This window comes from Myotis myotis, unplaced genomic scaffold (assembly GCF_014108235.1).
Source record: "Myotis myotis isolate mMyoMyo1 unplaced genomic scaffold, mMyoMyo1.p scaffold_m19_p_4, whole genome shotgun sequence".
Classification (NCBI taxonomy): Eukaryota; Metazoa; Chordata; class Mammalia; order Chiroptera; family Vespertilionidae; genus Myotis; species Myotis myotis.
Genome location: NW_023416346.1, coordinates 121,203,180 through 121,411,663, shown reverse-complemented (window position 1 = coordinate 121,411,663; position 208,484 = coordinate 121,203,180). Strand labels below are relative to the sequence as shown.

The following is a 208,484-nucleotide window of genomic DNA, read 5'->3' as shown; positions in this document are numbered from 1 at the left end:
CTTCCCAGGATGAGCAGAAGTGCTTTATGTAGCACTTCCTATTTTGTCACATGAAATATTAAAAAGATGTACACTCAAGGGCTGGATTTAATGAGATTGAGTTTTTATTGCTTTGCAGAACAGCTAGGTAAAATTCACTTTAAAAAATTGTTTGCTTTTGATAACCTTTATCAAAAATATTCCAATTATTCTTAGATTTCTAATATTTAATATCATAAACTACGTACTGAACTGTATCAAATTTGCAAAAGACCCAACCAATTCTGTATCTGACACTCCAGTGGATCAAATCAGCAATAGGATTTCACTTAGATTCTGTCCCCACTTTCTGATCTGCCATTATATCAAGTTGTGAACTAAAAGCCTGGACTGGAACAGAAAATACAGGCTTTTTAAGAATGAGCAAGTTAATAAATATCTATTTCACCTATATATCTTTGCATAGTACAAAATAAGGTCCGTTGGATGTGATTTTGAAAAGGTCATTCTGGACAACTGATTTAACATTAGAAAAAATGTCATCTTCAGCACAGGTGGTCAACCAATTAACTCACCCAGAAAATGCAACCCCATATATGAAGTCTCATTGAATGGATTCATCTAAATCAAATAACCAGAAACACAAATGAAAGACAGATAAGCATACATTTCCCTCATATATTACATATCATCTTTAAAAAATAAAAATCTCATAAAAGAATCACAAAGAAGTTCTAGTTAGAAATGTCAGTTTGAAACAATCAATTGCAGTGTTTAAGTTATTTCATTTTATTTTCTAATTGCAATTACTTTGCATCTGATTTTTTTACGTAATTCCACATGGAAAACAAAACCTCTAAATCAGTCAATACTAATTAGATTTCATGAATCTATAAAAGGATGTAAAAGGACTCATTAAAGACTTAAGAATGAAATATAACCAGAGCTATCACTATTACTATAAACTTTCTCTAAAGAAATATAGAGCAGTTGGTATTTAGCAAAACATCTTCAAGCAATTTGGAGGCTTCCATCTGTTAGTCTTCCAATGAATTAAATGAGGATGGTAGCAATTATTTTAAATGTTTTTATTGATTTTAGAGAGAGGGGAAGAGAGGAATAGTTCATCGATGAGAGAGAAACATTGAACGGCTGCCTCCTGCACAGCCCGTACTGAAGATTGAGCCAGCAGTCCGGGCATATGCCCTGACCAGGAATCCAATGGGTGACCTCTTGGTTCATGGGTCGATGCTCCACCACTGAACCACCCAGGCCAGGTGGTAGCAATTATTTTAAATAGTGTCAACATGAATATACAAATATATATTCTACCTATACATTTCTTTTATTACAGGAACCTAAGACTACAAGTAAAAGAAATGGTAAATAGAGAATATGAAAGACACGCATATTCTATCACACACAATCCTAGATATTGAATGAAAAGCAGTGGACACGGCTCTACGTTCATTACATGTATGAATCACAAATTAATTCCCAGCAATTCTGTGACTCTGCAGGTACTGTTCTTGTCACCCCCATCTTACAGGTGAGGAGCCTGAAGCTGAGACAAGCTGAAGGTACCTGTGGTCACTTGCAAGTAAAAGGAAGAGTGGGGTTTGGGACACAGGCTGACTCCAGGGCCCATGCTCTTCACTCTCCCTCACATTGCCTTCTAAGCACCTGGCAGCTGGGGAGAAGAGAGGACATAGTCCAATACACTCTCCAAATTCCTTGGAGAGGCTAGTGTCTTATCACACTTATAGTAAGACTTAATTCAGACTGTATACTTTTCTGAATAGGAAGAAAAAAAAAAGCAAGGATAAAAATGATGGTAGTTTTAGGTAGTGTGAAAGTTCATGGGAGTCCAAACAGCATAAATGAAACTTCTCCTTGCAAAGCAGGATAAAAAAATCTTAACACCTTATACCGATACAAATCTTTTTCATCTTTATGACAGTCAGGTAACATAAAGAACCTCATCTGCATTCTGATACTTTAACAGTCAAGCCACAGTTAATACTGAATGCTGTTAAATCTGTAAATAATACAAATAAAGTATAAATCCACCTAGGTTTCATTTGAAACATGCTTCTACCTAATGGATTACTCAGTTGCTCTTTAGTCAATACAGACAGCAATTTAAAGATGTTATTCAACATCCTATAATTTAATATTTACATGGTATATGAGACTAAGTTTAACCACAAGTCACAAAGAGTTTTGTAAGCAACTAAACTTATAGCTATGATACCCTAAGATGTGTTGAGTAAACCAATGGCCATTCCTTAATAAAATGCAAGAATTTTCATCATGCATAGTTTGCAGGCTCCTTAAGAGGGGTTCTCTTTAAGAGGCTGGATGTTCAAGATTCAACAAATAAATCTTGGCAAGTCTTTTTTCACACAAACACTTGGTTTGGTTATTTAGCCTCTTTTGTAATGCAGCATATTTATACTCTAACTGGAAGTGGAATAAACACTACATGAAAAATGCAAGCCTATAAAGTTTGTTAGTAATAACTATTACACCTCTTAACAGTAAGACTATTATCTGGATTTCAAACATTTTATTTTCTTTCAGAGAACAATTTATAGCATTGTATTTTACAAATCAGAGTATAACCAAACAACAACAAAAAAACCTTTTCTTAAGGACCACTTCCATTGCTCATTTGAAATATATCGATGAAACGATTCATTTCCACATGAAAAGTAAGTTACTAAAATAATTCCGAGTAGTGTTGATATAAGCTACAATTTCAGCCCAACTATTTCAATTATGGGTATTATGATTTCAGATTTTCAAGGATGCAACACTACACCGAGTTGTTACTTCCAAGGCAAGAAAGAAAAAATTAGTAGCAAATGTATGATTTGGGCCATTGTTGTAAGTTTTAAAGAATCTTTAAATAAACCATATTTATTTGAGGAGGTAAGTAGAAAAACTTAAGATGTTTGAGATACACCATCCCTACTATGAACTGTATCACAGACACAGAGTTAAAACATTCTTGGTAAAATAACATGGAAGGATTTATACAGGGGTGGGCAAAGTACTTTACAGTTGCAGGTACATGAAAGTGTTCTTGTATTATTTATTTATTGTATTCTTTCCCCCACTGTAAACCTACTTTTGCCCACCTCCCATATACCACAAATTTAGCACAACACCTTTATGTATAAAAGCCTAAATATCTTAGGAGGTTTAGATTACTGAGACAGACAATCACTACTGATAATTCTTAAGAGGCTGGTTTCTTTTAAATATTAAAAACTAGCCCACGAGCTCAGATGCCGTCTAACTAGGTAAGTGTTCAAGAACGCCAAATAAGAAACACAAACTATAAATGTCCATTCAAAATTTCTATTCTTTAACAATGTTTTATAGATCCACAGATTTTGATTCCAGAATTTGCACACTTATGAGAGATTTGTTTTTTTTGCAGGCCATGTGAAGGTTTATTCCTTTACATTACTTTTCGTCACAGCAAAGTTCTCTGGAGACCAGCAGAATAAAAGTATCACATGCTACATGGTGGATCTTTCTTTTAAAGTTGCACATAAATTCAATGTGGCTAGTGAGGTCTAACTAGTCTAGCCTTTAATTTCATTTTACTAGAGTTGCCATGAAAAACTGAATGAGAAAGGATGAATCTAAATTCCTAATAACATACCAAAAAAAACATTCTGTACACACAATAAAATATATCCTAAACACAAAGTATATATATAATACACTGTGCAGCATGACATTGTCTTTATTATATTCTCCATGGTAGCTCTTCCATTCAGAAATGGGAGACTATCTTTTCATTAAGTTGTTATTCTTGCCTCTTTTCCCAGCTTAGGGATCATTTGAAAAGGGCTTAATTTGCACAAGTTGTTACGAAATTTTCATTTATACATAAGTCATGTGTATAAATCATTTAAAATTGTAGCTTACACATATAACTTCTGAAATAAAATGACAATACTCTTTTAGTTCTGTAAAAATATTCAACATACATGCATATGATCAAAAAAATCTTGGTTGGGATATTTCGTATGTACAGAGTTTAAAAAAAAATTTACAACCAAATCAGTATTTCCAATGTTAAGAGGTGCCACCTAGTGTTCAATTTCTGCAACTACTAACCTTACAAATTCAAAATTGCTATTAAAACCCAGGTTCTATTATTTCTGATTTCAAATGCAGATTTCTGCATCCCTTAATTTTGTTCAAAACCTCAAGGATACATGCAGGTAACTGAAATATATAGAAATACACTGTACAGTCAACAGGCTAGTAAAAACTAGGGCTTACTTATAAGTGATAAGTATAGGGCAAATGGTTTATTTAAAGCATCCATTTATTTACTGGAAGTGGTCAAAATAGGAAAGGTTTTTTTCCTCTTTTCAAAAATAGTAGATGTGCTCTCTCTTTTACCCATAAACTCCATTACACCCGAAGAACAAAGTGAGCTTAATATTTCACTTAATTCAACACTACCGGTTTTTAAAGAAACACCTTAGAAACAAATCAGTATGCTTTAACCCAACTGCATTCAAATTAAAGGGATTTTAATCTTCTTTTATAGGCCTCAGCCGAAATCCAAATTGTTGAACAATCCTCAGAGAAGTTGGAATGCAGAATGTTGAGGTCAAGTTAGATCTGAAAGGGAAAAGAATATCAGATCAAATGAAAAACAGATTCTTATATTGCAGCAGCCTACCACGTAAGGGGCATCTTAGGCTATCTGGGAAACAAATCCAATCTGAAGAGGAAATCCTGTATACCATGCTTTTCTCAATTCTGGTCTGCTGCCAGTAAATCTTTACAACCTCATTTAGAATGTTACATGTCATATTGAATATTCTTAATAAAGTGTAGTGTCTCCTTGCTTCTGTGCTAGCGATATTTTATTTTGGGGGTTGGAGCAGAGCATTATTTAAGAAAGGAACAAGTGTGATACTGACCAAATTCTCCTCTTTCTAGTCAACCTGGTTATAAGACTGAATACCTATAAATTATCTAGAGAAATGTCTCGGGGAAGAAGGTTCTCAGGTGATAAACAAAGCCACCCTTACAAATGTTAAAGAGAACACCAGCCCCCTTAATAACCACTGCTTTATCTTTCCCTGCCAGCCTGCTGGGCCCAGTCCTGAGGAAGCACTGGCAGAGATTCAGAATTTTTGTTTTTCTTAGACAACTTTTCTCCTGTCTAGATTCTCAACCCATCACCTCTGTATCACCTCTTCCTATTCAGGCATGTTCTCTGGTTAGGTTCTTAATTTCTGAAGAGGCCTTCTACTATCGCTTAGCTGTCCAAATGTTTGGGTCAACCCCTTAAACTACAGCCATGCCAGGTTCTTATCACAGAATATAATTGATAAATCTACTGTCAAGGTACCACTAACAGTTTAGTCACAAGAATCCTCTAGCTCAGGGTCTCCAAAAGGAGTGAAACTAAAAAAGATATATTTCTTTCTTTCTTTCTTTTTTTTTTTAATATATATTTTATTGATTTTTTTACAGAGAGGAAGGGAGAGAGAGAGATAGTTAGAAACATTGATGAGAGAGAAACATCGATCAGCCGCCTCCTGCACATCCCCCACTGGGGATGTGCCCGCAACTCAGGTACATGCCCCTGACCGGAATCGAACCTGGGACCTTTCAGTCCGCAGGCTGACGCTCTATCCACTGAGCCAAACCGGTTTCGGCGATATATTTATTTCTTATCCTTTTTCATTTTTTTTATTTTAGGGTGGGTATGCTTTAATGTTTAAACAAAGGATTAGTACAGTAGTACTATATATTTAAAAATTCATAAATGCGTATAATGGTTTGATGATGCATCAAATATAAGATGGACTGACTGATGAATAAAGATACATATATACGTGATAAATCAAGTACAGGAAAATGTTCATTGTAGAATCTCAGTGATGCCTAACTCAGACATTCCAAAGACCAGTCTTTCTATTTTTGAAAAACTCTGGTAATTCTTTGTACAATCTTGGTCAGAAACAACTGATCTAGGCATATGAAAATTTCATCTTTAAAGCAAATCAAACATTAGTGTTATTTTTAGACATATATACACAGGTGGTTTCTGAACTACATTTGTATTTAAAGGGGGATGAAAAGAAGAGCCCAAACCAAATTTGAGTAATCCTATATAATAAAGAGCTAATATGCAAATGGTCATCACACCCTCGCGCTGCTCAGACACTCAACACTGGGGAGAGAGGAATGAGGACCAGCCAGGCACAAATGAACTCGAGAGAGAGGAACGGGGACCAGCCAGGCTGCGGCCTGGGAGAGGGACAAGCTGCCTGCCCCATGGTCTCGGGCGCCAGCGCCTGTGGCTACAGCCCAGGTGAAGCTGCCCACCCACGGTCCCCTGCGGCTGCAGCTGGCCCGGGTCCTGGGTGCCTGCGGCCAGCCAGAGGAGGGAATCCTAGGTCCCGGGTGTGGGGTGAGGCAGAGACGGTTAGGGGCGATCAGGCCGGTAGGGGAGCAGTTAGGGTCAATCAGGCAGAGGTGGTTAGGGGAGATCAGGCAGGCAGGCAGAGGGGTTAGGAGCCAGTGGTCCCGGATTGCGAGAGGCAGTTGGACATCCCCCAATGGGTCCTGGATTGGAGAGGGTGCAGGCTGGGCTAAGGGACGCCCCCCCCCCCCCCCGTGCACGAATTTCATGCACCAGGCCTCTAGTTATTAAATAAACTTATATTGCCCCAAATTAAGTTTGACCAGAAGGGCAATGAGGCATTTACTCTTATGAGCATCACTACTTTACTAAAGTTAGGAAAAACAATACATTTTCCTCAAAATAAACATACTAACTCTAAACCAAGAGATTGCCAATAGTGCATATCCAGCAGATAACATCATATGGTGGCAAAAGGCCTTGATTTTAACAAAGCTTTTAATGTATGCTGTAATTTCAAGGCTTCTTATCAAGCTGGTTCAAACCAGATACTTCTTTTAACATACCAGTATTTCAATCAAGAGAAGACATGTTTTTTTTTTTTGGTAAGATACTATATTTCTTACAACTAAAGTTCTTAGGAGAGATCGCTTTAGACATTCTTTTTTTGGGTTTTATTTATTTATTTATTTAAATTTTTAAAATTGATTTTTAGAGAGAGAGAAACGGAGAGGGATAGAGAGATAGAAACATTGATGAAAGAGAAACATCTTTGATCAGGGCTGCCTCCTGCAAGTCCCCCACTGGGGATCGAGCCCACAACCCAGGCATGTGCCCTCGGCCGGAATCGAACCTGGGACCCTTCAGTCAGCAGGCTGACGCTCTATCCACTGAGCCAAGCTGGCCAGGGCTGTTTTATTTATTTTTTAAACTTTGCCCACCTCCACCCAGCCCTGCCCCCCTTTCCTCTGGCCATCACCACACTATTGTCTGTGTCTATGGGTTATGCATATATGTTCTTTGGCTAATCCCTCTACCCTCTTTCAGCCAGTCCACCCCTCCTCTCTTTATTGCCAAAGCAAATATTGATCTTTCTAGGGAGAAATGTTGAAAATAGGTGACTTCTCAAAGTATAAACAGTTGATTAGTTGTCTACTGAATATTTTAATTCATGGTCAAGTCTCAAAATATGCCCTTATTTAAATGTTCAACATTCTTAGATTAAAGGAAGTTGGGGGAAGGAGCTGGTTTCTCTGTGGATAATTCACAAACATTGAAAAATGCAAGGCGCATTTACTTACATCATCAATGTCTTCGTCATCGTCACCAATGTCATCAAACTGGATTTCATCGTCATCTCCAGGACCAAATGTATCAGTTTCATTGATTTTAGCTAAAGAAACAAAAATAAATATACTCATATAACATAACCAAGATGTTATTAAAATGAATAATTGCCCACTGAAAGCAGTTTGATATCAAATGTTGAAATATAAAAGGAGACTCTTACAATTCAAACTTTTAATATAATTAAATCTAAGTTTTATGATCAGAAAGATCCTAACTTTACAATGCTATTATACAGAACAGTATTTGATAAAACAAAACCTCCAACAAAGTGACTGGTAAGTCAAGATGGAATGTACTTGTGCTATAATTTTCTTTTGTTTAAAAGGTATTTTTAGTAAGGCAGAATCTAATGACACAAATTCTGAAACTATTACAACTTCCAGCTGTGCTTTAAAAAAGGTTTGAGTACAACCTAATAACTCATCGATCATCAGACTTGTCAATCAGAATCTTTAGTCAAATCATGCTATCCCTAAGCAATGAAAATGAACCAGAAAGTGCTAGCCCTTCCCAGATGTATTAGCATTTCCTAGATTTGAAACGCCAAGTAATTCATTTCAGCAGGATTTTCATGGTCTACAGTATTTTATGTTTAAAAATTCATAAATCTGTGATTATTCTAATAACTTGGAGATACATCAAAATATAAGATATAATACAAAGTTCTTGTAAAATGCAGGCTTACAAAATAATATATAAAGTATATTTCCCTTTTGATAAGGTTGTGAGGGACTTATTTTTGTTTTAGTTGTTTTCCACATTAAGAACACATAATTTTTTGTACTGGGGGAGGAAACAAAGAATGTTGGCTTAAAAAAATCCTGTGGGATTCTGTGATACTAGGTACGATAAATTGAAGACTGCCTTTTTAATAAAAATCAACAATAGTACCTAATTAACTACCCTTGCTTCACATTTAAAGTTAGACAAACACTAACATTCTCTTTGAGAAATGACTTTTAAAATACTCAACAAAATGTTTCCTTTGGTATTATGCAAAAATCCAGGGCTTATAAAGTATATAACTCCTCAACCAAAGTATACTTATTAGAATCAGTTATTTTCTTAAGGTATCTAATATTATGAAGTATAGGCAGTCAGACTTAAAACAAATCATGTAAGCACAAAAGTAAGTATTCAAAATCCACAAAATTCTACCCAAATCCCTTCCCTTGATACGACCAGGTAATAGCACCATGACAGGTTAATATAGTAACTGAGACATTACCATGCTCTGGAAGCTCGCCATATGCCTTCAGACTTCTCGCTTCATCAGCATTGTATTTTAAAATTACATCAGCTTTATTATCCTTGAAAAGAGAAAAATAACAGATTATGGCAAAATATTAAGTTTTCTCCTACCCTCTGAAAAATATCTTTGGGTTTAACCCAGTATGAAGCTGGCATGCATAAATGAATAATGATCAACAGGCTTAGGGAAGATCTTCGCAGATCTCACGTTAATAAGAGAACTGTGCAGACCTAATCTTGTGGATTATTTACTATTACCCTCTGATTAGAAGTCTTTTGAAATACAAAAATTCCCTGGAACCATAATTTACAGGGTTATTAAACATTAAATACTGCAATTCAAAAATTGAGACTGGTATAATGACCCAAGGAAATTAATACACTTTCCATGTACCAGTGGTTCTTAGGGTAGAATTGATCAGAATCTCCTGTGGAGCTTTTACACCTCCTGAAGATAGATTAGTTGATGTGGAGGGAAGCCGTGAATTTACCAATACATCTTACATAAACTGTAATGTGTGTAAAGAAGCCCAGGGGGAATCTTGTTAGACTGCATATCCTGATTTAGGAGGCTTGGGGTGGGGGTCCAAGGATCTGCATTTCAAACAAGTTCCCAAAAGCTAACGATGCTACTGGTCCCTGGACCACCCTTTAAGTGGCAGGGGCAGAGAAGGATCATGGGAAATTAAGAATCAGAAAAGTTGGTCTTGGCTGTTATTTTCTAGTCAGAATGTTGTATCTTTTGGCACCTTGGTTTCCTGTCTTTTCAAAGGAAACTATTATCCCTACTTCTCGGGTTATTTTTGAGATCAAAAGAAGAGAATGGACATTAAAATGGTATGAATTTAAAGCAGGCTTTCTTAACCTCAGCACTACTGATATTTTTGGCTACTGATATCTTTGTTGCAAGGCCTGTCCTGTGCATTGTAGGATGTTTCGCAGCATCTCTGGTCTCTACCCACTAGATGCCAGCAGCACTGTCCCCCTCCCCCAGGTGTGACAACCAGAAATGTCTCCAGACACTGCCAAATGGCCCCTGGACATTAAAAAAAAAAAAAAAAAAAAAAAAATCACCCATGATTGAGAACCACTGATTTAAAGCAACGATTGTAATTCTTTATTCTGGAATATATACATATATTTTTAAAAATAAAAACATTTTATCACTCACAATGTGATTTAATACACAGTGATAAGTTCCAACAGGTAGAACCAAATAGATTTCACAGACCCATAATGTCTCCAGGTTGAGATTATGAGGGCAAACTATAATTTTCTTACCTAAGTGCTGATCTAAATTTAGAGTACAAACTTATATCATGGTTTATACTGTAATTAACTGTGTGCCTTTCTTATTCCCCTCATTACCAGGCTATTCACATTTTGTGGGATGGCAGCATGAATCATTCAGCTGTAGCCCCATGAGTAACTCTTTCCAGATTTTGAATTCAAGACGTATAGTCTAAAAAAAAAACTGGGGCGGGGCCTTGGCCGTGTGGCTCAGTGATAAGAGTGTCGGCCTGCACACCGAAGGGTCTCGGGTTCAATTCCTGGTCAAGTGCACGTAACTAGGTTGCAGGTTGATCCCCGGTTCCTGGGGTACATGGAGAAGTGGTACATGGAGAAGTAACCAACCAATGTGTCTCTCTCACATTAATGTTTCTTTCTCTCCTTTTTCCTCTACCTCCCTTCCACTCACTCTAAAAATTAGTGGGAAAAAATACCCTCGGTGAGGATTAACAACAACAAAAAAGGTGGGAGGACCAACATAAGATTACATTTTTATTTTGCCAACTAAGAACACTAACAAAACTACTATTCACTATCTCATTCCAAAAAGGAAACTTTTTTTTGTTAATCCTCACGTGAGGATACATTTTTCCATTTATTTTTAGAGAGTGGAAGGGAGGTAGGAGAAGAGAGAGAGAAACATCAGTGTGAGAGAGACACATCAATTGACTGTCTCCTGCATGCACATTGATCAGGGCTGGAAATTGTACCTGCAGCACAGTTACATGCCCTTGACTTAGAATCAAATGTGCGACCCTTCGGTCCATAGGCCAACATTCTAACTACTTAGAAACACTGGCCTGGGCTAAAAAGGAAAAATTTTAAATATCTGAAAAGGAAAAAGGACCACTTAGCTTCATGAAAAATTTACATGGCCTGCATTTCTTCTACAGTGAAAATACGAACTCCACAGACTAGCATTTGGGAACCATAATCTCGGGGTTACCTAGCACAATGCCTTATGAAATGTTTGCTGATACAATGGTGAGGCACATACTGTGCTAGAACTGCTCAAATACGGTTATGACTTATGTTCCTAACACTAATGGATCATCAAAATCTGGCAAGTGCATAAAAATGTTATTTTATTTTTTTTACCTGGTAATCTCGTAGACCAACTAATATTATGTCTGAGGTATTTATCCAAACCTATAAAAGAAATAAAAATAAAGAATCAAGAGCAACATTGAATCAGCATTCCCATAAAATGCTATTCACCCAACTGTGATTTAAGTAACTACATTTAGAAACAGGAAAAAACAAAAACAAACTATAGCAAGCAGTTGTGCCTGTTTCAACTTTTTTGTAATTTGGAATATTAAAAAAAATTCTTATTTAACTACCTGGCAGTTTACTAATTCTAGAAGAGTGATGAATTTAAAAAGAGATCCCCCCTCCCCCCAGTGAAGTATTCTAAGTGGTTAGTTTTCTATCCTTTACATGTAAGAATAAAAAATTAGATATGTTGCTTCATCTGCCTCCCTCCCTTCCTTCCACTTCCCCACCCCAACTTTTTAGTTAGGTAACAGAAGGATTAAAAAACAAAATTTGAAAAATAATCATAAAATCAGAGTTGGAGGAACTTTTAACTAATTTAACTAATAAATCTGCCTGAACACTGAATGTGATAGGACATTAGTCTTTCCTGAATTAGATCACAATTCAGAAATTTAACATTAATGTAACACTTAATAGCACTTCAGCCTTTTCTTTCCTTTCCTGATTTGTTTTGCAGAGAGTCCCTCAATTTGGATTTGTCGATCATTTCCTCTTAGGTTCAGGTTAAACATTTTTGGCAGGAATACAACATAGGTGATGCAAATTGAGTCTTTAAATAGAATCTGCAAATCACAGTTCTACTGAACTCTTGGTAACTTATAAAAACGAGGTCCTTGGCCCATAAAAACTGTAGAGACATTTAACCCCTTAACCACAATTTTGTATTAACTAAAACAAATATCCACACCTACCTTTTTCCTCAATTTCCCCCTGATGTGACACAATCTCTTTACACCATCAAAACACATTGCTTCTAAGCGCCCGTTTCCCAACATTTTGATTACCTGAGCATATTCTGGGGGAGGGAAAAGAAAAGGGCATAAGATATTGTTCAACTTTTGATAAAAACAATTTGGAAGTCCACATAAAAGTGACTAGAACATATAGATGGTACTAGCTGGGAATAAATACATGCAGTAAAGTAAATGAAAGGGAGTGACAAACCCCAAGCTAGTTAATGGTAGAGCCACAACCAAGACTCATCTCTGCTATCAGAAATGTTTCTTCATGACTGTTTGCTTTACTTTTGGAGAGCAAGGTGGCTTGTCCCAAAATGTACACACTACACCTCCTCAATCTCTTGAAGTCTTTGCCAATTTTGAAGCTCCTTTCTTTCCCTTCTAACCTTTAGAGCAGTGGTTCTCAACCTTCCTAATGCCGGGCCCCTTTAATACAGTTCCTTATGTTGTGGTGACCCCCAATTTCATTGTTACAAATTGAACATAATGAAAGCACAGGGATTAATCACAAAAACAATATGTAATTACATATGTGTTTTCCGATGGTCTTAGGCGACCCCTGTGAAAGGGTCATTTGACCCCCAAAGGAGTCGCGACCCACAGGTTGAGAACCACTGCTTTAGAGGATAATCTCAACACAACACTTGGTAGATTTGGCAAATAAACGTGGCTTAAATGTTAATTAAGCTACTTTTGTTAAATTAGAATGTCTTAGTAATTATTCTGAAGTTTTTTTAAAGCCAGAAAGATGTTCTTAGGCAAAATACCAAGCTTTTAATAAAAATCTTTTCAAAAGGGTACCCAGGAAGCCAATTGGTTTCAATGCCATTTGAAAAACTGAGATTCTGAGCATTAGCTTGTACATCGGCCTGTCTCTTTTATCAGTAAATGACAGAAGACACGGGGAGAGGGGCCATCACTTTAGAACCTTTACTTACTCAAGCAGGACATTAAACTAACCGCCAAAGAGGATATTTACTAATTGGTAAATTCAGTGATGTAACTTTGATAAATTGATTGTGGGGTTGACAAGTGGAAGTTACCCAGACTACATACAGTGAACCTAGCACTTCAACATGGTGGTCAAAGACAGCTTTTCGCCAAGACAGCATGGTTTAGTGGTTGAGCATCAACCTATGAACCAGGAGGTCATGGTTGGATTCCTGGTCAGGGCATATACCCGGTTGTGGGCTCGATCCAATGTATGGGACATGCAGGAGGCAGCCAAATAATGATTCTCTATCATTGATATTTCTATCTTTCTCTCCCTCCCTGAAATCAATAAAAAATTAAAAATAAATAAATGGCAGCCTCTCTTCCAAAGTGGGGGGGGGGGGGGGGGGAATATGAAAAAGTAAACGTGCCCTAACCGGTTTGGCTCAGTGGATAGAGCGTCGGCCTGCGGACTGAAAGGTCCCAGGTTCGATTCTGGTCAAGGGCATGTACCTTGGTTGCGGGCACATCCCCAGTAGGGGGTGTGCAGGAGGCAGCTGATCGAGGCTTCTCTCTCATCGATGTTTCTAACTCTCTATCCCCCTCCCTTCCTCTCTGTAAAAAAATCAATAAAATATATTAAAAAAAGAAAAAAAAAGAAAAAGTAAACGTAGTAGCAGTCAAAATCAAGTCAACTTCTAATGGGGGCTAGAATGACTAAGGCTAAGAAAAAAAGCTCTTTTAGCCAGAAAATGTTTCATTTTTATATGGTGTGAACAAATCACCAAAGTTCTATAAAAAGACTATACAAATAATTTCTTTGTTAAAAAGTGCTGGAAATTATTGGGATAATTGGAAAATTTTGACTACGAACCATAAACTGGATACATAATATACTCAGATTAAATTACCTGAGCGTTCTGTTGTGGTTATGTAAGAGAATATACCTGTTCTTAAGAGGCAAAAGGAAGAAGCAATAAGGGAAAAGCATCATGATATCTGCAACTTTCAAATGGTTCCGGAAAACACACACACACACAACAATTTAAGAAAAGTTCATTGTACTAATACTGCAACTTCTCTGAAGGTTTAAAAGTCCTCAAAATAAAAATATAAGAAAGTAGTATAATATATCTTGGGCTGGCACTTACAAAGTGTTAATCGGTTAGAAAAGATCAGTCAAATGTTCAATTTCATTTTATGAAATTATATGCTAATGGCACTGGAGAAGAGAAGGAAAGGCTTCAGATTCATCCCTCAAGTATCCATGGTCCACTGCACATACTATGTAGCACTATTTACTATTAAAAAAAAAAAAGGCCCACTAAATCATAGAATTGTCAACCATCACTTTTGAGGCTTAATTCCCTCTGGCCTGTATAATTCATTCCTAGATATGCAACACAATACACCTATACATTTACAGAAACACCACCAATCCTCAACGCAGACTGGTAACCAAAATGATTAGCAAAAGAAATGGAGAAGGGCAAAAAGGGGCATGCGATTCACTGCTCAGATCATGAATAGTATCTCTTTTATGTTTAGAAATTGAAATTCCATATTTGAAAAACAAAACTATTACTAAAAGGATGCTAACTTATGAAAACACTTACCTTGCCCATCTTCTTTGAACACCAATTCTCTTTTTTCGGATTCATTTTCGTTCTTACCCCTACGTCTATTTTTACCTCCTTTACCTAATGGTTTTAAGTAAAGAAAAAGACATTATTTGCAAAACAGTAGGAAAAGAAACTAAACTAAATTGAGGCACCTAGAACAGTTAAAAAAAAATCACTTACTTTAAAAATTCAAATTTAGTCACACAACATTAAATTTTACAATCTCCAATTATATTAAACATATACATATTGTCACTCCCCTACCCTTCTTGGAAATTCCCTTTTGGAATATTTTTGACATCAAATACAAACAAACCAAAGCAGATATTATATAAAAGTATATAGATACTTTTCTGAGGACATCTGCATTCAATGACCAAACTGCCCTGGATCATAAAGTTACTTGATTGACTACACAGCTCAGTGAACCTACAGTGGCCCACATGGGACAAGGTGGGAGATAATGGGTCTTGATCCATTTTATAAAAATGCCTTGTCTCTCTTTTATCTGACCGCCCCCTCACCCCTACCCCAATGAAAGGTGTGAGTATAAGGAGATGACTGAAAAGAAAAGATAATGCAAGAACACAAAAGAAAAGAAAAAGGTAAAGTTATAGCTATTGGAATGGGACACACTGATTTTGTGGTAGTGGAGGGAGAGCAACAAGTCTGTTAAATGCTGAGTTTGAATTTTATCCTATTGCTGCAAGATACATTGAGCAAGGTATTTGAAGTTAAAAAGCACCACGTCCATTGACAAGATCATCCGGGTACATGTGCTCACAGACCCACCACGGACCATCTGCACCCGAAGCCACGACAACGTGCTGAATGGGGTAAGGCCCTACGCCACGTGCCCTGCCGGTTGCCGAGGGCACCCCTGAGTCTTCATCTCCCTGCCCAGATCTGTGCTGAGGGCAACCTGGTGGTGGCCGCCTCTGGAAGTCTGGAGGCTCCAGGCCTGAGCAGGCAGACATGGATATGGATGTGGATCTGCTGGCCGGCAGGCTGGGTCAAGGCCTCTGTTCTCGGGGGTGGGGGGCCTCCCCTTTTCTGGTGCTGCCCTGGGCTCAGGCCTGGGGCACAAGGACTCCAGGCCACTGTTGGGCAGGGTCCCTGGTCTGTGCTGCGAGGGAAGCCAGTGCCAGTGGGCTGGGGGGGGGGGGGGGGGGGGTTTACTTTGAATGAATTTCATGCATTGGGCCTCTAGTTCAGCAATAAAAAGAACTACCAAGCCCCCCAAAGACATGGAGGAACCTTTACTGTAATGGTGGATACATGCCACTATACATTAGTCAAAACCCATACAATGTAAAACATAATGAACCTATAAGCTATGGACCTGAGATGATAATGCATCTAGACTGGCTCATGTAAGATGTTTATAGAGGAAACTGGTGTGGAGGAAGTATACGGGAACTTTGTACTTTCTGTTCATTTTTCTAGAAATACAAAACTGCTCTAAAAAATAAAGTCTATTAAAAACAACAACAACAAAAAGCAAGGTGCAATAGGGGCGTAATCAACAAAATCCAAACTGTGGGGTCATTTGTATAATAAGACAATCTGTTTTCTTCAATAGATACATTATGAAAAAGAAAACATGCATGGATGGGTAACCTACCCATTAGACTTAAAAGACATATCAACCAATGGCAATGTGTAGCCCATCTCTGGATCTTGATTTGGTGTGGATGGTGCAAGTTTTTAGCCAGGAATTGATGGTGCCTGGGGCCAGGACATGAGTACATGAAGGTTCATTATACTAGTCAACTTTTGCATACATTCAAAATTCGTCCTACTGTAAGTTTAAAAACAAATACAGCAAGGTGAAGAAGAGCATAAAGCCGCCATTGATATATATATATAAATTCATATTCACATCTGCTTTTATATATACATAAAATATCTTTGGAAGGGCATATATAAAAAAGTTAACAATGCCTGTGAAAAAGAGAACTAGATGGCAATGGGACACATTTAGGAAGAGAGATTTCACTTTTTATACTTTTTGAAATTTGAATCATGAATATATTTACTATTCAAAAATTTTTCATTAAAAAAATACTTCAACAAAAAGCAGAGGTGTCACATGATCCTCTGGGTGGGAAAACTGGTCAGAAGGTCCCTGCCCTTATTACAAGTACAATGAAGCAGGCTGTGCTTAGTCATGAAGAGGAAAAGTAACTTGGAAGCAACCAAGATGTTCTTTGGTAGATAAATGGATAAACTGTGATACAATCATACAATGGAATATTATTCTGAGGAATGATAAAAGAATTATTTCTGAGATGGAAACAGAATTATGGCCAGATGTAGAAGGAGACAGGAATAAAGGATACAGGGAGCTTTCAACCCCCATCCCCTGCCCCTTGATCTCTTTCAGCCTCTGTAAAATATGGGAGTTAGAGAGTTAGAACAGAAGATCCAAATACCTCCATTTAGGACACCACACTATCTACTGGTGTCCTTAAAAAATCTGTCATTCTCCATGGCCCCCTTGCTTTTCATTCTTTAAATAATGACACTGTTGATCATTTCTCAACTCTCCTTTTCCCAACTTCTGAAGGATCACTTGTACTATTCTTGACCTTTTATCAGCCCCCTCTTCATTATGCCTATTCATTTGGAGCTTCATTCAGTTCAAATTCCTTCTGCTCACCCACTTTCTAAGGAAATTTATTTTTCTCTCACCTACCACTTCAATGTTAATAATTTTACATCCCACCCCCTTATTTCAACTAAGCCTTTATCTCCTATTTCTATTGGCCTCAGTACATTTCTAGTGAATGGATTACTGTCATCTCAAGCTCAATTTTATTCAAAACCCCATTTACTTTCTTTTGCAAAGCTGGTCCGTAATCAACATCCTTGTTTCTGTTAGTGATAACATAACTACCTTACAGAATATAAGTCTCTCAACCTATAAACACGACACCAACCTATCTGTCAATACTTCTATTCCCTTATGCATCAAGTAAGACTACTCACTGTTCTAGTATCTCCTCCCTAACAAGCCTATGCCTATGAGATAGGTATTATTTTGTCTTTATTTCACAAGATAATGGACTTCAAAAGGTTAAGTGACCTATCCAAGGCTATAATCACGTGACCTGAGAGTTCAGATGTTAGTCACCAGACACTATGCTCTTAACCACTATGCAACCACCCACTTACTTGTCACAATCACCTTATGAGGTAATAAGTCATTTACCTCCAGTTTTCCAGTGAGTTTACCTAAGCCCAAAGAAGTAACTTACTTAACATTAGTCCCCCACATTAGGGTATCTCTACATACCATTTTGTCCCATCCCAGACCCTGGCAGTCATTTCCAAAAATGGCTATAAGTGGTAGTGAGATTAAGGGACTTATGGGAAGAGTGTGGAAGCAGCAAAAGGTTCATAACCCAAACAGAATAAAGAGTGTGCACTTGGCCACTCTAAAGACAGACACACTTAACTTCTTGCATCATCATGTGCACTTACCCTGTCATGGGTACAGTCTCACAATGCTCTGTGCATTTGTTAGGCAGGCCACTACAATTTCCTGACTCACCCAGAGTCCTTAGAATTCAGTATTTGTGGCATTCTTAGGGCACACCAAAACTAATTCCCTAGGAAAAGTACCTTTTGTTTCAAGCCACTAATCATGACAGGTCTTCAAACTAAAGTGAAAACTCCATTAGGACAAGAATCATACCTACTTTGTTTGCTGAGTTATATACCCGAGCTGGCAAGTCTTTGAATAAATCAGTCAAGAGTAGTCCACATATTCCTAAAGGAGTGGTAATTTTAAAATCAACGGTAGTGAGGCCCTCAAAATGTGGGAGCACCTTCCCCCAAGGTAAGGAAGGAAGACAGAGGGCTTTAACTCAATGTGTTGTAATCCTCAAGTTTGGAGTAATGGATTCCCAGGTGTTCATTGCATTATCTATAATTTTTGTACGTACAAAATGTTACTTATAAAAGTGATTCATCACTTGTCAATTTACCAGAATTAATCATTCCGATCACCTCCCTCTCTATTTTATTGCCATGTAATGGAATGAACTTTAAAGGAAGGAGGCTAGTGAACTAGATGTGATTTAATGCAGAAGTCCTATCCTTGGAACTAAAGGGTAACCTATTATCCACCTAAGGGTGGACTCAACAGAAGGGAGGTGACTTAATCTAACAAATATTTATTGAGCATCTACTAAGTGTCAAGTGCTAGCAATCCAATGTTATTAAGACAGATACTATTACTGCCCTTTACAGCGTACAGTCTAGTGAAGGAATTGGAAATCTCGTGCTAGAAATAAAAGTGAGAATAAGATACCCATTAAAGCAATCTGGTTACCATCTCATAGGGAATAAAAGATTACATAGGTTTCAAGAAAACTATGACTTTTAAAAAACCCTATTTTATCACCCAATCTTTCCAAAAATTATTAGCAGTAAAATCCTTGCTCCAAAAAGGACCCACAAGTTAGATTTCTAAGGGCAATACCTGTAGCTTGCCCTGAGGGAATTGCACTAAATCTTACAGATAACTGCAACTAATCTTACACAGAATGCAACCCAAAATCCCAAGGGATAAAATGAGTAGTGACAGCTACAGAGGAAATGAGGCAGAAACGCTGTAGCCAGCTGTGAAGTAGAAAAGAGAATGGAAGTAGGCCAGGTCAGGGCAGGGGGTCTCAGGATGAATAACCAAAGGAAACTTCTTGTGGGTTCTGAAATAAGCTCCTCTTCTGTCAGAAACACAGTTTTCCCAGTTTCTACTTGAACAATTTCCTTTGAGAAATTAGAGGGATGCTCAAAAAAAAAAAAAAAGCAAAAAAAAACAAAACAAAAAAAACAAAACAGAAACACCCTTAAGTCTAAAAAAGGGAGAATTTCTTTAGGACTGTTCTGCTTTTACCTAGACTAGGCTTTTCATTTTGGAAATTCCAAATAAACTTATCCTCAAGTCTGGTAACTTGTGAATGTTTACCTTCAGAATGGAGGGAACTTATTATATATATATATATAATCTGAAACAAAACTAGAAAACTTGGATAAATATGGAACAAGTGTGTGTGTGTGTGTGTGTATGTGTGTGTGTGTGTGGAGTTAAACTCCGTAAAGGGATGGGGAAGGGTATATCTCTAGAGATGAACCTCGAAATTGCATCCAGGTTTCGCCCACTGTTTACAAGAGAGATGTAGTCTCAACAATATTCAATTTATGTCCATAAAGAAACCCATCTAGGGGTACCTGACGGGCACTAAAGCAAGCATCACCCTCTGAAAGTTAAGAACTGCTTCCAGGGTTTAACTCCCCTTGCCCAGGACAGCCAAAGCGCCCATTTGCGAACCCCACGCCGCCCCAGGGGAGGTCTCTCCATGGGTCCCACCACGCCGAGGTCACTGTGGCGCGAATCAGGAGCAAAAGCCCACATTCTCCGGCAGGAGGCCCTACAAAAATGGCGGCGGCTCCACCCCAATGTGACCAAACTGGAAGACAGGAGTAACTTCCCAGCTCCTCTCCCGAGCCCAGGAGGGCGTCCTAATCGCCCAGCCACCGGCAGGCCGGGCGGAGAGGAAGGTCACGGCAGCCCGGGATATTCCGAAGCCGCAAGAATGGCCGGGAGAGCCGGCAGAGAGGAGTCGTGTTCCTGGGGTCCAGGCGGCATTACCTTTATTCTTGGGCATGGCGGGAGCAGAGGCCTCGCGGCGACTCCGACTCTTACTCGGGCGGCGGCGGTGGCGATTCCTCCAAGGGGGGCGAGGGGTAACGCGTGGAGCCCCGCGGTACCAAGCGGGCGCGAGAGGCCGGTCGCGTGCGCGGGAGAGTCCCGAGACCGAGCCCTTCCAAGACCTACTTTACACACGCACGGCCGGCAGCAAATGGCGTCGCATCTGCTTGCGTTGCGTCTCCCCGCCTCCAAGCCGCCTGGGTCCGCCCCCCTGTCTCTATTGCGCAGGCGTGGCCGCCTGATCCCTCCCCTATTGTTAAAGCTGAGCGACACGCGCTCCGGGAGTGTTCGCGGAACACGTAGGGGGCGGGGCCATGAGCAAGGAGGAGGCGGAGTAAGGGAGGAAATGGGAGGGGCCCAGGCTTTCTAGTAAAGGGCTGGTTCAGGGAGCGCCCCCTGCTGGCTGACACCAGACTTCTGCTGCTTTGTGACAAACCAGCCTCTCAGGGTTTGAGCTGCTGACTCATCAACTGTAATCTCATGTTTTAACGTGGCTCTTTCACCCGACCTAGCAGGTTGGCAGTCTGAAGGAATGGGCAATGTTTTCCTGCCATCCCCATTACCAAAGCATAATATCTGCATGACGTTATTACTTTATAAATGTCTTCCCTACCTCACTGTAAACCACATCTGTTGCTTTACCATTACCAGCACTTAGCAGAATGTCTGGCACATAGTAGGTGCTCAGGAAGGAAAAAAAGGAGGAAGGGAGGGAGGGAAGACCTAAATTCAATGTTATGGGCTGAATTGTGTACTCCCCAAATTCATGTAGAATTCCTAACCCCTAAAACCTCAGAATATGACTTTGTTTGGAGATAGGGTGTTGGACCCTTGATCTTGAACCAGACTCCAGAACTGTGACAAAATAAATTTCTGTCAGTCTGTGGTATTTTGTTATGGCAGCCCTAGCAAACTAATATGCTATCATAATATAAAACTACTACAAATGTCTACTGAAAAGGACAGGATAACTGCAGGCCTATAACCCATTCCCTCTCTAACAGCAACCAATGATCTCAAATTTCCTTTTAAATGTGCTAATGACATTTACTAGCAGAAATAAAACAAAAAGTCCTTATCTCTAAAACGCTTTTAGCAAGATACGCTTGGTCTATAGAGATAGCTTCTTGTAAAATTTGCAATTTATGGATTTATGAGGCATGGTTGGAGAACGAGGACTCAACATTTAAATTGTGTAATTAATGAGGCATAAAAAGGGGGTGTTGCAAAACCAAATGACTCCCTTTGTTTAAACAATGTCTCCACAAACATCGCACAGAGGAAAACTTGTTCTTTAATTCTGAATCAATCCAAAATGTACCATTATGAGGGAGAAAGGGGTTGTTTTGGAGTTAAATCTGATAATCTTGGACTTCTCAAAGAAAAGAGTCTCATCTGTGCCTGTATCCTTTGAATGATTAATCAAGTTTGGTATTGGGTAAGATCTATGACTGATGTGAGTCTTATTTAACAAACTCTTTAGGCTAACGAAAACTTTGCATAGAAAAACTAGTTCATACTTCTTAACTCAGAGACATTCCTGTTTTAAGTTTTACCAATCCAATTTGATAAATTTATACCTTGGATAAAATAATTTGATAATATGAAGAATCAACATGTAATTGCAATAACCTGATAAAGGAACATACATGCATTTGTTTGAAACTTTATTATATAAATTTTCGTTTCTTTTAAAGATTACAAAACCTGTTCTGTGACAGGAATACAAGCAATATTGTTCCAGGATTATTCATGGATACATCTGAAAGAGCTTAGATTACACATTAATAGTATGATTTGAAAACTTCCCCAGATTAGACTCTTAAGTAAAACAATTTAAAGTATTCAGTGATATGTAATCCTTTACAAGCATTTCATAATTATGGCAGCAGTCCCAAGCATCTGATATGATTTAACCACCAATAAAAGGTACAATACATAAGAACTCATGATATGGTACCTCGGGCTTCTGGCATGCCTTACTAGAGAGAAACTAGTAGAAAGTAAGATGATATATAATAGTAGAAAAATACTTGTGATTTTTTTTAAAAACTATCTAAGTAGATGCCCACCCCATTCCCACCCAAAAATGCAAAATAATTACATCCCTTAGGTGTATACTTTCCCTTCTGCATAGGGTAACATTTAAGATAAACCTAATACACATACATAATTTTAAGAATTAAAAACTCATCACCCATAATTATTAAGAATGCTAAGAAATGGCAATACCTTGAAGCATTTTTTGATTAAAAAACAAAGCTTTAGATGGAACACTACACTTAGAGGAACACAAACCCAAACCTTTATCCTTATGCCCTTGCTTGGTATTTAAAAGTTCTACTTTAAATACTTGTTTGAAAAACTCAGTATACAGTTCATTCAGTACTATAGTGATAATAGGAGTAAAGATTTTCACTTCCATTAGATAATGAACTAATCTACTTAGAGGACTATTATAGCAACTCTCCTCTCACATACGTTTACGTATATTGTACTCAAATGGTATGTGCTCTAAAGAGGTTTTCTTGAGGTTTGAACCTCTGAACTTAGTTTCTAAATTTTCCTTTCCACTAATCTCTATTCAATGTCATATACTTTGCTAGTTGCTCTGGGAGAAGTCATGGACATTTAAACAGCTTATCATGCACTTCAAGGTTACATGGAAAAATAATGAGGAAAGTGCCTTAAGAGGTAGGAAGTAGGCTCTTATCCCAACCCTTGGTATGCCCTGTTATGAACAGTTAAAAGACTGGAATCAAAGTGGTAAATGTGAGACTAATAGTAATACAAGGCTTAAGAAAATTAAGTCAACTTAATTACTAGGATTCTTTGAGAACACTCACATTGGAACCAGTTACAAGTCACTCGATCACACAGAATACAGCAGTGTCAAAAATACATAAAGCACACTGTAGATATAAATTCTTCTTGGCCATCCATACTTAGGTATTATCACTCTGTAGATTCTTCACTAGAAAAAGTGGTTAAGCTTGGCTCTGCAGAATACCACAGTCCCAAGAAAGTGAATTTCATTCCTTCATTAATTGGTCTCCACCAATGGTCACTTGGGGAGACCAGCAACATGTAAGCAATCTAGAGGTGAAAAGAGGGCTATTTTCATTTGTTGAAATAAAAATAGAGGTAAGTCAACCTCTTTGTGAATTAAATAAGGCTCAAAGTATACATCCAGTTCGTTAGTCACATGGAGTTGGACCTTTCGGAGGGACAGAACTCTAAAACTAGATTGGAACCTCCTGGTTTAAGCACCAAGGGTCAGCCATGAAACCCATCGGATTTGTTAATCAGACAAAACAGACCTTTTCTGACCCTTTACATTCCTGAGATATGTCCTAATGTCTTCATAAATCTCAAGTGCTTGATACCATCGTTAAGAGAAAATTTTCTCTATAAAATACAGTTAAGAAAACTGAAAAATTTTAGGACATTTATAATAAAAGCCAGGAAATAGAGAATGTCAGTCATATTGAGATGTGTATTGCTGGCTTCCAAGGTCATTAAGTATATCTGTACCAAGGCCCCCAAATCTTGAATGTTTTTCTGCTCTCAGGCTGGACCTATCCCAGCCCCTTTCCTACACAAACTATTCTGTCTATTCATGAAGCCTTTGCACCCCTCTACACCTTCAAGTCTTTCCTGGGCCGAGGGTGCAGGGCACAGGTAACAGGCCAATCCCACCTCCCATGATGTCTCCTGGCCCATACCACTTCTTAAAAACAGATGGGAAATGGTTGACCCAAACTTGCTCTTTGCAGCCCACCACGAGGGAAATGTGGAATCTCTTGCCATACACACACCACACCCTCTCTAGACTCTAAGTTGACTTTTCCCACATGTCAGCTTCACAGCATCTTGACTCTGCCTTGTCAAACATTACTACACTTTTGGGCTTTTGGGGTTGCTAATGAATAAATGAATCCATATCAAATCTGTTACACACAAGGGTCTATTGTACTTAAAAGAAGACATCAACTCTATAAATTAGAGGGAGTGGAAATAATTTATATAAAAAAATTAAAAGGACAAAAACTTACCTTAGTTTAATATCATCATTTGCAAGGGAAGATACAAAACACATGGTAGTATAATCTGTATTTTCCAGTATACACTTGGCAATGCTAAATGCAACCTACCATTTAGGATATTATTTTTAATTATAAGCTAAGAGGAGGTTTGTGAAAGTAGCCCGATAGTTTAGTTCCTTCTTTCCATTGAAGTATTTTTAAGATTGAACTAAAATCTCCTGGGAGAAGCCTGGGAAGCAGCGACACTAACTGGTGAAGGCCTCACTACCACAACTATAGGGGCCTGGAGGAAATGGAGGTGAAGAAATTGATGGAAATGTTAGCCCAGCACAAGCACTACATGTAGAGCACACTGTTGGTCAAGTTTGTCTTCTGTAAATCAAAGGCAATACGAACACCAGAACCACAGATACAATAAATTATGCTCACGAACTGCTTTTTAGGCAGAAAGCCTTGTTTTGTGAACATATAACTTGCTTTTTTCCAACAAAACTGGCAGTTGGACTAGGTAAAGAAGGGAATTATCTTTGAAAGCAATAAACTCGAGTTCATATACCAGTAGAGGAGTGTCCCGAGAAATATGTAGTTTTTGAATAACTCAGCTTCTGATTGGCTGATAACCTGAACGGAAGGCAGCATGGTGTTATGGGGGGGAAAAAACTAAATGGAGTTAAGAATTCTAGTCTTTGCTTTGGGTCACAGGTTCTTTACATGCAATACGCAAAAGTTGGACTAGATGACTTTATAAGGGTTTACACGTTTACTTCTGATTCTAAAAGACTACAATGGGAAAATACACCTAAGCAATTATGGAATAGCATCAGCGCAAAAAATCTGAGACTATATGCCCAGATTTACATTAACATTTTAAAAGCTACAAGAATTTGGGATGACTGGGGTTTAAGACACTGAAAAGAAAGGAAGGAAGGAGAGAGAGAGAGAGAGAGAGAGAGAGAGAGAGAGAGAGAGAGAGAGAGAGAGAGAGAGAGAGAGAAAGGAAGGAAGGAAGGAAGGAAGGAAGGAAGGAAGGAAGGAAGGGAGGGAGGGAGGGAGGGAGGAGGAAGGGAGGAAGGGAAGGAGGGAGGGAGGGAAGGAGGGGAGGGAGGGAGGGAGGGAGGAAGGAAGGAAGGAAGGAAGGAAGGAAGGAAGGAAGGAAGGAAGGAGGAAAGGAAGAAAGAAGTTTTCTTTCTGGGCAATGAAAAGCATCTACATATTCAAGAATTTAAAAAATTCTCCATCTGGATCTTCTGAAATCCCTCCTCTTACACATTTTTTAGAAGATAAACTTACATTTGATTTCTATGCAATAACCATTTTGGGTCACTTGGGCAAAAGGAATGTTATAGATTTTGCCTTTCTCTTTAATTGCATACATGAGAAATTAAGGAATAATAAGTGCTTCTAAGACAGACAAATCACGCTTTCTTGGCTTTGTACTCTCAAGTGAAAGATTTAAAGTTTCTGGCAGGAAAATGATTTCTGATGTAAATGGCTTAATACATGACGAAGGAAGATCTGTTTGGGCACATTCTTGATGAGGTAAGTTAAATTACTTTATCCTTGCTCATATGTTTTCAATATTACATATTGATGTATGCTAGGTAACTTGGCAAAGATACAGGTCATAATGGATACAGAAATTTCTTTAATCAAATAAAATTATGGAAACTACTACATTAGATGTAGATAATACTGTAATCTAAGCAGACTCAGTGACCATTATGAAAAGTGATTATATCTGAAGTTAAAGGAAGTACTACACAGCTACAAATCATCAGGAGAAATTCAGAAAACACTCAATGCTAGATATTCACTTAATCTACCTTAGCTATCATTTTAGGTTAGAACAGATATTGTTTGATCAAGAATGTTTTATTCCCTAGAATTAGAAAGTTTTAATCCAGTTTCATATAGAGGCCTGTGGCTTTTATTACACTCAAATTGGTATTTAATATAAAGCATCATAATGGGATAGAGCTCATTTACTGTTTTTCCAAAAAAGCATACCTTTCTCACAGGTATACAAGAACAGGTATCTTGTTATTCATATGCTAAATTCTGCAATTTGATCTACTTAAACATGAAATATCCACTGGGACTTGAATGACCTGTTGCTAAAATTTCCTTGGCCAATTTCTCCACCACAGGCCTTTGATGTATATTGGCAAAATTCCAAATTATATGCCAATTTTAAGTATGGACACTATTTAAGATTAAAAGTGCAACAACTACTTCCTTAATTAAAAAAAAAGAACACTAAAGAATTGCAAAGTATATGAACTAACTTCATAGGTGTACTCTTGATGTCATGCCACAGACATATAACTTTCTCTACCGTAACAGCTCTACAGGTTAGTCTGACAGAGCACCCAACTTTAAGTAACAAACAAACGAACGAACCAGTGAAACAGACATGGGGAAAGATATGTACATTTTGGAAGTATTACATTCAACAGCTGTTCTACAATCTGGCCATTTTTAGCGCTGTCCAACAATACTGTTAATCCAGGTGAACTATTTAACCAGATTTAATAGTCAATTGATTATTAATAAAAGATTCCAAGTTAAACAAGGCATGTATACATTAAAGAAAGCAGTACAGAAATGTACTGTATATGAACTGTTTACAAAAACATACAAAATGTTGGATGGCACAAGGGATACAGTGCTAATATAAACGGATTGTTTAAGCTAAGTGCTTAACATAAACTGTCCATCCCTATAACTAACAAAGAATATTTAAGGGACATGAAATATTTTCTATAAAAATAATGCTATATGGTGTAGAGTACTTTATTCAGTGTATTTTTAGGTGGTATTCATATGTTCATTCTTCTTCTTATTGATTCAGTGAATATATCTTCATCATGTTTCCATTTCCATTTCATCCGAAGCTCCAGGAAAATCTAACTTGCTAACAATCATGTAAAGCGAGAAGAGATGAAAGCGGGAGCAGCAGCAGGAGCAGCAGCATTATGGGTACCAGCTGGGACAGTGTGTGCTTGCAGGTGTCTCTCAGATATGTGCTACCTGTCGCCAGAACTTGTGCTATCAGCTTACACCATGGTACCAAATATTTCACTGAGGTCACTTCACAGGGCTGTGGAGGTGATTTTTTTAATACCTCTTCGCTGAGCAAGAGTAGAGCGGCCTACTGGTTCCAAAACTGGTGACTGATTACGGTTTAAAGCAGAATATGTAGCTGCCATGGCACCCTGAAAACAGGAAAAAAATATCAAAACAGAAATGACAATGGGTAATCATGTACACAGAACATGAAATGAACATTTTCCCCCAGATAATTTCTTCACTAGCAAACATATAGATTTTATTAGCCTCATAATGAAAATAACCACACTGGCCAAACCCTCTGATTTAACTAAAATTGAAGAGGCCAATGTGGGAGGTTGAAATAATGGATGAGAAGACAGGGATGGCTTCATAACAAGCAGTCCTCACTTTTCTCAGGACTGTTCAACTTTTTTTCCTTTGCAATCTTTATTTTCAGAGGCAGCAAAGCATGCTCTTTTGGAACTTGTAGTTTGCTTTGGGCTGTGCATAAGAAAGTATAAAGAAAATAGGAAATCCATAAGCTTATCTGATGGATAAATTCAGAAATTTAGAGGTCTTTCTTAAACTAGATTTATTACAACACTTCGGCACAGCTTGACTTTTTCTTTTCTAAATCACCCACTTGTAAGAGAATCCCACAGGAGAACTGAACGCAGGCTGAGGGATAGTGACTGGTCCAGGTGCTGCGACATGGAGGGGGCATCTCACAGTTTCTCTTAGAGGACACAGGGAAAACAGGACCTGAATTGGGCTGCTCACCTTGACCAGATGTGGTGCGTCCTGTCTGTTTAGTTGGTATTGTGGCAGTTGGTCCCAGTGGACTATCCAAGGGTGTCTGAGCACAAGGGCAGCAGTCAATCTCTGATGAGGGTCCACATGAAGCATCTTTGACACCAGGTCCTATAATGGGAATAATAATAACAATAAAGCAAGCTTAAACCTTTTTGTTTGATTTTCTTAAGCTGTTGAGCATTTTTCCTAACTATGAAAATATTTTTTCCTGGCAGTAGGTAGACCTTTTGGGCTCAAAATGATAGGGGAAAGGGCACGTAATAAGAATAGGACCACAGTTGCTTAATGATTATTCATCTTACTAACTATAGATAAGAGGTTTTCTTACAGACCTTGGGAAACTGGAGGATATGTTGCAAAAAAACCCACAAACATTTAAAAAGCAGACCAAGAACAGGATGTGCTTTGACTTAGTTGCTGTGCCCAGACCCTGACCCCCTCCGGAGTTTTCTCAGGAATGCTGACTATTCTCCAGTCCCAAGAACGGGCTGAGCTGTTTGTAACATCACAGAAGATTAGCCACCTTGTTATCAGACTTTGAGCTCCTGAAGGCCAGACTGCAGACCCTCCCCTCCCCTTTCCATGTTACACTTGCAGCTGCAAGTAGCTATCCTCATGTTCCCTATATTATCAGCCAGCTGGCAGAAAAAGGCAGAGCAGAATTTTAAGAATGATCTACTACTCTGCCCATACTGTCGGCATTATTAGAATAAATGCTCATATATGATTCAACCCTGTCTCTGCTTAATCTGGTTCAAGTACTGACAGGTGGCCTCAGACCTGTTTAGTGTCCAGTATCAAAAACAATTATTTGGTCAACACGACAATTTGTGTTTTGTTTATTTATTTATAATATATTTTTATTGATTTCAGAGAGGAATGGAGAGGAAGAGAGAGAGAAACATTAATGATGAGAGAGAATCATTGATCGGCTGCCTCCTGCACGCCCCCTACTAGGGATCGAGCCTGCAACCCAGGCATGTACCCTTGACCAGAATCGAACCCGAGACCCTTTAGTCTGCAGGTCGATGCTCTATCCACTGAGCCAAACCAGCTAGGGCTGTGTTTGTTTTGTTTTTTAAAAAAGTAAAAACCTAAGTCTCTCCTCTGAGTGATAGTAGTTTTGGTGCATTATAAAGGGTGAATTACCATATTTTATGTATCTTTTGGGTTTTTTTGGCTCCTTTTTCCCCTTAGATATTCTGAGGTTTCCACATTTTGATAGGTTTATTTCTAAGTGATTTTTTTAGCCTTGTAAGACTTTTTTTGTGTGCTGTTGGTAATATTGAAAAGCAGAACTATCCAATAACATTAATTTAATTAGAGTTCTAAATGCCCCTCTTAAGATTACAGAATTCTATTTTTTCTTACTTTAAAACAGTGGTTCTCAACCTGTGGGTCGTGACCCCTTTGGGGGTCGAACGACCCTTTACAGGGGTCGCCTAAGACCATCGGAAAACACATATATAATTACATATTGTTCTTGTGATTAATCACTATGTTTTAATTATGTTCAATTTGTAACAATGAAAATACATCTTGCATATCAGATACTTACATTACGATTCATAACAGTAGCAAAATTATACTTATGAAGTAGCAACGAAAATAATTTCATGGTTGGGGGTCACCACAACATGAGGAACTGTATTAAAGGGTCGCGGCATTAGGAAGGTTGAGAACCACTGCTTTAAGTATATTTTATTGATTTTTTACAGAGAGGAAGGGAGAGGGATAGAGAGAAACATCAATGAGAGAGAAGCATTGATCAGCTGCCTCCTGCACACCCCCTACTGGGGATGTGCCTGCAACCAAGGTACATGCCCTTGATCAGAATCGAACCTGGGACCCTTCAGTCCCCAGGCCGATGCTCTATCCAGTGAGCCAAACCAGCTAGGGCGAGAACCACTGCTTTAAAAGCAACTCCTGGGCATTATAGAAAAATAAAAAATACAGAGAAGCAAAAGAACATAAATACCCAGAATCCTACTCTTCCAGAGACAAATGCTTTCTATCTAGCCAAATGCTTTCCTATGCTTGAAACACAGATCCATATAATTGCTATATAGTTTTATACTCTCCAAAATAACACAATTGTGATTTATTATAAAAGCCATGCACTACTTGTTTCATTTTCTTTTTTAAAAAAATATGTTTTTTGATTGATTTTAGAGAGGAAATACTGTTTGACTGTCTACTGCACACCCCCACTGGGGATCAAACCCGCAACTCAGGCAAGTGCCCTGGCTGGGAATTGAACCAGCGACCTCGGGGTGCATGGTACTAAGCTCAATCAACTGATCCACACTGGCCAGGGCTTGTTTGATTGTCATTCAAAATATATTTATTGAGTATCCATTAAAGACCAGGCATTCTGCTAGGTGTTGGGTATTTAACAGTGAACAAGATAGAAAGGAACTGTGACCTCAACAAGCTTGTAGTCCAGTGAGGGAATCAATTACAAAGCAAAGAGTAAGTTCTTTGATGGGATGAATAAATGTGAGGTGCAGCTGGAGGAACACAAAGACAGATCTGACCTGAACAAGGCAGGGTGGCTTTGAAGTGACTCCTTTAGAGAAATGTGAGACCTGAAGGATAGGCAGGAGCTGGATTAGAGAAGGAAGGGAGAAACAGAATATTTCAGGAAGGTAGAACAAAGAGTGTTTGCGGGAAAGCCCTCAGGTGGGAGAGAACATGTCACATTAAGGAACTGAAAAGAATGCGATGTAGCTGCAGCATATATCGTAAAGGAAAACATGGCAGCAGATAAAGTGGGAGAGGTAAGAAAGGACCAGATCGTGAAGGTCCTTATAAGCCATATTAGCAAATTTGGACTTTTTCTGGAGGTAATGAATCATTTAAAACAAAGAAGTGATGCAGTCAGGTTTGTACTTTAGAGCAATTACACTCACTAAGTGTGGAGGAAAATAGATGGGAGGAGGCAAGCCTGGAGACTCCAATTTGAGACAGGTGAGAGATAATAGCTTTGGTGAGTGGATATAAAAGATGGAGAAATATAGATGGAATTGAGATAGTTAAGAGATAGAACTGACAGAACCTGCTGGTTGACTGGATATTGGGAATTGTGGAGGTACTATTCCAAGTACTCCTCTGCTATTAGATATTTATAGGTTCTTACTTTTAGTTATCATTAACAGCTAAGAACAGGAGTAAATGAATGGAATTATACATAAAAAGAAAAACAATTAGGGACCTCCCCTTCCAAATTCTGAATGTGGGCAAATATGCTTTAAATGAAGAAAAGGTTGCAAAACTGCCCAGAAGCACAACACAACTCTATTATAATTTTACTCAGGTGTGTGTCTTAACCAGTGCACTTTTGGCTAAGTCACTTAGAATCACTTCTACCACTATCCTTCAATAGCTCCTCCTCCTAAGCTTTTTCTTGAAATGAATTCCTTCCATGGCTCTCTTATCCCTCTGCTCAGATAAGCTCATTCATGCTCATGGCTTTAGCTACTACAGATGATGACAATTCCTAAATTCAATGTCCCCCCAGACTTCTCTGGTAAAATCTACATCCATATAGCCAGTTGCCTAGTACAGCGGTCGCCAACCTTTCAGACCTCACGGATCACCAGTGGTCCATGGACCACCGGTTGGTGACCGCTGGCCTAGTGGACATGTATCTCTTAATTATACATCACAGAAGCATTTCAAATTCATAACGTCCAAATCTGCAATTATCACTCCTCTGAAAACGACTTCTTTTGTATTCCACATCTTGGTGAAGGACGCCGCCAAGTGCTTATTTGCCCGAGGTGGAAATGTGGACTGCATGCTTGATATCTGCTTCTCCGTTGCTTCTTATGTCCAATATACCAGAAACTATTCTGTCTCCTAAATTTATCTTCCATTTGACTCAAATCCTACTAGAACTGTTCTTTTTTACTCATCATTCATCACCGCAAATACTGCAAAACCTTATGTGTAATATCCCTAATATTAGGTCAGTGAAGACTAAATAAAGTAATGTAAGTAAAAGTGTTGGATGCCCTGGGTGGCTCAGTTGTTTGGAGCATTGTCCCATACACAAAATGGTTGCACATTCAATTCCTGGTCAGGCCAATGTGGGAGACAAATGCTTAATGTTTCTCTCTCTCCCTTCTTCTCTCTCTAAAATAAACAAATAAATAAAAAAATAAAAATCAATGGACATGTTCTGGGGTGAGGATAAAAAAATAATAAAAGTGTAGGCATATAAGTGCTCAAAATGGTAGCTATGGTCCTATTCTTCTCAAAGACACATAGGCTTGAAGACATTCACATGTGCAACTTGCTCTTGAGGGGATATATCAGATTGATAGTCATCTCTCCCAATTATGTGGATATTTACTATATTACATCATGCTTGTAATCTCAAGTCTTAACTGGACAAATTAGCAAAAATGATTAGTAGAGCAAAAGCTCGATATAACGGGCAAATTCAGGCAAGGGGGTGTCCATTAATGCCAAAAGTCTGTTATAAAGTAGGTTTTCCAAATGCGTATGTTAAAAAATTGACAAATTAGTTTACCTGTTTTCACTTATGTAGACATGTTTGTGTAATTAAGTATGTATGAAAAATTATAATTTCATAGAAAAGTTTTCTATATGTATTATTGTAATTTTAAATTTATACTGAATAGGCCTAGTAAATGGGTGCATTCACTAGTCACTGCAAGTAAAGAAATGCATACAGCGGCTGGGGCACGGCTTAGCTCAGGCCAGCACAGCATACATTGGAACTGCTGCAGAAAGTCACACCATACGACAATGTGGTGTGATCACATGCTAATCATTCACTGAACATTGTTTACAAGCGGTGACTCTCAGATTTAAATATGTAGACTATAGCTGTAGATATGGAATATTTATTTATGTCGGCGAAATTACTACAGTTTTTTCCAACATATAGCTTATTCCAGCCGTGGGCAAACTACGGCCCGCGGGCCGGATCCGGCCCGTTTGAAAAGAATAAAACTATTGAAAAAAAAGACCGTACCCTTTTATGTAATGATGTTTACTTTGAATTTATATTAGTTCACACAAACACTCCATCCATGCTTTTGTTCCGGCCCTCTGGTCCAGTTTAAGAACCCATTGTGGCCCTCAAGTCAAAAAGTTTGCCCACCCCTGGCTTATTCGCTAAAATTTGTTTAAAATAAAAGTAAATTAATAACAAAAATAATCTTATTATTTAACTATAAGCAAATCTTGGTTAAAAGCATTTTAAAATTAACAGAGTGTTAATTTTCACATATGACATATGGACTGGAAATTTTATCCATTAAATCTGGTCTGTTAAATTGAGGTCCACAAAACTGAGGGCTTACTGTAAGAATGTGGCATTTATAGCACAGGCTGTGAAATGGATGCAATATTTTGTGCTCTATTTGTATCTCCTCCTCACCTGCATTTCTCTTTCACTCAAAAAAGCATACTGGAATACAAGTAAGAACCAAATTATAGAAATTAGAGAGATAGCCATGACTTGCTTTAACTTATTAAAAAAATAGGCAATGTCTAAGCTCTGATACTTTACTTGGTAACATTACTTGATATGCCCACAACTGACCATGACAAAGTTTGTGGCCAACTTTATGGGTAAAAATTACTGCTCCACAGAGTGAACTTAAAAAAGGAAAATCTGATCACTATAATGCTTAATATTATTCAACAGTTTCCCAATACCTAGAGTGAAACCCCAAGTCCTGAGCATGACCTGCAAAGCCTTTCATAATCTGGTTTTATCAGCTACCTTCTTACATACATCCTGTGCTAGTCATATCAAACCACTCGCAGCTCCCTGCACACATTCTGCCCTTCCTTTGCCATCATGATTACAAACCACATGTGCTGATCCCTCAGCATGGGCTGGACTACATCCTTCTATTCCCCAAAGCTACCTGAAAAGTCCTTCCATTGCTTCTGGAACTTTCCCTGAAATCTTTCTGACTGAGCATCATCTGAACTTCTTTATCAGAGAAAACATCTATAATAATAAAAGCGTAATATGCTAATTAGACCAGACAGCTGAACAACCTTCCGGAAGAAGCCGCCGAGGTGGGTCTGAGGCAGAGGTGGTTAGGGGTGATGAGGCAGGCAGGCAAGCGGTTAGGGGTGATCAGGCAGGCAAGCGAACAGTTAAGGACGATCAGGCAGGCAGGCGGAATGGTTAGGGGCGACCAGGCAGGCTGGCAGAGGCGGTTAGGAGCCAGTGGTCCTGGATTGCAAGAGGGTGCAGGCTGGGCTGAGGGGATGCCCCCCCCCTCTGTGCACGAATTTCATGCAGTGGGCCTCTAGTACCATTATAACAGCACTTGTGACACTAGTTGGCTGTTTCCCAACCAGACTGTGAGCTCCTTGAGAACAGGAACTCTGAGTCATATCTTTTATTTCTGGAGCCTACACTTATTAAGCACACTGTAGATGTTCAACACATGAATTAAAAAAGAAGCAAGTACCCAGAAAAATGAAATTTTCTGGTTTAAGAAATTTTATTGTTAAAAAGGAAAAGGCTAACATTTCATTTTTAAATTCAGTTATAAGACCAAATCAACTCAAGTTCCACCTGTAAGAAAAATCAGCAAAACACTTTTACCAATATTTATCTTCTTTGTCTCCTCTATGTTTTTCTTATTTTGAAGTGGAAAAAAAGAGAATTTTCAATGAATAGAGTGAAACTAGAGTAGAGGTGGAAACCAAGTCAGTGTTATTCAGGGGATGGAAGATCTTCCAGTGAGAACGGCTTTTTAAATGGATTTCCAGCTGACACTATAAAACTATACTACTGTTTATTGTGAAAAAGAAAAGACCCCGTTCTTTGTAATATAGACCAAAACTAGAACATGGTACAGTTATTCTAGGGGTTGAGAGCTTTGGAATCAGCTATTTACTTTGAAGTGCCCACATGTATCTGGTATGTAACTATGGACAATTTCACACTACAATTCTGGGCCTTGGTTTCCTTCTATGAAATGGAGATGCTACCACCTATTTTACAAGGTTGTTAAGAGGATTAAATGGATAATTTAGGTCAAGTGCAGCATGAAGCACAGAGTAGATACACAAATCATAAAGACTACGACTATTACTATTTATCATGTTCCTCAGCAAGAAGTAACTTTAGATGTATAGATAACAAAGCCAAAACAATGCTTTTTGGGGAAGAAACAAAATAACTGGTCCATTTCTGAGTTCAACTTATTTGGTAACATCACTTCAAAATACTACTTTATAAGCAAGTTTCTAATTGATATTATTTATTCTCACCAAGAATTATGAAAAATTACCTTTGCTGTATCTGAAACAGAATTCCAGTAACCACCACTGAGTGAGAATTTTCCACTGCCAATGCGTGCCAGTATTTCCTCTGGTGTATCATCAGGGCCATTTGCAAATGGAGTGTAACTAATTTATTAAAAAAAATTAAAATGCTAATTGATAAAATTTCTTTTTTGGATGGTAATCTTTATATTTACTTGCGGTATCCAAAAGTACTCTGAGAAATTCAATTAATGTAATACTTGATCCACAAAGCACCAGGTTAAGGTATGTTATGAAATATTCATTAGACTTAATATAAAAAAAACATAAATATGACACATTATAGAATAAAATATTTAAAACAGTGCATGTTTATGATATAACAAGAGTGAAAAAAGGTATGGAGAAAATCAATTTAAGACCTCAATATATTAATAAGTAGTACATTATAGAAAATTAGTAATGATACAGTTATAAATGTGGTATATACTAGTACATACAAGATTGTATTATTAGAAAATGACAAAACCATAAAAATATTACAATAAGGTTAAAAAATAAAGATAATATAAACAAAATATTGATTAATAAATGCCTATAGCATATATAATATATATTTACCCAGTAAGCATTGTATAGAGGAGGACACCAAGACTCCATATATCACAAGCAGCATCATAGCCTTGTCGTTTCAAAACCTAGAAAAAGTAAAAATTAGTATTAACACACCACTCTTTATTATATATATTTAGATAGGTTGTGGGAATGGGATTATATCTCCTAAATCAATACATGTAAGAAAACCCTGGCTGGGTAGCTCACTTGGTTAGAGCAAGTTTTCGGGTTCAATCTCTGGTTAGAGCACACACAAGAGACAACCAATGAATGCATAAATAAGAACAACAACAAATCAATGTTTCTTTTTTCTTTCTCTCTCTCACTAGCTCTCCTTCTCTACGCCTTTCCCTCTCTCCCTCCCTTTCTTTCTCTAAAATCAGTAAATTAAAAGAAAAACCTCAATAGAACATGATTAACAAACAAGACAATATATTAATCTTATTCTAGAACCTTCTACTACTAATAATTCATATATATATTAAGAGTGTGTAAATATATATATATATATATACACACACACTCTTAAATTAACATTTATTGAATGCTGCCTTGGCAATGGAGAACTATGAAGGTAAGTTTCTTATTTAAATGAATGTATATTTTGTATGGGGCTATAGAAATGGTTACAAAAATCGGTACTTTTAAGACCACATATAACAGCACAAATGTATAGTGTGAAATTGTATATATATGTATGTGTGTGTGTGTGTATATATATATACTGTATATATAATTCAGTTCACTCAAGCATTTAATAATCACCAACTATAATCAGGCACGAACTGTGACAATACAAAACAACTCTGGCTTCCTTAAGAAAATCAGAATCTGACAGGGGAAATAAACATACAGGCTGGGGCAAATGTAGGCTTACATTTGTTAGTATGGCAAATAATACTATAATTAATAAATAATAATACAAGAATAAACTCTGTTTCATGTACTCACAACTATAAACCTACTTTTGCCCCACCCTGTTATGTAGTTAACAATTTAACATGATAAATATCATACAATTATGTCTGAAGTGCTATGGGTATAAAGATGAGAAAACAATTCATTCTTGATATGAGGAAAGAAGAAAGGCTAGGGGGCAGCCTGCTTGTACTGTGCCTGTAAGTAAGAATTCAGGAGGCAAAAGGAGGTGAGGGAGCACAGAGGACACTCAAAGGGCAGAGGCAAGAGAGCAGAGTATAGTTAGCAATAGTTCTCTATGGCCAGATCTCCAGGTAGGTGATACTAGAGAGACTGAAAGGATTTTATACACGTTGTTAAGGAATTTAGATTTTTTTCTGTAGGCAATCAGATGTCATTGAAGCATTAAACAGGAAAATAAAAAAAGGAGATGTGTATACCAGAAACATAACTCAAGGCAGTGGTTCTCAACCTTCTGGCCCTTTAAATACAGTTCCTCATGGTGGGACCCAACCATAAAATTATTTTCGTTGCTACTTCATAACTGTAATATTGCTGTTATGAATCGTAATGTAAATATCTGATATGCAGGATGGTCTTAGGCGACCCCTGTGAAAGGGTCGTTCGACTGTCAAAGAGGTCGCGACCCACAGGTTGAAAACCACTGACTCAAGGTATAGAGGAAACGCTGGCAAGGAGAAACACTGGGGACAGGGTGACCTGAAAGGAAGCAATTTGTAGCAAACTAAGTGAAAGGCTGTGAGAACTTGCACTAGTAGAGATTGGATATATAGAGTAAGGAGAAAAAGGTCTGAAATATTTAGAAAACAAAATGGAAAGGATTTGGTGACTGGATGTAGAAAAATGATAGGGAGGCTTTCAGGAAGATTTCAAAGTTTTAACTTGGATGACAAAATGGAGAACAGGAGACAAAGAATTAAAAGATCAAGTCTAAGGAGAGTTTAATCATGGTCGATATCCTGAAGATGAATTTGGAGGTAGGTTTTGAAGCAAAAAACATTCCAATAAGCCCAGGTGCAACAGCTACAGGGTGATTTCTAGAAGTAGACCGCTTGCATGCAGTAGGAAAAGCAAGATGGCTAGATTAAGTGGCCTTGCTTGGACACCAAAAGCACAGACTTCGCAGCCAGATGGCCTGGGCTCAAATGTAGACCTGACCTCAAGCAAATTACATAACCCTCTCACTGTGTACCTGGCTTCCTGTAAAATGCTGATAACAGTACTCACCTCACAGTTATAATGAGAATGAGTTATAATGAGAATGAAACTACATGTTGTGAGGATGAAATCAGTTAATATATGTGCCTGGCACATAAGCCCTATATTAAGGTTTACTATTGTTTTCTATTATCTTGCTCACAGTTACATTTTTTTTACACAGTGATAAAGATATGAAATCTTGAGGGCAAAGCAGTGGATTTTAGATTTACTGCAATGGGGGACTGCAATTACTTAAGAAAAGAAGCAGCTTGATCAAAGTAGTGCTTGAAGAAGACTTAGGTAGCTTTGCAGCTCTCTTGTGGAATGATCGCAGAATGATAAGAGGGCAAGGTGCACTGAGGCTGAGGCAGTCACCTGAGGGGTGGTGAGGGAAGCAGGGGCTAGGGTGGCAGTTCTGTGAACAGAAGAAAACGGAACTGCTTTTGGGGGATGAGATGGTAACTAGTCAGGTAGCTAAGGACAAGAAGACACCATGATGTTTTAGCCTTGGAGATGCAGAAGATAGTGGCAAAACCAGGGAATTAGAAAGATATTAGGAAAGGTGGAAAATAAGTGAGTTTCTATTTAGTTCCATGCACCAACAAGCACAAAAGTGATAACAGACAGCTATGGATACAGAAAAACAGAAGTCAGGGCAGGAAGAGGATTATAGGTAGCAGTGGACTGATGACAGAATAAACTATCAACAGAAGAAAAAGGGCTGCTATTTTATTTTAGTTATTTGTTTGGTAAGTCTTCAATTAAACAACTATTAATTATTCTATATTAAATACAGAAAATGAGTTTTTAAATATACTAAAATACTGTAAACAAACTATTTCATAATTACCTCTGGTGCAACAAAATTTGCAGTATAACAAGGTGTCATGAGAAGACCGTTTTCTGCTCTTAGCTGTTTGGCAAAGCCAAAATCACAAATTCGAATAGATTCTGGATTGCCAGATTCGTCCACATAAAGAATGTTGCTAGGTTTTAAGTCTCTGTGAACCACCTAAATGAAATACAAAGTAAAGAGGTACATTTACAATACATTTCCATTATAGAAATTTTTTTATTCAAAAATGTCAGGGACTGCACTTAACAAGATAATGAGTGCTGGCCTTTAAATTATCCCAACATTATAAAATGCTGATAATGTAAGTGTAACTCTAACACAGAACTAGAGCAAAGAGAGAAGGAAGAAAGAGTAGTATTTACTTCCCCACTCTTTGTCCAATTGAGTATGTGGGTTAAGGAAAAATGCAAATAGCAATAATATCTGTCTCCAGGTTATTCATTCATTAAACAAATATTTATTGAGTGCCTATCATGTGTCAAAGGTATTATATAAGGAGTTGCACATATTATGGTGAAGAAGACCCATAAGATTCTTGCCTTTATATGCAAGAGCTCACACGGTAGTGTTGGGAGGCAGAGAATAAACAGGTGAGAGATGGGGCATAAAACTAGGGAGGTCAAGGAGGGTCTCTAGAGAATGTAACATCTGATTAAAGATCTTTAGAACAGAATAAACAAGCCAGAACAGCGGAGAACAGTCATTCTAAGTAGAGGGAACAGTATGTATAATGGTTGTACACAACAAACTTGTGCTGACAGGCTCAATGGATCATGCGTAGGGTTTAGGAGTAAAAAGAAAAAAAAATTTAGACTTTATGTATTCCCTATTTGCTATCCATGCAACAATATCTCTCTCTCTCACACACACACACACACACACACACACACACACACAAAGATAACATTCCTTTAGAGTTTTTTATTATTTTCCTCCTTTAATCGCCTACTTGAATACTTCTTTTATCATATGCCTCTCTGACACTACTTATTTAGACTTATATGTTTCTTCCATCATCAAATTCCAAGTCTATATTCTGATCAATGACCTCAGTTTTAGTTCCTAACATCCTGAACATGACTTCTCCAGATCATCTTAATAACTTCTTACCGCCAAGGCACTGAGAAGAGAACGTAGAAGACTTAGATGACTGCAAAGTCATAAATTCTTCAAGGAACACCGAATTTTACTAATTTCTGGCTACAGTACTAGGTGACTATTGACCAGCTAGAAGTCAAGAAGTTCTAGTATTAAATCAAAACAGTCTAAGTGTTCACTTTTAGGGGGCAAAGACAAACACAATGAGAATAAGTATTGAAAATAAACTCCTTAATGTGGCTCAGTGGTTGACTTATGAACCAGGAGGTCACAGGTTCAGTTCAATTCCTGGTCAGGGCACATGCCCGGGTTGCAGGCTCGATCCCAATAGGGAGTGTTCGAGGGGCAGCTGATCGATGATTCTTCTCTCATCATTGATGTTTCTCTCTCTCTCCCTCTCCCTTCCTCTCTGAAATCCATAAAAATATATAAAAAAAGAAAAACTCCTTAAGAAGTAATCTCTTATTTTTTTCTTGCTTCTCATTCCTCTTCACCTCTGCTGTTCTCTTTACCTCTCTCCCTCCCCTTGTTTTCTCCTTTGCCCTTGTCTCCCCACCCCATGAATTTCTCCTTCTTTTACAAACATGATTTTTATGCTATTTACTGATAACCTGCAGGAAGGAATGAGGACAGCATCCACCAGCCAGAAGCCAGGTGACTATTTGGCCTCATCCATTAGAATACAACTCATGATTCTCTGGTTCTGTTTCTGAACATGAAATGGGCCCAGTTCTCAAGAATACAGAGTGGCCTAGCAAAATGATGCTATGTCTTCTAGTTTAGAAGATCTCATCCACATTTTGTTTGGATGTATAAGAATTTAATATAAACAAGCTAGGATTTCAAAGTATCACTTCAAGCTTAATGGGGAAAATAGTAGGATAATTAAGTTAATAGTAGTTATTTTCCATTACAAGCATAAAGTAACTTGTACCTTTGTAATTTTAGCTCAAACATGAAGAAAAAAAGGTATTTATGTGTGTGTGTACTTATGTATGTATACATATACATATATTTATATATATCATAATATTTATGCACATAAGACATTAAAAAGACTTACCCCTTGAGCATGAAGATATTCAACAGTTTTGGTTATAGTAAACAGGACAGCACTGGCCTCTCGTTCAGAGAAAAATTTCTGTCTAAGAATTTTATCCAGCAATTCACCCCCTTTCATAAGTTCTGTCACTACGTACACATATTTTCCATCATCATATACCTATAAAATTCAACACCAAAATGTAAAAAAAATTATTGAAGCTTTATATGTGCTCAGAACAAAGTTTTGCATATTAAAGAGAAATTAAAACTTACTTTATATTCAAGGAAATTTTTACTTATCACAACCAATGGAAGATATAAATCTTGCAAAGTTTTATACACATAGAGTATTAAAATAGGAATTGATGAGATTGAATGTCAGAAAAATAACCTGTAATTTCCCTCTATGAAACTTAATTCATGGAAATCAAAGTAACTATGGACATTGTATACAAAGAGGCACTGAACTTTTGCACTTAGGGTTTGTTCCTCTTGACCTTTTTATCTCCTGGTGAGGGCAGGAACTGCCACAAAGACATACTCCTGTGGCTTTCTCGGAACTTCTGCAAGTGCACAAATTCTATATTTATATACACAGTACAATGAATTATTCTGGTTTGGGTTAAACTGAAAATTTAGTAGGAAGATTACATAGCAAAAGAAATTCCAGCCAACTACCCAGAAGCACACCATTTTACTCCTTATGTAGAAATTGAATGCTCTCTGTAATTTTGGATTTATATTCCAAGCAGTCCTGATCTGAAATAACCCCTTTATTAAACTTCAGCCCCTTTTATTCCCCCTCACCACAGAGTTACTGCATACTTTTATTTAGCCTCAAAACAGGTTCCAGGTACTGGGGTCCTAAATATGGAAAAAAACAAGGTACCTGTCCTCAAAGTTTTTATTCCAGGAGGGAGAAATCAACATAGATATAAGAAATTTAAAAATGTTGGAGATGCTGTAATAAGAGGGGAAAATTTTAGAGACTTTGGAATTTTAAATGAGGGAAGGAGCAAAGATGTAAAAAATAATGACAGCATCTTGGCCGGGTGGCTCAGTTTGGAGCATCATCCTGCACATCAAAAAGTTGTGGGTTTATATCCTGGTCAGGGCACATATTTAGGTTGTGGGTTCCATCCCTGTTCCGGGCTTGTATGGGTAGCAACTGATAGATATTTCTCTCTCAAACTGATGTTTCTGGCGGTGTTGCCAACTGCCGAGGGCGTGCGGGTGCTGGAGTGACCCCGGTGAGGCCTTGGCTGTGCCCGCGGCCCTGGAGGCGGGCCCGGCAGAGCCCAGCGCGGGGGGGGGGGGGGGGGGGAGGGACTGGCCCTGGCACCCGTTCCCTAGGCACCGCGCGTCCGCGAGTCCCAGCCCAGCTTAGACACGATGCAGTTCCGGGGGCGCCTGCCATCGATGTCGGTGGGGACGCTCAAGAAGCAGTAACTCCAAGCCAGCCAGCTAATTAGGGAAAAAATAAATGACACTGAAGGCACGAAACTAGATGACCACTTTCTTGACTTAGAAAGGAAAATAGATATCACCAATAAAGCTGTTACAGAAATTCTTTTGAAAGCCACAGAATACATTCAGCCCAATCCAGGTAACATGGGACAATTTCTGGAACTGTCCTATGGCCCATCCACGGTGACCCATGCTGACCACCCATGTCAGCTGGGCCCTCCCTCGATGTGATCTAGAAACAATGCCCTAAGGGTTTCAATCATGAAATGTGGTTTTGGGTGTGTTTTTTTAAAAATATCTTTTTATTGGAGAAACCAAGATGGCAGCATAGGTAAACACCGGAGATTGCTGCCTCACACAACCACTTCTAAAATACAACTAAAAGACGGAACAGACATCATCCAGAACCACAGGAAGGCTGGCTGAGTGGAAATTCTACAACTAGAAGGAAAGAGAATAGCATACCGAGACTCAGAGGAGGTGCGGTGCGGAAGTGCATGTGGAGAGGGCTGGCAGCTGAGGACATGATTGTCTTTTTCAATCGGGAGGGAGTCTCAAGCTCTGAGCTCCAGTTCTGGGCGAGTCTCTGGGGACCCAGACTCATACGGGAGAAACAGGACTGTCTGGCATCGGTCGAAACTCGAGGGCAGCTTTCTCTCGCAGGCACACACAGTGATTGCCGGGGCCTCTGAGGGCAGGACTGAGAGCAGCCATACTGCTCGATCTGCTTGCCCTGTTGATCCCCTGGGGACCTGCCCCGCCCAAGCCGTGCACGGAGGCTTTTGCATATGAAAGGCCCGGCCCTTTGTAATCTGAAAATTACTTAACAAACTGCAACTTGCATTGCTTTACAGCTGGCTTCTGCAGGGTAGCCTCAGGCAGAGGCTAGATTAGCACCTCCTTAGATCCAAGAGCCAGTGTACCCAGTGGTCAGAGTGGGACCATCCAATTACAACTTCTCAGATCCATTAGGGACACACTCAGGGGGCAGACTCAGTGAGCACCAAAGCCCCACTGAAGCAAGTCTTGCCCCGGAGGGGTGTCTTCAGCACAGAAGTTCTCCCACCGTAGACACAGCTGATTCTCACAGCCAATTGGACTGGAGATCAATTCCTCCCAGTGTTACCTACAACAATCAAGGCTTAACTACAACAAGACTGTGCACAGCCGAAACCAGTTTGGCTCAGTGGATAGAGCGTCGGCCTGTGGACTGAGGGGTCACAGGTTCGATTCCGGTCAAGGGCATGTACCTGGGCTGCGGGCACATCCCCAGTGGGAGGTGTGCAGGAGGCGGCTGATCGATGTTTCTCTCTCATCGATGTTTCTAACTCTCTATCTCTCTCCCTTCCTCTCTGTAAAAAATCAATAAAATATATTTAAAAAAAAAAAAGACTGTGCACAAAGCCCACAAGGGGGTGCACCAAGAGTGTCTACCTCAGGTAATTGGGGAGGCTGAGCCACTGGGCCCTATAGGACACTTAGCACAGAAAGCCACTCTATCGACACAGTGAAGCATAAAAAATGCCATGACAAAGAAACAGGACACAAATGACAGGTTTTTCAAGAATTTTCTAGAAACCGCCAATAAACTTAATGAGACCCTAAAGAAATCTAGTGAGACCCTCGATGTTGTGATAAAGGACCAATTAGAAATTAAGCATACACTGACTGAAATAAAGAATATTATACAGACTCCCAACAGTAGACCAGAGGAGCGCAAGAATCAAGTCAAAGATTTGAAATACGAAGAAGCAAAAAAACACCCAACCAGAAAAGCAAAATGAAAAAAGAATCCAAAAATACGAAGATAGTGTAAGGAGCCTCTGGGACAGCTTTAAGCGTACCAACATCAGAATTATAGGGGTGCCAGAAGATGAGAGAGAGCAAGATATTGAAAACCTATTTGAAGAAATAATGACAGAAAACTTCCCCCACCTGGTGAGAGAAATAGACTTATAGGTCCAGGAAGCGCAGAGAACCCCAAACAAAAGGAATCCAAAGAGGACCACACCAAGACACATCATAATTAAAATGCCAAGAGCAAAAGACAAAGAGAGAATCTTAAAAGCAGCAAGAGAAAGACAGTCAATTGCCTACAAGGGAGTACCCATACGACTATCAGCTGATTTCTCAACAGAAACTTTGCAGGCCAGAAGGGAGTGGCAAGAAATATTCAAAGTGATGAATACCAAGGACCTACAACCAAGATTACTTTATCCAGCAAAGCTATCATTCAGAATTGAAGGTCAGATAAAGAGCTTCACAGATAAGGAAAAGCTAAAGGAGTTCATCACCACCAAACCAGTCTTATGTGAAATGCTGAAAGGTATCCTTTAAGAAGAGGAAGAAGAAAAAGGTAAACATACAAATTATGAACAACAAATACACATCTATCAACAAGTGAATCTAAAAATCAAGTGAATAAATAATCTGATGATCAGAATAAACTGGTGAATATAATAGAATCAGGGGCATAGAAAGGGAGTGGACTGACTATTCTTGGGGGGGAAAGGGGTGTGGGGGATGCGGGAAGAGACTGGACAATAATCGTGCACCTATGAATGAGGACAGTGGTGGTGAGGGCGGAGGGTGGGAGGGGAACTGGGTGGAGGGGACCTATGGGGGGAAGAAAGAGGAACAACTGTAATAATATGAACAATAAAGATTTAATTAAAAAAATTGATGTTTCTTTCTGCACCCCCTTTCTCTCTCTAAAAAACAAATCAATAAAAAAACATATCCTTGGGGGTGAGGATTTAAAATAAAATGATGACAGCTTAGGGAGTTTCCAAAGTAAAGATGAGAGAAAGCATCTTTTATACTTCCTTTTTAATTTACTTGGTTGGATTCTTGGAGGTTACAGTAATTAAAAAGTCACTTAGGTTAAACAGCTTCACATGTTTATCTATCTATCTATCTATCTATCTATCTATCTATCTATCTATCCTATCTAATAAAAGAGTAATACGAAAATTAACCATCAATTCATGATAAAGATGGCGGCTCCCACAGCCAATAAGGAGGGAAAATGCAAATTGACACGACAAAGATGGCGGCACTGGCTGGACCCACGGAGCCAGCTAGAGTGGGCAGGAAGCCAAGCCGGCTAGAGAGTGGGCGGGAGGCTTGGCTTGGCTTCCTGGGTCACCCCAGCAACTCAGGAAGCCAAGCCGGGTTCTGTGGCCACCGCCCAGACAAAGCCATAGTGGCAGGGCTGAGGCAGAGAAGTTTAGGGGTGATCAGGCCGGGGGAGGGCAGATGGAGGTAAGCAGGCCAGCAGAGGTGGCCAGTTGGAGACAAGCAGGCTGGCGGGGGGGGGGCAGTTGGGGGTGAGCAGGCTGGCAGTGGGGGGCAGTTGGGCATGACCAGGCCAGTGAGAGGGGCAGTTTGGGGCAAGTGTGCTGGCAGGGGTGCAGTTGGGGGCGATCAGGCCAGCAGGGGGGTTGCAGTTGGGGCAATCAGGCCGGCAGGGGGGGCAGTTGGGGGTGAGCAGGCTGGGGGGGCAGTTGGAGGCAATCAGGCCAGCAAGGGAGGTAGTTGGGGGCAAGAAGGCCAGTGGGCGGGCAATTGGGTGCAAGCAGGCTGGCAGACAATGTGGTTAGGGGTGATCAGGCAGGCAGGCAGGTGAGTGGTTAAGATTGGCCCTAAACCAGCAGTGGGACATCCCCCAAGGGGTCCCAGATTGGAGAGGGAGCAGGAATGGCTGAGGGACACCCCCCGTGCATGAATTTCATGCACCGGGCCACTAGTCTATATTAATAATAGAGGAATATACAAATTGTCTGGGATGCCATCACAGTAACAACTGAACAGCAGGCTGTCAGGCTGCATGGGGCGACCAGGCCGGCAGGGGGGTTAGTGAGGGACGACCAAATGACTGAACAGCAGGCTGCATGGGGTGACCAGGTTGGCAGGGGGGCATTTGGGGGTGACCAGGCCGGCAGAGGGGGGCAGTTGGTTGTGACCAGGGTGGCGGGGGGGGCAGTATCGGGTGACCAGGCCGGCAGGGGGGGTGGCAGTTAGGGGCGATCAGGCAGGCAGGCAGGCAGGTGAGCAGTTAGGAGCCAGTGGTCCTGGATTGTGAGAGGGATGTCTGACTGCCAGTTTAGGCCCGATCCCTGGGACTGGGGATCCCCCACCTCCCTGCATGAATTTTGTGCACCGGGCCTCTAGTCCATTTATACATTTTTTTATTGATTTCAGAGAGAGGGAGGGAGAGGAGAGATAGAAACATCAAAGATGAGAATTATTGGTTGGCTGCCTCCTACATGCCCCCCCAATGGAGATTGAGCCCGCAACCCAGGCATGTGAACTGACTGGAAATTGAACCTTGACCTCCTGGTTCATGGGTCAACACTCAATCACTGAGCCACACCCGCCAGGCAATTTTGTTTTGTTAATCTTTACCAGAAGATATTTTTTCCATTGATTTTCAAAGAGAATGGAAGGGAGGGAGGATAGGACAGAATGAGAGAGAGAGAGAGAGAGAGAGAGAGAGAGAGAGAGAAACACTGATATGAGAGAGATACAATGACTGATTATCTCCAGCATGTGCCCTGACTAGAGGACAGGGAGCAAACCTGCAACCCAGGGATGTGCCCTTGATCAGGAATCAAACCTGTGGCCCTTTGGTGCGCAGGCTGCCACTCTAACCACTGAAAAACACCAGCCAGGGAAAACAACTTCACATTTTAATGGAACTAAGTTAACATTCCCCTTCTACAAATGAGCAGTAAAAAATTATTCTGAGGAAACTAGAGTTTTGGTTTGGAAGGAGAAGGGAGGGTAAAGTTTGGAATTAACAAAATCTCACAGGTGAAAGGTGAAAGGTTCCTCAGAAGTCCTCAGGCTCAGCTGGCCACGTGACATCTGGTCTACAACAATCAGATATGGCCTTTGAGCCTATTATGACTACCATCAGCAAGAGAGGACTTAATGCTGCCTGGAGAATTCACACCCTTTGCCAAGAGCTCTGTTATGATAAAAGTCATAGGTAGCAGGGCCCTAGCCTGTTTGGCTCAGTGGATAGAGCGTTGGCCTGTAGACTGAGGGGTCCCGGGTTTGATTCTGGTCAGGAGCACATGCCCAGGTTGCAGGCTTGATCCCCAGTACTAGTGGGGGGCATGCAGGAGGCAGCTGAAAAATAATTCTGTTTCATCATTGATGTTTCTATATTTCTCTCCCTCTCCCTCTCCCTTCCTCTCTGAAATCAATAAAAAAAAGTTATTGGTAGCAGGGGAAGGGATGCTTCATTTGTCCTGGGGATGGTAATGGGCAGGGCAGGCTTCCTGGGGGAAGTAATGCTTTAGCAAAGTCTTAGATGTGCAGTTGTTAGCCAGGTAAAGAAGGAAAATGGTGTTTTCAACTGAGGGAACCATAAATTCAAAGACAGGGCAGCACAAGAAAATGAGGCATGTTCAAAAATTTGGATATGCTGCAGCATGGCTGGTGCATAGGGTGTGTGAGAAGTGTGCAAACTACTATGGATGGAGGAAGGCAGGGACCAGAGGTGATGAGGGGTATGAACTGTAGGCAGGAAAGTAACATGGTTAGATACGAGTGCAGCTCTTTCTGGCAGTACTGTGAAAGACAGTTTGGGGAATCCATGGAGTATGTGATTCTAGTCAATCTTGAACATTAATGAATACTCAAATGTTCCAGTAAATGCAGATATTAAAAGCAATAATGTCAATAAAACTTTTCTTTTTACAGCAAAAGTAGAAACATTAACTATATAAACGTATTTTTCTTAACTAAAATTATGCTATATATGCTGTCCTTCAATCTATTTTTTTGCTTACTGTATTCAGTTATTTGTCTACCACATGATATCTGTAAATAATCCAGATGCAAGTTAGACAACTGATTCAAATTTCTACATTAAAGAATCTACTTACATCCTTTAGAGTAATAATGTTTGGATGCTGTCCATAACGAAGAAGAATTTCAATTTCCTCTGTTGGGTCTCTCTTGCTTTTATCAATAATCTAAAAGGCAAATAATAATTACAAAATCTCATGAACTCTACAGTTATAAACCTTAAGTATTTATAGCTACAGACAATGGGTAGCATCTTATGTAAACACTGTATATATAAGCCATTTACTAACCAGTTTTACTCAAGTACCTGGCCAGACTGTCTAATCAAAATTCAAAACCCAGTCTTGATGTAGATGACAAGGCTGTAAAGTAAATTCCATGCCAAGAATCACATTTCTACCAGGTCTCTCCAGTTTAAGTGTGCAGTAAGTTTAGGACTTATTAAAATGCAAAATCTTCAAGAAAAGGTACCAAAAACACAGTTAACATCTTTCTTTCATCCTTAAACATCTTAAACTTTAGGGAACTCAGTCAACTTCTAAGTCCTGTCAACACAGATACTTAAGAGCAATATATACACGGTGCCCCCCAAACATGTATACACACTTTAACAGCTGTTAGCTCAATTGATGTTTCTTTCTTTTCAGCCAGACTAAGTTTTGAACAAAGGAAATTCATCCTAAAATGCTACTGGAAGTTTAAAAATGAAGTTGAAGTACAAACACTGCTTTTATAATTATTCAAAGTGTGTATACATTTCTGGGGGACACATGGAGATATATATATCTCCTACTAGCACTACTAGCATCTGTGTATTGAATTAACTTTACTTCCTTTAATAAAATGCTTCAATGGAATATCCCATTAGTTGTAAGGTACTTATAAAAAATTAATTAACAGTTCAGTAGAGCAAGATTATTTTTGAAGCTAGGCAGAAAGCTAAGCAGAAAACCACACCTAGAGTTTTACTTGGCTAGAATTAAGTTTAATTATTATAATAAAGCCCTTTAAAATACTAATGTAGCTTTCCAGCCCTTTTATGTCGGCTGCTTCTTAAAAATACTTATCCTAACGTTTTAATGTAAAGTAATATTGCATTTAAATAAGGTTTGCTTTCATATCATCCAAAAGGCAGTCGGAAATAAATTTTGTGACCCTATTTTCTTTCTTTTTTTTCATGTATGGGGAGTAATGTTACAGGAAGGCCATAGTACCCTGCCACCTGTAAAGAGTAAGCCCAAGTTGCTTTTGGATGTGTTATACACAGAGGAGCCACTCTTCAGGCGCTCTGCTCTCTTCACACCCAACTTATTTTCAATTTTAAAACAGCATAGTAATTAACGTATGCAATAAATACCCAAATGCTCTAGCAACCTAGCTTGCAACTCTCAACATGAGCTAAATCTGCTATTTGAAATGCATTTAGTTGTAAAACAGTTCTGTAGTTGGAAAACAGGGAAGACAGACATATAGGTGTCCACTACAATCAATTGTAAATAATAGCGTGGAATTAGGCAAATGGATGATTAAGAGGAACGGTATATGGAATAGACATGCCAATTCAAGGGATATGATCTGGGGTTAGTCTTCTGAGAACCAGAACACACTGGAAGTGTTATTTTTGGCAACATTCTGATCTGCTAATCTGAGCCCAGCTCACATTAAATCCATACTTATGCTTGTGGATCTTAGATTTGTAGTAATTTCAGTAGAATCAAGTTGTGCTGGGATTGGTTTGATGACTCTAAGTCACAATAATCCACAAATAGCTTCAAGATATTTTCAAGGTTTTGGTATACAGCTCCTGGTTTCTGTAATTCAAAGGGGGCCTCAGGACATTTTTGGTTTTTTCTGATGTGTTTATGGAGGCAAGGTACATCTTTAAATTATCCACAAAGTACATTATTCACTGTCTCTCCTTTCATGTAAGTAATTTGAAAATTTCTATGTGCCCCAAATTTCATTATAAGCAATTAGTATATGAGCAAATTAAAATGTATTTCTGGTTTATCTTTATAGCTGACAGAAAGCCTTATGGACAATGGTGTCTTTTTAAAGCAATTAGATACAAGTTTAGAACAGTAATAATAATTTTTGTGTGTATATGCCTTCTCAGATATTTGCTATTTACACAAATAAAAGAGAAAAATGGTAATTGGCGTACGGCGCTACCCTTTTCATTGGCTAATCAGGGCTATATGCAAATTAACTGCCAACTAAGATGGCAGTTAACTGCCAACAAAGATGGCGGCTAATTTGCATATGTAGGCACAATGCAGGGAGGCGAAAGGGAAAGCAGGAAGAAGCCCCCTGCCACTGACAGTGATCGGAAACCCAGGGGGGAGCTAAGAGGTGGGGGGCAGGGCAAAGGCGGCCCTGGGGCTGCCTTTGCCCTGCCCCCCAGCCATGATCGGAGAATCAGGCGCCTTTGCCGCCCTGGCCAGTGATAGCGGGAAGTAGGGGTGGAGCCAGCGATGGGAGCTGGGCACGGTCGAAGCTGGCAGTCCCAGGAGCTAGGGGTCCCTTGCCTGGGCCTAAAGCAGAGCCCACGATTGCGGGGCTGCTGCAGCTGCGGGTCCCCGCTGCCCGGGCCGGATGCCTAGGCCAGAGGCGTTAGGCCTGGGCAGGGGCGGAGCCTGCAACCGCGGGGAGCTGGGGGTCCCCTGACCAGGCCTAATGCTTCGGCCAGAGGTGTTAGGCCTGTGCAGGGGCAGAGCGGGAGATCGCGGGGAGCTGGGAGTCCCCTGCCCAGGCCTCGGCCAGAGGCGTTAGGCCTGGGCAGGGGCGGAGCCTGCAACCGCGGGGAGCTGGGGGTGCCCTGCCCAGGCCTGACACCTCTGCCGGAGGCCTCAGGCCTGGTCAAGGGGCCGATCCGGTGATTGGTGATCGGAGGGTGATGAGGGTCAACTCCTCTGGCCGAGGCATCAGGCGTGGGTGGGGGGCTGGGGGTCCCCTGCCCAGGCCTGATGCCTGGGTCAGAGGCATCAGGCGTGGGTGGGGGGCGGAGCCGGGGATTGGAGGGATATGATGGTCCCCTTGCCCAGGCCTGAAGCCTGGGTCAGAGGCGTCAGGCTTGGGCAGGGGGTGGAGCAAGCGATCAGAGGGAGATGGGGGTCCCCTGCCCAGGCATGATTCCTGGGCCAGAGGCCTCAGGCCTGGGCGGGGGTCAGAGCCAGTGATCGGGGGGAGATAGGGGTCCCCTGTCCAAGCCTGACAACTCTGGCAGAGGCGTCAGGCCTGGGCAAGGGGCCAATCAGGTGATCGGAGGGTGATGGGGGTCTACGCCTCTGGCCAAGGCATTAGGCCTGGGCAAGGGGCAGAGCCAGCAATCGGAGGGGTCTGGGGGTACCCTGCCCAGGCCTGACGCCTGGGCCAGAGGCATCAGGCCTGGGCTGGGGGCAGAACCAGTGATGCGGGGAAATGAGGGTCCCCTGCCCAGGCCTGACACCTCTGTCAGAGGCGTCAGGCCTGGGCAAGGGGCCGATCCTGCGATTGGAGGGTGATGGGGGTCAACGCCTGAGGGCTCCCAGTATGTGAGAGGGGGCAGGCTGGGCTGAGGGACACCCCCCCCACACACACCCAGTGCACAAATTTCGTGCACCGGGCCCCTAGTCCTATATAATAAAAGGGTAATATGTAAACAGACCAAACAGCAGAACAACCAAACAACCAATCAAAGTGTAATATGCTCATGATATGCTAAGGGTGCTAAACCACTCTCTATGATGTGCATTGACTACCAGGGGGCAGGCAGTCAACTGGTCGACCTATTGCTATGAAGTGCACTGACCACTAGGGGGAAGGGGTCCCTCAGCCTGTCCTGTCCCCTCTTGCAATCTGGGACCCCTCAGGGGATGTCAGAGAGCCAGTTTCAGCCCAATCCCACAGATCACTTCCCTTGGGAGGGTGCCAGACACAGGGCTCATGGCTGGTGAGCGCTGTTGTGGCAATGTGAGCCTCTCCCAATCGGGACTGATTGGGCGCGAGCCCACGCAGGCACAGTGGGGCCAGGATGAGCAGGAGCGGCAGATAGGAGCTGCAAGCACTGCTGGACTGTGGGTTTTAGCCCGATCCCTGCAGGCCACCCAGAGGGACTCCACCCATGCATGAATTTGTGCACCGGGACTCTAGTCTATAATAATCCTATCTAATAAAAGAGAAACATGGTAATTAGCCGTACATCCGCTACCCTTCCCATTGGCTAATCAGGGCGATATGCAAATTAACTGCCAACTAAGATGGCGGTTAACCGCCAACAAAGATGGCGGTTAATTTGCATATGTAGGCACATGCTGGGAGGCGAAAGGGAAAGGATGGAAGAAGCCCCCTGCCACTGACGGTGATCGGAAACCCAGGGGGGAGCTAAGAGCCCGGGGCAGAGCAAAGGCGGCCCTGGGGGCCGCCTTCACCCTGCCCCCCAGCCGTGATCAGAGAACCCGGGGCCGTTGCCGCCTGGCCAGTGATAGCGGGAAGCAGGGGTGGAGCCGGCAATGGGAGCTGGGCAGGGGCGGAGCCGGCAGTCGGGGAGCTAGGGGTCCCCTGCCCAGGCCTAACGCCTTGCCCAGAGGCATTAGGCCTGGGCAGGGGTGGAGTCAGCGATCGTAGGGGCAGGGGCGGAACCAGCCATCGCGGGGAGCAGGGGCTGAGTCAGCGATCCTGGGCAGCTGGGGGTCCCCTGCCCAGGCCTAACGCCTTGGCCAGAGGCATAAGGCCTGGACAGAGGCGGAGCCTGCAACCTCGGGGAGCTGGGGGTCCCCTGCCCAGGCCTAATGCCTTGGCCAGAGGTGTTAAGTTTAGGCAGGGGCGGAGTCAGCGATCGTAGGGAGCTGGGGGTCCCCTGCACAGGCCTAAGGCCTTGGCCAGAGGCATTAGGCCTGGGCAGGGGCGGAGCCTGCAACCTCGGGGAGCTGGGGGTCCCCTGCCCTGGCCTAATGCCTTGGCCAGAGGCGTTAGGTCTAGGCAGGGGCGGAGTCAGTGATCCTAGGGAGCTGGGGGTCCCCTGCCCAGGCCTAATGACTTGGCCAGAGGCATTATGCCTGGGCAGGGGCGGAACCAGCCAACGCAGGGAGCAGGGGCGAAGTCAGCAATAGTGAGTGGCTGGGGGTCCCTGCCCAGTCCTAATGCCTTGGCCAGAGGCATTAGGCCTGGGCAGGGGCGGAGCCTGCTATTGCCAGGAGCTGGGGGTCCCCGGCCCAGGCCTAACGCCTCGGTTAGAGGCGTTAGGACTGGGCAGGAGCGGAGTCAGCAATCATGAGCGGCTGGGGGTCCCCTGCCCAGGCCTAACGCCTTGGCCAGAGGCATTAGACCTGGTCAGGGGAGGAGCCTGCAACCTCGGGGAGCTGGGGGTCCCCTGCCCTGGCCTAATGCCTTGGCCAGAGGCATTAGGTCTGGGCAGGGGCGGAGCCTGCAACCGCGGGGAGCTGGGGGGCCCCTGCCCAGGCCTAAGGCCTCGGCCAGAGGCTTTAGTCCTGGGCAGGTGCGGAGTCAGCAATCGTGAGCAGCTGGGGGTCCCCTGCCCTGGCCTAATGCCTTGGCCAGAGACATTAGGCCTGGGAAGGAGCGGAGCCTGCAACCGGGGAGCTGGGGGTCCCCTGCCCAGGCCTAACCCATGGTCAGAGGCATTAGGTCTAGGCAGGGGCAGAGCAGGAGATCGCGGGGAGCTGGGGGTCTCCTGCCCAGGACTAATGCGTCCACCAGAGGCCTTAGGTCTTGGCAGGGGCGGTGCCAGAGATCCTGGGTAGCAGGGACGGAGCCAGGGATGGTGGGAGCTGGGGCTCCCCTGCCCAGGCCTGACACCTCTGCCGGAGGCCTCAGGCCTGGGCAAGGGGCCTAACTGGCGATTGGAGGGTGATGAGGGTCAACTCCTCTGGCCGAGGCATCAGGCTTGGGCGGGGGGCGGAGCCAGCAATCGGAGGGGGCTGGGGGTCCCCTGCCCAGGCCTGATGCCTGGGCCAGAGGCATCAGGCCTGGGTGGGGGGCGGAGCCGGTGATTGGGGGAATATGATGGTCCCCTGCCCAAGCCTGAAGCCTGGGTCAGAGGCGTCAGGCTTGGGTGAGGGGTGGAGCAAGCGGTCAGAGGGAGATGGGGGTCCCCTGTCCAGGCCTGACACCTCTGGCAGAGGCGTCAGGCCTGGGCAAGGGGCCGATCAGGCGATCGGAGTGTGATGGTGGACGAAGCCTCTGGCCGAGGCATTAGGCCTGGGCGAGGGCGGAGCCGGTGATGGGGGGGAGAAGGGGGTTCCCTGCCCAGGCCTGAATCCTGGGCCAGAGGCATCAGGACTGGGCAGGGGGCAGAGCCAGTGATCAGGGGGAAATGAGAGTCCCCTGCCCAGGCCTGACACCTCTGGCAGAGGCGTCAGGCCTGGGCAAGGGACCGATCCTGCGATTGGAGGGTGATGGGGGTCGATGCCTCTGGCCAAGGCATCAGGCCTGGGCAAGGGTGGAGCCCGTGATCGGGGGAGATGGGGTTCCCCTGCCCAGGCCTGAAGCCTGGGCCAGAGGCGTCAAGCCTGGGGTGGGGGTGGGTGGGGTGCCAAGCAGCACATTGGTGTGAACTACAGAGGAAGCACCTTTTCTGACCGCTCATTGGTTAAGCTCCCTGTATGCCACTGGTAATATTCTTAGTAACTTGGGTAATAAGAATCCAAAACGGTGATTTAGGTTTTTTCACCACACTCCTGGTGAAAAAAACGAAGGTCCACTGCTGGAGGGCTAAGAAATGTCATATCCTGCCCTAGCCACTTTGGCTCAGTGGATAATGCCTTGGCCTGCTGATGGCAGGGTCTGGGTTCAATTCTGACCAAGGGCATGTACCTAGGTTTCAGGCTCCTCCCTGCCCGGGGCCCAGGTCAGGGCTCATGCAGGTGGCAACCAATCAAAGTGTTCCTCTCATTTTGATGTTTCTCTGTCTTTCCCTTTCTCTTTCACATTCTCTAAAAATCAATGGAAACATATCCTCAGGTGAGGATAAAATATAATAAAGAAATTACTATTATACTAGAGGCCTGATGCACAAAATTTGTGCAAGGGGCTTGGCCCTCACAGCCCCGGCTTCATCTGGAAGGTTGTCTGGACTGTCGTTCCGTCGGTTTGCACATTACTCTTTTATTATTATAGATTTCTCCATGAAATAGCGGGAGCAAGTGCATCACCAGTCCTGGGATGTTCTGTATGAGATGAACTGAGGATTGTCATGGCTTCACTGGATGGAGGCTTTGTTGGGGTGCTTATTGGTGTCTGTGATTTTCCATAAAATTCTGGACCAGTGTTGTAAGATAGAGAAAGAATTTAAGTCAAGCTTTATATTTTTATTAGAGGACTGGTGCTCGAATTTGTGCATGGGTGGGTCCCTTGGCCTGGCTAGTGATTGGAGCCCAGGGCCAGTCTTAGTCTCACCCAGTCCCAATTGGGCGATCAGAGCCTGGAGGTTGGCCAGCCCGTGGGGAGGGACCATAGGAGGTTGGCCATCTGCAGGAGGTTGGCTGTGGGAGCACACTGACCACCAGGGGGCAGCTCGAGTATTGAGTGTCTGCCCCCTCGGTGGTCAGGGTGTATCATAGTGACTGGTTGACAGGTCGTTCGTTTGACTGGTCGTAACGGTTACTTAGGCTTTTATATAGATAGATGAAAGACACATCTTGAAAATGCCTAAAAAAAGTTGTCATTTTTTCATGGTGACAGGACTGGAGTCCGTGTTGATGAAAAAACCTTGCTGGCTGCGGTGACTGGCAGTAGCTGCAGCAGCGGGGTGATGGGGCTGGTTCCTTCCCCTGATCAGCCCGGTCACCTCCCACAAAGGGAGGCCAGACTGCGGCTTAGGCCCGCTCCCCAAGGGGAGCAGGGAGCGGGCCTAAGCTGTCAATAGGACATTCCCTGAGGGCTCCCAGTATGTGAGAGGGGGCAGGCTAGGCTGAGGGACACCCCCCCCCTCTCCGCAGTGCACAAATTTCGTGCACCAGGCCCCTAGTCTATAATAATAAAAGCATAATATGCTAATTAGACTGGACGTCCTTCCTGATGACCTTCTGGATGAATCTGAGATGACTGGGCAGGGGGCGAGGCAGAGGCAATAGAGGCCCCGGCGGCCGGGGACCGAGGCCGAGGTGGCCCCCACAGCGGTGGGGGCTGAGCCCCTTGCACGAATTTAATGCACTGGGCCTCTAGTGCATGTATAAAACACATTCATTTTTCTTTTTACACTAGGGGCCCAGTGCACGAAATTCGTGCACTGGGGGGGGGGGTGTCCCTCAGCCCAGCCTGCCCCCTCTCACATACTGGGAGCCCTCAGGGGATGTCCTAGTGATGGCTTAGGCCCGCTCCCAGCTCCCCTTGGGGAGCGGGCCTAAGCTGCAGTCTGGCCTCCCTTTGTGGGAGGTGACCGGGCTGATCAGGGGAAGGCACCAGCCCCATCACCCCGCTGCTGCAGCTACTGCCAGCCACTACAGCCACCAAGGTGTTTTCATCAACACGGACTCCAATCCCTTTACCATGAAAAAATGACAACTTTCTTTAGGCATTTTCAAGATGTGTCTTTCATAGGATATGACATTTCTTTATTATTTTTTTTTATCCTCACATGAGGATATGTTTCCAGTGATTTTTAGAGAATGTGGAAGAGAAAGAGAACGACAGAGAGAAAGATCAAAGTGAGAGGAACACTTTGATTGGTTGCCTCCTGCATGAGCGCTGACCTGGGCCCCAGCCAGGGAAGAGCCTGCAACCTAGGTACATGCCCTTGGTCAGAATTGAACCCAGACCCTGTGGTAGGCAGGCCGAGGCATTAGCTACTGAGCCAAACCGGCTAGGACAGGATATATTTCTTAGCCCCTCCAGCATCAGGCCTTCAATTTTTTCTCCAGGAGTGAGGTGGAAAAACCCTACATCACCTTCTTGGATTCTTATTACCTGTTACTAAGAATATTACCAGTGGCATACAGGGAGCTTAGCCAATGAATGGTCAGAAAACGTGTTTCCTCTGTAGTTCACACCGATCCCCGCCTCGGCCCCTGCCCAGGCCTAAGACCTTAGGCCGGGTGTTAGGCCTGGGCAGAGGACCCCCAGCCCCATGCGATCGCTGGCTCCGCCCCTGCCCAGGCCTCAGGCCTCTGGCTGGGGCATTAGGCCTGGGCAGGGGACCCCTAGTCTGCTCCAATTGCCTGCCAAGGCCTAAGACCTCTGGCCGGGGCGTGAGGCCTGGGCAGGGGACCCCCAGCCCACTCTGATGGCAGGCTCTGGCCCTACCCAGGCCTCAGGCCTCTGGCTGGGCATTAGGCCTGGGCAGGGGACCCCCAGCCCACTCCAATGGCCTGCTCCGCCCCTGCCCAGGCCTCAGGCCTCTGGCCTGGGCGTTAGGCCTGGGCAGGGGACCCCCAGCCCGCTCAGATAGCAGGCTCCGCCCTTGTTCAGGCGAGAGAGGCATTAGGTCTGGGCAGGGGAACCCCAGTCTGCTCTGATCCCCTGCCCAGGCCACCCCCAGCCCAGTGCAATCACAGGCTCCACCCCTGCCCAGGCCTCAGGCTTCTGGTGGGTGTTAGGCCTGGGAAGGGGACGCCCAGCCCTGGGCAATCGCCGGCTCCGCCCCTACCCAGGCCTCAGGCCTCTGGCTGGGGCCTTAGGCCTGGGCAGGGGACCCCCAGCCCACTCTGATGGTCCACTCCGCCCCTGCCCAGGCCTTAGGCCTCTGGCTGGGGCATTAGGCCTGGGCAGGGCACCCCCAGCCCTGTGCAATCCCAGGTTCCGCCTTGCACAGGCCTCAGTCTTCTGGCCAGGGTGATTGCCGGCTCGGCCTCCCCGGGTGGCGTCTGGCGCTGCCCGCCCCGCCTCCCCGGTCCCTGATCTGCGGCCCGCATCCCACGGGTGGCTTCTGGCGCTGCCCGCCCTGCCTCGCCGGTCCCCGATCTGCGTCCCGGATCCCGCGGGGGCATCTGGCACTCCCTGCCCCACCTGCAGTATGCAAATTTAACAGCCATCGTTGTTGGGTTAATTTGCATACTCTTCTGATTGGCTGGTGGGTGTAGCAAAGGTACAGTCAATTAGCATCTTTGTCTTTTATTAATGTAGATATGAAATCATACTATATATTTAGATAAATAGATGGGTGGATGGAAGTAATCCCAATTAATGCCACTTTCCCACTAACTGAACAGGAGCTGCCCATACTTATAGACTATTTCTAAGCTTGCAGGTAAGTTGAAAGCTTTAGACATTACTTGAATTGCTTGCAATGGGAGAGCAGAGGCTACCATTCCAATAAGTGAAAAGGCAGAGACTTGATATTTGTTCACTTTCAACTAAAGGTTTACAACTCAAACTTTATCATAGAGCCATGTGTCTTGGTTTTGGTTTAGAAAAATCTTGATGCCTTAGAACACCTGATAAAATTAAAACAGCTAATGATAATAAACTTAAAGTTAGTGGTTCTTATTCTTTTATTGGTTCACAGATCCTTTTAAATGTGAAGAATGGTATGAACACTGTTGCTAGAAAAATGTAAATATACAACATTTGGTATACAATATTGAGGAATTCCCTGACACCTTGACTATAAAATGGAAGCTTCTGAAAGCAGAAGGGATGCTACAAAAAATCAGGTCAGTATAAACTGGTACTGCCCTAAGCAAACTGGATGTACGCTACCTTACCTTTTTAGCTCACAGGGGAATCCACTGTAATGGATGGTTCCCTGATAATCACTAGCCAGATATTTAAATTAACTTTACCTTTTTATTAAAAAAGGCACATTTACCAAAGAAGAGCGTAATGTTTAACTGGTACTGACATGCATGAATAAAAACTGTTAAAGTTGCATTTTAAATCTAAAAACTCTTACCTTTACGGCAAACTCCATGTTTGTGGCTTTATGTATACATCTCTTACAAACAGAGTAGGAGCCAACTCCAATATCTTCTTTCACTTCATATCCATCAGTAAACTGAATACTGTTCCTGTGTAACTGCTACAAATACAATTATAAATTGACAAAGAGTTCTGTACTGACTTTGGTACATTTCATAATAAGGGAATATATTACTCAACATGAATTACTGATGTTAACTACAAATGAATATTAGTAAAAATAAAAACCAATCTTTACAACCTTTATTCTTCCACAACTGTGTATTTTAGAAGTGTCTACAATAAAATGTACAGCATAAAATATGCCCTTTAAAAAACCTTAAGTTAAATTCAAAAAATTAAATATGTACAACAGAAAATGCAGAACTAATTGATGGACTGACAGCCTCGCCTGTGACTGAGCCCCAAGTACCTTTGCAAATAGGGAGAAGTTTGACACCTGGATTGAACATCTGGATTTTTGTCTCAGATGTACCACTTGTAGGTTGTGTAATCTTGAACCTGTGTTTTCTCAGAGGGTAATGGTGAGGATTAAATAACATTATTTGAAGGTGATATCTATTATCATTTTGAACTATCTGTAGCTATGCCTTCCTTTCTCCACCCTCAAGTCATAGCTTCAATACAACTTCTGCTAGAGAAGCCATTCATAGGTTAAGGACTAATAACATGGAGGATGATGAACAGTAAATTACTGGTTCCATAAACACACTGAGGGAAGTTCTACTGCCCTGAGCTATAGTGATAGATCCTCCCACCCCCATGCCTATGAGCTTCATATAAGTTAAAAGTTGAATTCTATAGAATATTTTGCAATTTCTATGTTAGGTACAGAAGTTTAAAACTTGCCGTACACCACATGGTTGTCACAGTAAAAGAGACAGACTATTTTAACCTGAACTTTGTTCAAAAACCACTGTTTAAATTGGTTTTCTAGAAAGTGGAGAAAGCAGCATGACTGACTCATAAAATAAACTTAAGAGCAAAAGCAACTTAATTATCAAGCAAATTCAAGCACTAATTATACCCTCAAAACAATTCCCTCTATGACTAGGAAGATGAATTAAATTTATCTTTCCATGATACTAGAATGAGAAGAAATAAATCTAATGTTTTGTACTTGTGTCCTCTAATAACATTTAATTTAATAGTTCAGTCTCCTGTTACAAACACACCTACATATCTAGAAACCTGCTTCTGTGGTTTTTACATTTTTCTCCAGCTCTGATAATCATATGGGATAATGAGATAGGAGGCACCTTAAGACAGTACCCATAACCATTTCTGCATAATGACAATGGGGGCTCCAAAAGAAAAAGGACACAAAACTTAGCAGACTTAAGATTTAAGTTCATTTTTATTTCTTAAATGTTTTTATGACAGAGGTTGGCAAACTATGGCCTGTGGGCCAAATCTGGTTCACTATTAGTTTTTCTAAATAAAGTTTTATTGGAACACAGAGATGCACATTCATTTTTGTATTATCAATGGCTGCTTTTGTGCTGCAATGGCAGAGCTGAGTAGTTGCAACAAAGATCATATAGCCTACAAAGCCTCAAGTATTTATCATTTGGCCCTTTACAGAAAAAGTCTGCTAACCCCTCTTCTAAAGCAATCAGGGAACCAGGAGGCCTCAGTTCATCATAGCTGACCTGACAGAGGCAGAGGTTGAAACAAACTAGGCCTGATAAACATTTTGAGGCACAGGATAGGGGAGAGACAAGATGTGATATTTATCTCAACTCTCTTAGAATTCCACTTTTAAGTCGGACAAGTATTCAGGATTCTGGTGCGTGCAACCTTTTCAAAGGCATATGAAAAAAACTTCTAAGACTAACATCAATGATATAAAATGTATTTTAAGCTGCTCACTTAAGTCAGCAGATAAAATCTAAGCTAATTATTCATACAATGAACTATATCTTACATTTCAAACTTAAAACTACTTAGACATTCACTCACCTGAACAATTGAATGCACACCAACTGTCTGCATAGCTTGGCTTTCGTCATCTGAGGTAATAGCAACAAAACTAAACCCCCGAAAAAGCTGATGTGCATTAGCACTAGGTGGAATGCCAGGTGAATCTGAAAAGAATAATAAATTACCAAGAAGGTGATTACTTTGAAAGGCAATTAAGGGAAGAATTGTCCACATTATAATCTTTCACACTTTTTTCTGGAATTCTACATCTCAGGCACCTAGTACTTTCAGGATAACCCAGGGAGGCACTGTACCAGATCTGCCCTGATGCATTATTGCCATCATAACTCTAATATCATATTCCCTCAGAGTCCAGAAAATAGCAAATTCACTTAAGAATATAATAAATCGATGAATTACTGGGCTAATGCTATTTTAAATTAGCACTGTCCCATAGAATTGCCTGCAGTGATGAACATTTTCTTTATCTGTGCTGTCCAAAATGGTAGCCACTAGCCACATGCAACTACTGAGCATCTGAAATGTGGTTAGTGTGACTGGGAAACAAAAATTTTAATTTTAATTAACTTAGGTTTAAATAACCACATGTGGCTACTGGCTACCATATTGGATGGTGCAGCCCTAAATGGTAACCTACCAATGTTATGGCTCCTGGTTAGGGGGAGATACAAGGGTTACCTACAGATAATTTAGGAGAAAAGAATTTAGTTCAGGGGTCTCAATACATAATGTCAGAATTTAAAAATCTAAGCTACAAGTTAAAAATTATTATATATATTTAAGGAACAAAAGTAATTTCTAGGATAATCATGGTATGCAATCCTTAAAATATATTTTATGACACAATATGTATTGTTATTCAAATTATTTGTTGGAATCTACTGGCATTAATAGAAGTAGAAAAATGCTTTTGCAGTATAGCTAATGTTCTTTTTAAAGACATAAATATAAACACACAATTAGGCATACTAATATTTATAAACATACCCTAAAGGCTAAGGGCAAGCAAAAAACAAATAGGTAAATGTACTTAAACATCAACTCTGTATAAAGGGCTTTTTGAACATCAGCTTGATATTCTCAGCAATATATAGTTTAGTAAATTTTAAAACGATTATTATACTGAAAACGTCTGCTAAGAGAACCTATCTGGGCAGAATCCAATATAGAACTGCTCTATTCTGAGATTTTTCCCTCTACCAGGACAAACTGTATTGAGAAAGCAAAGTAAAACACCACTACATGTCAACTCTATGTATATCACTGTCCATGTATTTGCTAAAATTTTGTCCATACATTAATCCAAATTTCTGTCTCATAAAAAGAATAAACACCATTCAATGCTCAATGTAGATTGTGAAGATTTTGTCTAGAAAGCTTTATAGCAAGGTTTGAGTGATGTATTTTATGGAAAATATATGTAAGTATACTTTCTATTTATTTACTTGTCAATGATAAACCTGGGGTCCGGTACACCTAAATGAGAGAGTATTAGAGTACAAAACACATCATTATGTATAAACATATGCTAATTAATGAAATATAGATGATCATTTCAAAGTTATTTCTATAATAAAGCATGATTCAGGATATGGTTTATTTTAAAGTTATCAATCCTCATATAAAGTTTAAGTTATGTTTGGGATTTGAACTTTACAAGTACTTCCAGAATATCACCTAATATTAGAATTTTAAAGAGAACTATACTAAAGAGTATTTCATGTAAAAATAGCTACAGGTAATAAACACACAAATAGTTTTTCCATATAAATAGAATCAAAGTTTAAGGCACAATATAACTTGCTACAAGATTTCACAAGGATCTTAAGCGCTTTAAAATGCTGTAAAGGATTTCCTAATTACTTAGTTACTAGAGGCCTGATGCACAAAATTCGTGCAAGAGTAGGTCTTCCTTCCTCTGGCTGCCAGCACCGGCTTCCTTCTGGCACCCGGAACCTGGGCTTCCCTCCAGCCGCCGGCAAGCACCCAGGACCCAGGCTTCCCTCACAGCCCTGGCTTCGCACAGAAGGTCGTCAGGAAGGACATCTGGTCTAATTAGCATATTATACTTTTATTATTTTAGACTAGAGTCCCGGTGCATGAAATTTGTGTGTGTGTGTGTGTGGGGGGGGGGTGTCCCGCAGCCCCGCCTGCACCCTCTCCAATCTGGGACCCCTCGGGGGATGTCCGGCAGTCAGACATCCCTACATCCCTCTTGCAATCCAGGACCGCTGGCTCCTAACAGCTTGCCTGCCTGCCTTCGTGATCACCCCCTAACTGCCCTCCCCTGCCAGCCTGATTGACCCTAATTGCTCTCCCCTGCCGGCCTGATCGCCCCTAATCGCCTCTGCAACAGCCCTTGCCACCGTGGCTTTTTCCGGAAGAATGTCTGGAAGATGTCCGGTCCAATTAGCATATTTCCCTTTTATTAGTATAGAGGCCCGGTGCATAAATATTTGTGCACTTGGGGGGGCGAGGGGGGGGGTCCCTCAGCCCGGCCTGTGCCCTCTCGCAGTCTGGGACCCCTCAGGGGATGACCATCTGCTGGCTTAGGCCCGCTCCCTGGGGGATTGGGCCTAAGATGGCAATCAGACATCCCTCTGGCAGCCCGGCAGCCCTCGGGGGATGTCCACTTGCCAGCGGGGAACAGGCCTAAACTGCAGTCAGACATTCTTAGCGCTGCTGAGGAGGCAGGAGAGGCTCCCACCACCACCGCTGTACTGGCAGCCATCAGCCTGGCTTGTGGCTGAGCAGAGCTCCTCTCATGTGAGAGCGCCCTGACCACCAGAGGGCAGCTCCTACATTGAGTGTCTGCCCCCTGGTGGTCAGTGTGTGTCATAGTGACCAGTCATTCCCAGTCCTTCTGCTGTTAGGGTCAGTTTGCATATTACCCTGTTACTATATAGAATAGAGGCCTGGTGCACGGGTGGGTGCCAGCTGGTTTGCCCTGAAGGGTGTCCTGGATCAGGGTGGGGGGTCCCCACTGGGATGCCTGGCCACCCTGGGTGAGGGGATGATGGCTGTTTGCAGCTGGTCACACACCCTTCAGGGTGGGGGTCCCCACTGGGGTGCCTGGCCAGCCTGGGTGAGGGGATGATGGCTGTTTGCAGCTGGTCACACACCCTTCAGGGTGGGGGTCCCTACTGGGGTGCCTGGCCAGTCTGGGTGAGGGGCTGAGGGCCGTTTTCAGGCTGGCGGGTGACTGAAGCTCCCAACCTCTACTTTTTTTCTTTTTTTCTTATTCTGGGATTTATTTACCTTCTATGGCTGTCACTGGAGCTGAAAGCCGGCTTTAGCTCTGAGGCTTGGCTCCAGCTCTGAGACCTCGGCTGCTGAAAGCAGGTATCTGGGCTTTGTTTAGCTTCTATAATTGAAACACTGTTGCAACTCCAGCTCTGAGGCCCAGCTGGCTGAAAGCAGGTTTCTGGAGATTGTTTAGCTTCTATAATTGCAACATAGTTGCTTAGAGTGCAGCTCAGAGCTGGGCAGTGGCAGGCAGGGAACCTTGGCTTCCTCCATCGCTGGAGCAAGCAAGCCTCCTGTTCGCTTCAGCTGCCTGGCTGCCGGCCGCCATCTTGGTTGGCAGTTAATTTGTATATTGCCCTGATTAGCCAATGGGAAGCGTGTCGGAGGTACGGTTAATTACCACGTTTGTCTATTATTAGATAGGACTGTGGCAGGGATGTGGTATGAATGGCTACCATATTGGATGGTGAGCCCTAAATGGTAACCTACCAATGCTATGGCTCCTGGTTAGGGGGAGATACAAGGGTGACCTACAGATAATTTAGGAGAAAAGAATTTAGTTCAGTGGTCTCAAGACATAATGTCAGAATCTAAAAATTAAACTGGAAAAGATTTCCTGATTGAACAAGAAAAATATTATTGCCCGACCAGTGTGGCTCAGTGGCTGAGCATTGACGCATGCACCAGGAGGTTGCCAGTTCGACTCCGGTCAGTGCACATGCTTGGATTGCTGGCTCAATCCCCAGTAGGGGGTGTGCAGGAGGTAGCCAATTGATGATGTTTCTCTCTCATTGATATTTCTATCTCTCTATCCTCTCCCTTCCCCTCTCTCTAAAAATCAATAAAAACATATTTTAAACAAATTAGAAATATATTCTTATATTTGGGTTTTCATGTTTTCTCCTTACCTTTGGGAGTTTTTGCAGTAAACTCAGGATCAAAATAGAATGTATCTTCAGGCCTGCCAGTTGCAGGTTTAAAAGGTGGATGAATTTCTCTTCTGTATAGTTTCTGAAGGAAAAAAGAGAGACTTAGACATGTGTTTATTATAAAAAAAAAAAAGTCAAGTAAGTTTTCATTCTATACTTACATTCCAATCTATTGTTGAGAAAAATAAATGTCTTTTAATTTCTTCCACTCCATCTGGTCCTGCACCTATCAAAAATTAACCAGTTTTGATTAAATGGTTATTTTATTTCAAGGAGGAATATATATTGTTTATTTAGACTTCATTTTTAATATTTGTCCTAATAGTTCATAATCCCACAACAAAAACAAATATCAGCCCCCCCTTCCCCCAAACCAAATCCCAACAAACACACAAAAGAAACAAAATAAAAATGTTACCTAATCTGTTTGCAGGATTTCGTTTGAAAAGCATTCGTAAAAGACTCTGGGCTTCAGGACTCAAAAACTGTGGCATCCCAAGTTTAGCTCTAAATAATAAATCCACATGATAACATTTTATTTTTTGGAGGTAACTGTATTTTATTTTTAAAATTAAATTTTTATTTTAAGACAATTGTGGATTCACACTCAGTTGTAAGAAACGAGAGAGAGAGAGAGAGAGAGAGAGAGAGAGAGAGAGAGAGAGAGAGAGAGAGAGAGAGAGAATGTGTACCCTTTACCAAGTTTAGTCTAAAGGTAACATCTTATAAAACTATAGTACACTGTCATAACTAGGATATTGACATTGGTACAATCCACTGATCTCATTCAGATGTCTCCAGTTTTAATTGCATTGTGTGTGTGTATGTGTGTGTGTGTGTGTGTGTTTAGTTCTATCACAAATAAAGGTTCTTATAGCCAACACTACAGTAAAAATACTGACCAGTTCATCACCACCAGGATCCTTCATGTTGCCCCTTCATAACCGCACCCACATTTCTCTCTCCCGAATTCCTAACTACTGGAGACCACTAAGCTTTTCTCCATTTCTGTATTTTTGTCATTTTAAGAATGTTATGTAAATTGGGTCATACAATAGGTAAGCTTTTTTTTTTCTTACTCAGCACGAATTCCCTTCAGATGTATTCAAGTTATTGTGTATACTGATAGTTCATTCCTTTTTATTGCTAAGTAATAGTATTCCATGGCACAAATGTACCACATTTTGTTTATATATTTCCCTGTTAAACTAGGATACCTGGATTGTGTCCAGTTTTGGGCTACTATAAACAAAGTTGCTAAGACCATTTGTGTATAAAGTTTTGGTGTGAACACATAATAATTTTAGTCCATAATGCCCTAATGAACTGTTTCATTTTTCAGAATTTTACAAAAAGCACTATTGTGAGAGTAAGATCATCTGAGTCCTAGTTCTGGCTCTTTTCTAAGAACTTTGTGACCTTGGAAAAGTCAATCCCCTTGGGCCTGTTACCACTTCTTCATAAGCAAGGGGATGGGACATTAGATCAATGGTTCTTAAACTGTACCCTTGGAACCCCTTTTCAAAAGGAATTTAAGAAATCCAAGATTTAAAACTGCTAAAAGAACATGTGCTTCTTACATTTATTTTTCTTTCTCATTCCCTTTAATAGCCATGCAGGGAAGAGGAGTTGGTGGGAAAGGGGTCTGTGGAATATTTGAGATTGTAGCACACAGTCTGAAAACCACTGGCCTGGATGAGCTTGAAGGTCTGTTTCAACTCTAATATATAATTTTATTCTTTTCTCCAACCTACAAATTATGGAAACCAATGATCCTATAAGTACGAAAATAGTAACAGTTGGAGAAAATGGCTAGCAGAGAAATTTCTATTTCAGAAATAGATCCATTTATTATTCAGCGTGTTTTTGAGCTACTATGTGCTAAACACTGCTTAGTGCTGAGGGTACAGAGATAAAGACAGCCTCCGATGGGTAGTAGGGAAGATGGATGGATATAGATAATCCTGGTAATTTAAGAGACAAATCCAGAAGGACATATGGAAAGACTGCTAAGGAAACAGTAGGGAATATCAAATTTAGCACAAGAGATTGTGAAAGGTCTTCAATGCAATTTAAAGGTTGAGAATTTATTCATTTGGTCAGTGTTTCTCCAACATTTTACTGAATAGCATTAATCTCTCTAGATAGTTAACAACAACAAAACATTTTCATGGTACAATGAGTTTGTGGAATGCTATTATACCCCCCTGCTGAAACCATAGAATTTAATACATTACATATAAAAGGCTGAGACATCTAGAGTAAAAAAAAAAATCAGTATTTTTCTAAACATTTGTTTCTAACAACTCTTTCTCAGAGAATACCCATTAACATCTTATAGAGTTAGGGTTCTGTTGAACAAATCTGGGGAAACATTACTATATTAGGTAATAGGGATACAGCAGTGGTCTTTAAACAGTGGACTAACATGACCAGATTTATTTTCAAGAAGGTAACTCCAAGGGTAGTATAAAATTATCTGGAGTGGGAAGCACTGGTAGGTAATAGACAGTCTACTTAGAAGCTTTGACCCATTAGTGTGCTTGGGAGATCACCATGGTCTGAAAACTGTAAGCAGTTCAATGCAAAGGAAAGGCTGAGACTCTAAAATATTTCTGACAGCAAATTTGGTGAATACCTGTATATGCAAGAAAAAAATAAAAAATGATTTCCAGGTTTTTGGCTGCATGGAAATGCTACTAATTGGGAATACAAGAGAAAAAGTACAGCAAATAGAGATAAAAATGTTAAGTGATGCATGTCATACATTTTAGGAGAACTAGGCAAGGGAATAAATGAAAATATAGGTCTGGTGTCTGATAAGTTAAGGTAAGAAGGTGTGATCTGGGAGTAATTAAAATGCTGAAAGTAGTTATAAGGAAGACAGGAAAGTGAGCACAGAGGGGCAGAAAAGCATTTTAGAGATGGAACCCTGGGTAATAAGAACATTTAAAAGTGATCAGAATAAGGACAATTTGGGCATCAAAAATAATGAATGTAATTGGTTGAATCACACTGATTATTAAATCCCACAAGTTCATTATAGGGAAAAAAAGGCAAAACTAACATAAAAACCAAAGTCATTGGACACAACCCCCAATGAAAGTAATTAGGGCTCTCACAATTAAGAAAACAATTAAACATTTATTCTGCCTTTCTTCTTTGAGCCTTATTTAAAGGTAACTAAATAGCCCTAGTTGAAGAGGGAAAGTTCATTGTTTCAAAAACAACAACAAAACAACAACAAAAAAACAAAAACAAAACACCAAAAACACAACCACCACCCAACTAATAAATGAAAGAATAACAGTAATAGAAAACCACTATTTTGAAGCCCTAGTGAAATAATTGTTTCAAGTAATGATTATCAATAGATGAAACCAACAGATGAAGGCCTGACAGGGAACTTTACAATGGAGGAATCAGTTGTAGCCATGGGAACTAATCATTTAAAGTGGAACAACCAGATGTAAGCCTCTTGATGTGATGCAACAGCATGAGCTATGAAATAATCTTGCCAAAAAAGTTTAACCAGAAACAGAATAAAGGAACAAGTTAAATGGTATCACAGGAGAATAAAGATATTTGCATACTCCTACAAAAAGAATTGTTATGTTACCATGGTAGCAAGAGAGCCACCAAAACTGGTTTTAAATCCATTCAATTGTTGAAAGACAACTTGCCCAGGTGTACATAGTTGTTGTTTTTGCAAACCAACCAATGGCTCTCTGTGAAAATTAGCCAAACACTAACCACACCTGAATGCCAATTGACCCAAGTAACCACATTCTTAGAGATGATGTCAATCTACTCATGGCCCTGAAAAGCTGCCACGTCTTGAACTCCACCCTTCCCCAAAACCATATAAAGCAGTGGTTCTCAACCTTCCTAATGCCTCGACCCTTTAATAAGTTCCTCATGTTGTGGTGACCACCAACCATAAAATTATTTTCATTGTTTCTTCATAACTGTAATTTTGCTACTGTTATGAATCATAAATATCTGATATGCAGGATGTATTTTCATTGTTACAAATTGAACATAATTAAAGCATAGTGATTAATCACAAAAACAATATGTAATTATATATGTGTTTTCCGATGATCTTAGGCGACCCCTGTGAAAGGGTCATTCAACCCCCAAAGGGGTCGCGACCCACAGGCTGAGAACCGCTGATATAAAGGAACAGTGGTCTGCTCTCCTTGGAAAGACTTTACTGAACCAGCATTGCCTTCCCTTACTATAGTAAGCAATACAATCAGCTTTGTGCTTTTTGTTTCAGATATTGAGAGTGGTCTTATCTTTTCACAGACAAAATTAGAAAAAAATAATTCTAAACTGACTGACTTGGTTTCTACAAGTAAGTGTCAAGGGGGTGGGGCAGGGGTAGAATGTTCTAGATGAACAGAAGCTTAAGAAATACAACCAAATGAAATGAGCAGACTTAATTTAGGACTATAAAAACACCGTTTTGGAGACTATCTGAAAAATCTGGTGAAACATTGGTATTAGATAATACCCCAAAATTATTACTACTTTTGTTAGATGTGGTTATGTAAGAAAACATCCATATTTTTTAGTGATGCAAACTGAAGTAGGTGAGAAATGACATGTTTGGAATGCTTAAAATATTTCAGTAAATTAGAAAAAAAGGAATACTTGAAACAAATGTCACAAAATCTTGATGACTGTTGAATCTGGGTGACTGATATATGTGTGTTCACTGTATTATTCTATTTTTGCAAATTTATGTTTGAAAAATTTCATAATTAAAAAGAGAAAGGCAGGCAGAGAAGAAATGGTCAAGCAAGAGACCAAAAGAGGAATGGTTAGAGGTAGGAGAAGCCGATGGGAGCAGGAAAAACTAAGGGGGGAGGGAGTGGCCAACAATGTCAAAGACCTTTAAGATCTTCCTTAACTGTCCCATCTAAAATGGATCCTGCCCTTGCCCCCACACTTCAAGAGTACCCTGGTTTATTATCCCTATTCCTCCTATTAATATCTGAAATTATCATATTTATTTGTTTAAATATTAATTCCTGTCTGCCCCAGTAGAATGCAAACTCTGTTTGACCACAGAAGATCTTGTCAGTCTTGTTCACACTGCATCCTAAGTATCTGTAACAAGATTTCAATCATCTGTTGAATGAATTGTGTGAACACATGGTCAAAAGTCACCTTTCTAATAATCTGCCACTGGATTAAGCAACTAAATCACTCATGACAATAGTGAGAGAAGTTTCAATAGAGTAGTGGGAAGGAATGACAGACTACAGAACAAAAGCAGCCCAAAAATGCTAAAAGAAAGACTACTCTTTAAAGAGGCTTGTGTTGAAACGATGCAGGAAGATGGTGCAGAAACTTGGAACGCAAGGCAGGTCAAAAAAGTTGTTTCTCTTTTCCAACACTAGAGTGTGTTTGTTAGCTTAAAGCAGTGATGGCGAACCTTTTGAGCTCGGCATGTCAGCATTTTTAAAAACCCTAACTTAACTCTGGTGCCCTGTCACATATAGAAATTTTTTGATATTTGCAACCATAGTACAATAGAGAACAATATATATTTTATATATTTAAATGCCATTTAACAACGAAAAATCAACCAAAAAAATGAGTTCGCGTGTCACCTCTGACACGCGTGTCATCGGTTCGCCATCACTGGCTTAAAGAAAAGGGCCAGAGTAGATGGGAGTGATAAAGGTTCAGTGAACATTCATTTATACAGCAAACATTTTAAACCTTTTTCTTTATTGTAAAGAAAAACAAAGTGCAAAACAATCCAAACCAGAATACACAGCTCAATGATTTACCACAAAGTGAATAGTCATCTGACTAAGAAATGTAACATTGCTAGAACCCTTCATCCAATGTAACCACTTTCCTTATTTTGCCTCAGGCTCTTGTGATCTAAATGTAGACCCTAAAATCTAGGCTTTAGTTCGTCTGTTTTTAAAACTTTATAAATAGAATCATGTAGCATTCATTCTTTTGTGTCTGAACTGCCTTTGCTCAACATTCTTATGAGAATGTTGTTGCATATAACTGTGGTTTGTTCATTTTCTTTGCTATATGGCACATTACACCCATGGGCTAAAGGCTTCAGCCTGTTTTTATATGGATTTCAAGCTAGAAATGGTTTTTTACAATTTTTTAAGTATTGGAAACAAAAATAAACATTAAGAATATGTGACAGAGGCTGTGTCTGGCCTGAAAACCCTAAAATATTTACAAGTAGTATGTCAACCCCTGCTGTATTCCATTATATAAATATACCATAATTTATCAATCCATTCTACAGTTAATGATTGATCCAGTTTCCATTTTTTGACTATGACAAATAATGCTGTTATGAACATCTTTGTACTTGGTGTTTTTTTAAAAATATACTTTATTGATTTTTTACAGAGAGGAAGGGAGAGGGATAGAGAGTCAGAAACATCAATGAGAGAGAAACATCCATCAGCTGCCTCCTGCACACCCCCTACTGGGATGTGCCCGCAACCAAGGTACATGCCCTTGACAGGAATCAAACCTGGGACCCTTCAGTCTGCAGGCCGACGCTCTATCCACTGAGCCAAACCGGTTAGGGTTGTACTTAGTGTTTTTTTGAAAATATATTTTATTGATTTTTTACAGAGAGGAAGGGAGAGAGATAGTTAGAAACATCGATGAGAGAGAAACATTGATCCAGCTGCCTCCTGCACACCCCCCAATGGGGATGTGTCCACAACCAAGGTACATGCCCTTGACCGGAATCAAACCTCAGACCCTTGAGTCCGCAGGCCGACGCTCTATCCACTGAACCAAACCGGTCAGGGCTGTACTTGTTTTTTGATGTGCAAGTACCTTGATGCACATAAACTGGTGCATGCCTAAAAGTGGAATTATTGGATATATATATGATTTCAGAAGAGAATGCCAAAAACTGCTTTCCAAAGTGGTTATAAAAGTATTTATATTCCTTCCAGCTATGTATAAAAGTTACCACTGCTCCACATACTGTCAGCACTTTGTACTGTCAGCTTTTTTACTGTTAGTCATTCTGGTGGGTATGTGGTTGTAGCTTGTTGTGGCTTTAACTTGCATTTTCTGATTAATGAGGGTAAGCATCTTTCTATAAGTTTATTGGCCAATGAAATCCTGTGTTCTCTACCCAATGTTTCTATTAGGCTGTCTTTTTCTTATTGATCGACTGGAGCTTTTGATATATTCTGGATATAAGCCCTTTGTTGGTTATATGTGTCATAATTTTCTTCTCTACTCTTTCTTAATGGAATCTTTTGATGAGAAAAAGTTATTGATTTTAATGTAGTAATCATATATCAATCTTTTCTTTTCTAACTAGTGCTTTTTGTGTGTGAAGATTACTCTTCCTACCCCTAAGATCATGAAAATATTATTCCATATACTTCTAGAATATTTTTTCCCTTTTTACATAAGCAAGTATGTATGTATATACATATACACACATATACATATGTAATATACTTGGAGATGATTTTTGTGTTTGGTGTGAGATAGGGGTTGCTTTTCTTTACACGAACACCAATTTTTCCAGTATGATTTATTTAAAAAAATGCTGTTCTTTCTCTACTGCTCTTCAATTTCCAATGGTTGTAAATCAAGTGTCCATATATGTATACGTTTGTTACTGGGTTCTCTATTGTACTGCATAAGTCTATTTGCTATACTTGTTTCAATGGCATATTTTCTAATTATAGTTATAGTAAAACTTGACACTTGGTAAAGCAAGTCTCCCTATCTTGAACTTCTTCAGAGTGTTTTAGTTACTTTTGGTCCTTTGTATTATCTTATTAGAATCAAGTTCCACACAAAAATAATTGTTAGGACTTAAATTTGATTTACATTCAAATGATAGTTATGCTGTCCAATATGGTAGCCACTAGCCACAGACAGTCAGTGAGCACTTGAAATGTGGCTAGCCCAACTCTAAGTGTAAAATGCACATTGAGTTTCAAATAACTATGAAAAAAATACATATATCATTAATCATTTTAAATGTTGATTACATGCTGAAATGTTAATTTATTGGATATACTGGGTCAAATGAAATATATTACAGTCATGCACTGTGTTTTGAAAACTGTGTCATTAGTGATTTTGGCATTGTGCGGACACCACAGATTGTACTTACACAAACCTAGATATATGTAGTATAGCTTACTATACACCTAGGTCCTAGGATCTATTGTATAGCCTATTGCTCCAAGGGTACAAATCTGTACAGTATGTTACTCTACTGAGTATTGTAGGCAATTATAACACAATGGTAAATACAGTGTACATAATCATATGTGCTCTACTTTTATATGATTGGCAGGTAGCACAGTAGGTTTGTTTACACCAGCATCACCACAAACACCTGAGTAATGTGTCACCACCACAATGCAGTGGCTATGATGTCACTAAGCAATGGGAATTTTCAGCTCCATTATAATCTTATGGGCCCATCATCATATATCAGGTCCATTACTGACTGAAACATTGTTATATAGTGCATGGCTATATAAAAAACAATTTTAATTTTCTTCTTACTTTTTTAATGCTGCTACTAGAAAATTTAAAATTATGCATGTGGCTCAAACTATGTTTCTTTGGATAACATTGAGCTATAGAAGCCACATTTTTGTAATATTGGCTCTGTCATAATATGAATGTAGTACAACCTTCCATGTTATTATGGTCTTTTAAATTTTTTAAAATAAAATTCTCTAGTTTTCTGTAGAGTTCTTATATAACTTTTTCTAGATTTATCCCCAGGTATTTGACACTATTATACAACTAGAGGCCCAGTACATGAATTTGTGCCTAGGTGGGGTCTGCCGGCCCAGCCCCAATAGGGGCAGATTGGGGCTGGGCCTGTCAGGAGGAGATGGCGGGATATTGGCTGGCTGCCCCGCCCTGATCAGGGCCTGATCAGGGCCAGGTCAGCTAGGGGGAGGGGCAGCGAGTGATTGGCCGGCCAGCCATGCCCCCTATTGGGTTGGGGGGGCGATCAGGGGCGGGTAGGCTGGGGGAAGGGCTGTGAGCCAATCAGGGTGGTGGGGACCCATTAGGGGTGGGGCCGACCTGGGGGGAGGGGCTGCAGGAGGTTGGCCAGCTAGCCATGCCCCCTATTGGGGTGGGGGTGCAATCAGGGGGGTGGGGCTGCAGGCCTATGGTGGTGGGGTGAGTCAATTGGGGGCTGGGTTAGGCAGGGGGGTGTGGAGGGGCACATTTGGCCAGCTGGCCCCGCCCTTAATTGGGGTGGGAGAGTCCAATCAGGAGTGGCTGGCCAGAGGGAGGGACCACGGGAGGTTGGCCATCCAGCCCCACCCCAATTGGGCCAGTTAGCTGGCCACAGTGGGCATCATAGCGACCGGTTGTTCAGGTGTTAAGGTCCCTGGCTTTTTATATATATAGATTATAAACAGCATTTTTTGTTGCTGGTATACAGACATGACATAGATTTTATTGACCTTTTATCCAGCAACTTTGCTAAACTCATTAATTCCAAGACTTTATATGAAGATTGGATTTTCTATGGGCATGATCATGTGTTATCTAAATAATGACAATTATATTTCTTCCTTAAACCTTAAACCTTTTAAAATCTTAAACCTTACTTCTTTTGCTTGTCTTGCTGTTCTTATTAGTAGTTCCAGGACAATGTGAATAGAAGTGAAATAATGGGCATCCTTGTCATATTCCAAATCTCAAAGCTTTTTTTTTTTTTAATATATTTTATTGATTTTTTACAGAGAGGAAGGGAGAGAGAGAGAGAGTTAGAAACATCGAGGAGAGAGAAACATCGATCAGCTGCCTCCTGCACATTTCCCACAGGGGATGTGCCCACAACCTAGGTACATGCCCTTGACCGGAATCGAACCTGGGACCTTTCAGTCCGCCGGCCGACGCTCTATCCACTGAGCCAAACCGGTTTCGGCAAATGTAAAGCTTTTAATACTTCATTAACAAACATGAGGACAATACGAGTACTCTAAATGGAGTTTATTTGTATTTAAACCACATAATACTAATGTCATAATATTGATGAATTTCTTAGTTATTTTTTACACTACAGCCAACACTCAAAAATCTTATTATTGATTTCAGAGAGAAAGGGAGAGGGACAGAGAGACTAAAACATTAATGATGAAATAGAATCATTGATCAGCTGCCTCCTGCACGCCCCCAACGGGTATCGAACCCGCAAACTGGGCATGTGCCATGACAGGGAATTGAACCGTGACCTCTTGGTTCATAGATCGATGCTCAACTACTGAGCCATACCGGTCGAGCAAAACATTTACTTTTAAAATCTCATCAAAACATACAGTAGGGAGTACTTACTTAAGGATCATAGTCATTGTTTCTTTTCGATCTTTTCCTTGGAAGGGCAGTGTACCAGTGAGCATCTCAAACTACAAAATGGCAGAATAATCAGAGGTATTAGTCAATAGTATAAAATCTCAAGGCCAGAAGGTAAGAAAGTATCATCTTAATTACAACCAAATCTTCTAAAATTGCTATATAATAAAACATGATTTATATTTCTACTCTCTTCATTACTAAACTTCTAAAAAAAAAAGACATTCCAAACCTCACCATTAACACACCAAAAGACCACCAGTCCGCACTCTGAGTATGACCTCGACGATTAACTACTTCTGGAGCCATATATTCCACAGTTCCACAAAAAGAATATGCTTTCTTCTCATGGTCAATCGACTCTTTACTTAGGCCAAAATCTGCCAAAATAAATATAGAATTAATAAATACCTTACAATAATTTGCATATGTAAAGTTTAAACTTAGAGTTCCAATATTTAAATTAATTATAAAAATATTCTAATCCAATACCATGATCGACCTTAAAGGAAATTTATATAGAGTAGAGAAAGTATTTTAATAAAATGAGAAATTTTACCTGTTAATTTGATGTGACCTTCTTCATCAAGAAGTATGCTGAAAAAAAAGAAAGAGACAAAGTCAGAAAATCTTTTCAAACCACTAGAGATTTACAGATGCTAAAACTAAATTACTTTGTTAGGCATCAAATCACCACACTCATTCTAAAATAGTGCTTTAGACGGTGAATAAGAAGGTAAAGGTAAAGGAGGAAAAATGTTATTTTTTGGACACATGACTATAACAAATTCCAAAGGTTAAGCTTTATAAACTTGTATTAATGAGCCGGGTGCACTAGAAAACTAATAGAAAAAGAGACAAAACCTATATGCTCTTCTAAGTTGCTCTTTCTAATGCCTTTCGACAGAGATGACCTAACTAAACTCCCCAGCACAACAGACAGAGGGTCTACATATTTTAGTTGAATGTGCTAGAGTTGTCATTTTCTTGGTCATTTTTAAGGCATCTGACTCAATCATTCTTCCCTAGCTTTTTTTCTGACACAATCAACACAATCTTCTTCTCAACACATCTTCCTCACACTCCTTTGTTTTCATTGACCCATCCTTTCACTGTATACATTCTCCAGTGTTTTATCTTCTAGAAGGTCTTATTCATCTAGTAGCTCAGTGCCTGGCAGAGCACAGACAAATAAAAAATGCAGCCCTCGCTGGTTTGGCTCAGTGGAGAGACTGAAAGGTCTTGGGTTCGATTCCGGTCAAGGGCACATGCCCAGTGTGAGGCGTGCAGGAGGCAGCCGATCAATGATTCTCTCTCATCATTGATGTTTCTGTCTGTCTGTACCTCTCCCTTCCTCTGTGAAATTAATAAAAAAATTTTTTTTAAAAAGAAATGCATGTTGAATGAATGGGGCCAGTCTACAAAGGGCCAATAAGGCATTCTTAATAGTTTGGGCTTCTTTTCAAGGGCATTGAAGACCATAAAAGGTTTACACATGTGTAGAGGGTAGAAATGAACAGATTTACAATTTTAGAAAACAAATTTAGAGGAAAAAATAAGGGGTATTTAATGAGCTCTTAGATATAGGTTGTGATAAAAAAGAAAAAAATGGAGAAGACACTCAAGTTTCTGGCTTTAGCAAATACTGAGTGGAGAGTAACATCATTAATTAAATACTAAACTGTAAGCCAATTGTATTTCTGGATAGGTATCTTAGTATATGACTTGAAAGGTCAAGTAATAAGCTGTTTAACTTATAATCAAAGCTATTTCATAATACAGACATTTCCTTACTTATACTTCTAACTAAAAATGTTAAAGCCAAATTTTGTTATAATGAAATTTTACTGTCAAAAATACTACCAATCTTCCTACGTCATCAATTCAACTATGATTACAATAAAGTTTATCACCAAGAGTAATTCATTAAGGACATATTTTTCAAGTCTCTTCCTAATAAGGGACTTGTTAGCAAAAAATACTAATTTTGATTATACTTGATTATGAAGCAGACCAACACATTTAAGGAATATAAAAGGAATTATTAGGTATGGTAGAAATCATTCTCCCTTCTAACAAATATATGAAAGACAGATTTAAAAACAAAACAAACTTTAAAATCATTCTTGATATTGAGAGGAAAAAAAGAAAACGTGGTTAAAAGGGTATTACTTATAACTTCTAAAGCATTCTTTTAAGTAACCATGTCCATCTATTATCTTTTTTAAAAAGCACATGTTTTTATTCATTTCAGAGAGAGAAAGGGAGAGGGAGAGAGAGATAGAAACATCAGTGATGAGAAAAAATCAGTGATCAGCTGCCTCCCTGCACACCCTCTATTGGGGATCGAGCCCACAACCCTGGCATGCGACCTGATAGGGAATGGAACCCTGAGCTCCTGGTTCATAGGTCAACACTTAATCACTGGGCTACACCGGCTGGGCAAAAACACTAACATATTTTTATTATGAATGTTTAAAGTAACTTTTTCTTCTAAGGATTATATTACTATTACCAGGGATTATATCTTACGTAATGATAGTTAGAAATTGGGAAAATGATGAGAAAAACCCAGTAATTACACGGGGAATAAAAATAGAATTATATGAAACATCCCAAAACAAAATATATGAAAAACCAAACATAAAATGTGGAAGTAAACAATTTCTAAATGATCACTTAAAAGGATTCCAAAGGAGCATTTTCTCTGTTTCCTATTGTAATTATGCAAATTGTGCATGTAACATTGTAATGTAAGTTATATCTAAGTTCTTGATAAAGATGATGGTTGCAAAACTCTGAATATACTAAAAAACATTGAATTGTAAAATTTAAGTGGATGAATTGTATGCTATGTGAATTATATCTCAATAAAGTTATTTTTGCCGAACCGGTTTGGCTCAGTGGATAGAGCGTCGGCCTGCGGACTGAAAGGTCCCAGGTTCGATTCCGGTCAAGGGCACGTACCTGGGTTGCGGGCACATCCCCGGTGGGGGATGTGCAGGAGGCGGCTGGTCGATGTTTCTCTCTCATCGATGTTTCTGACTATCTCTCTCCCTTCCTCTCTGTAAAAAATCAATAAAATATATTTTTTAAAAAAAAGTTATTTTAAAAATTTCTGATAGAGCAAAGCTCTTGTTTATTTCCTTAAAAAGAGGAAAAAACTTTTTTTATTTTAAAAAAATATGTTTTATTGATTCTTTACAGAGAGGAAGGGAGAGGGATAGAGAGTTAGAAACATCAATGAGAAACATCAATCAGCTGCCTCCTGCACACCCCCCACTGGGTATGTGCCCTGCAACCAAGGTACATGCCCTTGACCAGAATCAAACCTGGGACCCCTGAGTCCAAGGCCGACGTTCAATCTACTGAGCCAAACCGGTTAAGGCGGAAAAAACTTTCTTACTAAAAGTGATAAACACAAATTAAAAATCAGAAGTTCGTACAATTTAAATATTAGTAACTGCTGTTATAAAAGCAATGGGAAATTTGCTCAACTCACACTTAAAATCTGAAATCATATGGAGAAGAACATTTTCAATAAACAGTATTTGGAGGAAAGCATTAGCTCTATGCCATACCTCATACCAAAACACTTCTAGATGGAGTTAAAAGTAAAAACAGAAACTATAAAATTAGAAAAAAAATCTGATCATGGGATTGGAAAAGCCTTTCTAATAATAAAAGTCAAAGAAAAAAAATCACAAAAGAAAAGACTGATATATCTGAGGAAAAAAAATACTCGTGTAGGTTAAAATAGCATAAATAAAATAAAAAGACAAACCAGAACAATGTATTTGCAATACAGAGTGGGGACAAAGCAGGGTTACAGCTGTGAGTACGTGAAACAAAGTTTATTCTTGTATTCTTGTTTATTATTATATTAGTTCCCATATGAACAACTGCAATCCTACTTTTGCCCCACTCTGTATATCAAATGGTTAAATTCTTAATTTGTAAAGGTCTCTTACAAATCAATGGGCAAAAATAACATTCCAAAAGAAAAATGGGCAAAAGCCATGAACAGAAAAATCACACAAAAATACAAACATATGAAAATAGATTTCAACCTTATTACAAATCAAAGAATGTAAATGAAAGCAAGATAATATTAGCAGAAATTCTGATTAACAGATATTTAAGCCAGCCAGTATGACTTAGTGGTTGAGTGTTGATCCATGAACCAAAGGTCACCAGCTCGATTCCCTGTCAGGGCACATACCCAGGTGGCCAGCTAGATCCCCAGTAGGGGGCCAGTAGGAGGCAGCCAATTGATGATTCTTATCAATGTTTCTATCTCTCTATCCCTCTCCCTCTCCCTCTAAAAATCAATAAAAACATATTTAAAAAAAGTATGAGAATACATAGTCTTAGCAGAAATGTGAAGCACATGGACTCTAATGCAATGCTGTGATAGTTCTATGAAGTAATTTTTACCTTTTATTACCTCCTAAACAATGATATTACATTGTATTCAACTTAGTAGTATGATTCCTTACTTTTCTGGTTTTAAGTCTCTATAGATTATTCCCAGGCTATGTAGATGGTCTAAAGCAAGTGCAAGCTCAGCCAAGTAGAATTTGACATCTTCTTCTGTGAACATCACCTAAAATAAAAATAATTTTTCTGTCTTTATTTTCTTTTTGTCTGTAATTTTCATTTAAAGTTCCATCCCAGAGTTTAAATATTAAAAAATTATAACTTTGCTATTACATGTAATTTTATCCACAATTTACATACGAAATTTGCAAAATTATCAGTCAACTAATTACTTACTAAATGCTAAATATGCACTGTGGGAGAAAGAATTTTGCATTTTGTTAAGTAACAACTATATTAAGAATATGTGATTGGTGATTGTTGCCCCACCACAGTAATATCTTAGAAATGAAAAGTGATCTTTAAAATGCATGCTGAATTTCCACTACCAATACTTTAAGGATATCTTGTTGATATATTATTGTTTCTAAGAAAACTGTAACTAAAAGAAGGATGAAAGACCAGGATAATTAATCAATTTAAAGTCCTACTTTCAGAATAAATTCAAAAGGTAAAAAAAACCAAAAACCTCTTTTTGGCTCTGATTCTTCAATGTAAGAATCTTGTGCCACTAGAGAAAATATGATAAACGTAATATTGAAATATAACAAAGCTTTAGTTGAAACAGGGTGAGCATAAATAGATTAAAACAAAGATTAATCATATACCTCTTTGGATAAGCGTGTAAACAAATCTCCTCCCCTGAGAAAATCCAAAATAAGATACAACTTCCCTTCAGTTTGAAAAGCTGAATGAAGAGAGAAAATTTTCATTTAATCCACCATAGTTTATTTTCTTAGGCTTATATTAGGTAAAATCATTCATAAATTATTATTTTTAGCAAATTAATAATTATATCATAGATCTAAACTGATTTTTATTTCGAAGATACCCACTGACTTCTCTTAGCTTCCATGTAGAAATATTAAATGTAGTGTTTCTTTTTATGAAACCACTAGAACATTTGTTAGGTTTTCTTCAGGCAACAGTCTCTGAGAAATACAATAGTTTTAAAACATGATCAATAAGAAAAATTCCCCAAAGAAAAAGACTTACTTAAACATGAAACAAAATACAAAAACCATCTCACTTTACTACAGAAAAAAAATGTGGGTTGGTTAGCTTTAATTACATATAGTAGGAATCACCATACATTTACCCACTGCGAAAAAGCGCACATGCCTTTGGGGAAAAGATAGGCGATAACAGTTCCAGGACATTAGGGATCTTTGTTGTTTTTAAGTTTGGCTAACACATTATTATTAATATAATAAAAATTATTATTATTACCTGTTCCTAGGGCTACCCACTCAGACACGATAATGTTTAAAAGAAACATAAAAGTTAAATGTGATAAAAGCTTCTAAAGTGTGGTCAAGTAATGGTTTAATTTCTATGACTTTACTATATATATCTGCTAAACACATAAATATACACAAATATTTATACACATTAGTATATCTGAATGTCATAAGGAAGTGAGGATTGAGGTGAAGTGAGGTGGGAGGTGGTTTATAACTTACCATAATGCAACTTGACAATAAAAGGATGATTAACTTCTACCAAGATATCACGCTCCATTTTTGTCCGAACACGGTCTCGAACTATAAAATATTGCACATATGGCTACATTGCAATAGCTTTCAGAGACAAGCTTTAAAACAAAATGTCTTTGGTGCTTATTTTAAATAAAATTGTGCTTGTATGTATAAAAAAGTAAATCACATTTTATACATCTTACTCTTGAATTTTTAAAATTAATAACTATATTTTTACCAAATTATATAACCAGAAGGAATTGTATATATTTATAAAATCTGTGCTTTTGAGTTAAAAAATAAATACAGAAAACATATTTGATATTGGCATTAACATTAAATTTATAAGTATTTTAATTAAAGTTATAAAAAAATGACCAAAAAAGAGCAACATTTAAAGAATGAGGCATCTCAATGACATATCTATATCTATAAAAGGCTAAGTGTCCCTCTGACTGGTAGCTAGATACGCACTGACCACCAGGGGGCAGATGTTCAATGCAGGAGCTGCCATGATGTGCACTGGCCATCTACACTAATAAAAGAGAAAAATGGTAATTGGCGTACGGCGCTACCCTTTTCATTGGCTAATCAGGGCTATATGCAAATTAACTGCCAACTAAGATGGCAGTTAACTGCCAACAAAGATGGCAGCTAATTTACATATGTAGGCACAATGCAGGGAGGCGAAAGGGAAAGCAGAAAGAAGCCCCCTGCCACTGACAGTGATCGGAAACCCAGGGGGGAGCTAAGAGGTGGGGGGCAGGGCAAAGGCGGCCCTGGGGCCGCCTTTGCCCTGCCCCCCCAGCCATGATCGGAGAATCAGGCGCCTTTGCCGCCCTGGCCAGTGATAGCAGGAAGTAGGGGTGGAGCCAGCGATGGGAGCTGGGCACGGTTGAAGCTGGCAGTCCCGGGAGCTAGGGGTCCCTTGCCTGGGCCTAAAGAGGAGCCCACGATCGCGGGGCCGCTGCAGCTGCGGGTCCCCGCTGCCCGGGCCAGACGCCTCAGCCAGAGGCGTTCTGCAGGGGCAGGGGCGGAGCCTGCAACCGCGGGGAGCTGGGGGTCCCCTGCCCAGGCCTAATGCTTCGGCCAGAGGTGTTAGGCCTGGGCAGCGGCAGAGTGGGAGATCACGGGGAGCTGGGAGTCCCCTGCCAAGGCCTAATGCCTCGGCCAGAGGCATTAGGCCTGGGCAGGGGTGGAGCCTGCAACCGTGGGGAGCTGGGGATCCCCTGCCCAGACCTGACACCTCTGCCGGAGGCCTCAGGCCTGGTCAAGGGGCCGATCCGGTGATTGGTGATCGGAGGGTGATGAGGGTCAACTCCTCTGGCCGAGGCATCAGGCCTGGGTGGGGGGCGGAGCCGGGGATTGGAGGGATATGATGGTCCCCTTGCCCAGGCCTGAAGCCTGGGTCAGAGGCGTCAGGCTTGGGCGGGGGGTGGAGCAAGCGATCAGAGGGAGATGGGGGTCCCCTGCCCAGGCATGATTCCTGGGCCAGAGGCCTCAGGCCTGGGCGGGGGTCAGAGCCAGTGATCGGGGGGAGATGGGGGTCCCCTGTCCAAGCCTGACACCTCTGGCGGAGGCGTCAGGCCTGGGCAAGGGGCCGATCCTGCGATTGGAGGGTGATGGGGGTCAACACCTGAGGGCTCCCAGTATGTGAGAGGGGGCAGGCTGGGCTGAGGGTTACTCCCCCCCCCCACACCCAGTGCACGAATTTCGTGCACCGGGCCCCTAGTATAATAATAAATGGCACCACGGACCTGGCACCAACAAACCAACACTCAGCTTCCCCCAAGTGGGATACAGGCCCTGCCACCACCCTGGAGCGACACCCCACCAAATCGCAGCCAATGCTGCCAAGACCCTGTGGAGCAAAATGCAGCCCAGTCCAGCCCAGCCCGGAAATGGTGGCTGTGGGCGCCAGGTAATGATGTTATGTAGCAATGCCGGGCTTCCTCTCTCTAGGACTAGCCTCCTTAGAGTTTCTTCAGCCCAGGAACACCACTTGCTTTATAGCCAGGTGCAAACATTTTACAGTTTAACCAAATGTTTGTAAAGCGTTTTCCCGTGACTCATTTCATTTGATCGTCACAGGAGTCCTGGAGTAGGTAGATAGGAGACTCAGTAGAATCCTATTTTCATTAGTAAGACGCGAAAAGCGATATTAAAATATTTCTTCTAATTAATTTCCTTTCAATGTGCACGAATCTATGCACTGGGACACTAGTTAAAATATAAAAAAGGGAATAGGTTGCAATACCCCTATCAACCGTATCAGCTCAATTCAACAAACATTCATTAAGCATCTAGAACACATGACAGATATGGGGAAGGGTGGATATATCCCAAAAGATCTATTTTGAGGGGGGAGAAACAGGGGGAGAGGAAATACTATGGTGCAGCTGGTAAGGCAAAGACTTTTTGGAGTTAGAAAAATCTGGATTCAGATTGTGCAATCTTAAGCAAGTTAGTTACTTAAACTCTCTGGGCCTCAGTTACCTTTTATTGATAAAATGGGGATAATACCTCTATACCTCTGGGGAGCTGTGTGACCATTTGAGATGAGGTTTGTACTTTCCAGATTCTGGTATATAAGAGATCTTCAATTAAATGGTTGCGATAGCACCATGGATATGATAAAGAGGTAAAATGATTTATTACTAGCGATATGTAGCATAGGAATTCAGAAAAGGAAAAGATCAGTGTTACTTATATAGGAAGGCTAGAGGGAAAAGGTAGGGTTAGGGACTTTTAGAGTGGAATTTAGGTGGGTGGGAAGAACTGGGCCTAGAGAAGAAAAGTCCAGGTATGGAATACCAACCGCTAGCAGGAACACAAAGGCATGCATGATGAACAGGAAGGAACCAAAACAGTGTGGAAAGTGGGGAGGTGAAGTAGAGAGGATACAGATTATGGACAATTTGAAATGCCAGGAAGAATTTACATGTGACCCTATAGGCAGTTCTCTTTTACAAACCAAACATTTTCCTGAGCAATTCTATATGCCAGGCACTGTGAAGCAAATACAAATAAGTAATGTTCAAGAAGCTCATAATCTGGTGGGAATGACTGACAAGTAAATAAATGATTACAATACAATCTGAGAAGCAGTATACTTGTGTTGGTAGCTCAATGGATTTAAGAGGTGAAAATGATCATTCATTAAAGTTTTATTTTATTTTTTTTCTGTTGCATAATAAGGATAAATCATAGATAACTTCTATTGTTCAAGCCAGAGTGACGGAATGGTTGTGCCAAAGTTTAAATAAAAAGAATGGTAAAGAGAATCTTTTTGGAGGGGGTCAGAGAGAAAGATGAGTTGGTTTTCCTTTCAATTTAAGGTGACCACAGATATTTAAAACACAGAAATAAGACCTCTGGGAAAAATAAACAAAGAAGCTTAAAAAATCCTGTTTCCCTGTCTACTAGTTTTCCACTTCCAACTGGGGGATTTTGGTGCCAGTGACTGAAAATGGTCAAATCAGGAATAGAAATTGATTGCTCTCAATGTCTATGTAGCTCTTTTTCACTGACTTGTCCAGCTAGTGTATCAAATTCAATACCAACCTCTGATTTCATTATCTTGTCCTACCACTACAACTCTGGTGTCTTATATCCAACAGGTCCTTTCTATTATTTATGTGAATGAGGTTCATCACCTAGGCCTGCTGATAATTGTGTCCCTGTCTAGCCCAAATCTTCCCCCTTTCCACTGCTACAACCTTGGATTATGTTCCTATTACCTTAATGTTGGATTCCAAATTTCTACATCCTTAAAAATATTACACAGATCTTACAAAATTTATCACTTAGAAATCACTCTTCTGTTCAGTAAGCAATAAGTTTATATTCCACTTCTACTATTCTACCATAATGAAAACAATAATTACCTGGGGGTCAAAAACTATAGTTTAATGGCCATGCTAATATCTAGATGGGTTATCATGGCCAAATCCTTTCACTGCTCAGAAACTTCCTGCTACCTTCTTTATAAAATGAGAGGCTAGAACAAGATGATTTCTTTTTGTTACGATTATCTTGGGAGATAATTTCCTTATATGTAACACTGATGAGACTTTGTCTAGTTGAAAATGTGCAGTGAGAGTCACTCACTAAAGAATTCTTTCATTTTGTCTGAGGTAGAACTGTGTAATAATTGTAATATTGTTTCGTTTACTTAGGTAAAGACCTAGTGACAAATATAAATCATCCTATAATCAGGAATTTTGATTAAGATGTACTGGTTTATAACAAGGCATGTTTTATGTGTTTATTAGAGGCCCAGTGCATGAAATTCATGCATGGGGTAGGGGGAGGGTCCTCTCAGCCCAGCCTACACCCTCTCCAATCCATGACATCCTTCTCAAAATCCTGGACCACTGGCTTCTAACTGCTCATCTGCCTGCCTGCCTGATTACCCCTAACTGCCCCCCCCCCCAACCAGCCTGATCACCCCTAAGCACCTCTGCCTGCCAGCCTGATCGCCCCTCACTGCCCCCCTGCTGGCCTGATCACCCCTAACTGCCTCTACTTGCTGGCCTGATCACCACCAACTGCCCCCCCCGGCCCCCTGCTGGCCTGGTTGCCCCCAATTGCCCCCCCCCCCCCGCCGGCCTGGTCACCTCATGCAGCCTGCTGCTCTGTCATTTGGTCGCCCCTCACTAACCCCCTGCCGGCTGGGTCACTCCATGCAGCCTGCTGCTCAATCGTTTAGTTGTCCTTCACTAACCCCCCTGCTGGCCTGGTGGCCCCACGCAGCCTGTTCGGTCGTCTGTTCGGTTGTGATGGTCGCTTAGGCTTTTATATAGATAGATTATACGTCAGTTAAACTTCAATAAAGCTATTTTCTTTTTAAAATGTTTTTAATTTTAAGTTAATTTATTTTTATTTTTTAAATTATGTTTCTCAATTACAGTTTACAATTGATATTATTTTGTATTAGTTTCAAGTCAATAAGCTGTTTTTAAAATGAAGAAAAAGGATGTTTTATATTGGTTAAACTCTAAATCTTAATATAGAATTTGTTAATCCTGTCTTGTTGCTGGCAAAGCAACTACATTCCTCTGAAATAATTTTTCTCATATACTAGTTATTAGTTTTTAAATGCCTCTTGGCTTAAACATGAGAGTGAATAAGAAGAAGTGCTATTTATGTTTTTAGGGTGATATATTATGAAATGCTTTAAACAATGGCTTACAAAACCTTTTAGGCCCAATTACTATTTTATTAGGATGAAAAATCCCCACAAGCTCAAGCTAACGCTATTGATTTTTATTTGACCCCATTTATTGTATTAATAGGAATTTTAGAATGGAAAAAGACTTCTGGTAAAACATGGATGTTTTATTCCAAAACGCCATTGAGATTACAATAATGGAAAAATTATGCACAAACTCACAAGGACAGAGAACAGGAGAGGAAGCAGTAGCAGAAGATGTGTAAGTGGTAACTCACACAACAGATCAGAGAAAGCTAAAATCTAAGCCTAAGGGAAGGAAGCCGATGAGTAATTCTTGCCATAGAATCCTTTCCAAATAGCTTTTTGCTATTTCACTCTTAAGCAAGGAAAAGATAGCAAAGGATCCCCAGGCATTTGAGGAAAAAGGCTTTAATATGAAAAAGTATCTGAATAAACAGAAAAAAAGGAATAAAGTAAAAGAGAGACAATGTAAAGACAGAAGAAAATTTAAACAAAACAAAATTCAACCTTGTAATTTACATCCACCAAGAGATTGAAGACCATATGGCACCCATGAAACAAAAAGCTTTCAAAGAGGTAGAGACAAAAGAAGCAGTATTGTCAAGTACAGTACAATGAAAAAAACACACAAAAAGAAATGGAGACAGAGCTCATAGGTTAAAAGACTTAAAGAGATATAAACCAATTGCGAAATACAGATCTTACATAGATCCCAATTCAAACAATTGCAAAAAGGAAAATGAATTATAATAACAAGGACAACTGGAAATTTGAACACTATCTGTACATTAATTTTTAGGTATATGATAGAATTATAGTACTTCTTTCAAGAGTCTTTGTCTTTTAGAGATACATACTAAAATATTTATGGAAGAAATTATACAATGTTTGGGATTTGCTTTAAATATCATGAGTTGAGAAATATTGAAGCAGAAAGAAGGGTATATGGGGTTCTTTATATTCTTCTGTTTCTTTCTGTAAATGTTTGACACTTACCATAATAAAATGTTTTACAAAACATTCTTAGAGAACAAGGAAAATCTAGAAAATTAAAAAGACATCCCATATCTAGTATCATGAATTTTAAAAATTCACAATAAGACGTACTACTAAACAAATTTCAGAACACCAGGGATAAAGAGTAGATTGATTCTAAAGACTTCCAAAGAGGAAAAGCAGCATACACACAAAGGACTAGAAATCAGAATGACAATAAACTTCATAATTCCAACACAGGAAACTAGAAAACAATGGAAACAATGCCTTCAAATATCTGAGGGAAAATTATTTCTGACCTAGAACTTTACACCCAGCCAAATTATAGATTAAGTGAGGAGGTAGAATAAAGGCATTTCAGAAATGCAAGTTCACAAAAAAATTTACCATCCATTCACCCTTTCTGAGGTAGCTACTAGAAGATGTGTTCCACCAAAACTAAGAAAGAAAACCGAGAAACAGGTAGATACAGAATTTAGAAAAGGAGATCTAACACAGCAAAGATGGGAAGGAAATGTGACTCCAGTATATCATTTGGCTCAGAACAATTTTCATAAAGCTGCAATAATGAAAACAAAACATGAAGAGGGAAATTGTGTGAGGATAGAAGTATAGGAAAACTAAATCCTAATCTTCCATATTAGGATACCAATAGGTTATGTCTCCAAATGAAAACAGTAAAAAAATTTGCAATATAAGAGTACTGAATATGGAGGTAAATGGCAGGAGAAGCAGCTAAAGAGGTGAAAGTCATTGTTTCTGGGAGTCGAGAATTGGGATAGGGAGGATAGGTAAAGCACTGCTATTTTATAAGAATCTATATACATACTAGAGGCCTGGTGCACGACATTCATGCACTGGGAGATGGGTCCTTCAGCCCGGCCTGCACCCTTTCGCAGTCCGGAACCCCTTGGGGGATGTCCAACTGCCAGCTTAGGCCCACTCCCTGGCAGTTGGACATCCCTGAAGGGTCCTTAGCTCTGCTGCGGAGGACGCTGCGCTCACCAGCCATGAGCCCGGTTTCTGGCTGAGCAGTGCTCCCCCTGTGGGAGCACAATGACCACCAGGGGGCAGCTCCTGCATTGAGTGTCTGCCACCTGGTAGTCAGTGTGTGTCATAGCCACCGCCTGTTCTGCCGATCGGTCAATTTGCATGTTAGCCTTTTATTATATAGGATAGGATTTAAGAGAAGACTCTTAATTTTTCCAGGTTGCTCAGGAGTATTTCAGACAAAATTTATGAAATAAATATTTAATTTCCCATAATTCTATATACCTGGCTTTGTCATACAGCAAGGGCATATTCAACATTTTTGTAAAAAACACATTAAAATTTAATATAAATACTTTTGTACTATTTCTTGTTGTTGTTGATCCTCACCTGAGGATATCTTTTCCATTGATTTTTTAGAGAGTGGAAGGGAGGGGGAGAGACACAGAGAGAGAAACATCAATTTGAGAGAGACACATTGATTGGTTGCCTCCCCCATGAGCCCTGACCAGGGCCGGAGATCAAGCCTGCAACCAAGGTATGTGGCCCTTGATGGAATCAAACCCGTGACCCTTCAGTCCATGGGTCAGAATTCTATCCACTGAGCAAACCGGCTAAGGCCTTTTGTCCTATTTTGTTCTACCAATTTATATGTCTGTATTATTCTCTTCCAATAACACAATGAATTATAACTGCTTTAAAAAAGCTCTCAATTTGATAAGATTGTTCCTTTGTCATCTTTTTTAGACTACTGTTTGAGATGTATGCTTTTCAAATGAAATTTTGAGTATTTCAAGGAAAAATGCAACTGGAATATTAAGGATATGGAGCTAACTAGATGGCTAGAGGAATATCAAGACTCTTAACAACAATTAGCTTTCTCTAAAAGGAATTGGCATTTATTTCTTTTCCTGGTATCTTTTAGGTTTCTCTGAGTTTCATAGTTTCTTTTTCATATATACAATACAAATCCTGTTATATATATGAACACAAAATACTTTTATTGATTTTGTGAATGAATACTTACATAAGTTCCGTCTATGCAGTTTTATAACATGGGATTTATGAGTACAAAGTTATAAAAGTAGTGATATCAAATAGGCCACTGAGGATATAATTTAACTCTCTGGTCCTAGAATGAACCAAGTTAAGTAGTAAGGCAGGGGGTAGAGACTAGGTAAGAAACAAAATACATTCAAGAAGGGAGCAAGAGAAAGAACGCAAAGGATGATGCTTATAGAGGAAGGTGAATTTTCTTGGAACGATGATAATGCCCAGGGTAGGTGACTCATTGGGAAGAATAATAAATGGTTATCACTAATGTTCCTCCAGAATATTTTAAAAGTTTTAGAAATGACAGACAAATTGAAGAGGAAAAAATGATGTTAGGAATCAATACATAAAACTAGAGACTCTGTGGTAAAATAACTACTACTACTAAATAAAAGGAAGACTTAAGCATTTAAATATCTATGTACAACTTCTTCTAAATGACTGCTTAACTATAAGAGCCAAATTCTACATTACATTTTTTCAAAATTAAGAGACTTGGAATAAAAACTTACTTGGAGACCAGGTGTCCTTAGAATAAAATCTATTTTGCATCCAGTAAAATAGTAAGTTTTCAAAACATTAAAATAATTGTATTAATTTAAGATGAATCAAATCCAGTTTTAATCTTATAAACTTCTACTTGTCTAAAGCCCAAGAGAATTTATAATACTTCTTCTATAACATGGCAACTCCCATTCTCACTAGTCAGAGGATTCCTAACCCAGTAGAAAAAATTCACCGAAAGAAAGTTTAAATTCAAATATGGTAACAGAAACAGATTCAGAATGTAATTGGCCTAGGAGTCACATGAGGGCTATTGAGACCTTTTAGTTTGTTTATATTACATGAACATTACAAATAGTAGCAGTACTTACCTTTCAAAGTGGCCTTCTTCAATACTTTCATGGCATAAAGCTGTCTAGCATCAGAGCCTGAGATTTTTTTGACTAAGAAAACCTGTATTTAAATAAGATAAAATAAATTTTACAAAGTTTCACAAACTATACTATTTTAAAATAAGAATTCTGCTATATCATTTATTATTAGAAAGATTCTGATATTTCTTTTGTTGTTTGTTAAATCCCAAAGAGCATGTTAACATATAAATGTAACTTAGCAAGCACTTACCTTTAAAAAATGAATCACATATATCTAAATATGAAGAACCACAATTCCTAGGTATGTTATTGAGCATCTTCATTTTCCAAATATTTTTAGCTCCTTTCTACATATAGTATGGGATTTATATAAAACCAATCACACCCACTCTACATAGTTCATGGATATGCTATAACATGTATAATGCAAATCTATCAATAAAGCTCTTCTCATTTTGACTATTAGTTTCATGATTTTTTTTCATCAAACCTTTAAACAGACCTGGAAATGGATCTGAATATGAATTCTTTTCCTCCTATCCATTCTTTTCTAGCAGTGTTATTATGCTGCCACAGATAGGAAGAAGAAACAATTACAATCAAGAATTAATTTAGGGTCAGCTCTCAATTATCTGCATTAGCGTGCATACACACACACACAGACACACACACACACAGAGACAGACACATACAAAGATTCAACTGGTTCTAGGGCAAAGCAGAGTTCCTCACTCTGAGAAACTGTGCTAAAGGTAATGGGCAATGACTTCAATTTAATTGAAGAGTACTAGAATTTGCACAGGAACCCTGATACAGAGTGTGTTCCTCTCCCCAAGCCACTCCCCTTTACCCCTTTACCATGCACCACCCTTTAGCTCCTTCCAGCCATTTAACAGTGAGCCAACGTAGGGAAAGAAAAGCATTCTTAATCAGAGTGGTTCCTATGGATGGAATGATGTTCAAATATTAAGGGTTATCAGAAATTAATATTTTTGAACAGAAATAAATTCTAATTAGGTGGAGGTTATTAGGATTTATCTGATATTTATTCAGTCTTAAGATTCCCTAACCAAGCTTCTTTGTGCCATTTTACAAGGACATTCTCCTGGTGATTCCAAACTTTTTTCACCCTTCTCTGAAAGCACATTCTTTTTTTAAAAAAAATTTTTTCAGTGATTTCAGAGAGGAAGGGAAAGGGAGATAGAAACATCAATGATGAGAGAGAATCACTGGGGGTCAAGCCCACAACCCTGGCATGTGCCTTGACTGGGAATCTAACGATGACCTCCTGGTTCATAGGTTGACGTTCAGTCACTTAGCCATACCGGCCCAGCTAAAAGCACATTCTTAACACTTTACAGCACTTCTTAGTTTATAAAGAACCTTCTTCACAAGAATTTTTAATACATCATCACGATAATTTTGGGGAGGTAGACCTACTAAGTAATTCCTGTTTTACAGCTGCCCAAGCTAGGGATTAGAGTGGTTAAATAATTTGACTAGTATTACAGTGAAGGCATTGAGACAAGAACCAAGCCAGCCATCCAGTTTTGTGCTCCTGCTCAGTGCCCTCTTAATCCAGTCCCTTTGGCCTGTCAAACATAGCAGGAACAGCAGTCCCAGATGCCATCAGATCTTCCCCCACCAGAGCATTTCTGACCTTTCGAACTCCTCCATGAAGCTATTCTAGGCTGACAGGTCATCCCTGCTTCCTTGGCTTGGAGTGGCTTTTTAGGGTGAGTAAGGAAGGAGACTTTTTATGTTTGCTATTTATAGTAAGGTATTTAAATAAATAAAGGGAGAAGCATGCTAACCCCGGGAACCTTACTAAATAATATGTTTCCTGAAAATCTTAATGTATAGAAATAAATCCCTCTATTTGGGCTTATCTGTATACATTGCATAATGCAATTTCATTGCAGATGTTATATATTTGGCCTTATATCTTACTACAACCCTATGAGGTCAGGACTATTATTTACTCATTAATTCCTTTCTAGAATTATATGCTAGCTACTGTGTTTCCATTTCAATGCTGAGACATGGTACAAAGCATGGCCACTGAACTCATAGAATATATAGTCTATTGGGGGAGATAGCCAATAAACAAATAATTAAAATGAAAAGCTATTAATTGTGGTGAGTGCTGTGAAGATAAGGAATATGATGTTGAGAGGGTAAAATAGGGAAAGATAGCCCAAGTTAGGAGCACTTTCAAGAGTCCAGGGAGAAATAGTGGTGCATAGACTGAAGGAGTGGCAGTGGAGGAGAGGACAGGCATGATTGGAGGAATCTTTACTAAATCCACAGGACTTTCTGAGGGATCAGATTGGTAGTGGGGGGGTGTGGGAAGGGAAGGGAGGACTAGAAGGATTGGAGATACAAATCTGTTACATCGACTATATATTGGTTATAATTAAGATAGGGAGCATAGAGAAATTAGTAATGAGTAGAGTGAGAAGGCAGCTGAGAATGAGAACTTTGAAGAACTTCAATACTAAATGACTAACTAGAAGGAAAAAAGGGGGCTCCTAGAGGTTTAGCACACACAGCAAGTAAGTAGCCTAAACTCACAACTATTATGTTCTGCTGGCTAATCTATATTTGGATTAAAAGCATCACTTTGGATTTGAAAGATGTTAACGGCTATAACAAATTATCTATATTAGCCAAGAATTGCTAACTAGTCCCATAAAAATATATAAGAGAGCTTAAACTGGTGTTGTTTTGAAGCTTGCAAAGTATATCTTCAAATGTTTCCTTCACAGAGAGGAGGGAAGGAAGCCCTGCAATGTGAAAGTTGAATGCAATCTCAGAATTTTCCTGTTGCTGTGAAAGGGACTAGAGAGATCAAGTAGTAGTAATTATAATACTGAAGTCCTCAAATTGGAGTGCAGGAAGTATTTGTGAGGTGTGTGGCAGTGGGACAAGGAATACTGAAAGAAAACTGATAAAGATGTTACATCTGCTGGAACAATTTTTCGTTGGTGGTTTTGGGAAATATTTTTTTTATTGATTTCAGAGAGAGGAAAGGAGAGGGAGAGACAAATGGAAACATCAGTGATGAGAGATTGTTTGGCTGCCTCCGGCACACCCCACACTGGGGTTTGAGCCTGCAACTCGGGCATGTGCCCTGACTGGGAATCAAACCATGACCTCCTGGTTCATGGGTCAAAGCTCAACTACTGAGCCACACACCTGGCAGACTGGGAAATAGTTTCAATATTAAAAACAAACACGGAGATCATTAGTAGAATGCAATGCTTGCATTCATTTTGAAGATAAACTATAATTCCCCCCAATTCCAAACTGGTAAGTGGTAACCCCTACACTAGTTTCTTGGGAATACCCATTCACTTCCTGCTGGTATTAGGGAGACTGTGAAGGAAAGACAGAGATGCACTGCAAGATTACCTTTCAATTCTATATAAGGATTCAAAGAGGCCAATGTATCCAGGGAACATTTTGGGATTTTTAATCACTCAAGAAGTGATTAAGGGCCATATGGACTTGAAGATAAAGTAAATATGAAGTAAATACTGCCAATTTATGAAACTTTCCAATGTATTTTTGAATGACTTTGTTAACTTTCCCATACTTATTGATAGTCAGAAATATGAAAACACAGAGAAAATACTGCTTGTAGGGAGATCAGTAGTATTTCATAAAATATTTCTGTTCCCCATCCATATGAAATATACATGAATCCAAAAAGCAACTTTTTAAAAAACACATACTCTCGACTTACCTTTCCAAATGATCCCTGCCCTAATACTTTTAAAAGTTCAAATTGGGAAGGATCTGCCTTTTCATGTCCTTCCTTTACATGATGTGTGATTGCAATTTCTTTGATACTGCCTTCTTCCTGTTGATGCAAAAATAAAGGGAAAAAACAGAGTCAGAGCTACTTCTTCCAGGCATAAATCAAGCAATATAACTTTAGCAAGTCATATTAGAAATCCTCACATTAACATACACAAACCACCTTTACTGATCCACCAAGTAAACAGAAAACATACTAGTATGCCAAGCAAATATTACTTTCAAGTTAAATGTCAGGGACAAATACCAGCCTACCACATTTTTTTCTTTTCTTCTATTTGCCTACAATAATATTTTTTGTAGTGCATATGAATTATTAGAATTTAAATGTGTTACACAAACATAAACAATTATTTTTATTATTATCATATTCCATATAAATGTTTGAGATCAATCAACATTTTCTGAGACATTCACAGAATATTGGCAATACATATAGGGAATTACAAAGATTTCTTAAAAAGATATAGCAGGGTATCCTAATGTGGTAGCTTTTGAAACGAGCAGTAAAAGGAAAATAAGCTCTCCCTAGCTGGTTTGGCTCAGTGGATAGAGCATCGGTCAGAGGACTGACGGTCACTGGTTTGATTCTGGTCAAGGGCATGTACCTCGGTTGCATGTACCTTGGTACCAGGAATGGGGCACATGCAGGAGGCAACCAATCGATATGTCTCTCTCACACTGATGTTTCCCTCTGTCTTTCCCTCTCCCTTCCATTGTCTCTGAAAATCAATGGAAAAATGTCCTTGGGTGAGAATTATAAAAGGAGAGAGAGAGAGAGAGAGAGAGAGAGAGAGAGAGAGAGAGAGAGAGAGAGAGAGAGAGAACGCTTCTGTAAGAGGACAAAAAAAGAATCCAGGCCCACCATTTTACCCTGTAAGTCAGAAGCTGTATTTTGTGGACTGTCCTATTACTTAGGCAGCTTAATCATTTTAGACTCTCTCAAAACTTTGGCAACAATAATAAAACAATCCCCTAAATGAGACCAATGTATAAGGGCCTGAGAATGATAGCTGCTCATAGCTACATTAGGAAAGAGGAAATCAAGTTTAAAAAAACTTTAAAAAACAAACAACCTCCCCCAATGTATATGTGCAATTGATTAAGATTTAGATTAAAATCCAGCAAATGTTTATTAAAAGTACCTACCATGTATCAAGCCCAGGTTAGATGCTTTTTCACCATGTATGTATGTATGTATGTATGTATGTAGATTTCAGAGAGGAAGGGAGAGGGGGAGAGAAAGAGATAGAAACCTCAATGATGAGAGAAAACCATGGATTGGCTGCCCCCTGCACACCACCTACTGGGGATCGAGCCCACAATCTGGGCATGTGTACTTGACCAGAATCAAACACGAGACCCTTTAGTCCGCAGGTTGACACTCTATCCACTGAGCTAAACCGGCTAGGGCGCTTTTTCACCTTTTATCTAACATTTATGCTTCACGACAAATCTTTGACTACATATCAGTGTTAGAGAGAAGTGACAACACAGTGGAGTACTCCCCAGAGCAAGCAAAAACATTTCAGAATTCTCTACTGACTCCCTCAATTCACCACTAGAAAACTGACAGACTTTTAAAAGGCAAAAATGATTTGAATACTGTACAGTCTGAAGTTTAAAAAGATTAAGTAAAGATCACAAGCCAGTAACTGACAGACTTAGGGCTCAATTCCAGATCTTCTGACCTCTAATGACTTCTAAAACAAAGCTCTTAGCATTACAACCACGCTGAGACTGTCAGAGGCTCTTGGTGGTTCCCCATCCAAGATCAGTGACAGTAATAAACTAACTTACTTCCCTCGTCTTTGTAACTGGTATGTATCTCTTGGGTCAGTTAGCTAAACTGATTAGAGAAGCAGTCTCTGAACTTTTGGTAGCACATCCTTATTATAATAACAATTTAGCATATACCCAATATTTGTATACTTGTTAGCTTATAAATTATATACATGTACTTTCTGTATTATTAAATTATATACATTATACATGGAAATGAAACTATAAAGAAGTTTTCTTCTTTATTTTCTGTACCCCAAAGTACTGTTACTTCACACTTTGAAGATTAGTAGATTAGTCTAGAAACCAAGTTCATGGATTAGATTCTAGCATGTGCCAGTTAGCTTCCTATGGGGAAAAAAAAAACTATCTGTTCAAGAGTCTAACAGGAATCCAATGTCCTTAAGTCATGAGGCTGTGAAGAACTATACTATGTAACATTCTCTATGTTTTACCACTGTTCTTTATTGGGTAAGTGGGGTGTGACTTATTAGGCTGTAATATTTTATCATCTTATATTTCACAGCCAATACCTACAATTGTCTGTCACAAATAAAGATGCAACACGGGCAGGAAAGGATCACTAAAATAGAAAAGTTTTGTATTTTGCTGTAGGCATACAGGATTAAGCCTTACTCTCATAGTGTGAGCTATGATCAGGCTATGGATCTCAAAATAAATAGCAGTTACTATTCAAGAAAGATTTCATCTTATGTCTACCCTTCCTTTCTTCTGTCAAAAAGTTACTAAAAACAGTCTCCCTTTGATTCCTTCATTCAATAAACATATACTAGAACACATACAATGTATCAAGCATGGTAATGGGAATACTTTTCTTTTTTTTTTTTTTCTATTTCCAATATCATCCAGGTCTAATCCTTTATCATCTTCCCTGTAGAAAACTGAAATTAGCTTGGTTATTCAACATGCCCCTTCCTGCCACTGCCAATAAAATTCATCCTCCTGACAAATTCATTTTCTAAAAGTAGACATATGACCAGGCGGCTCAAAAACTCCTCCAAATTTTCTCTAATTAAATGCATTGCTTCACTTTGGCATTTGAGGCCCTCTACAATATGGCCTCAACCTTCTCTTCCGGTATTATTCCCAACATTCCCTTACATGTAGCCTGCCAACCTGGGTTATTTTCTGTTCCCTATTTTTCTTAATCAAAAGTAATACATACATGCACGTGACAAACCAGTGACAGATAGCTTATGATAAAAAGAAAGTCTCTCCTTATCTCCAAACGTAGCTTTTTAAAAAAATTAGTTCTTTCAGCACTTACATTAGTTCTTAATTTGTTAACTTAAGAAAATGCCTACTAATTTAAAAATAAGAAAGATGGACTAACTTATATTATGCCCCTTCCTTCCATTATCTTCCTCCCTGCTGTTTGATAATTATATTACTTTTACATAAACCTCTTGTCTTTTCTATCAGTTTCTTTTTATAGAATCCTAATTCTTTACTTTGTAAAAGGAAGCTAATAGTGCCCATAATTCTCTGGAATCCCCCCCCCCCCCCCGCCGCATGATGCTAGCTGTATTTTTACAGTTTTATTAGTATTAAGACAATTAACATTCTCTCCTGTAACCACAACCAAATCCTTCATGCTTTCTCTACAGCCTGATTCTAAAAACTGAAAGGTTATACAACAGCATCCATACTTTCATGACAATATATTGGTCAAACACAGGCTAGGAAGTATATTAAATTTCCTTTTACACATGGACCTATAACAGTGATTTCCAGAATAATAATCCAAGGGGACTTAAAAATAACAACACTTCTTCAAATATTTAAATTCATGATACACTTCAACTTTGATTTCCCTAGATTTCTTGTAGTTTTCTATTTTTCCTGTTTCTAACAGCCCCAAATCATTCTTGTGGGGAGGGAGACATTAATTTGATCATTATTCTTAATCTTTTCTTAGCCCTTAACCATACTTTTCATTCATCTGAGAGCCCTCTCTTCCCCGCCCCCTCCCGCCCCAGTGGGATGGGTTGTTTTCTAGCTCGTGCTGCACAGCTATTATCTTGGGATATCTCTTTCCTGGTTGAATCCACTATTTTTAGTTTCCATGTCTTTCTCTTTCTTGGATTACTCCCTTGTAACTTCCTAAGAAAGGTGATGTGGAAGAAAGTTTTCTGAACCTTGAACATCTGAAAATGTCTTTATTTTGTTTTCACGTCTGTATAGTTTGGCTTGGTATCAAATTCTAGAATAAAAACAACCTTGCCTCAGAATGTCAACGCCATTGGTCCATTGCCTTCTAGCAACTAGGGATGCTGCTAAGATGGGTGATGCTAGCCTGATATAAACATTTTGGTAGGTGACCTGGTTGTTCTTTCCAGAAACTTTAAGATTTTTCTCTGTCCTTATACTTCTGAAATGCCACACTAGTGAGATACCGGTAAATACGGGTCTTTTTTCCTTCAGAATGCTAGATGCTTGGTGAACCTTTATAATCAAAAGACCTGAATTCCTTAACTCTGGGGAACTCAAACATTTCCTTGATAATTTCCTAACATCCAGGGTTTCTCTCTTCACAGCTCCTTTTTTAACTGGAAATTGTATGTTTGGAATTGAATCCTTTATGTCACTTATCTTTTTTCTCCTATTATCTGTCTCTATTTTTCTGACTTTATTTTCTTACCCTTATACTGAACTTTGTATTCTGGCAAATTTTATCTTTAAATAAATAAAGTACTCCTTTTCTTAATGTTTCTTTTTTAAAAAACAGCACCTTCCTCCACTTCCTACCATATCCCCTGACCCAAAGTGAATACAATCATTTCAAATCTCTGTGAGGATACAAACTGGAATTTTAAAAATCCTTTTCTAAATTGGGGCTCAGAGAGTACAAAAAATGTTCTTGGGAGTGGAGAAAAAAGACAATGCCTATGGCTCAGGTTCCAAAAAACGTGTCACTGTTTTATCCTCAATACATTTTTCTGTTCCTTCCAAGTTCAATTTTTACTAAGCATATCAGCAAACTATATTCTATCTACTTTTATGCATATGTGAAGTCATAGCAGCATATTAGGTAAAATATCCATGATGACCAGATTGTGCTTAATGTCACCAATTTTCCAAGTTATGGAACCCGAAGTATTTTATTTTATATTTACTTTTTTTAAAACCATAAGTATTTTAGAAATGAATCTGAGGTTCAACTAGGACATATTACTAATGCTTGGGCAATCTTGTACAACAGGCAGAAAAGCAACAATGTGATGTTCCACTACTAGCTCATACCTGTAAATCCAAGGACATGGATGCAGAAAGAAATATCCAATTTCTGAAGGATAACCCAAGGGCAGACTGACATTTGCATATGACAAACTTATCTTACTAAATTACCTGTTACTGACATAAACCTGTCACATGAAAATACAGAACTACAGTCTGAGAGTTTGTAAAATTGTGTTTTTGCCTTTAAGTACTCAATGAAACCACTATAATTTTATGGAAAAAGAATTTTGTCAATGAAATTGAGCAAAGATAGCCCTAACTGGTTTGGCTCAGTGGATAGAGCGTCGGCCTGCGGACTGAAGGGTCCCAGGTTCGATTCTGGTCAAGGGCATGTACCCTGGTTGTGGGCACATCCCCAGGAGGGGGTGTGCAGGAAGCAGCTGATTGATGTTTCTCTCTCATAGGTGTTTCTAACTCTCTATCCCTCTCCCTTCTTCTCTGTAAAAAAAATCAATAAAATATATTTTAAAAAGAGAAACTGAGCAAAGATATTAAGTTATATCCATTACTCCATTACTGTGAGGCTCACGTATTTTTACATTCTCCAGCACAACTATATTTTAGGTGATACATGTTGACCAATGTCACCCCAATAAATTTAAAAAATTCAAATAAATGACACATGTATACCTGCCCATTCATTACCATAAAAATCTTATTTTACGTATTTAAAAAATTATAATAAATTACATACTTTTATATTTTAAAAGTTTGTTTATTTGATAAGTAAAAGTCTAGCTATAGGCAATATTGGGAGGCTGGCAGCTGGTTTATATCATAAACATGTATCACTTGTCTGTACTCCCATCACTTTCAACATTTGCCACCCCGAGACTGCGTTCAATACCCTCAAGCTATGTATTAGAATCCACCCATTTAAACATTTATTTATTGAGTACCTAATACATGCCAGACATTCTGCTAGGTGCCTGAGCTATACAATAAATGAAAAAGACTAAAATCTCTGACATTTGTGGGGGAAATATTATCATCATAAATTATCATTATTCATGTTAGAACATGATACATACGATAGAAAAAATATATTATGTTGGGTAACAGGGACCAGAAGTGCAAGGGTGGCAAGGAGGGGTTGCAATTTTAAATAAAGGCACCAGGGCAGGCTTTATTTGAACAGGTACTGTTGGAGCAAAGACTTGAAGGAGGTGAGGGAGTCAACCACCTGGGGAAAGAACATTTCAGGCAAAGGGACAAGACAGTGCAAGGGCCAGTGTGGGAGTACACATGGAGATAAGTGTCTCTGGAACAGAGAGCACATGAAAAAGAGGGAGAGAAGAACAGGTCCGAGAGGGGATTAAGGCTTAAGTGGCTCTCATACTTTTGCTTCTTTTTGATTGCCTGGTCCCAATGAAACTGTTTCTGTTCTCTGACATATTATCTTAAGCCCATTCCTTTTTGTTAGAAGGCAATTCAGATTATGGGCCAGATACTATGCTAGCTGTTAGAGATACTAAAATACAGAAGAGTATCTGCCCTCTAGAAATTTACCTAGGGTTTCAAAGATTTATTCCTGGATAGATACCTGTTGAGACATGGCCCCTCGCAGAGAGTCAATTCAATTAAAAACACATAATTTTAGAAATTCTGTGAAGAATGTCATTTTAGACATCACAGAAAAGTAGAAGAAAATTCATGGATAGGCAAATCTTTTGGTGTTCTAGTCACACAGAAAGCCACCTTGTTTGTTTCCTAGGACCAACAAAAGGTCTGTAAGTTCCCTCTTAAATGATCTTTAAGGTCCACCCTTTAAAGGAAAAACAACTTAAAATTTTTTTCATGCTGAGAGAGAAAAAAATACGATTTTGTTCTTAAAATGTAAAGAAGATTACTGAAAAACAAAACAAATCAATACTGTTTATTTGAGTTATAGAAAATCTAATGGTGGAACATGCTAATATTAAGAAAACAAACTGGGTGATATTAATTGATTTTAAAGAATGATTCAACATTTGGCATTATGCCCTGCCTTGTATACAGAATTTCCTTTTTCCTCCACTCCCTTGAGTCAGGAAGTGTGTTCTTAAGGCATTTGTATTTTCTAAATTGTTTTGAATGTCAGAAAATATTGTTGAAGTTTGAAGTAAAATATTTAAACAGTCCTTGGTAAAAGCCAATAAATATTTTCTAACGATGGATATGTAACCATTTTTTGGCTTAATATAAAGACCTTACAAATGAAAAATGTACACTTTATTTACCTCTTAAAAGTAATTCAAAATTAAAATATCACTCTCTATACAGATACCTATAGTATTATAATGTAGTGTTTCATTTTAAAAAGATACGCTAATTTTCTAGATGATCAAGATACATAAAAATTATTTGGCTGTAACACATAATTAAGCTGGTTATCCAAGCCACGGTGATAAACTACATCTTAATTTATTCTAGATTATAATTTGACCAAATCCTATTTACTTGACTTGTAATGGATGATAAATACACTCAGCATTTTTCATTTAACCAAAGTCTTAAAAGATTCTTCCAAGCCAGCTTCTTGTTTCCATGTTTGAGAAAACAGCATTGCTGGTTTTCCAGAGTAACATTCTTAATCACTGCCACAAAAAGCACAGTTTTCTCCCAATCGAGAATCCCAATCAACAAATGTAATTAATTCTTTACAGAGCAGCAGGATAGCACAATTCTTACAGCAAAATATCTGGCAGGATTTTAGATTAAATATAGTGCAAATTACCATTCACTAAGCACATTTTAACAAAGTAATGCTTTGAAAACTGTCTATTCTAAGTTAGATAAAATGACTTGCTTAAAGTTACTTCAACATAGTGGATAAAAACCCTCAAATTTTAAAAGGAACGAATGTCAACAAAAATCTGATTTTAAGTTCGACTGTTTAATATATTCTCCTACCCCCCCAAATTTGCTTATAGTAATCTCTTAAATATTAGTAATTTTGTTCATGCCTGATTTAATATTGAGTTATAGTCATCTGTTTTACTATACCAAACTACAAACATTAGAAGATAAAAGTTATTCCAACTCTAAAAGACCAATGTAAAAATAAGTTTACAAAACATACAGACTTGGAAATGTATAAAACTCACAAATGGTTTACTTTTAATAAACAGAAAAATAACCCTTTAAAAGTTCTATAAAAACTGGTTTCGAATTTTGAAAAGCTTCTTAAAAGAACATATAAAGTAATTGTTTAATTAGTATAATTATATTTAGCAGCAATTAAAACATTTTAGTCTTTAGTGAAGTTGAATAAAGCTTACCTGTATAGAGCGAACACGAAAAGACAAAAATTTAAACATGGCTATGAAACCATGATGGTGATACAAGAATTTCTGACCGTAAACTTAAGTTAGAAAGGGAAGGCCAAGCCCCTGCAAAGTTTTCTCCTACTAGCTGTTCCGGCAATTAGAAAATTTCCTGTCAGGCGGGTCCTGAAATGCCAGAAAAAGAGGCCTGACAATTTTCCTGTGGTAAAAGAAAGGAGAAACAAATGGCAAGGGCACTAATGTAGCTGATAGGTAGAGAGGCCAGAACAGGAAACCAAAACAGATTTGCTGATAGCAAAATCCTGTTGAAAAGTTATTTACTCCTGGTTCCCAGCAATCCAGTGAATTTTCACAGCCAGTGAAATGAACATTATTTTATTTCTGAATCCTGAGAAATGCCAGTATTTCTAAGTATATGACTCTAAAAGCAACTGAAACTAGCCAGCACTATTAAAGTAATGTCTTTGATGTATATGTGAAATTTAACCCTCTGTAATGTTCATACACACAATCCAAAGGATAGTCTCAAGACTATTTTAAGGTTATATATAGACAGGTCTTGGGTGTTCCCTGTCATTGAGGAAGAGTTTCATAACTATGGGAAGAAAATGACCAAATGCAAAAGAAACTTTTTGATTGTGATGTAAGGACAAATTCTTTCTGTCTTAAGTGCAAGTAAATTACATTTAAATTTACATTGGTTATGAACATCAATTATCAACCAGGTTAAAGATTTCAAGGTCCATAGCTAAAACTCACATTCCTAGTTGATAAAAACGAAATTAAAAACTCCAACTCCCTAGGTTATTACTGAGCAAACAGAACACTTACTGAAGAAGCCAAAGTGGAAAAGGAGGGGTGAAGCTCCCAGACAATGTTTTACTGCATCCTCTAATACAGGGGTGGGCAAACTTTTTGACTCGAGGGCCACAATGGGTTCTTAAACTGGACCGGAGGGCCGGAACAAAAGCATGGATGGAGTGTTTGTGTGAACTAATATAAATTCAAAGTAAACATCATTACATAAAAGGGTATGGTCTTTTTTTTTTTTTTTTTAGTTTTATTCATTTCAAATGGGCCGGATCCGGCCCGCGGGCCATAGTTTGCCCACGGCTGCTCTAATAGCTTTTAGAAATTCATATAAAGTATTTTTGCTTTGGAAAATATTTTTTTAAAGTATGCCAATATTCAGAACAGTATAAAGATAGCAGCATTTAAACAAAACCAAAGGACAGAAGCATGAGACAGAGCTGTGAGAAAAAGTGCTACTTATCAAACATTTAGTCTATGCGTAACCAACAAAACACTCAAACATTAATCTACACTGCCGATACAAATTTAATAAAATCACTAAATTTTCAAAACCTGAAGGGCTTCTAAAAAACCCAAGAACAATGAGCTGGCTCTGTGGATGAAGAAACTATTGTCGAGGCAAGACACGTAAATTTCATGATGGAGCTATATCTACAATGGGAGCTTAGTGCTACAGGTACCACATGAAAGGGCAGGGGCTCCCTTCCTGCTGTATCAAATTTTTATGGCAATGTTCTATAAATGTTCCTGCTATATCAAATTTTCTAAATGTTCTATAAATGACCTAATGTAAGATGAAGAATAAAAAATTTTGCTCAAGTAAAAATAAAATCCTATGTAACTAAATATATTAGAATCAACTGGGACCCAAATAAATATCCAAAATAAAACTTTGAATTCTGCCTGAGAAACTGTACACTCTCTTGATTAAAAATGCATACCTAAATTTCTTAGCATTTAGAAAGTTTTCCATCAGAACAAGAACCTTCCCATTTTCCAAAAGGAATTACTTAAGGCTCCTTACAATGCTGCAAAAGGGCAGTAAGGCTAGAAATGTCAAGAAGAAGCAAACATCATGGTTATTGTACAACAGATTAGGATGTTCAAAACAAAATAGAAGTGCCTCTGTATGGATCAGTCATCAACTTTATTCAAGTAATACTTAAGAACAGAAGCAACGAAATAACCTTTTTGGAATTTAAAGGATTAATCTAAATTGACTTTAATGACTACTGATGCTCAGGTTAACAAGTTACATTTTGCTGTGCATTGTGCTTTTTAATATTAGCACTATGAAAATGAAGCAATATTTCAGATACTAAAATCTGACATAAGTCTCCCTTAATTAAAATAGCGTAGTGCTGCTATATAATACTTTAGAAAAAATAGATTTCACCTACTGCCTTATTTTTTTTTTAATGTTTATTGATTTTAGATGGAGGACGAGGGAGACGGAGAGAGAGAGACATTGGTTGTCTCTCATATGTGTCCCAACTGGGAGCAAACCCAAGACCTAGGGATGTGTCCTAACCGGGATCAAACCCATGACCTTTTGATGTAGAGGATGATGCTCCAACCAATTGAGCCATATGGGCCAGGGCTCATTGCCTTATTTTAAAAAATAGTAAATCTTTGGTTAAATGATCATGTGAAGTTAAACATATTTTGTCAAGTCACTCACCAAATCATAGGAAAACAAAAGTAACAAACAGGACAGTAAATGATGGTACTTATCCACTGACATAAATTAATAGAGCTACAACTTGTTACTGAAAAAAACGAAGTTTCTGTTATTGCATAATGAAAGGGCAATCTACAGAGATAACCAAAATACAAAAATGTGGCATATTAGAGAAAGACTCATAGATACAGATCAGGCAGATAGCTCGGGGATGGGGGGTTGGGGGTGGAGGGATTGAGCAAAAAAGAAAAAAAAAAGATAGAACTCATGGACACGGACAATAGTGCAGTGACTTGGGAGGGGGAGCAAGGGTGGAGGTGGAAGAGGGCATAGAGGGGATAAATGAGATGGAAAAAATAAATTAAATGCTGTATATTCACCAAGAATATTGGGTGTGAGTAGACATTTATAGACATTATAAGGAGAATAGAGACTTCTATTTTTCATTGTTTTTAACCACTGAAAGAGGGCCAATTTTACTGTGAACTTAAAACAACTCTAAAAAATATAGGTGATATATGGGGAAAAATAAAAGATAAACAGTTACAAAAAAGAATAAATATGACACTATATCTGAAGGTAAAGTTAGGACATTTGGCTACCTATTTGGAAAATACAGAAGCCATAAAGGAAAATATTGATATAGATTTGATTATAAAACTAAAAACAAAAACTTCTCTACATCAAAAGGCACCATACGAAAAGCAAAGACCTACAACCAAGATTACTCTACCCAGCAAAGCTATCATTTAGAATTGAAGGTCAGATAAAGAGCTTCCCAGACAAGGAAAAGCTAAAGGAGTTCATCACCACCAAACCAGTATTATATGAAATGTTGTAGGGTACTCTTTAAGAAGAAGAAGAAATAAAAGATCAAAAACATGAACAATAAAATGGCAATAAATGCATATCTTTCAACAATTGAATCTAAAAATCAAAATAAATGAACAATGAATCTAATGAACAAAATAAACTGATGAATAAACTAGAACTAGAGGCATAGAACATGAAACAGACTGAGGAATCTCAGAGGGAAATGGGGAGGGAGGCTGGGAAGAGAGTAATCAAATAACTTATATGCATATAGCCATTAACCATGGACATAGACAATATGGTGGTGAAGGCCTGGGGTAGGGCAGGAACCAGGTGGAGGGGGGAATGGGGGAAAAAAGGGGGACATTGATAATACTCTCAACAATAAAGGTTAAAAAAAAAAACCCAAAGAACAAAAGGCACCATAAACAAACTTAAAAGATTAGCTCATGTGATTGGAATCCCTTACAATCCTGCTACAACTCATGACTGAGCAACTGCTTTATTTGGGTGTTAACTATCACCTAACAAGAATGAAAGCTCTTAAAGCCCTTTGTTACATTGCTTAAGGCATTTATTACTATTTGAGCACATCCTATTGCCCCTACCAGATTAATCTTCACAACAGGCATCATACTTACCTTTGTATTCCCATAGCAAATAGCACGTAGTAGGAACTCAAATAATGGCTGCCTGAATAAGTATCATATACTGAAGTCTGAAATGGACATAACCTGTGGGATTGTGTGCATGAAACTAGATATTATTATTCATTCTTTTCCTGCCTCTAACTCAACTTTTTTTACATTTAACTTATTATAATAAATTTTTCAGGTAGTTTTTTTCTTCCTTTGTAAATCTTACTGGTTTCATCTACCTTATTATTTAAAGAGTAACTTTTATTACAAAAATTATGCATGTCCATTATAAAAACTTAAAAAAATAAATATACACAAAAGGGAAAAAAAAACCAAGAAAATAAAAATCACTATTTTGGTGCATTTTTCTCAGTCTTTTTCTGTATACACACATGCACACATTTAGACCATACTACATATATTATCACTTTTTTTCTGTAAAGGGCCAGAGACAGTAAATGTTTTCAGCTTTGCAGGCCATATGGTCTCTGTCAACTCTGCCACTGCAGTGGTAAAAGGAATGGGTGAGGCTGTGTTCCAATAAAACTTCATTTACAAAAACAGGTGACAGGTTTTAGGTTTATTTTGCTGACCCCTGTTTTCTATTATTAAATAAACTTCAATGTATTATTCATGACTGCATAGGATTCTACTATACAAATCCCTTGTGGTTGGGTATTTGATCTTCTATACCACTGGGATGCCCCCATCCTTTGTGCACATTGACAAACATTTAGAAATAATTTCTAAAAGTGAAGTTGCATTTCTAACAAGCAGAGTTTGCAGCATTAAGATTTTTTTTATCCTAGCTTATTTGCCAAATCGTCCTCCAGTAAGAACCTAAAAAATGAGGGAATCACACCAAGACCTCAGGTAGGGGCAAACTGACAGCCAAGCATAGCCAGGAAGAGACCAAACCTGGTCATGCCCATCTCTGTTTACACATGAGCTCCTGCTGTTTTTGCCCTACCGCTGACTTAAATAGTTGCTACAGAGACCATATGGCCTACAAAGCCAGTAAAATATTTACTGTCTAGTTTCTAGACAAAGTTTTCTGACAAAGTTTGGTCTAGAGCCCTCAAACAGAAAAAGCTGCAGATGCAAAAGACCTGAGATAGGAATCAACTTAATGAATTCAAAACAAAGGAAAAACCTTAGTGACTAGAATGTGAACACCACAGAAAGAGAAGGAGATGGAGAGGTAGGATGGGACCATATTAAGGCTTTATAGATTATCAAAAAGGTTAGATTAGGATTTTATTTCAAGTGTAATGAGAAGCTAATCTTCCCAATTTTAGGCAATGGCAATATTACCAATCTCAAAAACCTGAAGTTCTTTTTGACTCTTTCCTTTATCTAATTTTCTTCCCTTCATATTTGATCTGTCAAGAAATTTTACTTATTTTATCTCTGAAATTAACCTCAAATCTATTTCTAGTTCCTCTGCTACTCTCAGTAAAAATCCTCATCATCTAGTGCCATCTAACTGGTTTTCCTACTTTCCAATTTTCCCTGTGCAATCCCCTCTTTTCACAGCAGCCAGAATCATCTTAAAACAGAAATCAGACCAGGTCATACTCATACCTCGAATTCTGCAGTGGCTTTGCATCACAGCACAAAGCCCAAATTTCTCATAGTCTATGGAGCATAAAGCAAACACTAATAAATACTACCTTGATCCTGAGTTGGGAATATACTGGCTAGATCATTCAAATATAATGTCAATATTTGATTTTAGACATGTTTTATCATGTTAAAGTCAGATTATTTCCTTTTTACTAAAAGAGGAATGAATATGCAATTTTTACAAAATGTCATTTTATTATCTATTAATATGGTCAGTGTTTCTCCTTTGATCTACTGATTTAATAACAGATCTATAGATGTCCTAATACATTTGTATTTCTGGGAAAATCCATTGTTTTAATATAGGTCTGTATTTGATTTATGACTTTTATAACTATATTCATAAATTAACAGTTTTCTTTTCTGTGTCAACTTTCATTTTTAGACCTTTGCTAACTTTATAAAACAAACTACAAGGCAATGAAAATTTTCTCTATGCTTTGAGAATTTAAAAACAACAGGAATAATCTATTTCTTGAAGGTTTGAAAGATTTCTCCTACCAAAACATTGAGACCTGGCTCTGTAGTTGTGAAGAGAGGGCTCCTTCTTTAATAACTTAAATTTCTCTCATGCTATTGTTGGTATACAAAGTTCTTCTATCCCTCCCTAAAAAGCAGCAAGAGAAAGACAGTCAGTTACCTACAAGGGAGTACCCATACGACTGTCAGCTGATTTCTCAACAGAAACCATGCAGGCCAGAAGAGACTGGCAAGAAATATTCAAAGTGATGAAAAGCAAGAACCTGCAACCAAGATTACTTTATCCAGCAAAGCTATCATTCAGAATAGAAGGTCAGATAAAGAGCTTCACGGATAAGAAAAAGCTAAAGGAGTTCATCACCACCAAACCAGCATTATATGAAATGCTGAAAGGTATTCTTTAAGAAGAGGAAGAAGAAAAAGGAACTCTTACCATTTGCCACAGCATGGATGGAACTGGAGAGCGGATAAATACCACATGATCTCACTCATTTGTGGAATATAATGAACAACATAAGCTGATGAACAAGGACTGATCCAGAGACGGAGAGGCATTGATTGGACTGTCGGGACTTGGAGGGAAGGTAGGGGAGGGTGGGGGTAAGGGGGAAAGATCAACCAAAGGACTTATATGCAAGCATATAGGCCTAATCAATGGACATGGACAACGGGGGGGGTGAGGGCATGAGCGGGGGTGGGGGGGGTGGGGAGTAGAGGGTAACGTGGGGACAAGGACACATATGTAATATCTTAATCAATAAAAAATATATTAAAAAAAATAAATGATATCATTTAGATTTTCCTATAAGACCACATATCTCAGCAAGACTTTCATATTAGTATAGAGTCATACTTAGTATTCTATTTTAAATTAAAGTTAAGGAAAATTTCAAGCATATCTAAAAATAGAATGGTAAAACAAACTCTTTTGTACCCAGCACTTAGCTTTTAACAATGAAAAACTTATGTCCAATCCTGCTTCATACTTCCCCCCACTCCCATACTTAATTATTTTGAAGCAAATCCCAAACATATTATTTCACCTGTAAATATTTTTTAAAATATATTTTATTGATTTTTTTACAGAGAGGAAGGGAGAGGGATAGAGAGTTAGAAACATCGATGAGAGAGAAACATCGATCAGCTGCCTTCTGCACACCTCCCACTGGGGATGTGCCCACAACCAAGGTACATGCCCTTGACCGGAATCGAACCTGGGACCCTTCAGTCCGCAGGCCGACGCTCTATCCACTGAACCAAACCGGTTAGGGCGAACCTGTAAATATTTTAGTTGTTATGATGCTTTAATCTCCTTCCTATCTGTAATTATATCTTGTTTTGCTTTCCTAAAGCTGTGCATTTGTGTGTGTGTTTTTCCTGTTTTCTAATTCACTGATTTTGGAATTTATATTGAATTCCTTCCTCTTGCTTTTTATAGGTTTACTTTGTAGTTCTTTCTCTAGCTACTTTCACTGAATTCCTTTATTTGAATTCTCATTTATTAATATATTATCTTTCAAGTATAATTCTAACAATATCATTTAAGATACTATTATGTTCTAAGCACCATGCTTTACATGAAATTATTTCAGTTAATTCTTGCTACAATGAGGTAAGTACTATTATCCATACTACAGATGAAGAAACTGAGGCTTAGAGAGAAGTTAAGAAGCCTGCTACCCAAATTCACACAGTTTGGAAGTGGGAATGGCTGTGACGTTGGTGGTAGTATAACCACATACTTTTATCTGGGAAAAGAGTGTGTATACGTATGGCCAGTGGCTGACTTAGATCAGAAACCAGGAGGTACTAAATCTTTTGATAAGACCCTGAAGGAAGACAGGCCAGTAGAGGGTCCACAGCCAAGTTTCTGAACACTGTTCTACACCATACATTTGTCAAACCCAATTATCAACCATCTTCATGGCTCCATGACGGCTGAGCCCTTCTGGAGAAAAACTAAACCCTATGATAAAAACTTAAAACTAACATGTTATTAACGAATTCCTTAGGATACATTTTTTTTTGGTATGGATCATTCAATTTTTCAGACACTAAAGGACAAACATTTAAGTACAGGAGAAATACTCTCTAGCACACAGCCATCAGTAGATAATGTTAAAAAATGATAAGGTTCTAAGGTTTTAAATCAGAGATGGGAAAAAATTTTGTGATCATCAACTTGAATCAACTGGCAGTGGCTTCCGACACCACTGAGAGAGGTTGCTTCTAAGGCCCTGTATCAAGGGAAATCTCACTATGAGCATAAAGAGAGGATAAGGGGGCAGCAGCACCAACATCCCAGGTGAAATCTTGCAGGAAGCAACAATACACCCTAGGTGGCATTTCTCATTTCCCTATCTAGGCATTTTTTTTTCTACTTAGCCTGGTGTTCTTTTTACTAAGTCATGTTTGTATAAAATGGTTTAAATGAAAAGACTCGTTTAGGTAAAGGGGTTATAACTTTCAATATGTCAGTATTTCAGGTTGACTCAATAAAACATTCATACTGGCACAGAACTTAATCAAATCAGTTTGCTGCCTTTCCAATATGGATTAGATCACTTGAGCTGAAAAAAAAGGGGGGGCATTGTGATAAATAGACTAGAGCAGAAGAGAAGCAATTTTGGACCAGAGGCAAGCCATGATACAAAAAAAGGGGGGGGGGGGTTAAAAAGCTCTTAGGTATGAAGGAAAGGGACACTAGGAAGTGAAAGAATAGCCCTGAAAGATAGCCAAATACGTAGCAAAAGGAAACCTTGCACGCTTGGAAATGCTGACTATTATACACATACTCCATTTAATGCTACTATACAGAATGCTAATTATAATGCTACTTATATCAGAAATATTTTCCTTAGTGGCATGTACTTAATTCAACTACAGTATATTTTTTCCCATGCTCTAAGTGCTAAAATATACTCTCAGCCGATGAGAATTAGAACAACAGACAATACTTTATACTAGTGATTTTCAACTGGTGTGCTGCAAGAGGTACACTTGTATGCTGCAAGAATTTTTAAAACATATAATACCTGACTATTTAGTCAGGGGTACTGACCTCTTTTCCCTTAGATTGTCAAATAAAAAATGACAACTGCCAACACAATAATAGCAGTCCAGTGTGAATGAATCAAAATTGTACCTTTTTTGTCAGATGAGCAAAAAATATATTTTGTGGCATGCTGCAGAATTATAGTAATTAGTCTATGTGTGCCATAAGATGACAAAGGTTGAAATCGCTGCTGTACATAATTAGTCAATAAGTGCCGTTAATGTACCACCCCACAAATGTTCCCTGCCAATGAGCGCACTATTATACTTCCTATGCTGAGCGGGTTCTTCACTGTCTATTGTCAGCTCTGCTAGGGCTCACTTTCTGTAGTTTATTTTGTGTTTGAGCCATGATGACTGCAAGAGGTATGCAAGTGCATACTGGACTCATGGTTATGAGTATCATTTTGGATCTTTAAATCCAAGTTTTAAGGCAACTTGAGGGAACCTTCAAGGACATGGAGGAAACCAGTGGACAACTGGGAACTGGTGAAATTCCCTGGATCTTCTGAAAGCCATCATATACATCACTACAGCCTTAGGGTAACTGTATTGTATAAACAGTAGCTGGAGTAACGGCATGCATGGAAGTTGGGAGAAACTACTGCTAAAGACCCATCATGACTTCAGAGGACTTGAACAGGGCACTGCTGGTGTATTCTTGCCTGTGTCCTTCATAGGGGTGCTGCTCTTACTCTGGCATTTAAAGTATTCGCTAATCAAGCGGTTCTCAACCTGTGGGTCGCGACCCCTTTCGGGTTCGAAAGACCCTTTCACAGGGGTTGCCTAAGACCATCGGAAAACACATATATAATTACATATTGTTTTTGTGATTAATCACTATGCTTGAATTATGTTCAATTTGTAGCAATGAAAATACATCCTGCATATCAGATATTTACGATTCATAAAAGTAGCAATATTACAGTTATGAAGTAGCAACAAAAATAATTTTATGGTTGGGGGTCACCACAACATGAGAAACTATACTAAAGGGTCGCGGCATTAGGAAGGTTGAGAACCGCTGCTCTAATCTATCTTCACTTTACCTTTTTAAACCATTTTTATCACTACTACTTTTAACAAGCCTTCTCCAACCCTTGACAATCATGCATGTGACTTAATATAAGAACTACAGTGGACATTTACTTCAGCCAGTTTCTTCTTAAGGTGAAGAAAACTCTTTGTAAATGTCCTAGAAAAATATAGTAGCTTTCTTTCTGTTCACCCTCTGCAAGTGGAAAGGGTGGATCGTTCCTCTACTGACATATTAAAAAAAAAAAAAAAGAACTACAAAGACTGAGTTGATATATACAGTGTTTAGGACTACAGTAATATAATATTTACAAAGTTGATGTTATGAACAATTAATGTATGCATGGTCATTAGAAAGAATAATAAGGGGAAAAGAAGGATCAAAGGACCAAATTAAGAGAAAGTCCAATCATTTCACAATTTTGTCAGCCACAAAATCACTAGATACCACCCTAGATCCTAAGGGCTCTATTTTATCCTGGGTGAATAGTCTGAGAGAGCAGGCTCAGCCGCTGGAAGGAAGAGGACAGGAAAAGTAACACTCGCTGGATTCTTACTTTGTGCTAAGTATTTATTTATCTCTTTTAACTCTCAAGTCCCAGAAGAATCTTCACCTGGTACTATAAGAACCATTAAGAGAACTATTTCTCACTAAGCAAGAAACTGCTTTAATGATTCTTAGATGACTATGGAGACCTAAACAGTCAAGACTCTCTATTTCTTCAGCATGGATCATGCAGAGCATGGAGTCCTCTGGCCAGCTAATAAAGGATGAAAAATTCTGGAGTCCAGGAAAGTATCTTGGGTTGAGGTGCTATACAGCACTCTACCTTCTGCTAGATAGTCTCTCTCCACAGCCCCACCAAAATAAAAGATAAAAATAACAAACTCTCCAGCAGGGAAAGAACAAGACATGGCTAGAGCTTGAGAAAATTCAACTAATTAGATATAAATATGAATTAATATGCAAACATTCCTGGGGGAGGGAAATGGGTTTTGGTGATGACTATCCATTATATTCTAATATAAGCCAATTGAATGACAAATTTTCTTATATTTTATGAGATATGTGGAGGAAATAAAAGTTTTTATTTCAGGTGCTTAAAGAAAGGATCATGCCTTTAGGAAGCCAGAAGGAAAACAGCATTAAAATTACAAAGATAGAAGAGAAGTGGATCTAGGATATGGGAAGGAGTCAGATTGCAGGGCAAAGAATAAAGGAAAGAGAGGAAGAGAGGAGGTGCAAAGAAAGGGAGAATGCAGCCAAAATGGAATGGCTCCACTGCAAACAGAAACCAGGGGACATGTTCAAGGGACAACATGAGGAGCAGCTTAGTAAGCTTTTACTTGATCTCCCTATTTTCAGCCCAGTAGCTCACCCCACCTCCTACTATGCCTGGGGTTTCCCAAGTCTGGAGTCTCTCTGGTTCATTTTTCCCTATGAAATACCTTTTGTCTTTTCTGGGGAGAGGAGAGAGTATAAACTCTTTATATAGTCATTCAACCAATCTCTGTTTTCAGCTGCGTGCCATATCTTCACTTTCCATAGTACCTGATAACATCATTCTTAAGCTCATCTGGAGCTTTGGGTCTCTGAATAAGGCTTACTTCCTGCTGATATACTCCTCTAAAAGTATTTAGGTCCTATAACTTCCTCTTGTTAGGACTCTTTTATCTTCTTTTCATAATTACATATCTTGATTCAATTACAGAAGTCTTCTAATTTCAAAGACCACATTTCTGTTTCTTATTGTTTTAGGTGATAATTTCTCAGAGGAGAAGAGGCCTAAAGCAGCTTTATCTTTCCATTTTAAAACTAAAAGTTTCCCTTATATGCTTTTGTGTCTCCAGCAACCTAATAGAGTTCTTGGCACCCAACAGACATTCATTAACTACTTGGTTAATGAACGATTACCCATAGTTACAAACTAAGCTGCTGTAACCAAAAGATCTCCAAATGCAATGACTCAAACAGGGTAAGTGCCTATTTTCCTCTCATGGAGCACTCCATAGGTAACAGGATAGGTTAGAGTGAAGAGGTGTTGCTAGATTATTAGGTCATTAAAGATGCAGGTTTCTTCTCTCTTGTTATCCTCCATCCATCTTATGATCTTGTCGTGGTCAAAACTGGCTAATCATTACACTCTGCATTCTAGCCCATGGAAAAGGAGCCGTTCAACCTACTAGAAAGCCTACCAGTTGACAAATTCCACACATACAATTATCTCATAGTTTCTATAGGCCAGGAATCTGGGCCAACAAACATGTCAGCTTGGAAGTAGATCCTTCTCCACATTAAGTTTCAGATGAGATTCTAGCCCTGGCCAACTGCTTGACTGCAGTCTGTGAGACTCTGACCCAAAGAACCCAGTTAAGCTGTACACAGATTCCTGGCCCACAGAAACTGTGAGATAATAAGTGCATGTTGTTTCAAGCTACTAAATTTGGGGTAATTTGTTATGCATCAAATAGATAACTAATATGACATCTCAGTTTTCACTATTTAAATTATCAATAACTGACAAAATAAAAAAATTAATTGTACATTAAAGGCAAATATAATTTTAAAGTATAAAGCTAACATATTTTGACAATCTTTTGGATTTAATGCCATTAAAGAAATATTAAATATTAGGTTTTTATGTTATACTTAAACCTAATTCCTATAATCTGGAATGCTCTGCTCAACTAAGATATTACCAGCAGTTCACCCACACTGCTGGTAATATCTTAGTTCTATACCTTTTCACCTTATCTTTAGAATGCAGTTTCTTCCACAGGTAAGTGTTACTAATGCTGTGAGTACTTTGAGGGAAAGAATGAGCCATGTAATATTGCAATGAAAAACTGCTTTGATTTTAGGCTAAAGAGAATAAAAAAATTGAAGGTTTGCCTTCCAAAAAGAATTGTTACATGAAGAAAAAAAAGGTAGTTGGTGGCAGAAAAATCAATATTAACACGTACTGATTGTTTTTATGTTTGCTTAAATGCCAATAAATGTATACTTTGGATTAATGAAGTAAAATGCCTCAAATGTTTTGGGAGTTACAGAAATGTGACCAATGTGAAGGCAGCCGTGGGCACCAGACCCCATGTCCGGGTCCTGTGCTAGTCAAAGCATAATTCATGCATTCATTTAATTAACAAGCACTTATTGGGGTGCTGGATATAAAACAGGGAATAGGTGAGTGCCGCCCATGCGCGGCTACCACCCGCTCGTGCTCGCCGGGAAACTACAGCTCCTGGCAGGCCCCGCGCCGTAAAACAGGGAATATATCAGACATGGTCACTGCTTCATGCAGCTCACAGTTTAGTAGGGAATATAAAGAAATAAATAAGCAATAAAATCTAGTGTGGTGCTGCTATTTAGGGCATGCATGGACTGCTGTGGCAACACAAAGGAAAAACACTGAACTCAAGGTGAAAATGGAAGTGACAGTTGTATCAGGAAGAAGTCTCAGTTGAAGAGATATCAAAACGTGGATCTGAAGGATGATCAGGAATTAACTGGAAGGGGGTGGTAAGGGAAAAAAAATTCTGGGAGAGGGAATATCACCTCTGAAGGCCCAGGAGCAAAAGAGAACCTGATACATTTGAGTGATTAGACTTTCAGTACAGGGTAGATGTGTGTGTCCAGGGAGGATATAAAGAATTATGCAAGGCCTTATTATGCAGGACCTGGTAGGTCACACTGCAGAGTTTGGACTTTATTTAAAGACACAGCAGAGAAGACATCCCTCTTACAATATAACGAAACCTACAAAATTCTCAGAATTATTTTAATAAGAAATAGACAAAACTATATGCAAGAAACCATAAAATTTTGATAAAGGTTATAAAAGAATATCAAAATAAATGAATGTCCTTGGATGTGAAGACTCAATATTATTAAAATATTATTATTTACAGTAACTGAAACTGTATGTGAAGTCAAAATCTTCAGAGATGTTGTAGGTTGAATTATGTCCTCCAAAAGGTATGTTCAATATTCCCTATGCTATACTTTACATAGTGTCACATGGGTACTAGATTTCTTGGGGTTATCACTCTGTAAGGGGTATATAAATGTCTAATCACCATGCTGAATACCTGAAACTAATATAATATAGTATGTCAAATATAATTGAAAAAGAATCCTAGCCAGCATGACTCACTGGTTGAACACTGACCTATGAACCAGGAAGTCAAGGTTCGATTCCTGGTCAGGGCAAATGCCCAGATTGCAGGCTCAGTGCCCAGTGTGGGGCGTGCATGAGGCAGTCAATCAATGATTCTCTCTCATCATTGATGTTTCTATCTCTCTCTCTCCCTTCCTCTCTGAAATCAATAAAAATATATTTAAAAAAAAGAAAAAGAAAATTTTAAAAACTGTTAAAAAGGTATGTTCAAGTTCTAATCCACTGTACCTGTGAATGTGATCTTATTTGAAAATAGGGTCTTTGCAGATATAATATTAAGATGAGGTCAAACTGGAGTTGGATGAGCCCCAAACCAATAGACTGCTGTCTTTATAAGAGGAAAATCTTGATACAGAGACACACAGGGAGAATGCCATGTGACAACGGAGGTAGAGGTTGGAGTGATGTGTTTTACACCACCCAGCTTGTGGTACTTTATTAGGGCAGCCTTAGGAAACTGATACAATTGGGTATACAGCAATTTTATATATGATAAAAGAAGGATCTTAAATGAGTGGGAATGAATTTTTTTAAAAGTATGTTTTTATTTCAGAGAGAAGAAGGGAGAGAGAGAGATAGATGAGAGAGAGAGAGAGAGAGAGAGAGAGAGAGAGAGAGAGAGAATTATCAATGATGAGAGAGAATCATTGATCGGCTGCCGCATGCACTCCCCCCAACTGGGAATCAAGCCCACAACCCGGGCATGTGCCCTGATCAGGAATAGAACCATGACCTCCTGGTTCATAGGTCCACACTCAACCACTTAGCCAGACCAGCTGGGTGAATGTGTTTTATGTATTCAATAAGTAGAGATTAGGGCAACAGGGTATTATTTAGAAAGGCGGGTTAGGTTTCTACGTCACAGTAGGTACTAAAATTCCAAGTAGATCACAGAGCTAAATGCTAAAAATAAACCCATAAAAGTGGTAGATGAAAATGTAAGAGACTATATTTAAGACCTTGGTGCAAGAAAGGATTTTCTAACCAAAACATGAAACCCAGTAGCCAGATCTGATTTCTCAAAAATGAAAACTTCTATACATATGCAATAACAGGCAACATAATCAATCTTAAAAAATAGGGAGAAAATATTTGTAACATATGTTATAAACGTGGAGTTAATATCCAGAATATACACAGAAATAATACAGATCATAAGGAGACAAGTATCCCCAAAGAAAATTGGACCAACACAAAAATACAAAAGCCAATAATGCGTGGATACTCAACTTCACTAATAATCAAATGAGATGCAAACTGAATGAGAAAGTGTTATTTACTTAAAGTGGCCCAAATTAAAAATAATTTCTGATAATATCCAATGTTGAATATCCTGATTGACCATACCCTATTCAACATGGAATAAAGTTTTTGTTTGATGGGCAATTTGGCTGTGTCTACTGAGATTTAGATGTTCATACCCTTTGTTTCAGCTCATTTTTTTCTAAGACTACTAGTCTCCCGATGCACGAATTTGTGCACATTGAAAAGAAATTAATTAGCAGAAATATTTTAATATCACTATTTTCCCTTTCTCTATAACAGAAGTATCAACCAAATTCATGATCGACAATGAGAGATCAGAACACAAGTGTGCGATTGGCACCAGTGAGAGCTTTATATGTATCACACATGCACGAGTCAATTTAGCCTTTTATAGATATAGAACAAACTAGCCTAATTAGACCTGCTTTCTGATTTAGCTAAACTTTTTCCAGCCCAGTGAAGCACCCCGACTTCTCTTTCAGGTAATTGTCAGCAACACAGTAGTAAATATCAACATGAAGCAGATTATTATTATAGATCACACAGGGAGAACAAAGGGTAAAATATTTCACTGCAGCAGTGTTTGACTATATTCTGCACAGTGAGAAAACTTGAAGTCATTTTCAAGGTTCACCATTTCTTACTTTTCAGTTGGGTCAACTTTCTAAATTTCCATTTTCCAGCTAATGAAAAGAAAATAGGATTCTATCGAGTCTCCTATCTACCTACTCCAGGACCTCTGTGAGGATCAAATGAGATGAGGCAGGGGAAAACGCTTTACAGACATTTGGTTACAGTGTAAAATGTTTCCACCTGGCTATAAAGCAAGTCATGTTCCTGGGCTGAAGAAACTCCATGGAGGCTCGTCGCTAGAGAGAGGAAGCTGGGCATTGCTACATGACATCATTACCCGGACACTTAGCATATTAGCCTTTTATATATAGACTAGAGGCCTGATGCACGAAATTCGTGCAAGACTAGGTCTTCCCTCCCCCGGCTGCCGGCACTGGCTTCCCTCTGGCACTGGGGACCCAGGCTTCCCTTGCAGCCCCAGCTCTGTCTGGAAGGACATCTGGCCTAATTAGCATATTATGCTTTTATTATTATAGATATTCTACTAAAACACAAGTTCCCAAAAATAAATAGGGGAAAATTACATTAAGTATAGGACATGCATAAAACAGTGTTATGCAACCATTTAAAATATGTACATCTACATTTTTGTCATAAAAGATGTTTAAGATATTAAATGAATATGAATTACAGAATATATGTATTTTATAAATATCAGCAATAATTGTCTTATGTGCAGAACAAAAAGAAAATAATAACTGAGTTGTAACAATGGTTATCTTGCATGGAGAGACAATCTATTTACTACTCTACAATAAATCTATGATTTGGTTTAAAAATTAAGCTTTAAAGTACTAATGAAAACTTTGAATAATATGAGAGCAATTGTTTTCATTCTTTTAAAATCAGTTTCTAAATGACACTGGCATATTCAAGAATGAATTTTGGGAAAATTCATGTGAAAGAATCAACAGTTTTCTAATACCATAAGATCATTATTTTGCTCAGTTTAAAAGTATGAATACTTAAATTTTATGGTACTTGATTTATCTATATCCCTTATTATGTAAAATTTTACTTACAGTTTGTGGATTAATCTCTTCCTCTCCCATAGGTTCATCCATAATTTGCTGTCCATTCTGTGAAAAGCATAGCAAGTAGAAAGTTACCAAAGCAGATCTTACATCAGTTAAAGTTAAATGAAGGCAGACAAAACAAAATCACATAGGAATATTTTTACCCCTAAAGGGTTCTAATGAAGTACAAAACAACTATATAAGTAAGCAGTTGCCAATTTGCAACAGGGCTGTGCTTCAAAAGTTAACATGTAAATTGTTTATTTTAAACTATAAAAACATTTTTCAATGGAAACGATATAATAAATGATAATTACCTTTCCAGGTGAGCTCTTGAATTTATTTTAATAGTTAAATGCATTACAAATGATCTTATTCAAACCTCATCAAACTTCATTTACAACACTTTCTATGGGAAAAACATTCTAAATTCCAACTCCATTGATAATTAATCAGGGCAACTGATTAATTATTTCAGGGGAAAATTAAGCTAGATCTCTATATAAAAATAGATTCCAGATGGATTAAACATGTAAATGTTAAAAAAAATTCAACAGTGCTGTTAAATCTTTGAGGGAAGGTGGGGGTGGCTGGGTGGGTGGGAAGAGATTAACCAAAGAACTTATATGCATATATGCCTAACCCATGGACACAGACAATAGTGTGGTGAAGGCCTGGGGGGATGGGTGCAGGGTGGAGGGGGTCAATGGGGAAAAATGGGACATCTGTAATACTTTCAACAATAAAGATAAATTTTAAAACATGTCAAAAAGAAAACTATACAAGTATTAGAAGAAAATACAGGTGAATAATACTTATGGGGTAAGTAGGATGAAAGTAATAAAGAAAAAAACTTCTACTAGACACGAAAAAGTTAAAAGACAAATTGATTACAAAAAATTAAAAGCAACATATGACAAAGGGTTGGTATCCTCAATACATAAGAGCTTTGTTTTACAAACCTGTAAGAAAAAATGATGAACCTCAACAGAAAAGAGCAATAAGGGAAAAAAGTGTTCAGCCTTAATACTAATCAAGGAAATGCATTTAACCAAAAGATACCTCTGCCTTTCAAATTGGTAACGATTTATAGAAAAAAACCACTAGCATTAATATGGGGGAAAGAGCACTCAGGATATACTTCTAGAGAAAGTGTAAATCAGCTCAACCTTTCAGGAAGGCAATATAAGTCTGTATTAAAAACGGCCCATCATTTCGACTTTTTTTTTTTTAAAACAATGGACAAGTGTGCTTAGATGTACATACAAGAATGCTCACCATAACTTTTTCCAAAAAGAACTCCCAATTGGAAATCTAAATTCCTAACAATAGAGAACTAGTTAAATATATTTGGTACATCCACATTATGGAATGCTATGCAGTCATTAAAAATGATGATAAAGATGTAAATTTATTGACATGAAAAGACAGTCACATGTAATAAGTGAAAAAGCAGTTTACAAAACAATATGGATTGTAATGATCCCATTTTAAATAAATATATACATGTTCCAATGTATATATTTCTATGGGAAAAACTCTGGAAGGATATACATCAAAATGTTAACAATGACTATCTCTGGGTGGTAGAATTTTAGACAATTTAAATTGTTTGTTTTTGCTTGTTTGAATTTTCTAATGTTTCTACAATGAATATGTATAATTTGTGTAATTTAAAACAAAATAAAACAAAACCAGAGTCAGGAACATATAGTGTCTTCTCCAGTTCCCTCACTGGAAAAAGGTGTAAATTCCCTTGACCACTTGTTAATTTAGCAAATGGACAAGAATCTAAGCTAACCATCTTTGGAGCACTATCAACTAGAAAATAAAAGGTAACCCACCCACTACTCTATACTCCTCATGAGGCAGCTGCTCTGAATTTGAATTCCTTTCTCTATTCTCCCCATCCCTATTCATCCATCCATCCATCCATCCATCCATCCATCCATCCATCCATCCACCCATCCATCCATCCATTTCATTTTATTCTTGCTATGCTCTAGGCACCAAGCTGGAGATGAAAGGTTAACAAACATGCCCCCCATCATAGAGATCCATCCTAGAGGATCTCACAGTTCTACTAACCCATAAAAAGGGTATCTTACATTTTAAAACACTCACAGAATATGTTCCTATATTAGGAAATGCCTATACAATATTACAAAGCACAGAAATGGTGCCAAAATGCAGAAAAGGGGAGGCAGGTATAAGATCTTTATTTTCCTAAGACACTTTCAGAGGCCCATTTCTATGGTAAAGACTCAACTCCATGATACATCTTTCTCCTAAAAGCCACAACTATATATTCAACTGAACACTGATTATTTTTATTTGGGCATCCCAGATAAAATTAAAACTAGATCTTAAAAGAACACTGGCTTTGGAGTCAGAAACCTAGATCAGATTTCTGTTCTTGCACTAATTATGAAGCATTAGATATATGATTTAAACTATCTAAGCTTTAGTTTCTTCATTTGGAAAGTAAAGATTAAAAAGTCTTATCTTCAGAGAATTCTGAAGACTAAATGAGATAATGATATCAAACCCTAAGCACTGTGCCTGGCATTTAGTAAACAATCAATTTTAGCTATTTTAATTCTGTCCAAAATTAAATTCAATCACCCCCTCTGTGGCCCACCAATCTGCTACTTCTCCTGTGTTTGGTATCTTAGTGAATGTTATCATTATTCATCTAGTAACCCAAACTAGACTTTTTCATTAATTATACAGAGTTCTTTTTCTATAATAATCTGCTCAACATCTCTCCTAATATTAGGCTTTTAGAACCCAGGTCTAACTAGAGCTACACTTATATTTTCCATGGGAATATAATTTGAGAACCATCTGCTCCTTGCGACTTTCATGTATGCAAAACAAGAATCACAACTTATAACTTACTTTTAAGGCAAACTGGTACAGCAGAAACAACATTAAACTTGGAATTGGTGGACCAGGTGTAGATTCCTACGTCTGCCACTTATAAGTTTTTTTGGGGAAATTGAAATTTTCTCCTATCCTGTTACTTTATCTGTTCAAAATGAGGATGCTTGCCCTGTCTACCCAATGGGTCATTGTTAGGCTCAAAACTGAGTTAACTCATAAGAAAGCAGTCTATAAAGAGCTATCTATACCAATGCAAATAACTATTAAAGTGAGGTAGATTATTGAGGATAAAATAATACTCCATAAAGTCCTTTTGATCTTAGAATAAAAAGAAGTTTAGGATTTGTAAGGGATCTTGAAAGTCTTCTGTTCCAAATATACATCATATGCTTTGGCTCTTTCTAGCCCATTCTCATCTATATTAGAACACTATCAAGACAAGAATGTACTACTTTACCAGGCAGCCTACTACACCATCTGAGAAAAAGCTTTGGTTGCTAGATAAAATTCATTACATAGTAACTTTCCTCAGCAACAAATTCCCTTTAAGAGGATTACTAATATATGATGGCTAACTTGCCTGCACCATATCTGAAAAGTCATAGGAAGTAAATCTACAGCTGTAACTATAAACCACCCCAAGGCTGTTCTTTTCTAGATGGCTCAAGTTCCTTCAAACATTCCTTTTACACAGATGAGACCATCTTCTTTCTGAGCATGCATCCAATTCCTCTTAAAGAGTGGTATACAGAATTGCATGCAGTGAACATTCCAACCTTTATATGATCAATGTAAAGGGCATTATCTTCTTTACTGTCTTAAATATCTTTAATATTAATGCAATTCTCACATGCAATGTTTTTGGAATGGCCACAACACATTGCTGAGTCATACTAAGTTATCTGTTGATTAAATCCTCGTCTTCTTTTTTTATTTATTAAATTGGCTAGAGGCCCAGTGCATGAAATTTGTGCATGAGAAGGAGGGTCCCTCAGCCCGGCCTGCACCCTCTCCAATCCGGGACCCATCAGGGGATGTCCCACAGGGATCGGGCCTAAACCGGCAGTCGGACATCCCTCTCACAATCCGGGACTGCTGGCTCCTAACCGCTCACCTGCCTGCTGGCCTGATTGCCCCTAACCACCTCTGCCTGCCAGCCTGATCTCCCCTAACTGCCTCTGCCTTGGCCCCCGCCACTATGGCTTTGTCTGGAAGGATGTCCGGTCTAATTAGCACGTTACCCTTTTATTAGTATAGATTGGGGTGACATTGGTCAACATGAAACATACAGGTTTCAGGTGTGGGTTTCTATGTTACAAGATCTGTATACTGCACCGTGCGCCCACTACCCAAAGTCAAATAAATCTTCTCTTGTCACCTTATATTAGGACCCCTTTCTTCCCCACTTGTCTTCTTTATTTACATTACAACTAAGTCCTGTATCCTCTATTTTGTACTTGTTACTCATAGTCTCATGAATAAAACCTTATTTTAAATTTTTGTTTCATCTTTTTCCAGTTCTGATCTATGGCTAGCCTCTATAGATTAGATTCCGAATGTGGCTATCAGCCTCTTTACTATTTTCAGCTTCATGTGATCCATAAATTTTACAATATATTTTCTTTTCTTAACTCCGTACTCAGCTAATTAACACTAATACACTAAGAAAGCAATCCAAGAAAAAAAAATTGAGTAAAACTTGATCTAAAGGGATTTTATGCTCTACTTTTTGCAAAAATATCTACCTCCTTTCTGAGTTTAGCAAAGATTAAAATTTTGAACAATTTAATTTTTAAAGCAAGAACATATGGAGGCTAATAGCAGTGCAGTATCTTTACAAAGATCTACCAAAAATGGATTTTTACTTCAACAAATGTTTGGTATCATTTCATAAAACAAGGACTCAAAGGTTATCTGTTATAAATGCACAGTTACTTCTTCAGCTAAGAAGTTTCCTTTTTGAAAAATGACTCTTGGCTTCATTAAAGATTAGGTTACATGGACAATCAGTCAGACTCAATATTGCAATTCCTATAGTTCCAAAAGTTCAAGAAAGAGCATCTATTAAACTAGAAAACTTATTCCTCTAATTCAAAGAAACAGAGAAAACAGGTGGTCTGAATCTGGCTAGTACCATATTTAAACCCCATCCTGTCACTTACTGCTATAGTTATCTGACCTTGGGTAAGTTACTTACATTTTGAGCCTCAGTTTCTTCATCTGTAAGATGCATAAAATACCCACCTCACAGTAATATTGTAATTAAAAGGATCCACCAAGGGACAGTAGAAGCTCAGTAAATGCTACTTCCTGTTCCCTCTTTTGCCTCAATTGACTGTGAAACACATATTTCTATAGTTAACTTCCAAATGCAATTCAGTGAACAACTACAAGAGAGTGTTGAAGATACCTGTTTCACCATTTAGTACAGCCAAATTCCTATCAAGCAGGGTGGAAGAGATCATTCATATGCGTGGTATATTTTTATACAATGTGGCTAAAGAATGAGAGCAGACAAAAAATACTTTAAAAGAGAGGCAAATGTATTTATCCTCTCTCATCTCACCATAATGCCTTCCAGCCAAAAAACTGCAAAGCTTGGCAGATTGTACATATGCAAATATTATGTGAAATACTGGAAAAGGTTAGAAAATTCTAATCACGCTTTACTCTGTTAGTCTGAAATGTGTAAAAGTAAAAAATCGGATAACATACACTATGGGTCTCCTCAGAACAAATCAGATAAAGGAGACTGTCAGCTTGAGTTTCAGTAGGAATTATTTTCAAAATAACTTCTAATGTTATGGTATAAAATTATCACTTAAGATCATCTTCCTGGTTTAAATTGAAGAGGCTGAACAATTCAAATCAGTCATTCTGAATCAAGGTTTTAGAACTTCTAGAATATTCCCAAGTATTTAAAGGAAAATTCAGATGTTTAAGAACATTTTACTGTTTTAAAAAATTCACTTTAAGTAGCCTTACTAAACAGATTTTGTTATAATGGCATGCTATAATAATGTATATTTCCAGGCTACTGTTTGACACCTTTGAAGAAAATATAAAATAAATTTTAAAAAATGCTTTGAGTTAGCAGGAGATCATCATATACAAATATACTGGGACTAAAATAATTATCTGTCCCAGTACATGCTAACTTTAACTTAGTAGGACATACACCATGTACTGACATTTTCCTACCTAAAAACGGAATGTTACGTATGAACATTGGAAAAAAAGAATTCCTCAGAGAACAACAGCCTTAAATAAGAGGGAGGGAAGAAGAAAAGAAAGGGTCCAGAGCCCTAGTGGAGACCCAGGTTGTAGGAATGGGCATGGACCATACTTTTTTTTTAACCACCTTCAAAGTATATTTGCCTTCCAAGCTCATGGTTTCAGTGATGGTTTTCCTGCCCAAAGTGTGTAACAGGAGTTCCATGAAGGTGCTGAGGATGAGGCATTAGAAACCTCTCTCAAACTTCAGTTAAGATATGATAAAACTGTTCAGAATCCAAAGAATCTATGCAATCACAATGAAACAACAAGAAACAAGCATTTTATATTCTTAATAAGGAAGGTATATAATCCTTACCAATGTGACAGGATTAAGAATCAGCTCCTCATTTATCCTAAGGAAATATCAGAGATGTGCATAAAGACTTAATGTACAGTGATAGTCATCATACTCATTATACTGAAAAATAGAAAACAATCTAAATGACCAACAGGGGACTGGTAAAATAAATCATAATACATCTATTCATATGTAGGAATACTATGCAATGGTTAAAATCAGGGCCTCAAAGAAAAATTAATGATGCAAAGATATGTTTGCAATATATTAAATTAAAAGGGATACAAAACTATGTAGTATGATTCCAATTTTGCACCCCCTTCCAATATATGTGCATGTAAGTAGCAAAGTATATGTAAAATCTTATCAGTAGTTACCTGGGTCATAGGATTTTCTTCTTTGTACTGTATTTTCAAAAGTATATGCATTTATTATATTTTATTTTTTAAAGATATAAAACAATCAATGTAATTAGAAAAATCCATTTATTCTAGATAAGGTGCCCTTATACCTGCTTTGCTATTCCTCCAGCAACTAAAGACCTGCTAGTAGTCAAGACTGTTCTATTTTCTAGACAAGTATAGGAATGACCTCTGGTTATATCTTCATTTTAAGAAGTTTTTTCTTTCCTTTCTGGTTCTGTGGTTTTGGCCTTAGAAAACAGATACATTTTAGGCCTGAATCCACCTCATGTTTTTTAGAGTGTACCCCTAAGGGGAATTCTGCTTATGAAACAAGAGTATGTTGAGATAAGAAGAAAAGAAAACACGATAGCCAAAATTAAATCTGCATTGTGAACAGCAAGTATTAGAATTGACACTGCAGAAAACGGAATCCATGCCACGGAGAACAAACTTGAGTACATGAAAAAGAAAATGAAAGAAAATATTTAAAAATTATGGAGGACAGACATAGAAATAATCTATGAATACAAATGTTCCTAAAGAAAAAACAGAGCAGTTTAATCAATCAAAAGTATAAGAAAACTTTCCAGTTCCGAAAAAAAATACCTGAGACTGGAGACTGAGAAGGTTCAACAGAGATCATCAACACCAAGACATGTCCTGGCAAATGTTTTTAAATTTCAAGGATAAAGATATAATCCTATAAGCATACAAGCAGAAAAAAATAGGTTATTTTCAAAGGAACTAAAACCAGATTGACCTTAGAGTTTTCCCCTGCAACAATAAAATGCCAGAAGACAATGAAGTATTGACACAGAGTTGAAAGGGAAAAATTATGATCTAAGAATTTTATACCTTGTCCTAGTTTTTCATGTACAAATGCCACAGGAAATTATTCTTAGGTTTGCAAAGCCTTATAAATGTCACCATTCTGGTAGTACCTTTTTTCATAAATTGTTCAAAGGCGTGTCCTAGACTATTGAAAGAGAGTCAAAATAAGAATTCAAGAATATTGAAGTAGAAAAGAAATGCTGAAGTATACTGACGCCAACTTAATATCTAGAAATAACTGGGTGGAAAAGTTAAGCCCACTTAAAAAAAGGGTCAAAAATGAAGGAAAAATTGATATAAGTATATAAACAATATAAAACTTTAGAAAGTTAAAGGTAAGATCTATAATGTCAGGCTAAATTAATGTGAACTCAAAATAAGAGTTAGTGGAAGAAGGGAGAAACAGAGATTCTAAATTTTCTGTCCTAAAAGGATATTTAAAAACCACTATTTTTAGTAGTTAGCTAGTAAATATAAAATTTGCAATGCTTTTAAAAAAAATACAATAACCAAGAATTTTATTTACTTATTGCAGTCCAAATCACTAGAAGATAGTAACTGGCAGACTGTGAACAGTACTTTACACAGGCATTACAGTCAACCCTAAGATCACGAGGTAGGCATAATTATCCCTGTTTTACAGATGAGGAAACAAAGGCTCAGCAAAGTTAATTAGTGAATGGCAGAAGCAAGATTCAAATCCAGGTCTTTCCAGTTCCATAACTCTTTCATCACTATTTCATAACCTCCTTAACAAACAATCCATACGACAAAAATAAAAAACCCCCAAACACAATAAAAAACTTATAATAAGATGAATGAGATCATTCCAAAATAATGTAAGAAATGTAAAGTGTGAAGTATCTAGTGAAAATTAAGGGTCTTACTGTATATTTAATGGGATTACAGAATTACTTGTTTTTATGAATGATGATGATATGGTAATTATGTTTTTAAAAGTCTTTGTATTTTCAGAAATATAGATGTAAATATTTACATCTGACGATGTATCTAGGATTAGCCTCAAAATAATCCACTGGAGCCAGAGAGGGGAAGAAAGAGTATGTGGAGAGGGCGGTGATAATTCTTGAGGCTGGGTTATGGGAATATGGTGGTTCATTATACTTATTCTCTTTACTGTGGCATGTGTTTAAAATGCTTGATAACAAAAACTTAAAAGCTTAAAACAGCCACATAATCACTTACTACTTTAAAGAGAAACCCAAACAAAACAGATAAGCATAGAAAAACATAAAGAAAAAGAAAGCAAGTATTTGTAAGATTAAAGCCAAAAATAAATTGTGAGGGCAAAAACCTTAAGCCAATAAGAAAGGTCATTTAATTTGGACTAAAAATATAATTAGTACTTAATATATGTAGTAATAATAACCACTACCATTTACTAAGGAATTATCATGCACCAGGTAAGTGCTAAGTCCTATAGATCATCTTTGATGCTTCTGACAACTCTGAGGCATTATCACTAATTTACAACTGAAAAAATTAAGCCAAGATGGGCATGTTAATCTTTTTAAGCACTGTGTCCTCAATACCTAGCAAAATGCCTGACAGATTGTAGGTGCTCAATAAATATTACAATAAATGAAAAAACCTAATATCCTGCCTAAGGTTAATAAGCAGAGCCTAATTTCAAACCCAAATCTGATTCTAAAACCCCTATTCTTAATCACATTTAAATCTTTTAATAATGATATTTCATAGTAACAATAAAGATGCTCATTTCCTTCTGTGTTTGCTTCTCTATTTTTCAGATTTTCTATAATTAGCATGTGTTTTTTTTCAAACATATCATTAAAATAATAAATGCAAAATAGTATTGAACATTTAATCACAGGCTAACTTAACATAAAATAAAAGATATTTTGGGGACTATAACATGAAATAAACGGAAACAAAATAGGAGGAATTTTAGCACACTAATGTCAATTAGCATAATGCACAAAATAAAGACCAACCATATGACATAATTTATGAGAATAAGTAGGTAATGAATTTTATAATGTATAAAGAATATAGGTTATTTTCAAGTATCTATGAAAAGTTATAAAGAATAATTGAGTGGGGAGGTGGGTGGAGGGAGATTAACCAGAAAACTTACATACATATATGCATAGCTCATAGACACAGACAATAGGGTCAATGGAAATAAAACAACAACATAGGGGACATCTGTAATACTATCAACAATAAAGATAAATTTTTTAAAAAGACTAACCGTGTTCTAGACCATAAAATCCAAAATTCTTAAAAGCAGAAATTGCACAGATCATATCTTCTGATTATGGTAAAAAATTGAATAAAGCAATAAACTAAAGCCCTCATTCAAAAATTAATATTCTTCTAAATAAATACTGGCTCAAGGAAATACTAATAACAGATATCATTTATGCAATTCTTATTTTGTTCAAAGTATAGTATTAGTTATGTTACACATATTCTCTCATTTAATCTCAACTAATCATTAGTAAGCCATGAGAGGTATGTTATTATGTAGAGTAAAGGGAAAAAGTTAGGTTGAGATTTAATAACCTGTTAAAGATCACAGAACTATTAAGTTTGTAGATAACTGAACCCAAGTCTGAATCCAAAACTTATACTACTACACATAAATGCTGTCATATATTACTGGTAGAATTCACATTTAGGCATCTAGTTATGTTTATTTTTCTCTATTTATAAAATAACATTTTATAATAAGTGGAAAAGATTAGAGTTCTTCCTTAACACATATTCTGAAATTGGCCATTTGTTGAATACGCTATTCTAAGGAGGTAATGGTTCATTTGTCTAACATCATTGATCAATGATTATATTTCAAACTGCATAATCTGCTAAGAGATTTCTTTGAATATATTTATATTCTCAATAGGACAATCAAAAAAGGAAGAAACTATAATATTAGATAAATAAAGTAGAGAAGATACGATAAACATGATTTGTCACTAAATTTATTTCTAAAAAGCAGCATGAACTTGGAAAAGTTACTATTTTCTGGTATTTATTTGCAAGCCATAAGAGTTTGGTGGAACCTTGGCCAGGATGGATTTGAAAGTCTACCCCTAACTGTGGGCAAGCCCTTAAGCCTCTCTGAGTTGTGGCTTTCCTCATGCATAAAATATGTGGATACCTAAGAGCTCTTCCACCTTGGAAATGTTATAATCCTGTGACTTTAAGGATTAAAGTTATTTAAGATTTTGTGAAATTTTTACACCTGAGGATATTACTGATTCTGTATTTAAAGCTCTTATGTTATTTCTAATTACTTCTTTCTCTTTTGCGTCCAAAAGAGTTTTATCTATATCCTTCAGTGGTGCCTTTGTACCCAAGTGTAAGCAAGAATAATGCCAAAGAAAGGACTGCACAAATGTTGTCACATGAAAGAGAAATACTAATGAAAAGAAAAAGAAAACATAGTTTTTTCTGGGCAGGTTAAGGAACCTAAAATAATTTTATAATTTCCACAATCCAACTTTACTGTCCTTATTTTGCTAGCACTGAAAATTATTACAATGTCAACTTTTCTTTTTAAGTGCCTCTGTCTACTCCCAGACAGCCCTATTCCTGCGTTCCTAATACCTTTGTACCCTACTTCTTAGTACTTGCGGAGTTTGTAGTATTTCCCATACCTGCCTAATGATCAGAATCACCTAAGATTCCCATTCACAATACATTACCTGGCCTAACCCCAAACCAAAAATGAATCAGAAGTTCCAGAAGCCCCATGGCTTAGTATTTCATTTTTTAAACAGGCACCTTAGATGATTCCTGTGATTAGACAGTCTGGGAAATCACAGTGTTGGAAAGATCATGGGCTTTGGAGCCTGACATATGATTTCAAAACCTGGCTTTATCCTTTATTATAGGTGTGACTTTGGGCAAGTTACTTAACATGAGTCTCAGTTTTCCAATCCACAAGATTTGGATGCTAGTTATGTTGAAGGTTGTGGTAAAGTTCATTATGCCTAGCCATGCCAGTAAGTGTTAGCTTCTCTTTCTTCCTGCTCATCTTGCCACAGGAAATGACAAATACAAATATTTGAGGGGATTCTGATGAGTCCCTTACTCTAATGGGTCCACTTCCATTTCTAGGGCTAAAAATCAGAGTACTAGATAACTATTTAATGCATTACTTGGGTTGGCTAATTTAAGAAACAAGGTTAATAATTTCTTCTGGTTTCCAGAGGCTTAAAGAAGCCCTCCTACCTAAAACAGACATAACCATTATGCTAGGCTTCAAAGTTCAAGCTATGTGGTTGTGGCAAGATTACCTGCACCTCTTATTTCCTCGTCAGTAAAACAAGTGCTGCTTAAATGTTTGCCGAACTGACCACAATACATTATTGATAAGATAACTGTTAACTAACAATCACTTAAAATAATTACCTTAAACACAGTCTTACAAACATCTTTATAACAAAAAGAAGATAATAATAGCTTGCAAGTAAGTGAAATGAGACAGGATGGGATTTGCTCAAATACACAATAAATCAGAGGTTCACATCCAAGCAAAATTCTTATGTAGTATCAACTGTATCTCTTTAAAAATTAAATTTATTGGGCTGACATTGGTTAATAACTTTATATGTTTCAGGTGTACAATTCTATAACACATCATCTGTATATTGCATTGTGTGCTCATCACCCAATGTCTAGTCTCCTTCCATCACCATTTATCCCTCCTTTTACCCTCTTTATCCCTCCTTCCCCATTCATCCCCTTTGTTAACCACCATACTTCAACTGTATCTTAACACAAAATGTTTTAGACAAGTTTGGAGTTGACTGAGGAAAAAAAAATCCAAACTACTTACTCATTAAAAATGTGTGGGTATTTAAAAATTATCATAGGCATAGATACACAATCTGGCAACAAGACTTATTTCTGAAAAAGTAGTCAGAAATACAGTTTCTAATTACAGCTCCATGATTAATTCTAGCTGCACATATATTATGCATATACACTATTAATAAGAGCACTTTACTAAAATTATTAGTATTAACTGTTCAGATAAGCTATAAATTAATAAAAAAAAATTTTAAAAACTAAAAATCTGGGAACATTCAAGACAGAAAAGTTATCAATTCTTAAAAAAATAAGAAAAACAACAAACTTCAAATCCTATTGAAAGTAATTTATTTACTTATTTTTTCTATTAAAGAACCATAATTTCTCTTGACTTATTCAAATTATTCTTTAATGCACCTGAATTTCATTCAGTTTCTGCCCTTTGCTTGTTAGATTTATTTCCAGACATTTAATATTTTTATTGCTATTTTAAATGAGATATTTTCCCCCATTATCATGTCTAACTAGGTAAGCTATTTATTGATTTCTGGACCTATTCTGTATAATATCACCTTTAGACTATCATTAGTTTTAACAAACCTTTTTAGTGGTTTCCTTAGATTACTTAAGTAGATGATATGAATAGTAATCTTTTATCCTTCTTTTGAATATCTTTGATTTTGTTTAATTGCATTAGCAAACTCTTTTAGAATGTAAAATCGAAGTGAAAACAATAGGCATAGTTTTAATGAGACTTCCTATAATATGTCCCCATCAAGCATGATGCTGGCTATTGGTCTGATATATATTTGATTTTTTCCATCACTATTTATCCATGTCCATGGGCGCTCTCTCTCTCTCTCTCTCTCTCTCTCTCTCTCTCTCTCTCTCTCTCTCTCTTTAATATTATGAACACTTCATTTTATTTCTGTTTTACTAAATGTTTAATTGAGAACCACCATTGACTTTTATTTAATGCTTTATGACTTTTTAAACTTTTTAATTAGAAATGATTATCGGGTCACAGGAAGTTGCAAAAATAGTACAGAGATGCCATATACCCTTAACCCAGTGGTTTCATCTTACATAAATCCCTGTCAAACACATGAAATGTATACTGGTACAATGCCCAGATTCTATTCAGATTTCACAGGTTCTCGTGTGTGTGCATGCTATATATTTTACCACATGTATAGGTTCCTGTATCTATGACCACAGTAACAATTCTGAACAATTCATTACCAAAGTCCTATGTTTGCCCCTTTATGACTTGACTCACATCCCTTTATACCCTCCTCTTAACCTTGGTAACCACTAACCTAGTCTCAATTTCTACAATTTTGTCATTTCAAGAATGTTCTATTAATGCAATCACAATATGTAACATTTTTTTCACTCAGTATAAATTCCCTTGAGATTCATCCAAGTTTTTATATCAATAATTCATTCATTTTAATTGCTGGGTAGTGTTGGATGGTGTGGATATACCACAGCCTGTTTAGCTATTCACCTACTGAAGGACATTTGGTTTTTAACTTTTAGATATTACAAATAAATCTGCTATGAACATTTGTGTACAGACTTTTGTGTGGACATACATTTTCATTTCTCTGGGATAAATGCCCAGGAGGATGACTGCTGGGTCATATAAGTAAGAGTATGTTTAGTTTTCTAAAGAAATGGACAAACTATTTTCCAGAAGAGCTGTATCATTTTACATTCCCATCACCAGTTTGTTCACATCCTCAACATTTGGTATTGTCACTATTTTTTATTCTGGCTGTTCTAATAGGCATGTAATATTTCACTGTCGTTTTTTTTTTCATTTCCCTGATAGCTAACCATGTTGACATCTTTTCATGTGCGTATTTGCTATCCATATATCCCTTTTGGTGAAATGTCTGTTGTCTTTGTTACCATTAAGTTTTGAATGTTTTTTATATACTCTACATACAAGTCCTGTCTCAGATATAGGTTTGAAACATTTTTTCGCCCAATTTGTAGCTTGTGTTTTCATCCCCTTAACTAGTTATTTTTCATAAAGATTTGAATTTTGATTAAGTCCTATTTATTTATTACTTTTTAAATCCTCTCCTAAGGATATTTTCCAATTGATTTTTAGAGAGAGTGGAAGAGAGAGGGAAAGACAGAGAGAAACATCGATGTCAGAGAAACACATCAACTGGTTGCCTCCCACATGAGCCCCAACCAGGGCCTGGGCCAGGAAGGAGCCTGCAACTAAGGTACGTGCCCCTGATTGGAATCGAACCCAGGATCCTTTGGTCCATTGGCCGATGCTCTGTCCACTGAGTCAAACCGGCTAGAGCTATTTTTCTTTTATGGATTGTGCTTTTGATATCTGGCCTAAGAACTTTTCACTTAGCCCACTGTCCGGAATATTTTCCCCTATGTTTAAATTGTAAAAGTTTAATTTTACATTTCATATTTAAATCCACAATCCATTTCAATCATTTTTGTGTAAGTCGTGAGGTTTAGGTTGAGGTTCATTGTTTTACCTATGGAAGTATAATTGCTCCAAGCACCAGTCAAAAAGGCTACCTACCTTTCCTCCATTGAATTGCTTTTGTACCTTTTGACAAAAATCAGTTGGCTATACTTGTATGGGTCTATTTCTGGGTTCTCTATTCTGTTCCATTGATCTATGTGTTTATCCCTTCACCAATACTAGAGAATTTTGATTTCTGAAGCTATATAATGTTTTAAAATTGGGTGGAGTGATTCTTCCCACTTAACTTTTATCTTGTTTTTAATATTTTAGTTCCTTTACCTTTCCATATAACTTTTAGAGTAAGCTTGTGTTAAACCTATAGAATAATTTGGGGAGAATTGACACCTTTACTATGTTGAGTCTTCCAATCTATGATCATGGTATATCTCTCCATTTATTTAGACCTTTGATTTCTTTCATCAGCAGTTTTTAGTTACAGCATACAAATTCCATGCATTTTGTTAGATTTATACCTGGGTTGTTTTTGTTTTGTTTTTTTTGAGCAATTTCAAATGGTACTGTTTTTCATTTGTTTCCACACATTCACTGCTAGTATATAGATTTAATTTACTCTTGTATGCTAATTTTGTATCTTACAACTTTGCTGAATTCACTTACTAGTTATAGGTTTATGTAGACTTCTTGAGATTTTCATTGGAGACCATCATATCACTCGAAAATAGGGACAGTTTTTATTTATTCCTTTCAAATCTGTATGTCTTTTATTATCTCATTTTCTTGCCTATTATGCTGGTAAGAACTTTCAGGACTATGTTGAATAGCACGGTGAGAGTGGACATCCTTGTCTTGTTCCTGATATTAAAGGGAAAGCACTTAGTCTTTCACCATTATGTCTAATGTTAGTTGCAGGTTGTTTGGGTTTTTTTGGTAAATGTTCTTTATGAAATTGAGAAAGGTCCCCTTTTACTCTTAGTTTTCTGAGTTTTTATTATGAATAAACGTTTAGTTTAATGCATTTTCTGCATTAATATGATTTTTCTTCAGCTTTTTAATACAGTGGACTAAATACAGTTCTTTTTGAATACTGAACCAGTCTTACAACCTTGAAATAAAACCCACTTGTTCAGAGTGTATAGTTTTTTATATGTTGCTGGATATGTTTTGTTAATATTTTGTACATAAGTATGTGATCTATATTTTTGAGGGATACCGATGTATAGTTTTCTGTATTGTCTTAAGATTTTGGGATCAGGGCAAAACTGGCCTTATAAAATGAGTTATGAAGTCTTTCCTCTTCAATTTTCTGGAAGAGACTGTGTAGAATTCATGTAATTCTTATCTCTTTATTCTTATGTTCCAGATCCTTCTTTTACCATGTCCTTCTGCTTAAAGAACTACCTATAGCCATTTCAGGGCCTAGCACAAACTCTCTAAGTTTTGCTTCATCTGAGATTGCTTTGATTACACCTTCATTCCTGAAGAATATTTTCACTGGAGATAGAATTCTGGGTTGACAGTTCTTTCTTTCAGCACTTGAAAAAGTGTGCCATTTCCTCTGGTTTCTATGGTTTCTAACATCGGATCTGCTGTTATTTGAATCACTGTTCCCTTATAAGTGATAGTTCATTTCTCTCTAGCTGCTTTCAAGATTCTTTCTCTTTAAAGTTTGACTTAATTTTTTTTAAAAAAATTGTGGTAAATGCACATAAAATTTATCTTAAGCATTTTTAGTGTACAGTTCAGTATGTTAAGTATACTCACATTATGCAACCAATCTCCAGAACTTTTTCATCTTGTAAAATTGAAACTCTATACCCATTAAACAACTTCTCCTTTCCAAAGGTTGGATTATGATGTGACTGGGTGTGAATTATTTTGGGTTTTTATTGTTTGGGTTCAGTCAGCTTCTCGAATCTGTAGCTTCTATCTCTTGCCAAATTTGGGACATTTCAGTCATTATTTCTTAAGGTCCACATTTTTCTCTGCTTTTTGAGTCTCTGATGACATGTTAAATCTTTTATTAATGTCCCCCAGGCTCCTTAGGCTCTCTTCGTCCCTCCTCCCTGTTTTTTTCCTGTTGTTAGGAGCAATTTCTATTGCTCCATCTTTATTTTTACTGACTCTTGTCATTTCCATTCTTCTGTTGAACCCATGTAAATTCATTTTAAGTTATTGTATTTTTCAGTTCTAAAATTTCTATTTTCTGCTTTATGCCTTTTCTTTCTTTTCTAAGACTAACACTTCATTTGTTTCAAATGTGTTGTGACTGCTCACTGAAGCATTTTTTTATGATGGCTGTTTTAAAATGCTTGTCAGATAATTACATCTGAAGCATCTTGGTGTTGGTATCTGTTGACTATTTTCTCATTTGTGTTGTATTTTCTAGATTCTTAGTATAAGTGATCTTCAATTGTATAATGGATATTTTGGAGATGACAAGACTCTGGATCCTATTTAATCTTTTTTAGTAGGCTGTCCATCAGTTGAGATGTAGTGTGAGGGCAGGGTGTGTTTGTTCAATTTCCTGCTGGGCTCCGCCAACATCACCCTGGCAAAAGTGGAGCAATGAGTCACACTGCATTTTTGCAGATGGGTGGAAGTTCAGCTCTTCTCTTGGTACCAGTGAAAGTGGGGCACCAACCTGTACCACCTCATTGCCTCTGTGTAGGGGTGTGAGCTCAGCTCCCCGATGGACTCCACTGACAATAGGAGGTAGGGAAGTGAAGGGCTAACTCGCATTGCTTTGTTGCTGCAAGGTAGAGTGGAAAGCTGAGTTCTCTGAAGGGCCCAGCTGACAACTTGGGAGGGGAGAGGGGGAAGTGGACTATCAACTAGCCCTGCCATCCATCACTTTGTTCCACCTTACAGATACTAGATGTGGGTGGAGTCTCAGCTCCCCAGTGGGCCCCACTGACATCAGGGAGGGGGGAAGCAGTGTTAAGTAGTCCACCTCCAACCATCTTGCTCTGCTGTGTTGATGTTGGGTGAGGGTGAGGCTCAGTTCCTCACTGACACAGGGCAGGGGGAAGTCTTAGTGGAGACTAGCCCTGTCTCACACCATCTTAGTAAGTCTCACTGCTTCCAGGTTGGGGTGAAGGCTCAACTGGCTGCTGAGCCCCGCTGACACTTCCCTAGTGAAAGTGCCACCTCCTTTATAGGAGGTGAGATGAGGAAAGTTCAGGTCCCTGATCACCTTGCCATGCACCCAGCAGAGGGAATCAAAAGTGCTGTCTGCTCTTTTGTTAGGCAGGGAATGAGAGATTAGGTTCCTGATCTACCTAGCCAATATCACTGTGTGGAGGAATCTGAGCATTGCCACTTGTTTCCTTGGACTAGGGTGTTTTTCTGTTGATGTTTAGTTATAGTAGGGTGGATAGTACAAAAAGGTTTACTATTGTTAAACTACTTTTTCCCCAGTCATCTAAAGAGAAGAAACTTTTCTTGGGGTCCATTTTGTCTGTTCTTGTTGGCGGTTTTAGGTTGGAGGCCTTTACAGCACCCAATCCAGGATATATGAGAGGAAATAAGAAAACCCAGGGAACTATTTGTGCCATGCCTTGAGTTCCAAAATCTGTAGGCAGTCTGCCTTGTTTTAACCTTCCAGGTTGTTCCTGTGTTTGTGTGTTGTGTCATGTCTAAGGTGTTTTAGCTGTAAAGGACGACGTAGGATGAGTAGAGCTCCTCTATCTTGGCAAAACCAGATGATGTGTCCCCATCAACTGATGAATGGATAAACAAAAGGTGGTATATCCATACAACGGAATGTTACTCAGCCATAAAACGGAATGAAGCATTGATACATGCTATAACATGGATGAACCTTTGAAACATTATGTTAAGTGAATGATGTCAGATACAAAAGACACATATTGTATTATTCCATTAATATGAAATGTCCAGAATAGGCAAATCTACAGAGACAGAAGCAGATTACTGGTTGCCAGGGGCTGGAGGAAGAAGGAAATAGTGAGTGACCATTAATGATTTATTTTGGGAGTGATAAAAATGTTCTGGAATTAGACAGTAGTGATGATTGCACAACCTTTTGAATATACTAAATACCACTGAATTGTATACCTTACAAGGGTGAATGTTGTGGTATGTAAATCATATCTCAATTTTTAAAAAGATGGATTAGGGTTATTTAACCTAAGTTTAACTCCCTCCCACCCAAAACCACCAATGTCTGTAACTTTTCTTTAAATTTTCTTTTCATATACTGTAGCAAGATAATTGGCAACTTTTCCATGTTGAGCCAGATCCTGTTTTCTGGTACTCTGAGGGAGTGTCATATAGATTTTTCTGAAAAAAGAGGCAAATATAGAGAGGTAATGATTTAATATGCTGCAGTTAAAAGACAGAGCACAAATAAGAAAAAACACCAAGAAAAAAAACAAACCAAAAAAAAGAAGAGAAAAAAAGAAAATAAAAACACCAGAGCACAGTTATTCAGCACATACCTACACACTTCTGTATGGAGAGCTGTTAAGTAACATCTAGGCAATCCCCCTATACCAGTGGTCGGCAAACTCATTATTCAACAGAGCCAAATATCAACAGTACAACGATTGAAATTTCTTTTGAGAGCCAAATTTTTTAAACTTAAATTATATAGGTAGGTACATTGTTATTCACTTAATTAGGGTACTCCTAAGGCTTAGGAAGAGCCACACTCAAGGGGCCAAAGAGCCGCATGTGACTCGCAAGCCGCAGTTTGCCGACCACGGCCCTATACCAAATACCATAGTTTTTGTTTCAAATGTTTATAATACAGCTGTTGAGAAATCTCAAATCATTTTTTCTATATACAATGTCACAAAGGCCGCTTCTCAGGCCAGCTCACAAAAGCCTATTTAACCCATGCTATATTTGAAGAATAATATCAATTTTATTTTTCTACTCTACTGATACATTCCCATAAAACATCTACTCATGCAAATGACCTGAAACCTCTCTCTTCTGTAGGAGATTTCATCTAGAATGAACTACTCACCTTAAGCAGGGCAATCTAGAGGAAAGCCAATGGAGTTTGCAATCTGTGAGACTTGTGCCTGAATCCTGCCTTCTCCACTTACTAGCTATGCAACTATAAACAAGTTACTTAACCTCTCTAGGCTTTAGTTTCCTCATCAGTAAGTTGGGGATAATTATGTCTACCTCATTCAAATTGGTATATACAACTGTCTAATCAGAGGGGGTATTCAGTAAATCTTATTCTGCAAGATGTATCAATCCCCCTTCCCAGTATTAACACAGCACAGTATACTGAACAATGCAACATATTTTGATAGCTAAATTTTCCCAATGTGTTGGTGTTACCATTTGAATGAGAAATGTCACTATAAAACTAGTGAAGTTGTAGAAAGTGCAGAATGGTGATTTGAGGGGCATATACTACCTAGCAGGGTTTATCAAAATCTTCAAGGTAGGAGAGACAAAACAAAACTGATTAACCATAATTTGAAAAAGTATATTGAATACATTTTTCATTTAGAAAAAACTTTAGCTTATTAATTTCAATATGTAAATAACAGAAAGTAGAGTTGGAAAACACCAGTGTAGGAAAAAAGGGTTCAAGTTGTACTAATCCTATAATCTAGAATTGTGCTGTTCAATGTAGTAGCCAATAGCCATAGGTGACTATTTAAATGTAAATTAGTTAAAATTAAATTTAAAATTCAGTTCCTCAGTCATACTAGCTCATTTCTAGGTGTTCAATAGCCACAGGTAGCTAGTGGCTTCTGAGCAATGCCAATCTACAAGTTTTTTTTTTTAATTTTAGGTGAATCTTTCCTATTATTTTATATGGTTTTCAGGAAGACACTTGTACCCCTAAATGTGAAGAAATAAAAAAAAATCTGGTAACTGTGGTTTTAGGTACAGGTTTTACAAGATCTCTAAAGTGAAGACTTCTCTCCTAAAACACTGCACTTGAGATGCACTTCAATCTATTAATGTCAAAATGATCTTTTGCTTAGGCTATCATTTCACATCTGCTTCTAACACATATCAAATGACTAAACCAAGTTTCCTATAACAAGCTCTGTGGACCAAAGGATTAGAGGCCAAGCTCTCAGGAATCTAGATGACCAGGTCAGATTTGAAGATGAGATCATCATCATATATCAGATTATAAAAATCAATTTACATGGTGAATAAAACATAATTTGTTTTCAAGGTATGTAAGAAACCACAGATATATTAGTCAAGATGGGGAATCTGATTTAAGTTATGTATTGCTGTAATTCTATTTATATTAGCAAAAGACAAGAATGACAGGAAATATAAAAGCACTTTTGGATTTACACATAAGTGTAAAGTATCTAATATTCAGGAAACTAGCACTATTTCATGATGCCTCCCCCCCGCCACACACACACACACACAAACATATATACACAAACACAACCTAAAAGACAATGTGGAGACCTGACTCCAGGTGGGGGAGTAGGCTAACTTTCGGTCTTCTAGCTCCTTGTTCTTTGGTTCATTCACATTCCTTCCTAGCTGACACCTTCAAGATAGGAAAGTAAATATGCAGAGTAGGTAACGTCAGTAACGGAGGTATTTCATTATGGTATGTTGAGGCATAAAATCACTGTTCATTAGTAGGTAATATGCCCATCAAATTACTCCTGACCCCAGAAGTATGTGTATATGATGGACAGAGATCAGAAAAAGGGTGAGGACACTATTTTACATTGCTTGTTAAGCTGTAAGTGTAAATCTTTTTAAAAGATAAAGTAACACTATTCCAAAGTTTAAAAAATAGCTGCATCAAAATATCATTAACCCTAGCTATCTGTAGTCTAGTAACTTAACTTCTCTAGGCTTTAGTTTCCTCATCAGTTAAGTTAGAAGCAATTAATTTAAAAAAGGGAGAATGGGAGAAGTAGGCAAACTAACAGCAGCATAAAGTAGCAAATGGTAAAAGAGTCTTTAAAAACAGAATATTACACATAAGTCACAGAGCAAGACAATGTCGGGGCCATTTAGTAGAGGCAATTAGTTTGACATTAAAGTAGAATATGGCCATTACTTGTCAGAACATTGCAAAAAAGGTTTACATTATTTTAAGCTTTTATTTAAATTATTATATTAAAATTTTTAGTTCACTACTAAGATGAAAAATTACTGTACAATTTAATTTGGAAAGATTTCAATTTAAAATAAAATAAAAACTCTTGACAGTTAAAAGAAAACCGCTTTGATACAGTCAATTAAACATAACAGCTCATTTCCAGGCAATATTGGGTCATGTTACTACAGTTATTAGACTTTCCAAAACTGTGTTCTGCAAAGCATTTGTGTCCTTTGAGACTTCATAGGTGGTTCAGAAAAAAGGTTCTGACACTCAGTCTCAAATGCTGGGGCTAGATCCTTTTTGCAGATTCATCAGGTATGCTATCATCTTAAAAGTTCTAAGTTATCCAGTAAAGATATTGGCCAAATCTTGTTTAACTCCACAATTCCCAAATTTATTTGATTATGCCATGCTCCTTTGTTTCTTTTGGAGGGGGGAGATGGTTATTGGGGTACAGATATACCTTTAACATTTCCAGAGACTTCTCAGTTAAAAATATTGAAAGTACTATTTAAAGTCCCTTAAGTATCAATGCCACCTAACAGACCAAATCCAAAGGATTATATTTCTAGACGGGAAAATCCAGTTACTCATGGCGTATTCAAAAAAACAAAACAAAACAAATGTGTTTAGAATAATGGGAAGGGAGATGTGCCATATCAATTTTTGTCCTTAAAAATGAAATTAACAGAACTGATCCTATGATTAAAAAGCACATTTTCTTTTGGTATGATTTATAAAGTTAAAATCCTACCTATTGATGCCATATACTGACTTCATTCATTTCTTCAGGGACACACTTCCTTTAAGAGGTTGACATACAGGATATACGATATTTCACTGATCGTAAGACACAATCATGTGTAAGATACACTATTACCTTATGTATCCCTAAGGAAAAAACCTACTGCTAATTAACGACATCCTAGGGATTATAATACACCCTCCAACTTGAGCAATGTTGAAATGTGAATATATTTCCCTTTCTTCCTTCTTCCGCACATATTTTTCAAAATGTCTATCTGTTTTCCCCCTTTAAAGACAATATGGGAGAGGAGAACAATACAAAAAGAACAAGATTCAAGAGATTTCTGTTCACCTTACCCTTACAATTACATTCAGATATTATAATGGCTCTGTTTAAATAGATCAATCAAACAAATCATTTGTAATTGTTCTGCTTGATTCTGAAAAAAGAATACAGAACTTTCTCAGACAGTTCTGTTAAGAGATGATTCATTATAGCCATTATTTATTAAACACTTAAACCACATACTGAAACAAATGCTTTACATATATTATAATTTCATTTAATTCTCACCACAATCCCATGAGGTAGATATTTTCATCCCTATTTTACAGACTAGGATGCTGAAACATAGCAACATTAAATAACTTGCATAAGATTAAAAGTTATAAAGTGGCAGAGCCAGGACTCAAACCCAGGTCTTTATGACTCCAAAGCTATGCTCTTTAACATTTTGCCATACACCCAAATTATCCCACAAAATAACTTCTAAATTGTAAGGAGATAAGTAAAACTTAGATATTTAACTGCTAGTAACTAATGTATTTATTTAAAGAAGGCCAAATGTATTAAATAACAGTTATGTTCTATAAGCATATATTTTATCCTGAATCTGTTTTATAATATGTATACAGTATATTTGTGGTTTTGTTAACTCGATACATTTTACTCAACAATTAAGATGTACAGCTGTTTTAGCTTTGCTTTTATTCTATTTGGTATTAAATTGATAAACTGGTACATCCAAAATCTGGTAATGTTCCAGATAAATGATACAGGAAACTGTATCAACTCAGAAAGGGAGGGCATCTAATGTCAAGATTCAAAATACAGTTGCTTGTTTTGTCTTTTTATTATCTGAACTGGGGAATAGGATATGTAACATGTATTTGCACAAGTGCATTCCAGTGCTTTAAAACTTATCTACCAAAGCACATGCACACCTGAGCACTATCACACTCATGTGTTACCAAGAAGAGACCACCAAGATGTCACTGTCGTGCACTGTGATCTTAGTTTAAAGCATCCAGTCTGCACTGGCAAATTGGGCCACTTGACGTCACCCATCATTCCCAGTCTGGCAGATCATATGTTCCTGAGCATGGAACTTTAGGACCAATCTTGTCAATGACCACAATGGTATAAATTTTTAAGCGGATGATAAATTTTTAAAAAATCTTTAGAACAATTCTTCTGCAATTCAAACTTCTGATAACTAGCCTGCTATATTTTTATCATTCTATAATTTACAGAATGTCATATCCTTGGTCAAGAGTACACATCCCAATTATGCCACTCTTCTTATATAAAATAGAATAATACTCATTGTGATTTCTATAAATGTACTAAAGAAGAGGTAAAGTCTGTCTATACTTGTTTCTTTAATTAAGCTTATTTATTTTAAAATTGAAATATACCAAACTTTCACATTTTGGATCAATCCCATTTATATAGGATCAAGCTGCCAAAATAAAGTAAATTTTCCTAAATTTTAGTTTAACAAAGACTGACATCCTATATTATAATCATTGAAAACAACAAGTTCAGTAATGTGTCACAGTTTCTTGACAGTTGACATGTAACAATACCTGTCCTCTCCTCAGATCTTCACTTGGGGGAAAGAAAAAAACCTGAAAGGTGGTAAAAATGAACAGGAAAAGGAAAAGAAACTTAATAAAACATTTTTTGCAAAACCAATGATCATACTTTAATAGAATGTTTTTCCGTACAGATGAAATATAAGAAATAAAATATTGATATAGTAGAAACACTATAGAATCCGAAATAATTTTTGTGGTTAAAAATGGCTGCACTACCACTGAAGATGGTTTCCAACACAAGGGTCTCATTTTTTATAAGGAAAATATTTATATAGTTACTAATTTTCTATGCATTATGGTTACTTGTTACTTAAAGGAATTCAGGTGGCTATTTTTATATAACACATTTCTATAAAGCAAAATTAACATCTTTAATTTTAGTTTTGAAAACTGTTCATATTTAGCTTTACTACCATTTACTCTTACTCGACTGAAACTGACAAAAAAGTATCACTTTAGATCAGGTTTATTGTAATAATTGTAAAGATATTACAATTGTAAGGATATTATAAATTCAGCCTTATTCTAGGCTATCATGTTCTGACCCATGCTTGAATTCAACCACAAGGGTTTTTATTTTGTTTTAAGCACCATGAGACCTATGTGAGGTCTTAAAGCAGGGAGGCCCTAAAGCAGTGGTTCTCAACCTGTGGGTCGCGACCCCTTTGGGGGTCAAACGACCCTTTCACAGGGGTCACCTAAGACCATCAGAAAACACATATATAATTACATATTGTTTTTGTGATTAATCACTATGCTTTAATTATGTTCAATTTGTAACAATGAAACTGGGGGAGGGGGGGAGTCACCATAACATGAGGAACTGTATTAAAGGGTCATGGCATTAGGAAGGTTGAGAACCACTGCCCTAAAGTATAGAAAGAAGAAACTGTCTGTACTTTTGGTAAGGTACTCAGGTGTTTGATTGTTCATATTTCAATGTAAGATTAAAATGATAATAACAGAGATAAGATTTATAATCACCCTATTCCTGACCTTCATAATTCATTCAGTGGACATCTACTGGGTCCATAATATGTCTGTGCCAGGCACTATGTTAAGTGTTGAGGATACAGAGAAAAAGTTTCTGCTTTCAAGAGTTCTACCAGGGATGAGACTATAAATGTAAATTCTTATAGAGACCAACCCTGAAATCTTTTAGCCTGGAGAGAAAAATTTGATTTATTTACTCAAGTCAAATGACTATTTAAAAAAAATTATCCTGGTCTGGTAAAATACAACTGTTCTCTGCTAAGAACTTACTGGGGAGGAGATGGTAAAATAGGAGTCCAATATAAGACTTCAGAATGAAAATTTTCAACTTTTTCCTTACTGGCTTCAGTATTTTCAAATTTGTATCACAAGCAATTTACTTGAAACAGTTAAACAACCAAAGGCAACAAAATATTTAAGGGCAACTTGTTAAAATGTAGTTTTAATAAATCTAGGCAACACTGGCTCTGTTTTGACATACCTTATGCTATATAATACCAAGAAAATTCTTTTAAAATGGCAAATTTTATAATCCTATCTGCCAGGTTCTGGAAACCATGACAGTAACTGAAATAACCAGGCTTTAACAAATGAGACCTCTGTAATACCATAATTGTTTCTGAAAAATACATGACCTCTAAAGACAGGCTTATTTATTTATACCATGAATTTTTCCACAAAGGATTTGAAGCAACTGCTCTGATATAAAGCAAAGCACAAGAATTAGATCCACCTGGCCTTGAATTATGGCTCTACCATTTACTATTTATAATATTTGTGCCCTTAACTTCTAAGATTCAGTTTCTTAATCTGTAACAATGGGGACCATAAAGCTATTCTCCGGGGTTATAGGAAGGATAAAATGAAATAGTATGTAGCATAGTGCCTGATATATAGTAAGTCCTAAGTAAATATCAGCTCTGTGCCTTCCTTATCCAAATGTATGATATACAGAAAAAGGATATGGTGAAATTTTAAGTGATTTTTTTACACATTAATGCATACCAAGCAGAAATGTGGACTGATTATGAGTTGCAAATGTTAACGTTTGCATCTAAAATTCAGACTCAAAGCAAATTAAATTTCTTTCCACAAGGTCAGCACTTTGAGAACATATTTTGTTAACCTTTTTAGCTATATTATTTAACAAAAAAAAAAATTCTGAGGGAAAAAAGCCCCGGAATACTATTTTTCACACTATCCATTCACAGGATGATTGAACATTCTAAATTTGATTTTCTTATAAAAAGACTTATAGTATTAGTTAGCTAACATATTTTTTAAATGAAATTCTCATAATTCTGCCAGTCCTAATATCATGATTTCCTTTTTAAAAAATTTAGGTAACATATATCAATGTCTTTTCTATTAAAGAGCAGCGCTTAGTTTAGGGTTTAAAAATACGACCCAAGTGGCAAAATACCAAGCACCAAATCGTAAGCACTATTACAACTCTACCTGCGTTTAAGCAGAGCGTTTTATACAGCAGTGGAGGGGAGTAGGAAAAAATTGAAAAAGCGATTTGAAGTGATCCTCCTTCCCCTTCCCCTTCCCCTTCCTAATTCTCGAACATTATGTCCCGCATCTCAGATCAAACTGAGCCTTGGTCTTACTGACGTAACCAGTAACCCTATCCACCGCTCACACTGCGGAGGCTGGCAGGGCAGTGGCTGCCGCCAAGTACACCACTCATCAGAGCCTGCCCCATTCCACCCCCGCGTTTCAGTCATGCTTTCCAGAAATGGGGTCACTCACACAGTAACTATTACACACACACAGCCTACCATCCTGTAATCCCCCAAAGTCCGCTGCGGGGATAGAAGACAGCAAAAAGTCAAGAAGGAAGAATCACAGAAGCGCCACCATCAGGAATTGATTTTCCACTCCGGAGAGGAGCGCGGATGCCCGGGAATGGGTCTTGCCTGGGTTATTTTTGCAGACCCTGAGTTGGTTCTGGGACCTCAGGAGCGGCTGCGAAAAGCTCGGTGCTCCGGTGTGTCCGCGGAAATTGTCTGGTTATATGTGGGTTTTTGGCATTCGGGTAGGTGTCTCAGTCAGGGACGGTCACCAGATCCAGGGGCGACGAAACCCAGAAAGCCTTTTACGGCGACTGCTGATCTCCTTGAATATCACCCTCTCACCTCCACGGACAGGAAACTCAAGTTAAACTCGCAGGAACGGGGTCCTCGAGCTCAGCGACCTCAGAAACGGGGGTTGGGGGTGGGGGGAGACCTCAGGCTTCCACTTTCTCCTTTGCGGCAGCAGAAAGGGCTGCGGCAGATGGAGGGGGGGGAGCAAAAACCCTTGGCTGTCCTGCACCCCTTACCCGAAACCCCCACAGGTCGCCTGCCCTGGGCGGTTCCTGCCCCCGCGCGCTGGTCTCCCCGCAGCAACCCGGTCCCCAGGCCGGACTCAAGAGTCCCTGCTCCGTAGGGAACACAATCCATACCCCTCATTCATACCCCAAAGCCACCAGGGTCCATGGAAGCCCCCAACCACGCAGGGCCAAACTTCCCAACTCCTCGCAAGACCCCACTCCGCCTCCCGCTTCCCCCACGCAAAGTTGATTAAAATCGGCTTCTTGCAAAGCCCCAGCGCCCACTCCAAACCCCACGCGCCACCACACCACAGCCCCCCGAGCGAGGGTGGGTGGAAGAGAAGGGCAAACAGACCAACCCCAACTACCCGAACCGGAATCCCAGAGCCAGGGGACAAGCGGGCGGCAGAAGAAGGGGCCGAGTGGCCAGCTCCGGGGAGGGAAGCCAGCTGGCGGGGTCGAGAGGAGGGGGCGCGCCGGCCCCGGCCACCAGGCTGCACTCACCTCAGCGCTGTCGGACGGGCTCTCCACAGCCATCTTCTGCCACGGGTCCGCCAGCTGCGCCAGCGGCATCTTCCCCCCCGGCCCACCGCCTTCACCGCCTCCTCCCTCCCCACCCGCCCCGCGGCCGGCCCGACTCAGTCGCCGCCCGAGCCCCACGGCAGCGGCGGCGGCAGCAGCAGTAGCAGCGGCTCCCCTGGCAAGGGCTCGGCGTCGACACCGACCCTCGAACACCGCGCGCCCAGCTGGAGACGCCCGCGCGCCAAGCGAGAGCCTCGCGCTGCTGCCCGGCACCGGGTCTCGCCCCTTTCTTCCTCTCCTCCTTCCGCCGCGGGGACTACAGCTCCGCCCCCCGCCGCCGGTTCCCGCGCCCGCTCCCAGCAGAATAGCAGCCGCCGCGCGCTCCCCCACTTCCGCTCACAACATGGCGCCTAAGCGGTACCTGTCTCTCAGAGCTAGGCTCAGCCGGCGCCGCCACCGCGCGCGCACTCGGGGGGCGGGGCTTGCGAAGACACGCCCCCGGCCGCCAGGCTTGGCTCCGCCCTCCTTCCTCGCCCCAGCCTCAGCTTCTGGGCCTCGCCTACTTTCAGGAAGGGCGAGCCCCAGAGATCTGGGGGCGTTGGCGAGAGGCGGGGGGAAAGAAGAGGTGAAAAGGCAGGAGGGGCAAAAGGCTGGGAGCCTTTAACTACTTTGGGTCCAAGCAGGTCGGAGGCTCCTGTGCAGCTGTGGAGGGAGATGGGAGAGGCGCAGGGGGCACAGCCTGGTGCCCAGGATCCAGGGAACGGGCATGGATGTGTCTATTCGGCCCCTCTCCTCTGTGGGAGCGTATGGGCACACCGAGTCTATGGGTACATCCCCCAATGGCCAGGACCCGCCCTCTCCAGAGTCACAAGCTGGGCATTCACCTGGCCCCCCATACCTCCTCCCACCACGGGGACGTCTGAAGGCTTCTTGCCTGGGAGCCCCCCTGGGAGTTAGGCTCTCAGTTTGATTCAAGGCTCTCCAAATTAACGCTCTTCTGTTATATTTTAAATATTTGGAATTCATTCATCTTACATGAATCACCCCCCCGCCCCCCAGACCGCAGAGCCCTTAAAACCCCCCACTCCTTGCTGCCTAAATCTTCACGAAGGAGAGAAAACAAGCAGGTTCCTTAAGGCTACCCGCGACTCTCGGCAGGGATTGGGGGATTATTATAAAATATCTTGTTGGCAGGAGCCCGGGGTTCCTGCTCTTTTATTGACTTTAAATAAAAAGATTAGATTTAAAAACCAGGCAGGCCTTGGGGTGCAGGAGGAGGAGAAAGGGAGGTGTTCTAACTCCTCCTTCCCAAGATAGGGAAGCCCTGGGTTAAGGAAACCCAATCCCCTAGACGGTAACTGGCGCCCAAGAGGACAAGGAGAGAGTGAGAGAGTGTGGGGAGTGGCCTGAACGTTGGGAGTAGGTCTCAAAGGGGGCGGGAGGGGGGAGGATGCGACCCCGAGTGCCCCGTGCCTGGTGCCAAGGCGAGCTCACTGCGCCGGGCAGAAAGGTAGAAAAGCCGCTGCGCTGTTTGGAAAGCTAGGGCAGCCACTGGCTAATCATCCTACAAGGAGAAAGAAAAAAAAAAAATAAGGGGAGCGCTCCAGGCCCTCATTCCGTGAGGCCTCCGCCCAGGCGTCCGGCCCTCCCACGCCCAGCGACTACGGCGCGTCCCCGCTGCGCTCCCAGCGCACGCCTTTTAACAGCTCCCTTTTATTGTCCAGGGACCTAGACACCTGGAGAGCCCTAGCCTACCTCCTGAAAGCAACCTCCTGAAAGCAGGTGTGAGGATGAGGTTAGAGCCCCACACCTAGCCTACCGGTAGTGCAAGGTTTCGCGCTGGGCCAGTCAGGTGTTGGACTTTTTTTCTTTTTCTTTATTGATTAAGGTATTACATATGTGTCCTTATCCCCCCGCCCCCACTCCCGGTTCATGCCCTCACCCCTCTGGTGTCTGTGTCCATTGGTTAGGCTTATGTGCATGCATACAAGTCCTTTGGTTGATCTCTCCCCCTTCCCCCCTCCATCCCCTACCTTCCCTCTGAGGTTTGAGCATCTGATCCATGTTTCTCTGTCTCTGGATCTGTGTTGGACTTTTGCTGCAGCCTTCCCAGGCGCTCACGCCTTGGCACAGGCCACCCAGACACCCAGAGGAGGCTTCATCTGTTTTTATTTTGAGAACTAGAGGAATAACTTTCAAGACAAAGTTAATTGACCTGCAAAAGTAATGTGAATAGTGTTGCAGGAATTAAGCATTAAACAAACTGTAAATAATGGTCTAAAGTACCACTTGAACAGCTAGCTGTCTTACACATAGGATCAACTTAGTAAGTATTTGTGAATTGATTTAGAAAAATACACTATTATCCCTCCTTTTGCCCCCAAAGAAAAGAAAGCGAATTTTTCTCTTTTGGTTAACAATAATTTTTTTTTTTAATATTAAACCCAAGAATGGTGAAACCACTCTCTGGCCGGGAGAGTTTGGGGAAATCAAACGAGGCTGGGGGGCTGTTCTTGTAGGTGGCAGCAAAAGGAGTTATGTGAACATAGAAGCTGATATTGTTTTGAGCAGGATTACTTTTTTTTTCTTGTTTAAGAAAGAAAAGCTCAAAGTGTAGTTATTCAAAGACTAGTTGCCTCTAGAGATCACCCTGTGCAGGCTAACGTGGTAGCCACTGGACACAGGTGGCTCTTGAGTACTTAAAATAAGGTTGGCTGGAACATCCATGGGCTGCCTCCTGCACACACCTACTGGGGATCGAGCCCAAACCCTGGAATCGAACCTGTGACACTCAACCACTGAGCAACACTGGCTGGGCTCTTTTAACTTTTTATGTGATGACTATAAGATGTATCTTTATACATGTGGCTTACTTTTAAAGATTGGCATTATAGTTCTATAGGACAATACTGCTTTAGAACTCTCCTTTTACATTGAGCCTTTTATGTATTCCTACAAGTCGTATAATGTGATATCCTCACAATACACTGTCTTTTGAACTCCTGGGTGCAAAATCACCAGAAAGGGCTGATCCAGTTACCTACTGATTCTATGCCACCACCCCACCCTCCCCAACACACACATAAACTTCTCAGTCAGAACCAAAATATTGGAAAGTTATTACTTGAACTGCAGCAAAGGGAAACAGTAAACCTCAGTTGAAAATGTGGACTAGATTTCCAGGAAATCATCCCTGATGTATGACAGGACAACCAGATTTAACCTCCTATATCCCCAACAATTTCCTACTATAATTATAACCTTTATATACAAGTTTAAATGGACATTTACTTAACAAAATAACATTTGTTCAAAAAATGGAGTTACATCAGTCTGGAAAAGTTCCAAGATGACTAACTATGGCTCATGGCACAATCTCTACCTCACATACATCCAAAATTCACAGCTCTTTTACATATGGGTTTGTCACTACTATAGAAAACCCATAGCATAATCATCACCTCTCTGAAAAAGATCTTTCCTTTACACTATCTGAAGCAGTTATTTTTTACACAAAAAGAAAAAATAATCACTGGAAACTATTTTTTCCAGAGAGAAAGAAAGATAAAGCTTAGGCTCAAATTTCATCTCAGTTAAGACAATAATGAAACAAAATACATGGTGATGTATCTTTCATGGGTATGAATTTTGGGTTTTCTTTGAAATTTCCCAAATAAAAATTAAGGCTATTTTCTTGATTGACACATATCTCAAGAGACAACAGGAATTTCTATATCTATTTGAGAATATTCAAATTTTGGAAAATGTAAGGATCTTCCCTAGATTTCCCTCCAGATATAAAGTTCAATAATTCTAGAGTTGTAGATGATGAAGTATACTAATAAAATCTATAAGTAACTAAAGGGAAGACATTCCATGATACATATACTTAAAATGTTTACTTTAACATTCTTCCCAGTTAGGCAATATGGAATCATGATAAAAGCAGAGACAGGCCTATGTCCAAACTCCAGGTTCCTTTGCATTTCTCAGCTTTAACTTGAAGGCCTAGAACGAGATCTGGCACAGAGTAGTTGCTCAACAAATATTTGCTGAATAAAATTTGTTTTCCTTTCCTGAAAATACGGATAATAATAACCACCTCACAGAATTGCTGGGAGGATGAAATGGAGATAATGTCTGTAAAGCATTAAGCACAGAGCCTGCCACATAGAAGCACTCAATAAACGGAGCTATTGTTATCAGCTTCAGAAAGGGAGTATTCCTGCATACATAATGTAATTCAAATACTTCACTCTTGAAAGTTATTTCTTTCCATTTGTTGTCTGAGCATTTTTTCATGGTATAATCATTTATTTAGGACACTCTTGTATCACACAAAAAAATGATACTGAGTAACTTCCTGTGGAATTCAGCAAAAGAGCATGTAGGGTAACTTACTGTTCTGTTTTTCAAGCCACATATGAAAGGAAAATGATTACAGGTCAGTTGCCTCATAAGCTATGATCAAAACTTTGTTTATGTAATACGCAAAAGAAACTAACAAATGTATGATTCAAAGTTAACATTACCTGACTCATAGTTATGTTGGGAATATGGGAGGAACAGGGAAGTATGGAGGGGAGGTCTGTGTCAGACATGCTTTAATGTTTTCTTTTATTGTTTTCCAAAATGTTTAATCCTTAGAGGTGCCATTTTATTTCAGAGTTGTTTGAAGGGAAAGAATTATGGGGCTTTGAGACTTGACAAGGAACTGAGAAGCCATTCTTAGAGCTTTAATAAGCTACTGTTTTTCTTTAGTTTTCATTTTACTAGAACAGAAAAGATCCACTAAATGTGACTGTTTATAAACACTTATTCATAAGAGAGAGAATACATTCCAATTGCCTTTTCAAACTGATATTAAAACGGCTGCCTTAAGATTAACCAAAAATCACAGTATACAGTATTCCTTCAGAGGATAAACATCCCCATTTTATAACTATCAATTTAGTTTGGTTGGTTAGAGCAGTGGTTCTCAATTTTTTTTCAGTCTACAAACCATTTTGAAGCAAAAAACCAGGGACCACCAAGTTTCTACTCATCACTATGAAAGAGAAACCACTCAAAGGTTATGAAACTGTTGTTTTAGAACATGGCTGTTATTGTGGTTACATTCTTTATTTTTTAAGTTTATATTTGTGCTTTTGAGTGTAGATTTGAGTCGATAGCTAGAAAAGATACTTCAAAAAATATCCTGACTTTTTAGTGACTTGCATTTAAGCCTAGCCCATAATCAGACCTCAATTAAAGAAGTGACTTTGGGAAAACTATGGAATTAAGTGGAACTCCATTCCTTGACCACCAACTGAACCCCAGTTCTCTATGCTTGGGAAATATGCAGCTATAATCACAAAAATTGTGGGAGTGAGGTAGTGTCAAATCAGGTCTGTTGCTAGAAAAACTGGCTATGGATTAAAAATGCCATATTTTTTAATGAAGTACATTTTCAACAAACGACACATCAATGATGATTTCAGTAGCTTATTTTCAAGTCATGTTCATGCTAACAGGTAAAATAAATACTTTGGGGGTATAAATATTAAGGAATTCATTTATTAAAAAGAAATCAAATCAAATTTAAATAGTTTGTAAATTGCCTGTTAAATAAGCTATGGATTTTATAGATTGAATTAAATTTTAAGAAACCCCACCTAATGAATCTATATGCAAATGTTGAGTCCATATGTAAGCAAGAATAAACCAAATGGAAATAGCATTGGCAGTTTTGGACACTATCCTCTTATATAATGATGGTTGTGTTGACAGTAACAGCTAGACATTTATTGAGTATATACTATGTGTCAGGCTGTATTATAAGCGTTTCACATGTATTAACTTCTTTAATCATTGTTGTACTCTTCAGAATACTAAATATATATTAACAGCTATTGAGTACTTGTAAACTATCAAATGGTTTACATACATTATCTTGTTTCACTCTAACAATAGGCTTTATTAGCAAATGTTAGTGTTTTATTCTGATAAAGAATGAATGTTTTTCACTATAATTAATTCTTTCAAAAAATGTCAGGGAAATTCTTGGGGGAAATGTATCATAAAATATAATTGAATAAGTACTTAAAGGTGTCCTTACTAAATTTATCTGCATGTTATATCACTTTCTTTAAAATATTTTTATTGATTTCAGAGAGAGAGAGAGAGAGAGAGAGAGAGAGAGAGAGAGAGAGAGAGAAACATCAATGATGAGAGAGAATCATTGATTGGCTGCCTCCTGCAGGTCCCCCACTGGGCATATAGCTGGCAACTGAGAGTATGCCCTGACCAGGAATCTAATGGTGACCTCCTGATTCATAGGTCAATGCTCAACCACTGAATTCATGCTGGTTGGGCTCATTTTGCTTTCTTAATCTTTATTTTATTTCACCTTTGTGGAGACAGCAAGATTCTGTGAATGTCATTTTGGAAAAGAGAGTTTCAGTTTCTCCAAAGAGCAATATAAGACTTTTGAAAGGATGCTAAAAAATAATTTTCAAACAAAAACTTTATTTTCCATAGTCCATAATGAGTCTTTAGACCACTGTTATGGGTTGAATTATGTACTCCCATAGTAATCTGTTGAAGTCTCAACATCCAGTACCTAAGAATGTGACCTTAATTGGAAACAGGGTCATTGTAGATATAATTAGTTAAGATGAGGTCATACTTGAACCAAGTGGGCCCCTAATCCAATACAACTGGTGACCTTATAAGAAGATGGCCATGTGAAGACAGACACTGGGAGAATGCCATGTAAAGAAAGAGGATTGGAATGATGGATCTACAAGCCAAGGAATGCCAAGGATTGCTGGCAAACCACCAGAAGCTAGGAAGAGGCAAGGAGCTAGGAAGAGGCGAGGAAGGATTCCTTTATAGATTTCAGAGGAAGCATGACCTGCTGCCACCTTGATTTTTGACTTTTAGACCCTAGAATTGTGAACAATAAATTTCTGGTTTTTTAAAGCATACACTTTGTAGTACTTTATTATGGCAGCTTTAGCAAACTGATACAACCACTGAGAAGATTTTTGCTCATACACTTGCATAGCATTTTTCACTTCTGAAACCACTGTATCTACTATTATGGATGACGTAAAATAATAGATACATCTCTGTAAGCAATAGGAAAAATAATGATAGGGAGGAATTTAGAAATTGTTTAAAAATGGATAGGAATAGAACCTAGAATTTAACGTCTTCAGGTGAAACTCTTAATGCTATCAAAATAAACCCTGCTTTTTATTTATGGATCTCTGGATCTCTCAAATTCTATATGAGCAATTTCAGTATAGTATAGTATAGTATAGTATAGTATAGTATAGTATAGTATAGTATAGTATAATATAGACTCATTATTTATTAGACTAAAGTGAACAAAATTATGCTATATCTTCCTAAATCTCTTCTTCTGTCTGGGAGGTCTGTGTTTGGGCCAATTTAGTTTTTCATTTAGAAAGTAACTTTTCTTCCTGTACTTCTCAAGGTGGTTTGGGGCATTATCTACTTAGTTCCCCAAGTTAGAAATCTAGAGTTCAGCCCCTCACCCTACCATACTATCTTTTGCCCCAATTTCTACATTATTTGACAGTTGATTCTGCTTTCTAATCTAGGTTCTGTCAAACTCTCCTACTCGATCACCCCATTAGAGCTCAGGCCCTCACTATCTCTGGCCTGTATTGTAACAGATCCCTTTGGAACCTTCCAAACTTTCACCTGTTCTCCACATTATGGACAAAGGGTGCTTCTTAAAATGAAAATGTAATGTTCTTCATGCCCTGCTTAAAACCCACAATGGATTTCCATAGCTTAGAATAAAATTTCAGCACCATTGCATAGATGCAAGAAGCCCGCCTTTTCCTCCAGCCATTAATGGAAATTAATGATAAGTAATTAAGAATTTATCATGCCTTTCTTGTATAAACTGTATTCCATATTAAAAATGTTGATGAAAATTCTTTTATTTATTTATTTATTTATTTATTTATTTATTTAATCTTTATTGTTCAGATCATTACAATTGTTCCTCTTTTTCTCCCCATAGCTCCCCTCCACCCGGTTCCCCCCCCACCCCCTGCCTCCCCCCCCCCCACTGTCCTCGTACATAGGTATATGATTTTTGACCAGTCTCTTCCCACGCCCCCACACCCCCTTCCCCTGAGAATTGTCAGTCCACTCCCTTTCTATGCCCCTGATTCTTTTCTATTCACCAGTTTACTCTGTTCATCAGATTTTTTATTCACTTGATTTTTAGATTCACTTGTTGATAGATATGTATTTGTTGTCACTTTGTTGTTCATAATTTTTATCTTTACCTTTTTCTTCTTCTTCCTCTTCTTAAAGAATACCCTTCAGCATTTCATATAATCCTGGTTTGGTGGTGATGAACTCCTTTAGCTTTTTTTTTTTCATCTGTGAAGCTCTTTATCTGACCTTCAATTCTAAATGATAGCTTTGCTGGGTAGAGTAATCTTGGTTGTAGGTTCTTGGTATTCATCACTTTGAATATTTCTTGCCACTCCCTTCTGGCCTGCAAAGTTTCTGTTGAGAAATCAGCTGACAGTCCTATGGGTACTTCCTTGTAGGTAACTGTTTTTCTCTTGCTGCTTTTAATATTCTCTCTTTGTCTTTTGCCCTTGCATTTTAATTATGATATGTCTTGGTGTGGTCCTCTTTGGATTCCTTTTGTTTGGGGTTCTCTGTGCTTCCTGGACTTGTAAGTCTCTTCCTTTCACCAGGTAGGGGAAGTTTTCTGTCATTATTTCTTCAAATAGGTTTTCAATATCTTGCTCTCTCTCTTCTTCTGGCACCCCCATAATTCGGATGTTGGTACGCTTGAAGTTGTCCCAGAGGCTCCTTGCACTATCTTCATATTTTTGTATTTTTTTTCCTTTTGCTTTTCCGGTTGAGTGTTTTTTACTTCTTCGTATTTCAAATCTTTGACTTGATTCTTGCGATCCTCTAGTCTGCTGTTGGATCTCTGTATATTATTCTTTAATTCAGTCAGTGTATGCTTAATTTCTAATTGGTCCTTTTTCATATCCTTGAGGGTCTCATTATATTTCTCAGAGGTTTCTAGAAGATTCTTGAGTAACCTTATAATCATGGTTTTGAACTCTATATCCAGTAGTTTGCTTTCCTCCATTTCTTTCATTTGTGACCTGTTTCTTTGTCTCCACATTTTGGCTGCTTCCCTGTGTTGATAGAGTGGTTTTGTGTGCTAGGTGTCCTATAGGGCCCAGTGGCTCAGCCTCCCCAGTTACCTGAGGTGGACACTCTTGGTTCACCCCTTTGTGGGCTGTGTGCACAGACTTGTTGTAGTTAAGCCTTGATTGCTGTTGGTATCACTGGGAGGAATTGACCTCCAAGCCAATTGGCTGCGAGGACCAGTTGTGTCTACAATGTGAGAACTTCTGTGCTAGAGACACCCTTATGGCATAGGACTTGCTTCAGCTAGGCTTTGGCACTCACTGAGTCTGCCCCCTGAGTGTGTCCCTTATGGATGTGAAGAGTTGTAATCTGGATGGTCTCACTCTGACTACTGGGTACACTGGCTCTTGGATCTCCAAGGAGGTGCAAAGTCAGCCACTTCCTGAGGCCACCCAGCAGGGGCTACAGAGAGATCTGCAGATTCCTCTTCTTTGTTTGGGGTTTGGAGGTGCCCACATGAGGTGCAGCTGTGAAGCAACGCAGGCTGCTGATGAGCCTTAGGCCTTCTTTTGGAAGCTCTGGGGTTCTCTGACCCAGCTGCAGTTTGACAGATTTTTAGGCAGAGAAAGGCCAGGCCATTTGTATGCAAAGGTCTCTGCATACAGCTTGGTTGGGGTTGTAAATTAGGTGGGGTGGGGTTGTAAATTAGGTGGGGTGGGGTTTCAGGGAATCACCAGGGCAGAGAAAACAGCAATGGCTGCCCATCAGCCCTGCCCCAAAGAGGCCCCGGGGTCTCTGTGTCCCGCAGCCCATGCAGGAACAATGAATGCTGCAAGCACCTCTGTGAGAAAGCCACCCCCACCTTCCAGCCCAATGCCAGACATTCCAGTTTCTCTCCATATGAGTCTGGGTCCCCAGAGTCTCACCTGGAACTGGAGTTCAGAGCAGTCAGGAGCTTATATCTCCCTCCCAATTGAAAAAGAGAACAGTGTACCCAGCTGCCAGCCTCTTTCGCACACGCCTCCATGCCTCCACACTTCCACACCTCTGCACCTCCTACCGGACTCAATGCGCTTTTCTCTTTCCTTCTAGTTGTAGAATTTGCACTCTGCCAGCCTTCCCGTGGTTCTGGATGATATTCGTTTTGTCTTTTAGTTGTAGTTTTAATGTGATTGTGCGTGGCAGCAAGTTCAGGTGTTTACCTATGCCGCCATCTTGGTTTTCCTTGATGAAAGTTCTTTATAGAAAAATACTGACTTATAAATGTAGAAGGAATGATGTAATTAGAAAAGCACCATAATGAACAAATTGATTCAAGCAACAATTGTAAATGAATGAAGCTATTAGATGAAAAGTAGATAGGGAACTTGAAATTGGAGGGATTAGTCTATTGCCACCTGAACTCACACACACACAAAATTGAAACAATTAAACACTATAAGCCTTTTATGCCCTAGCCAGTTTGGCTCAGTGGATAGAGCATTGGCCTGCCTACTGAAAGGTCATGGGTTTGATTCTGGTCAAGGGCACATGCCCGAGTTGCAGGCTCAGTCCCCAGTAGGGGGTGTGCAGGAGGCAGCCAATCAATGATTTTCATCATTGATGTTTCTATCTCTCTCCCCCTCTCCCTTTCTCTCTGAAATCAATAAAAATATATTTTAAAAAATAAACACTATGAGCTTTTTATGTCATGAAATAGGAAGCAGAAAATATTACCTATGAAATATTCTTTCCAAAAACCTGAAGTGAAATTCAATTAAGCCATTTAGAACTACACTGGCCAATACAATAGCTCTTGTCACATGTGACTATTAAACTTTAAATTAAGTAAAATAAATTTTTAAAAAATTCAGTTCTTTTTTTCCACTAACCACATTTCAAGTGTCAAATTTTCACCTGCGGCTAGTGGCTACAGTATCAGTGCATGTTATAGAACATTCCACCATGACAGAGTGTTCATTTAATAGAGTTGCTCTAGTGCTAACTTCTGTTTTAGGCAAAAAGTGGGCTAGAGAAAGAGATTAAATGACACTAGAAACAAACAAATAGACAAATATATTGAATATGATATATTCTTCAGATTTAGTTGACCCAGTTTCTGCAACGAGTAGATAGAATGAATAAAAAAGGGAAAATAATAATGCTTTATACTAAAAGAGACAACCAGATGTAATGCATGGACCTTGTTTGGATCCCAATTTGAACAAGCCAATTATAAGTATACTAGAGGCCCGATGCACAAAATTCGTGCAAGAGTAGGCCTTCCTTTTCCCAGCTGCTGGCACCAGCTTCCCTCTGGCACCCGGGACCTGGGCTTCCCTCACAGCCCCAGCTTCCTCCAGAAGGTCATCCAGAAGGACATCCAGTCTAATTAGCATATTACACTTTTCTTATTATAGATTTTCACTGTAAGTCGAAACCCACCTACATAAGCACCTACGTCATTCACATGGAACACATACACAGCAGTAAAGAAGTGAAACAGTAAAAAAAATTTAAAAGAAAAATAACAATTCCTGACCTTTACTTGTGGTAAATAAATAATAAAAAACATAAAGCACATATGTACATATGTCGAAATGACGGAACTTTTTTTTTATAAATAAATGGGAGATGGAGACATAACCATGAAACCACGTACATCAAGTCTGATGTAACCCGAGGACTGCCTGTAAATTGTTCGACCTTGAGTTCCACTGGGAGTTCAACCACTCGCTATGATGTGCGCTGACCACCATGGCGTGGTGCAGAACATGGCGGGTGTTGGTGATGCAGTGCTGGCAGTGGGTGGCAGTGGAGTCACTGCAGGCCCGATGGGCACTGATGAGAGCAGAACTGTGGTGGGATGGTGGAGCAGGTGAGCAGGTGGTGCCAGGCCAAGGCGGGTGCCAGCGGGGCCCAATTGCCCCACTGATTGCTCCACAGAAGGTGACCAGCGGCGGCAGCAGGGGACTGTTGCCCAGCTCCCAGGCGCTGAAGGAGCCGGGCATAGAGGGCCTGGCCCTGATCTATCATCCCACAGGCGGGATGGTGAAGCAGGTGAGGGGACAGTGCCAGGCCACAGCAGGGTGCCAGGCAGGGCTGTTGGGCTGTGAGGCTGGGGGCATGAGCTGGGGCCCGATCCCTACAGGCCACTGTGAGGGACCCCACCCATGCACGAATTTGTGCACTGGGCCTCTAGTAATGTTATCAGCCTGGATCATTGTAAAAATCATGTGATCTCTAGAATCCTGGAGAGAAGAGGGTTTATGATCAGATGCTTTCCTTTTTCCTCCACTGAAGAAAGGCTAAATTCTAAAACTCTTTATCTGACAGTGATCCTTAAAGATAGAAGAGTAGAGAACCATTTTCAAGCCCCACTTGCTAGATTGGTTTTCATTAGTTCTGGACTGGACAAAATTGGTTTCCCTTGGTTCTTTTTTTCCTCCTCTCCCCAAAAGATGGGGAGAAGGTCTATCTTTTAAAAAAGATAGTCCAAAGTTCTATCTTTTAAAAAGATAGTCCAAAGTTCTATCTTTTAAAATATTTTATTTTTAATTGTGATAACAAGCATATAATGATGCATTTTAAAGTGTATAGGTCAGTAGTGTTAAGTATATTCACACTATTGTGCCATCGATCTCCAGAACTTTTTCATCTTGCAAAACTGAAACTCTACCTATTAAACTACAACTCACATTTTCCCTTTCCTATCTGGCCACCACCATTCTACATTCTGTCTCTATGAATTTCACTATTTCAGATACCTATACAAACGGAAACATACTTATCTTTTTGTGACTGACTTACTAGTATTTCACTTAGCATAATGTCCTCAAGGTCCACCCACATGCAGCATATATAGATTTCCTTCCTTTTTAAGGCTGAATAATATTCCACTGCATATATATACCACAATTTGTTTATTAATTTATCTGCCAATGGACACTTAGGATTGCTTCCACCTCTTGGTCATTGTAAATAATGTCTCTATGAAACATGGGTGTGCAAATCCAAAGTTCTTTGACTATGTGGTAGATTGCAAAATGGCCATAAATTATTCCCCTATCTATATCCATGTGCCTTTTTGATGTGACTCTGCAGTTTCTCTCATCAAAGTGTGGAGTTTATATCCTTACTACTTGAATCTGGGACAGCCCAATGACTAGCTTTGGCCAATAGAATGAGATGGAAGCAATATGGTACTAGTTCCAAGTTTGAGCCTTAATAGGTCATGAACACTTCTGCTTGCTCTCTTGGAACCCATGTGAACAAACCCAGGTTAGATTATTAGGATGAGAGAGCATATGGATCAGAGACCAGCCATCTCAGATGAGGCCTGAACGATGTACATTCTATCTAATGGGTAGATAGCAATTATGGAGTCATGCTCATAATGTTTGAATGCTGTGTTGTTTTTTTTAAATATATTTTTTATTGATTTTTTACAGAGAGGAAGGAAGAGGGATAGAGAGTTAGAAACATCTATCAGCTGCCTCCTGCACACCCCCCACTGGGGATGTACCCGCAACCAAGGTACATGCCCTTGACCGGAATCGAACCTGGGACCCTTCAGTCTGCAGGCTGATGCTTTATCCACTGAGCCAAACCGGCTACGGCTGAATGTTGAGTTTTATCAAAGTCCATTTCAACATAATTCTACCAATTGTCAGCAAAACTGACCTGGAAACTGATGCAGATACATGAATGAGCCTTTCAGAGACCAATATAAAATTTTTTTTTTAGTATCAGAAAGGTTTATTAGAAAATTCCCACCCTGAAATATGTAGCATGTGATGCAGTACTACCACTCATTAAAACCGACTAGAAACACACCTGTTACTAAAGTGGTCCTTACACAAAATATATAAAAAGCAGTATCTAGTGTGACTTGTGCTCTGCACCTCTGCCGCTTGACATTCTAAAGCATCCCACCAATGGCTATGGGTACCCATTTTACAGATGGGAAACTAAGGCACCAAGAAGCTGTTGTACCAGTGGTTGTCAGGAGTTGCCTTTCTCTGCCCAGCCCAGGTGGAAGGGGATGGGAGAGAGAGAGAGAGAGACTGAGGGGACTGGGGGCAATAGGGGCAAGTCTGTGTGGTGTCTTCCAAATCCCTAAAAGAGTAGAGAAGGTGTTCAGCCCAAGTTGCTAATCTGCAGAATTATGAGCTACAAAATGATTGTTTTTTAAACATTTTTTTCTGATTTGCTATGCAGCAATAGATAACTAATATATTATTTCTCATTTAACTATATGTATTCTGCCCTGGAAATTGAATCCAATTTCATAGGGACTTTAATGATCACTTCTATATCAAATGATTAGAAATCACTCTCCCTAGCCCTGACTTTGATTTTTTGCATAGTTCTATCTTGAATTTGGAACTGTTGGATACTCTATTGTGATATCATGTTAACACTTCAAACTCAATATTTTGAAAGCTGATTTTGTCATCAAATATCCAAGCCTTATATCTACTATTGATGCTTCTATTACTTTGGTGGTACTACCATTCTTTCAGTCAACCATACTTTAAACTTCAGTGTAATCTCTGATTCCTTTCACTTCTTCCCATAGTCAGTCAGATGACATTTTTCAAAGTAACTTTTTGTCATAATTTATCTCTTTATATCTGAAGAACTACTCACTCATCAAAGCTTCCTCACTGTTCCCCTATCTCTGGCTTCTGCATCCTCAAGTTAATCTTTTTTTTTGATCAATTAAAGTCTATTTATTTGTTTGTAATCAGACAGAACACTACAATCTGTTCAACACTGGGCTAGACACTGCCGTGATCAGGGGCAAGGAGGAAGGGGCAGGGCAAGGCCTTGGCTCAATTATGGAAGTCCAAGGCAGAACCTTCTGGAAGACTCTTCCCTTACCCCATGGGGCAGAAATAAAAACCACATGATAACCGTTGATTCAGATTAGAGAGGACAGTGAGCTGGGCCTCAGCTCAAAGTCAATGTCAGCACGGAGTGGGGACCAGTCAGTGAGAGTGTGAAGTGGCCGAGGAAGGAGAGGTGGTTTTCCTGCGCAGGCTCGCCTTCATCTCGAGAAACCCCTTTCCCCCACCGCAAGGCCAGAGGAGCCCCTGGGCTGGGAGTTCCCAGGGAGGGCAGGATGCCAATCCGAGGCCCCCTTGCTTGGTTGTCCACCTTCTCCTCCTTCTCAGACTGTGCACTGTGGCGATGGCTCCAGGACACTGCAACAATGCTGGGCATGACTCTGCTAACCCCCTTTACTCTGGAGGGCAGGGCAGGGAGCAAGCAGCTTTGGGGGATGGGGTGGAGGAAACACCAGAAGCAAGTGATGTCCACATGCATGCTTCCTGGCACTGACACAGCCTCTTCTGTCTGTTCCCAGAGGCTGAGGACCACAAGGCAAGCGACTGCCCCCAGCCTCAAAGGCCAGGACCTACTTGATCAAACACCACACTCAATTCTTGTCTGCATCTGGTCAGGCCTCAGAACTGCATCTCACGGAACTGGGGGGCTGGAGGGGAGGGCCCTTAGGACCCTCACCAGCACCTGTCCTCAGCCCGGCTCCCTGCGGCAGTTCAACTGAATGGTACATCCACCATGTGATGGGTAGTTCCTCGCTCTCTGAGACAGCAGGACTGCCAACAGAGGAGTGGGAAACCTTCCCAGTATCTGACCACCATGCCAGGGAACTAAGCCCCAGAGCTCTGTGCTTGGGTGAAAAGCCTCCCACCACTCGCCAGCCCCTCCTGGGGAGGTAGGAGCTGCTCCTGCCCCCCAGGCTTCTGAGGCTGGTTCTTTATAAGGGTTTGGCATTCCCTTTATTTCACCCCTTCATTGTTCTGAGGCTCCTGTGTCTTTAGGGCCAAGTCTATCCATAACACTTGGGTTCCTCCCTCCCAGGAGTTAATTCCGGCTTTGGAGGAAGGAGTTGGAAGGAATGAGCAGTGCGGGGGAAGAGGCCAGTGAGGACATGCAGGGAAGGAAGCCCTCTCCTGCCCCCATACTCCCAGGGCAGCAGAAGCAACTGACCACAGTGAACACTGTGGCCAGCCTATGAGGCTGGTGCACGCACATGGGGGCCAGACCAGGGCAAGGGCAGAGGTTTCCAGAGCAGGAAGGAGGGCTGGAAGAGCCTGTTGGAGACCAGGCATACCCCCCTACGAAGCTCTGCTCCCAAGCCCATGTAGCACCGGGCCTGCAGCTGGGGCAGGTGATGGGCCAGCTCCTCTGCAGAGCACAGTTGAGGTCAAATGGCCAGGAAGCTGGGCTCCGCAGGGCGCCAAGGGGTGGGACCTGTTGGAGGCTGCCCGGCTGATATCACATGGTCCGGCTGTATTCAATGCCGCCCTTGGTGGAGATGCTTGACCATGGCAGGAAGCTGCAGAGCAGGCTGTGGGCCTGGCGGTATATCCCCTGAGAAGAAAAAGATATAAGATGGTCCAGGGAGGGTGGCCACCATTGATGTAGAGGACATAAGTGAAGCCATCTTTGAGGACCCAACGGATGGAATAATAATAGGAGAGATAGTGGTGCTGCTTGAAGTCTCTGTTTTCGTAGAAGCTTATTGCTGTGTTGTTGGTGGTGAGGACGTGCAGGTAGATGGCTTTGCAGTGGTCCTGGGCAGTGGTGGATATGTGATCCTTTAAAGTCGCAAGTAAAAGAGAACCTATGCCGTGCTTTCTGATTTCCTTCACTACTCCGAGACTTAGAATGTATGCAACTTGTGTGTCAACAGAGAAGTTGGAGGCTAGAATATCTCCATCCTCCTTGTGTATCTTGGTCCTACTTTTTATTTCAGCTACTATCATTCCTACAATGGTACCCCTGTAGGTTGCAGCAAGGGAAAAGAACTTCTTGTGATGTCACGATACCATGAGTCTGAGTACTCTATGGGGAACCAGTCGCCACACAGATGCTTCACAGTATCTATGTCATCGTGGCAGAGGAGGCACAGGCTGACCTCGCTGAGGGCGCTGGATGGCACCACCTCTGTCATTCACACCTCGGGCAGGAGCGGGCGGACGGTGGATGGTTCCGTGGGGCTCAGCTCATTCTGGGGTCGCCGGGAGCCGGAAGTGGGGCCGCGTGGAGCCCGCAACCGGTTATGTAACCTGCAGGGGCCTCAGCCAGGACTGAGGCCTCAAGTTAATCTTATACACTGGTTTAAGATTCATTCTCCCAAGATTCAGAGTGATGAGTTCACTCCTCAGCTTTATTCATTACAAGCATATTTTCCTATGTCTGTTATTTCAACATCTGGGTCGTTCTCATTGGTTCTCTCCACTGATTGCTTTTTTTCTCTTGAGTACGGGTCATGTTTTCTTATTTCTTTATATGACTAATAATTTTGGATTGTATTCTGGATATTGTACATGACACGTTTTGGAGATTCTGGATTCTGTTCCGTTCCTCCAAAAGAACTTTGTTTGTTTTTGCAGGCAGTTAACTTGCAGGAGCTCAAATTCCAGACTGTCTCCCCTACGGTGGGCAGCAGCTGAAATTTTGGTTCAGTTTTTTTTTTTTTTAATCTTGCTTAGTCTTCTTGGAGTCTGCCCTGCACATGTGTACTTTTAAGATCAGCCACGATTTAGGCAGTTTAAATACAGAACATAAAGTACTCCCTTTCTGTTTGTCTCTATTCAGAGATTTCCATCTCTCCACCTCACTCTAAACTCTGTCCTCTGGTTCTTCAAGTTAATAAGACTGAGGGTTTAACTGCGCTGCTTGGTGAAGACTGGGACTTGCCTTCAGGCAAAAGCTGTAAAATAAATATGGGAAACTCACAAAGAGCTGATACTGTCTTTCATATGTTGACCCCTTCCAGTATTTGTGTGCTTTCGTTTGTTGTCCAGTGTTTTAAGATAGGATTAAAAAAAGATCTTGTCCAGGGTTTATAGTTGTTATATCGAGAAATATGGTCACAAAAGAGCCACTTGGATATTATCAGGAGCAGAACTGATTCACAAATTAAAAACCTTCCAAAATTCTTTAGTGAAGTCAGTGGACCAAATCTAGGACTTGATATCTATTATAGGCTCTCCCTAAATGGCTTACCCATGCTTCCTCACTTCTGCTAAATGCTTTCCTTTCTCTGAGCTTTTGTTTACTTTATTCTTTCCTGTTACATGTCCTTCTCATCTCTGCCTATCAAAATGTTGTCTATCTTTCAAGTGCCCCAGTACCTGGTCCTCAGCCTCTGTCCTATTCTATCAACACTTTCTCCCTATTGATCTTATCCAGGCCCATGGCTTTAAATACATCTATATGCCAATCATTCACAAATCTATATTCTTAGCCTAATGTCTCCATTGAGCTCCAGATTTGTATATGTAACTGTCTACTTGATATCTCTGCTTGGATGTCCAACAGATATCTCAAACTTAACATGGTCAAATTAGAATTCTTGTTTATCTCTCCCCTCAGCCCCACTTCCTCTGCACACCTCAATTTCATTAAATGTCACTGCCATTCATAAGCCAAAAGCCTAAGGTCATGTTTAATTCCTCTACTCCCCTTTCATTCCATGTGCAATCCATTAGGAAGTTCTTTTGGCTCTACACAATAAATTTCAAATCTATCCACTTATCTTTAGGCCCCTGGCTATCAGTAGAATTTAAGTCATCATGATCTTTCACCTGAATTCTTCCAGTTGCCTCCTGAGTGAGAGGTGTTCGTGCTCTCACTCTTAGCATCTTCTCCACCCTGAAGCCACAGTGATCTTTTAAAAATGCAAACCAGATTATGTTACCCTCCTGCTCAACCCTTTAGGCTTCCCAAAGTAAAATCCAAACTATGGTCTACATGGTCTTATATGATTTGAACCTTACCTACCCCTTGACTTCATCTCCTATCACTATCCCCTTTTCTCATTACACTCTGCCCACATTGTCCCATTTCTACCTATTTCTTGATTTCACCAAGCTCTTTCCCTTTCCCTGTAGCACTACACTCTCAAATCTTTATTTGCTCATTGTCTGCCTTCCCTGTTGGACTGCAACTTCATTGAGGGCTGGGACCTTTCCAGTATATATATATTTTTGAAAGACAGAATGAATTCAACATTAATGTTCTTTCTCCACAAAGCCTTTCCTGTACATCTCTGATGGCAATATATTCTCACTGTTCTTGAACTTTATGCTCACATCTCTTTTAGCATTTACCACTTCCTATTTCATGTTATAGCTATTTATGTATCTGTTTTAGCCTCCCAAATTAACTGTGATATTAGAATGAGCAGAATCCTTGTCTGATTTATCTGAATATTCCCCACATGTCTTACTACAGGGCTTTGCACAGAGGGATGCTGATAATTGTTGGGTGAATAAATAAATAACAAAGTCAATATTTATTTCTATTGAAGGGGAGTATCATTAACATTAAAAACAGTGTCAACACTGTTTTAGTTAAGCTATTGTCAAATTCTTTTAGAATAAATGAAACATAATTCACCAAAATCTATTTTATGAAATGTTTTAAGTGGTTTCTAATGTTTTAGTGCTTAATTAGAAATGGAGAAAACTACTGAAGTATTCTGATTGTGGTACATTTGAATAACATTGACTGAAATGTTTAGGCAACCAATATATCTAAATGTTCTAAAAATATACCAATGGGTTATGACTAATTCAGCCAGCAGAATTTCATCGAAACATTTTATATAATGGATAGGTAGCAATTATGGGCTCATACTCATAAGGTTTAAATGGTGAGTTTTATCAAAATTTATTTCAACATAATTCCAGTCCCTGAAATGGAAAAGTTTTCACTTTACTTATACAAATCTCAGACCTGAACCTCAAACAGACTGCTTTTATGATCTCATCTTCCTCATTGGCTTATTCTTTTTAGTCTTTTTATATTCTTTTTATATTCTTCCTCTTTTACTTATTCTTTTTAGTCTCACAGCCCTTGCTGCTGAACCATATCTTTCCCTGGTACTAGTTCAAGCTTCTTCTACTCGGCATCTAAACTCATTCACCAAGTCCATTAATGTCATAACACCTTCACTTCAGAGAGAAATACTTTTTAATATATTTTTCATCACATAGAATTATTCACAAATTTTTGCTGATAATTTTTAGCTCTTTTTACTTGCTTTATTGCTTTTTTGTATAACAAGATCAATGTTTTAGATTGTGGGTTATTTATTTGGGGGTGATTGTTTACTTATTTTCATTTTTTTCTACTTTTGTATTTTGCATGTATTCTGTTGTATTTTGCTCAGGTTCAACAAAGAAGAGTTTTAATAACTTGAAAAGAGGAATTGAAGCATAGCCAACGTGGACAATGTATAATTGAAAACTACGTGACCAGGGTAAATGAAATGTAAAGTTAAGATGCTTCTAATCCTGAATTGCAAAAGACATTGCTCATAAATGACACTGTGGAACAAAGTATTAAATAATTCAAGACCACTGATGTCATTGTTATCTGCACTAAAACATTTGATGAATAATCTTTTCTCTCTTCAAGTTACATTGTATGAGAGAATTTTTCCCTTTTCATGCAGTTTCAGTTCTATCTTTTTATCCCAGTGGTTAAGCTATTAGAGTAATGCAAAAAAGTCTAATTAACATAGAATGCTAGAAAGAGCAGGAAAGAGGATAGGGGAGCAAGGAACAAGTTAATGTCCTAGAAAACTCCCTTTTGGCCTTTGTGACAAATATGGGTAATAGATATAATGTTCTTCCCTTGTCCAGACAGTTAGAAATATTGGTGGGTAAATTGTCACAAATATAAAAGCACCCTGCTCTTTTCCTTATGTAATAATTTTCACACTTATAATTACTTATTTATGATCTTCCCCATTCTAACGTAAGCCCCATGAGAACAGGGCATAAGTCTGTCTTATTTACTTTTGTGTCCCCAGAGTTTGGCACAGCGACTGGCAAAGGAAAACAATGAAATGTTTATTGAAATGAATTGAAATAGAAAGGTCTTAAATCCTAGGGAAATAGAGAACACTACCGCTAAGTATTGAATGAGATTTCCTGTTACTCTTTTAAAAATGTTGACTTCTTAAGATGATGTATGTGACTGATACTGCAAGGTGCTCCCCAGTAACCATTCTCCCCATCTGTAGTTGAGAACATGGCCACTCAAAATGAAAAATACATCTCCCAGTTTCCCTTGCAACTCAGTGTGGCCAATGGAATATTATCAGAAATGATGTGTGGCCGTTTCCAAGAATCTTCCTTAAAATATGGCCAGTGTGTTCTCTTTGTTTCCTTTCTTATTTTCCTTTTCTTCACCTTGATGCCTAAAGCACAAGTATGATGACTGGAGCTCTAGCCACTATTTTAGATGACAAGGATGAGGGCCATACCCTAGGGCTGTGAGGAGCTTGGGTTCATGAGGGCTTTGTGAAGCAGTGCTGCCCTAGATTGCTTACTTCTCAATTTTTATGTTAGAAATAAATTTTTACCTTGTTTTAGTCACAGTTATTTTGGGTCCTTGTTATTTGCTACTAAATCTAATATAAGTGACAAACAGAAATAACATATGAGGAGTCACAACTGGAAGATGGCTAAGTTGGAGGTTATCACTCTCATTTGACAGCTCATGACTGAAGAGGTTAAATCATATAACCAGGTTACAAAAGTAGAATGGAGGTAAAGCCAGGTCTAAAATCAAGTTCACTTCAGATCTCTTTAGTACTCTATTTAATGATACACATCTATCAAAACAGTTTGTAACCTGATTCCTAATTTCCCATTGACTTTGGTTATAATATTATAGGTATTGCCACTCATAAAAATATAATCTTTTAGCAAATTGACTTAAATATTCCATATCTACTAATTCCTTAGCTATACGCTTGAAAACTCTCAGAATTTTGTCTCTGTTTGTGAAGACACTAAATTTGGATAATGCAGATGGATTATAAGAAAATGCTTCACAATTGGTGTAGTCATATGCAATATAATCTACCCTAACTTGAATATTCTTTAGGCATGATTTTAGGTGAGTACAGAAAACTACCTATTTTATCAAGTGTGTATGCCAAGTTTATTAAGACATACTTTTTGTGGACTGTATAATAAAAGCTGAATAAGGAGGTCATGAGGGTAGTTGCAGTTTCCAAAAGTAAGCTCAGGTATTGGAAAAAATCCTTAACTATAACGTATATTAAGAGTAATCAAGGACAGAGGCAAAGATTTCTCTAGCTGAGTTTTGGTTCTTAATCTGAAATAGTTCATGCTCCATTTTTTACTAGTATAAATCTTGGAACTATGATTGCCAGACCTTAATCAAAGATCACATACATAACATGATTGGCACCTCCCATTAGAGTAAACTGGTAATACATAACTAGAAAAACAGTCAAACAGTTCCAGGAGATTGACTATGAAATGTGCCTATCTGGCATGATAAAGTTGCTAATTTGATTTTAATAACTTAGAATTTGTGGGTTTTATTGTATTTACTCTGTACAATCTTTAAGAAAGTTTACATACTAATGTAGTATAGAAATATTGAGGGGAGTATATGTTTATCTGCTCTGGTGTGGGAGAATGTTCAAGGACATATGTTGTATTGAGGCAGTAGTTCATAAACATTTTGAGGTCAGGATCCCTAGAGAATTGAAGAAATTTATGGATCTATCCCAAGAAAACACCTATACTCAAGATAGCATACATATATTGGGATTATCTCCTTAGCTCCTTTCTTCTGGAAACTGCCTTTTACATCCACTTGGTTATCATAGGAGCCCCAATACTGGTACACCATGAGCTCACCCATGGCTGCATCTGATTGATCAATAAATGATCACCTGACCCAAGTCAAACTAATCAGAGTCTAAGCCCTATCTTTTAGAACAGAAAAGGAGAAAAAGGACCAGTCTTTTGTTAAATACTTGAAAAAGTAAGATATAAGGCTCTGAAGTTATTGTTAGCCATGTTTTCCATTACATGGAGAAAGTCAGTTTGCAGTAAGGGAGAAGGATAAAGCCAATGAGCAGAGAGAAGCATGACAGAATTCACCAACTGTCTCTCTTATTGTAGTGGTTTCTAAGGCTCAGCCAGTCAGATTTCTGACTTTGTATTTTGGGGAAACCTCCCCCTCCCCCATGTGCTCAGGACATGAACCAGACATGGGCACAGAACAAGCTGGGATAAACAAGGAGTCACTTTGTCCCTGGCTGATATGAGACAAGCACCACCAAACCAGGACAACTCTAGCTAGGTCAGGGACATCTGTGAGAAATCTTTATCCTAACTCCCTCTTTCTGCTTAAATGAGTTTAGTTTGAGTTTTATTCAATTGCAATAGAGAGAGTGCTACTTACAACACAGAGATACAGATGAAACTGTCTCTTCAATGTCAGGGAATTTGCCAGGGGTGAAGAACTCTGTGCATTGGTGTAACTGTTTGTGATAAAATGGTTTTGGCTAATTACACATGAATTGTTTATTAAATAAAGTAAATTCAACACTCATATTTACAAAAGTTTGTTAGCAGGTTATTGTATATCCATGTATGAAATAAAACTCTGTGTCCTGTGACTCAGATTTTTTCCTATTTCAGACTTCTCCATCCATATTTATCAAGATTTTAAAAAAGTTTTAAGTGCTTTTAACATGTATGTATTGATTTTACTTTTGAATATAAAGTGAGAGGAAAAAAGAAACAATAGTATGCCACCTTATTTCTTCCTGGTCTAGGAAGCAGTCAGGTCCCAGCAAACCATAAAATAAAATTTATAGGAGTCTAGTTTGTAAACCAGATGAAAATTTTATTAATTTATGTAAGAGGGTAGACATTTCTAGTGACTTGAGCCACAGAGTCTTCTCTCCAAGATACACCCTTCATGGTATACCTAGAAATATCTTATTTATCAGAAGGTCAGATGGATGAAGGTAGAATTATAGAGAGTAGAAATCAGGTGATTATAAGAGTTGTAGTATCCAGACTTTGCTAGATCCTAATGAACAACTCTCCCAAAACCAGAACTGCAGTCAATGGGAAAGTTCTAGATATCTTTCTCATTGCATTAACATACTTTTTTCTTGGCATGTGTTCTGCTGGATGGATCCTGGATATTTTCTTGAATTTTATTAATTTGCATCAGATGCATTGCTTTCTCTTTGATTTTGTCTAATTCACTATGTAGCTCCTGACATTCGCCTTTACCTCTTGGGTCTGGAGCTCTTTATTACACACCTGGTTTAGTAGGTTTGACCAAGAGAAGTTTCCACAGAAAGCTGATTATTGAGAGTAACTCTACTTCCTATAAGAATACATTTAATAAAATGAAAAGAAAAATATGGAACAACAACTTATATAAATTGTAGGGTCTAAGACTAAACTTGTAACCTAATTCTGAAAAGAGAGACTAAGCTCTTTGAGACTAATTCTCTCCAGCCAAGTCTGCTCCCATTTTATTTACATGAGGCCTCCCTTCTATAAATACATAGATGTCACAGACTCTCCATGCTGAGAGATAGTGCAATAGAGTAGGAGCTACACACAGTATTTCATCAAGGAGATTCTGTCAAAACCTGGAGGCCCCTCATATGTCCTGCTTTAAAATATTCATGGTTCTTTTCTTACTGTTCTCTTGATCTCATAAATGCTATTGTGTTTCCAAAAGAGAACACTTACAGGCTTTAGAAATGTACATGGTTGTAACATTTGTAGCCAGGGTCTGACATTTAGATGGGTTCATATTAAAAAAACCACATCTTTCAAAATTAGTATAGGAGCTAAGAAAATATAGCCAGAGAAAAGTGACTATGCACACATTTCAGGATTTTACTTCAGGCATTAAGTAGGAATTGAACTGGCTGAAATAAAAAATGTCTGCAGCAGTGTTCTTGCGAGTAAACTATCTTAGAAGTGGATCCTCCAGCCCCAGTCAAACCTTCAGATGATTAGCTGACATCTTAATTGCAACCTCAAGAGAGACCAAACCTCCTAGGTGAATGACTGGCAAATCTTTGACCCACAGAGACTATGAGGAAATAAATGTTTATTTTATTGTTGCTCTCAGTGGATAATTTTGAGGTAATTTGTTATACAGCAATAGATAACCCAATGCAGCCAATAAGGCACTATGTACTAGTAATCTTGCCCAAGTACTTCTCCGACTGCACCTTATACCACTGTTCACATTGCCCATGGACTATAGTCATGGTGATCTTTTTATTATTTATTGCCTCATTAAGCATGTCCCCTCCCCCGTAAGCATGTCTGTGATCTTAATGTTCCTTCCAGTTGGAGGGCTATTGCCCCAGCTTTCTATATAACGTACTCCTTCAATTAACTCATGTGAAAATAAGATATATATCTTAAAAATCAATTGTTTTTCTCTTTTCTAGAAATAATACCTAGAAAAGAAAATTGAAAAATATCTATTCCATTTATATTATTGGAAAAAACACACAAGATGAATAAGATAAAGCTAATAAGAAAGATTCAGAACTACTACAAAAAGCTTATAAATTTGAATTGAAGGTCATAAAACAAGATCTGACCAAATGAAAAAACACTTTTAATCTTAGAGGAGACAATATAAAAAAACCTTTATTTTATTTAAATTAATATATCAATTAATTAATTCTAGTTAGAATGACAATAGGTGAATTTTTGTATGTTTTTAAAAAACTGAATAAAATATCCTTTATTTCTAAGGTGGATGGCTAAATGTCTGAGAAGAGTCAAGGCATTTTTTTTCCTTTTGTTTTGAAATCAGAATAGAAGGGGCAATGTTTTGCCAGATGAGAGAAAATATTATAAGGCCCAATTAATGTGGTAATTGAATAAGAATAAACAAATGGTTTAATGGAAAAATATAGAGAGTCCAGAAAAAGATTCCAACATATATATGAATTTAGTAATTACAAGTAATTGTGGGAGAGAATAGAGAATTGCAAGAGAAACAAGGAATGACGTGAGAGGGAATTTTGAGAATAGAGAATTATGAGAGAGACATAGAATTGTGGGAGAGACAAGAAATTGGGGGAAGGTTTTGGAAGTGACAAAAAATTGTGGGAAACCTAAGGAATTTTGGAAGAGACAAAGAACTGTGGAATAAAAACAGAGAATCATGGGAGATGGAGAAATGTGGGAAAGAGGACTTTGTGGGAGAGAATGGAGCACTGAAAGAAGAGAAAAGTATGGGAGAAAGATGGACTTTTTAATACATGGAGTAGACTTAACTGGCTTGTACATCTGGAAGAAAACAAAATTGGATTTTATATATTGTACAAATAAATTTCAGATAGGTTAAACTGTTAAATGTTTAAAAATAAAATACTAAATATCCTGTTAGCAAATCTAGGAAATTACACATAGCAGGTAGGGTGAATTAGACCTTCTTAAGCAAAATTGGGCTCAGGTATATTTGAGTTTACAAAATTGTAAAAATGTCTAACTTTAATGGAAAAATAAGATATTTGGGAAAAATCAGCAACAATAGACATACATAATTTATAAAAAGAATTTAAAAACTCAATGTAATAATGGGCAAGAAATTTAAAGAGGCAATTATTTCAAAAATCATTCTTGGAAATAATTTATTGACCTATATTCTTAAAGGAGCAGACATTTATATTGAAAAACTGAAAAACATTTAAAAATCTAATTCAGCTTACATGATATATGTTTTAACAATATTCTTTGAAGAATAGGCAATTTGAAGATAAGTATCCAAAAATTGTAGTTATATGTCCCAAGCTTTCTATATTCCTATTTTATACATACTAGAGGCCCAGTGCATGAATTTGTGCATGGGTGGGGTCTGGCCGGCCCACCCCAATGGGTGTAGGGAGCTAATAGAGGGTAGGGCCGGCTGGGGGGAGGGGCCACGGGTGGTTGGCCACCAGGCCCTGCCCCTGATCAGGGTGTTGGGGGCAGATAGGGGGCGGGGCCAGCCGGGGAGAGGGGCTGATCTGGGCCCAGATCATGCTGGTTGGCTGCTGCAGTGCATGTCATAGCCACCAGTAATTCTGGTTGTTCTGGTCGTTCTGCCCTTTTGGTTGCTGGGCTTTTATATATATAGATAATTTATTTGTCAATAGAAAAAAATAGGCCCAAGTGCAAATCCAGATGGTTAACAACACTTGAAAAGATTCTCTTAGCAAAGGGAAAAGCAAATTAAAGGAGTAACAATAAGAAATTGCTTAAGAAACAGGTATAAACATTTAAAAGTATCTGTAACTCATTGCTGATTGAATGCAGGGAAAAGGGAACTCTCATTCATTACTGGATGAAATTTGACCTACTACAGATTTTTGCAAAACAATCGGGCAGCACCTATTAAAACTAAAAATATTCATGCCACTTGACCTAGTCATCCCTTTTCAGGGTATCTAACTCTTAGAAAATTAAGAACATCAATTGTGAACACACACACACACACCACATTGCTTCTAGTGGCAGAAGATGATTATCAAAGTAAATGCTCATCATTAGGTAATGGTTGAATAAATTATGGTATATCCATCCAATGGAATATTGTACAATCAACTAAAAAAATGAATGAGAGTTATTCTAGTTTACTTGGATATTCCCAAATGGTATTTCTGAATTAGAAAAGCAAGAATAAGAAAAGGATGTATAAAATAACCCCCTCTTTCTGAAACAATGATCAAAATACCCCTTTAAATGTATATATTCAGGTGTGTATGTGTATAAAATGTGAGTTATATGTATTGAGACTAAGTTGCTATCATGGATTATTTGGAAGGGGATATATGCCAGAGATGGGGGCAAGAAATACAGAGAGGGAAATGAAGCTGAATGGGAAAAGAAGAAAAGACTTCACCAAAAATCCAAATGTGTATGATATGATTACATTCATGCCTTTTTGTAAAATTATGCTTGTGAGTAGAAATGCAAAAAGGAAAACATTTAAAATGTGAATAGCAGATATTTTTTAGAAAAGGAAAAATATTCTGAGCTCAAGGCATAATTTGAAAACATTTTTTAAAGGTGAATTCCTGCCATAATTTTTTTCCCTTTCCCTCTTTCACTATGAGCCAAAGACCAGAAAAGAAGTGGTAATGCAAAAGGTTGAATTGTTTTCTGGTTATCATAAAACTTCCCTTAAGGAAGGAGAATTACATTTGCCAGCACCCCCTGAAAATTTCCACCGAGATGCCCTTTAACATAAACAATAAATTTATATTTTAAAGTCTGGTCTTTAATACACCCATGTTTGTGATAGTATAAAATATTTAAATTAGTCAAATTATTTAATGTCCTGTTTGACTGTCAGGGTCTTAACTAGACACAGATGACAATTCAAACTGGGTAACTGAAGAGGATTTGATAGATGGACGACTTACAAAAGCATCCACAGGACTTAGGGAAATGAGGAAGGGACAGTGCATTACCCTGGAAGTAGTATTATTGAGAAGTTGTTACCACTTCTGGGCCTGGAGGAGCAAGGAGAGGGAGTGGCTATTGGGACTCAGTTGTATGTCTTGGGCTGTCTGAAAGTAGCTGTGGCCTTTAGGAGAGGGATGCAGCCAACCTGTAGAGATTCTGTAGAGACAGAGCTGAGAGAGTCAATACCCCCACCTCTTGTTCCTCCTGCCCTCTGACCTCCTGTTGATGCTTCCCATTCTTCAAACCCAACTGGAAGCCAGAAGATAAGGGAGCTCAGTGATTCAGTCTGTACAAGTCAGCCTCCAGGTGTAAATAACTGGGTTGAGAGGGATGGAGAGTGGATCTGAAGGGACAAAGATTTCATCACTCTTTTTCACAATTTCTTCATATAATTGGATGTTTGTAAAGATGAATGATAATATTTAATCTATGGCTTCAATCATCCCATGAACCTGGCTTTATACTGATGGGAATCCATATTTGAAAGTTTAATATGAAGCCATATGACACTCACTATAATGTGACTTGATTAAATTAATTAGATGCCACCTAAAACACAGAAGAGAAGCTCCTGAGTTTAAAACCCAGGGCAAGAAACCTCTGACAGGAGTTAGGAAGGAGAATAGGGAAAGGAAAATTTAAGTTTTCTCAAGAGAGATGGAAAAGCTCAGGGCACAGGGGATGAGGTTTAGAAGATAAACTCACTAATATAACATTTTTGCCTAAAGCTGGTTATGTTCAGATATATGTACTCTACATGCAGAGCAAAGATCATTCGTTCAGGAATGAGAGTAATGGTTTCTGGAGCCCTGATACTACTCAGTTCTGGCAATTTGGGTAAACCATTGCCTTTCTCTGAGCTTGTTTTATTCTCTGTATCAGAAGAGGGTCGGACTAATGATCTAAGCTTCCATTCGGTTCTATATTGCATGATGCTATTATTTCGCCCACCCAGACATTTTAAGAATGACTTAAAGCCAAGTTAGAAAAATAGTTCAGAATATTCAGGACAAGAGTCTAATTAAAATTATGATTTCAAGCAACTTATAATTTTTCACGTAGGATACTCATCACAGAATTCAGCAGGCTACTAAGAGACAATAAACCTTCCTGTTTAATGAACAAGTTCAAAACATTATATCCTTAGGGAATAGCATCAGTGGATACAATGGAGTACTCTAGGAAGAGGCAGTAAAAAGTGGGGGATAATCTGGTTTTAGTATATTGTATGACAGCTGAAAATCATTAAATATTCTCCACCCTCCTTCTTATAGTATCACACAGAAATCTTAGAACAACACTGGTAAGAATGTAAAATGAATGGAAAACATTCAAAGATGGAACCATGGTACACTACAGCCTTTTGCACTCCTTCCTATTTGGCAAAGAAAGTGTCTATCTCAAGGCTACCTCAGAATTACATGATCAGGTATAAAAACAGTGGTATCATTGCTATGGTAGGTAAGAAAGTGGCAATTGAAGTCGCAGCTTGATTTTTTCTTTATTTCTTATGTATGTATTAAATGATATGTTCTTAAGAGCATTTTTTTAAATATATTTTATTGATTTTTTACAGAGAGGAAGGGAGAGAGATAGAGAGTTAGAAACATCGATGAGAGAGAAACATCGATCAGCTGCCTCCTGCACATCTCCTACTGGGGATATGCCCGCAACCCAGGTACATGCCCTTGACCGGAATCGAACCTGGGACCTTTCAGTCCGCAGGCCGATGCTCTATCCACTGAGCCAAACCGGTTTCGGCTCTTAGAGCATTTTTAAAAATATTTTTTATTGATTTCAGAGAGGAAGGGAGAGGGAGAGAGACATAGAAACATTATTGATTAGCGAGAATCATGGATTAGCTGCCTCCTGCAAGACCCCCACTGGGAATTGAGCTCGTAACGTGACCAGGAATCGAACTGTGACCTCTTGGTTCATAGGTCGACGTTCAACCACTGAGCCACGCTGGCCAGGCTATTCTTAAAATATTTTTTAAAAATATATTTTATTGATTTTTTACAGAGAGGAAGGGAGAGGGATAGAGAGTTAGAAACATCGATGAGAGAGAAACATCGATCAGCTGCCTCCTGCACACTCCCCACTGGGGATGTGCTGCAACCAAGGTACATGCCCTTGACCAGAATCGAACCTGGGACTCTTGAGTCCGCAGGCCAATGCTCTATCCACTGAGCCAAACCAGTTGGGGCGTATTCTTAAAGTATTTTAATAAATGTATCCTCTCTCAAACTGGAGAAAAAGTCATTGATACATACAGTAGGTCCTCAGGTTATGTCTGAGATCTGTTCCTACGGCACGATGTAACACGATTTTCACCTTAAGTCGGAACCCACCTACATAAGCACCTACGTCATTCACATGGAGCACATACACATACACATTTAAAAGAAAGATAACAATTCCTGACCTTTACTTATGGTAAATAAAAAACAAAACAAAACATAAAGCACATATGTACACACATCAAAATGACGGAACTTTTTTTTTTTTTATAAATGAATGGAAGATGGTGACATAACCATGAAATGAGGTATGTCAAGTCCAACGTAACGAGAGAGAGAGAGAGAAAGAGAGAGAGAGAGAGAGAGATTTCCTAGTCTCCAGGTCTGCTTCTGGGGTAACCTTCCCGGAAGACACTGAGTCTGATCTGAACCAAGCCCACAGTCTACAGTGGGTGGGGGTCATGGTGGAGTTTTAAGAGTTTATATCCCTGTGCCTTTAAAAAGACTTTGCTGGTAAATTAAGAAGCACTGGCTTAAGAAACTTAATCATACTGCACTTGAAACAGTTAAACTATTGGCCTTTGACCTATTTTCTTCCCCAACTCATCTGTGAGGTTCCACATATTATTTTCAATAATTCAACTGAATTCTGACAAAAGTACTTTAGGTTATTCTCCTTTTATTACCACCACAAATAGAAATCGAAAAGTAGCAAGAGGCCAAAAGCAATGCACTAGCCCACACTGAACCCCAGTGCCCTAGGGATACACCACAGGTCATTGAGGAATAACCATCATGATTCCTCCTGAACTAGCTTCATTCCCTCGAGTGTGATTTCCTTTTTATTTGAAAGATATGTATATAAAAAACTGATAGTGGATTTCTGAGTTGTTAGAAATGATTCTTTTACTTTGGCTGTTATTTAAAAATTAGTCACAAAAAAAATCTCCCAGGACTCTCTATTGTTGCTTAAAAACACACATTTAGTAGCAGAGGTGTCCCTTCTCTTGAGCTCAAACAGTACAAAATGTAAGTGTGAATTATTCCACCATCCTTTACCCTGCTCATGTTTTATTACTTAATAATATCGCTTTACATGGAGTGTAAATTGGCCACATAATAAATGATTGCAGCATCTACTAAAGAGGAGGCACATTGTTGCCGCTGCTTCTGCAAATGTTGCTCTATGATCTATGCACTTAATTTTTATTTCAATCTTCTTTTATTATTTCTGTAAACAAATTTTGGTAGCAAATAAAGGAATAAAATTAATAAATGAAACAATAAACAATTTTCTCTTGGAGTAAATTGAATGCTAGCAGAGGCATGCTCCTATTGATTATTTAACTAAAATCTTTATAGTTTACCATAATTCTTTATTAAAAAGCACAGTGAAAAAAAAGCACAGTAATAATGAGCTGTACCAGTTTAGTCTTCCCATCCCCCAAAGGATTACTTAAGATAAACAAGCAGGTATATTTGAAAAAATGTAAATAACAATACTAGAATTGCTAAGAAAGATATATCCAAAGTGCATCTACTGGAATGCTAGAATGTTCTCTAATTTTGTTTGTTTTTACTCACATTTCTATGCAAGAATGTGGGATAATTAAGGTATTCCTCAGAAAATGAATGTAATTATTGATTTACAATGTTATGTATGGAGAAGCCACTAGCAAGATGCACTTATGTCTAGGGTTTACTTTTGCCTTGATTAGAAAGTAACCTCATGAAATTAGTGCTATCATAAATGGATTATTCACCTCATTTGTTTACTGAAACACTAAGTTTTTTTGTGAAGCAGGACCTAAAGGGAATGGTAGGGCCCTTCCTCATTTTTCTAAGTTTAGAGATTTGGAGTAGTTTTAAAGACATTTTTTTCCCTCTGCAAAAATTGAGTCTCTGTGCTTCCTTTTTTTTTTTTTTTTTTTTTTTGGGGGTCCTTGGAAAAACAGTATGTATATATTATGAGGTAATTTTAGTAATACATTTATTATTTATAATCTTTAAAATATAGTTGCCTTTTCCTGAGGGTTTATATTGATTTTTTTCTTGCAACTTGATCCAGATTCTGGGATCATGCAAAATAGCTCAAATTCTCTGAATTCTGGGATTAAAAAAGGCTGGTAAGGCATTTGTAATAAGTAGGATGCATGTGACATTAAAAGCACAGGGTTATAATTGTCCTACTGTGACTGCTTTTTTTAAAAAAATTAAATCTTTATTGTTCAGATTATTACAGTTGTTCCTCTTTCCCGCCCCCCCCCCCATAGCTCCCCTCCACCTGGTTCCCACCCCACCCTCTGCCCTTACCCACCCCCCACTGTCCTCATTCATAGGTATACAATTTTCGTCCAGTCTCTTCCTGCACCCCCACACCCCTCCGCCCCCGAGAATAGTCAGTCCACTCCCTTTCTATGACCCTGATTCTATTATATTCACCAGTTTATTCTGTTCATCAGATTATTTATTCACTTGATTTTTAGATTCACTTGTTGATAGATGTGTATTTGTTGTTCATAATTTGTATCTTTACCTTTTTCTTCTCTTCCTCTTCTTAAAGGATACCTTTCAGCATTTCATATAATCCTGGTTTGGTGGTGGTGAACTCCTTTAGCTTTTTCTTATCTGTGAAGCTCTTTATCTGACCTTCAATTCTAAATGATAGCTTTGCTGAGTAGAGTAATCTTGGTTGTAGGTTCTTGGTATTCATCACTTTGAATATTTCTTGCCACTCCCTTCTGGCCTGCATAGTTTCTGTTGAGAAATCAGTTGACAGTCGTATGGGTACTCCCTTGTAGGTAACTGACTGTTTTTCTCTTGCTGCTTTTAAGATTCTCACTTTGTCTTTTGCTCTTGGCATTTTAATTATGATGTGTCTTGGTGTGGTCCTCTTTGGGTCCTCTTGTTTGGGACTCTCTGTGCTTCCTGGACTTGTAAGTCTCTTTCTTTCACCATGTAGGGGAAGTTTTCTGTCATTATTTCTTCAAATAGGTTTTCAATATCTTGCTCTCTCTCTTCTTCTGGCACCCCTATAATTCAGATGTTGGTACGCTTGAAGTTGTCCCAGAGGCTCCTTACACTATCTTCATATTTTTGGATTCTTTTTTCTTTTTGTTTTTCCTGTTGGGTATTTTTTGCTTCTTTGTACTTCAAATCTTTGACTTGATTCTTGTGATCCTTTAGTCTGCTGTTGGAACTCTGTATAATATTCTTTATTTCAGTCAGTGTATGCTTAATTTCTAGTTGGTCCTTTTTCATAACCTCGAGGGTCTCACTAGATTTTTTGAGGGTCTCACTTAATTTATCGGCAGTTTCTAGAAAATTCCTGAAAAACCTTAAAAGTGTGGTTTTGAACTCTATATCCAGTAGTTTCCTTTCCTCCATTTCTGTCATTTGTGACCTGTTTCTTTGTTTCTGCATTTTTTATGCTTCCCTGTGTTGAAGCATAGAGTGGCTTTCTGTGCTAGGTGTCCTATAGGGCCCAGTGGCTCAGCCTCCACAATTACCTGAGGTGGACACTCTTGGTTCACCCCTTTGTGGGCTTTGTGCACAGTCTTGTTGTAGTTAAGCCTTGATTGTTGTAGGTATCACTGGGAGGAGTTGACCTCCAGGCCAATTGGCTGTGAGAATCAGCTATGTCTGCAGTTGGAGAACTTCTGTGCTGAAGACACACTTCTGGGGCAAGACTTGCTTCAGTGGGGCTTTGGTGCTCACTGAGTCTGCACCCTGAATGTGTCCCTTATGGATCTGAGGAATTGTAATCTGGATGGTCCCACTCTGACCACTGGGTACACTGGTTCTTGGATCTCTAAGGAGGTGCTAATTTAGCCTCTGCCTGAGGCTACCCAGCAGGAGCTATGGAGAGATCTGCAGATTCCTCTTCTTTGTTTGGGGTTTGGAGGTGCCCAGATGAGGCCCAGCTGTGAAGCAATGCAAGCTGCTGTGGGGCCTTGGTCCTTCTTTTGGAAGTTCTGGGTCTCTCTGACCCAGCTGCAGTTTGTTAGGTAATTTTCAGATTGCAAAGGGCCAGGCCTTTGATATGCAAAAGGCTCTGCACACAGCTTGGGTGGGGCGGGGTCTCAGGGTATCAACAGGGCGGAGCAAGCAGCTATGGCTGCTCCTCAGTCCTACCGTAAGAGGCCCCGAGTATCAGTGTCCTGGTAATCGCTGCAAGCACCTCTGAGAGAAAGCTGCCCTCAAGTTCCGACCAATGCCAGACAGTCCAGTTTCTTCCCGTATGAGTCTGGGTCCCCAGAGACTTGCCCGGAACTGGAGTTCAGAGTGGGAGCGTGTGTCTCCCTCCCGATTGAAAAAGACAGCCGTGTCCTCAGTTGCCAGCCCTTTCCACATGCGCCTCCGTACCTCTGTACTTCCGCACCTCCTCTGAGTCTCAGTGTGCTTTTCTCTTTCCTTCTAGTTGTAGAATTTCCACTCATCCAGCCTTCCTGTGGTTCTGGATGATGTTTGTTTTGTCTTTTAGTTGTATTTTTGAAGTGGTTGTGCGAGGCAGCAATTTCCGGTGTTTACCTATGTCGCCATCTTGGTTTTCTACTGTGACTGCTTTGGTTTATTTAGGACATTTATTAAAGGTCAGAGAAATAGCCATTTCTAGGTATCAATGGAACAAAATGATGATTTGAAATTCAAAATAAATTTGAATATTTCAATGGTATCATATTCTCTCTGTAGTAAAATTGGCTTTCTTTCCCTCTTCCTTACCTTGTCCTCACTTTTGACTGTAAAAACAATTTTATAAAATCTACGAGTGTTACGAGAAAAGGAAGAAAATTCCTAATACTAGTATCATTTCTATTCTTTGCTCATACACATTTATATCTTTAAACATAGTGGCAATCACAGTATATATACAATATTGTATTCTGCTTTTTATTGTTAACTCCTTTTTGAAAAGAGATCTGTAATTTCTATAAAGAGATTGCAAAATAGTACCAAGGAAGTTATGTCACACTAACTGGGGGAAAAGAAAGAGGGAACATGTGTTGATTGTGTGAGTTTCAAGCTTTTCAGAAATGATGTAACATTTACCTTAGATTTTCTTAGGCAGAGATTTGAACCCAACCATCTTGGGTTGGAAAAGGGTATGGAATGTAATTAAACTGAAATTTGCGAATGAAAGTAGAGCAGCATTTGCTTTCTGCCAAATCACTAATTAAATGCCATGGAAGGCTTGCTTATTTAATTTTAGCCTTGTAAAGAATGTGTAATAGTTGGTAGGCAAGGGTTTTGGCCAGGAAATAAATGACTATATTTTTAGATCAGTTTGCTACCCCTGTTAATTTATCATACTTTGATGTAGCTGAAGTGTAGAAATGGGAAAGTTCCTTCATTTCTCCAGAGTTAGGGTTTTGTCAGGTGAAAGGGTAAGGTACTTGAGGCTATTGGCAAAGAAATGGTTGAAATGAATGTGTTATGAGTTCTAGACAGAATAGGGAAAAGAAATGAAGACAGGGGAAGGCTGATAGATGAAGACAAAGCAAAAGATGTCAAGGGGCCAGAGGACTCTGTAATAAGAACAGATGTAATGGTAAAAATAGAGCAAGAAAATTGGAAGATTGGAAGATTGTATTCAGTTGGTTTATTGAAACTGAAATAAATCTGAAATGCAAGTAAATTGGCCTATTAAAATTTTTACTTTTGTTTTGTCTTGGTTAAATGTTGTAAATCATTTGAACCAGAACAGAGAACAAGGTATGGGAATTGAAATCCAGTCATTAATTCATTTATGCATTAATTTGACAAATACCTTGCTAAGCCCTCCCTACGTGCCAGGCACTACTTTAAGGACTGGGAATACAGTATGAAATAAGGCAGAAACAATTTTGATGGTTTGGAATTTATACTCTAATGGAGGAGTCGGAACCTTAACAAATAAAATATCAAATTGTAATAAAAATAAATTATAGCAAGGGCATAGAGGCATGAGGACTGAGGAGCTATTTTAAACATGATGATTAGAGAAGTGAAGAGGGGAGATGGGCGAGGGAACATGAAGGAAATGAGGGAGGAAGCCAAGCAGACATCTGGGGGAAGGATGTCCTAGGCATAAAAAAAGCAAGTGTGAAAGCCTAGAGAGGGGAATATGCCTGGCAGGCTTGTCCTGAACATTTGTGAAACTCAGGGCAAGAGTACAAATGGAGGTCCATGAACTCTAATGTCTAGACGTTAAGTTATAACATATCCTGTCATCCAAACTTGATTAATATGCCTCAATGTTGGCTTGGAAGGTCAGATTTAGATTTAAAATTTGTGGACTCCTCAGGGTTCTGCACCAGAAGCTGGTGGTACACAAGTTTCTGGCTTCTGATCTCAGGCAGAGGTCAAACCCCCTTTCTCTTCCCATGCCAGGATTCTCCCATCACCACAAAGGAACTTGCACAACCCCAATTAGCTGCCCTCTGATTGCTCCTTGTAAGTAGGGATGTGCACACTCATGACAGAGTCTGTTCTCGGGAAGATGAATGAACCAGGAAAGTGACCCATGCTGGCCCTGGGATTCACTCTTGGCCATTTGGGCAGCACATTCATAGATCCTGAATATCCAGGATGTGGTCTTGATGGGGCACAGGGTCTGGATGGGCATAGCCCCTTGACCTCACTGACTCTGCCCTATAGGGAAGGGTGTGGCTGAGGGAGGGACAGAGCAAGACCCTTGAAGTCATGAGGCTTGGTACAGTGGCTCCTTTAGCCAGAATCTAAGGTTGACACATTTGCTTGTCACACTTGAGAAGGAACAAGAAGGATATTCCTTATATCCTCAGGATTTGAACTGTGATGATAAAGTAGATATGAAACTTCCGTTCTCTGGAGGGTCTATAAAAAGTAAAGGAAGGAAGAAAAGGAAACCAGAATGTATGGAGCATCTGTGCCAAGCCTGGCTGTGTGCAATACACTTTTGCTCATGTGATGTAATTTAATCTTCCAAATAATCCTGGGAAGTAGGCTTCATACTCTCCTACATACACATAAAAAACCCCCAAACAACAACAACAACAACAAAAAACCCAGGGAGGTCACTGCCTTGTCTAGAGTCATATAGCTAGTGAGCCTTAGAGCAGAGGTTCAAACCTAGGGCTCCAGCTAATGCTAAAGCCTATATTCTTTCTAACTACACCACATTGCCTTTGAAAGATATGCTTAAAGAAAGACTTCTTTTGTAACAAGGGTGAGGAGCAATAAATAAAGTAAAATCCTATACTGTGCATAGAGGAAAATGAATGCAGAGTTCCTTAATCCAGAACTGATTCCTGTCCTCAGATCCCTAGAGCTCCTGGGAGTCCATGTGAGTTTATATGAGGACAGTATGTGAGTTTAAAGTTTTCAGGTATTTTTCTTTTACTTGAGGTAAAATGTATATATAGCAAAATGCACAGATCTTATATATACAATTTTAAGAGTTTAGTGTTGCAAGTGCAAACACTCATGTAGCCACTACTCCAATGAAGGTATTTCTTCCAGATATGAACCTCATTCCAGAAATTTCCTTGTATCTCTTTTCAGGCAATTTCCTCCCACTATAGGCAACCACTTAATTTCTGATAGACAACTGTTCTGATTTCTATCACTATGGATTCATTTTTGCCTGGTTTATTATTTCATGTAAATAGAATCATGCCGTATGTATTCTTTTTATCTGGCTTCTTTTACTCTGTATGTTTTTCAAGATTTATCCGTATAATGGGATAAAAGTAATTATCTCCTTTTTATTGTTTTTTTTTTAAATATATTTTATTGATTTTTTACAGAGAGGAAGGGATAGGGATAGAGAGTTAGAAACATTGATGAGAGAGAAACATAGATCAGCTGCCTCCTGCACACTCCCTACTGGGGATGTGCCCGCAACCAAGGCACATGCCCCTGATGGGAATCTAACCCAAGACCTTTCAGTTTGAAGGCCGACGCTCTATCCACTGAGCCAAACCAGCCAGGGCTCCTTTTTATTGTTAAGTATTCCATTGTATGACTATACCACCATTTGTTTACCTGTTTACTTCTTGATAGGCATTAGGCTGCTTCCTATTTTTGGCTATTATGAATAAAGCTCTTATAAACATTCTTGCACATGTCTTTTTGTGAATATATGTATTCATTTATCTTAGGTCTATACCTAGGATGGGGATTGCTGGGTCATATGGAAGGTGTAGGTTTCACTTTTTTAAGAAAACTGCCACACTTTCCCCAGGTGGTTATATCATTTTACTCTGCCACCAGTAATGCACAAAAGTTTCAGTTGATGATATTATTTTTAATTCAACATATTTAATTTTGAAATGTTTCAAACATAAAAAGAAAGAATTATTTTAATAACTGGCAGCCTTTATTCTATCACTCAGGTTTAACACATTAACAATTTCCTGTATTTGCTTAAGATCTTAATAAATTAAATAGTACAGATGTACTTGAAGACTCTCTTCCCATCTCTTTCCTCTTCCTCCTCCCTGGAAATTAGCGTCATCCTGAAGTTTGTGTGTATCTTCCTACATCTATTTTTAAATATATGACATAGTATATGAACCATTTTTAACATTTCACCAACTCTAACAAAGATGGAATATTTTCCTGTGATAATCCTCTGCAGAATATTTAAAACAGCAACATCTTAGTAAATAAGTCAACTTGATCCTTAAAATGTTTTTAATTTTCTATTTATTGCTGTTTATTGATTCTAACGTTAATTAGATTGATCATACCTACAATTAATAGAAAATGAGAAATATTAATTTTATTCTAAAAGGCAGTTTACATGGCAGATGAAAATCCTTCAAAGTATGGAATCCTTGAAAAAAAAAAAAAGTAATGAGGAAGTCCTTGACACTTGAGCTGATGAGAACTGTAGAGCCAATACCACCTTCCCATATCACATATAAGGAAACTGAGTCACATACCAGTTGTGACTTGCTAGGTTCTTAGAACTAAAGAATGTCAGGCCACTACCAGAACTAGGTCTTCTGATGTTCATTTTAGAAACCTCTTGACCTCACCATGCGGCTTCCATGGCACTGAAGGCAATCAGAGATAAAGAGGGAAGGAAGGAGAGAAGAAAATGTGATGTGGAGGCAGGAGGAAGCAAAAACTTCATAAAAACAAGACGGCAGAAATGTGGTATTTTAAGGAAGAGGTTTGCCCTTCATATGAATGATTCTTGGATTTTGGTGTATATTTTTGGTAGCAGTATGCGGTGAGTCACTAACAAAGAGCTTAAGACAGATGAGTTAACATAAATGGACGAAAATAAGCCTGTGGTCTCTAGCCTGAGCAGCTGTTGGACAAACCTGCCAATATTTTATTTCCCAGAGACACTTGCAGCAGATTTAAGTGAGCAGGCAGTGAGTGCCGCATTAGAAAATTTCATACCGTTCAGAGTTTTCTGTGCTTGAGATGTGGCTATCCAGAGGAACCCTCCCCGCCCCCCCAATTATTTACTGAAGCTCCACTTTGTGGAAGAGGGTAGGCAGGGCTGTAGGCCGCAGCAGGGTGTGCAAGAGGAGGATAATGTGAAGGCACAGGAATCAGCCCTGAATGTCTCACTCGCTGTGCAAACTTTGGCTACTCTGTGGCTCTAGTTTTCATTTTCTGAACGAGGAGCTTGGATTGGATGACCTAAGTCCCTTCCAGTTTACAAATGTATATAGCTCACAGTTATTGAGCACTTACTTTGTGCCAGGCACCTTGTGAAGTGTTTTACAAAGGAATTTCCTCCCGCCCTCTGTTAAACCTTTGAGGTTGTTTCAACAGTAGTCCCATTTTGCAGGTAAAGAAACTGAGTCTTAAAGAGGATAAGAGACTTGCCTGAAGTCCTATAGTGAGCAATGGCAGAGCCTGAACTCAAATCTGGGACTGTCTCAGAAACCTGGCTTCCTAATCATCATTTTGCGTTGTGCCTTCGCCCTAAACAGGAAATTCGGAATGAGTTGCTTTCACATCCTTCTTCCTCTCCATAGCTTCATATCTGTTTCAAATCATTATGCTTCAATTGCACTGCAGTGGATTTTCAGGTCCTAATTGGAGCCCCTCACTGCATCCATACACCACAGTGTGAGTGAATGACGTGAAAGATAGTAATCAAATTCAGAACACACACATTTTACACAGGACAGAAATAGCATTGAGTGGGGCACAGCAGAGCTATTTGATTTACAGAATCATCATCATCTTGAATATTTTGTACGTTCTCTCCAGTGGACACTCTGTACTTGGTGTTCCTGCTGATGTCACTGGCAGAGATGTCTCATGAGGAGACACCCTGTTTGAAAAGCCGATTCAGTAACCTCCTCTATCCTGATTTAATATGATATGGCCATGGCAACCATGGTAATAGTGACAGCTCTCTGTTCCTTTTCATTAATGACTCACAATTTACACATCTCTTGCATTGCCACTCTTCCAATAAAGATTTCATATGTAGAAAGAGCATCCCTCTCTCTAATACAAAATAAAATAAATAAACTGTAAAACTGTGGGTAATGAATTTCATCTAATTTCTTTTCAAGATCAATTTTCAGTTGGTTACTGACAATTCTGTTTTTAAAGTCTGTTGGGATATTTATGACTGAAATCACACTCTCCATAATTCTTTCTTTGATGTCTATATATACAGAAAAGGGGAACTGAAGCAATATCTAATAATTCAAACCCAAAAAGCACTGCTGCTTCTATTTAGTTGGATGTTTTAAGACAGAAACTTTGAGCTGAAAAGGGAGGGGAAATACACTCAACCTGCTGCATTTTTACACACCAATAATGAACTATCAGAAAGAGAAACTCAGAAGACAATCCCATTTACAATTGATTCGAAAAAATAAAATACTTATAAATAAATTTAAGCAAGGAGGTAAAAGACCTATACTCACAAAATTATAAGACACCGAAGAAAGTTACTAAGAAGATACAAATAAGTGGGAGCATATGCCGTGTTCATGGATAGGAAGAATTAACATCATTAAAATGTCCATACTACCCAAAGCAATCTATAGATTCAATGCAATTCCTATCAAAATGCCAATGGCATATCTCATAGAACTAGAACAAATAGTCCAAACATTTATATGGAATCACAAAAGAGCCTGAATAGCCACAGTGATCTTCAGAAAGAACAAAGTTGGAGGTATTGCCCTGCTGGCGTGGCTCAGTGGTAGAGTCTTGACCTATGCAAGGCAAGGATGGATTGGAAAAAAGAGGTTGCGGGGAAGTGAGACTATTTAGCAATGTCTGTAGTAGGGGAGACAAGAAGTCATGGGGGCATGATCTAGGATGCCAGCAGTCTAGCAGGAGGTCACTGTTCGAATCCCGGTCAGGGCATATGCCCAGGTTGTGGGCTCGATCTCCAGTGTGTGGTATGCAGGAGGTACCCAATCAATGATTCTCTCTCGTCACTGATGTTTCTATCTCTCCTTCTCCCTTCCTCCCTGAAATCAATAAAAATATTTTTTAAAAATGTTGGCAGTATCATGCTATCTGATATCAACCCATACTGAGTAAGTGAGTAAATGTGGATTTTCATTTAAAATATTTAAAATTCAAAAATCAAGTTTTACTGACTATTTATTCCATGTGTTGTATACAGTAGAGAAATCAAAGGTGAATTTGCCTAATGAGAAACACACCACTGATTATATAAAACGGCAGCATGTAATAAATGTTATAAAAACAAATTCCAAGCAAAGCGTTAGCAGAGCTAGAGAGAGATGTTTTAATTATAGTTTTGGGAAAGTGATATTTGACCTGGCCCTGGAAAAATTTCTGCAGGTAGGGCTGGGTGGGAGAGGAGGTAAAGAAGGGCATGGGTGTTAGTGGCAGGGAACAAAGCCTCTGAGGCAGAAAATCCAGGGCACATTCATGAAATGAAGAAACCTGAAGTGGCTGAAGTCAGGGGTGGACAGTCACGGGGGAGTGGCAAATAAGAGTCTGTCAAAGCAGACTGGGGCCTGCTCATAGAGGGCCTGGACTATTTTGCAAAGAGTTTGGCCTTTACTCTACCTGTAGGGATGAAGTTTCAAAGGTTGTAAAGCAGAAGAGTCATTTTGAAGGGAGAATTGTTATCTTTCTTAAATTAATATTAAAAAATGTGGTTAACTTACAGAAAAATAAAAAAAGCAAATTCAACACAAAGAACAGAAACCCGATATAATCACTGCTATCACTTTCATATGTCAATTCTAAGATATTTTAAAAATCAATATAATTCTCATACCATGAAACTCACCATTTTAAAGTGTATAATTCATTGGGTTTTAGTATATTCACAAGGTTTTGCAACCAACACCACTGTCTAATTCCAGAACATTTTCATCACCTCAAAAAGAAACCCCCATACCCATTAGCAGTCATCTGCCAGTCTCTGACAACTATTAATCTACTTTTTGTCTCTATGGATTTTCCCAAAGATACTTTTCTATGCATATATGTGAAAATATATATTATATCTATATATATTATATCTATATAATTATATCCATATATCTATATCTATATCTATACCTACATCTATTACTTCCCCCCACCCCCAAATGGATTTGTATATACTGCGAAGTAAGCTGTTGAATCTTGAACATATTAGTTTGCTTTGTGAAAAATTAGTCTGGGTGACAGGGCAAGGATGGATTGGAAAAAAGAGGTTGGGGGGAAGTGAGACTATTTAGCAATGTCTGTAGTAGGGGAGACAAGAAGTCATGGGGGCATGATCTAGGATGCCAGCAGTCTAGCAGATGCTGTGGTATGCTTCCAAGATCCCTATTTCAGGACTGAGGTGCTCATCAGCCCAGCTGCAGGAAATGCTGGCAGCTGATGGATCTAGCTGAGGCTCCTTTTGGGCCTTGCCCTTACTTGAAGAGAGCTTGCTAGCTAGCCCCAAAGCACACTTTTCACTATACCCAATACTTGGTCAATGTGGCGGGGGTGTTTATAAAGGTCCCACGTTCCCCGATTTGGAGAATATCTGAAGGGCCATCCCCGCTCTAAAGCTTCCTAAAAGCTGAGGATTTTGTTGTGACTATATCGTATCCCAACTCCTCTCTCTGTCCAACCCTGCTGCCCTCCCTGCTCCACAGATGTTGTTCCTAATAGACTTCCTGTACTCATATATTTACCTCTAAGTCTGTTTTCCAGGGGACCCAACCTGTAGCAAATAACGAGGATGGAAATGGAGCTGGCATAGGTAGATGTCTTTGTGGATCAACTGATTGGACAGAGCATGGTGATTGATTGGAGATGTGGGGTGGGAAGTATACATATGTATGTATATATAATTTATACATTCAATTTATATATACAAACACACATGCATTGTTTATATATGTAAATAATAACAGAATCTCAGACACTTAGCATGTAATTTTTACCACAAACAGTTCTGAAAGCTGAAGGTGCAAGATGAGTTAGATCTGGTTATTTTGTTCACTGAATCCATAGTGTTTTGGGGGAAGACAGAAAATAAAACAGCTAATTCTAATACAATTTGTTGCACACCATGGTAAATTATAGGGAAAGGTGGTGAGGAAAGATTAAGGGAATAAGGATGCTGCCAAGATTCTAAGCCAAGGTGTCTTGAAAGATGGTGAGGCCATCATATGACATGGAGAATGCAGATGAGATTGTAATAAAAATAAATATCAAGGTTAATATGTCCTTCAAAGAGTTAAAAATATGCGTTTTGAAATTCTTAGGAAAGTCATGAATAGAAATATAAATTTAGTTGGCATCTATAGAGAAATGGTAGTTAATGCCTTGGGAGTAAATGAGATTGTCAAGATCATATAAGCTGGACACTTAACACAGATCTACAGCAGAGCTGACTAATGTCCGAACTCAGGCTGCCATTCTTCATGTCAACACACATGGAAGACATAGCTAATTGAACATATAGCCTCAGACTCCTTCTCAAAACATGTCTTCAGGAAGCCATTATCAATAAGCCTACTTACTATTTCTGGTTTCTTCTCAAAGTCTAAGTGTGGTGACCAGGAACATCTGTAAGCCTCTAAGGAAGAGTGAGCTTCTCTGGTTATTTGGTGCAGAGAGAGCACCTAGGAAGGCAGGGGTAGTTTGAGAAGAGTGGAGTTTCTTGAAGGAAAAAAAAACTGTTTCAAGAAAATAACATTTGTCATATGACTAAGTTGAGGACTTGAAAAGAAAAAGAGATTTGAAGTGGGAGGCCAGTGGTGACCTTATGGAGAGTGGTTTCATTAGAAGGTTGTAAGAGAAGGGAGATGAAGGAAGTTTGAGTAGAGAATGAGAGGTAAATGGACTGCCTTGACCCATGGGAGGAGCTTGTTGAAAATGAATTTCTAGGACTCACTCCACAGCCATGGTCAAAGACCGTACTTTGACCTCCCAGGAGTGTTTTGATCAGGGTTAAGTGTGGGGCACAGAGAGCCTAGAAGCTACAGGTGGGTACTCACTGTAGCAGATGATCTTGATATCCCTTTCAAATGCATTCAGCACTCATTATTTAGTACACACTGCTCGCGTCATCCACAGCACATGGACTCTTTGCCTGAGGACTTTCTCTGGCCACTGAAGCATGTTTGTCTGCTTGCCAGAAATGCCAGAGATTAACTTCCCAGAGAGCACTCTCAACCAACAAAGGATGGAAGTTGGTGGATATCTCAGCTTTCCTACCTCTCACATGGAATAACTCTGGGCTTGTTTTATACAGTTTTCCAGTGATCCCCAGTTGGATTGAGCCTGAGGTGCCAGAGTATGCTCATTAATATACTCTATGTTGACTTCCTTTTTTCTGTCTTACTTCCCTACTCTTTTCCCTAGGTGTTCTGAGATTATCTCTCACCTACACTATTATCTTTGTCTCATATCCTTGTCTCAGAGTTGGCTCTTAGGGAAACCCAGAACTTACGATCTCATTTCCTCTTCCTGGGCACACAGAACAACTGCATATTTCAGTGGCTCTTGCAGTCTGGTTAGGCCCATGTGATTAGGCTCTGAGCCATGGGCAGAAGTTATATACATCACCTCCAGACCTGGCCACAAAACTCGATCTTTCCTTTCCATGGTGACTTCAGAGGCCATGTGTTTAAGATGGCAGCATCACAAGATAGAGGTACCTGGATTCCTGAGTCACCAATTTGGGGGGACTGATTAAGGAGAGCTGTTCTGCTTATACCATTCACGTCTTCAACATGAATGAATGAATGAGAAATAGAACTTTACTATGTTAAATTACTGATATATTTTTTGTTACAGCAGCTAGCACTAATTATTCTGACTAATATACCTGCCATCTCAGTCTCCCCTCACTCACATCTCCAAAATTACTGCTCTCCATCCTCCTCTTAAAATTTCCATTCCCTCAGTGTGGCTGACAACATAGCTGAAAATAGCCATGTGTTAAAGGCAAGAGAAATAATTATCTGATTAAAGTGCACTCAACTGTGAACAATAAGTACCAAATTAGCTCCCCCAAAATAGTTCTGTTTTCAAATGGATTTCTGATTGGTAGGATCTATGAGGGAGGCCTTCTTAGTATCTTTGTGTAATTGTTGGGATAGCCCACTCCCAGCTTTATCTGCATTGTCCAGAACAAAGAGAGGTCAGCCACTTCTAAGGGGTTGCTGAACTCTGGAATAAAGTCCAAGCTCCTTAACCTGGCATTTTCAGGTATCCCGTTAGCCCCAGCCTACATTCCTACACTGATCTTTGCCACCTCCACCCCCACCCCCATGAAACTTTTCAAATCATACTACTCATGATAGGGTGTATTTCCCCACTTCTGTTCCTTGGCTCCACTGTACCCTCCACTTGGGGTATCATTTCCTCTCTTGTTCTCCTTTCCAGAACTGCCCCCCACTCATAGGCCTGACTCAAACTCTGTCTGCTCTCTAAAACTGGAATACCATTTTGCCTTTCCTTTTGTTGCTGCTACTCCTTTGGCCTCCAGCACTTGCTGCTTATTATTATTTCCATCTTCTCATTGGTTAGGCTCTCTGTTATGAACTAAAAATGAACTATTTAAAGAAAAATATTATGCCTATTCATATTTTTAATTAGCTTTTAACATACTGGCAGGGGCATGATTACTGAAAATAGATAGATATATGATAGATAGGTAGCTAGAGATATAGCAAATGGAACTTAAATATGCAAAGTCTTATTCACATGATTTTTATTATTTGGAAATGATTTCAAACTTACCAAAAAGTTGCAGGAATAAAAATATGATAAATAACATCTGTAAATGCTTTACCGAGATTCACTTACTATAAACATTTTACCTCATTTCTTTTCTATATCCATATCTAGCTCTTTATCATCTATTATCTATCTACCTATGTATCTACCTATCTTTTTCTTTCTACACATGCACACAGTTTTTCTGAACCATTTGAGGGTAACTTACTTACATCTTGAGCCTTTACTTTTAAATATTTCAGTGTGTATCTCCTAAAGAAAAGAAATAGTCTCTTACCTAATCACAATAGAATGTCAATTTAATACTGATACAACACATTTGTATCAACAATTTTTTCTCATTTTAATTTTTTCAATTGATTAAATAATGTCCTTCATGGCATCTTTTCCCTCCAGCACAGAATCCAGTATAGGGTGAGACACTGCATGTCATTGTCATACCTCTTTAGTCTCCTTTAATCTGGAACACTTCCACAGTCTTTCTTTGTCTTCTATGATATTATTTTTCAAATTAACCTTCCTCCCCCTTTTAAAAGAATTTCAGAATTGTAAAAATATCTCCTAGATATAGAAGCATGAATAGGCTGTTGAACTTCAGAGGAAAGGCAGGGGAGGGTGGGTGGGAAGAGATCAACCAATGAACTTGTATATATAACCTGTGGACACAGACAGATGAGAGCCTGGGGGGTGGGGGAGGATGGGAACAGGCTGGAAGAGGTTCATGGGGGGGTGGGGAAAGGAGGACCTATGTAATATTTTAAACAATAAAAATTTTAAAAATATATCTCCTAGGTATTTTATATACATACATATGGATGGATGTGGAGTGTCAGAATAGTGTCATAAGCATTTCCAGTGCAAGGCTTCCAACTTGAACCCCCTTTTATTCTCATTCTAAACTTCTGATCAATGGCAATATTATTTTTAAAAAATATATTTTGATTGATTTCAGAGAGGAAGGGAGAGGGAGAGAGAGTTAGAAACATCAATGATGAGAGAGAATCATTGTTCAGCTGCCTCCTACACATCCACTACTGGGGATCGAGCCCGCAACCCAAGCATGTTCCCTTGACCAGAATCAAACCAGGCATCCAACCAGGGATCAAACCAGGGACCCTTTGGTACGCAGGCCAACGCTCTATCCACTGAGACAAACCAGCTAGGACCCAATGGCAATATTATTAACACTGCTCATAGGACTCTTTGTCTTACTTTATTTACAATATCTTTCTCCTTATTTAAGTGGATTTGGAGTGGAAAAGGAAATTGCAAATTTCTTTCTCCTCCAGCCTCTGCTGGCCTGCAGGCTGCATGGGAGGAAAAGTTAATAGAGGAAGTGAGAGAGTAAACTGAGAAGTTGAAATCAAAGTGGTGGGCTGCTGAGTCTTGGCTGTGGTGTATTTCTTCTGTGAAGTCAAAGCATTTTTAGAGATAGCATTCAACCATAGTTAAATAAAATCTCTGTGCTGTAGAGAGGGAAGGCATTAGTAATTTCCATTGCCTATGAGGGGAAACAAAGCTACTGACAGGCACAATGTCTTTTCTACTTTGAGTCTGAGAGACAGTGAGGAATTATGGAAAGAGAGTAGATATTTGACTCTATTTATTTTCACTCCTACCAAGTAGGTATGTAGCTCAGCAAGTCACATCCTCTCTGAGCCTTGATACCAATATCTGTAAAATGAGTGTTTAGAATAGACTAGGTTCCTTCTAAGTTTCCTTCAGTGATTCTAAATTTCAGTGATTATGAATTCCAGCATACATTCAATGCACATCTATGGAGTGTCCAGTATGTGTTGGGCACTGGGCAAGGATGAGTAGGACCCAGTGTTTGTTCTCCCAACATGGTGGTAGAAGTGGTAGAGGGAAGGCATGTAAGCAAAGAATTGTGAGAAGGGCCACAGTATTAACAAGTTCAAGTTACAAAAGTGTTACAAAGGAGACAGTGAGCAACTTTCACTGGGGAGTGGAATGCTTCATAGAGGAAGTGACAATGGTTGTTGAACTAAGTCTCGAATGTGGGGACAAGGCATTCTAGGCAGAAGGTGCATTCCTGTTTGTGGACTGGATGTACTACGGGTTTGCTGGAACACATTTGTTTGAGGCAAAGTGAGGGACTGAGGCTGGAATGTTAGGTAGCTAGGCAGGGCCAGATCTGGGGGTGCTGCTTGGCCAGGCAGAGAGGAATTTGAGGGGGTGGGGTGAGACTTGAGGCAAGGAGATCATGGGGGAATCTATTGCAGAACATAAAGGATTAAGAGACATGGGGAGGGATGAGGACACATTTGTAATACCTTAACCAATAAAGAAATTAAAGATAAAAAAGGGACATGGGGAGATAAAGAGTTGTTGGAGACATATTTAGGAGAAATAATTGGGAAAACTTGCCAATTGAGTGTGGGGGTGAGAAAGAGGGAAGACTGTCACAACACTCCCACATTTCTGATTTGTGCAGTGGACTGACTGTAGTGCTATTAAATGCATTCAGAAGTCCCCTAGGAGGAGCAGGTTTGGGAGATGTATACTGAGTTCACCTTAGGATATGTTGGCCTGGAGTTGTCTACTGGGCACCCAAGTGGACATTTCCAGCAGGCAGTTGCATAAATGAATCTGGAGCTCAGGAGAAGTCTGGGTTAGAGACAGATTGGATGGTTAAAGGTGTGAAGGGTGCCACTCAGGGAGAATATCACTTTAGGAAAGTACTGTGAGAGGGAGTAACAGTAGTTTTGTTGTCTTACTAGGTCTGTACTCTTTTTTAGAGATCTTCTTAGCTATATGATAGTGCGCAAGTAATTTTGAATCTGTCTCATCATGTTTAACAACAACCCCAGTTTATAGACTTTTGAGAGTTTAAGATTTTTTTAAAAAAATCCAATAGATAGAACTTATAAGAGGATCAGGAAGGGCACCCTAGGACACACTATTAAGCTACAGGTGTCAGGAGCAGCCATTTGCTAGGCTCCCTGTACCCTTACTGCCTTTCTTACCACATCAATTTGTTACAAGTTGCTTAATATCTCTGAGCCTAGACGGCCTCCTAGGCAAGATGGAAACAATAACAACACTTCTGGTTGTCTCAGACAATTTTTTTGAAAATCAAGTGAGGTCAGGTTTGTCTGAACACTGCAAACTGTGACATAAATGTTAGTTACTATCAAAACAAATGGAACAAAGAGATACGAGCAATTCATCAGCATTTTCTGTGCTGTTACCACAATGGAGTTTCTGTCAGCGTCAACACCGGACTGTTTTAAGCAGTGTCTGACTCTTGGCCATAGTTAGGCTAATCACTGCATGAGGTTATCGTACTGATCTGGGAATTACCCAGGGTTGTGGGGCAGAATGAAGTAGAACTATAGATTGGAAAATTGGTGAGGCCGGGAGGGGTTTGGGGTTTCCTGTGACCACTACTTGTCTACTCTGCTGCCCACCCAATGGAGAAGTGTAAAGATGAACTCTGCCCTTAACAGTTGAGGGCAACTCCTCCTAGAACATCAAATTCTTGCTTCCAGGTGGGCAAAGTAGCATTAATGCAACAAGACAGAAAGTATGCCCACACCTAGAAAGCCCTCAATAGATGGTGGTACACTGGGCAGGCCAGATATTCAGAATGGAAGAAGACAGCCGTAGTTACTGGGTGAGGCAATCCCAGGTCCAAACTAGTCCATGATCACAAAGAGACACGGCCAGATTTTGGTATGGGTGGCAAAAACGAGCGAGATCCACAACTCGAGTTCAAGTCAAGGTTACTTTTGCTTCTGTTTCTCCCAAAGCATGCAAATAATATTCAGGAGATAAGAACACAGGGATGTAGATGCAATGCCCCATCACTTCTCTTGCTTTTCTTAGTGATCTTGGTAGCCTGGAAACAGTGAGATGCCCCCTAGTCCAGAGGAGCCTGGAATTGTGGGACCATTGCCTTTTATTTTTTTAAAAAAATTAAATATATTTTTATTGATTTCAGAGAGAAAGGGAGAGGGAGAGATAGAAACATCAATGATGAGAGAGAATCATTGATGGGCTGCCTCTTGCACGCCCCCCACTGGGGATAGAGCCCACAAACCCGGGTATGTGCCCTTGACCGGAATCAAACCTGGGACCCTTCAGTCCTCAGGCCAATGCTCTATCCACTGAGCAAAACCAGCTAGGGCCCTATTGCCTTTTAAATGCCAGCCATGTCTGCATTCAGAAACAATTTTACAACCAAATAAAGCACTAGTCTTACTCGTACACTCAGCAAGCCCCCTTACTCAGGCTCAAAGTCAAGGTTTGGTTTCTGAAATTCTTGTTGGAGCACCACAGGGGAACTGTCTCTTATCTGTGCCTATGCTGTGAGCCCCAGGAGTTTTCCATTTATGGTTACTACAGGTTTTCTATAGCAGGTCTGCCCATGGCCTATAGCACAGAGTTAAATCCTATTATCTCCTTCTTTCCCTTCTTCTTTCTCTCTCTCTCCTTTTTATTGAATCTGTTGGAGTGACACTGACACAGGTTTCGGGTGCACAATAGACTTCATTTTTCAGAAGTTTTGTATTTATAGAAAAAGTGATCATACAGCACAGATAGTTCCCATAAAGCTCACCTCCCCCACCACCTTGCACACATTTCCCCTATTATTAACTTCTGACCTTAGCAAGATATATTTGTTACAATTCATGAACCAAAACGGATACATTATTATTAACTAAAGCCAATTGTTTATTCATGTGTCCTTAGTTTTCCCCTATGTCCTTCTTCCCAGGATCACATCCAGGGCATCACAAGACATTTAGTTGTCACATCTCCTTAGGCTTCTCATGGATATGATAGTTTCTCAGACTTTACTTGTTTTTGATGACCCTGACAGATTTGAGAACTGGTCAGGTATTTTGCGGGATGCCCCTCTGTTGGGGTTTGTCTGATGTTTTATCATGATTAGACTGGGGTGCTGAGTTTTGGGGAGAAAGACCACAGAGATTAGGTGCCATTTTTATCACATCATATTAAGGGAGTATACTATCAACGTGGTTGATGACTTTTGATGTTACCTTTGGTCATCAGGATAAAGTAGAGTTTGTCAGGTCTTTCCACTACAAGGTTACTCTTCTTTTTCCCTCTTTCCACAGTGTCCTCTTTGGAGGAAAGTCACTCTGCACTGCCCATAGTTAAGGAGTGGGTAAGTTACGGTCTACTTCCTTTAGGGTGGAGTATCTATAAAAATTTAGATTCTATTCTAAATTCTTCTGTCTGGAAGATTTCTTCTTCTTCCTCATTTATTAATTTATTCAATCATTTATATTATTATGGACTCATGAGTATTTATTTTATATTTTGAGTTATAATTCAACATTATTTTTTTGTTCAAACTGTTCCAGCTTTGGCCATTGGGAATTCTTTCAGTTGGCTCTTATCCTTCCTTTCTTCTTTCCTCCCTCCCTCCCTCCCTTCTTCCCTTCCTTCCTTCCTGCCCTTCTTCCCTTTGGCACTTCCTTACTTTCTGGCACAAGTTTGTTTTTTTAAAAAAATAATTATTATTCATTTATATACTTCACTAAAATGCAGTGTGAGCTTCCTGTATATTAGACAGAGAGAATTCAAGAATAAGCAGAACTTATCCCTGCCTTCAAGGAACTCTAATGTGGACAGAAAGGAGGAGAAATAGGCAAGAAAAAAGACAAAAATGCGACAGTGTGGTGAGTGCTTTGGCAAAGGGTGGAAGCTCAGGATGCCTGCCTCAGTTACATGTATTCACTTCCCTGCCCCTCCCAAGCATTTCTTACTGTTTCTCTTAGGAGAACCTTCAGCTCCATATTCTGTGCTAGTTTCACTTTTTTCCCTTGGTCTCTGCTCAATTCCTATACTTTCCTAGGCAGGGCAGTATTATAGAAAGAGCATGGTGAACCACAGATGAACATTAATGATACATTGATATTTATCATACATGAGATGGCTGCTGACTGTAGCAAATAAGACAGATATCCTTCTATTTGCACTTTGCAACTCCAATGGACATGGGGTAGCTTTTGATTATGAAGAAAAGGAAAAGTGAGCGAGAACTCCAGTAGCAGGAATTTGACTTTATTTCTTCCCAATCTGCAGCCTTATCAAAGATCAGGATCCCAGGAACCTGCTTTCTCAACCCCTAGCTTCATATTTCCAAAGTCTGGCTCATGGCCAACCCTTGTTTAATCGACATCTGAGCAGTAATTATTTTTAGATTGCCCACTATATATTCTGCCACTCAGTGTTATGCGACCATGTAATGAAATCCATGCCCTAGTGCATTAACTAACCTTCTGAAAAAACCTTTCAATAGCATCTCCTTCTGTCTCCCCCTTCACAAAGAGCTGGCAGAAAGTTCCTGGACTTGAGTGTTAAATGTTGAACCATTAAAACGCTAGTGAAAGCTATGAAGTCATCAGGTATTGACCTGAGAGAACATTTAGCACCATCTGATTTCTCTATCCTGACATCAACATGAAACGGACCTTACATGCCAATGAATCACTTTCCCTTTTTAAGTTCACAGGGTTTGTATAAAATAGCTCCCCTGGTACAAAATGGAAATTGAGCCCAGTTATTATAATGGTGAGTGGCAGATTTAAGTTTTATAATTTCATCATAAGAAAAGAAGGGCTTACTAAAATTGGATATTTTGGGGGAGTGGGGAAGGGATGGGATAGAAATGTCTTCTTATTCATAGAGACCATTTGGAAATTAGAAGCTGAATCCCACTTGTACTACATTTTCGTGATACTCTATGTTCTCCAACTGTAGTGTGAGGAGCTTGCTCCAAATGCAGATTCCAGCTGCACACACTGGCATGTTAATTTAGTTGGTATAGCAGATAATGTTGGGTCCCTGCCCATATTTCTTTAATTCTCACCATATTTGGTGCATCCAATTCCAACCCCCAAATTCCTAACACCTCCTTTTTGCCAGAGGCTATGATTTCATAGGCCAGAAGTGTCAGGGAATTAATGCCACACAAGTGCAGTATCAATCAATGACTGAGGGGAGTTGGTGTTCACAGACCTCAATTCCCTCTCCTCTTCAGTAGCATAACTCTGAGTTGCATGTACTATATTATTTTGAAAGTTCCCTGGTGGGATTAAGCTCCAGTTTCCCACAATGGTAACTGGTGTAAGAGTGCATCTTTTATTGGCTGCCTTTCCTTCCCTGTCTCACTTCTTCACTCTCCCCTGCTAGAGTTTTTGGGACCACCAACCAAATCAACTTCCTGCAATTGAATCCTTGTCTCTGGATCTGGTTCTAGGGGAACTAAAACTAAAACAGTTGGTTTGGACTTGAGCCCAGTAATCTGCATTTTAACAAGTACCCTAGAATGATTCAATACACCTGGCATAACACACAACATTTTGAGAAGCTCTGCTCTGAGACTTTTGTGGTAATTAAACATAAGATTATTAGTATTCTTTTTTTTTATTGTCTACCATTTTCTAGGGCATTTGCATTCCCCTCAAGACTTATGACTATTGCTTGGGGAGAGAGATATAAAAGGAGAGGGAAGGTTTATCTGCATGCCCCTTACCAGGGAATGAGCCCATAACCTGGGCATGGACCCTGACCAGGAATCGAACTGGCAACCTTTTGATGCATGAACAGCATCCAAACAACTGAGCCACTTCAGCCAGGGCTGTGAGTTAATTTTTGTTAGTACTACAAAAGTTCCCAAGTAACCCCATCTCATTTGACTAAGTAAGACTCTATCCCTTCCAAGCCCTCACCAGGCCCTCTTCTTTGAAGGAGTTGGACTTTGTTGGACTTCAGTTGTCCTTCTGGGTGCCACTGAAATTGAGATGCTGCCACTCTTATTAACTTTTCCCAGAGCCTTCTGCTCTTGGGCTTCTGCCCACTACATTATCAGATAACCTTGATTGTTGGAGTCAGGTCTACAGCCCCTGGAACACTGTGATATAGATTTCTGTTCCTTGGGACCACTCAGAATATTTACCCACTCTGTCCCAAACCCTATTATGTTGCTCCAAGATCCCAGCCTTAAAAAGTAACAGTTAAAAATGTAAGCTCCACCAACAATATGCATCTGTTTTTTCATTGGTATTTCCCAAGCATTTTTTTCTAAGCCTTTGAACAGTCCCTGGCACAGTAGGCATTCAATCAAACTTTGCTGAATAGATGAATGATATGATACTGACAAGAGAAAAATGGAATATGGTATATTACCACAGGGAGTTTTTCAATTAGCTCAAATATGTTTGCATTACAAATGGAAGGGGGACTAGACATAACTGCTTAACGAAGAGTTTCAACTCAGTGGGGATAGAAACATAAAAGTGTTTTATTTAGCTTTAATCTCTGCTTCCAACTGTGCTCTGTCTTACTGCCCTTCCTGTTTTCTTAATAACATCTTGGGTAGATTCTATAAACTTTCTGGTCACTTTTGATTATTAGAAGTCCAATCCAGCTTAAAATTTCAATCTCAAGTTTGATCTCAACCTCATTTCCTCTCCTTGACCAAGTCTAAGGTTGAGCTGTGTTGCAGTGGCCTGATCTAGCTCTAAAATATATCCTCGGGAGAACCAAGATGGCGGCATAGGTTAACGCCGGAGTTTGCTGCTTTGAACAACTACTTCAAAAGTGAAACCAAAAAACGGAAGGGACATCACCCAGAACCACAGGACCGCTGGCTGAGTGGAAGTCCTACAACTAGGAGGAAAGAGAAACGCATACGGACACTCAGAGGAGGCACAGTGCTGAAGTCAAATTCTGAGGTGCGGAGTGCGCGGAGCGGGCTGGTGGCGGAGGGCGCGGTTGGCGTTTTCAATCGGGAGGGAGTCGTAGACTCTGAGCTCCAGATACGGGCGTGTCTTTAGGGACCCAGACTCAAACGGGAGAAGCGGGACTGTCTGGCTTCGGTCAGAGCGAGTGCAGCTTTCTCTCTGAGCTTTGCAGCGGGTGCTGGGACTCAGAGAGGCAGAGCCCCTGGGGACAGGACTGAGAGCCGCCATAACTGCTCTCTCCGGCCCACTCTGTTGATCCTGTGCGACCCGCCCCGCCCAAGCCCTGCACACAGGCATTTGCTGGATAGCCTCAGGCAAAGGCTAGATTAGCACCTCCCTAGAGGACAGAAGTTCTCTCACTGCTGACACAGCTGATTCTCATAGCCAATTGGCCTGGAGGTCAAACCCTCCCTGGAATTAGCTACAATAATCAAGATTTAACTATAAGACTGCGAACAAAGACCACCAGGGGGTGCACCAAGGAAGCATAACAAAATGCGGAGACAAAGAAACAGGACAAAATTGTCAATGGAAGATATAGAGTTCAGAACCACACTTTTAAGGTCTCTCAAGAACTGTTTAGAAGCCGCCGATAAACTTAATGAGATCTACAAGAAAACTAATGAGACCCTCGATCTTATATTGGGGAACCAACTAGAAATTAAGCATACACGGACTGAAATAACGAATATTATACAGACTCCCGACAGCAGACCAGAGGAGCGCAAGAATCAAGTCAATGATTTGAAATGCGAGGAAGCAAAAAACACCCAACCGGAAAAGCAAAATGAAAAAAGAATCCAAAAATGCGAGGATAGTGTAAGGAGCCTCTGGGACAGCTTCAAGCGTACCAACATCAGAATTATAGGGGTGCCAGAAGATGAGAGAGAGCAAGATATTGAAAACCTATTTGAAGAAATAATGACAGAAAACTTCCCCCACCTGGTGAAAGAAATGGACTTACAGGTCCAAGAAGCGCGGAGAACCCCAAACAAAAGGAATCCAAAGAGGACCACACCAAGACACATCATAATTAAAATGCCAAGAGCAAAAGATAAAGAGAGAATCTTAAAAACAGCAAGAGAAAGAAACTCAGTTACCTACAAGGGAGTACCCATATGACTGTCAGCTGATTTCTCAACAGAAACTTTGCAGGCCAGAAGGGAGTGGCAAGAAATATTCAAAGTGATGAATACCAAGAACCTACAACCAAGATTACTTTATCCAGCAAAGCTATCATTCAGAATTGAGGGTCAGATAAAGAGCTTCACAGATAAGGAAAAGCTAAAGGAGTTCATCACCACCAAACCAGGATTGTATGAAATGCTGAAAGGTATCCTTTAAGAAGAGGAAGAAGAAGAAAAAGGTAAAGATACAAATTATGAACAACAAATATGCATCTATCAACAAGTGAATCTAAGAATCAAGTGAATAAATAATCTGATGAACAGAATGAACTGGTGATTATAATAGAATCAGGGACATAGAAAGGGAAGGGACTGACTATTCTTGGGGGGGAAAGGGGTGTGGGAGATGCGGGAAGAGACTGGACAAAAATCGTGCACCTATGGATGAGGACAGTGGGTGGGGAGTGAGGGCGGAGGGTGGGGCGGGAACTGGGAGGAGGGGAGTTATGGGGGGGAAAAAAAGAGGAACAAATGTAATCTGAACAATAAAGATTTAATTAAAAAAATAAATAAAATATATCCTCCCCTGTCTCCAAGGCCTAGTTCACCAAGTATGTTGGCTGGAGGGAGGTGAGAAGGGAAACGGGATAAGGGCCTCTTTACTGACTGGGCTGCTATTGTTGCTCTCTCTTGGTTGTTGTGGTTTCTTTGGTGTGCTCTGCCAGGGCTCTGTACCTTCGGATAGCAGCCTTCCAAATGCTGTCTTTCTCATGAGGCACATGGTGAGATCCTTATGGCATTGGTTCTCAGAGACCCTTTCTTTGGTATGCAAGATCAAAACTATTTTCATGTTAATACTGAGATATTATTTGTCTTTTTCACTATGTTGGTATTTTCAATGACAGTGCAAATCAATGGTGGGTAAAACTGCCTTCACCTTAGCACAAATCAAAGCAGTGGCCCCAAACTGTACTAATAGTCATGGTATTCATCATTGCTGTTACTTTTGGTAACAAAACAAATCAAAACAGAAGAAAATCCATTTTCAATTAAGAATGTCTAAATAAAGCAGCAAAAATGACTAATTGTGTTAAGTCTTGACCTATGAGTACATCTTATTAATATTCTGTGATAAGTGGGAAGTATGCTTAAAGCATTTCTGCTGAATACTATAGAGTTGCAAGATGAACTACCACTTATTTTCATTTGAAAGAGTTCCTGACAAACTATGGTTATTAGACTTAGGTACTTGGCAGCCTTTTTCTTGCAAATTACAGAAGTAAGCCTCCCACTTCAAGGAAAACAATGGAAAGCAATTGTTATCAAATGATAAAATTTGAGCTTTCAAGCAAAATTAAAAATTTAAAAACTTGTATCCACCATTGTGCCTGTGAAGGTTTCCCAGTATTTAAAAACTTTTCTTGTGAGCTGAGTGGTAAAATCAGTGGTGGTATTAACAAATGTGACTTTTTGAAGTTGTATAATGCAATGTGTCAACATTTGGAGCATCTGCAGTGAACCATTATTTTCAAATTATCCATGCACGATTTTATAAAATCATGTATGGGTAAAAGATCCATTCAAAGTGCAAAATAGACCAATGAATTTTAATTTAACAGAGTATGAAAAGTTCACTGTTATTGTTTGAGATTTCATGTTATAACTAACCTTTAAGAAACTATCTCATGGAGTTTTAGAGTAGTATCAAAGAAGAGTATTTATAATTACCTTAAAAGGTCATTAAAATACTCCTCCTTTTTCCAACTATTATCTGCATGAGGCCAGATATTCTTTATGTTCTTCAACAAAACCAATCTACTATAAAAAATTGAATGCATCAGTTGTCTTCTGTTAAGTCAGTGATTTGCAGAAATGTAAAATAATGCCACTCACTACATATTTTTATTTTGAAAATATAGTTATTTATGCTAATACATAATGGGATTTATTATTCAATCAATACATATAAAATTCTTATTGTAATTTTGAACACAGTAAATATCAATAGCTGTAACTCACATCTACAAAAGCTTTTTGAGATCTCAATAATCTTTGAGAGTGCAGAACGATCCTGAGACCAAAGAGTTTGAGAACTGGTGATTTAGAGCTTTGCCACTCCAACTTGGTCCACATACCAGCAGAATGTAGATCACCTGCGATCTTGTTAGAAATGTAGACTCACTGAGTCAGAGCCTGCATTTTAATAACATTCCCAGGTGATCCATGAGGGTGTGGTAAAGGCTGAGAAGTGCAGTCTTAGAGGACCCTGGAGGGCCTCCCCACTATATAGGTTCCTGATAGAGAAGATATGGCTCAGCATTTTTTTCCCTCCCTCTCCCTCAGCTACTTGGTTGCATGCCCCAAATCTCTCTGTTGAAGGTCCCTTTGTCTACTGGGCCGCCTCCTTGAGTCAGATGCTGGCATGATTGCTTAAGCCCAGATATCTTCTTCTTCATTGTCACCTTGACCTGTACAAAATATACTCACTCTTCCCTTACCAAACTGTGTTGGCCAGGCATAGCCACTGCCGGCCCTCTTCACTGTCATTGTAGGGTCAACTG

The 208,484-nt window shown here is 39.1% G+C and overlaps 2 protein-coding genes, 2 non-coding genes and 2 pseudogenes across 17 annotated transcripts; 1 reads left to right on the top strand and 5 right to left on the bottom strand.

Moving 5' to 3' along the window:
- Window positions 1-1,052: 1,052 nt before the first annotated feature.
- On the bottom strand, window positions 1,053-20,741 carry EIF1AX (eukaryotic translation initiation factor 1A X-linked). The gene is made up of 7 exons (XM_036304358.1): window positions 20,515-20,741; window positions 14,850-14,933; window positions 12,253-12,356; window positions 11,381-11,431; window positions 8,970-9,051; window positions 7,693-7,784; window positions 1,053-4,632 (listed from the first exon to the last, which is right to left on the bottom strand). Exons 1-7 carry the CDS (start codon window positions 20,528-20,530, stop codon window positions 4,627-4,629), a joined length of 435 nt encoding a protein of 144 aa, XP_036160251.1. The 5' UTR covers window positions 20,531-20,741; the 3' UTR covers window positions 1,053-4,626.
- Window positions 20,742-26,245: 5,504 nt separating this feature from the next.
- On the bottom strand, window positions 26,246-149,284 carry RPS6KA3 (ribosomal protein S6 kinase A3). 14 transcript variants are annotated; one of them, XM_036304403.1, is made up of 26 exons: window positions 128,408-128,528; window positions 128,159-128,252; window positions 127,167-127,268; window positions 120,695-120,751; window positions 107,404-107,496; window positions 95,073-95,189; window positions 91,827-91,891; window positions 91,322-91,403; window positions 82,196-82,276; window positions 81,341-81,420; window positions 80,633-80,739; window positions 76,693-76,730; window positions 76,371-76,513; window positions 76,116-76,186; window positions 66,184-66,272; window positions 65,927-65,991; window positions 65,745-65,847; window positions 61,609-61,733; window positions 59,621-59,746; window positions 48,870-48,959; window positions 41,525-41,683; window positions 39,358-39,519; window positions 36,375-36,451; window positions 35,780-35,897; window positions 28,452-28,592; window positions 26,246-27,835 (listed from the first exon to the last, which is right to left on the bottom strand). In XM_036304403.1, the coding sequence occupies exons 7-26, from the start codon at window positions 91,866-91,868 to the stop codon at window positions 27,713-27,715; spliced, it is 2,022 nt and encodes a 673-aa protein (XP_036160296.1). In that variant the 5' UTR covers window positions 91,869-91,891; window positions 95,073-95,189; window positions 107,404-107,496; window positions 120,695-120,751; window positions 127,167-127,268; window positions 128,159-128,252; window positions 128,408-128,528; the 3' UTR covers window positions 26,246-27,712. The 14 variants fall into 14 exon arrangements, with proteins under 14 accessions (XP_036160296.1, XP_036160294.1, XP_036160295.1 ...); XM_036304401.1 differs by lacking the exons at window positions 91,827-91,891; window positions 107,404-107,496 and adding an exon at window positions 103,450-103,654; XM_036304402.1 differs by lacking the exons at window positions 91,827-91,891; window positions 107,404-107,496 and adding an exon at window positions 103,450-103,654 and having other exon boundaries at window positions 127,167-127,203.
- LOC118654911 lies at window positions 49,970-50,098 on the bottom strand. The gene has a single exon (XR_004967154.1). It is a non-coding gene; the product is annotated as a small nucleolar RNA SNORA11 (small nucleolar RNA).
- Window positions 113,699-113,831, top strand: LOC118654877. Its single transcript, XR_004967132.1, has one exon.
- Window positions 149,285-165,634: 16,350 nt separating the features above from the next.
- On the bottom strand, window positions 165,635-166,326 carry LOC118654118 (annotated as a pseudogene).
- Window positions 166,327-172,386: 6,060 nt separating this feature from the next.
- LOC118654885 lies at window positions 172,387-172,514 on the bottom strand (annotated as a pseudogene).
- Window positions 172,515-208,484: the final 35,970 nt, after the last annotated feature.

Excerpts from the sequence above, each read along its gene's own strand:
- EIF1AX (XM_036304358.1), bottom strand. Across the intron at positions 12,357-14,849 it reads GTTCAAAGAAGATGGGCAAG|AATATGCTCAGGTAATCAAA; the intron begins GTAAGTGTTTTC and ends TCCCTCCCCCAG. Across the intron at positions 9,052-11,380 it reads TTGGTCTACGAGATTACCAG|GATAATAAAGCTGATGTAAT; the intron begins GTAAAAAAAATA and ends TCTCTTTTCAAG.
- RPS6KA3 (XM_036304391.1), bottom strand. The coding sequence starts at position 149,254 with ATGCCGCTGGCGCAGCTGGCGGACCCGTGGCAGAAGATGGCTGTGGAG. Across the intron at positions 145,402-149,185 it reads GCCCGTCCGACAGCGCTGAG|GTTTTTTTCTTTCCCCCAAG; the intron begins GTGAGTGCAGCC and ends ACCACCTTTCAG. Across the intron at positions 66,273-76,115 it reads ACAATGACTATGATCCTTAA|AGCTAAACTTGGGATGCCAC; the intron begins GTAAGTACTCCC and ends TTTATTATTTAG.